The sequence below is a fragment of the Apteryx mantelli genome, chromosome 4 (genome assembly GCF_036417845.1).
Source record: "Apteryx mantelli isolate bAptMan1 chromosome 4, bAptMan1.hap1, whole genome shotgun sequence".
Taxonomy (NCBI): domain Eukaryota; kingdom Metazoa; phylum Chordata; class Aves; order Apterygiformes; family Apterygidae; genus Apteryx; species Apteryx mantelli.
This window is the reverse complement of record NC_089981.1, coordinates 49,237,150-49,497,630: the sequence shown is the minus strand read 5'-3', so window position 1 is coordinate 49,497,630 and position 260,481 is coordinate 49,237,150. Positions and strand designations below refer to the sequence as shown.

The following is a 260,481-nucleotide window of genomic DNA, read 5'->3' as shown; positions in this document are numbered from 1 at the left end:
CTGCCGCGGCGACGGGTGACAGCCGCAGAGAGCAGGGGGCGCTGCGCGCGCAGGGGCGTTGCTGGCGCGTGATGGACGGCCGCTTTATGCGGGCTGGGGCCGCGGGGGGGCGGCGCGCGCCGTTAACGGCTGGCGACGGCGCGTGGGGGGGGGGGAACCTACTTCCTGAAGGGCAGCGCCAGCGCTCTGGTGTGGGGGCTAGTCTCGGAGGAGGCGGAGGCGGAGGCGGCGGTGGTGGTGGTTCCGGGTCCTTTGCTGTCCCCTGTTTTTTTTCTTGTTTGCTTTGTTTTGTTTTTGCCCGCTGCCCCGAGGCTGGCGGGTTCTCGGCGGTGCTGGGAGCCCGGCAGGCCCCCTGACTGGGGCTGGCAGGCAGGCCTGCAGGCTGCCCTTCTCAGGAGTCCCAGAGGAGAGGAAGCATCCCCCAGCTGGTCTCTGAGGGATGAAATTCATAGTGAATCTCTCTTTTCCTATGTTTCTTGGAGCGCAACCTGTAGTTCATTGTCCACTGTTATTTCCAGGCGTTGAGGTCTTGCAAATAAGGAGGTTGTGTTGTCCCTCTGAGGGTATGCTGGGCGCTAAACTTGCATGGACTAGTCGGTCACTTAAAAGAAGCCCTGACAAGGAGTGCTGCTATTCATTATAATATCTCCCTTTTTTCTTTTTTGTAGAGGTAGTTACCGCTAATGTGGGAACTGCCGCTGTTCATTTAGTGGAAAGGGACCACAGATCTGAAACAGGTGACTGCTAAAGAATAGCAGATGGTTGTTCAGTCAGAAACTGGAACTGTGGAGGGGGAAGGTGGTGGTTGTGGACTGTTTGGGGAGGGGGGAAGCACGCAGAGACAATCCAAGAATTCACAAAAAGAGAAAATAATCTGAACCAGGAATGACTGCAGTGAGCTTTTGGCTCACTTTGGTAATGGTAGGGTGCTACTACAGAAGGACAAGTCATTTTTAATTGCATATGTATTTAAGGAAGCAGGATATGATTTATATAATATACAAAAATATTTTTGTAGTAGTAAAACCAGCAGTTTATCTTCTAAAATACCTGGAGTTTTTGGCTGGATGGTAGACTCAAACAGTAATCATCACCTAATTGCAGGAAGATGTGCTGTTTCACTTCAGTGAAGTTTACACATTGATATCCATAGAAAGGTAGCTTTAAAGTGCTGTGTGATTTGGTCCTCTTGGTTTGGTTCTATACAAATAATTTCAAGAGCAGACCAAATTACATAATTGGATATCCATATAGATTGCAATGATACCTAACTTACCTTTTGTAAGGTGAAGTATCATCACTTCAGAAAGCTGTATTAGCAGGCCTGATTACCACAGAAATGAGGCATCAGCTAAGTTTCTAAAACTATGTGTGCCCAAGGCCGTGCCTGAATTCAAGTGTATGGCTGAAGTACTTTTGATTCTACTAGATTCTGTGTTGCAGAACAGACATTTTGCCTGTACTGAGGAGGGAAAATGTGTTTTAACTAGGTTAGGCATGGTGTGATACAGATCTACATGCAGTTGGAGTGAAATCTAAATGTGATACATGTTGACATATGTTTGTGTATCTAGGCATATATATGGTTCATCCATTTCTCTTCTATGCAGTTTAATGATGATGAATGACTGAAGGGTGGAAAGTGATTTTCTTCCCTATTCTGTTTCATACTATTATGATAAGGCATTTTAATTCTTTTTTTTTGCAGAAAAGTTTAATCAAAAAGATTGATCAAATGAACATCTATAAATATAAACCTTTCCTGAGTCAAATGTCTTCAGAGCAAATAACTTCTGTATAGTGCATATATTCCATACATAGGAGGTAGAAACTTTTAAATCTTACAAGGCTATTCATAGGAAGCCAATGAATAGCCTTGTGAGATATAAAAGGAATCAAATCAATGAGTTTGGCTTCTAAGAGATCTTCCTCTAAGTGGCTGTATTTAGATTGGTAACGTGATAGAAGGAGAGACAAAAAAAAGTATGGAGAAGATAACACAAAATGGAATTATTCATTTTGTGGTATTATTAACAAAAGTACGCTTAAAAGCTACTTTTATTTAAAATATTATATCTTATAACTAGCACAACAATATACTTTTTATTTCTTTCTGGATAAAGCTTAAACTTTCTGCCCCCACTGTTTTCTGCCTCTCTCTTAGAAAGATAAAGTGCAGCACTGGTCCTCCTGGGAACAGAAGGTATATGTAGTGTCTCTGTGCTTGGGTCCAAGTTGTGTTTTCCTGTCACAGTTAGGTTTTAGGCCATCCTTTAAATATATGCCAGTGAAATGGAGCAGTCAAGTGTCCTCTTGAAAAGGTCCTTCACCCTCACATCTCAGAGCAGCAACTCTCCTATATTCCCTCCTCTAGTAGATTTGAGAAGTGAACAAATGTGGATCCTCCTGTGAAGATTTATGTATTCCCCTCATTTACCCCTTGACTATTTTCACAATATGTTCCAAAATGCTGCAGAAAACAGATTTGTTCAGTTTTTTTTTTCCCACCCCCTTCCTATGAATTTCCTTGTTTACAACCTGTATACTTACAGGATTTAAATGTAGATTTAATCTCCCTGGCTTTTAAATTCATATGCTCTGTTAAAAATCATCAATTTGATTTTAAGACAAAAATTACTTCCAGCTGCTTCTTGTACATGATTTTTGTTGATTTCAACAGCAGTAACATAGGATGTGCCAGGGAGAGAGAAACCCACATTGGATAGCGCAGGTAGGCGGTATGTATCCAGGATCCTGATGATTGGTGACAGTTTTAAAAGACTGTACTCCTACTTCATCCTGTAGTGGATACTTTTTACTCAGTTATTTTGGAGCTGTGGACTAGAGTTCTGTTTCTGTCATAAAGCATTTAAAATGTTATGCTGCATAGAAACAATCTGAAGTTTGCACCCTGAGATGCTGCCTAGCATGTTTGGAACGGTTTATCACAGTTGAAATGCAAAACAGTCTGCAAACATGCTAAGTGCCTGTTCTCATTTTCGGCCTTTTTTAAAGGCCGTGTACTGGACTCTTGATCGGCTTCAGCATCAAACTCTGAAGCCTACAGCTAGTAACTGAATAAAGTGAACTGTGATCAGTATCTGGAAAGTGGGATCTCAGTTTCACAACTGAAGAGTAAAAATATAACAAATTGATAGGTTTAGGGATAGATAATTCTAAAATTGAATAGCAGAAAGAGCAGAGATGTGAAAGTAACAGTTTTTACTGGATTCTTGTGATACAGTTTCTTCCTTGGTTAGAAAGGGTACTGAAGACTAAAGTGTATGATTTGTATAAGGAGAGTAAATGCAAAATGGTTTATTTCTTTGGCTAAATAAAAAAGATGAACATCTAGGTCAAGGAAACCTTTGTGATTTTACCCGTAAATAAAAAGGCTTGTTAAAGGATTACAAGTGAGATTGGATTTTACATTTCTTTTTCAAGTAGATAATAACTTCAATTTCAGACAATAGCATAGAAACATAAAGCTTGGAAGATTCTTTGTCCATCCTTTCCACTTTCCTTGGTTTTCCTCCAAACTGCAAAATGAGAACTATATTTACCTAAATAGGTATAAATATTTATGAATTGTTTGAAAGATTAATAGTAGAAGCTGTATGGAATGAGTTGTAATTAATGGGAAACAAAGATGCTGTTTCTAGAAGAGGAAGAAATTGCTTTCAGTCTTGAAATATTTCCTATATCTACTACTACTAAAATTTTTAACCTTGCACATAAACATCTTGCAAAGCAAGGTGATGAACAGGACCTTAGTTTCAACTCGCTTTTTGACTGTTCAGTAGCAGATAAAAAGTCCATTTTGTGAACTCTGTCTGCTTCATATTCAAGTAGTCAACAGTGTCAGCTTTGAATGTTTTTCTTGCTATTACAGGTAGTGGGTGGTACCTGTGGAGAGGATTGTTTGTCATTAGGTTTGATCTTTGAGTGTTTTTCTTTAATACAGCATCCATAAACAATGGAAAATGTAATATAGAAATAATAAGCATTTTTCCCTAGCCAATCCAAAATGTTTTGAGCAGCTTTGTTGACGCATATTCGTGTTGTGCTCTGCTTGGTAATGGTCTGCAAGACTATCTTCATTCCATTCACAATCACTTCCTCTTTCCACTTGCAATTGCTTGCCATCGTTGTGGTAAATAGAGCAATTATTCTCTTGTAAGTAGTGTTGGGGGGACTCGCACATTCTGAAGTGTCTTTTGATGCAGTCTAGCTGCTGGAAGTAGGGCAGGGAAACTACCATTAGTAGACCACTGCTAAGACCAATACAGAGTACAAAGATGTCTTTTTGTTGAGGGTTCGCCTGCCTTGGAGAGGCATTGTTTACTCTTTTTGATCCATAAATGCTTACAGATTTTTCAGTCGGGATGCAGCCTTCCACATGGCAAATACACATCTACTGACAACAGGATTGCTTATTAGCTTTCTAGGCCATTTGGCAATTTGGTAAACCGTAAGACAGTTAAAACACGTGTTCCCTCCTCCTTAGCAGCCTTTTACAAGCGATGGGAGCAGCGAGGCTTCCCGCCCGGCCGTGTCCCGCGGAGGCAGCCGCGGCCGAGCGCGGCAGCCGGGGAGCGGCCCAGCGGCGGCCGGGGAGGGCCGGCGCGGCCACAGCCGTCCCCCCCCCGGGGCCCGCAGCCGGCGGCGCCAGGAAGCCCCGGGCAGCAGCGCTCGACCTCAAGATGGCGCAGCATGGGGCCGGCCGCGGAACCGCAGCGCCGGCCCCCAGCAAACATGGCGGTGGGCCAAACGCCTTCTTTCTCTTCCTCGGCCCTTCTAGCCATGGCGCTCTATGGTTGGGCGCGTTATGTCTGGGAGAGGAGCGAGAGGGCGCTCTGGCCCGCGCGGCTCTATGGTCGCGCGGCGCGGGGCAGGTCGGGCCGCTGACGGAAGGGGTGGTTCACATGACCCCAGCGCAGCGCGGCGGCTCTGGCTCGGCGCGGTGTGTTCGCGGCCTAGCGGTGCCCCGAGGCCTCCCAGCGCGGCGAGAGACGGCGGCGCCCCCGCTCCCCAGCCCCATCCCCGGCCTGCGCGTGTAGGAGGGGCCGAGGCGGCGCTCCGGACGCGGCTCCTACCCCCCAGCGAAGGAGGGTGAGCGGCGGAGGGCTGCGAGGGAAGGGGGGGGCAGGGAGGGACGGCGGCGGCGCCTCCGCCGCCCGCGGAGAGGAGGCGCCGCGCGGGGCCGGGCCGGGTCAGCGCCGCTCTACCGCGCGCTCCCCGCCCCCCGGGTGGCGGGAGGCTCCGGTGCCCCGGGCCGGGCCGGGCCTGGGCCTCGGTCCCGGCGGGGAGGCGGCGCGGGGGTGGGAAGGGAGCGGGGCCTCGGGGAGGCGCGGGCGGGCGGCGGGGGGGCCTTCCGCTTCCTTCCCCGGCGCGGGCCGCGGCGGCGCGGGGGGGGCGCCCGCAGCTGAGACTCTGCCGGCGCCTGAAACTGCCCCAGGGCCCGGGGCTGGCCGCCTCTGGGGGCTGGGGGGCTCCGGCTCCTTGGTGCCGGCGAGACGGATCAGGTGAGGAAATGTTCTTCGGTGGTATCACGATGTCCTCAATCTGGGCCGCCGTAGCTCTCTTAAAACATGTGTTAGCAGCTTGTTCTTAAACAATCAGAGTGATTCATCCCTGTCTGTTACAGTTGTGTTGTATGCATTAACATGTTTTTCTCATGATGCGTTCCACAGTAGAAAAGTCTGCCTGAAGGAGAAGGGTTTTTGTTGAAATATGCATCAATAAATATCCTGAACACAACTCTTTTTTTTTTTTTTTGATAGCAGGACTTGCAGGAGATGAAATCTTAGAATTGAATAGTCTTCCCTCTATTCTGATCAAAATGCATATGCCCAAATTTTTAGTTATTTTGTGGGTCAGGAAAGAATTGTTACCAGTACACTGTATCTGTGTTTACAGAAGGCAATCTAAAACAGACTTAAAGAAGCAAGCACAGACCAGTTTCTTAGTTTATTATGAGGGAGTTGTCTTAGCCCTTCACATTTGTCTGCTTCTCTCGAGTGCCCATTCATGCAAGTGTTGCGATGCCATAGCTGTGTTTGTGTTTCAAGAAGAATGAATGAGCAGCAAGGTTAGGGTGGAGAGTCATTTCAACTAGCACTTTACATGGGCACAGAATTAGGAGCAAAACTGAAGTTCTTAATGTTTTGGTGTCATGTTTGGCAGAGCCCCACATAAGGCGTTTTCAGAAGGACACATCTGATGGTTTCAGTAAGCACATTGTGTTTTTAGACACTACAAAATAATGGTTGGGGATGCAACTTACTTGATGGCAGTTAGCGAACACTTCTAGATCATCTCTGACAAGTGTAAGCAAATACTAATTTTGTTTGGTTGGAAATAGGTGTATTTAAAATTTGTATATCTATTTTATCTTGGTATGTGGCTTTTGTGTTTGACAGTGATGCCTTGTGTAGCTTGCAGGCAAATTTAGAGAAAGCTGTGGAGCTGTATGAGAAGGTGTTGGATATTCTTCTCTGAGAGGATCAGCTGGCTTGAAATAAAAAAAAAAAAAGAGTTTTCCTTAGGGTGCTGTTTTCTTCTGTGAGAAGTGTCATTTGTTTATAATACAAGGAGTATCTCTGGTGACAAACTGTAGGTTTGGTTATTTTATATGGCTTGAATGGCTTAAAAATCCATAGACCTTGTATAGAGTGACATAAAAGCCTGCATAATAGCACTAAAAGGTTTATTTATCACATACACTTTCTCCAATTGTTTCTCAAAATGTTTTTGGTGCTCAGCTGAACACTTTGATGTGGTGCAAAACGTATAAAATACTTTGGCATACCTTAAAAGGAATTATTGTTCACTCTGTGATGCTGCATAGATATAGACATTAGAACCAAATACCAAAAACTTATAAGATTCATAATAGAAATTAGCCTTATTCTCAAAAAGCATTAAAACATTTTTATTTATGAGAGCTTTTCTGTGGACACTTCAGTGCAACATAGGCATTCAAATCAAATATGCTGGTATAACATTTCTTTAACCAGTGTAATATTATATTGCGTAGTGTTATAGACCTAAAATAGTCACGGATTCCAAATTTTGTTATGGACTCTTGTAGTAATCCAGACGTTAGGATTATAGTCAAAGCTGGATTTTAGTCAGTTAATAAAAGATTCAAAAATGGTTTACACTTACTGTTCCCTTATTTAAAGAACTAGCTGTTGATCTATTTTGCAAACTTATTCTAGAATAAGTGTAGAGATTTTTGCCATGCTGAAGGATTGAATTGGAAAAATGTTGAAGGTAAGTTAAAATCAGACTTAAACTAGATTAGCCATGATGTCACTGCTGTTTTGACGCATTGTGTATTTATTTTTAAAACACATCAAGCTCATTTATGGTTGCAAGATTACTATGGTTAACTTCAACCTTGTTTGGTATAACTATAGCTCAACAGTAAGTATTGTAACTGCCTGTTTCATATGGACATAACTGTTCTGAAAATGGTTACAAAATGTTTTGCAGGTTCTGTTTAAAAAAAAAGTTACAGCTTACAGAAAGTTATAGATACTAATTAGTTTAATCATGTGACACTGGTAGAAGTAAGATGGCTGCTGTGAGTAGGTGGTACAATTGCCAATTTAAAATACGTTAGTTACCAGTGATATTTAACTAATAAACTTATATTCTGTTTATGACATGTATCTCTGTCACTTTATTAAAAAAAAAAAAAGCAAATCAAAAATAGATTAAAAGACTATTATAACTTTTTTTTATTATTACATGTACTGGCCCTACTGCACTGTTAAAGCTTCTCATATGGTCACTTATTGGGTCTTTTGGGGGCCCGAGATAGTACAGAAGCATGGGATAGCAATGTCTGAATGACTGTAACCATCATTTCATATACTTTGAATTCTGTGCAGTCTCACACACTTCAGTCCAGCCTGCCCTTGGGCTAGCCCTGTGAGCTTGCGTGGTTCTGCGTCAGAGTTAGCATGCGTTTTAGTATTCAGAGCTCAGGTCCAGTAGGGATAGCACTGAGTCAGAATTAATAAGTCTCAGTGGACCTTACCTAACTTTAGAGCCATATGGGTATTTCTCTATTCTCCCAAGTTTTATAAGATTGGTGCAGCTGGCTCTGCATGCAGCTTAGTTCCACCAGGGGGGTTATTAACTCAGAAAAGCAGTGTATAATAGCAACTGAACTCCTTTTGGGCCCAAGTTGAACCTGGACTACTATAGTTGCTTTTGTGTCGTACTTGCCTTAGCTAATAACTCAAGTTGGATTTGAGCTGGTTCTGCTTAGAGTAAGCTTAGATATTTTGCCATCTGAGGCATTGTTAATCTGCAGCTTAGAAAAGCTGCCCAAGGGTAGTAAAGTGTGCACCTACAGTAGTGTGTTAGCTCAGATCAGGAGCATACTTTTGAAACAAGTCTCCCAGTCAGCCCCACTTAGCCAGCTTTTATTCACATTGGTTTGCACTATTACAATGGATGAACTGGATTCCTTTCAGATGAAAATATACTGAAAAATGTGCTCTTACACTGTTAATGGGCAGTCAGTCCACTGGAGCAGACTAGAGCAAGTCTGAAATAAAAACTTCCCCAAAACATGTAGTGTGGACACTGGGGTCTCGGCTCCATCCGTTTTGCTCAAAAGACCTGCTCCTATTGTGCTTCCCTGCTTGCTGATGTAAACATAGCCTAAATTGCCTGTGCTTTGAGTCAGAATCCTGACATAAATCCATCATTTTGAGTAGTATAGATGTCATATTATTGCAGTGTTTGGAATAGTGTTACGCTAGATGCTGACCGTTTTTCTTACGGTTGTATCTTTCTAACTACTGTAAAGATTCACAAAAACTAATCTATCCTTTAAAGTGCTGCTATTTAAGCAGTATTTTTGATAGCTGCATCTTACATTTAACTTTGCTTGAGATAATACTTTGATAAGTCAAATGAGTTTTTTTTAAACATCTCAGGACTGTTTAGTTGCTTGCCTGCTCACTTGAATTTTTGGGGGAAATTTGAAGATCACCACATGCAATACTGAGACCACAATAAATGTGTTGGAGACTGAGCACTGTACTAGCAGAGTGGTAGGACAGTCCACAGAAGTTCAGAATAGGGTTTCTGAGATCTCTGCAAGGGTATTCTCCCTGGACCCAGCTTAGCATCTGTTAACTTTCCGTACTTAACCCTTAGTTTATAGTTGCTTATAAATTTGTGATGCTCTGGCATCTCTGACTGCTGGAAGAGTATGTACTTTTCTTGTATCTTCTCTAAGTGCTGACAGAAAAGTTGTTCTACTCATTTTCCTTCCTTACAGCCTCTTGGTTGCCACAGAGAAGTGCACGCATCTTTCTCACCCTCTGATTTATATCCCTCACTTCTCCAGTGAGCAATTTCAGTCTGGGTACCTGTTGCTGCTCTGTTTTTAATATAACGGAATAGAAATAGAATTAAACTCTTATCTTTGCCAGTTTCATGTTAGTAGTTACACATAGCAGCAAGAAAGACCAAGCCTTTCTTTAATTTTAGTGTCAATGGTCTTCAGTGCCAGAGCAGTTTTCTAGCTGTTGTGAAAATAGCCTTACAAATGTGGAAAAGTTAAGAATATAGTGCTTCAAGCTGATGACTTCTTGAAGCTATACAGATAGCAGTATGTTTCACATATGTCTGACTAGAAAATGGAAAGACTAAAATTGATCTATTCTTACTACCTACCTTGTTCCTTTGAGGAGTAACAATTACTTTGAGTGCTAAACTTCTGCTTTTGATCTCAGTTAAAAAAAAAAAAAAAAAGCTTTGCCGGCTTGTGTGTGTATATGTGTGTATATATATATATATATATAAAACATCCATTAAGCTGGGCATTTTTCAGCATTTTTTAGTTGAAGGAGCTTTTTACCTCTCGGTACCTACACACACACTCCCACCCACCCCAAAATGGTGTCTCAGTTGAAGTGCTTGTCATGGCAAGAGAACCAGCTGCACCTACAGGCAGCCTGGAGAACTACTTCCAAACTGTTGTTTGTTTTACAGACCACTTTTTAATGTCTGGTGGACCTCAGGTTGCGTAACACTGCTGTTGCCCATTTGGAATCAGCTCAAGCCCAATAGTTTATTGCCCTACCATTCTGTCCCAAAACTCCATTGAATTTTGTCCAGTTATCCTCCAGCTTGCAATGTAGATAAGGACTGGGAGCTGCTTAAAGGAATAAGATCTGTTTTCCCTTTTCTAGAACCCTCGATTGTTTTTTTTTGTTTTGTTTTGCAAAAAGATTTAAAGTAGTGATACCAAGGTGGTATCCCACCCAGGCTTCAGATTCTAAAAGAACATCAGCTGATATGCACATAGTCTGAAAAGAAATATAAACCATGTTCTTCCAAATAAAATGTTTTGGCAGTACATCTTGGCAGCTTTTTCTTTGCCCATTTGGTTTAAAAATTGAAGAAAGACAGAAAGAAGGTGTGTATTGAAGCATATTGTTTCTAAAGAACAGAGTGTTTCTGTTTATTATGTTGTATAAAATTGCATCAAATAAGTTTTTATTGGATTGTTGGAGGAATGCTTGCATTTGCTACCTTGTTTCTTCCATCATCTTTGACCTTGTATCACAGGAGTGTTTATCTTTTCTGGTGGAAAGTTGATGAATGCTGTTTTGGGGGCAATTAAGGAACACAGTCACCTTGAACATCTTGTAATTGTCTTTAAAAAGAAGCAAAAGTGAAAGTAGGTTTCCTGATATTCTTTAAAAAAATATTTTCTCTCATTTTCTTCTGATGTTCAGATTTGTCTTTGGTTGAGTTATGCTATAGAGTCATATATGCATTCTTATACTTCTGGAATAAATACTTTCTAGATCTCAAAGGTATTAACCAGCAAATATGTTTGGGCTTCCCTTTCCCTCCCTCCAGCCTGCTATATGTATTTATGTCTCAGTGTTTCAAGTCTATGTGGGAGTAAAGTTTTGCTACATGATTGTCTTACAATTTTTGAGCTCCTTTAAATGTATCTATTAACATGGTAAAGTACTGATTCTAGCTCTTCTAGTATTTAAGAGTTTTGTTAACTGCTCGCTCTTGTACATGTCTGGAAGGCACGTCTGTCTCCAGCAAAGCTTTTGTTTCCTGTTTCTTTTGTGTTCGGTGCCAGGAAGCTGGGAAAAGTATCTTCTAGTCTAGAAGTCTATTTCATGTATCAGAATTTTGTTTATCATAACTCTTTTTCTTGTTCTCAAGGCCCTCTGCCCTGGTTTTGACTTGTGATTGCCTGTTTCAAAAACAGTTGCAGTGAAGATATGATACTGTAGGTTATAATGCAGGCTGTACAGTCCTTTGAGAAACCCAGATGTTTGCTTAGATAGCTAGCTGGACTCCTGTCATCTGTGATACCATCTTTGTGATTGGTATGCACATAATTCAGTATGTCTGAAGCTGCTCTCATGCTTCTTCACTGCAGTGTAAATGTACCCATAGGCTCATGACGAAATACTGGTATGCCAAGTGTGTTTTCACAAGCATAAATTAAAAGATTTAGCTTATGTGTTACCTTCAGCAGTAGTGTTCGTGAGTAGTGCTCCATTTAGTTTCTAGAACTGAGAGGGTCAACCCTTTTTAAAGACTTGACCATGTAAGGCTGATGAGATGATATTGGGAGAAAGAATATATGCCTCATTAGTTTTGTTAAGAGGACTTTAATTTTTTCTTATTGGCTAGTGTCTGTTACAGGGTCAGTAATATGTATATAACAATAACCATCTGATGAGCAAATTATAAAATGTTCTTTACTATCTGTGTTAGCATATCAAGCCTCAGCTCATCAGCTATTGGACAAGTTGAGCTATAGGAGACGCAGGAACTGGGAAGTTAAAAATAAATCAGAGGACCCTCCTCCAAGCTTTTAACTGTCTCTGGGCTGGAATTTGGGAACTTCTGCAATGTCTTTATTATTAAATACAATTCCCATCAATGTTGAGCATCAGGACATCCCAATTCCTTCCCTCGTTATTTCATTCCTCATCTATTTTGTGAGTGATCGTTTCTTGTACAAGAGAACTACTTGGCTTACTGAAAAGTGTACTCCAAGATTACTTCTGTTCTCAGATACTGAGGAAAAAAGCTTTATTTTTAAAGAAACTCGTTGACTACAAACAGTTTAATTCACGTTCTTTCTGAAACATTGGTATGAGAGGTCAGTTATAGTTCTGTTTTTTTGTTCATTCTGAAACACTTTGCTGGAAGTGCTATTTTTTCATTGTGAAAGAAGACATTACTACATCTGCGACTTAATGCTCAGCCAGGGAAAGGGGAGTTAAAGTAGTTTCAGTTTGTAGTTGAATGTCCATTTAAATATTTAAAATCATTGCAGATGCTTATCAGTTATGCTGCTTTTGTAGTTCATGTTTGGGAACTAACTAGGGCAATGTTTCCTTTTTCTATTTTCTTGATAGATTGCAACTGTAAGAATGTCTTTTCCACCTCATTTGAATCGCCCTCCTATGGGAATCCCAACGCTTCCCCCTGGTATTCCACCTCCACAGTTTCCTGGCTTTCCTCCACCTGTGCCTCCTGGTAAGTTATGTTAGTATATGGAGCTGTTGTAGAAAGAAATTACCCTTTGTTATTCTAAACTGTTATTTACAAAAGTTATTCTGTCTTAATGTATTTCAGTAACACTAATTCATGTACATTGGAAGTGAGTTTCTAGTTTTCCCACAGAACGTCTGTCATGTGAGCAAGCTCCTTTAGTATACCTTTATGTTGCTTTTATGTGACCAGAAGTGAAAACCATTAGAGACAACATGTCACTATGCGTCTGCCCTTTCTTTCAAAACTGATGCTAGATAGTAATTTTTGCTAATGTTTGTTATTCTAAGTATCACTGCTTTGACAGCAGGCTGTGATTTTCAGTTCCTTTCAAATAGGTCATTACAGCCTTTGGAAACACTTGGTACACCTAGCATTTGTGGTGTGAAAATATGGGAGCAACTTTCAGAGACTCTTTAACTTCGTTAGTTACTAGCTGAGTACAGTCACTCTTACTTGTTTAAATATAAATTAAAAGAATGTAAACAAAAAATTTTTTTTGTTGTTCTTTGTCTTGTGTTAGATGCTTCCTGTGAGGCACACAACAATTCTAGGATCCTTTAATACCATAAAACATAATAAATGTGGGAGAATGAGTTAGCCCCATAATGGAATGTTCTGTTGAAGCTTGTGGGTTCTGTATTCAGTTCTCAGTCTTATTGTGGCATAAATTTTTTTAAATCTGCCTGGAGGTTTAGCAGATATCTTGGACTTCATAAGGAACGAACAGGATCTCATCTCTAATATGGAAAGTTTGGCACATTTCAGTTTAATATGGCCGCCAAATATGGATAGAATCTTAAAGTAAAATACACTCTGCAAAACTATTCCTCCCTCAAGAGTTCTACCTGAATGTTATTACAGTTTTATATATTAATGGGGCTTGGAGACAATAAAGCTACTTTCCTTTTGCTTCATGTGAAATATCTGTCCTTTTCCATTGTGTAGCACATCAGACCCTCTGAATTCCATCTTCTGCTGTCTTATGTATGGATTAGTAGTATTTATTGGAAACTTGCTATTGCTTAGCTTCCAGAAGCCAATTTAATTTAAAAGGCTAAACCACTTCAAAATCCTGCATTTTTGTTTCTTTCCTTCTATCTCTTTCGTTGCTTTTTATATGGCTTTTCTCCACTCTTGAGTCTCACACTTTTCTTTTCTATTCTTCCCATACTCTACACATCTTGCAAACTTACTATTACATTGTTCATTCCTTCTAATCTTCCCAGAACTAATGCTGCCTTCTTGCTTCCTGTGTTCTTCAGTAAGGTCAGCCTTTGTTTTTGTGTTGAGACTTTAATTCCTCTCTCTGCAACCACCTTCTTTCTGCACATCGCCAGTATAGGTAAGAGTGACTAGAGACAAGAGACCACAAAGGGAGTGGAAGAGAAGAACTACTTAAGAGAATTACCCCTATAAAGTTCATCAGAATATAAGGGCTGCAGAAAATAACTGCTGGCTACATGGTCTTGAGCTGTCTTGTGCACAAGTGTTTTGTAGACAATAAAGGCTTTCAAAAACCAGATGGCTGAACTCAGGAATGGTTTGTGCACATCCGTTCATCAGACTAATCTTTACATCCCTGCTTGTGGGAGTTTTTGAGATCTGTGAGATGTTCTGTTTTCTGCTAAAGGTACAGTTCTGATTAGTTAACATTCTGCCACCAGAACCTTAAGGTTAAATTTTAAAACCATACCTCTTTACTAGCTGTAGTTTATGTAGACTAGTATGAAAAATACTGGATGTTTTTTAAAATATTATCTGTCTCTTGCAGATTAAAGAATATTTTAAGATCCCAGATATAAGTTTCTGCTTTGTACATTTGCCTGTTAACATGTGCAACAGAGATCTTTTTGTGTTTTTTCTGTGTTTAACTTTTTATAAAAATATTCTTGTATTAGTAATCCAAGCAAAATATAAATTGGAGGAGCCTGGGGTTAGGAGAAAATTTCATTCTTCTCTGCACCCTGGCAGCATGATTTGTTTACCTAATATAGGTTTACCTATGCAGATGACATCTTTTGCTAGTTAGAGGATATGGATCTCTCATTTCTCTGCACAGGTTTATGAATAGAGTTTAAGAAGCCACAGTGACTTTAAAAGTGTACTCTGAAGTTATTTGATGCTTTTCCATGTATAGGATAACAGTTTTAGTGGCTTATAATAAGTAGCCATTTGACTGAAATTTTCTGTTCTGGTTATCTTGCTCAGCCTATAACTTTTAGAAAAGGTTCCACCAGAAAAGTTCACCTGTTTAAGAATAAAAAGTGTTTTGCTTTGCTTAAAAAATATTTTTAGAGCTGTTACAAATAAGAAATGGTCTTATCTTTTCCATCTTCTAGCATGGAAGACTTGAAATTTGACATGGAGGTAATTTGGGTATTTCTTGTCATGTCTGAAGATTAACCAAATGCTATTAATATATAAAACTGAAAAAATACAGTTCATACCCAAGAAATGCTTTAGTGCATCAAATCAGTAGTCCATCTAGCCTGATGTTGTGTTTTGGCAGTAGGAATAGAAGATGATATTAATGGTGAGCACGTACACCTGGCTGCTTTCTGAGTCTGTTTCTTCATACAGCTACAGTTTCCACAATTCACATCTTCGGCATGTTGGAGAGTACGATCTTTCATATTTCCTTTATCTGTTTCTGGACCTGTCATTCATTAATATTTTTTGATCCTTTTTGAACCTGCTGATACTGTTTGTCTCCCCAGTCTCCTCTGGCATCAAATTCCAGAACTTTATTGCCCATTGTATAAAGTACTGCTTTCATATGTTTGTCTTTAAAATCATTTCCTACTAGTTCCAGTGAGTGCACCCCAGTTCTAGTGTTGTGGGAATTTGGTGGATTGCATTCTGTGGTTCTGTAGACCTTGATCCATGCCTCGCAAGCCTTCGCACTGAAGGGGAGTCTTTATTTCTAAGGCAGCTGCTTTGTCACTTGAATCACGTAGTTGCTCTTCTCTAATGCTGCAGGTTCTTCTTGGGTTGCAGAGACCAGATCTGTGTGCAATAGTCAAGACTTTGGGCATCTAGTGTACCAAGGTTTTCTATAGTAGCAGCTTATATGTGTACTGCTATATATGTAGAACTATATATGTATAGCAGTACCTTTCCTGATGATGTCCAACATTTCATTTGATTTCCTGGCTTCTGCTTCGCATTGGGTTGATAGTTTCAGAGAATACTAGTGTCTTTACTGAGTTGTAACTTTCAAGTCCAAGTTCAGCATCATGATAATTATAGACTTGTTTAGAGGAATCTCTGAAAACTGACCCCATTGGACATGGCATGTGTTCTGTTTTTGTACTGTTCCTTTGCTTTGATCTGACTGTGCACACCATTTCCTCTCAGAGCTACACTGTCAGTGTCTCATCTTGGAGTAGTTCTTTGAGGCTGTGAGATGGCATGGGACATTAAAACTGAGAGCAGGGAAAAACTCCCTTTGCAATAAGTACGCCCCTTCTGGTTCTCTGCTGGAGCAGGTTGGAGGGGCAGGAGTTGGTATGACTTTAATATGAAGGTACTGAGGAAGAAGATTTAGTGATGAAGAATATAAATGATGAAATCAAGGCAAAAATGGGGTGGATGTGGAGAAAGGTGGAGTAGGGTATGGGAGAGGGTGTCTGAGGGAGAATATTGTTTTGGGTCTAAGGGTAAGAGAAAAGGGGGGGAACAAGCCCAGGAATAGTAGGTTGTAGAAGTTTGGTCAGGATAATGGATACAACACTAAGGGATAAGAAGAAGGGAAGGATCAAAAGGGAATGATTGAGAGTGAAAGATGGAGAAAGTTTGTATAGAACAAACAAAGAGAACTTAGATCCCCAGAGGAGACTTCTCTGAAGAACATGAGATTGACTTCAGTGTTCTTGATTCTCAATTTTTTTTTTTACAGACCAGCAAGTAGCTGTGAAATCCAGTCACTTAATATCTTTATCCCTCTCTAGCAGCTGGCATGCAAAGAATAACAGCCTCTATTATCACCAGATATTAGTTCACATGATAGTACTTAAGGCTGCCAGTGAATTTGGTAGTGGGAAGAGTGCATGGTTTCACCTGATTAAATATTGTTTTAAATTAAGGTTTATAGACTTCAAAGCCAAGTGTTTAGCAGGTATGAAGCTTCTAGATTGAGGTTTTCTATGAGACCCATATTAAGCTATTTTGTAAATAGTGTGAAACTGGCTGGCGTTCTTTATAGGATTTCAGCCCCCAACTGTATGCAGAATGGATTGGATTATGAGAATTGAGCAATTCAGGAATGAGGTTGTAGGACTTTGGCTGCTTTTGCTCTCTACTTAGGGATTTCTCTGCCTCATTCATCACACAACTATCTTTTAGGCAGAATGGTCTAAATGTGCTTTGAAAATAAATTTGTGCTTCTGAAGAACAAAGAAACTAAAATGAGAACATGATAGAAGTAACCAGAACTTACTTGCTGTATAGTGTACTTTAGCTATGCTTGAATGCTTAGGAATTACTGGTAATAGTCAATACTGTGAAATTCTTATTTGACCAGAATTGCTTCCTGTTTTGGAAATCATGTCTGCAATTGGTTAATATGTATTCATTAGTAATCTTAATAGGGCAGTTTAATATTAATATGTCTTGTCTTTCTCAGGGACCCCTATGATTCCTGTACCAATGGGCATTATGGCTCCTGCTCCAACTGTAAGTATTATACTGGGGATGAAATGATAGGAAAATAAAATGGAGAGCAAAACTTTCATACTACTTAGTAGATGTCATAATAGTATTCTTCTGTTTTGCTGTGTTTCATCTGACTTCATATTATGAAAGAAAATGCTTAGTTTTGAATGCAGCTATTCTAATACTATGCTAATTTCTGACTTGGACAAAGCTTGAAAACATGTCTGGACTTGCTAGCTGCAGTACTGAAGCAATTACTGTCTTTTCAAAAAGATCTACTTCTCTCAAATACAGTGATTTAGGTAATGGTACCTTGTAGTCATGCATGGTCTTGCTATGCAGTACAGTTAGGTTCCAGATCTCTTGCTTTCAAGATTGCTGACCCAGCAGAGTGCTCTGGAGGCATCACCTAATTCAGGTTTATAAAGGCATTGTGCTGCACTGTCAAATTGGCTAGAAAGGTGTGCATTGGCCAGCTTACAAACAAATCCTCTTTTCCCATATTGTATGGGAAGGAAGAGTTGCTTGCAATACACACCTACAGAACAGCATATGAAAGAAAGATCTTCTAGTTCATCTTTCTGGTTGGAAAGAAGATTTCCAATCTATGAAAATAAATGGGCTCTTTAAAGTATAGAGGTTGCTTCTTGTCTTCAAAGTAAATTACCATTTTTATGATTTTGCATAAGTGAAATCTCCTCAAAATATTAAATTTTGGACAGCTCACATTCTGTTACACAAGAATATGCTCACAGTGACCAGAATATGCTCACAGTAACCACCTTTTCTTACAACTATGGAGAAAAAAAAAAAAAAAACTTTCTTTATAACCTCTTGTCTTTCTAGGTGTTAGTTCCTACCACAGTGTCTATGGTTGGAAAACATTTAGGAGCCAGAAAAGAACACCCTGGCTTAAAGAACAAAGAAAATGATGAAAACAGTGGCCCCACTACCACCGTTTTTGTAGGCAACATTTCTGAGAAGGCCTCGGACATGCTCATACGGCAGCTTCTAGCAGTAAGTGCATTGGACCGCTTGTTAAATTTCATTGTTGTCTGGTGAATAAAGTAATGACTACTAACAAGTAATGTATTGAAACTAAAAGTAGAGTTACTTCCACTCACTGGAATAGTGGTCCATTAGGCTTGAGTTTTAAGTCAGTAAGTATTTGAAGAAAGCACAGCTTTTTTTCTAGCTATGTGTGCCATTGGACATATATACATTATTTCTAGCAGTGTTTACCCTTTTCACATCTGTTTCTTTACAACAATAATTGCAAGTAGTTCAGATTTTTTTAATGCTTTGTACACAAACAATACATAATATTTAATAAATAATATTTATCTTTAATGCAGAAATGTGGCTTAGTTTTGAGTTGGAAGAGAGTACAAGGAGCATCTGGAAAACTTCAAGGTAAACGTTCACGCTTTTCATAATCTCAGGTCAGACTCTTGTTTTTATTACTTGGTAGCTTTTCAAATATGTCTGAGGCATTTCTATCCTAATATTTTACAGATTAAGAAAGACAGGTATTGTATACAATACTTAACTGCTAAATACTTCCTAGTAAAGAGTTAGTATCTTCTGTCCTTGGAATCGAGAAAGAAAATAGACAGAAAAAAATTTAGTCAGAATGTTTCTTGGGGGTTCAGCTTTCTGTTCTGAGACAGTCAAGGGTTTACAGACCATCCCTGAGAGAGGTTTACCAGTCTGGACTTACCCTCCAAAGGAGGAGATTCGCAACACTGTTAGGCAGTCTGTTCCTTTACCATATATTATGCTTAACTACTAAGGAGGTTTTCCTGATATCCAGTGTAATTTATCTTCTCTCTCTTTCCCCAAATCGAACTGATTCCCCCCCCCCGGTCTTTCTTCAGTAGATACAGGAAACATTTTGATTACTATTCTTTGCTGCTGTAGGTTGATTAGATCGTCTCTTATTTTTAATCATTCTTCAACTTTTTGTCATATCATACAACTTCTTACTTCCTTTTTTTTTTTTTTTTTTGCTCTTAAGGTCTCTTTTCCATTTATTTACAACTTTCTTTAACTGTTGTGAAGAACCCAGTGTGAAGTATCCTTCTAGTTTAACAATGAACTATTGGTTGACATCCTTGGTCTTCAGATAATTGCAACTCTGCTGTGCCTTCATACAGACTGCATTTCCTTAGTTTAGAAAGTCATGTCAAAAGCCTTACTAACATGGTGTATGTTTCATTCTATTCACTGGGCCATTAATCATGTCAAAGATTAATGCAGTGAATGATCTTTTTGACTGTCCTTTTTGTGGTGTGTATTCCTGGGTCAAAAAAATCGGAAGTGCTTATGTTCAAAGTTTAATGATTCAAAGCACATTTTTTTTACGAAATAAATTACCTGAAAAGCTTTGACCCCTTTATATTTCATTTCAATCATCTATTTTAGCCTTTGGTTTTTGTGAGTACAAAGAACCAGAATCCACACTACGAGCGCTGAGACTACTCCATGACCTCCAGATTGGAGAGAAGAAGCTGCTAGTCAAAGTTGATGCAAAGACAAAGGCTCAGTTAGATGAATGGAAAGCAAAGAAAAAGGCCTCTAATGGGGTACGTATATAATGTGTGATTTGTATTATTTTGGCATTGTGACTTACTTGCTAGATCACATTGTAAGCAGGTCTTTTAGATTCTATTCTTGTCTCTGCTCTTAATTCACTTCAGGATTTTGCAAAAAATAACATTAATGAGTCTGAAAATACACTGAAAGCCAGTGAGGTATAAGCTCCCAATTTGTGAGCACTCTGGAAAACTTTTACCATGTTGACTACAATGCTTAAGTAAACCTACTCACAGCTATTTAAAATTGATTAACCATGTAGCTATTCTATGTAAATTTACACAGCAATGTAAATCTACGTAAATGTGGTTTATGTTGGATTTAGAATGTCAGTGCACAAGTTATCTCCATTTAACGAACTTTTGAAATCATGATGATAGTTTAATCTGTTGCAGACTTCTCCATAAACTACCACGGAATCTCTAGAAAGAATTTTGTAATCCATTCTGAAGTTTAGTAACACGTGCCCTACCTTAAGATTCTGTTACTTCATCTTTGTTCAGGAACTCTTAAAAGTTTATGAACTCGAGTAATTACTACTGTGATAGGCACTGCAAATTCCCTATTTGAAGAGAATCAGGGTTTCTCCCCTCCCTCCTGCAATGGTCTTCTCTCCCTTTCATTAATATGTTCTAGAATTAGATCATTCTATGTATTTATCAGACAGTGGTCAGTTTACAGGCAGATCCCACATTTAGTGGATGGGGAAATTACTATTTTTGTACCCTTGTTTTCTAAAGATACGGGTCAGATATTGGTCACTGTTTATTTGCTAGTTCTTAATTTTTTTTATGATTATTGTATGTTCTGGAATAATTACAGGAATTTGGTGTGTCAAATTATAGTGGGATACAAAAATACTGAACTGCAGAATATGCATTGAAATGAATTTTATCCATCCCTTTGCTAAAATAAATGGATATCCATATTTTATCCATTCTTTGCAGTCCAGTTGTTGGGTTTGCTCTTTAACTGTTTTAAAGTTGTGCACATACCTTAAGATATTTACTACTTACAACAATTACTTTCTATAAAATTAAAGTGAAAAGAGGCTCTTGTTCAGAAAACTAAAGATACTTATCACACAGTAGCTGGTAAATTTTTTAAATTCCAGCTAAGAGTTGCTCTTAAAGCTACATAAAATGTAGTGGGAACATGTATTTACATTTTCTTTTATTTAACCAGGACTAGAAGCATAATGATGACTTGAAGCATTTAACACATTTTTGACTGTCTATCCAGCATATGGGATTAAATGCAGTGGCTCAGTAAAGCAGAATACTAACTACATCAGTTTTGAGTGGAGTAATACGTTAGCTGCTAACCTAGATTAGGGGGGAAAAAGTTTGATTTGCCTGCCCCTTCCATTCTAGTCTTTCTTGTTTCCTGTTGGTGTCACTTGTAATATCCATGCTTCACAGCTGGGACTGTAATCAAGGTTAAAGTAGCAATGAAGTTTTTGGACCTCTCTCATGCATTTTGTTTTCTGTGAGCTCCTTTGGGTTGTTGAGGATGGCTATAGTAAAGCAGTGGGTGCTGTTTATGTCTTTGGTGAAGTTGCATTTTGGCAAAGACAACAGTAGATGCCTATTCCACTTAAACATAGAGTGAGATTAGCTCCGAATGTCTTTTCATTGGTGGTGGTGCAAAGAAAGCCTGTGAGCTGCTGAGGAATTTTTATCAAGCGTGTTTTATCATACTGCTGTGGTTCCTTTCAATTAACCCGTTCATACCATCACTAGTGTTCTGGTGCCACTCAGATCCCAAGTTTGCAGCTCTTTCTTTAATCTTAATTAAGAAATCAAACACGTATGCTACAAAGCAATTTCTTATAGAAACACACCAAGCAAACCTTTATCTAATTAGATCCTCTCCCTGATCACTTCTTCTCCCTGCACCTCTTCAGTTCCACTCCCTGTCACTGCCTTCTAGCTCTTCTCAGCCTGCTCCTCCTTGGCCTGGCAGCCTCTTCAGCTCCAACTGAATCCTCCCTTCCCCCTCATTCTTAGCTACTGCTCCATCAGAACCTTCCCTCCCCCTCACTCCACCCACCACCTATCGCATGACGGGATACCCAGCTGGATTCTCAGGTGAGATTCCATTTTTTTAAAGGATGGAGGGGATTGAGAAGTGGGCAAACTTGCTTAGTATGCAGATCATTGTTAGATCCTTTCATATAATGGTTAGTGAAATGCACTTCTTTGTGTTTGTTCCCCTTCCTCACTACAACATTGAAAGGGGCAAAAAGGTGAGAGAAACTGTGAAGTAATTGATCAACAATATTAAGAAAATGTTTGCTGTGCGAGGAATACTTCTCTAACAATGTTTCTTTTAATATAGTTCTCCCTTTATATGTTGCAGCTTTAAAATTAGAGGTAGACATTTGTATTTGTATTGCATGGCACTAAAGTAGTAGGCTTTGAAGAACTGCTGTTGAAATGACTTAAAGCTCTGGAGGAAAGACGGCAGAAACTTTTGACCAACACTTGGATTATAGTGACTGCCTTTTTGTGAGAGTGCGTGTTCTTTCTCTTTTCCTGTCTACCACCTTAACCACCTTGTATCTGTTCTATTTTATTATACAATCCAACAGTTGCTCTCTGCGGTGATTCCACATGTAAAACTGTGTGGTCCTCTTGTCTCTGCTAGTGTGAAAAGATCCGAGTAATACAATGCTGTTGATAGCTATTTGTAGGTTATTAGTAAATGCTATAGGCATATAAATGTGATGATCAAAGATGAACTTTTGAAATAAAACTAATATTCTCAATTTGTTGATTTCTCTTCCTTTGCCATTTTCCCCTTAGAACTCCAGACCAGAGACAGCAAATGATGATGATGAAGCACTGGATGAGGAAACGAAGAGAAGAGATCAGATAATTAAAGGGGCCATTGAAGTCTTAATACGAGAATATTCCAGCGAGCTCAATGCCCCCTCCCAGGAATCTGACTCTCACCCCAGGAAGAAGAAAAAGGAAAAGAAGGAGGACGTATGTGTTTTGATTTTGGACAAAACAGATTTTTCTTCAACTCACCTTATATAATGGCCAAACCTTGTGCAAATACTATAAACCTAAACTTCTGATGAGAAAACAAATCAACAAGCATTGATGTCAGCAGCAGTTTCATGTTTTAAGCTGAAATCTAGTCAGTTATAGACACTTTCCCTTCAGGATGGTTTAGGGATCTAAGCACCTAGACTTCTTGGAGCAACAGGTTTGAATCTGGGCGGGTTTGAATCAACCTTTCATCCCTCTGAAGGCAGAAATGCTGAATTCAGTGCAGTTTAATCAGTGTGTGTGTGTGTGTGTGCGCGCGTGTAGGTTTTTCAGACAAGATCTTTAAAAACAGCTGAAAAGAGTTCCTGCATACCTTGCATTGGCACTGAAAGATGCCAGGTCATTTTTGTAATGGCAGGGATTTGCTCTGGTGGTTTTTGACAAAATTCTTCCTCTCCTTGCTTATAGTATGTGTTCTTGTAGTGCGCCTTGATCCAACTGGTTGCTGCTGCTGTCTCTCCAAATGTGGATGCACTTCAGTAGTTGTATATGTATACTTAAACTTTTGAGGAATCCTTGAGGGATGAAAGGTGTGTTCTAATCTTACTGCTTTACAAAATCACTTTTACACAGACATCAGTTTGGCTGTGTTTGATCAGCTGGTTTTCCTATACTGTGTAATGCCAAAAAAAAAAAAAAAGTTAGGCAGAAATGAATGTTCTGGTGCAGACCTGCTTCTATGGATGACCATTCTAATGCATTAAAACAAACTCTGGAGAAGGGGGAGTAAGAATGAGCAAACTCAGACTTAGCTTTTGCAGCCAAGTTTCTAACCATGGGCTCTCTCACCTGCCATTCCTCACCTAATATGCAAGAGATTGGAGAATTGTTTGACCAAGATTTTTACCCACTTAAGTCTTCTGCAAAGTACCTATTCCAAGGCAATAATGCAGTTTCAACTGCTCGTGGGGTGTAAGTGTGGTGCAAGAAGCAACATCTCCCTCAGGGAGTGAGTACATCTCCCCCACAACATTGTTAGCCATGGCTAACCTGAGGTATGAGAGTGCTGAGCTGAGAATTTCTTTCCTCTCCCTTCCTTTGGGAGAAGATGCTTTTTTGAATGAGAATTTAAGAATGAGTCACTGTCTAATGCTATGAGCTGTGTTTATTTTTAAACAAGCATTGTAACAATGTTTATTGTGCTGTGGGTACATATATATGACCATGAATAATGATAGGTAGCTCAAACTGTAAGAGGCCATCACAGTCTCGAAAGAGCTGAATGCTGAGTATATCGTTGGGATGGAGGGATTTTGCTAGCTCTGTGTGATCTAGAATTAGACCAATCTGAGCTAGTCAAGTAGACAAATATGCTCTTCTAAATACATAGCACTTGTGGGTTGAAATTATACCCCATCCTTCCTTCTCTAGTGGGGAGGAGGAAGAAACTTGAAGGTTGCCATCTTTGGCCTGTGTGGATAGAGGTGCGAGTGAAGAGGTGGTCCTAGCTCATTGCTCTCTTGACCTTAAAGGAGAGGAGAGAGGAGGACTGTTGGGACGGGGGGAGGAAGGGGGAAAGGGAAGATGGATGCAGATATTTGTGGGGGGGGGGGGGGGGATTTGTTCCCTAAAGGGCTTGGGGTGAAGAAGGCTCTAGCTGGTGTTAGCAGCTGAGTCTGTTATTAGTTCTTCTGGATGAAGGCGTGACTGATGTGGGGGAGATGAAAATGTGTGTGGGGAAATGAGGGTGAGTGGAATCTGTTTTTTTGTTTTTTTCTTCAATTTCAAGCATGGGGGAACCTCGCTAATTCGCATTAACTACTAGGATACCCAAGGTGCAATTTACCAAATTTTGCGAATTAGCGAGTAAATAAAATCAAGACTTATGCACCACAAATATATTGATTGTTCATTTTGGCAAGTGTAGCTTAGTCTTATTTGTGACATTATCATAGTGTACTAATATCCTGTAGTATACTTTGTAATTCAGTGAAGTCTTACTAATATGAGACCTCACTATATATTTCAATAGTTCAGAGAAGGGAGAATTAGCGAGGTTCTTCTGTAATTTTGTTGAATCAAAGAAATGAGATCACAGCAATACAATATTGCTTTATAGTGCAAACATACAAAACATTGTTTTTCAGAGTAGTGTGCAATCTATTTTTAAAAAAAAAAATCTCCGTGGATTTTTCCGCAGATTTTCCGCAGATTTCCAGTGGCCCCACTGATACCTTATCCACTCATCACCAAGGTTCGTTTACATTGTAGGCTTTGACAATGACTATGTTTACTGCTAGTTGCCAGATTTGTGACTCTTGTCCATCTGATTTTTTTTTTTTTCACTCATTAACATCAGACTGTCAGGTTTGGTACTGCAGAAGGACTTTATTTATCTCTTACAAGACTGGTTGAAAACTTCTAACCTTCAGCTTTTCTCTTGTTCTTCTATGTCTGTACAGATGGCTCTTAATGCTTTTCCACCTGTCCCCCTTGTTTTTTAGGAGGATATAAATGCTATAGAAATGGAGGAAGACAAAAGAGACCTGATATCAAGAGAGATCAGTAAATTCAGAGACACACACAAGGTAGTATTCTTGTTTTTGCACTTAATACAAATTAGGCTTTTTCAAAATCCAGAAAAACACTATTATAAAATTTAGCAGTACATTGCAATATCACTTAAAATGCTGTTTGTATTAGGTTTAATATACGTAGTTCTTTAGAAGTCAACAAAAGACAAATGCCACGTTAAAGTGGCCCTTGACGTCTTTATGCTAAGATTTTTGATTGCTACTGATTACTTTGCAGTCGTCTCACTTTAACATGAGTAAAGGCAACTTATGTTTCTACACATACATTAAGTCAAGATATTTATAACTAAAGACTAAATGGGGCTGCAGTATAAGACATACACTTGAGTGTGTTTCTGTAGGTAGATTTATAACATAATCCAAGATTTTATGAAGAGTTGAAACGTGAATTAAATTTAAGTCTTTTATTTTAATAGTTCTAAGTTAAGAGTGGGGGAAGATTAAAACTAGGTCAGTGGTTACCAGACTTACCAAAATTTAGATGCATGGAAGAACTGTAAATTCCCATAAAGCTAATCTATTCATTGACCCCCACCATTATGATAGAGATCATATGGTGACTAATGCAAGATGAAACTCACAGCTTGGAAAGTAACATGGAATAGGATGTAAGTATGAGCTTCTGTTTTTTATTATACTTATGGATGCCCCCTCAGAAAAATATGCAAAGGGGTAACTGGCTTGGAAATGTTTGTGCACATCAAATCCCACCTCAGAGTTCCCATGTATAGAAGTTTCTGTTAATGTTAGTGCATCTGTGAATGTTTCTGCTTTGGAGAATGGTACTTATGGATAGTGAAACACAACTATGCATGTAATGTTCTTATTTTAATGTTTAGTTTAAAGTTGGTATTATTTTTCCCCAACAAGACTGGAATGGTCCTTGGCCCAAGGAAGTATCAGCAAACTCCTCTTTTGAGCACACGCTTTTATTTCAAAATACCCCAAGTCAACATTAATGAAAAAGTTGAAGGTACAGCAAGGTGAAGTATGCCTGTGTTATTCACCTTTACCTTGTGTATTCGCTGGGGAGGTACCATGTTGTTATGCAACTGTATCAATGTAAACACAAGTGACTATACGTTGTTGGAAATACACATATTCAGTTTTTCTCTCAGCTAAGTTGGAAATAAAAACCTGCGGAAAAAATTCTAGAAGAAAGCATCTGGAGAAGCTCAGTAATTGAACGTGAAACTGGTCACTGGTGAAACTTCAGTAGAACTGTGTTTAATTCCAAGCCCTAACAAGTCACTGGTATAAAATGCAAACAAGTCATATGCTTAAAAAAAAAGAAAAAAAAATCACCAAAACCAACAAAAAAAATGCTTCGTTGTTTCAGAAGCTGTTTGGCATTTTATTGCCTTCAATCTGTATTATTGGGGGGACTATTTTGGGTCTCTTAACATTGAAAATCAACTTAAAGTAGTCATTGTGTGTATTGTATATTATGTTTAAAAGGGGCTGTTGAATCTTATGCAGCTGGCTAGTGAGCACAGTGAACCTTTGCATGTTTTTGGTATGAGATTATAAAACAATAACCGCAGACTGTCAGGGTATCAGCATTGCAGGGGGCGTCCATTTACAGCACGGACGAGTCTGAAGAGAGCTCAAGGTAAGATTTATAATTCTTCTTACCTGTTCATTTCTGTTCATTACTTCAATTTATCTGATACTGTTCCCATTCCATTACCCTTTCAGATCTTCTTGTTTAGATTGATAGAAGTTGGTGAGGTCAGATTTTGATTACAAAATAGACCCATTTATTTTTTCAATTGGATTTTAAGAAAGAGGACCTACAAAATGGATTTTTAAAACACCAAGACTCTTTTTCTGTGTATATATTTACTTATGTATATATACATATATATTAAAACACTCTCTTGAGAAATTTTCTTTTCTCACTGCAAACAAAAAGAGAGTGGTAAAAAAGCAGAAGTTCAACCAAAGAAATTTCTATTGGAACATCTAAGATAACCTGTAAGTATCAACCACTTCAGCATATAAACTTTTCTTAATATGAAATTTGAGGTAAGTTGGATTTTTAAAAGTTGGCAGCCTAGTTTAACATCTGACCATACTAAGGTTTAACACATAAAGCTCTTGTAAAATATGGTCCTATAGGAACTGGTTTTCAGCCCAGCATATCCTGTAGAATTTAAGTTTTGTTTTTCATATCAGTCTTCTACCAATTTCCTACCATTTTTAGTCCCCTTTTCCTTTTGTGATTTCAATGTATCCAACATCAGTTTGCCTGTATTGTGCTATCAATGCAGTGTAGTTTGACTGGATACATTGATCACTAGTGAATTAGCTTTATTTCTGTAATCCTTTGTTGGTTCTCTGGTCCCTGGCCTATGGCAGAAGAATGCGTATCAGGTAAGATTGCTTTTTAAAGTTGTCTTAAATGCTTTGTTTAAAAGAAAAGAAAAAAAAGAGAGAAAATGCCGTTTCATTGTTCCGGTTTTTAATTTAATTTCAGTGATGGTAAATGTGGAGCCAAAGGGGATAAACCTGTTTATTCTGCTCAATATATATTCAAAAAATGTGGTATTACGGCATCCATCAGGTTGAAATTTGGTATATTTGGTTGTTATTTGGTATATTTGTGAACCGTGTACTTGCTCTTCCTCCCAGAAACATAGCTTATAGGCAAGGTTAATCCAGTGTTGGCGGTCCATGTCCTAGCACAGCATCTGTAAGTTAACACATAACAATTGCTTCCAAGGATGGATTTATCTATCATTCTGTTGATGTATTTTCTATTGTCTTATAGGAATTCTGGTCATAGGAACTGTTTTTAATTGAAAAAAGTGGCTATTTTTTACAATTTTTAGTAGAACTGTAGCAGGTAACCCTTTAGTTTCTGTGTTTCAAAAGAGCTGTTTCCAACTTTTTTTTTTTCTTTTTTTTTTTTTAAACTCTCTCCATCTTGCAGTAGTGGAAGTTAAGGATTCCGTTCTGCAGAGTCCAGTACTTACCAATGAACAGTTAGAACTTTTTTTTAGGGAGGGAAAAGGGGAAAGGTTGCAGCTCTCTTCACTGTTTAACCACATGCACCATGTGTAAGTGGATAAATTTCTATACCCAAGTTTTCATATAGGATGGTTTTGGTCTGCCAAGACTTTTTGAGAAATAATTCACTGTTCCAGTGAGCATTCCACTCAAATATATTTTTCTAGTTGAACAGAATTAATTTTGTCAGCTAAAAGTTCACTTTGCTTGTACCCAAGTGGCTTACTTCACCTATGGAATTTGTGGCCCACCTGAACCATGATTGGCAGTGCACTGTGTATGTCCAGTTTAGTCAGCTTATAATACAAGGTCAGGCCAGCCCTGCCCTGCTAAGGTTGGAGATTGCTGGTCTGTGTAGATCTATGCTTTTGCACGAAATTTAGTCTTGTGATTGCTGCATTTTGATTTCATACTTACGAGTTCCAAAAAATACCCACCAAACCCTATGTAATATTTCAAAATCAGTGGCGGTTTTGGTATTTCCATTACCAGCCTTGTGTGTTGCGCCGGGAATATCCAGTTCCTATAACTGTGAAATTAACTGTGGAAGTTCTCTTGTTGGTTTTTAGAAACTGGAGGAGGAAAAAGGCAAAAAGGAGAAAGAAAGACAGGAAATTGAAAAAGAACGCAGAGAAAGAGAAAGGGAACGGGAGCGTGAACGAGAAAGGAGGGAGCGTGAAAGGGAACGGGAGCGTGAACGTGAACGAGAGAAGGAGAAGGAACGGGAGCGTGAACGTGAACGAGATAGGGATCGTGACCGAACTAAAGACCGAGACAGAGACCGTGAACGAGACAGAGACCGAGACAGAGACCGTGAAAGGAGTTCAGATCGCAACAAGGATCGGAGTAGATCAAGGTAAATACATTTGAGTTGCTGTTCGACTGCTTCAGTTTTTCCTAGCTCTCTTCATTTAGTGCATATAGTTCACCTGATAGCTGCCTGCTCAAAAAAGAATGGTCCTATTCGAAGATCAGCATAAAAGCAGGAAATCAAATTTTAGAAAATACTGCGTTTATGCAGATCTGAAGAATACTTGATTTCTTCCACAGCATAGAGGAACTGTCATTTGCAGTAAGCAAGCAAGCCAGCCATGACTTAAGTGTGCTGTTTTTCTCTAGAATCTCATTCTAGTCTGTAATGGGTAGTGTTATTCCCACTTGAGGTTCTTTTTTGCCTACATTATCTTTTAGTTTAAGTAGTTTTCATCTTTTCTTGATGCGTGTGTGTGTATATATATATATATTTAGCAAGAAGACTCCTCTTTCAGTCTTAAACTGTGACTAATCATGTCAGGCTCTAGATGATACCTCCATCCTCTTTGCCAGAGGAAAAAATAGCTGTTTCACTTTAAATTTACATTCCTGTGTGCAAGGTCCAAGTTGTCTGTAAGCCACATAAACATGAAGGATTTAAGTACACTTTTTTGCAGAGTTTTTAGCTTATGCCATTTGTCTGTGGGGAACTACTAACACAGTCGGATGAGAGTTGCCATGTACTCATTCTTAGTTTCTGTAGAGATCCCTACTTAATGACTGGAGTGCTCAGACAACTACTTTTAGATAAGTAATTCTTGAATGTATTAGAAATATTGATTTATGCTGATTGCTGTATTGGCTAATCATGTTGTACAATTGCACAAGAGAAATAACTTGGAAGATGCTATAAATAGTGCTTTATGTGTTCCAGATTATAACTCTTGATTGAGTGGAGATGAACACTGAATACTTAAATTTGGACCTTTTTATTCCTTTAGAGAAAAAAGCAGAGACAGGGAAAGAGAACGAGAGCGGGAACGGGAAAGAGAACGAGAGCGGGAACGGGAAAGAGAACGAGAGCGGGAACGGGAAAGAGAGCGGGAACGGGAACGAGAAAAAGATAAGAAGAGAGATCGAGAAGAAGATGAAGAAGATGCCTATGAACGCCGAAAGCTAGAGAGAAAACTGCGGGAAAAAGAAGCTGCATATCAAGAGGTAGTTTGGGATTTTTAAGGCTCCCTGGGAAAAAATTACTTCTAATGGTTGATAAAGACTCTTGGTGTAAGATACAACACCATTCCTTCTCCCCCTCTTTTTCTTAAATACATTTTTAATCCCTTGACTGTACCAGTTGGGGCACAGTGCATAAGCCATTCACTCGGAAGAACTTGGGACTTTTTAATTTCAAGGTTTAAAATTATAAACAGTTTGCTTAATTTTAGTGAAGTTTTTTTCTAAACAGTAATCCAAATTACCTTCTGTATACTATAGCTGTTTTTAATGTTCTTGAGATTGTAGTGTTTATTTTTCTTCTGTTACAGCGTCTTAAAAACTGGGAAATCAGAGAACGGAAGAAAAGTCGAGAATATGAAAAAGAGGCTGAAAGGGAGGAAGAAAGAAGAAGGGAAATGGTAAGGCTCATGTTTGCACTTGTAAATTTTTTCCTTTCTCTTTATGTCCTATTTAGAATGGAGCATTCTATTGCTATTTTTATGGATAGAGATAGGGCTCTGATTTTGTATAAATGCATGTGTTTGTATACAAAGACTTGAGTTAATAGACTTGTAACAGATGATGTCTAACAGAAGTCGGATTGCTATCAAGAGTCTGGAAAATAAAACTTAGCAGCTTGGGTCTTGCAGAAGCAAAAGAATGAGAATTAGACAGCTGCAAAATACTGTGGTTTTGATCATCATGTTTTACTACATCTGTGACCCTATATTTCTGTCAGATTTTTAGCAAAACCTCTGTGTTCTATATTATGCAAATTGGGGCAGAGCTGTCCTTCTGCTTGCTACCTGCTCATGTACCTGGATCTTGTATAATATCTAAGCATTGAGTAAATTTCTGTCTTTAGTTCCTTACTTGTGAAATCAGCACAGTTATCGATGTAACACTTGGAAATTTTGTCTGAAGTGATACCTCTGGAAGATGGAGACTTCTGTGATCTCATAGTTTTGTCTTAAAGCTTAAAGAAGTTCTTTTAAATAATGGTGATACTCATAATTAAACCAGAGAAGGAGAGAAGATGCAAGAGTCCTAAAGTAGGAAGTGGATTGGGAATTGCTGCAAAGCTGAAAATGCAAAGGGACATGGGAAAGAAGAAAATAGAAGAGAAAATACATTGTTTTACATGGAACTTAATTTTTTCCCCAAAAGCTTGGGGGGAGGAAGAGAACATCTACAAGAATGACTTAAAGTTAGTTTCTATCCATGATCCTCCTGAATGCTGACTGTGGATGACAATGGTAGAGAGCAGTGACAAATTTGGTCCTGAATTTACAATCATAATCGTAATTTGTTTCTCAAAGTCGTTAGCATAGAAATATCATGCTGTTGGCTTAAAGATATTGCTTGGATGCAGACTAGAAATTCCTCATTTATATTCTCCTCCAAGAACTTGTTTTACTTTTTTTTCCATTTTATCAGAGGAAAATAAAATTCTGTTGACCATCACACCCCCTTTTCAATTTTTGGCCTGTGCATTAATGGTGCCACATGGTTTAGATTAATAACACTGTAGGAAAGTGCTTATTGTAGAAGTATCCCTTAGATGTGTTTCTGTGCATAATTCCTTTTTTTTTTTTTTTAAGCGTGGTTCTTGAAACTAAACAGTACTGACAAAATACACTTAAGCTAGCATTTAAAATGTTCAAAATCAGACTCATGGATTTGAAGAACAATATCTCTGATCCTCTTTGGGACAGAAAAAGGAAGAAAAAAAACTATTAACCCATTGAAACGTTAATAGTAAAATAACACTCTGCACACCAGAAAGATTATACCAGTAGACGTAACAGATGTACTACATGCTATAGAACATACGATAACAAGTTGACAGATTCTTAGAAGATTTATGTCATTTCAAAACCTTTCAATTTTCTGGCTGGAAAACTCTGTGCTTGTAGTTTGAAGCATAGTAGATATTAAATTAATTTGCTAGTAGCATTAGTAAATTTTAAATTCTCAGAAAGAAAGACAAAAATAATTTTGCAGCGTTAATTATGCCTTAAATTCTTGCAGGCAAAAGAAGCCAAACGGTTAAAAGAATTCTTAGAAGATTATGATGATGACAGAGACGATCCAAAGTACTACAGGTATGTCTTGTATTGATCCCTAGTAAGAAAGTTTTCATTGTCCATTTTTTCAAAATTGTGGGGTTTATTGGCACAGGTTTATGGAGTTAACATTTGAGAGGTTATGTTGTGATGTAGGGGTCATATAACCGCCTAAATTATTTCTGAGTCACTGAGTAAGTGGCAGAGGGAAAAGGGAAACTCCTTACTGCTACTTGTTGATGCTTAGAAGTAGCCGCTTCTTCCTATCACTTAATTCATGGGTGAGGCAGAGCAGAGGACAGTGTAATTCCAAAACAAGGGGGATTGCAGGGGAAGGAGTAAAGCATACCTCTAAGCAGTTTGCTTCAAGGAGCCTGTGAATTGTATCAAGAGCAAGCTTGTTCCATCTGTAAGGATGGGGAAAATCCTTCAAATATAGGACTAACCAAAATTTGAATCAGACTAATTTATCATAATTGGTTCTTTCAAGTACAAATAATTTGGTTCTTTTCCTGAGGAAATCTGCAGTCTTATTCTCTACATCTGCTTAATACGATGCAGTAAATACTGTGTAGCAATGTAGGGAACTGGTATCCTAGATTCTTCTGTTACAAAAAATAGAGGACTCCAGATGCCCTTAGGAATTTGATTTTTATTTAATGGGAGATGCATCTATACTGGATATTTCTTGCTTTGACATACGTGGTTCTCTCTGGAATGTTCTTTAATTACAAAATCTGTGTCTTTTGTAGGGGTAGTGCTCTTCAGAAGAGGCTACGAGACAGGGAGAAAGAGATGGAAGCAGATGAACGGGATAGGAAAAGGGAAAAGGAAGAATTGGAAGAAATTAGGCAACGCCTTCTGGCAGAAGGACACCCAGATCCAGATGCAGAACTCCAGAGAGTAAGTAGCTGTTGGTCTGACCGGGGGGGGGAAAAAAAAATAATAGTAGTCCCTTGGCATTCTGATGATACTGAGCAAAATTAAAACCTGAGTATTTAATAAGATAAATTTGTTTTTTAAAAAAGGGGCAGGGGCAGTAAGAACACTGGAAACAAAACAAAAATCTCCTTTCCAGATCTATGTTTGGATGGAGTTCAAAAAATAAATTTGGATTAGATTTGGATTAATGGCAGTAGTTGCATGTATTTGTCTTTGACTAACACAGGCTTCTTTAGGAAAAGGAGGGTCTTTAGATTCTTTCAAACAGTGCTGGTTTTTAGAAAGCTTCTTTTTTTGCTAATTGTTTTATTGAAGATGGAGCAGGAGGCTGAAAGGCGTAGGCAGCCACAAATCAAGCAAGAGCCAGAGTCTGAAGAAGAAGAGGAGGAAAAGCCAGAAAAAGAGGAAAAAAGAGAAGAGCCAGAGGAAGAGGAGGAGGAGCCTGAACAAAAGCCCTGCCTTAAACCAACTTTACGACCCATCAGTTCTGCCCCATCTGTTTCTTCTGCTAGTGGAAATGCAACCCCTAACACACCTGGTGATGAATCTCCATGTGGCATTATCATTCCTCATGAAAATTCACCTGATCAACAACAGCCGGAGGAGCATCGGCCCAAAATAGGACTTAGCCTCAAATTGGGCAAGTTTACATTTTATTTTAATGTTCCATGTGGGATCAGAATGAAAAAAAGCCAAGCTGAATAGCCAGTCATTTTTCCAAATATATGGTATTTTTGACATACTCAAACAACTTAGTATATCAAGTTGTTGTTACCTAGATGCTCTCCTTGATTTTTTTCCTATCCAGAAGGTCTCCTTTTATAGATATCTTCTCTCCCAAAATCTGGAGGAGTGAAGGAGAGAAGGAAGTTTTGGCATGCTTAAGAATTAACTTTAAGAATACTTGATCAGTGAACTGGTTATTTTCAGTACAACTTAGTTATTTCCACATAATTTTTCACTTTAATAGATCTCTGAATACCTCTTTTAAAACCCATTGCTACTTTTCATTAATGTAAGTACATTTTAGTTTTAAGCCCCTAAATACTTTCCGTATATTTATTCACAAAGAACCTTTTAAAAGAAGAAGAAAATTGGAAATGAGATTTTCCCCCCTCCCCACCTTAAAGTAGCACAATTAATTGATTAAAGAATTGCAAATAGAGCATGAGTCTGGAGTTCCTTAGCATGTTAGCAATTTTCTAGAATTAAAAAAAAATGTTCTGAGCAGCAGAACTAATGATTTGTCTTCCAGAAGGCTTGTGCATTTATGATTTATTATTTTGATTGAATTACACTAGGACTCCAGCTTGAGCTCTCCCTGTGTTAGATCTTGAATGAAGAGAGTCCATCTGGTATGAGGTTAACTGATGAAAGCTGTATCTTTGGCTTAATCCATCATAATCTCTCAATTCTGTGCTTTGCATTTACTCTAAGGGTTGAACTCATGCTGTAGTCCCCCTCCTCAGTGAGGGTGCTAGTTGGCTTCAGGATAGAGAAAGACCTTATTCTTCATGAATTTTGAAGAAACTCAGCTGAGATCTTTACCTCTTTTGCTATTTGTAACAAAGTTTGAGAGATTAAAATGCTGATGCTAGACGTTCACAGACATTTAATATGAAATCCAATCTTTCTCGATTTTGCAAAAAGCAAACTAGCTTCAGTTGTTTTTATGAATTTGTTATTCTGTCTGTTTGGTTTGTAGGTGCCTGCAATAGTCCTAATCAGCCCAATGCTGTAAAAAGGAAGAAGCTTGCTGTGGATAGCGTTTTCAATAAATTTGATGATGAAGACAGTGATGATGTGCCCCGGAAAAGGAAACTGGTCCCCTTGGATTATGGAGAAGAAGATAAAAGCAATCTCAAAGGCAGTGTCAATACAGAAGAAAAACGCAAACATATTAAGAGTCTTATTGAGAAGATTCCCACAGCAAAACCAGAGCTCTTTGCTTATCCTCTTGACTGGTCAATTGTGGATTCCGTAAGTTGATTTGTTTTAATTGTTCTCAAAAAAGCATAACTTTCCCAAACAAACCTTGGAACTGAATAAAGAGGCAACACACCTGGAACCATGATGGATTGGAGCAGCAGCATCGAATGGAATCAAATACAATTACTGTATTTCTTTTCCATGTACATTATTTATTCTGAAGTATGCTTTATTTTTACTGAACTGCTGCCATAAATTGTCTAACAGTATCGTGGAAGGGGAAAAAAGTCCTCTAAAAACATGTTTGAATGATTGTCAGAAAACAAATAATTGCTGTCACCAAATCCCTGAGAGTTATCTTGAAGTTGCTACCGATACATATTTTTCACTAAACTGTTGTTTGGGTCTTCTAGCTGGCTCTTTCTAGTAGTATTGTTTCAGGACAACAAAGATTATGGAAACTATGATATTCTTCTCTCTTTCAGACATTAATGGAACGTCGAATCAGGCCGTGGATCAACAAGAAAATAATAGAATACATTGGTGAAGAAGAAGCTACACTAGTTGACTTCGTTTGTTCTAAGGTTTTTGTTTGTTTGTTTTAAGTCTGGTTTTTGCTCCCGATTTAAGCAGTAGCAATGACTGCAGTGTCTATATTTGAAGGCAGTATGTTATCTTCTCTGTAGTTTATTGTTCAGCAGAGACAATCAGCATACTTGGAATTAGTACGTAATGATTTACAAGTTAGATCCTTTATTGTTTATGCACAGTATGTACATGCCACATGCTCTCTGTTATCTGTTAGATAAACCTATTGGCTGGATTGATGAAATAAGCAGTTGACAAAGCAGCTGTTACACTGATAGCTTCATCATTAGATTTCAGAGCTAATACTTCATTGGCCATTCCTATTTCTAACAAAAATAGGATGTATGCAAATTTAGGGAAAAAAAATCCAATAGACTAATTTGACATTAATTTTAGATTAACTGGATTAACTCTTTGGAAAGCTTTTTTAGTTGCTATTGTTGTTTTATTAGCAAGCAATTACTGAGGTTCTAAGCTTCACATGAGAAGTCACTCTGAGGCCCCAAATCTCCACCTTTTTGCCATTGGGTGACTTTTTAAAACTAAACTCTGCATAGCTTCTTCCATCAAATTACAACTTGAAAACTTAACAACTTGTTTAAATTGGCATAACTTTATAGCTGTTTCATAAGTAGAGGGTTTCAAAAACTCATGTCAGCTTTCATGGTACTCACATTCATAATGACTTGTCTCAGCTTCCCTTTTAGTGCTACTCTGTGAGAGGCGGACCAGGTGATAGTTTTGTGGGTGCAGGTGGTCAACAGAAAGCAGAAAGTAGAAGTTTAATATTTGCCAAGTTTTAAAATATATTAAAAAAAATTTTTTTTTGAATGTCAGCCTCTAGTCTTAACAGACTACTTACTTGGTTCTGAAAAAATAAAACAATTTGAATACTTTAAATGGCAGATGGAAAATTCAGTTATGAAGAGTGATACAGGGACAATGTCTGTCTGCTCTGTTTTGCCTTTGCCTCCTTCCATTAGGAATTCACTGTTGAAGGAAGGGGAGCTTATTCCTTAAATTAGGAAAGCCCAATTGGAGATGCAAGAATAGTCAGCAGATAGAGTTCTCTGGGGCTTGCTGGAAGTTGTTTTTTGGCAATGAGCTGCAACACTAGCACTGCAGTGGAAGTTGATGTAGTTTAAAATTAATTTTGCCCTGGCTATTACTGTGAACTAATGATTTGGAAATACATGTTTCCTATTCGCTAAAATTGTATTAAATGTGCCAAGCATTCAGAATTCTTGAAAAGTAATGATTCAGTTCTTGCTAAAAGATGTTTGTATGGTTTCCCCTCAGTTTTCAAACTAAAAACATTTGTTTCTTTCAGGTTATGGCTCATAGCTCACCACAGAGCATACTGGATGATGTTGCCATGGTAAGCAGAAATTGTGTAACTAATATATCTTCTACGTTACACTGATGCTAACAGTGAATTTTGTGAAATAGTTGGAGTCCATAACAGAAAAATTTTGTGTTCGTAGAACCATGCATACTGTGGGTAGGTATAAAAACAGCTTTAATAAACAGGTTATCCTAGCACTTGGATGACTTTGCGATTATGGCATCTAGGTAGAAAATACTGATCTATTTTCAGAAATTCTCAGTATTCAGAAATGTGGAAGATTCTGTCCCTAACAGGAGAGGAGAATCAGCCGTAACTGTTCTATATCATAAATTTGAACATTTTTCCCTTCCTATTCTTGTAACTAGATTTTTATAATGAGAGTTTTAGTGGGTCTATGCCTAAGTAATGAGTAAAAGGTAATCTTCTCTAGAAGACTGTGAAGGCTCTTGCATTTTGCCTGCTGTTGGAAGAGGGGAACTCTATGAAATAAGGCTAGTGTTTCTTCTTGTTTTCATTCACTGAAAGGTGAATAGGAACCGTTCACTCTCTTCCACTCCAAAAACTTGGAGGTATCACGTTGGTAGGAGCCAGCTTCATAACAGAAGTTAGTAGGTGGTTCTTGGTCTGACTGGTAGGTGTCCTGGGAATCTTCCTGAGAGATGTTGTACATGTTTAAAGTTTACATGTGTTCAAGAGAAGCCTGGATAAGGTTTATTTAGTAGTCCCTCAGTGGAGAAGGGATTACTAAATAAATCAGTATCCAAGGGACTTCTCAAGCTGAAAACGGGTGGAGGCTAGGAGAGAGTTGAGGGAAAACATCATATGTGTTTGTCCTGTTCTTATACTTTTCCCAAGCCTCTTCTTAGTGCTACTTTTGGAGACCAAGGTAGTGGTATTTCTGTCTCATAGTGCTTAACAGCTGTATTTTACAACTATTTAATTTGAGCCTGGCCAAATCTGGTGATCAGTGAATTTGTCTGGGTCCTGCGTTTAAGTTTTATACAGTGCCTCACTTCAAGACATGAGTTGGATTATACTACCTCCACTTAGCTTATTGATGTAAAATGGTTGTTCCCCACACATTTAGTCATCTTTCTTTTGACTACAACTGACAGACTTTCTGATATGGCTGGAATTAGTCTTTATAACATCATCATAACCTAAAAAAATGTGAATTTCTTACAGGTACTGGATGAAGAAGCTGAAGTTTTCATAGTCAAAATGTGGAGGTTGTTGATATATGAAACAGAAGCCAAGAAGATCGGTCTAGTGAAATAAAGCACGCTCCTTGCTTCTAGGGTTCCATTTCAATTTTTGTTTTTTTCTTTTTTTCCATCATTCAAGGACTTCAAATTTTCTCTGTTCTCAGAGACTTGAGACCTGTATTTTTTTATGTAGAAAATGTGAAATATTTTGCCCTCTGCTCTGAGGCCCCCTTTACCCTTCTCGGTTATAGTTATCTGAATCCTGCATTGGTTCTCTTTATAATTCACCAGGTACAATTACCGGGATGTTTTATAAGCTGCAGCTACTGTACACGCTCTCTGGTAATCTTGTTATGCTATTCTGATTCTTGTAAATATTAAAAAGATGCCCGTTTTGCAAAACATTTGCACTTAATGTGGAACAATGTGAGTTACAGACGAAGACAAATGATTTTACTGCAAATTTATCAGCTTTTTTTGGGTTGTCCTCCCTCTATTTAAGAAATGATCAAAACAATTTAAAAATAAGTGGTTTGAGCTGCTTTCACAGAACAGTGTTGTGTGTGCTGTTGGTCACCTCATCTGACTCTGGAAAAAGAGTTCCCGTAGACTTTTTATTCTGACTTGAACCAGCAGCAGTCTTGGTACTTTGCCTATTTAGGTTTACTAATGAAGCTGGAAACCGAATCTCTCCTGCAGATGCTCTGCTTCTTTCTTAGAAAGTGCAAATTGCAGAAGGCTTTTTATTGTTTGCTCAGTTAGAACAAGAGCAGGACTTCAACAACACTATTTAATGTTTTGGGGGTTTTTTGTTTTTTTTTTTTTAATTTAGGATATCTTCTGGTCTGTTTCATTTTAGCCCTTCCCTGTTTATCTCTACTGTCTCCAAAATAATCAGATAATCAGTTTTGATTTTTTTTAAATAAATTATTATTTTTTATTTTTTATTTAGAATTTAGAAAAAAGATTACCTGTTTGGAAAAGTTAAAGGATGTAACTGAACAATAGCAGTTGACAAAACTAAACCTTAGTTTTCAAACAAAGCTGAAGTCTTGTTTTTATGCATACTGTTGAACTAGCCCTGACTCTTGTTTTCTTTAATTGTACTGTAAGCAGTCTCTTGCCCAAGAAAAGAGGGTGATACTTTCCTGCTTTGTCTGTATGGGTTTTTATAAATAGGCTGATGTAGTATAAATGATGAGATGTGCTGTACACTGCATTTTTTATCTCATACCCAGGTAAGATGTCAAATTGATGATGTGCTATGAGCTGTTTTGATTGCAGGATGACTGTGTTCCAGGGAGCAAACTGTCTCAAAACATTTTTAATTTTTAAACACAATTCTTAATAGCAAACAGATTAAGTAAAGCTGTTCCAGTATCTCTATATTGTATTTAACTGAAGGATACAGGTTGACCTGTTCAGAAAACGTAACTGTGACCTTGAGTTACTAGTTCTTTGTATCTGGAGAGGACACTTGAAAACACTGTTCTTAACAAATGGGATCGTGTAAAGGTTCCACCATGTAAATATTTCAGATATTAAAAATGTATATATTTGATTTAAGGGCTGACTTTTTTTGGAGTCCTGTGCAGCATGTGATTTTATTTAACACTGCTTTCTGAATCAAGAACTAAAAAAAATATTCTTAAATTAGTCTTTGGGATTTTTTAATATATTTTATTTTATTATTGTTTTAAACTACCTCCTGATTTACATCAGGTCACTAAAGCCTGCAATTCAGATGTGTTCCTAATGTGTTCTTTCTCATCCCTGTAATACTACACAACACAAAATGTTCTTTTTTTAAACTTGAAGTGTAACGCTCAGATGTTATTTTAAATTGTGCTTGAGTTTGCATGAGGCTGTTTTGTTCCGCATACTTACATGCGGCAAGGCCTTCTTCCTCTTGGGTTTTGTCTTTTTTCCTGCAACTTGATGTACCCTAAGAAATCATTTCCCCATTCTCCCCTATGCAGTTTTGCATCAGCATTAACAAAAATCCTCCAGATTCTAAAGAATTTCAAAACTTGTTCCAGGCTTGTAGAAAAGAGGGAGAGTGAACTTGGTGAGTGCTTTTTGTTTTGCTAATACAGCATTCCATCTCTGTCATTAGTATTTAAACAAGGAAAATGCAACAGAGGCCTTGTAATGCTACTGATGTCCTTGTTTAGATTCTTCAGCGAAAGACCAAGTTGTGAAATTTCAGCTTAATTTCTTTTGTCCTGCATTAAAGCTGTATATTAATCTATTATATTATTAATGGATTAGACATGAGCTTATATTCTTGCTTTCCTGAGGAGACTGAAGGAAGAAAGAGGCTCATCTGGGTGATGAAGACATGTAAAATTTAAACTGGAGTGTTAAATATCCAGGGAAATAAGTAATCAGTACTTAGAAGCAGTTGCGGCATATTAAAAACTTGATTTTTATGGAAGTTAAAATTTTCAGTTGTAGTTGAAGTAGGAAGGAACATTCAGTACAGCATCTGGCTTTTGCAAGTGCTTTAACAAATTTTGCTCTTTCATAACAAAAGGTTTTGTTTTAAGAAGTAACTTCTGGTGTTACCTGTTACTCAAACTAGTGTTACTATTGTGGTGTGTGATGCTGGGGATAGGACACAATTCTGAGTAGTGCTGAGAGGTTCATAACAGAGAAAGTAACTTCCCTTCCTTAACAGTGTTTTTTCTCTCAACACATAGGAACAGAATTATTTCAAGATAAACTTAAGGAAAAAAAAAAAGAAAAAAGGTAGAAAAAACTTTTTAACCAGTTTCAAATTACAGCATTTTACTGTCTGAAAATGTGAAAGTGTGGACGTGTTTAATACTAGTAGTGTGCTACCTCTGCATAACTTAGTGATGCACAGATTAACAACATACTGAGAACACTATCAATTAGCTAAGTATGTATGTTGTCACTGGCTATTCAGTGCAATATGCCATAATATGACTTCTTCCATGACAGGAATGAAATACTTTAAAACTTACACGTAAGTGCATAGAGAGAAAAATACCCGTGTTTACACTGAGGCTTTACATCTTGTTTGAAAGGTTATACAAATGCCCTTGGTCTCCTGATAATCACTCTGCACAACTGCAGCGTTATTCAGAATATGCAACTACATAACAAAAGTTGTCTTTGAGGTATGGTTTCACAGTGCCATTAGTATGCACTGTGAAAAGGAGTTGGAAGCCAGGAGCAGGTAAGAAGCTTGGTAAAGAATAACATAGTTCTATATTAGTGTTGAGTTAAACTGATGACATGAGACCTCCCCCCCCCCCCGAATATTTAACGTGATTACATATTCATTTAGTGTTACTAAATTTTGTTTTTCCTTGCTTCCCTCCCTTTTTAAATAGGAGTCCTCATTAAAAAGGAAACAGTCATTTGGCTAGATGATTTCTACTCTAAATGCAGGTGGGGGGAGGGGGAAACACAAACCAGAAATTTAGTTTCTCACTGAATTCCTGTTCTTACTATTAACATTCCTGTTACTGAGAGGGAAACATTAGACCTCTTAGGCTTTTTATTAAATGGGCTTGCTAGACACCTACTTGCAGGAGGAGTATTTTAGTGAGTGGAGGTGCTTCTAATTGGAAGCCTAAGCTTATACATTTCTGTAGAGTTGCACTTTCTTTTTCCCAGTGTAAAACAAGCAGTTGTCTATTAAATCCTAAGGTCCACCTTTGTCTTTAATCAGTTGCTCCAGACCTGGAAAAAGTCTCAAAGTATCTCAAGACTAAATATCTGGAATACTGTGAACTTGTTTAAGCAATAGAAAGAACTGCTGTGTTTCAAGGTGGCTTTTTTTTGGGGGGATGGGGGGGATTCTTTGGATATATTTAGCAGCATTTGTTCTCAATTAATGGTTCTGCCTTAGAAATACAAGTAGTTCTTGACCTTAACATACTACAGTAAAAGCTCAGAGCGCCTTATTTAATTATCAGACCATATGCTTAGAGATGACTTCCTGTTCATAAAGTGCACAGACTTCGTATAGTCTGGTACACTGAGCTCTAGTTTCTGCTTCACAGCCAGAAACTCCGAAGCTACAAAATAGCTTTGTCCTAGGAGAATTTGGAATTACTATTTTAGGGATGAAGAATATGCTTCTTTTCATGTGTTAAACAACATTTGGTAACTTAGTATGGCTGTAAACATACCTTGAGTGGTGTAGTTTTTAATTGTAATTAATGATTAAGGGAAAAAAATCCCATGTTTGAATATGCAAAATTACAAATTAAAATGCAGACCTGCAGTATTATCAGTGTGAGGTATTTTAGTAGTGTGTCACCATAGATTAAAAGGGTATCAGTAATATAGAGAATTGTCTGGTTCACTTGAATGGCCACATTCTTAAACTGATAGAATGGTTTTATTCAATTGATGGTTATGCTGCTTTGCTTGTTTCAGTCTAAAATGGGTTCATTTTAAATGTACTTCAAATGCATACAGCCTGTGAAAACTTGGTATTTCTGTCAAAGAGCACATGTAAAAATGTAACTCTAATGTGTGATACTTCTGTGTCACTTAGATCCATTTTCTCATTGGACTGTAGTTGAATAGTTAAATACGTCTGCCTTAAACATGCAGAATGCAGCATGGTCTCTCAGTAGATTTTGCTGTTTGAATTGGGTGTTAGTCACCTGTTAGGTTAAGTGTCCTTAAAAAGGAAGTGTGGATTACTCAAATACCGTGGATAGTAAGGCAAGTTTCAGATTTGAAGTTACCTTCATCTCCTCCTAGAATGGAGTCACAGCTCTACCATAGGCTTCTTGAAAAGAGAGGTTTTAATAGTATTTTCATTTTTGAAGTATAAAGATCATTTCAAGTTTTTTGTTTTTGTAATGCTTTTTTGTGGGAGCATTTTAAAACAGATTCACTGGCTTATATGACTTAAATAACAAATTAACAAAGTTCATAGTGTGTTTTCTCTTAAAACCCATTTCTATTTTGGTAGCTGATCACATAAGACAACCTTCATCTTGCTATGCAAAAGTGTGGGGGGGGAAGCCACTCCTTCATAACCTCCTGTTTTACAAAGGAATTATTCACAGGTGTGTGGCTAACAAGTACTTTCTAATGTTCAAGGAAAATAAAACATGAAAACAACAGAAAACAACTGTTAAGCCAGTCAACTCAATAGGAGAGGCAAGAACACTTAAATAGTTTTTGCTGGTCAAATGAAATCCTCCAGTAACTTCTACTGTTAAACAAGGTGCACAGGTGCTTCAGGTAAACATTGTTTTAGGCTTTTCAGGCAAGCTGCTTTTGTACAAGTGCCAAAAGCAACTTACTGGAAGTGAGAAAATTTCACATGAATTTCTTCCACAGGAGTAGCAAACAACAGACCAAAAGCCAGATTTGCCTGGCAGAAGCACCCTTGACTGAAGTTTCAAAGAGTGCTCACTCCAGTATCATCAACTAAATTTCTTCTGCAGTTCAGATTTGGTCCCTCCATTGGCTACCAGGACTCTTAATGATCTGCATTTTGTTTTTTCAGCTAATAACTATGCTTTCAGGGTTTTTTTGCCCCAGGTAATCATCTTGAGATTTCCCATTTTTGCTTAATGACAAGCTTTTAGCTTGTTCTTTCAGAAAGGCTGGAGCCTTCCTTGTGCTGGTACGGCCATGGGTGCCGCTAAGAAAGGGGGGCGAGCGCGGGGCGTCCCTGTGCTTCAGCTAGGGACGCGCAGGAGGAGGTAGCGCTGCCGGCCTCTGCATGGGGAAGGTATCGCAGCTGTGCCTTCCTCCTGAGCTTGTTTCAGTGACTTGATTCTGCTACACTGTGCTCCGAGGCTTTCCGGGGGGAGGAGGCCGCGCGCAGCGCAGCGCCGGGCCCTCCCGCGGGCGCCTCCCGGGCCGGGGTCCAGCGCGACACCACCCGCCGGGCCGGAAGTGAGGTCACGGCGGGGCTGGGCCGGGGCCGGAAGCGCTTGGGGCCGGGCTGCGGGAAGGCGAGGAGCCGGTGGCGGAGCGGCGGGAGGGGCCGTCCAGGTCGGTCGGTCAGCGGCGGCGCTGGGGACGGGGCGGGACGGGACACCTGTGCGCCGCTGCCCGCCGCCGAGCGGGCCGGCGCGGGCAGCCTTGCGCGACGCCGAGGGTCGCCGGGCGGCGGCGGGTCTGCGCCCCGGGGGGAGCGGCCGGGGCCGGAGCCGTGCGGAGGCCCCGGGCCGTGCGCGGTCCGGCAGGGCAGAAGCGGCTCGGCCTTGGCCGGCGGGGCTCAGGCGGGCCCAGGAAGCCCCGCAGCGCCGCTGCCGTCGCGCCGGGCCAGGTGGGGGCTCGGCCCGGCGGGCCGGGCCGAGTAACGGCCGCGGGGGGCTCGCGGGCCGCGCCGGGTAACGGTCCCCCGGGGCGGGGGCTCGCGCCGCCGCTTCTGCATCGTGGCTGAAGCTCTCCGGCCCGGCCGCCTGCGGAGCGACTCCTCCCGGCGGGTGCGGAGACCGCGGGGAGAGGAGACGTTGGCTGAGACACCCGTGCCGGCTCCCTGCCGAAGCCTGCGGCTGCCGAGTCCCGCGGCCGAGGGACCCGGGCAGGGCTGCGAGCGCTCCTCGAGGATGTCTGCCGTCAGCTCTGCAGTGCTTGCTGAGGGAAACAGTTGTCACTGCTTGCTACTTGCTTGAGGAACAAATAATGGGTTAACCGGGTCGCACCATCTTTTTTTCTGGCTGATTGAGATATGCTTCTCTCTCTTCTGACTTGAAAAAAACAGCTTACTTGTGTGTGGCTGCTAATGTAAATGTAAAGCTAAATGCAAATACGTGAAAATTACAGTCATAACTCCCCTTGCAGTCTTTTTAAGGAAATGGAAAAGAAAGGACTTTTGCAGGCAAGCTTTTTTAATACTAACAATTTTGTTAGAAAAGAAAAACATATTTTGGTAAGCTCCTTTTCAGGTAAAACAAGTAAAATTTGAATTTGCTTCTGTTTATTCAGTTTATTTCTAGATTTTGTTCTTTAATGGGTAGATTTCAAATGTGAGTGTGTCCATTCATTATATGATAGAAAATAAAATTGTTCTGCAAGATGTCCTGAATCTATTTTCTGAGTTTTTGAGTTTTAAAGAAGAATTGTTTTAACAAACTATTAGTTTTGAGGACTGTTAAACACTGTCTTTCTGGCTTTCATGCCACTTCTGGCAGTTACTCCATCCTGTATTCAGTTTCCTCTGCTCCTCCCCAGTAGCTGGCTTCTTGTTTGGTGAGTTTGTGGTGGTTTTCTTTACCAGGATTTTGTGTGTGTAGGATTTTGTAATTTTTTTTTTTTTCGATTTTGACTAGGATTTTGGCCTGCTGCTTTGTTTAAAAAAAAAAAAAAAGAAAAAAGAAACCTCATTCTGATAATCTAGATTTGGATAAACATACCTAAATATTTCTTTATGGGGCTTTGTCACTGAAAATTTTGACAGATATCTACTTGAAACACCATTGTTTATATTTTGTAGTCCAACCAAAGCATTAGAGCAAAGACTTTAAAAATAAAAGTAACACAATGTGTATTATTTTCATCTAATCTTACATTTCATTACGTGTTAATTACATGTGCTTTAGTTTTAATTACAGGCCTGGAAAAGAGCCATTCTCCTGGTGAATACTCCATTGTTTTTCATTTTTCAAACACTTAGGATGATCCCACTAGACTCGCTAAATTGGTGTTGCCTCCTAATGGCCCTTTAGTGTAAGCTGCATCTCTCTGCTGAAGTTAGTAAGTGCCGTGAACTAATTTTGTAAGACATTTATTTATTTGTAAGTAGAGAAACAGCTTCTATGCCTTTGTGTGTATGAAAATAGGCTTAACTGCCTGTGTAAGTAAGATACTGTCTCCTGGCTTGCTGGTACCAAAAGTGATCCTTCCTGCCTTGCTTTGTGCTGAGGGTCTAGATGTGCTCCCTTGAATCAGTTCTTCTAGATTTTTCCATACACTGGTTGAATGTATTAAAACAGCAGAAAATTATTCTAGTCTTTTTGCTGGGTTTGTTTTCTTCCATTTTGGTAAGTTAAACCTATTGTGGAGGGGACCAATGAGTGCCAGAGTTGGCACAAGGTAAGAGCAGAAGCAACTGGGGGTGTGAATGGGGACTGGCACTCCCTTCTTAGCAGCAGTGGCTATTAATTCAGTTCACTGCTTTGTGCAAGAAAGCCAGTGATTTATTCAGGCTTACATATTGTTTCTTAAAATTATTTTTTTTCTGAAACTTGTGTAGTTGTGTTCCTCTTCTTCCCCTTTTTTATTCTCCTTTTTTATTGAGAAACTTCTTGTTTCTGGTTTATTCACGTTTGTTGCAGAAAATGTTTGTATGTGGCTTTTATGTAAGATGTGCAAAGCTGCTACAAGCATATGGCATGTTTATGTACATTTATCTAATATATAACAGCTACCATTAGGGGAAAAGGATGTACATTAGTTCTTGAGACTCAGCTAAAATATTGTTTTGTACAGCTCTTGGTAGCTGCTAGAGTGTTGCGGTATTAAATGTAGATCATATTCAGGCTTTAAATGATCAGGTGTAACTTGGTCATCCTTGCAATAAGCTTGAAGATTGTCCTTGAGCTTATCACCAATACAAAAATGAACAATGTGTAGCAATTGTACTCTGATGAATAAAAACATCCAAGCAAAAGGTCACACTGAGCAACTTGTGCAGTGCTTCTCATTAATTGGACAAGATAGAATGGAGAACTGTTTTGAATGACTAGTTTGTTGTTGGCTTACTTCCGTTACTGATGAACTAATTTGATAAAGTCCAGACACTCTTATTTTTGTGCTGGAAAATCCCTATTATGATATCTTCATGAAGATGTGTTACAGCTCTGTATTGTGGTAGAGAAGATAGAAGAATAGTTATGTTTAGTCTGCAGGAACTCTAAAAATTGGTGGTGGGGGGGATGGAGATCTTGGTCATATAAGATCAAAGCTTTTTAAACACATCTTTTTCCTTTCAGCATCTCAAGAAGAAAGATCTGTTTTGCATAGAAATAAGTGATTTCCAGAGGACAGCCCCAATGACAGAACTATCTGCACATTTACCCCAGTTCCAGCATGGACAGCTGACAGAAAACTTCCCTGATAACCACCTCAGCAACACAGTATGTGATAATTATATTACCTGGTAGTAGTTAAATCAGGATGAATGATCAGTGTGGATGAAAATACAGTTCAGAATTACAGAAGTCCATTTGTTAGGAGTAATTCTCTCCGCCTGTCAATACCACCGTATTGTGGTGAGAAGTATTGTAGGAGAAATATTTTTAAAAATTTGATGTTCTGACCTCACTTTTATACGCAGATAGCCTTCTCCCAGTTTAAAGTGGTGCTAAACTGACCGGTCCCCTGTAGAAAAATCAACAAGTGGGATGGGACCATTTGCATAGCAAACTTTGGCTTGCAGGTCTTTTACTGAGCACTCTTAATCTAGCCTGGCTGTGGTTTGCTTGATTCATGGGCTTCTCAGTTCATAGTTAATCTTAGTCTAGGTGGAATTTGAGGCATGGGTTCTTTTGTTATTGCTGGAGGATTATTGTGTGCAGGAAGAGCAGCATGGTCTTGTCTTCCTCGTGAATAATTGTCAGGGTGTTCTTGAGGTCTGCAGAGAGAAAAAAACAAACAGATAAAAAAACCTTCCTGCAAACCCTAAAGTTTTATACCATTTCTGGCTTAACCATCACTTTGAAAGATACACATGCGTAATTGTTGCTGCAAACTGCACTTACTGTACTGTGTGTGTTTTGGTAAGACCAAGTTTGTATGACCTACCTGGGTGTGGTTGCTGAGGCTCTTGGATTTGTCATGCTTTGTTCCTTGTTCCTGCCAGAGCTCATGATTATCAGGTTACCTTGTGACACAGAAATGCTCCTGTGAGATTGGGCCACTTGTAGCCATGTTTATGGCAGTGATTGAAGAGAATATTTTGATCCATGCTCTAGCTCTTCTATGCAATCCAACATTTTAAAAAAAAATTTAAAAAAAAATCCTTGTCTTGATCTCAGATCAGAATCCTAGGGTATAAGTAAAAATATAGAGCACTTGAAAATCTATTTTAAAAATAAGAAGTTAAACTGATTTAAGACCTTCCTGATTATAGACACTGTTACTAAAAATAGAAAGGTGGAAACTTTCCCACTGCATCCTTTGTGCTTTCACTTCAGAGGGAAAGAAAAAAGTTTCTTTTCATCTTGGACAGGTGGGAAATTAACCTTTGTTGAATACTGCCAGATTAAAAAGGCAGCGCTCAGCAATAAGCCCTGGGTTTACCATCGTTGTAGAAAGCTTGTTGGTGCTCCTTACTAGCAGTGGGGGAGAGATGTTTCTGTTTGCTTTTGAGAAGACTATAGTGCTGAATAACTACTTGTTTTTTTTTTTTTCTTTCAATACTTAAACGTAACGCTGGGTGTAGCTTCAGTACTTAAATGTACTGATTTCTTTCCCTGTGCACGCCCTCTCTGGGTTTTGTACATATGTATCAAGATCCATTCCTGCTTAAGTATATCTAACTTTTGTTGGCTAACAGTCAGTATAAGAAACTGCTAAGTATTATAACTTGCCACCTCTTCTTCCAGTCATGCACCAATTGTTCAGCCCAGTCTTTAATATCTGACGCTTTATAATGACCTTTAAACATAAGTAGTGTATATGAGAACTAATGAAATCTGTGCCCACTGTCAGGCAAGAGGGTCTGTTTGTAATATATAAATCTAGATATAACAAAAATGTTTTATCAAATGTCATCATTTTTTATCTGTTGGTTCAGGGGCATTGCTCTGGGTTTGCTATTAACTATTTTCCTGATAGGAAAGAAAGCTATCATTTGCTTTTGATATTGTTTCTTCACCTGAAAGCACGTAGTTCATAACTTATGTTTGCTTACGGTGTTACAACAGGTGTTACTGACTTTTTAGCTTCAGAATTTTCACTTTTAACTATGTATAAGGAAAGCGAAGAGTCTGTTCCTTTGCTTCCACTTCAGCAAGAGTCCATGGCCTCTGCTCTGTTTAATACTGATCAGGTAGGATATGAGTGCACTTTGTTCTTTTAAGTAGTAAGCAGTGGGTCACGTACATGTCACATTTGGCTACGCATTAGTTCAGTAATCTGAAAGGACAACTTTTTTCTAGTTTTAACAGTGAGTGAGAGAATAATTTGCATAATAACTTACAGCAGTCTTTTGATGATGATCTGATTTTCACACGCCAAGTTTTAGTATGTAAAGAAATTTCGTGATTGTATCTTTGTTTATAACTAGTAGAGGGAATAGAAGGGTGCATATTGATCTTGTTTCTTTAATTTTTCCCCTTATGTTCAGTTTTGTGGGTTTTACAGTGGTGTACTAGTTAATCAGGCTTTTCCTTTGACTGTTTTGGTGTTTGCTTTGCTAATTTGTAGTCTTTGATTTTAGTTTTTATATATCTGCGCTTAAGATAGGTACAAGTCTTCTTTCATCCAGAACTGCTACTATAATGGAGGAAAAGCAACATATTCTACAAGTACACAGAAATCTAATACTAGGTCAGCTTTACTTGTGTTATGTTCCAAGGCTCTGATCTTCTCCAGTGTAAAGTTACTTACAGTGATCTCAGACAATTTTTTTAGACATATAAACTTATTGTTGTCTTCCTATGGACTGAGAGAAATGGAGCATTTTCACTATCAAAATGAAGAATGTTACGTTGATGCTGTAATCTCTCTTTATACAGAAGGACATTCAAATGCAGACAGATTTTCAGGGCAATTAAATACAATGTTTAATTGTATGCTCCCATGTTCTTGTTTCTATCTGACCTTTAATAATTGTATGCAAGGACTTTACACAAAATGCCTAGCAATTCAAATTAAGGCTAAAATCTTAATTCTAAAAGTCTGTTTGCTTGCTAGTTTTAACTGCTTAATTAAGACATTTTTAAATTTTTCCCTTATATTCAGTTTTCTTTTTGAGAGGAAAAAAGCCGTGAAACTTCATAGAGGACAATTCCTGAAGTCCTGCTGAGCTTGACTCTGAGGATGCCACAAACTTGTAAAAAAAAAAAGAAGTAAATAGCAAAAACATTCGGTGTGGATTGCTACTGTGTTATGCTTTGTGAAAGTAACTTTTTCATGAGTTAGGGAAACTGTAATGCTTCAACCAGGGTTTTACCAGTGTTGGTGTTTGCAGTTCAAAGTCCAGGCACTTGAGCTCCTTAATCACTTAAGTGCTTTTGAGAACCCTGCTATGAGTTCCTGAGCGTGTAGTTAACATCTTATCTTTTCTGGGGGTGCAGTTGGGAAAGCTTTATATAAAGAATCTCCAAAATGACTTTATTAACTTATCAAAAATGGCAGAGAGTTAGTTAGATACAAGTCAGCAGTTATGTTTGGAAATACTATTAATGCTATTCAGAACAAATAATGACACTTTAACATTACGTGTTTAAGCAAAAAATACCTATATAACAATACTTCAGTAGGACTACATTAGTGGGGGAGTTTTTTTCAATGCCCTGTCTTCTGTCTAGAGCAGTTCTACTAAAACTATGTGATATTTTAAAGATATTGCAAAAGGTACCTTCCTTCAGTTTATTTTACCTAGAAGCTGCTTTAGTATGCTTATTCAAACTGAGCTATTTGTAGCTGAAGCAATTCTGCAGTCATAAGATTAATTTTGTAAGCAATCAAACATCTTTGCATTACATCTCCTTTATGTTAACCTCTTAGATAGAGGGAATGGGAATACAACACTGACTTTGGACATACTCTTTTCTTTACTCTAATATCATCAAGTGTATAAACTGTTGCATTGGAAGACTTATTTAGAGTAACTGGTAGACATAAAATAGTTCTATTGCTTTCTAATCTAGAAGAGGGGAAATGAAGGTCCCTCTCCTGCTGTGTTCTCTGTGTGTACATACAGCATATAAAGATGCTAAGCAGTCATCTTAGGGAAAGGAAAAAAGGTTCATGACAGTGAGCAGGAAGAGTGCGGGTCTGATCTTTTACTCAGGGAAGGTGTTTTAGCTCAAGATCCCTCAAAAGCTGAGTTCGCAATTCATGTTTCTGCTTGCGGTTAATACTAATTCTACTGAGAGAGATGTGGGAAGCCTACTTTTGTCCTAGTGTTTGATCTATATTCTTAATGTTTCACTTAATCTCAGGAAGCTCAGGAGGCTTTTTCATATTTATTGAGAAGCGTGGTGGAATTTCTTCAGTGTTAGCGAAAGGATGTGGCAGTGATGGTCTTCTACAATATCTGTGGGAAAGGAGAGCAAGACTCTACACACTTAGGTCATCATGCTAAAAACCTTGAGATCAAATCTCAGTGTAAAGAGTGAGAATTATCCGAGTTTGCGCACTGCTTTTATGTCATTCTTCTTGCTAAAAAAATGTAGAAACAGAAGAAAGCTCTGCCTAATGCCATCTTAATATATTCTACTTAGTGTACAGTGAATGTAAAATGGCAAGAAAAGTAGTAATTTTCATGAGACTTTCATGCAGTTGGCATTATTTCTAGAAGCAGATAAAGTTAAATGTTACAAGCTTTGAGTTGTCCACTGTCATATACCTGTGTATCAGCTGTAGTTTGGACCAAGGGAAAAAGCTGTCCTTTTTATTTAGCTTTTTAAATTCTGTTTAAAGAAAAGGCAACAGAGGCTGTTAGATGCAATCAACATTGCTTCTAACTGTTGCTGTTCTTAATATAAATGCTTCTAACATAACCTTATGGCTCCCATTCTTTCAACAACTTATATGATACAATTAATTACTACTGTTTAGGTCCTTGCTGTGACAAGTTTTTCTGACAGTAAATAGTACCTCACACATTCTCTCCTCAAAATTGTCCTTCACTTAATATACAAGAATATGATTGTGGATAGTTGCTAATGAAACTGGGCTTTTTTTATATTGCAGAATGACAACAGTGAAAGACGGCGTCATGATAATAGTGAACGCAGAAGAAATGACAACCCTGAGTCAGAGACCAATGGGCAGCCGCAAAACAACATTCAGCAAGTGGTGGAACAGGATGAAGAAGAAGACGAGGAGCTGACACTGAAATATGGGGCAAAACATGTGATTATGTTGTTTGTACCTGTCACACTTTGCATGGTGGTCGTTGTTGCAACCATCAAGTCTGTCAGCTTTTATACACGCAAGGATGGACAGCTGTATGTATCAAACTTTGTTTTCCCTGTCTTTTCAATGGATGCACTTAGATCATTTTCTTTACTTTCATCTCTCAGGAGTCTAATTCATACAGTGAACTCCCTCTTGCCTCCCTTTTCTCCTCCATCAGCGCAAATATAGTTTTATTCTATTCCTTCTAGAAACCAGTCACTATATTCTTGGTGCTATTCTCATTTGCTGTCAGCCTGGCAACCAGCCTGCATGATAACTTTTTATTTGTTACTGCTTGGTTGAATCCCAGTCCTTGTTTTAACACTTCAGCGTGCTCTGTGGTATTTATAAAATAAACTCAATTCTGAGCCAAAGCCATTTCAGTTGTACTCTGCTAGAATACAAAGCTTTTTGAAAGGGGAAAAAAAAAAACAGTATTCATTTAAATGAAGTAACATGTACACCAAGATCTGGTTTGCTTATGCTGTTTGAGAAAGAAATGAAAACATAGGAGGAAGAGATTTTTGAGGTTCACTTCTATTGTTGTATAGAGGTTTTCCTGGTAGGCTTCCTGTATAGAAAAGTGTTGTTCTGGCAAAATACTAAAGTTGCCAAAAAACAGCAATTTCAGTGAAAACTGATTGGGGAGAAGGGAGACAAAGGAAGAACGTTGAGCCTGTCAGAACTAGAGCAAATCAATCTAAATGTTCCACTGCAAAAACATTTAAACAAAGTGATCCAAAGTGTTGCTTGGCTTTGAAATGTTTGTATAATATAAGAATGTGATAAAATGATAGTGAAGAAGAAGTTTGTGTTTTATTGAAACAAAATTTTTGATCAAACAATTATTTTTCCTGAGATTTCATTTGTGGTAAGTTTTTCCTTTTTTTTCCCCTCTTGTACTGAAGGTGTTTTTTTTTTTTTTCCCAGCTTGTGGTATTTCTCTAAGAAAAAGAGTTGAGCTCTTACGTTGTGTTTTGTTTGTTGAAATCATGGGAATACATTTTACTGTAAATCCGCTAGATGGGGTGCTTGTAAAGGTCCAGCTGCAGTAACAGTCTAATGACTGATTGTATCAAAAAACAGTGTTTTTTGTTTGCTTTACAAAGCAGAAAATAGCAGTAATGTTTTCAAAGCCACAGTAATCTAAGGATGTAGACATAAGTGTTTTAAGGGAAGATGATATTGTTTTTCTAATTAAAGTTTGCCTAATGTCATACTATGTCGTCTTGCAAGTTTTGCCTAAGTTGAAAATAGCTGTTACTTTTGCAGCTCTTAATTAAAGAGTTTTGATCCTGGCCTCATACATGAGAAATATTTGTGGAATATACAATGGCATTTCAGTTGACTCTTTCTTCTTGTAGCATCTACACTCCTTTCACAGAAGAGACAGAGACAGTGGGACAGAGAGCCCTGAATTCAATTCTCAATGCTGCCATCATGATCAGCGTCATCATTGTCATGACCATTCTTTTGGTTGTGCTTTACAAATACAGGTGCTATAAGGTGAGCATAAGTGTAATTGACTTCAGTCATTGTGCTAATTTTGTTTTATTTATTAGTATGGATTATCAAGGATGGAACAAAATGAAGGGTTATCAAGGATGGGTTAGCAAAAGTAGCAGAATTGGTGAGTTACGCTGTTTCAGTTTTGTGGTTCTCCTTTCTCTCCCAGAACAGGGAGACAATGACCCAATGCTATCATTGCTGGTTGTTTTATTAACTAGAATTAGAGTGGCATTGCTTCTTAATCCTTGGACCACATACTGAAATCTTCCTGCAGTCAAGAGCTACAAAGCACAGACCTGGTCCCACAGCTTGAAAGTTGTATGCATTTCGAAGGCTCTCCTCTCCCTGACCCTGCATCCAGCATAGAACAGTCTCCCAAAACTGATGTGTGCACGGCTGTACACATCAGCTGATATAACAAACACAGAGACTTGAAGGCTCTTTTGTGAAAGGCTTCAACTACATCATGACATAATCTAGGCAAGTCCAGGCATAGCATAAATAATTGCCATGTCAACTGTCTGGGAGCTGTTGTTCATGAAAATTCTTGGTCGTCCTTTGGTCTTAGTGACCCATTTAACAAGGCTGCGCACAACAGAACTTACCAGTGTGCAGTCAGAACCTTGAATCTGCTTCATAGCTGTGAAACTGGCTGCAGGATCCATGCACTGGCCCAAAGCTTTGCTCCACTTTGTTTTGCTTTCAGGAGGGGAAAATGTTTGTAGACTGTGGGTGAAACCTCTTTACTATGTAGCTGCAGGGTGACTGGGGCAATGATTTCTGCCTGAATCTGTATACAGTTTGGAATAGTATTTTTTATTATTTTTTTTATTTTTTTATTTTTAGGTATGGACCTTCTTTCTTACCATAGTGTGGTGTTAAATCTGAATTGACTAAGCCTTCATTTTAAACTTCTGATTGTTTTAAAGAAGCCAAACAGTTGATGTGCTTCAGCCAGGTTACTTGATTGCCACTCAGTTCTCAGGTGGTGAAAGCATCAACTAGTTTTTACTAAGCTTTTCACATTTCTGGCTTCTCTTTTCACTGTAAAAAGCACTGGACATTCTCCTTCTAAAAATAATTCTTGTACTAAAAAATTGAAATGATTAGACAACAGAAATTTCCTGTAGCTATATTTTATGCTAGTTAAAAAGGACTTTTAACTTTTTACTTTTAAAATTGCCAGCAGAGCATTTCTGTGCTGCTACACCAGAATGCTGTAAAATCTAGTTACCTACACATTGAATTTTATTTTTTGTACAGTTCTATATGTAGAATAGAGTCTATATTATGGGATATGAAATTTCTAAGAAAAGAATGTTAGGCCTCCAACTGGTAGCAATAACTTGCTTATCTTTACAAGATTTCGTCTGAAAACTCCTTTGAAGAATGGAAGTACTAGTTCAGCTTTACTCCTGTTCAAGATTTTCTACATTTCTCCTCTATGCAGTAGGTTAAGCATGGTTCTGAGTCTAGATCCTCAATCTAACCAGAAACATCTTCCTAGGGGATTCTATTGTTTGTCTGGCTTTTCTTTTGAAAGTACTTTTGTCTTCTCTGTGTTCTTCATTTTTGTTCAGTCTGCCTAACCAAAGTCTGGCTACTGTAACTCATTTTGATTCTCAGCATTCCGTAATCTTTCATTTTTATTCAAGTTACAGCAGGCAAAGCTGACTGTGTACTAGCAATCAATTAGTGTTGAAGCCAATTTCAAATGAAGAATAAAAATTCTTTAATTAGAAGGCAACAAGTGATACACTGTCATGATATACTTAGGAAAATGATAGCCAACACTTACATGAAATACGTTGGGAAAATCACTTATATGAAAAGAGGCTGGTGATTTGGAAAATGATATAGCAAATGAGATGCATAATGAAAATAAAGCAAACATCTGTGCGTGAAATGTCTGATGCCAACTGTACCAGTTACCTCCATTAGTATTTTTGACAACAGTTACGCAAAGTGTGTTTAAACATTTTCTGGACTATGGCCTTGGTGTTTGACCTGCTAGCATTTTACTCTTTACCCGAACAGAGCATTAGTGTTCACAGGCTGTACATGCTAGTCTATTTTCTTGGATGGCAAGATAGTTTAAGAGCTTATGCTACAAATAGAAGAACTACGAATAGAAGTCATGTTACTGTTAAAAGAAATGACACAGCTCTCTTTGCTTTCTCTTAAAATGTTTTCATAGAGTTTTCAAATGTTTTAAAGAGAAATAAAATTACTTTGTCAGATCACTATTTAGATGTGTAGGTACCCTTACAAGTTTTTTGAAAGTCAAATTCTCTTTGTCTTCAGCTTTAGTATGATTTTTTTTTCCCCTACTTTCTGTGATTGATGCCAGTTTGACAGACTGAGACAGATACTTTGACAGTTTCCCTGCAGCATCTTTACAGGCACCATGCTTAGAACAAGTGGGGAATTCTTAAGCCTCTTTGTGAATGCGCCAGCATATATGGAGAAGTCAATCTGTTAGATTAAGTTAAATGACAGATGTTATTGGACTGAAGATTAAGTTGGAACATGTTATGAAACAGTCTGGAGGAGGAGAATTAATGTTTCAAAAGTTGCTGAGAACTTTAAAAGCACTTATAAAAATTAATATTCAACTCTAAAAGAACCCAAACTAGAATTCTTAATTTGCTGGAAGTCCAGGTTGCCTCATGTGCATGTGGTTCCTCTAGTCTGTGTGCATATGCGTTTTATTTTTAAATTAGTCTCTGCAAAATGAACATTTTTAAAACTATAACATAAGAAACATTCTAGCGCACATCCTTCACATGAAGAGTAACAGAGAACAAATTTCTAAACAATTTCTGAATCCTTTTTTTCTGGTGTATATATGTAGCTACTTTAAGCAATTAATTTTCCACTGAGCCTCTCTCTCTTTGAGAGAGTTCTTTTTTTATGAAGTTTGAATTTCAAAATTACCACTTCTGATTGTTTATCTATTTGCAATCTTAAGTTTGTTTTTATATATACGTTTCCATATCTGTGAATTTGACAAATATCTATTTCATTCTCAGTTGAGAAATTACCAAAGTTACAAGTCTCTTCAATCTTCTTTTTTAGTCTTAGACAGTAATAGTGTTCTCTCTTCAGTGCAAATTCTGAGCACATGTCTTTTCAAAGCTTAAATCAATGCATGCCCCCTCAGAGTACAACCCTGAACATTTTTTGTTAAATTGTTGGGCAGAAATATCTACTGTCATGTAGAATTAAAGGATGATGTATATGGATGATTCCACAGAGAAGACAGAAATCCTTAATAAAAAGCAGATAGCTTTATAGTTATTCATCAGTGAAATGCTAATTCTGAATTCCAGTGGATAAACACTGAAGGTTTTTCTCTGTTTTTGGTACTTAATGCTATAGCTGTGTTCTGGTAATTATTTGGAATTAGAGCAGGTTTTTCAATTGCACAAAAATGAACCGTGTTTTCAATCTGTATTACTACTGGATGCTTCTGCTATGTTATGATAACAATATTATCAAAGTGGGCTAGAAATATACTAAAATTAGTTTGTGTTTTATCACACCTCTATTGAAAAACCTCAAAACACTTAAAATTCATAGGATATAAATAAGCAAATTGAGACACAATAATTTAATGACTAGCTGTGAGTTATTGTGTCAGACTAACAACCAAAGAGATGTAAATATCATTTTCCTGCTTTAATCAAAAGGCAGAATAACTTTAAAAGCATTTTTTTACATGGATATTAAATTAAAAATATCAAATCTAAAAAATATCTGTATTGATATCTATTTTCCAGGTGATTCATGGCTGGCTTATCATTTCTTCTCTTTTGCTGCTTTTCTTTTTCTCATTCATCTACCTGGGGTAAGTGAACTAAAGCATTAGTATATAATTTTTCATGTATTTAATATTTTTTAGTATTAGCCCTTGAATCCTAACATGAATGATAGTAAGCTATTACTGATGAAATAAATTTTTTAGTTTTATGTAAATCTATAGGATTTATATATACACAAGAGAGAGAGGTTTATGGGTTTATAGCGTATCTGATATTGCACAGCAACTGCCCATCACATACCCATCACCAAAATAAGTAAACTAACTTCCACCAGGTAGCTTATACGATTAACACATGTTCGGATACCTTTATTTTTTGTAACTGCATGGCTCAAGGGCAGTTGTTTATGTCATGGCATTGGAGGTGGGCTGTATATGCAAAGGCCATTTTTGTATATGCAAAGGTGTGGGAGTAGCAGGAAATAATCAGCTGAAAAGAATCTGCTCTGTCACCAAAATAAACTTCTGTTGCATACATTCAGTGTTTTTCTTTTCAAATTCTGAAGCACACTCTTAACCAGACATCAAGAAGAGTTGTATGTAATACTCAGAATTCTCCAGAATGAGCAACCTGACCAGGTTTTGTAACTAGAGTTGTGCAGTAAGATCAAATTATTTTAGCAAGTATATTTGTGTGCCACTTGATGACAGATAAACTTCTCTTTGAAGAAGTTAATTTAATTTGGGCTTTAGTGGGGTGGAAATGAGGTTCCTTCAGTTACTGTTTTTTGCCAGTGGTGGTCTGTGGTGACTCTTTTGGTCAGTGTTGTCTCTAACCTTTAAATGACTTACTAAATAATCAGGTAATGTGTGCTGCACAAGTGCAGTGCAGACTAGATGGAGTTGCCTGACTCTCTTCCTTTGGCTTTATGTTGGAGCTGGCACTCCTCTGCGAGAATGTGTGAGCAGAGGGATGGAAGGCTTTCCAGACCCTCTGCCTTCCTTCACCTGTCCCTGCTGCCTCATAGCAGTGTTGGCTTCCTTTTGCAGAGGTCCAGTGAGTGAGGAGGCAGCTTGTAGACCACCTAAAAGTAATAGCAATAAGGGCCATCTTGTTAACATTGTACCTCTCAAAGGCCAGCTAACAACCAGGGAAGACAAGTATTCTGGAGGAAAATCTTATGCAAACCATGCAAGATTCTTGATAGCTCAGTGAGTTGATAGCAGGAGAATTTACAAACAGCCATCACAAGTATTTCTTTCCCGGCCTGTGGAAATCCCCTGTGACTTGGTGGCAAAATATATATCTCTTTTGGGTTATTATCTGTTGAATGTCTTAATCTGTTTATAATCTTTGGTGTGACAGAGTAACATGGTTTATCCAAAAAGCAGGGTTTTTTCTTTGATACATGTGATGAAAAATAAAACAGAATCACCATGTGTATCTTATCTGAGAGTTAACAAAATGTTTCCATTCCACAGGAGATGGATAAGTAAGGAGAGATCTGTTTGTATGTCTTTGAAGATCCGTTGTAACCTCACAAATTAGTATTTTTCTGATTTTTAAAAATCATAAGCATAATCAAAGTGACTGTTTTTATAGTAATGTCCTCTCCTGACAATTTCTGATTTGACTGAGCAGGAAATGGAAGGTTAATGAAAACTTGTATTTCAGAAAGATGAAGTAGTTGATATGAAGAAAACACTGGTAAAAATATGCCCTTTGTGAAGAGTAGTTTCTAATTAAGCCTCAGCTGGAGATTTAGAAAATAATTTTACACTTGTGCCCTTCATTGAGTATGAAGATTTCATTTAAAAAAAAACAAAAACAAAACTGAAGCTCACATCTGTAACTTTGTTTCCATTGTTTTAAGCAAATACAGTCCTCCTTATTCTTTTTCATATTTTTCAGTGAGGTTTTTAAGACATATAACGTTGCCATGGACTACATCACGCTGGCACTCATGATCTGGAACTTTGGTGTTGTGGGAATGATTTGTATTCATTGGAAAGGTCCGCTTCGGCTCCAGCAAGCATATCTCATTATGATAAGTGCTCTCATGGCCTTGGTGTTCATTAAATACCTTCCTGAATGGACTGCGTGGCTTATCCTGGCTGTTATTTCAGTGTATGGTAAGGTCTGGAATAAGACATAGTACTAGAAATTATGGTGGGAATTTCTTTTATTTCCTGTGTTCTTCTCTTCCATTTGTCTGGCCAGACCTCAAAAAAGGGGGTGGCGGTGGGAGTGGGAAGGGTGGTTGTGGGAGTGGGAAGAGTGGTTGTGGGAGTGGGGGAAGACCCAAAGTAGTGGTTAAGGTGACTGCAGACTTTAGAAATAAGATCTCATTCTAAACCAAGATAAGTCCTCTGCAGTTAAGGGCTTTGTGTCACTGTGTAATGCCATCTTCCTTCATGTTCTCTGGACTTTCTGGATTCTTTGGGGAGCAAGAAAGATTAGAATTGAAGTAATTCAAGAAAGGAAGAGATAAGAGACCTATGTTACCATCGTGATCTCCTCCAGGAAGATGGAGAGCTTTCGTGCCTCCCATTTCACCAAGAATCCTTGGAAACCATTGTTTATTCAGAATTTAGGAGTTTGTCACTTTGCTACAGTCCCATGTAATAGATCTGCCCAGCCTGAGAATCACTCAGTCTTGAGGACAAAGAAACATCACGCTGATCCTTGACTAATAAGATACTGAAGAAGAATCAAGGAAGAACTCAAGGCAGTTTTCAGTGCTCAAAATCATTTTACACGTGAAAGATATAGTCATGAGATCTGTTTCCCTGATTAAAAAAAATTTTTTTTTTGAATTATTGCATATTATGCTTTCTCAGAATGATAACTGAGATAAAATATCTCTAGATGTAGTTTTATCATAAACCTTTAGAGGGCACTGGACACTTTTGGTAAGAAGATCGCTCTGTGACCCCAGTATTGACTTAGTTCCCAGACAAGGTTAAAATTTAAATATTTAGACGTAATTAAAACATTACAACAAAGTGTATCCTTGAAGACATTGTCATAACTTGACTTTATTTGGAAGCATGTAAGCGTAATGAACATATACTCTGAAAGCCACTAATAATGGTAAAGATGAAGACTCTTCCTCTTGTAGGAATGTCGGGTTAATAAGATTTGATTAGCTCTGGTAGACCAATGTACTCCTTCAGTGTCCTGTTTCTTTGGAGGGAAGCAAAAATGTCCCTCGTGTATTCATGGATCAAAAGGCACATTAAAAAGGCCGCCCCACTCCAGTTCCACTGATTGTATTACCAAAACAAATCCCATTACTCCAAGCATTCTGTCTTGGTTCAGTGACTGCCCCAAAATTACCTTTTAGATCATGTTCCAAGACCATAACTTTGTTGCTTTGAATAAAGGGGAGGTACATTTCAAAGTCAGTGGCCCCACGCTAAGGATTCCTTCCTCAAGCTCTCCATCCATCTGTGAGGGAGGGGTGTGTGTGTACTGGTTGCCTACTATAGTCTCCTGGGGGAAAGGGAGATCTACCAGAGACAGTGCCATGGCAGTTAGCTCTACAGCTCCAAACAAGAAGCATTTGATGAAGAAGGACCACTCTGTGCAACATACAGCTCCTGAGAAGCCCGCTGCTCCATTCAGTGTCAGATTTGTTTTGTGTGAATTTAAAGATGTATAGAGAGCGAACTACTGCAAAGTGTAGCACTAAGATTTAATTGAAAAAAGTTACGTTTTTCTGTCTGGATACAGCTTTTCAGTCCAGGGAAAAGCAGCTGAGGTCACAACTCTGGTTCAATCCATTATAAGTAGGAGTTGTCTGTGGAGTTGCAAACTTAGTAGCAAACCATCAACACTGAGGTGGGAAGCAAACGGAGGATCTGATTAGATCAACTCTTCTCAGCACTGTGCTTTGATCTGTATGAGTAACTTTTACAATCATCCTTCTGTTGTAAATGATCCCTTTCCAGTTATTTTTTTACTGGTTCAACCCAGTTGCATATGCTTTCCCATGCACAAGAATTGAGGGAAGGAAGAAAAAAAGCGTTTTTTCATATATTGAGTATGTTTTGAACAGCTCTTAAATCTATGCAAACAGCTTTTCTGTGAGGTTTATAAACCTGTTTTTTCTCTTGACATATGCATTCACTTTTTTTTTCCTCTTTAAGTGGGAACAAATTGGCAGTCATACATACTCCATAAAAGTTATGTAAGCCCCACTTACCTATTGTCTTAAAATTTGCTTTAGCATTAAACTCGGTTTAAGAAAAAGCTTTGGTAACAGGTAGCAAGCCAAGTAGTTTTTTGAGAATTATTTGCTTTCAGCTTGGAAGTCAAAATACAGACAGATATATTTGTAATTGCATAATATTTTTAGTGAGGAACATCATATTTTAACATTTCTAAACATATTGCAGTAATAATTAAATAACTTCTACAACTGGGAGTATTAAAAATCTGTTAGCTGGTGCTGTTGGTGTGAGACTTCCCTAACCTGCCACCTCTGATTAGTGTGCATCTAATTGAAGTAATGAAATTTTGCAAATGACTGTCTTAAAGTTGTCATTCTTGAAGTTGGTAAACTGGCTTTATTTTTGCAGAGGAAACCTTTGAAAACCAAAAAAATAATAATCACAGCTGTGATATTTTGGGTGTTCTTAGTGATTTATAAAGCCCACATTGTAAAGCTATGTATTCTTAGAAACTAAAATACGTATTTCTTTCCCCCAAAGACTTTTTAAATATAGGCCTTGTGGAAGATGATGGAGCAATAAAATTGCATATTAAGATGTCATTTTTTTATTTGACCTTAATAATTAGTTCACTTTTTTCTGATCTGCAAGGATGTGTTCTGGCTGAAAAGAAGTTCTGAGGGCTTGCTGAGCTGATGCAAGCTCTTGAGGAATCATTTTAATGCTACATATAATGGAGCATCAAACTAAATGTCAGTAGTGTGGGTGCTATGTTTCAGAGTTAGCAATTAAACTATTTACTGTGTAGGAGAATATCAACTCTTTAAAAAAAAGGTCAACACACCTAGGGGACGTGAATGGTACCAAAGAAATCAATTTATCATCTTCAATTTTATGTGGTAAACTTCATCTAGCTGGTCTTCTATGCATCGCAGATATGCAAGACCTAAGACTAGGAGCATATTCTGATATTGGTAGTGCTCATGTGTGTATGCAACTGGGAAGTGAGAAAGAGGTGGAAAGAGAGACAACGAGGGTGCGTGAAGAGTAACAGCGATCTGTTCCCCAGTTCACATACTGTGAGTATCCTGCAAAGATGTACGTATGCTTAGACATTTGGTCCAAAAGTCAGATTGAGGAAAAATTTTAACTTCCTGTAGGATGCTGACCTGTGACTGTCTGGCCAGTGGCTCTCACAAGTGTATACATAAGGTGGCATTTTAACATGAGTATTCTTTTACCAGTCTCTGCAAGCAGTATCATATAAAAACCTTCTTAAAGTATGTCTACGGTGATACAAGAGTTGTTTGTTCTTCCTTCCAGATTTGGTTGCTGTCCTCTGTCCTAAAGGTCCTCTTCGTATGCTGGTTGAAACAGCTCAAGAGAGAAATGAAACTCTCTTCCCAGCACTTATTTACTCCTGTAAGTATGTTTTGTTAGGTATTTTAAATTTACAATCAGCTAAAGTGAAAGGATTTTCTCATTTTTCCTCCATTTTGATGTGGTGCTCTCACAGCTGGAACTCTCACTCTGTTCATTTGGGTCTCAATTATCCTTTTGCTGTTGACTCAAAAAACATAAAATGTCTTCGGGCTAAGATCTTTAAAGATAAAAATCAGCACATTCTGTTCTTACTAAGTAGGAACAGGAAAAATAGTAACAAAACTTATTTTAGCCAAAGTTGTATGTTTTTAGGCTGTGCACCAAGCATGTTCAAAAGGAGTATTTCTGTTTAGAAAATATTTATCTGCTTTCAGTGCTTAAATAATGTGTGTGTTATTGAAAGGAATGGGGGAAAATTGCCAGGAAAAGATTCATTTGCAACATGATTTTCTGCAAGACTTTTTTTTTTTTTTCTCCCTATAGTTGCTAAAAAATAACCTACCGAATGCAAATTGCTGTTATGTCCTCTGTATCAATCAGTAGATAATTCTAATGATAATGATAATTCTAATTCTAATCTGGTGCTGTTCATAGTTTTTTGTTGTTGCTACTAATCAAAGTTATTGGGACGCCGATTTGGTTTCCGTGTTACTAGTTATAATCATGTGGATAACACATCTAACTATCAGCCTCACTTCAGGCTAATTATAAGTCATTATTCTACTGGTGGTCAAGAAAGGCCTATATTCAGAAGCAGGAAACATATTGTGCTGTAGACTCCAGACTGGCAGTTTAGAAGACAAGATTATGGTGGAAAAAGGGAGGGGTTTCTGTAACTGTTATTTTTCCTGTGTTTTACTGGTATTATTCATAACTATCCATCTTTCTGTTCTGTAGGAATAGATGTTAATACTGAAAAATCACAAACTTGAATTAAAATACACTGTTTAAGTGTGGCAATGATTAATTACCTCAAGATTATTCTTGGGGGGGCGGGCGGTGTTGAAGAGAACAAAAAGACTTCTGATGCAGATACTGTCTCTGAACTGACGTTGCCTCAGTACTAGTTTTAATAGTCCTTTTCACTTGCAGGTAAAAGAACCAATTAGTGGAAAAAAAGTAAATTATTGATTCAGATTTTCAGAGTAGGCCTTAGAAGTAGCTCCTTTAAAGCCTCTACAACACAGCTGCTGCCATTTTTTTTCAACATCTAGTAAAAGTAAAACTTGTATTCACCAAATTCAGTAGATGCGTGTTGTAGCTGGTACTGGCAGCATTCCAGATACTACTATACTTTAATGAGAGTAGAACTGCCTGCAACAGAAGATAGTTACACCAAAAAATGGAAAAACAGTGGATCGATGCCAACACTGGCTCAGAATTGCATACGTCTGAAGATATCATTAACTATACTGTTTGTTTTTAATAGCCACAATGGTATGGCTAGTGAACATGGCTGAGGAAGATCCAGAAGCCCAGCGGAAAGCTTCCAAAAACTCCACCTATGATAAACAAGGTGAGTTTTTCTTTGATGAGCTCTTATAGTTGTCATTTTATTGGAAGACATGTTTTTGGAGACCTGTGGGGTCTTTTCACTTTTTAAGTTCATTGGTTGCTCTAGAAGGGTGAAAGAGCAGAGGCTTTTTTAGGAATGATGAATATGTATAGACTGTAAAAGTTGTTCACTTATTGTGCAGTTAATGTACCTGCATTCATTTTGCTGGAATTCAGAATGTTGCTGGTGAGATGACTATCAACAGACAACTATTTACTGAGCTCAGTTGGGTATCAAATTGAGATAGGGTATTATAATGCTAACTCATGTTCATATTTGTATTAAACAGAAATGTTTCTAGACCTTTTGGCTATACAGCTAGTGTTAAAAACATGGGGTTTGTTTGCATGTATACCTAAGTAGAGCAAAATTTCTGAATTTTCCCACAGCTAGAATGGGTGCACTAATATGTAACTTTCAGTAAACTTTTCTATTCTTTTGGAAAATTAAGCCATCAGATTTTCATCTTTGTTTTGTATTATAAAAATACCCAGTAATGGTGCTTATCTGGGAGGTCTACGCTGATTCCCATACTTTCCTGACTAGAGAAGCTAATGCAGTATTAAATGTGAGTTAATTCCCTAAACTGTGATTTGGAAGTTAGGCTGCCACAGAACTTCCACTCTTTTGTGGAAAGTACTGCAGAATACTAGAACTTGAGTGCAACATCTAGATGCAGTAACTGCAGAGTACATGCTGATATCTATGAGTGTTTTTAAAAAAAGTATTAAAATCATAAGTGAGAATCTTTATAATGGTGTGTGCTGATGTTATAGGTTGCTAAATAATACAGAATACCCTTTTGTCTTTGTTCATGTATGATTTTGTATGTGGAGAGATTGTTAGATGTTAGAAGACACATTTCTGAAGTGGATTTTAAATTGCTTTCTTCCTTTGAGCCCCAGCAAACCAGGCTCAGAATGAAGATGCTGAAGCAGATGATGGTGGCTTTAGTCAGGAATGGCAGCAACAAAGGGACAGTAGAATAGGACCCATTGAATCAACACCTGAATCACGTGCTGCTGTTCAGGCTCTACCCAGTAACTCTCAAACCAGTGAAGACCCTGAAGAACGTGAGTATGGAGTACTCAGTCTGAAAGACTGAGTAAATATGAAGCTAGTTAATCTCAATCTTAGTCATTCTGATTGCACCAATAAGGTATGGTGTGAGCAATAGCAAGCTGAAGAGCTATTCTTGCCCAGGATCAGTATCTCCATGCTTTATAGAAGTAGATGGAGCTGCTTTTAGGTAACTCTTGGTTTTGCTGCAGTAGTGAGTAATATTAGTCAAATGGTTCTTTCATTGGAGATACAGACTCGCAACTTTAATAGCACAAACTACCAAGTTGCTTTTAGATCATTATACAGTTACATTAGCTTCTGTCTTTTTCACAGTGTTCTGGTATGCATTACCTCTTTTGGCTTTTAGGCCCTGTAAATGTAGTTGTTAACTTTTTCACCTCAAGATTAAACTACTGTAAACCACTCTGCACAAAGCAGTGTTTAAACCTAACTGGAGACTGAAATGAATGCAGAATGCTTGGGGCTTGCTTATTTTTCTCCAACATCCTGCATAAGTGCAATATCTTTGGAGGGCACGATATCAGTACTCAGGTATCTGCTTTAACAGACTCCTGATTTCCCATTGGAGTTTAAGCTGGTATTAGATTTACAAAGCTCTAAATAAATTAGGGTCTACCCGTCTAACGGGCTGTTCTTCCCATGTGATGCTGCCATATTTAGTAGGTGCAACTGCTTCCTCTCATTCCCAGGTGCTCCTCTGTTTAAAAGAATAAAGGCTTTTGCTTTAAGAACATTTAAATTTTGGAATTTATTCCCAAAATTCCAAATTCAGAGTGAGTTGCAAATCCAGTTTCTTTTCTAGAGCTTAGAAAAATAACATTAATATGCAAAAATCTTAGGGATTGGGCTATTTTAACTGTTATTAGTTAACTGGTTAACTAAGAATCTCGTCTGGCTAGGCTAGTAAACATTATATTTTTTTGTTGTTATTATTATTACTGGATTATTGTTTTAACATCCACTGAGTCTAAGCTTTTGGCTTGCTTCTTTTCTTACCCCCTTCTAAAGTATCCAATAGAAGGAGGAAACAAAAACCCCTACGTTAGGAAACAAAAACCCCTCTTCTCCCTATGTTTCTGCAGCAAATAATAAGGATAGATGTGAAATTATCTAGTCAGACTTGTCAGCCAGCATTAACTTACTAGAAATCTGGAGAGTTCACTTGTCTGGAAGCATCCAAGTTTTGTTTCAGCAGTTAAAGGGTGTTTTAATGCTTATTACCTTTTCTTGAATGCACTGTCCCGGAACAGATATTCAAAGTATTCACTTGTGCATCTACTGGCTTGCACGAGTATAGTTATCAGCACAAGTATTATTCTGTATTACTGCGAATAATCAGTTTTATGTTCCTCAGACAGAAATAGGGGTGCACTGAGCATTCATGTATTTTTTTAAAAGTCGCTGGATAAGTGAAATATTTTCTGTGTTAAATGTATTTCTAAGGCTCATGCTGAAATCTGTCCTTCAAGTTTTTAGCATTTGACTGTGGAGATTCAGCTGTAACTGATATTCTTGGCTTAAAAACCTCCTTCTGCTATTCTGCCTTTTTAAAACTGAGATAAGGACTACATTTAGTTCCAGCAAGGTGTAGAACTTTGTCATTGAAATTAAATGTTGCTAATAGTACAAAGTTTAATTTTCAATAATAGCTAGGTAAATTAATATTCTAAAACTAAATAATCCAATGCTTAATTACTGTTGTGAACTTTCTCACCAGGAAATCCAATAGCATGGAAATATGCTATCCTGTGGGCTTCAATTGTTTTCTGAACTTTTTCCCTCCTGTAACAGTCCACTATCCGAGAGCAATGTGGATAGCTGTTGAATTCAGCCATTGGCTTTGGAGGGTATATATCTGTAATAACTGTAAATTTGAAATAAGCATTTAGAAGGTGCCTCTGAGTGCTGAGGGAGAGTAGCATGATACAAACAAACCAAACTTAAAGCAGGCAAGTCAAACTCTAAAGAGCTTCTGTGACAATGGGGTAAAGTTTGATAGGAAGAGCTTGTTTTTCAGCTTACTGCAAAATACATCATATGACTCTTCTTACCCCTTGCACTCCTTTTACCTGAAAAGTGTTTTAAGATTGTCGCCTTAGTCTCCCGCGCCTCCCCTTCTTCATGCTCTTGGGAGGTGGTAGAGGCATCAGACAATGCTCATCTCTACTAGGGCCTTATAACCATAGGCCCCTCTGCAATATTGCTGCTTATCCTATTAGCTGCAGGGGCAAGCTCTAAATATCTTTGTTCATTGCAGAGAGAAGACAGCCACTGGTTCAGAAGTAAAAGGAGAGTAGGGCTGCATTTTTACTAATGACCAACCAGGCATAAACCTCTGCTTTGATGCTCTGAGTTCCTCATAGAACTAAAGAGTGCGTTTGGGCTGGATAGTGATTAGGTGACAAAATGAATGGCAGGCCAAATGAAAATAGCCTGTTGACCTGGTGTTTGACCTCTCTGACTTAATGTCTCTTAAAAGCTCAGAAACTCAACCAACATTCAGGAAACCTTTTTTTTTTTTTTTTTAAACAGAAATAACTGAATATTCTGCTCACAAAGGTTGCTAATTACTATTAAAAATATAACACTAACTCATGAGTTTTACTAGATCTCACATCTTGGACTAAATATGTTTTTGGTTCTGTGATATGCTTAATTACACAAAATTGCTTTTTAGAACTACCATAATCATAACTCTGTAGGAAACTTGGGAGGACAGTGGAGTATTTTGATGAATGTAGGTTTTTACATTGGCAAATAAACTAAAAGCAGCAAATCTATGAGTGGTTCATTTGTTTCTCCTTAGCCTTGGCCAGCTTAAGAAATCGTACTTCCATATTCTACTGTGACATGACAACCAAAAGTAGAAAAAAAGCCCTAACAGAATTTTTTTGAGTTTGTATGCACTGAATTGGCGTCTATAATACAACAAGAGTATAGAAAAATTCTAGTTATAGGATGAATGAGTTGAGTGGTGTAATGTTCCTAAGCTATCTTGTTTCACAAGTGTTTATCACTTGATTCAAGAGTGGTACTGCTTTTAAAAGTACAAAATAAAATGTTTATTTTAGCAAGCTGTTTTGATGCTTAAAAATCTAAATCTGTCTTGTTCTCTCACAATGACTGATATGTAATATTAGTAGACTGTCTGATGCTTAATGCTGCCATATATTCATTTCTGCAGGAGGAGTAAAGCTAGGTTTAGGAGACTTCATTTTCTACAGCGTCTTGGTTGGCAAAGCCTCTGCAACAGCAAGTGGGGACTGGAATACAACTTTAGCGTGTTTCGTAGCCATATTAATTGTGAGTATAATGTAATATGATAATAGTGATAGTTCCTTATGTTCATCGGGGACAAAGTCATAACTGCTAATTTTTTTTTCCTTTGGGATTTGCTTGTTTGGTGGCCTAACTCTGAAAACTGATGAGGGCTTCAGCTGTGATTTTTCACTGTCTGTATGTCCATCACTTATGCCTTTAGTTTAGGAAGGCATGCGAATTCCTTATATTTCTGTGTGATTTTCAGTGTAAGTACCTTGTGCTTTTCTTGAACGGGGTGTCGTTAATACTTGCAGTAACAGCTAGTTCAAGATAGAGAAGAAGAAAAATGATGTACAAGCCATTTTCATTAGTGCTTATGTATATATAATCTTTTGCTCATCAGAGTTCCCTAATTTCTCCGTCTTTTTTTTTTCCCCCCCTCCCTTCAGGGTCTGTGCCTTACACTTCTGCTTCTTGCCATCTTTAAGAAGGCCTTACCAGCTCTTCCAATCTCCATAACCTTTGGGCTAGTTTTTTACTTTGCCACAGATAACTTGGTGCAGCCCTTTATGGACCAGCTAGCATTCCATCAATTTTATATCTAGCACACTTGATGCTGGTATTCTACGGATATTTGTATTTGTAGCAAATTTGGGAGGAGGAAAAATGTTTCTCCCTCACTCCTCAAGTGAAACTGAAGTTGAATACTCAAGATTCCAAGCCTGAATCATTACAACTTCCTCCCATTTTTCCTGAGACAACTGCTGCACTGGGCACCGTATGATTTTTTTTTTTTTTTTTCCTGTGTGAACATGGTTTCTTCTTGATGAGTGGTCTAAACTGGGTGCTGTTTATCGGAAGCAATCTGATATACATAACTCTGGTAAGGACCACCTGTCTGAAAATTGCTAATATTTCCACCAGCAATGTGCTCTCTCACCACAGGTTGATCATTTTCCACAGCATTAAGGGTGCTCAGGACTTCCTTGACATTAACAGAGGAAGCTGACAAATCAAATGGAACTTGGCTCTAAACCATCTGAAGAGACAGAACCCAATTTAAACTCCTTCAGCAGTGATTTTTGACAGCTGAGTCCTGACTGTGCTTTGTGTCATGAAAAAGGATTTTGCATTGTAGCAAATCAACAATGGGAGAAACTGTCACTCTGAAAGGGTGCTCCACCACTTCATAGCCTCTGTGCCTAAATGTGCTTGGTTTAGTAACTTTAAAAGCTTTTTTTCACACTGGAACTAGAGCCTTTTCTCAGTTTTAATACCTTGCATTCTCACGCATGGAGTGCACCTTCTGTAGAGCTGCTCCAGTTTATGTAGCTACTTAGACTTGGACTGAATCATTTGGCATAAGAGGATCATGAGGTCCTAATTTGGATCTTTGATTCTGAAAGGTTACAGAACAACATTAAAAGGCAATTTCAGGACTTACTCTTTGTTCTCTTGCAAGTCATTTTGCTGGAACACCAGTTCAAACCCTTCACTTGAGAATAGCCACTAACAGCACAGACTACATTGTTAGTTTAAGTTCCTTTTATTGATCATCTTATGAAAGAAGCAGACATTCACAACAGTTCCAGCTGGAGTTTAGCCTGCCAGATCTAAAGGCTAAAGTGCTATTAGCAGCACTTCTAATGTTTCTTTCAAAATTTTCTCTTCAAAAACATAGCTGAAGGATCTAGTCTACAGCAAATTAAAATGTGGAAATGCTCTTTCTAAGTAAAGTTCTGTTGACCTTGCTATTGTGTTGGTCTGAAGTCTTGATCACTCAACCTTCTAACACCTCAGGTTGGGCAGGGATTTTTTTTCATGGAGTAACTTTATTGGTGAGAATTCTTAAGTTAGGTGAGACATTAAGTAATGTTACCAAGGAATAAAATCTGTGGCCCTCTTACTTTAATTACCTCTCCTGTTAGGATCAGAAGACTGGAGAAATGAACGATGACTCAAAATCGCTGAAAAGATGATACGGGTTTTTGATCTTCCTACAAGAAAAAGAATCAATTCTGACCTTAAAACTGCTAAACTGTGTTTTGTTTTTTATTTGAAAGAGCTTGTTTGTGAATAACTGCTTGGAAATGAGACTTATGTGAGATGAAGTTGGTTTTGCCATAGACTCTTAGTCTGTACAAGTCAGTTTTTTTCTGAACGAAGCACAGGGAGTGGATACTCTTGACGGGCATTCCGTTTTACCTGCATCTGGTTACTGGAGTCCTTGCCAAATAGAACAACTGTCAAAATCCCAAAGCAAACTCCTTTTGCCCTTTTCCTGGGGCTTTGTTTCAGTGCCTGTAGATTCAAAGGACTGAGACCTCACAGATGCTCTCAAACCATTGCCCAACTAATGGAATAAAGGGTGCGATGTATAAATCTGCTTTAAAACCAAGAAAGGTTACTTTCTTTGGTTGTTCTTGGAAACATCTCTGTATTGCCCAGTATGATGCGCTAACTGTAGCATTAGCATCTACATCTGCATACAATAAGATATACTGTCTTGTCTCCTCTAAAGTACTTTATTCATCTCATTTGTATGCTAATTCATTGTGGATAGCATTAATAAAGTAATCATATCACAGTTGCTCACACTGACTTTTCAGGTCAAACTTCCTTGTGTTTTCGAGCTTCATTCACTCTTCCATATTTTGCTGAAATGGAGCCTGACTTAAAACGGGCTTTTTTCTACAAGACTCTGAGTTGTTTTAAGTTTTTATACTATTGTAACTTGTTCCTTTCCTGAGCATTATATCTAAGAAAATTCCCATGTGTGTTTTATTGGGCATCCTAACTATTGTTTTGTTGTATAGAACAGGTTTGCTAAGAGTTGGTACCACTAGCATCTGTTTGCATACCTGAGCCAAGTCTCAGTTGAGTTGTTACTGAAATGCAGCAGTCATCTTTATTGTTTGTGGGTTTGGTTTAATTATTTACTGTAGAAGCAATGACTCCAATAAGAGTTGCTTTAGAATCCATAGAAATATAAAAAAGCCTTTCCACATACTTGAATGGGTGTTAGATGTACAACCTGAGCAAGAGCTCAGAATCTTCAAACACTAAATTGCCAGTCTTCCACTCTCCAAAGTTGTTTCTGCTATCCTGAAGTTTTAATTTCTGCGTTAGTGTGGACTTAGAGCAGTGGAGACTATGAAATCACAGAAACTGTTGTTCAAGTTTATGTATTTGATCTCAAAATAAAGAAATAAAGAAAAGGGAAAGCTGCTTCAAGCCCAGCCCAATATATGTTAAAGTATGCTGTCTAATACCAAGTCCTGAGTATACCTTCAAAAACCAGGATGTGCAGAACTGAGGCAAATTTTCTAGAGTTGCTCTCTTACACTGAGGCATGGTAGTTTGTTCCAAATGAGATCTTGCAGATAAAGGCTATCTCAGGACTTGGGTCCAGAAGATTCGGTTAAGAATGTTTTTTTGCTTGAATTTGAGTTGTTATTACATAAGTGTGAAGATGGTATCCCTTCTTTCTTACTCTCCTTTGTCTTAAAACACCAATCTAATTATAGATCTTGAACCATTTCAACTTGGCTAGCTTGGGATAACTGGAAGAATTCTGTTATGTAGTCTGCATTTTTGAGAGAGTTGTTCATTATTATTTAATTAGTATAATAACAACAGTACATTAGACTGTAGCTCTGAAAGAACTATTGTGTAGCTCTGGCAGTTAGGTTCATTTCTTTTGTGCCCGGATCAGACTAACTTGTAACTGTTGTGTTTCAATAGTTATGTTTTGAAACTGAGTATCTTGATAGCTTACTCTCCCCTTTCTGATTGCATTAATGATTAGTCTCCTCCTTTGACTACTCTTTTGCAAATAAATAAATGAGTAAACCAAAACACTGAGCTACAGATTTGCTTAAAAACCAGCCACTTTAATTCATTTCTTCATTTTTTGCATTGGAGCATTTAATCCAGAGCAAAAAGACAAAACAGATCCCCAGAAGCTGGGGGTTTTTTAGCAAAGGTGTATGATGCTGTCATAGCTATGCATGGCTCTTAAGGTGGCACTCAAATTCTTGTATCTGGAAGATGTGCACTTGTATACTGCAGCACATTCAGAATAATCCTGTCTGGGCAGATCATGACTTTTTTAAGCCAAATACTCAAGGGCTGTTTTCCACTAAAAATGGCTAATTTCCTTGATGTGCAAAGCAGACCCTGGATATTTCAGGCCTAGAAGAGTGGCACTTCTTGGGTATACATAGAGTATGCATTCTGGGCCTGCAGATGACATCTGTTCTGCCATTACTGCAGTGAAGAAATAAATATTCTAAAGTTCGTTTTGGGTGGATGGTACTGTATGAAGAAACTTACCCAAATGCATTACTAAAAAAGTACTATTACTCTTGGCAATGATGCTATTGAAACAAGTGTGATAGAGACTATGGAACATGTCTGCACTGCGGCTGCATCTCAGTGGTAACTTGGTCATTGGGAACACTGAAATGTGAATTAGAATGGAATTCTTTTACACTCAGAACATTTGCTGTTTTCTTTTTTTACAAACACTGGTTTGTACATAATCTGAATTGAATGTGAATGTTTTTTAAATACCTTTCTGGTTCTTGATAAGATAAAGTTTTGATAGATTATTGCAAATTTTCATGTATTTGTCTAATTATTAAAATAAAATTGCATGGATCCTAACTTATCTTGCCTTTACTATATTATTTTAAAGCCACCATTTAAACTTAAAGCTATTGGAGGCCTCAACACTGTAGCAATTTATATTCAGCATTTAATGAGTAAGATTCCTGTCTTAAGACACTTAAATGGCTTCTTTATTTCCCAACAGAGTAACTTCTTCAAACTGATTTCTGCAGAAATACTTTCTTTTAAAAGCTACGTTTCATTCATTTACAGAGTCAGTCAAAGCCAATTGCAAAAACCCCATAAGATATAATTAAGGTATGAAAAAAGTTATATGAAATTATACTCAAACACTGTCTTGCACAATGAAAATGTTTTACCCAGAAAAAATATCTAGGATGCTCAGAAAGAAAACACTTCACAAACAGTACTGTGTATTGCTATTTTGCTGCTGGTTTCATATCAATAGGCTAGAAAAAGAACTTTTCCCAGGAGCAATTTTTTTGTTTTGGAAAAGTATTCACTACAAAGTGTAAATTGTGCTAATTGAATGACTACTGTGGTATTGAATATGCTTCTTTGGGAGATTGCCTTGTCTTTGCATAAACATACAATTTCTATTTTATCATGACCAGAACAGAACAAATAATCATGAATAATTTGTCAGGAGTGCAACCGTTTCATCATGAATAGAAATAGGAAGCTTGAGGTTTCTTCAGATCTCTGTGAGGAAGAGTATTGAGTAAAGATCTTCACTTTGTAGGCCGTTTCCTCAAGAAGTAGAGCAAGCACTCAAAAATGAACAATTTGCTGTGTTTAATTGTCCCTGGTGGTCATATTGTGATAGGAAACAGATAAATCACAAATGTAAGTTAAAAAAAACCAAACTGTCATTGTTTTCATAAACTTCCCTCTTTAGTTACCATAAGCTTTAAGTGCATGGGGCTTGAAGGGAAAAAATGCAGTTGATAGCAGTGCAAGAATATTTGTATTTCTTAATTCTGACCTAGTTCTAAGGTCTGATCTGATGAAATCGTTTAAGAATAGAATTATTTTTTGGAGGTAAAACCTCCCCTAAAAGTGAGATTTAGGACCTAATTTGAGGTTCTGTCTTGATATTATTTGATCTTCCTGATGTTATATACTGAACTGGGAGAGAATATGATTCTAATATTCTAATTCAATTACCAGTTTCTTTTCTTACTCCATTCCACTTTCAATGTAATCTGTTGGGCAAAGGCAAATGAGTTTCTTGTATGACAATGTCAGGTTCCATGGAGAATTCTGCTGGGTCTGTAGCAGTCACTGCTATTTTTTTTTTTAATTACCTAGAAATTGCAATTAAAAGTATGTTTACAGGCAAAATCTGGTCTGTAAATGTCAGGAATTTCTGAACTCTATAGAGAAAAGAACCAGCCTTCGCTGATTGGAGCTAACATAATTGTGTTTTTTTTTTTTTTAATAAGGTAATAATCAATTACTTACTAAATTTCACAACTTGAATTTGGTCATTGTCTCTTCAACCTCCGTTTGCTATAGGAAGGTGACCTCAGCTTGGCATCAAGAGACACACTAATGGATAGTACAAATGTAATTTGGTTAGATTTACTTTTTCTTTGTTTTGAAATACGATTTTAATCTAAACTGTGGCAAGAATAGTGAATAGACTTCTGTGTTCATATTAATTTTCTGATTGCAGTAATATTAAATAAGGGTCACCCTCTTTGATCTGGTTAATGCTGCAGTCAGAATTAAACAATGTACTTCTTATTGTTCTTACTCTACAAGTCAGCACGAACATACTTGGAGCATGACTCAGAGCTCAGCTGGATCTTCATCTAATGTAATAGTTGTGTAAGAATTTCAATATTCTATTGAATCAATGGTTTATTTGGTCAACCCCAAGAATAAAGTACTAATTACTAATCAAATAGCATATTCAAGTAGAGGCCATACAGTTACCATCTAGTTATTGGTTATAAACTTAATATTTGATGCTGTTGTATCAACCTTACTGTGTGCCAAATTCTGCTTTCAGTTGTTATCTGTGAGAGAGGAATGAATTCAAAGTTAGATACAACAGAATACCTGCAGATGTTGAGGGGGAGATTTGTAAGAAGATCAAAAATGGCTGGCATCTGGCATCAATAAGCAGCTAGAGGGCTGATCATTGCCAGGTGCATTGCATTTCAGCAAGGGGGTCGATCACTGTCTGGGGACAAGAATCAAATGCTGCATTAGAGCCGAAATGAGAGAGCAGTGCCTCTCTCAGTGTCTGCTGCAAGCTCCCAGCAGTAATCTGTGCTAAAGCTATAATCACAGCCACGTGGCTGCACAGTGCCCTTAACTGCTTTCTATTCTTAGTCCTTCTAACAAGGGATTAAAGAGCATGAAAAAAATAGCATCTAAAAAGTAGACCCTATTATAAAATATGATTTCCTTTTGGAGGACTGTAGTTAATACATGATGAATCCTGTAGGGAAGCCATGTATGCATTTCCAGTCACTGCTAAGGTTTCCAGACTATTTTAAGAACAGTAGAACCTGGTCGTTGTCATAGTAGCAATAAACCTTTTAATCTCACTTCCTGTGGAGATGAAGCTGTTGTTTGCTCATCTACTTAAGGATCATCAAGGCTGGCTATGTGACAGAGAACTAGGGATATAGCACTGTGAAAAGATGCTGCTCATTACCTTGAAAAGATGCTACTCATTACCTCCAGAAAGTGTAGTACTCTTGTCTGCTTTGATAGTACTTAGTTAGGATTTCCTGAGGGATAGATCTCATGACAAGCTAATAGGACAGTCACCTGGGAAGCTAACTTTCATTTATACCAGTGTTTTGACATTGACAACTTGTCATGATTAAATGAAGCTTTCTAGGTAATATTGGGCAGGAGCTTGCCACTATCATGAATCTCCTTTAGTTTCAAAGCATCCTTTTAGAACAAATCACTTCATTCTGAATGTCTCCATTCCTTAGTCTGTGAGACTTCCCAAACAGTGTTGAGTCATATTTATATATTATTGTAAAGACTGTAGTCTCTGAAAAGTTAATGCAATTAAAAACTCCTTGAAGTATTTGGATGATACGAAGTGACTTATTTTGAAATGTGTGATTGGTAGTGATGTCAAGAGAAAACTGAAGAAAACTGACAAATTCTTCAACTCTGGCAATTTTATCCATTTGTTTTTGGAGACCAGTCCAGCTAGGAAGAATTTTAAATGTCATGTCAAAATCAAAATAGAATTTTGCATCCCAAGCCAAAAACCACACCAAAGTTTGTTCATAGGTATCTAGAACTAAAGAGATCTTCCTTCCCATCAGATCAAATTGCTTGGTGATTAATTACTGAGATCTGTGCCATTCCCAGTTTACTTGGTGTAGTCCAGTTACAGTGCTAGATTGCATAACCTCACCTCCTACAAATAGAAGGTAATGTGCATGGTTTTTTTGAACCTGTGTTTTGATTCATATGTATCAAATAATAATGACAGTTTGGGGATTTTTGGTCTTTGTTTTCCTGGAGTCTAAATGCTCTGGCTAGCTGCACACTCAGTCATTAGGGCAAATCACATGGCAGAGTAAGTAAAAGAATGTTTCCCAGGTTAGCTACTTGTTCTCAAATTTAAAAAAAAAAAATCTATATTTGATTGCCCCTCTACAAAATTTTGATGATGATAAATGTTTTTCTCTCTTTCCCCTCCTTTCCTGCAGGCCTCAGTTTGACATGAAGTGGAAAGATGTATTAGACAAACCTTTGACTATTCGTCTTGTCCCTCTGTTTGTGGATGAGCTCTTGATATTAGAGGGAAGCTTGCCAGTTATTGCTGAAACTACTTCTTTTTTCTTCTATGGCTTTATAAACCAACATCCTATTGATTGAAATGCCATAACAGTTTTAGCAGTTTTGAATAACCAAATACTCCTCTGATGAGCTTTGTTTGATGCCTGGTGCTGCCGCTAAAGCTTTTGATGAGATCCAACTTCACCTTAGTGTGCCTTGCTCTCTGAGTTACCTTGGCTGTCATTTGATCTGCCCTTGCAGGCTTTAGAAACACTGGCTGGCCTCCCTCCTCGCTGAGGGAGGGGGCAAGGTGATTCCTCCCTCTTTTCCTTTCTTTTTCTCAATGTTGGCCTCAGGCACTGCAGGAAGGGTGCAACAAACACCTCCCAGCAGGGGCACAGGCCAAGGAGCCTGGTGCGGGGATGAGCTCTCCTTGGCCAGTTTCTCCTTGCAGGATCTCCCAACACCCTCTGCCTTGTCCCCACCTCACAAAGGCACTCTCCACCCTCTTTCCCCATACCTGCCTCCCTGCTCAGATTGCTGGCTGAGTGTGTTCACTGGCAGTCAGGCCATGCTTTGGTTTGGTCGGTCATCCTGCTTGTGAGTTAGGGTAGGCAAAAAGAGCAGCTGGGGAGATCGGTTTTTGAGAGAGGTGCTGTAGGCTCTCAGGATGAAGGGCTGAGGCATGTGGGCATCAGCACCAGCCTCTGTGGAGCTGGTATCTGCTCAGCTTGCCAGCTGGAGTGTATTTTCTGACCTCTGCACTCCTAGTCATGAACAGAACTTCCCCAAGCTGCTTGTAAAGCACAGAGCAAGAGTTTATCCATAAATTCCTCTACAATGGCTTTGCAAAGTGCGTGCATAGGGGGATGCCATGTTGAACATCTAATGCTTTTGCCAGAAGACCAGTTAGCTGGGATGGAGAATGTCTTCCCAATGGAACAGTTTGTGTTACTACTTAGGGGGTTTTGGAAACGTTCCAATTTGACATTCTGAATTAAAAAAATGTTTAGATAGCTTTATTTTGAAACATTCTGTATTTAAAAGTGGTAATTCAGACCTTTCATTGTTTTATTTAATCTGAAACTTCCCCCCCTCCTTTTTTTTTATTCTGAGTTTTCAACACTTAGTCCCAATTTGGATTTTTCCCCCAAAAAAAACTTCAATAATTTTATGGTATGAGGCAACTGTTTCTTAGACAATAAAAATGCTATACTATGCAACTGATTTCTCAGATGTGCCAGTTTGGAGATAACTGTGTTAAAGCCATCCATTTCTCTTTGCTGAGCCATATTATGTTAAATTAATTCTTAAGTGTATTGATCTTCTGACCAGTGTTTAGTTGCAGGGTGGATGGAAAAAAAGTACTTTTGTGTTCAGTAATTCTGCTCTGTAGACACTTATAATACCAAGGCATATTATTTTAATTTTTGTCAAGGATTTTGGTCACAATTTTGGGTGGGTATTCTCTTGGTGTGGCATTACAGATTAAAATGTATAAATCATGTGGTTTATGCCCAGCTCAACCTCTGCCAAATTGCATGAGATATGATTAAAACCTGCATAATAGTAGCTAAAATTGTTTTATGCTTTAATAAGAAAGCAGATTTTTATCAATACTCTTTAAGCTCTGCAGGTTGAGATCATCATTATATCAATATCCTACGCAGTGCTGAGTATTTTGACACTTGCATAGTAACGGTGTTTTTCTTTTATTAGAAACAAATTAAATAACTGGGTACAAATGTCTCCCACTCTCTGTTACAGGAACGGTTGGTGCTGCCAGATGCCGCTTGGTCTTTAGTGGTTTGTTCAAATGGTTTTACTATAAATATAGAAGTGGGAGCTCTTTATGCTTAATCTTGTAATGAGTTTATTTGCGTAATGCATTTACCTAAGTGTGCTTCTTAGGTGGTGAAGTACAGAGCTCATGCATACTGCACTGGCTGCTAGAAATGCAGTTGGGGATAAACCAGGGATAAACCAGAAATAAGCGAAGAGACTGTTTTGGAGAACAGTGTGGGAGTGCCTCGAGGTAGTGATACACTGAATGTACTAAAAAATATCAATTGTTAAAATCGTGACCAGTGCTAGCTGGAGATGATAGGCTTAAACCAGCTACTATGAGGCAATGAAGAGCTGTCTCCCACTATGGTTCTCTGAATGTTGCCTTGCTGTCTGTGGCTGATATAACTAGAAATAGATACAGCACTATGAGTGTCTGCCTGATAAGCTGAGGTATTTGTTTTGTAGCTTTACTTCTTCTTCCTCAGGATTCATACTGAGTGGTTTTGTCAGGTCAGCCTGAGCAGTCATTTAAAAGCCATTCTGCTGAGTTTTGGGGTTCTTTCTTCCCTTTTAAAATTCTAGATTAGTGAATTGTCCCCCTTGTGCTGCTATGAAAACCCAAAGAAGAGAGTGAGCTAGCACACTGGTTTATTCCACAAATATTTCCAGGACCCCATTGAAATAACTTAGAAACTGAAATGCCCGTGATCTGCTTTCAAATGGGTGTTTGAAGGGCATGATTCTTGTGTCTCATTCTCAGATCTTCTCTGAGGCATGTACATGATAGGAAACTTGCATTTTCTGGATTGTGTGTGCCTCTGGGTGAGAGGAAAAATTCTTTTTGGCTCAGAGACCTTATGAAGAAGACACAAGTGTCTCTCACATGAACCAGGCTCATCTTGGCAACTTCATATTCTTTCATTTGCTTCTGGTGCTAAAAGCAGCATAATTGAGTATAGTATTGTAGTCAGATCTGGCAGTTCCCAGCCTTTATGGAAAGCACCAGAAGTTTCACTTCTATTTGTGCTGTTTCCTATAATTATCATGCCATCCCCAATGGCAGGAGTGAACATTCCCAATAGTTGCTTCCCAGTTTTGTCCTCAATTAGCTCTGCCTTTTCTGCTTTCATCTTTCTCAGATCCATGTGCACGAGGGGATGGTGGAATAGAGGAAAAGTAGGCAGGAGAGGGCTGGTAGATTTTAGGAATGGTGTCTCTTGATGTAGTGTGTTCTGTAGTGAGAGGTTTAACGCCAAGTTTTCCTGACTTAGTAGGACTCTGAAATGACCAGAGAAGCACCATTTGGCTGAGTGTGTAGAAATCACTGGTGGTTGCTAAACTGCTGATTTAAACATTAAAATATGTTGAGCTCTTAATTCTAGAAGCATTCTTCCGGCTGTCTTCCTTGGCATAATGCAGAGGACCAGGGCATGATGGGAAAACAGTCTTAGAAATATCTTGCCGTGCAGTTTTCAACCCTTCTTTCTAAACCTAGTTCCTAGAGTCCACCAATTTTTTGAAATCAACATCTTTTCTGGACACTTGTCTAAGTTTCAGTCTTCTTTTTTGCCCCTTATAACAAGGTGCCCAGAACTAAGCACTACATTTCCCTTCCAGTGGTGGTGGTACTTCATCTGTGGCCGTAGATACTCCATCTCCCAAGATCTCCCATCTCCTCTGTGTAACACAGCCTAGCAGTATTATTATTTTCTCCTGCTATATTGTATCACAGATTCCCATCTGACATGCTATTTCCCCATCACTGCCGTCACTCCTAATACTGCTGTTCACTGTGTGTCCTTCTGTCCTGAATTCTTGTGGTTTGAATTGTTTTTCCCAGGTATGCTGTTCTGCATTTTTCCCAGATGAATCCACTGTTGTTTTTTGCCTCCACCTCCAGTTCTTCTGCAAAAGTAGAGCCCAATGTTGAGACAAGGTAATAAACTACAGCTCATGTTAGTGTCTCGTTGCTCTGTTTTTCCAGCTCAAGTGACTTCTGCACCTTTCTCCCATTGCAATTTTCATGAGAATGTTTTTAATTCCTGCTTCTTATTTCATCAAAGAATATTTTGAATTGAACCAACCCTAATACTGATTCCTGTCTTACTTTACTAGGAACTCCTCTCATGCTACTGCTTGTTTTCATTTTATATTGTTATTTTAGTAGTGTCTCTTACCCAGTCTCTGTTGCCAAGATTCTGTCTGTACCCAAGGTGGCTTAAATAGTTTTGAGAGTAAGATAGTGAGAGGTGATGTCTCAATTACTAATATCCAAGAAATGATCTCTATGGTGTTCTCTTTATGTATCATTGTAATTCCACTAGATTTAAGATATTTGGGTGCTGTGTGTACAGTTGTGGAGACAGCAAGGATTCCTCAATAATGAAGACCTGCTGTTTTGTAATGCTGCAACGTGTTCCAGCCTATTCCAGTGCCATGTGCATCACATGGGATCTGGGCTGGCAGCCAGTGCAAATGTTTCTTCAAGGACTTTAGGTCATATTCTAATTATGTTTAGATTCTCCCACTCTCTTTTCACCTGAAGGATGTCACTCTTTCTGCTCATTTCAAAGTGCAATGCAAAGCAGTCCAACTGCCAGCGTGAGAGGGGCCCACTGGTGCACTTGTGTGAGAGGCGATAGGATGGCTGACTTTGTCAGTGACTTTTTAACCTCCAGCTGTGAGAAGTCCCAGGCCTTTGAACACTGTCAGAGCTTGGCCAGTGTCCAGCAGTGCCTTCAGCCAGTGCTGGAGGAGAAGTAAAATTCCCTGAAAGAAAAAGCCTAATGTCTCTAAGCCTGGCAGAGGGAAAGGGGGATAAGTTGTGGGATGAAGCATCTGAAGCTCTCCACAGTTGAAAAAAATAGTTTTCTGGTTAAAGGCCAAAGACTGAAGGAAAAAGGTGTATGTGGGAGCTATGCATGTGAACATGTGTGTTCTCTCTCCTTAACCTGGGGTTCAGTGTGTAGGATGGGAATACAGGACTGTTCCTAAGGGTCTTTTTAAAGGGAACTGGAACTGCGCAACAGTATGCAGAATGAAGACCATTATTCAATACTGTGCCCTGGAACATATCTCCTGTGAGGTGAATACAGTGAGGACAGCTCCATGTCTGTATGTGATACATGGCAAATGAGATTTTACATTTCTGTGGGTATGTAGAACAGGCTGAGGGCCTGAGGGAAAAGGTGCAGACACAACCTGGAGTAAATGTTCTGATGTGGGGAGGGAGGAGAGAGGCACTGTTGTCTGGCCTTACTTTGGAAGTTATCCAAGGGCAAGCCTGTCTTCTGGTCTCTGCTGTGGTCTGTGTCCTCTGAACAGACAATCAGCACTAAATTGCATGGAGTCTTTCCTGGAGAGCCGCATGCAACACCACCTTCTTTTCAACTGAATTAATTTCTCAAGGGTAATACCATTATGTCAGATCCCTGGTGAATTAATGATTCTTATTGTCTAGGCAAGTGCATTAATTAACAGAATACACAAGAAGGTCTGGATCATACATCCAGAAAGTGGGCCAGGCTCTCTCAATCCCTTGTGGCTGCTGGGATCATCATGCTGCCTAGTATGACCTGACTAATCAGCACATTATCAGACCGGGGTGTGTCTCTCGGTTCACACATGTTCACAGTAGTATTGCAGCAGCAGTTTCTGACTCTGTTGTGGGTGACGTGTGTCCAGGAAGAAGTGTTTTGGTGTTCCTGCGGCACCTGACAACAGCTTGGAAGTCTCTTGGGAGGAGTCCCCTTGGTAGGTCATTTGGCTCATCACTTCCGGGGCCAATGTTACTGATGAAGCTGAAGTGACATGAGGAGGGGAGTAGGACCAAGGTTTATAAACTCTAGCCTGCATGCCACTAACAGGATACAAGCCTCTTTCAGGTGCTCATGGACCAGCTGCTGCTGCTGATGGTAACTGTGGTTGCCACTGATTGTAATAACTAAGAAAGTTTGTGGATGCCTTCAATAGAAGATGGTGTGCAGGCTGTTGTTGAGTTTTTAGGTAGAGCTTCTTCTGAAAAAAAGGGGAAGTTTATATGTTTTGTTCCTTCCATCTTGCCCAAACATGGGATTAGGAAAGAGAAACAGAGGCTAATTCTCTTCTTTGCTTGCACTTGGCTTATATTGCTGTAAGCTTGCTTACCTCAATATCTGTAAGATGAAAGTCAGGCTGTGCTCTTGGAACTGTGTGTGCAGGACTGGAGTGGGCCGCTGGCTTGAAGAGGTTTCTTTGTAGTTTAATGGGCACTGCAAGGGGTTCCCAAGAGAAATCTTAGGATGAAAGCTATTTTCCTATGGCAGGCTGCAAAGAACCTCATTATTGTTCTGGCTTTTGCTGCACAGCACATATGTTACTGCGGGGTTGTCAGCCCTTCAGTAGATTTCTACAGCGCAGTAAAAATAAGTAGATTAACCCAGCCAGGAAGATTAGAGACACTTTGGGGAAGGAACAAGAAGGGAGGAGGATGATCAGGAGAGAGTATAAAAAGAAACCACCAGACTGTGAGTGCCAAGTTTCCTGGTGTGTGTTACACAGGGTGGCTATCTTTGTCCCTTTTGGGTTTGGGTTAGGCTGACTGAACAGAGCCGATCCCGAAGCCATGTCCAAAGAGAAACTGGAGTCTTTGGTCAAGAACATGGAGATCATGCTTTCTGAGGTGGAGCAGCTGAAGATCCACTGCACCAAGCAGACAGAGGAGGTGAACCAGGTGGTACAGGAACTGCGCCGAGAGAACAAGGAGATGACAGAAAAGTACAAGCATATCTGTCAGGACCTGAAGGAAGCCAAGGAGGCCATTGCCCAGCTTCAGGACACCAAGTTTGCCTTTGAGGCAAAGGAGCGGCAAGCACAGAAGCTCAACCGACAGCTGTGAAGTGGCAGGAGAGAGAAGCGAGAGATTTCTTAACCTGACCCAAAAGTAAACAGAAGCCTTCAACTGCTGCAAACAAAAATCCCTGGACTGGTATTTTAAAGTATCCCTCTCTCTTCCTCCTTGAACTAAACCTGCATGCTGGAAAAAGCTGTCTCTTTGTGGAGGCAAGATCTCAGGTGCAGCTGGAATTCTGCCCCAGAAGGCCCCTGTGTTGATGACTAAGTATTTCATTATGCTGGGAGGGAAATCTCATTCCAGAATACCTTGTCAGAGATCTGAGCCATAGACATACAGCAATGGCTGCCAGGATCTGGGCACCTTCTCATGCCCTGTGGGGTTTGCCCAGGGACAGAGCTGGGCAAAAGAACTGTCCCTGCCTTGAGCCACTGGAGAGACCTGGGCAGTGAGAGTCTGTCCAAATGGAGAGAAGGATCATCGTCTTGACAGCCTCTGTTGCCCCATTTCTTTGTTAACATTTCTCTGTCGTGCATACCAAATTTTTCATGTTGCAGCTAGGCGGTGATGCTGACCTTAGCAGGGTGTCAGCTTCCTTGCTGCCTGACACTGGAAGACATCAACGAGAGCTAACGTTGTGCCTCATGTTTCCAAATACTTGCTATCAAGGGCGTGTTGGTCCAGAGGATCTTTAATGCTATTATAATCGTTCTTGTCCTCTTCACATTCCAAACTGAAGTATAAGAACTGGAAAGGTTTCTGTCTTGATTTCCATTTCAATAGAGTTAAATCCTAATGACTCCGTGTTTAGTATGTTAGAGTTAAACCTCTGCTGAATCTAACACTTTTTCAACTGAAGAGCTATGTTTTGACACAGGATTTACTTCTCTTAAGCAGAACTAATGTGAATAAATGGACCAGGAATTAGGAGATATATATATGTATGTGGGGTGGGGGTGGGAGTGGTAAGAATTGCTTCTTAGGTTTTGCTTTCAACTTCTCTCTTCTGTCTCTCCTAAACAGCATTTGGGGTAGTCAGTGCCAAGCACAGCTAAGAGCAGGTGCCTTCTGACTGCACAGTCAATAGTGGGAAATCTCTGGGGGTGTGTGTGGAGAAGTTGCTGAGAGAAAAAGCTTGAATTTTTAAACATAGAATAGCTGGAATGGTTCCAGGAGGATCTTTCTTCATGTTGGCCGTGATGTAGTTGGCTTTCTTCTTCTGCCTGGCAAGCTCCCTCCCCCAGTGAGGGCTGAAGGATGGGAGAAGCAGGGAAGCTGTTTCTGTCTCAGGGTCTATGTTTCATCAGGAGCACAGGCACTCTACTGGGGTGGGGGAGACTAATCACACAAAGAGCATGCAGTCTGCACTGTGGGGAAAGGGAGACTTGGCTGCCTTGGTTTCCCTATAGAGACTCAGGCAAGGGTAGAACAGTGTAGCAAGACCTTCTTTTAGCACTCAGTCCAGCATTAGTGAAATAGTTGTAGTTCTGTCATTGATTAGAAAAAAAGCTGGGTCAGGCCTTGAATTAGTGAGTTGTTGTTGTTCCTCCTTCTTCCCCCCTCCCATCAGCCACTTCAGTCTGGGCATGGTCCAAAGCCTTTGAAAATTAAAATCTTCCCATTGATTTGACTGAACTCGGGGCCAGGCCTTCTGAGCAGAGGGTTGCTACCTGTATGGCAGTCAGAGCACTGGGACATCCATGGGGAACAGCTGTCTCGGTGAATAACTCTAAGTGGGACCTGTGACAACATAGTTTGTTGTATTTGTGTGATCTGGACTTTAATTTTTGTTTTGTTGGGTGGAGCAGACTGGAATATCTGAAGAAAATTCGGGAGGTCAGAGACCATCATTTATGGTTTCACATGTAATCTGAATAGAACTGACTGACTGTGACCCTGTGCTCCTTGCCCACACCAGTGACAGCTTGGGGAGCACAAGAAATCAACATTAATCACTAGATTTGTTTGTGTAAGAACTAAAAATGTTTTCTCTTGAAATTATTTTTCTAGCCCAAACTGCTTACCACCTCTGCTTCCATATACTTTTTTATATATCATTAAAATGTAAAACCAATAATAAAAGGAAAACAAACATCTGTTCTGGATAAGGCATAGCCTCATTTAATGCATGTATGTGGTATTTTCGAGTATATTATGAGTGTGTGCTTGCTAAATATAATTATTTCAGTTTAAATCCTCTGTAGCAAAGAATGGACTAATGGAGACCCTACAGATCTCTCCGTGTTTCCAGGTTAATCTCTCTAAATGAGATCCTCTGTGTGGCTGTCAAGTTCACTCCATGCAATATCTAAATCCATGATACAGGAGAAGAAAATGGGATTACAGTGCCCTTATGATCAGTTTCTTAACAATTAGCAATATTCTAAGTGTATAATTTTCAGGAAAGCTGAGAGGTGATTTTATGTAAATATCCTAAGATTTGGGGTGGAACACTGGAAAAATTGGGTATGTTATCCAGTGCTAGAAAACAATAATATAGCCCTCCTTCCCTCCCAGTAGACTCAGTTGTGTCCTGGTTTTGTTTACATTGGTTAAACTTGGGAGTAGTTGGACTGGTTTAAAACCACTGTAGCTTTCATTACACATGGGTCCTCTGTTCTTTTATGTTCACGTCTTCCAGTATTCAAGTACAGTCTTAGCATGGATCAGTGCCTTCACTTGGATCCTGCACTGTGTATTGGTACTATGTATTGGAGTGCCTTTCATAACGATGTTTGTCTGGATTTAGTCATGGCTCTTGGAAGTTGTTTTCGTTTTTTGAGCACCAACATTATCAGTGCATGCTGCTTTTCTTTAAATGGCCATAAGGATGAAGAGCTGAAACTTGTGTGTGGCATTATCAGCTTGTTCAGAAAGCTGACCTGATAAAAATCTCGCCTAATTTGGTTAAGAATCAAAATAAATATGAAGTGACAAGCTTACTATTTGCCTCATCTTGAAAAGGGATGAAGAGACACATATAATTCTTTGAATACAGAAAGCAAATTTATTGGAAGGCTCTCTTGGAGAGTACAGTACAGGAGTTGGCTCAGTTGTCAGGAAAGGACTAAGAAAATGGGACTCAGTCAGGCCAAGTCTCTGTGAGTTCGTCCATTCTTGGAACAGATTATAGCAAATTACTCACAACTGCATTGTTTTTCACTGTTCTGGGCTCTCTTATATGGAAGTGTGCAAGAAGGGAGGCTGGACAGGAATGAAGCTGGTACCTTCAGACACAGGCAACCTCCCTCCCTCTGACACTGAGCAAAAGCCTGCTTGGGTGAGAGGGAGGGAGACAGAAAAGAACTCACACAAGCTGATGGGTGGGAATCCTGGGTTGGTAGCTCACTCTGGACAAGAAGCCATGTTGCTGAACCAAAAGCAAAGGCTAGAAGTATCCAGGATTTGTAAGGGGTGTAAATAAAGAGAAGCACAACCTTGTTAGGGAACACTCATTTATTGAACTGTAGCTATGAGGCTGCAGCAACCAGCAAGAGTGGGCTAATTCTGTGGATCCAGGAAGCACGTACATGAGGAAAACCTCCCAAAAATGGACTAAAAGTCCACAAAACCTCACCAAAGCATGACTGTAAGGCCCCTGCATGAAAGAGGTGAAAGAGCCCTATGTAATACATATTACCTATCACTGCTCATGAAAACCTGCCCTAGGAAAGTTTCAGATTTCAGAAATACAGTGTGTCCAGCAGAACCTCTGGAGGTCTGGTTTAGGGCATCTTGAGTTATGTGCCAATAACCCTATCAATACTGGAGTCTATTCTCAATGTGTCTTATTCCAGCTTGCTCTCTTGCATTGCTATCTTCATTGAATGTACTTTTCTTTAACAAGTAAGAAGAAAAAATGTAGTATGTCAAAAGATGCATTCTGTTTGGAGTGAGTTGAAGTCTCTTGTTTTCAAACCCGTGTGCAGCTGACGGAAGGAATGATATGCTCCAGTGTCCCCAATAGCAGTGGACTTGGTTTGACATCCCAGAGGCCTTTATTTCCTTACCTTGTCATTCAGTGATCAGCATACTCACTTGGGATGCCACATTCCAGCTCAAGGTTATCCTCTGCTTGAAAGGATTTGGGCCCATATCCGCTGAATGAAATGGCCTAAGCACTAGGCTCAAGTATGGGTGAGGCTGTCCGTTTCACTTGATCAGGCTACTGCACTTACCTAAGAAACTGGACATTAATTTGAAAGGTAGGTAGAGACAAGCATCCCATTTCCAAGTGCATGTTCCAGCCATCACATCACAGACCCATTCTCTTTGGCTAAAGGATGAAGGAGGTGCTTAAGAAAACTAGTTTCTGATGTGTCTCTATACTGTGATTTCCGGATCACAATATTCTCCTGGGAGGTTCAGATCTCCTCAAGAAACTGAACACAGACCCTTCATTTCCTTGAGTGAGTGCCTGAGCCACTGAGAATAGCTGCTCTTCTGGAGGCTTTGTGAGTCTCATCTGAATTTCTCAGATGCCAGTGCTGTTCAGCCAATCTGAACTGAATCTACATTTTCTCATTGAGAACTGACTTTTCTCTAAAAAATATTTTGCCCAGTAAGTCATGGGGTACCTGAGAATAGAACCTACATCTTGATTTGAGCCCAACTCAGTTTCTGGTTGAAGGAACAGAAATATTGCTGCTTGCAAATGCAATGAAAACCAACTGGTGCCCTAAGAGTGTTAGACAGCCATAGCTAGTTAGACTGGAGTTGTGTCCAGTCAAGCATGCAAATCTTTAGATATTCTTTGAAAACAACCACTGGTATCCCTGGAAGTAAGAAATCCTGGTGATTTGTTACCATGAAAGGTAATTCTGGAGTCTGTCAAAAGAAAATGCAAGTATCTTGTTATGTCTCATACTGACCTCTGTCATGTAACTGTTGAAATCCCAGCATTGCAACTCCTGTAGAAATTGCTTCTTGCCAAAAGCACTTAACTAGTGGGATTAGAAGGGATATTTTGTTCAGCAGTACCCATTCTCTATGCATTTATGGAAACTGTTTCTTCTTGATGATCTCATCAGTGACACCCAGCTGCCATTTGCCTCTGGGCAAGCTGCTGGTTAGAGCTAGTTGCAAGAGGGTAATTCCTGTGTTCCTGACTGTATTCACTCCATGGTGAATTGTGGGTGCCTTATCAAGAAATGAGAATGGTCATAAATCAGTGGACTGTCTTACTTTTACTGAATGATAGGTGTTGAAAACACTTTCAACAGAGGGATCATGTTCTTTCTCACAGAGTTCACAGATTCTGTGGAACTACAGGGCAAAGGTTTGCTTCATATTTGCGTTGTCTCTTTTCTGGTAAGGACTGGCCTTGAATCCAAAAACCACATTAATAGCTTTTGCTGTTGTCATGTCTCTACTGGAATCAAGCAGAATGAGCATACTTTTTTTTTATTTTGTTAATATAGTAATATAATATAATAATAAAGTTTCATCAACATTTCATGTTGCTGAGTTGTGGTAAAAGTCTGGCCAATTCTTGTTTTATTTCAGCATCTCAGGAGGTTACCTATTAAGCCTTTATGGGGTTAAAAATAAATCCAGATGTGTTTATGCAGTATCTGCTTCAATGCAAGTAGGCACAGCTGTTTTTTGGATGTATCCTGGCTAAATTCCAACATGGGCAGTCACGTTTCCTCTCCTCTCTAAACTCCCTCATAGTTTTAACTATCAGCAAGAACACAGGAACCACAGCAGCATTACTAAACTTGATATTTCAAAAAATCATTTATCCAGGGTTCTGCTGCTATGAGAAAAGATTTTAAAATCAGATTTTTATAAATTCATCTAGAGTTGTGGTTTTTTGCCTACTAGCTTTTGAACCTTGAGGATTAGGTTTCCAAACTTTTCTTCCCAATGGCACAGACTAAAAGCTTTAAACTGATCTGAAAAGTGTGGTTTATTCGTATGAGGCCAAGGGTTGGATCTTTGGTGTGGAGGTAATCAATATCCTGAAGGCTGGGACATGATTGTGAGAGCTGGCAGGACAGCAGGAACCAATGGCCAGCTGAGAGTACAGGGCGGGTAAAGAAAAAGGATACGCTGATATAACTTCTTTCTCATGGAAATAGGGAGGGCCCAGAGCTTGGCCCAAAGCCCACACTTCTTTTCTTTCCTTAAAGGAAAATTTGATTCTAGAGGGGCAAGACAACTATCTCTATATTCTTAACTGAGCTTTAACAATGCCCAGTCATTATGCCTCCTGACAAGGGAGACTTAGATAGCTGTGCATCAGTGCTAGTGTTAGGCACTTTTCTGGGGTGTGTCATACTTTTAAACCTTCAGGGTCTCTTTACTTTCTGGGAAAGGTGTTGCTGTTTTGTGTTGGTTTTCCTGGTGGGGTTTATGCTGCAGACCTTGTTTATTCTGGCAGAACTAGCTTGGTTGGGAAGGTACAGCATTGCTTTTGCATGTGGAAAAAGGTGACATTTATTTGAATTCTGTCTCATGTGGGATGTGTAACTGTAGTAGCTTTTGTGGCTGTGTACCTTTGTGGCTAGTTGCCAGATAAGGATTGACCAGTGGGAGTTATAACAGCTGTAGCCCCTGAATAAAATTGCTTGCTGTGGTACATGTTTTTCTGTGTCACCTGGTGCATTTAGGAGGCTGTTACAAACTTCTTTCAGTTTGGAGCTGTGTGTGTCTAGGCTTATCAACGGTTGCCAAGGACATTGTCCCTTTTTATCATCTAAAGGCAGTAAGATGGCCAAGCAGAGAGCAGTGATACCAGTTCTGGAGATTTTAGTGTATGTCTTGATGTTTTCCTTGAAGACCCAGCACTTGGAGTTACCTGAAGGTAGAAGCATCAGCTTTTCTTCTGAAAGTAAGATTATGTTTCTCATGATTTCAAACAAAAGAACTACTGATAAGAAAGACTATAAAACTGGAAGGCAAACAACTCCCCCTCCCCAACTTAATACTTTAAAGTTATTCTCATAATCTTAGAGACCTCTCTCATAATGTTTCTTAAGTAAAGTCAAAATGCTGACAGCTCTTAATTGCTGGAACAGAATTTATTTTTATAGATCAGTGATCTTTATCTTTCAACATTTATTTGCTTTATACTAAGCAGAGGACAAAATCAATAGGGGGAAAAGTAATCTGTTTTCATGACAGAACAACAACAACATGTAAGTTCTTATGCAATGATTTCTCCATTATTCACATGATTAACAGCACAAGTTTTTCCTTGTAATGCATCCAATTAGATTCCTTTTTTCTGAACAGTCTTTCTGTTCCTCATTGTTCCTCCGTGGGATTTTTCAGAGGGTATCTGAATCGCATGGTGTATGTTAAAGGAGAAAACAGAGAAACCTGAGATGCCCTTGTCTTTGGTTAAATTCAGATCTGTATCCGAAGTGCTGGTATTTTCAGACCTTGGGGATCTGCTTAACACTGCCTAGAGCCACATCCAGCTGTGAATTGTATTTAAATTCAAACTTTCTTTCGTCAAAAGAATATCTGTGAACTGTGATTCAGGCTTTAGTTTCAAAGGAAATGTTAAACTAAGTAATTTCTTTTTTAGAATTAGGAATGTCCTAAAAATGAATACCGAAGGGATTTGTGGATAAATGTCTCCCTTTTGATTTGCTGCCTACGGCTAAAATACAACTTGTTACAAAGGGCCCCACCCCTGCAGTAACTTAAGGCATAGTTTGCAGCTAACGTGTGTGCTCACACACAGGCTACAAGAACTGGAAACCATTCCAAATCATCCATGTGTGCATGCTTACAGCTCTGGCTTTTCCAAGCAAAAGAGAAAACACTTGTGAAGAAACTTAGAGGCGGAAGGGGTTAAATGAAATCCAACTCTCCTTTTCCTGTGCTGTAAGGATTAGTAACCAAACAGGAGCTGGAGAGAAGAGCGTGTTAGAGCCACTGTTTAAACCAGAATGGTAGGAAAGTGGCTATTGCAGCATGCCTACACGGTGGTGTAAGTGCCTCTAACTTTTGCACTCACCATTAACAGGTACATGCAGAAGGTAAGATTTGGCTTTGTGTTCTGGGCTGTCTCCTGATCCCTTTGCCTGGTCATCTATTTTCTATTAGTCTTTCCTGTGCTGTTTATGTTTTTTAAGCTGACTTTGATTTCCCACCGTTTTTTCCTTCAGTTCAGAGAGATTAGGGGAGAGGAGAGACCAGGATCCCTATGACTGCAAAATCAGACTTCTTAGTAGGGAGGGAAGAAGGAACTCCATGTATTTGGTGAATGCTAATCCCTTCTCCCTCACAGTTAATTACACTGAGTTTTCATGTAACCAAAACTGCTGTTCCTGACATTGCAGGGGGGTGGAGGGATGGGAGGGGAAGATATCAGTTTGATAGGATGCTGGATGAGCCCACTGAAGGGTAGGCACGTGTGATCTGGCAGAAGGAATGCAGAAAGAAAGGCAAATGTAGCAGGGTTATTGAAGACAGAAACGTGAGTTTTGTTGGTTGGAGGAAAAGCCTACCCAGGTGCTAAGACTCTTGAACTCTTAACTGCCACCCCTGGGGTGCTCAGCTGCTTCTGCTCAAGTGCTGGCAGGGCACAGTGCTGAGAGGACCCAATGTCTCCTGATCAGTCCACATTGTTCTCAGCTGTGAGACAGGCCACATTTTGGAGGCTCTCCCCAGCTAAATGATGCTGTTGGAGTCAAGAGAGTTGCTTATAAAAGGAGAGGTTTGTAGAATGTGGTGTCTTGTCCCTGAGGAAGTCTGACCTGTAAGGTGGGCCATGAAGGTTGCCTGAGGGACCTGTCCTGACGAGAAGATGGTAATGGACTGCAGCAATGTGGTAGGGTGGTAGATTTGCCCAATGTCCTGATGTTCCTTGTGGGTGGCCACGTGGAGGTAGAGAAGTGGTTGTTAGAAAAACTGAATTTCAAAGCTTTGTAAAAGTCAATGTCAGTCCTCAATGGAGTTTCTAGGACTAGAAATAACTAGTGTTAGTAGAGGAGTTTAGAGAGGTTTTTAGGTTTGTCTGTAGAGATCCTAAAAAGGGTTTTGTGAGCTCCTTTGTTTATCACTTTCAGAAACATCTTCACAATACTTAAGTTTTTCCCCTTCTGCATTGCATTCATGAGGGCCCTTCAACAGTTTCTCTGCATGCTGGCTTACAACCTGTACATTTTCCTCCTGGCCTCTGAGAGATGTACTCATCTCCCCTCCATCTCAGGCTCTGTAACCCCAGAGCATTTCATGGGCTCTGTAGATGAAGCAGCTGTGAAAACCTGCACTTCCTGAGACAGAGCATGTTGATCAGCCTGGTGTGCTACGAAGCCATGTGTGTTGGACAGCCTCATCCAGGACTTCAGGACAAATGCTCTGCTGTTACAGGGAGTGAAGGGAGGTGTTTGTGATGTGCAACAGAAATAGGTAGGACTTTGTGTCATTGGCATGGTACTAGCATAAACTAGTATTTGTTTGTATTATTAAACTGAATGAATAGTAGGATGCAAAAATTTTTGAAATGAAGCAAACTTGCTGTCTCTGGAAGTTCTGCTTCTAGCATATCTTCTTTGTCCCACATGAGATAATTGAGACTTTTTTTCGAAGTGTATTCTCAAGTACTTGTGCACAGTGGAACTCCCTGAACTCCCACCACCTCGGAGGTGCTTGTTTTTTAAATATTTTGCTTCATGAGACTGTAAATTCTTGATGGCTTCGCAGAAATGCTGGGGTTGGGGGTTCTTACCCGTAACATCTGCATATTCCAAATCTGTTTACTAGTAAACTGTCCACTCTGAATGTAGCATTTGAGAAAAGGTGTGTAACAAATGATTTGAGATGGCTATCAAGCAGGAGTATAGGTTTTTGTTTGCTGATCTCTCTATATACAATATATATACACTATATATAAAATAATATTAAGTATAAAACAAACTGTAAATTAAGGAGTCTTTATTTTAACTGGAAAGTAGCAATTCTTACAATACTATGTAATGCTAGAAAGAGATTAGAGAACAGATAATGTCAAATGTTGCTGTTCAATGAGTGTAGTACCTTCTAATGCAGATCTTGTGGTTCTGTTTTGGGGACAGGCTCTCTCTCTGGTCCAGCAATTTACCAGCTTGATATGAGAGAAGCTCAGCAAAGCTTGCCTAGTCTAGTCTAAGGGATTACTTGCCTCACAAATTAGGCACAGAGATTCAGTCAGAGTCTTTGTGAATGGCTAGGTCCTGACTTGTTGAAAAGGTTTAGGAAAGGGGAAAGAAGGTATGTTGTTGCAACTGTTTTCCTTGGTGGTACTTGTATTTAAATTCAAAGAGCAAAATTTATTCTGAAGAAACACAGGTGTTCTTTTGAAATTGGGAATCTGCAAAAAAACCTTCAATCTTAATGGAAGGCCCCTTCTTTTGGGTGCAATTATTTTAAATAAGGCAAAATGGTGATCTGTGCCCTGAACAGGTAGGGCTTAGGCTGCCAGAAGGCTTTCTCTTTGTTTAGAGGGAAGGGCTTTAAATGTTAATAAAATGTTAACCATTTAATTAGATCATGTATGTGCCTTATGACTCATCAGTACGCAGCAAACAGAAGAGCTTTTTTTATGAAAGGATAAAAGCTGCTGTTTTGTGTAAGAACAGCACCTAGGATATAATTACAACTGTTGCTGTGATTCATGTTATAGACTCGTCATCAGCTGAGACATAAGGGAACTCTTCTCCCAGTGGCATAGTGAAGCTCAGTGAACTACAGAGGAAATAAGTTCCTTTGCTCTTAGCTTTGTGATAAGCATTATACAAACTGATGATAAACTCGTAAGAGTACCAAGCAGAAACTACTCTCTGAGGCTAGACAGTGGTGGGTGATTGCTCGGATTCTGTACAGTCATTTGCAGTTAGGCCCACGGTATGAGGGACTTGTCAAAAGAACTTATTTCACTGGAATGACATTCTGCTGGATGCAGTTTCACCGTCTCATTTTTTTTTTTCATTCTACTACTGGGTCTGAAATGTGGTTTGTTGTGGTCCAGTTTGTTGTCTTGAATGATGACTAACAGCGGCTACTAGAATTTTGAGGAGGGACTTATACAAAAGGATTTGAATGGTGTAACTACTCATATTTGTAGTCTATGTACAAACTGCCTGCTAACCCAATAACAAGCTCAAGCTTTTTTGACATGCGAACTCAATGTATAGAAAACCTGTACCATCTACAGATTGTTTATTTCTCTGCTTGGCCTTTAAAGGAGTAATTGGAGGTTTGGGCATCTGTTGGAGAAACCAGCTTCAGAGCAAGGAACAAATTTATTTTTAGATCTCACTGTTATCATTTTGCTGTGATCACACAGTCAAACATGTGCCTGGAGAGATCTGAAAGGAAGTACTGCAGTGTGATCACACCCTCCTAAGATCAAATTTTATGAAGTTAATTTTTGGTGACAGATGAAAGATGCTAGGCTGGTATCCTTAGAGACTGCAGCCCTAATTACGCTAGCACAGTTTCTGTCTCCCAAGTTAGTTAGTCAAAAGTTCTGATTTTTTTTTTCTTCCCTTTTTTAAGTTCTGCTCCTGTTAGTCATCTTTCCCTTGCAGATTAATGTAAGTAACCCACTGACTTCTCTGGGAGAGCTCCTGCTTCATACCACTGAAGGTATGTCTGCCTCACAGTCAGCAAGGGTGATTCCTTAAGGAATAGACATACCTTTACTAGTCTGACATGTTTGCAGATCTAGACAGATATAGCTGAGTTAACTTTGAAAAATACTTTAGGTTCCAGTAACAATTTGATGATAGTAGCAATCAAAACCCACATAAGGCTCAGGGTAAATACTCTTGTGTTTTCCTGTCTGCATTATTGTTAGTCCCTGAGCAAATTTATTTAAAGGTAACACAGGTATCTTCTATGTATACTGCAAGCTACCGTTGAATGTAGTGTCAGCATCCCCTCACAGAACAGAGACATAGGTCTTGCAAAGAGAGGCAGAAAACAATTTGTATTATTTTAAAGCTTCTTTTTGGAGTAGCTTTTTTTTTTAATTTCTTGTACAGCTCAGAAGTTTCACATTTATATTTTAGACAGAATAAAGTTAAAATTGGAAGCAGTTCTCCAGCATTAGAATTCTTTATTTTCTTAAGGAATTCTCCAAAATTCAAGTCAGAAGGAGTTAATCTCAGCTGACTAGCATATATGTAAACAATAGTAGTGCTCAGTGTCACGTAATATTACAAATCAGGCTAAATAATTAGTTTAAGCTAAGCCTGAGCTGTGACAAGACAGTAGTAGACTTAGGAGGTCTTTAACCATTCTTCTTCAATGTGTAGCTTTTTAATGTTTGGAATGTTATATCTTTGTCATGTATTTTCCATAGGCAATCTGTAGTGTCTTGTAACAATGTTAACTGTCTAAATTAATCTGTGTGTACTTGTCTGTCTTCCTACATGCTCACAGATTTAATTAACACCTAAGGATAGTGAGACTACCAAAACAGAAGGCAGAATCCTATCTTTATGTCTTACAATGAATTTTTAGCTGCAAACCTAATAGGAGAAGGCTAGTTACAGAAAACTGAATCTCAGCCGATACTAGGTAGACAGAAAGTTGTCTTTGTGAAATACTTTATTAGCTCATGTAAAGGGCTGGCAGAGTGTCCACGATTGCTTGGAAGATACAGCACCACTGACCTAAATTTTAGCTCTTTCATTGTGGATTTTGGAGAGTGGGAAAGAAGCAGATCTGCCTCTTCCCCATGCCCTGATAGGGTATTCAAGTGAGACTTTGCTGGAATTTCTGTGTGATTCACAGTCTGATCTGAAGCTGCCAAAACCTGATCTTGCTGTTGCATCTGATTTTTTTTTCAACTTCTGTTTTCTGTGATTTCTGTATTCAGGTTAAAACTGACATAGGCTTCTGTAGCTTCCCCAAGAGTTGCTGAACTTGGCACTGCTGTAAAAGTCCTTTGTAAAAACATGGTCAGTATGGGTTGACCACACTAAACAAAAGGCCCAGTGCAGATTTAGGTGCCTATTGTGAATCAGGCTGAAGGCTGAGATTAAAGTCTGTTGATAGAGCAGTTTAGAAGATGCTTGTATCTTACTGCTACTCAGTTCTCTAGCCAGCTGGTGCTCTGCTGCTGCAAGCATTAGTATGTTGTTTTTGTTGTGTGTTTTTTTTTTTTTTTTTTTCCCCATCATTTAACAAGTGAACTTTAAAGTTGTTCTAGCTGAAATTTTAAAATGCATAGTATGGCTAACAGTATATCTCAGCAGGATTACTTTCTTGACTAAGACTCTTCATCTCCTAGCATGTACTTAGAGTGAATGAATATATTTGGGTATCAACAGTAAAGGTATCTCCATAAAACTTTCAGTCTCCCAACTTGTATCATATTTGTCTTTGTTCTCTCTCCCTTCCCATCCCACTAAGCACTTTCAAGCAGTTTTATACTTAGACACGCATTTAATGAACATTTATCCATTCCTGTAAACAAACATTGCTTTATGAACGTAGCTCATCCCATGGTCAAGGCAAGGGAAATTCAGCATCCTCCCACTTTAACAGCCATATGCACGTTAACTAGCTTATCCCCCCTAGCTCAAGGGGAGTCATGCTCAGGATTTTCTTTGGAAAAATGTCAAAGTAAAGATGGTCTGCTATAGTGAGGGGAGAAAGCAAGCAGACACTATGTTAAGCAGTGTCTTGAAGGTAATATCCTGTCTAAAATGGATGATCAGTTTCTTAATTCCTCTGGGCTTTGGGACTTGGTCCCCCTGTTCTCCCAACTCTACTCCCAGCCTAAGTCAAAGGACCCATATCTGCAGGGTTTTTTTCCCCTACCCTTGATCCCTGCTTCGTGGAACCCTTTGTTTATATTTCATATATATATATATATATATATATATATATATATATAAAAATCTTTTTTTTAACTCCTTTGACCTAACTCATCTTTTTTTGCTGTATGTATATTTTATTTTTTTAACTCTTCCACCAAACCTTAAGAGGTGCTTCTCAGTGGACAAGGCTAACAAAACAAAGAAAGGTGGAACCAAGCCACTCCACAAGTTCTGAGAGCAAAGCAAAAATTAGTAATGACTTTAGAAAATGTAAAGCATCTAAAAAGTAAAAGACTTTACTCTGAATTAATGACTAAAACAATTTATTGCAGTGGATAATTCGACACCATAATATCATCTCTTCTGATTTCACACCTCCTTCATTCAAGCCTCAAAAAACATAGCAACTGAGATGTAACATGTTGAAGACTGGGGGGTAGGGGATGGGGGAGGTTCTGAAAAGGTTTGACTAGCAGGATGACAGTGGTAAGGTAACTTCTGCCTTAATGCTGGGTGCACTAAACTCTATCGTAAGTGGTTTCAAACTATATTGAATTGGGCAAATGTTTATTGCAGGACTGGCCAACTTGTGGCTCATAAGTCATTCAAAGGCAGCTTCTGTGCTGGGACTCCCTCAGTTGGAAATAATAGATCTGTGTTGGGTAATTCAAAATCCCAGCTGGGAGATGAAATGAACCATCAGGAGCTGCCCAGGCTGGCATTGCTGGGTTCCTTTGGCACTTAGCTGCATGCCCACCTAGCTTTATCTTGTTGAGCTGTAGAAGAGTGAGAATCCTGAAGAGCTCTTTTGTCTCCTGCCTATGAACCAATCCCAGAACTGTCCCTGGCCCATGTATGTGGTATGTGTCTTTGGCCAGATGATGATTGGAAATGTGGTTCATGCTCAAAAGGAGTTTGATCTGTCATATGTGCTAAACAGAACATAGACACTGGCTGTCCAGTTATTTATAATGTCTCTTTCAAGTTCAAATTCACTCCTGTTGAAAAGAAAATATCATTGTCTAAATGGGTCAAATGGAATATGTCTCTCCATCCTGGCTGCATATTTTTTTTCATATCAAACTAAAAGTAACTTTATGCCTTTGAAACTTACTTTATGTCCTTGAAACCTTGCAGTTAGCTAGTTGATACAAAGTTATTTTATGTGTGTATATACAGGCAGTGCAGGTCTTGTTTCCCTAGGAACCAGATGTTGAGAGGTTATTTGGAAAAGAGGCCAAGTTTAAGTAGGCACACTTGTATCTTGTTTATACATTGGGAAGCAGGATTTGCAGACGCACAGAAAACACAGGAGTCATTAAAACTGTCCTTGATTCTTCTCAGCTCCAGTTTGTGTCAAACATAGTCCTGGCCTTAATGAAGAATTCAGTGATCTTGCTAGGCCTGCATAGCCCCAGATAAGAATTTGTAACTAAATGGAATGGTTTTTTTTTAACAATTCACTGCTGGCTCCACTACAGAGGAATCATCTCCATGCTGCCCATCAGTCTTTTCTAGAACTTCTATTTGTTAAGGCAGAAGCTTCTTTCCTGAGTAGGCTTAGTGTTAAGCCCCACAGCAAGGATGCTTATCCCAGTCTCCAGTTTTACTGGAGTTCTTATGTCCTGTCCAGAGTGATGAAATGCCAGCTGTCTCCCTTGTGACGCTCTGGGCCTTTCGGCCATGGTGCCTGGCAGAACTAGGAGCTGCAGAAGCAGTTCAGAAAGGGCTCAAGAACCTGCTTTGTGGATATTGTCAGACACAAGTTTCTTGAATTTTCACGAAATCTGACTTGATCCATACTTTGTTGAAATAGAAGCGAGGGTCCTGAGATGCTAAAGTCTGATCCAAGGTTAAACTTCTCCAGTGTTCAGAGGGGCTTGGGTTGGCCTCTGTTAGAGAAAACAACTTTGTAGTTCAGGTCTGGACCTACACTTTTTGACCAAACTTACAGGTGCTTGGAAGCAGTCACCACTTCATCCCTTTTACCTATCTAACCTGAGCAGCTAATGACAAACGTGGTTGGCTAGAAAATTTGAATCTCTTCCACAATGTGGAGACGAAGTTTCAGTGGAGCCCACCTCTAGTTCAGGGTGAAGATTCAGGTTGCTCTTTACTTATTGTGAACTGGTTCTCATAATGCTTCTTGCTGATGTAACTTCAGATTTTAGCACTATGACAGGAATTCCTCCATGTGAGCTTTCCAGCAGCTGTTCCGTATCTTGAGCATAAAGTCACCATTTTCTCTCAGGAAATGTTTCTGGGTGAAGCAGAGTGGAGATGCTGTTCTAGCACACAGTGGGAGAAGGGAGCTGGGGAGGTTTTAAAAGAATTAAGAAATGGCAGGAGGAACAGAGAGCAGCAGCTGCTGTTGTCACAAGCAAAAACACTGCAAAACACTGTCCTTTTCATTCCTTCCCCTGCACACCCAGCCTTTGGTGAGGAATGGAAAACAAACAGAATAAACAGATGCTGCTGTATCCAAGGTCCTACAAGGAGTTTTTATTAATTGCAACTGAAAGAGCCATTACATCTGAAAATTTAACTTGATCATTTGAAGGCTTCAGTCATATTCCCTGGTCTCATCTGTGTTGTTTCTGGTTGGAAGTAAGCAGAAGGGGATCAGTGTTGAATACTACATCTGAGGGAACTTTCAAAATAACAAGTTTATTGAAGCTCAGAGGATCAGATACAAGCTATGTTCAGGAATGGAGCGTTTAATAGATTATGAAAGGCCGTGTTTTTCCTTCCAACCCTCCTTCCTGAGATCTGTTGACCAGTTTAACAGGGCTGGATGATAATCTTTTTATTGCTGAATTTGGGCCAGATGCTAGGCAATTCCCATGCAAAAACAATGGCACAAAGATACAAACAAGCACCAGACTGTAAGCAGTTGCTTTGATGCAGGTATTGTCCCAAATACTTGGTGGTCTCTCTAGTTGTCTCCTTGCAGAATCCTTTGATCCGATCTGGCTAAAACCTCCAAGATATTAAATACTTGGAGATGGGGAGCACTGCCAGCCATGGGGAGCTGCTCCTCTAGCTTCTTTTCCAGGAACCTCATAAGGTTTGAGCCCAGCTCCCTGTCCACCTCTTGACTCAAATGCTAAAAGGAGCTAAGGGGGCAGTATGCTACCTGCAGCACTACACTGCTGGAGCAAGGGATGCGATTTCCCCAGCTGGCTTAATGAACCCAAGAGGTCTGGGATGGAAGATGTGAGAGAAGAATGTTGGGGAAGAGGTATTTTTGTCTGGGAAGTAGGAACAGAAGCTGATGAATCTCAAATATATTTACTTTTGTGTCACGCTAACACCTGAGCAGTGTTCAAGGAAGATGCTGTTCTCACACTGCACTTTACTAGTGATGTCAGCTGCTTCAGAAAAGCTTTGCTCTTTGTGTGTACAGAACTTGTAGCAAAAGGGTTGTTTCCTCGTCTCTCCTGGTTGTCATCCTAACCCAGTGGAAAAGATCTGGCCCACGTTTTGGCTGTTGACCTCAACAGCATAGAGAATGTACTTAATGTATTTGTGGAGGGTTGTTTGTGAGGGTTGTTGTTGTCTAGGTTGTTTCTTCCCTGACTTAAATGGAAGGAGATGTAGTAGCATGTGTGCATCACAGAGGGAGCATAATCTTCCCTCAGTTCCTCGGGAAGGACTGATCCAAAGTGAATGAAGGTCTATTCAGAGCAAAAGCCCCTAAAGCTTCATTTTCTTATGAATCATGTGATTGGCACTCAGTGTGTAGGGAGAGAAACTTACTAGTTCTTGTTTTCCCAAATATATTTTCTCTATACATTGTTACTGTGCACAAAAAATTAGGTGCAATTGGATTTTTGAACTTAGTTTTTATAAGCCAAAGGAAAAATATTAAAGAGGAAGCTTTTCATCCACAGCACTCTGAATGTTGGGTTTCTCAGAATCTATGGGTATTTATGGATTTTTAGGAGATTGTAATGAGCTGTGTGGATTCAGTGGGGCCTGGCACTATGAGAAGAATGGTTGTCCATCATAGATTTAACTTTGGAAATACCCAAGTACTAGACCAAGCAGGTTTTATTTTAGATATATTTTGTTCCTGACTCAATATTCTCATGCAGCAAAGATTCTAGTCCCAATGGTTTTGTATTAATAATTAGCACTGTTATCAGTGATATATGTTCTACATTTCACCTGGATTTAATACTCAAAGCTAAAGGAGCTCTATATGAGGTTTTAATATTAAAAGAGGTGTTGTTACAAAGGCTATTGAGATAAGTATTTCTTCCTGGATGCTTTTATGCTTTGTGAAAGGAAGATTTCTCCCTCTTTCCTTTTCCCTTTTCTCTCCCAAGTTAGGAAGAAGCTTGGATTGTGTAACACTGTGCTGGAAATAACTAGGCCATGTCTTCTTTCTGGGCTCAATCAACAGGAAGGAAGCCATGAGGAGCAGGCAGTTTCTAGTGACCAAAGTGTCCTTTGTCACAGCTGTAAACTTCAGTGAGGGTGGCTGTTGTGGGTTTGGTTGCCGCAACTCAAAAGAGGAAGCGACAGGCAATACACCCGTATAGTATTGCAGGCCCAAATGTGCATAATACCCCAATTTTTAGGAACTTATACTCCTGCAGTTTTTCAGCACTGTTTCATTCTCTATTGTATGCTCCTTACCAGTCTGTGTGACCCGATCTCCTTTCTGGCTCTGCAGAACTGTAACTACTGATGGTTGAATCTAGCTATAGCGATCCGTGACAAACTGTAAGATTTTTAAACATGCAAGATTACACAAAGGAAGACATGAAGCCTCACCAAGCCACACAGGATGAACACAGGGTACAGAAACATTAACTGGAAAATTTCCCACTTTGGGTTGGTTGAAGGCATTATCATCTTAAACTCTTTTTATCATGAGTATATGAGAAATGCTGGAAAGCAGACAAGCAACAGCATGCATCCTATCCTCCACTGTGCCCAGGGATGGTGTTCTTGTAATACCAGAGGAAAGTTCAGGGAAAAAATTGCACTCATTAATTACGTTCTGGCTTTCTGTGCAGAGTAATTTTCTGTCTTTGCAGTTGCCTTCGCCCATCCAGGGAGTGAAAAACTGTTTTTCTTTTCTCACCTTGATTTTAGTCCCACCTCCATTTTTCTACTGTCTGATATCTTAGCTTTGCCACCATACAAGCAGCAAAGAAGCAAGCAATTCTGATCAATAATCTTTCTGTTCCACAGGAGAAGATGAAGAACTTGTTTCTTCTGCTCATGTTAGCAATGATGCCACCTTCTGCATTTTCAGTAAGTAAAAGTTCTTCAGACCACTGTCATGAGAAATGAAAGCTATTTCTGTTAAAGACTGACACCATCTGTAACATACATATTTTGTTGACAGTATCCCCCCAGAGCAAATGGGTTAAAGTTGTCAGCCCTATTGTGGTACATGTTATGAAAAGTCTAACATGGCAATTAAATAACTAAATTCTGGTAGCCCCTTTAGCTATAGGGGTGTTATCTACAAAGCAGTAATTGTCGTCGTCATCTTCAAAGCTACAGACAGTTGTCACTTGAGGTAAAGAAGAATGAATCTTTGGTTCTGGTGTTCCTCTTTTTTTGTGTAGCCATAACGATTTAAACCATATGTTCTAGCTTTCTTGGGAGAAGTAAAAAACAATGTGATAATGTCAAAAAAAGAAAGCAGCATTCAGGAGCTGGGGTGGTTCTTCCTTTCTGAGAGAGAAGTAGGAGCTTTCTGAAGTAAATACAGTTTGAAAACAGTTTCTCTGAGTTTGTCTAACTCATTAGTATAACTGAAGTTAATCTGAGGTAAAAGGTGACTTGCTGAGCAGAAGGAAAGTGTTAGCAAAGAGAGTGGTGATACCTTTGTTAGATGGAAAGGAACAGAGAGGGGAAAAAAAGAGGTAATTATCACCTGGAATAAGTGTTTTGTGAGAGTAGCAAGGAATTGGAATATGCCATTAAAATTAATGAGTCCATAACTTTTAATCTCTAGTATGGTTATGAATTTCTATTCCCAGACTCATCATTTGCAAATGCTTTGTAGGCCGCCTTTGAAGATCAGGGATGAGAGGCCAGAAATCAGGTAGAGTTTATTAGTTGTCATAGACTTTGTGTTTTACATCTGGAAATATGCTTAAATAAGAGCTTGCTATCTCACATCTGATAGAAGATGGTGCGGTATGTTAAAAGAACCAGAAACTGAATATACTATGTTCAATTTATCTGTTCATCTCCTGATCCCCAACCTGGTGATTTTTTTGGAAGGGAAATGACTGAAATACCCTGCAACTGTGAAGGCAGACACTTGTCTGCATTGTTAGGCTCTGCTCCTGTGCACAGCCAATAGCTCCTCTTGAAGGCATGGTAAAGGAAGGGAAAAGGTGTTGCTTGGCCACCAATAACTTCAGCTTCAGTGACATGCTGGATCTGTTCAAGGCATAAGGAGACAGGAAGATCCAGCAGCACTGAGGCGTGCTGCACTAGTGGTTTCCTAGTTTGGGGGGGTTTTTTTGTTTGTTTGTTTTTTCTGGGAGGGGAGAGAGAAACGATATCTGTTGGTTTCCAACTTTACTTCATGCAGCCATGAAGTAAATAATGTATATTGCATGAATAAGGGATTGCGGGCGGGGGGGTGGGGAGGGCACAACTAAGTAACATCACAGCAGAAAAGGCACAGTCTGACCTGTGTGGGTTTTTAATACAGAATGAGCCTTTTAGCTCTTAGATCCATCCTGTCTGCTTATGCAAACAATTGCTTCTGGAGTTGACACCTTTTGCCCTGGAAGCAGGAAAGCATGAACTTGCAAACACCCAAATTGGTAGTGATAATGGGAGTACAGCTATAAATGTGTGACTGCAGGCTTACACTAGGATGGGGAAGATGTATCCACAGGGGTTTGTGTCTGCTTGTGATTAAAAGGTGTAGATTGATGCTCACTGTTTTTTCATCTCTTTTCCTGCTTGTGGAGTGTAGTAGCTGAACTTGTTTTTACTTCATGTTGATTGTTAGACCAGGGAAAGCAGCAAGTAGAAGAGAGGGGAAATGTTGACAGGACCAAGAGTGGCTGGTTTAGCTGCTGTCTGCCAGACATGCAGGCAGCATTAGAGGGCAAGAGAGGGACTCCTGCCTGTTGAGGCCACTGGCTGCTGAGAGTACTCCATCCTTGGTAGGACCCACTAGACTCTTCTTCCCCTCGTTACTGCTTGAATACAGAGAAGGTCTTATCATGCAGGACCCACAGTGTTTCTCTCTTTTCACCAGGCTTTAAAGAAGCTGGAAAAGGAGCTCATCCCTTTTACTAGTACCTCCTCTATTGTTTGTGCTATAGAAACTGTGCCTGGATGGTCAGGGGTCATTATGGTAGGGGCTATACAGACAGATAACCAAGATGATGTCTCTACAGCTTATAACCTAGCTGTTGGGTCAGATCTGAGAGACAGAATAGTCTAGTGCAGTTTTGGACTATCCTGCCCTGGGTTGCTTTTAGGAAAGCTGGAAACAATAACAATAATGGCAAATACCAGGTTCAGGTGTTTTTCTCATGATTTCTGTAGTGTTTTTAGAGCAGGATGAAATGATGTAAAGGTAAAACTGCCTGAGCTATGATTCAGAGAAAATTAATTCTGAAGATTTTGCATGTGAATAGCTCTCCTATTTTTATTGCGTGCATGTATTTAACATGGGGGGAGGTACTATATGCTTTGGGGTTGCTTTGTGTTTAGTAAACATGACATTCATCAGGTTTCACTCTGCCTCAAATTCCCCCCCCCCCCCCCAGCATACTTTCGTGTTGAAAAAATTTTGCAGCTAGAATTCCTTCTTTCCAGATTGGAATTCCTTTACCACATGTGTTTTGGGACTATTTCAAAGAAAAGCTGTCTGTCAAGCGAAGAGTTTGATTTAATCCTTTATGATCTCTAGGCATTAGCTGCTAGTTAGATCATCTCCAGCTACTTGTATTTGTTCCTAGAATGCTCTGCAGCGTGCTTAAAGTGAAGGCTGGTCTGAGGCTTGGCTAAAAATCATGTTCAAGTGCATTTCACATGGAGAGTCTTGCATTTCTATGGATATCTCCATGGTCTGCATTTCTAGGTTAAAATGGTGTTTCTGATTTCTTCTGAAGAAACGAACATTGTTTAAGCATTGTTAATCTGTTGACTAAACTTCTGAATCTGTTGACAGAAAGGTCAAAAGGAACAGAAGGACCTCAAAGTTAAGGTCAAGAACAGTGAAAATTACTTGGAGGAGGGAGAAAGGGAAGGAGATCGTATTAATGTTCCTATTGAGTGAAAGATTAAAAAAACCCTCATAACAAACGTACTGGGTCAGACCAAAGGTTCATTTTGCCTTATATCCTATCTCCAGCAACATCATAAACAGATGCCTAGAAAAGACTAAAGAAAATGGTAAGTATGTATAGTGTTTTCCCCAATACACTTCCAGTCTCCAGTTTGTAGTTTATGAACCTTTTGAGTTGACTGTCTCTTTTTTTCTTCCCTTAACCTATTCAGTGTCTCCTTGGATCCAGATGACTTCTGTCATCCACAGTGTTTCTATCATAACACCAAGATCCTGCTCTTGAGTGGTAGAGATCGGTTCATATGTCTTTTTTTTTATGAGGGTAGAATTTGTGTTTTCTCCTGTGCACCACTTTAGCTATCTACATGAAATGTCTTCTGTCATTTTTCTGACCAGTCACTCATGCTATAAAGTCCTTCTACAGATCTTTTCAGTCAGTCTCCAGTCCTCAGACATCCTTTGTACTATGAATTACCCTTATCAGCCTCCTTTGTTATTTCTGTGTTTTCGGTATAACTTACAAATGTGTTAACAGTGCAGGTTTCTTACAGAATTCTGCTGCTGATATCAGTTCTTGTAGTGGACAGAGCTTTTACTTCCACCTTTGTTTTCTGTCTTTTGGCCACCTATTCATCATCCATGCGAGGACCTTCCTTCTAGCTGCTTAGCTTCCTTCAAAGCTTTAGATGAAGAATTTTGCTAAAAGCCTTTTGGAAATCTGAATATATCAAACAGATTGGCCTTGTTGACAATTTTGTTGAATCCCTCTAAAAATTCAAATAGCCTTAGAAAGATTTGTCTTTAAAAAAGCCCATTTCCCAAACATAGTATATATACTATAAATCACAGAATCACAGAATGGTTGAGGTTGGAAGGGACCTCTGGAGATCATCTAGTCCAACCCCCCTGCTCAAGCAGGGTCACCTAGAGCACGTTGCACAGGATCGCGTCCAGGCGGGTTTTGAATATCTCCAGAGAAGGAGACTCCACAACCTCTCGGGGCAACCTGCTCCAGTGCTCTGTCACCCTCACAGTGAAAAAGAATTTCCTCATGTTCAGATGGAAGTGTCTGTGTTTCAGTTTGTGCCCATTGCCTCGCGTCCTGTCGCTGGGCACCACTGAAAAGAATCTGGCTCCATCCTCTTGACACCCTCCCTTCAGATACTTGTACGCGTTGATAAGATCTCCTCTCAGCCTTCTCTTCTCCAGGCTAAACAGTCCCAGCTCTCTCAGTCTTTCCTCATAAGAGAGATGTTCCAGTCCCCTAATCATCTTTGTAGCCCTTTGCTGGACTTGCTCCAGTAGTGCCACATCCCTCTTGTACTGGGGAGCCCAGAACTGGACACAGTACTCCAGATGTGGCCTCACCAGGGCTGAGGAGAGGGGGAGAATCACCTCCCTCGACCTGCTGTCAACACTTCCTGATGCACCCCAGGATACCATTGGCCTTCTTGGCCACAAGGGCACGTTGCTGCCTCATGCTTAACTTGGTGTCCACCAGCACTCCCAGGTCCTTCTCCGCAGAGCTGCTTTCCAGCAGGTCAGCCCCCAACCTGTACTGGTGCCTGGGGTTATTCCTCCCCAGGTGCAGGACCCTGCACTTGCCTTTGTTGAACTTCATGAGGTTCCTCTCCGCCCACCTCTCCAGCCTGTCCAGGTCTCTCTGAATGGCAGCACAGCCCTCTGGTGTATCAGCCATCCCTCCCAGTTTTGTATCGTCAGCAAACTTGCTGAGTGTGCACTCTGTCCCTTCATCCAGGTCATTGATGAAGAAGTTGAACAAGACTGGACCCAGGACTGACCCCAGGGGGACACCGCTAGCTACGGGCCTCCAACTAGACTCTGTGCCACTGATCACAACTCTCTGAGCTCTGCCGTTCAGCCAGTTCTCAATCCACCTCACTGTCCACTCATCCAGCCCACACTTCCTGAGCTTGTCTATGAGGATGTCATGGGAGACAGTGTCAAAAGCCTTGCTGAAGTCAAGGGAGACAACATCCACTGCTCTCCCCTCATCTACCCAGCCAGTCATTCCATCATAGAAGGCTATCAGATTGGTTAGGCATGATTTCCCCTTGGTGAAGCCATGCTGACTACTCCTGATCACCTTCTTTTCCTCCACATGCTTGGAGATGGCCTCCAGGATGAGCTGCTCCATCACCTTTCCAGGGATGCAGGTGAGGCTGACTGGCCTGTAGTTCCCTGGGTCCTCCTTCTTGCCCTTTTTGAAGACTGGGGTGACATTGGCTTTCTTCCAGTCCTCGGGCACCTCTCCTGTCCTCCATGACCTTTCAAAGATGATGGAGAGTGGCTTAGCAATGACATCCGCCAGCTCCCTCAGCACTCGTGGGTGCATCCCATCAGGGCCCATGGATTTGTGGGTGTCAAGTTTGCTTAAATGATCTCTAAACCGATCCTCCTCCACCAAGGGCAAGTCTTCCTTTCTCCAGACTTTCTCTCTTGCCTCCAGGGTCTGGGCTTCCTGAGGGCTGGCCTGAGCAGTAAAGACTGAAGCAGAGAAGGCATTCAGTAACTCTGCCTTCTCTGCATCCTTTGTCACCAGGGCACCCACCCCATTCAGCAAAGGGCCCACATTTTCCCTAGTCTTCCTCTTGCTACTGATGTATTTGAAGAAGCCCTTCTTGCTGTCCTTGACATCTCTTGCCAGATTTAATTCCAAATGGGCCTTAGCCTTCCTCGTCACATCCCTGCATACTCTGACAACATTCCTATATTCCTCCCAAGTGGCCTGTCCCCCTTTCCACTTTCTGTAGACTTCCTTCTTCTGGTTGAGTTTTGCCAGGAGCTCCTTGCTCATCCATGCAGGTCTGCTACCTCCTTTGCTTGACTTCCTACTCATAGGGGTGCACTGCTCTTGAGCCTGGAGGAAGTGATGTTTGAATATTAACCAGCTCTCTTGAACGCCCCTTCCTTCTAGGGCCCTAACCCATGGGATTCCTCCAAGTAGGTCCCTGAAGAGGCCAAAGTTTGCTCTCCTGAAGTCCAGGGTTGCGATCCTACTTGGTGCCCTGCTGCCTCCTCGCAGGATCCTGAACTCCACGATCTCATGGTCACTGCAGCCAAGGCTGCCCCCGACCTTCACATCTTCCACCAGTCCTTCTTTGTTTGTTAGTACAAGGTCCAGCAGCACACCTCTCCTTGTTGGCTCCTCCACCACCTGTGTCAAAAAGTTATCATCAGTGCTCTGCAGGAACCTCTGGGACTGTTTGTGCCTAGCTGTGTTGTCTTTCCAGCAGATATCAAGGTGGTTGAAGACCCCCATGAGAACCAGGGCCTGTGACTGTGAGGCTGCTTCCAGCTGTCTGTAGAAGGCCTCATCGACTTCCGCTTCCTGATCAGGTGGCCTGTAGTAAACACCCACAACAGTGTCACCCATGCTAGCCTGCCCTTTAATCCTTACCCATAAGCTCTCGACTCGCTCTTCATCCACCCCTAGGCACAGCTCAATACATTCCAGTTGCTCTCTCACATAAAGAGCAACTCCACCACCTCGCTTTCCTGGCCTGTCTTTCCTAAAAAGCACGTAGCCATCCATGACAGCACTCCAGTCATGCGAGCTATCCCACCATGTCTCTGTAATGGCAATGAGACCATGGCCCTGTGACCGCACACATATCTCTAGTTCTTCCTGTTTGTTCCCCATGCTGCATGCATTGGTGTACAGGCATTTCAGAGGTGATTGAGCATGCAGGTTTCCCAGGAGGGGTACAAGAGGATCCTCCGTAGCCACATCCCATGCGCACTTCCCTGGCTGCATTCACCTGCTGGAGGCATCCTGACTTGAGCTGTCTTTTGCCAGCTACCCTGTCACTATAACTCTCCCCTTCCCCCATCTTTCCTAGTTTAAAGCCCTCCTTACCAGGTTGGCCAACCTGTTGGCAAAGACGCGCATGTCTGGGTGTATATACTAAGTGTCTGCCAAATCTATTCTTTATTATCATTTCTATTAATTTGTCTAGTAGACATTAGTTTTACAGGATGTGGGTTTACAGTTCCTTGGGCTACCCTGGGATCCTTTTGTAAGTTGGTGTCACATTTTCCACTTCACAATTATAAAACACAAAAGTGGTTTTAACTGAGAGACTTGCCTGCTAGTATGTAATACTTTAGCCCTTTCAACCTAGAGTTCTTTTTAGGTCCCTTGGATAAACAGCTGCTGGTGACTTCATACTGTTTGTTTTGTCCACCTTTCCAGAATAAGTGTGTGGTCATAACACTTTCTCACAATCCCTTTTTTTGTGGAGTTGTCTGAATGTCGTCAATAGCTTCCATCAGGAATGCAAAGAATTAATTTAACTTCTCTGCAATAGCCATATCTTCTCTGAGTGTTCTTTTTACACCCTTGTCAGCTCCAGACCCCACAGAGTCTCTGGATGGCCTTTCATCCCTGATAAGCCACTGTATCTGCCCTGGCCACTAGTCATCCAGCAAGCACAGTCCAGTTAAGCAGGATGCGTCTGGTTCTGTAGTACACACTGCATCTTGCCCTGCAGACAGGAAGGTATGGGATGTGGAAGGAGCCAAGTACACTGTGGAATAGCCCATAATGAGGTAGAAAGAACTCGGAAAGCTGAGGGGTGAACAAGGGGTACATGAGAAAGAGATGTGAATAATGAGGGTGTGGATTAAGTGGTGAAGTATTATGGGGAGCAGAAGATGTAGGGGAACTGATGGTTTTTTTTGTTGTTGTTTTCATTTATTTATTTATTTATTTATTTAGTGGGCATATCAGAGGGAATGTGTTAACAACCTGGGGCTATGGTTGTGGAGGGAAATGGAAGGAGAGAGAGACACACAGTGAGTGAAAACCACAGGCCATTAGAACTAATAAAGCCCTGTTTTTTCTCCTCTTTGTGAAGCAGATTGTCTTAATAAGATGCTCTTTTCTTCAGTACCATTTTGTATTTCCGTTCCTGCTGTCACCATCTTGTTCACTCTCATTCTTGTAGTTCTTGTTTTGTTCAAATGCTTTTCTTTGATTGCTTATTCATTATTCATTAAAAAAAGGTACTTGACACTCTTCATCGTCAAAGCTGTTTGCAAGCCTGCTGTGTCTGAGCCAAGATCAATGGTTAAGACAATTATCAAAAATACCTTGTTCATATGGCACCAATTCATTTATTTTTTGTTGCATTTTAGGCTAATAGCATAGTTGGGTACAGATGGATTTATCTGGAAAATGTATCTATTGGGATAATAGCAGTTGTCATATATCTACATTATAAATCTGTGAGATACTGAATGTTCTCAGCTCCCTTTCAATTAAGTGTGAGTGTTGAATGTTACATATCTTGCAGGGCTTAGCTATGCAGAAACATCATAGGTGGTCATCAGTGTAATACTGCATAGATTTTCCTGATATAGAAAGGAAAATGAAATAGTTCATGTCCTGAAGAGCACATGTTCTGGAAATATACTCAGGATGAATTGTTTTTGTCGGGGCCCTGAGGGAGTCCGTTGTATTGGTATAGCATGATGATTTGTTGCTGCTTAACTGTCTGGAAAGTCATCACATAGAATCACAGTATAATTCAGATTGACTACTGCTTGGCCATCAGAGGTGCCCAATGAGTAGGGAAACCCTAGGTGTAAGTACTTGGCTGGGATTTAGTTTGTTTGGACCTGTGGTTGCAGACTTTCACTTCTCACTTTGGACTGTAAAATTAACATCTGCTTTGATAGTTTTCTAGCAGTATTTGGGTTGCAGGAGAATGATTTTCACTGGCTCATGAGTCCAGATTTCATTATATAGACCTTGTGGATCACTGCTTGCCTTTAATGCATATCTGGGATGTACGTTTCCCTGTCTGTGTGTAGTTTCCTAACCACCTCATCAAACTGACTGAGAAGTCCTCCAAGAGCACCCTTTAAAGTATTCCTGTGTGCTACTAATGTTTTTTTTTCCTCTAAGTACCATTCATTGCTCCTCTTCCCATTCACATTTAATATACAGAAACACATGTTATATAATATGTATTTTATAGTATATATTATACAATCTAGTGCTTTTTTCCAGAATTCTTGTGTTTGTATTTGGGTGGATTCCACTCTGCTACATACTGGAGTTGTCTATGAAGGTGAAGTCTGGAGCTCTAGTGATTCAGAGGCATAGCTTATTTACTTCCTGGTTACATCAGATACAGTTGGCAGGATAACAGAAGATGCCACAACTCAGTGAGCAGTGTCTCTGTCTAGGAATTGATGAAAGCAATGCACTGTCCATGAAAATGAAACCACTGACTTTCTAAACCTTTAGACAACAGCAGCCTATCTACCTGTGAGCACTGAGGGCATGTGGTGCCAGGGTCATGTGCTTCTGAAACACCCCTTCTCTCCCTTGCCATCGCAGGAGGTATACATCCCTGTTGTCTCAACAGACAGAAGAACTAGACAGAACAGTTAGGCCTTACCTGGCGCTCTCTTCTGGAGCTTTCAGTAGTCAAGTAAGATGGCTGTATGCTTTCTCTGACTTTTCCTGATATGTTAAAATATATACTTATTGCAGATAAAGGAACTACATTTTTTTTACACATGCTTAGCTGAAGGGGGGACAAAAGTGGAGCAGAGTGAAACAGTAACCATGATGAAGTTGTAGATTTTTAGCTCCAGGGTCCAGCGGGGACTGGGATTTAGTCATCCAGGCTGACAGTAGATAAAAGCATTCCAGAGTCTGAACTGAGCCAAAAAAAGCTGTTGGGACAGAAACTAGCTGATAGCATCGAAAACCATCTTATTATGAGATTATATAATAATAGATTTCTTATTTGTTATAAATATGCAAGTTTATATTTGCCTGCATGTACATGCACACAGCTATTGAAGTAATAAGCACTGTGCATAGACTTCTGAATGTGGGAGTTGAGCCCTTAGTAGGAAATTCCTCTGACACTCTACAGCTTTGGAAGGATTCCTCTGGCTGATGCTCCTTTTGGGATGTACCTAAATGGAACAATACTGAGAAAATTATTGCTGCACTCTGCAGATGCATAAGTCTTACAAGAAAGAGTCCCTGTGGATTTTGCTTTCCATCGAAGGAATAAAGGATGCTACTTCTGTAGCAGGGATATTAGAATATTTATCACATTAGTGTTTGTCAGAGAAGGGCTTTCTATCCTAATTGCTTTCCAATAATCTGACTTTCAAATGCTTCTCCTTTGGATTTTTATCTATGTATTTTCTTCTCCCTTCTGCTGACTGAAAGGTTCCTTGTTTCCAGGGTAAGTTAATACTGTTCCTAAATCAGTCAGTTGATATAAAGGAATAAAACTGCAGAGAAACAGAGTGGTAGTATGTTTCATTCTTTGGGGAATAAGGGAGGAGGGATTACAGAGGGGAGAATTAGGGGCCTGAAAAAAAAAAAACTAGAAAAATAAGAGTCCTTGCTGAAAGCTAAAACTCTATAGACAGGATTACTTCTGGAAAACCAAATGAGAATGCAGAAGACAAACACCAAGCTGAATATTTGGAATGGAAGAATGGGAGAAGAGTTTGGCAAAGGACCAGGGAGATGCTGACTTGAAAGAGAGAAAGTATGTGGAAGCAGCTGTAACCTGGGCAGTGCCATTGGTGAGCAGAGTGAAGGCAGAGTTAGTCTGAACCAGAAGACTCATCCTGAAAGATTTTGCTTGCAGAGGTATTAGAAAGAGTTGCACAAAACTTGCATGAAGGAAATTGAATAGTACAGGCCCAGTAGAAACAGCGCTTCATATTAGAGCAATGTAAGTAATAGCCAGGCAGTATTTTGGGTGACTCTGCAACTAGATAGTTGTGCATGATTTGGTAACAACTGCAAAAATACAGTAGGATGACATCTCTGACTGTGTTGCTCTGCCAGCAGCAGGAGAATTATTCTGTAAAGGAGGGTGAGAGAAAGAGAGGAAACAAGGTTGTAACTCAAAGACTTATGGTCAGACAGGGAGTATGTTAGAAAATTACAAAACAAGGGACTATTAACCCACACGTATTGCCAGTGTGTTGCCAGCATTGGAGTCATTTGATAATTTATTAGTCTAGCTCCTATTTCTAGCAGAGAGCTGGGTGTTTTATGTAAAAGTGGTTATCAAAGTGAAGTGCGAATTATGTTCTTCTTAAAGGGCCATGTGCCTCCTCTGTCTATAGGCCTTGGGAAGTGAGCTGGGTGGGTGGAAAGTGCAAGCAGCAGTAGCGTTATTATGCCTGCTGTGGTGGTTTTTCTCCGTTTCTAGCATGTTCCTCAACCCCAGGAGAAAACACATAAGATGGCATTTGCTAGCTGGGTGATCATCAGGGAGTAGCTCACATCAGGATGTGGGGGGGGGGGGGGGCAACAGGAGGGAATGGAAACAGAGCACAAGCAGGGAAGTGTGGAAAATGGGGAACAGGGATTGCCCTACGCAAGTCAAAAGGGGCTCTGTGAAAATAAGGGATAGACTGGGAGCCAGACCCAGAGTTTATGACGATCTGGGATATTGTGTGGGTGGAAGGGAGTTAAACTACATCTCAAGAAAATTTTACCTTTTGTATTCAATAACTGGTTGTGATTGCATACCAAAATAACAACCCTAATCTGAAATAACCATGTTAGGATTGGCTTCCCTGAACCAGCAAGCAGTGAAGCTGCACTGCAAATAGAACCTGACATCTTGAAGTGACACCAGTTTGCAACACTCAGTGCTTCAGCAGGAACGGACCCTTGGCGTGCAAGAGAAGAGAGGCCTGAATTTCCCAAGGACACATGTGTTGGTCTCACTGCACAGGTGTTGCAGTGACAGGATACACAGGGTTGATAGTCTTTTGTTGTTTTTTCAGTGCATAACTATATGTAATCTGCAACCAGATTACTATATAGATTCATGTTTAAAATAATGGGGGGGGACAGACAACTAAGTTCCCAGACATGCAGCTATCTTTGTACTCCTCCTGCCAGAGCAGAAATATGGCTTGTTGTGGTCCAGGGCCTGGGGTCTAGAGTCATGTAACCATAAGCAGCAGGCATTGTGGATTGTCATATGTCGTCAAATGAACTTCACTGCTTTCGAGCAGACTGTTAAAGCTAGAGGGCAAAGGAAATGAAGGATGCAAAGACACAATTCCTCACTTTTCTGAGTCTTTCTGTGCCTGCCCACTCTTCATTACCTCAACAACCTTAATGCCCAAATAGTATGCATTACCTTTTCAGCTGTACAACATATATATGAACAGCCCTACAGGTGCAGCTGCACAGCAGATGCTGTTTTGACAGTGTCATTCCAGAACTCCAATCTCTCCCTGTGTAATCCTGCATTTACCTTCTTTTTCCAAATGGAATTAATCTTGATGCATCTTTGCAATTATCCTTTTTTTCAGGATATTGCTATCTTTTACACTAAAGCCCCATGTCCTGCTATATGTGGATCCCATCAGCATCAGTAGGCCTTATTTTCCTGAAAACGTGATGTTTTATATGCTTCCAAAACAATGTTCTTTTGGGTGGTTTCATTGCACTTGTAACTTCGTATCCATATTATCGTGCTGGTTTCTCTTAACATCAATGTCCAGTCAGACTTTCTAAATACAAAATTAATTAAGGCTGTCGCTGATGATGGCCTAGACCTTGACCTCATCATCAGACACAGTTGGGTAGGGGAAAAATGACCATGTATAGAATTTTGTTGCAGTAAGAAGTGTGTTCCAGGAATTTCCTTACTGCTTGCTTTATTTCTCTTAAGTATCTGGCCTGGAGTCAAGGATTTGAGGATAAATGGCTCCATTGATCTGGTTTGAAGTGGCAGTGCTCATAGTCCGTGGAATAACGGTTTAACTCTACTGCTTCACTGGGAGGGAGATGTTATCTGCTGTCAGATGGTTATTCAAAAGTGCTGAGATTCTCTCTAGGAATAGACAAACAGTTTAAGAGAGATTACAAAGCTGGATGCGCTATGTAGCTTCAGGAAGCTAATACTTCCAGTTATTAAGGCTGGGCTTTTCTGATGTTCTGTTCTCTGCCACCTTTCCTATTAGGCAGCAGTACAACCCAGCAACACAGTCTCTTTTGCAAGAAAACAGATAGGAGCTCTGGATCATTTTCATTGTTTTTTTCCTGTGCTGCCATGTCTATTTGATATGTCTGCTTTTTTTTTTTTTCCCCCCCTCTTTACAGGGTCCCAGGATAAAGCGGCAGTTTGATGTCTGGGGGAGCTGGGGGGAATGGGGCGAGTGCAGTCGAAGCTGTGGTGGGGGAGTCAGTTTTCGGCAACGGCGCTGCTATTCCCAAAGGTGAGGGGTACCCTCTCTTTTCTTTTTTTAAATGTGTTTTTCTGTCACTGAGCTCCTGTACATATGGTCCAAGCTACATCCAGAGGCAAGTTGGTCTACTGTTTATTCCAGGAGAACAGGTCATCTGAGTTCATTTGGACAGGATCCTCAGCTTCAGTCTGTTCACTGCTGTTTTGAATAGTGCTCTTGTCAACATGTCTCTGCATTGGCTCCTGTGCTAGAATACAGTGATTTTTCTGAGATCTGAGACTGTGTAATCAAGAGAAGCTGTGTGATTGGTATAGCAGCGGGTGTTCGATCAAGTCCAGTGTATGCTGGCAGGCCTAGGGGAGAGTTCAGGGCAGTAGGTTTCTCTCCTGAGAGCCAGTGGCTGCGCCAAGAGTTTCTCAGGCTTATGATTCTCAGGAAGGGAAAGTGTCCCAGAGGAAATGGAAGAGAGGAGACATCTTGAGCAGTGTTAACACTGTGCCATCTCATTTGCAGCAGGATTAGGTGCAGTGAGGACAGTGACTGGAACTGCACCTGTTGGAAGTGGTGGACCTGAGAGACCCTACTATGGATAAAAAACAAAACAGGGGGAAAAAAAAAAGCGCCAAAGTTTCAATACCCTGAAAAAAGCAGCCTCTTTATGTTTAGAGAAAGGAGAAGGAGTTTTCTAATACAAGAATCCAGAGTTATTCAGCACTGCTTCTCCCCACCCAGAATAAGAAAATGTCTCTTCTGAAGGCTGCCCATCGTGGTATACACCTGTGTCTTGGTGCCAGGCCAGAATCCCTAAGGGCCTGTCTCTCTGTTTTTGGAGTGCTGAAACGATAGACATTAAAAAGGAAGCAACAGTTGTTGACTTTTCAGATCCATTTCCTCCCTAGCTGTTACTCTGCATAATGCTCAGCTGGAGACATTTGACTGGAACCTAGATAGTTGCACATTTTTTTCATGAGCATGTTTAGCTCTTCCCACCGATGAGTCTGGTGTGTGTGTGAACAGCGGGATAGGTGATGTGCCTACCTATTCTGAATTGGCCACTGTTCTCCTGCCCACAGCATGTTTCTGGTAAGGATGCCTTAGTTGTGCACTGGTAGAAGGCTGAACAAAGAACAAAAAGCTCTGCTTCCATTATGTGGTGAGAACATGGCCATGGGAAACTGAAGAGCTAAACTGCAATAGTTCCTGGTGCATGTCTCATTTGTGCCAGAACACATAGCAAGAAATGCACTAAAAGATGCCAGCTTGCCTTCATACAAAAGAAGCACATTTTAGTTTACCACATTGAGGTTCAGGGAACTGTGTGTTTTGTATGCTCAATGCAAAGGTGATTTGTAGTGATTACTGTGAAACAATTTTTTTTTGGGAGTATTCTTCAGACAGCTTCATGTTGCTTTTCTGTCTTTCAGGACAGAAGGTGGTTCCAGTTGCAGTGGACCAACTCAAAGCTATCGCTCATGCAATATTCAGGTACACTGCTCAGTTTGTGCTCTGTTTCTTGTTTTTGCTGTCCTGTTGTTCCTCTTCTCAAACATCATCATTCTTGTTCAGAAGTAACATGCCACTGTTAGCTCTTCTTTCTCTGGCATCGCTGGTGAATGCTATTTGACAGTACCACTCCAAAAGCAGATTGGTCCCAGGCTAGGATTTGTGCACCTGATTCTGTATGGGAATCAGGAGGGATGCTTTTTAGTTGTATACTTAATATTCCTCTTTTTCATAATGGCCCAGTGCAACCTTTCTCTTCTTCAAACAGAGCTGCCCAGAAGGTTCCCGGGATTTTCGGGCAGAGCAATGCGCAGAGTTTGATGGGACAGAATTCCAAGGAAAGAAATACAAGTGGCTCCCATATTATGGAGGTAATGACAAACATGTACAGTTAATTTTCATCTCTGACTATCAACAGTATGTTTTGAAGTAACTTAAATGTGTTTGACTACAGTATCCTAGCAGATTACTTCCCTAGCTGGAGTGGCGGGAGGGGTTTTGGTGTCGAAAAAACCTTTTTGCCAGCAATAGAGCATTGCTACCATTAAGACTCTAGATGTGCAAACCAAGAGACACCTCCCATTACAGCAATATGTAGTTGTCTCTTGTAATGGCTTTTCTTTCAGAAACGTTGCTCAAGATAGCTAGAACTGGCTGCAGCGAAGTCCTAAAGTCTTAGAGAAGTAGCATATCTGCAGTACCTGTATTTTTCAATATCGCTGAAAGAATATTGACTATGGTACATGAGAAACTGAAATGTGTGCAATTAATGAGTGTTTCAGAAAATGACATGTCTTGCAACTGGCCCACACTTTCCTGAGGTTCCTGAGAAACCAGTTCAAAAGGCAGGTGTAGAAACCAGAGGTCCTTGCTTTGAGCTTTGATGTGTTATCATTCAGATTGCTTTAACAAATTCTGAGAGATTTCAACATGGATTGAAAATTTTGCTTGCTGGTTGTTCAGATAATGGCTCCCTTGTGTTCTGCACCAGCACTTTTTCTCACTCTAGAATACCTTGTTCTCCATGGGAGCATAAGAACAGCCCTACTAGGCACAAACAAAGGTCCACCTGGCCCAATGTCCCATCTCCAACAGTGGCCAACAGAGGTGCTTGAAGGAAAAGGATGAATACCTTTTCCCAAAGTACTTTTTCAGCCCCCAGCATTTCGTGGCCCAGGAATTTGCTCGATATCTGCCACCTAATATCAGCCCACCCTTCTGTTTCTGCTCCTGTGATCTAGAACCAGGCTCCTGATGCATTAGTAAGCGCTTAGCCATACTATATAATGTGCATTTGTGTTTTTTTTTTCCTCTCCTACCAGCAACCAATAAGTGTGAGTTAAACTGTATTCCCAAGGGAGAAAACTTTTACTACAGGCACAAGGAAGCAGTGGTAGATGGGACTACATGTGAACCTGGCAAGCGGGACATCTGTGTAGAGGGAGTCTGTCAGGTGGGTGACCCTGTTGCTTCCTTTCTTTACCATCATGTCTGTCAGTCTTTCTGGTGCTCCTCTTTCTTCTAGTTGGCCATTCATAACACCAGAAAAGCAAAACCATTCAGTTTCTGGGGTGCTGAGGAACATGTGGGCAGCATTCATCTGTCTGTCTCTGATTTGGGATAGAAGGTGCTAGCTCTGTCCTTCCTCTGACAAACCCTTCCCTGCCTTCTCCTGACTTCCCAGACTCCCTAGATTCAGGTTTTCTCTTTGGATCAGTGCAGCTTATGTCTCTTTATTCCTTCTTTCCTCCCTCATTATGGTTTATTCACATTGAGGCCCCTGTGCTCTGACAGGCCGTTGGCTGTGATAACATGCTGGACTCTGCCAAGAAGGAGGACAAGTGCCTGCAATGTGGAGGAGATGGCAGTACCTGCTATAGAGTGAAAGGCAATTTTGATGTAGCCAGCCTCCCCAAAGGTACAGATGTAGATAGTTCGGGCAGGCAAGAAGGGGAGAGTTAAACCTAAATGCAAGCTGCTGTAAGGGCTGGTGGAGATACCTGCTTACATGATTGATGTAGGCAGGCTTGGATGTTCACTTGAAGAGTCTAGCTGTATGGTATCTGGCTCTTTAGCTGCTTTAGTATTAGAAAATGTGTTCATTGCATTACCCTGGGAATCTCTTCCTTAATCTCGATACAGACTGATATACTTCCCATGCTGCTGATATCTTTCCCTGCTCAGTCTCCAGTAGATGCTATAAATGCATGATATGGATATAGCTACATATATCCTTCATAAAACTCCCCCTGTCCAGTGTCTTGGCAGCCCCACCAGGTTTGGTGCAAGGCTAGAAATGGGACTAGAATCTGCATCTTCTACATTTTGCCAGTTTTGAGCAGTTTCACGATAACTGCACTGTGGTCAAGTCTCTGTGTTGAGCTCCAATATGGTACTTAGAGAAATAACTAAGATTTTAAATTCTAAAAACTAGACTTGGTACTAATGCCTGTGCTTACTCTTCTGAGGTGTGGTTGCAACTTTTTGTGCAACCGGACATGGACTGGGCCATGGATAGTTTTGGGTGAAGCTATTGAGAATGCAGATAAAGTGACAGCTGAAATGCTTCAAGCCACCATTGTAAAGCTCATCCATTTGTTCAGGCACCAATGAAGCTGGGAGCATCTTTGGCATAGAATAATGACTGTGTGTCACACAGTTAGATATTGAATAATATCCTTCATTTTTCTTCAGGCTACAGTCAGATCTTCATCATCCCCATGGGAGCCACCAGCATCCACATTAAGGAGGTTATGCCCAGCAGGAACTTTCTGGGTAAGACTGACATCAGAACCTGTGTTTCAGTCCATTTGGATTCAGTTCAGATTTGGTTTTCAAACACACTGGGCTTTGGGATGTTTGCCTTGAGGTCTTGACCTGGCAGAGGAAAGAACTCTCTTGAAAATCAGGGTCTGAATATTGAGTACCCCTAAAATGTTAGGGATGCTCAGTTCTGGGTTTCGGGTTTTGCTCATTCTCTCTTCTGTGATCGTCATGGTGTTGGGTGGGGAATAAAAAACCCAACCACGTTCAGACTTCCTACCCGGAAGGGAGTCTTGCTGATATAGCAAAATTTGGTATGAGTTCTGCTGTTTGGTTGGTAAATGCAATCCCCAACTCCTCCTGCCACCTAAAAGTTTCAGCTTCTTTTCCCTATAGATATCTTCTGGGTATTCTTCTGTACAATCTCAAACTCTGGACATGCTGCGAAGGACAAAAAGGAAGGGGCAATGTCCTTGTCTAGCTTTCTGGGCAAGGCTGAGGAGATTGCAATGGTGAAAGTGAATACTTTTTTGCTTTCTGACCATTGTCCAATGCTTTGGACAAATAAGTCTGGTGATGTTTTCCTTTGTGTATTACTGTATGCAGCACAAAAGTCTTTGTCTTCTGAACAGAACATGTGATGACCAAGATAGTAGTACAGAGGGTGTGGTGTGTAAATGCATCTTAACATCTGACACAGGCTGTGCCCCAGTGGCTAATGGAGAGGAATGCAGAGACAGGGCTAGAATCTGCTGGAGGGATTTGGCTGTGTGGTGAAAAAGTGCTTGGTTTGCAGCAAAGCCTGTCAAGAACCACTGTCTGAACAAGGAGCCACCCCTGGCAAGAGAGCATTAGTGGGGGGACAGCACTGTCAGAAGATGATCACCTTTATTTGCCACGCCTGTGATGCAATGTTGAGCGAAAACAGGAGTGTCCCTCTTGAGTTCTTATGGACTTCTTTTGATGCATGAATTTTTGCTATGTTAGTGTATGCTGCTGTGTTAGCTTGTGGTCAGTCGCAGCTCAGAAGGTTGCAATACTGGTGCAAAGGAGCTAGGGTTCAAAAGGCTGAGCTGAGAGCTCTGTGGATTGCTGATACCCTGAAAGTCTAGGGCAGGCCCTGTCACATGGTTTCTAGAGGAAATGATATCCAGGTGTCAAGTTATAAATGTGTTAATTTCTTACCTTTTCTTCTGTGGCGTATGGGTTTGTCCAGCTGTCAAGAACGTGCGAGGGAAGTATTATCTGAATGGGCATTGGACAATCGACTTCAGCCAAGCACTGCACATAGCTAGCACAGTAATGCACTATGATCGTGGCTCAGAAGGTGATCTGGCCCCAGAACTCCTCCATGCCAGGGGCCCCACCACAGAACCATTAGTCATTGAGGTAAGTGACTGTACCTGCCCCCTACTGATATGGTTGCTCTCTCCCTTTTCAAAGTTGCCCTTGCTTTGTGCAGAGAAAGTCTGTCGGTGTGGACAGGGTGGGGAAGACTCTGGAGGAATGACTGGGCTCCGGGCAATTTTATAAGGTTGCAGGCCCCCAAGCTACAGCAGGGTGCTTTTTTTGCAGAAATCATACTGCTTTCTTCTCTGGTTCTGTTGCCCAAAAGAAGCAGGGCAAGGCTTGATTCCTGCCTCTTCCATTGGGTTCTGAAGTAAAAGATAGAAGAGGAGAGAGCATCCAGCATAGAAAGGGGTTGGGGCAGGAACTGCTTGTTATAGCGTGTTGTAGGCCAGGCCAGGATACTTACTGTTACAGGAGCAGCTAGATCTTCTGGCTCTGAGAAAGATGAATGCACCCTTCTCTGGAAAATGAGATGCTCTCTAGAGTATCAAGGAAGGCAAGGAGAAAATACAGCACAGAGAATAATTACTCCCTGAACTGGAGAGAGACAGGTCTGCATGAACCCTGAGGCATGGTGGGCAAATGCTGTGAAAGAGAAGACTGTTGCTGTTTTCTTGACTTTATCCCATGCTTTCATAGCTCATCAGTCAGGAGCCAAACCCAGGGGTACAGTATGAATACTACCTGCCAGTGCAAGGACCGAGCTCAGGTTACAGCTGGAGCTACAGTTCCTGGAGTGAGTGCAGCTCTGAATGTGGAGGAGGTAAGGGACCCTGGTCTCTGGCGGTACGCGGTTTATATACACTCCCTGCAGGACCGACACTATGTGACTGTGTGCTGCCCTCTGCAGCTGCTTCCCAGCAGTCTTCTGCTGGAAGACAACCTAGCACAGATATCTGCAGGAGACAGCTAATGTTTTGTCAAAGGAGGGTCACACAATGGAGTCACAAGAGGACTTTGTCCCTTGCCTTGTCCTGTCTGGTTTTTGATTTCTTATTCCTCAAACTTTTTACTAGTATCTGTTAATACTCTTCATAGTTAGCCTTTGTTTTCTTTTATTCTGTTTCAGTTCTTTATATTGTTTTCAGGCCTTTTCAACCACTTACTTTAGAGATCCTCCCCAAGCTGACCTGGCCTACATAACCGAGTCCCATCATTCCCTTCTACCATAGCATGGAAGATTCCCTCTCTCTAAGGGGATTGTCAGATCTCTTGGGGTGTCGCATCATGTTCGATTTACATCTTCCATGAGCAGAGCAATGGATTTTAAGAAAAAAAAACAAACCAAAACAAATGAACAACTCCCTCCCCACCCCACCCCCACAAACACCCTCCTAGCTGGTCAGTCTGCAGAGTTCCTACCTGCCTCTTCTTGTCTTTGTGCTGATGGCCATTTCAATAGCTTTTACAATATTGTGGTTTTAGGAGCTGGCGTTGTCCTCGCTGGGCACTGTTATCTTGTAGGAAGCAAGAAGAGTTGCATTTTTCTCCAGTGTCTAGTCTTCACAAGACTGACCTCCTGGGTCCAACGTCTGCTCCCAGTTCTACTGCTGTATACTGCAAACACCAAGCAAAGCTCCTTAATAAGCAGTATATGCATATGGTACTTCCCTTGTGAGTTAGGATCCACTCAGATCGCAGGAAAATGCTCCTCAGCTAAGAGAACTATTGTGTCTCTTTTATTCTTCCTGTGTACTTGCATAATGTGGGGAAGCATCGCTCATACATTTAGTAACAGGCCAAGAATTGCATCTGACTGTTTTCTGGGTGGGCTGTAGGGGGGTGCGGATTCTGCACTACTTTAGGAACCTGTCTTGGCAATGCCAGTGCATTTCAAACCTTGTCCTGGGTGGCTTGCATTGATCAGAATATTCTCTTGCTCTTCTCCTTTAGGTTTTCAGTCGCGCTTGGTATTTTGCACCATAGACAACGAAATTTATCCTGACTATATGTGCAGGAATAAACCACAACCAGACAATAACCGGACATGTGGCCGTCAGGCTTGTCCCCAGACCAAACGGTGAGATTTCCTTTCCTCTTCTGGACTCTGACTTCTTCCTGAGGTGCTTTCAGAGCCAGGAAAAAGAATGACTGTCCCACCACTCCTGCCCTCCAGCATGGTGCTCTCCAAGGAAATGTTTCACTTACTAGAGAAAGCCCAAGACAAAGGCAGGTGATGATGTCACTGTGATGAGCATTTCTGTATGCACAAGGAATGGGCTTGATACGTCCTGTGTTTATTTCATAGACCAATTAAATTTCCTTTCTGGCATATGATTGTGGAAGATGGTCTTCTAGCCTGAGTAGGAGATAGGAGACAGATTCTCTGGTTTTCATTCTCTTCAACTGGAGCCTGAAAAAACAGGAGCAGGCCTGATCTGGTGTCATTGTATGTCATTTCTGCATCCCCAGTGTCCTGGCTCTTAGGGAGGACTGACCCCTGCAATTTTTTCCTTCTCTAGCACTTTCAAACTCCTTTACCCAGCCATTTCCATCTTGTCCCTTGCTGACATTGCCTCACAGCTGGCTTCACTTAGTTCTTATATGAGCATCCAGAACTGTAATTGGAGCCCAAACTGTGTATCTCACTGCATATCTAACGGGTTTAGTGGAGGCCCGTGAGCGTGTTGTTGTGGGGGGAGGGCATTTGGAGACCTGAGATCATTTTTGAATACATGGTAGCCTGTAGCTACTTGCTTTAAGTCCCTAAATCCTTTGTTCTGTGTATAAAGGACTTCTCGCATCTATCTGCCGCAAGCCTGGAACCACAGTGGAGCACAGACCTCTCAGATGAAGAGGTAACATGAAGGAGATTACAGAAAGCACAGGAAGGCAGCTGGTCTCTTTTGCTCTCCACATAGTTGACCGCTGAAGCCTGTGGGAATGTGGGAGCTTTCCTTTTTGGCACTAGTAGTAGTGGTGGATGGTGCTTTGCTTTTGATTCTTGCCTGTGAAAATGATGGTGGAGGGTGCTGGCTGGCAGCTTTGCTTAGGTGGTTGTTAGTGTTCCTGATAACTTGACTCTTCTGGGACTGAGAAGGGGACAGATTCTTCATAGCTTTTAGCTTCTTATGCTGATAATTGTTGCTTTTTCTCTGGAATCAGGGTGGAGAGGGGAAGGGCTGTTCTGGAAGATTTTTGCTTGGTTTATCACAAAAAATGAAAGAACAGAAAGGAGAAGAGAGCATGATGGATTTGGGCTATTGAAACATTGGCCAGGATGCCAGAATGCCATGGCAAAAGTCTCCAAGTTCCTCAGCTCTTCTTTTTATGGCATGGGCTCTACAGCAGGCAGAAAAGTGCCTACATGCTGTGCAAGTATGTGCAAGGATGTGACGGATACAATGCTACAATGTCCACTGAGGTACTAGAAGTAAAAAAGATTAAAAGGTAAACAGTTTTCCTCCCAGTAAGCTGCTAATAGCTTTGAACTTGCCATGCTTTGCCCTCCAAGGAGGGCCTAATCCTTATGGTTGACCTTGCCTTACAAAGGGCATAAAACAGGTGTGGAAAAAGATGTCTTGAGTGGCAGTTGAAGGAAGCTGTAGGTAAGTCCATCCAGATGTTGCAGTCTTTCTAAAACCTTACACATGCTTTACAGGAGGCAGAATAAGTTTTGTTTTTTGGTTTTGTTTTATCCTCACTGGAGCTTCTGCAAAATCTTGATCAATTAATTTGTTTTGAATCCTGCAACTAGACTGCTCTGAATGGCTTTTACTTGCTGTAGTTATTCCCTTTCCAAAGGCGCATCTTATTTTATAGCAAAGGAAAGAAACATGTGGTCTTCTCTTGATGGAGTCTGCTGTGGGGTTTCTGGTAGTGCATGAATGTGGATTGGTTGGCTGAAACTCAGTTTAAGTAGGATGGTGAGGGCAGACCAGAGAAGCAGCTAGAAGACTGGGGGAGAAATTATGAGTTGTCTTCCCTCACTGACTGGGGCTCACCTGACTGAAAGGGGAGGCAGCATCTGACAAGCAGGTCACCATGATGTCCATCCCCTCCCACCACCAATGCCTTTTGACTATGTCCCTCTCTGGAGTCTGGAATGAAACATTATGTTGTCACTGAAGCCCAGCTGTGTAGGCTGTGCTCCCAGCCACCCAGGCAGGACTGAGACACAGGAATAGACAAGGGCAGGGATTTTAGCATCCAAACAGTGTGACTGTTTTGTGGACCTTTCCCCTTATGTTAGTAAGGGTGTATCACTTCTGTGACTGCTTCAGCAACCAAACACAGGCCAACATCTGTTTAAAGTTTTTTGGGCTTTTTTTTGTGCTTCTGTTAGCTTCTGAATTTAGCCAATGGAAAGAATAAACTAGCTTTCTACTGGCTGTCAGTGAAAAGTTCCAAAGCACTTCTGAGGACATCTGGCATGATTTGCAGGCAAAGTGAGGTCTTGGTTTAGGTTTACTGTGCTTCTGATAATGGCTGGAGTGTAACAGGTGGTTAGGCAGATGTGGATTGTTTTTTTTCTGCTGATCTGGATTGTTTTCCTTTTATTCTTTGGTGTTCTGTTCCAGGCATGACATTTTTTTTGCAGACATCAGGACACTAAAAGCCATGGAGAGAGATTTTCCCCCTCTGAGAGCACTATGCAGTTCCAGGGAAACAAGTGTTTTGTAGTTGGGGATTTGCCCCCAGAGTGGGACTCATGCTCTGCATTGCCAATTAAGCTGGGCAGCGCTTGGTCAAATGGGAACTCGCCTCCAACTCTGTTCTGCAAGGGGACACTTTCCTCATCTGACTGCAACAGGGGTAGGCGCTGCCCTGCCCTGTGCCTCCAGGCAGTTTACCTGGACTTCCATTTGTTTGCTTGATTCTGTGACCTGCAGGTGGAAAACAGGGGACTGGGGATCCTGCTCAGCTACCTGTGGTGGAGGCACCCAGACCCGCTCTGTCTACTGTGTGGCCTACGATGGTCAGAGCTCCCAAGGAGTGGTGGATAATGCTGAGTGCATGGCCTTTGCACAGCAGCCTCGCAGCAGTCAGCCCTGCAACATGAGGCAATGTGCAACCTGGAGCACAGGGCCCTGGTCAGAGGTGGGTTTGTGTGGGGGAGACTGCTGCCACTTGGCACCTGTTGAAGGAGGTTCTGCCAAAGTCTGGGGTAAAGAGCCAGGCTCCTTTTCTGGGGCTGTAAGAGGTGTGTGTCCTTGTGTAGGTGGGGTGCAGAGATGTAGGACTTGTCCCTGCAGCACTCCAAACAACTTCTCCAGATAGCTGTCAGCTATGTTCTCCTATGCATACCCCCCTGTTCCTCAAAACTGTGCCTGCCCCTGCACACGCACCCCCATCACATGCCCTCTCTCTTCTCCAATCTCCCAGTCTCTCCCCACTCCTGTATTTTTATCAGACCAACCAGCCCTGGCACTGGCTGAGTGTCTGAGCCAGGCCCAGCAGAGAGAGAGGGCAGGCGTGGGTGCTGTCTCCGTCAGCTGATGATATGCAGCAGCACTCTCCTCTGCAGAAGAGGAGCTTGTGGCTCCCACTTGTGCTAATTTTATTTCCATGCACGTTGCTGCATCAGCATTACTGGACTCTGGACAACAGTGTTAAAACAGTCAGTAAGCAAGATGCTTGTGAACCACTGGTGACCTGCTGTTTGATTGTGTTTGCTCTAGGCTGTGTGTCAGAGCAGGGCTCCTCTGGGCGCAGCTGCACTGTCTGTTGTTAGTGCCTGTGGGCAGCTCTATCTCCAGGAGAGGAAACCCTTCAAATTACATGTGCTCAGTGCTGCCAGCCAGTCATTTAGAAGGCATCTTATGTTCCACAGACTTAGAAAGTAAAAATAGAAGATCTCACTGAATTGTGTCTGGTCAGTCCCTAAGGCACAAGTGCATTTTCCTTTTTTAAAAGCAGTATGTGCACACTTGCAACACCTGACTTAGCATCTTACAACACTACTTTGTGTGAGTGGTGCAGCATCATAAAATGCAACTTCAAGACATGATGTTCTAGACTGTAGAGTCCTTTTTTCTTCTCTTGTGAGATGTAAGGTGTAAATATAGAGATGACTTCAGGGTTGCAGAATGGGAGCACCATTTGTGGAAGTCACCGAGTGTTGTGTTCTTACAAATGGATTCCTAAGTGATTCATTCTGGGGTTCCCAAAACTGACTATGCTTTGTGTGCTCTTAGAAATAAAATGTTAGGGCAGTCCTAGTGAGTGGCTAAGACTCATCTGGGAAGCTCATCTAAAGCCAGTCAGACTTCTCCCAAGTTGCTGCTGTCTGTAAAGAGGCCTTGGTAATTCATGGAGAAGCAGACTGGATTCCAGGCAATACCACTGTGAATTTAACAGGACATTGAAAATGTCACAAAGCAGTTACTAGTATAGAGCTTGGTCACAGCTGCACACCATGGAAGTGGAACACAGGCTCTTTGGGCATAAGACATGAGCAACACAAGAAACTCATCTTTTTACCTTCCCCTGCATTCTTTACCTTAGGCTGATTTTAATCAGGAGTAAAAAACAATAGGTTGCAGGTATTCCCTGCCATTTACTGTGGTTAATGTATTTGGCAATTTTTGTTTGCTTGTATGTTTGTTTGTTTCAAAGTAATTCTCCCTGTCTTTGTCAGAGGGAGAGAGAGAGAAATGATGTGACTTGCCCAAAATCATCCAGTATACCCAAGGTCTCCCTGGTCCAGTTAACCATACCTTATTGTCCCTTCTACATAAACAAATACTCTGCTAACACCCATCTATGAGGATGATTTTTATGATGGTTGCTTGTTTCAGGCATTCTCAAAATGGTACTCTGTCCTAATGTTGGGGTGCAGAGCTTGGAAATGCAAGTGATAATTAGGTGCTTCCTTTTAATTGTTGGGCCCCTTTCTTTAGTGCTCGGCCAGCTGTGGGGAAGGTGTCCAGACCCGGACTGTCACCTGTAGAACGCAGCATGGCTCTCGGGCTCAGGACTTTGCTTGCCTGGTGGAGCCAAAGCCATCAGCCACCCAGCCCTGCCTTCAGGAGAACTGCATCCAGGAAATTGGCTGGCACGTTGGAGATTGGGGCCTGGTAAGCATTGCAGTTTCACGGTTCAGAAATAACTGATTTTATTGTGCTCCTCGCAAACAAGCTTTGATCAGAGCAGTCTGCACATTGGCTGAGACTGGGAGCATGTAGTGCTTCACAACCAGTCCCTTGGCTCACGGTTGCATTGTAACTGGCACTAGTAAAGCTGCAGTTAATCTGCTGCCTGCTTTGTTTGCAGCTGCTACAAAAATAAATCTTTCTGAGGGTGGGATTATAATTTCAGTGACAGTAGCAAAATGCAGCCAGTAAACTGAAACAATCCACTCTTGCTGCTTATTCCTGACTCTTTGCACCATCACCATGAATAGCAGAGCAGCTCATTGACTGCCTATGGCTTAGAGCCCTGGGCTGCAGGACTGGTCATCACGTTTGGTGAAATGGTTTAAAGTACGTTTTTGTAATTGTTCAGATAAACTGTGATTCAGCTGGATTAGTAATGTCTTTGTGGAGGGAGCCAGACTGTTTTCAGCCTGGGAAAAACGCCGAGGGGGAGGAGATAGGGTAAATCCAATGCATCACATGACTTCCAAACACAGCGTTTTCCCTTCCATGCTAGCCAGACCAACTTGTTCTGTGTTAAAACATGTTGCATCTGGTTCTTTGTGTGATGTAGGCAAAGTTTTAATCACACCTAGAAAAGTTGCATACCCTAATCTGATCTTTCCTGGCCCCTGGCTCTCCAATATGAGAAGGGTTCCTGCCTGTATCTGAATGAAAGAGGGGAAAAAAATGCTCTCCCAGTGTTTCTAAAGCCTGCCATGAACAGGTGAGTTAAACAAATACCTCCTCCTCTCTGCTTCCCTGAGTTGATGTTCATGCCTCCTTCATCATCCACAGCTTGCAGTGAGGGAAACTCCAGTTAGCCACTTACAAGGAAGCCACCAGTTTGCTTTCCCATTGTAAACTGGTGCCTGTTCTTGTTGAATGGGGAGTTCACAGTTGATTCTTGCAGCTGGTGGATCCCAGTAGCATTGAGATGCCTCTAGGCGAGGCTGAAATAATTCACTCCTACTTATTCCAACTCCCTGCAACACTGCTGTGAATAGCAGAACAGTTCCCCTGGATGTTGCAGACTGAGCATGGCTTACAGCCCAATGATTCAGGGCTGGGCACAACATTTAAACCATTTGAAATGGTTTAAAGTATGTTTTTGAATTGTTAAGATGAATCCAGCTGCAGTATTGTTTGCCTTGTCTTGGTAGACGGAGCTGTGCTCAGTGTGCAGCTAATTGTGTAGCTGCTGGTCCACTGGTTTTCTGTCTCTGCTGCCTGCTCACTTGCCTTTTCTCTGTGCCCAAGTGTTCGAAAAGCTGCGACTCAGGCATCCGGACACGCCAAGTCATCTGCGCTGACAGCGACTCCAAGTTCTACAGTCCTGAGACGTGCAAAGCCATCCAGCCGCAGAAACCAGCCACACTGGGTAGCTGCAACGTGCAGCCCTGCTACCTGCCACAGCGTGAGTGATGTTGCTAGACACCTAGCTTTTCCTAAGGTGCTCCTGTTTAGGAGTAGAAATTTCCAGGATTTCACACTAGCTTGTTTTCTCAGCTCCCTGCCCACCTCTGTCTTGTGCCATTTATGTTTTGTGCACAGAAACACAGTGCCTTCAAGTCAGAATCCCAATACATGTGTTATTTGAAATATATGTAACAGGCTTGGGAATAACACTGGTGTATGTTCATTCTGAACTCAGTATTCTATCATGGCTCTGTCCCAGTTTATGCTGTGGACTGACCCCAGGAGTTAAGAAGGATGACACTCTTGGCATGCTCAGTGGCTAGAGACTGAAGACAATTCTCATCTCTCTGTGAATCAGGCATAAAGGAGACAACTGCTCAGATGGTTTTGTTTGCTGTCTGTATCTAGTCTTCATGCCCTAGCTGAAATGCTCACCTTTGCCTGCCCATCACAGGTGTTCCAATCAATCCCATTGATGATCAGCAGCTGTTCCAGGAGAATAGGAGCATATTCATCAGCTGCAGTCCCCTGTTGACTCTTTCAGTCTTCTGTTGTTGCATTTGCAATTGTTAGTGCGGTTAGTACAGCCCTATGTTCTAATTTTGTGCACGTTTCTCTTTGCAGAGGTCCCCAGTACGCAGGACACTATGGGATATGATGTCACCCGCCAGTCCTTGCTGACACGTTACAACCCAGACAGCCCTGCCACAGGTTAGGAAGGATTATGTTTGTGGTTTTGGTGATGGTGGATGTGAAACAGAGTGTGGTAAAGGAAGGGCTCCTCCTTTTCTCCATTCCTCTCCTTCTCTTCATGGCTTGTAGAAATTCGTGGAGCCAGGGACAAAGGATGGATTCATTTACACCAATAGTGAACAATATCTGAATGTGTGCATACAGAATATATAGATCCCAGGTTCTGGCAGCATGACTTAAGTGCTGGCTGAGAAAAATGCTGCCCAATGTAGATCACAGGAAGAAGATAGGATCCTGTGTCCACTGTGAGAGGACCACAGTAATGTGACAGGTGGTTTCTCCTGGAACACCAGAAAGAATGCTCTCAGAGACTTTACCTAAGGGCAGTGAGGAAAAGAACCTTAGGACAACCAGATCCAGAACAGTGGGCCAAAAGATGTGCTCAGGTAAAACCCTGATATGGAAAAGCCTGCCCTGTAGCCTGGGGCTGGTAAAGGAGAGTATAGATGAAGAAAATTGACCAGATCTGATGCTCACCTGCATGCTTTAAGGAGTTCTCTCCCCAGATTCTGGTGATGAAAGGATGCTCCCTGGGAGCTCCATGGTCCATAGTAGCTCTGGGAATCACCACATTCAGTCTACCGAGGACCGCGGCACCAACTTCTTGCCGATTCGCTGGGAATCCCAGTCACGCTCATCGGGTTCCCGACAGCTCAGCTTCCCTCAGGACCTCGCTGCAGGGACTGGCTCTCAGGACTGCTATCGGAGCCCCCATGGCTGCTGTCCGGATGGGCACACTCCAGCTTCAGGTCCTTTGGGGAGAGGTTGCCCCTTTGGCACCTGTCAACGGAGCAGGTAGCTGGAAATAGATAGGCCTGAGCAGGGAGGCATTGCCTTTCCTGGGGGCTTACTGATGTTTGCAGCCTGTGCTTGTTGAGCCAGGCAGGTCAGATCTTGCTGCAGCCCTTCTGTGGTTTGCCTGCAGGTATGGATGCTGTCCTGATGGAATATCATCTGCCCGGGGTCCAAACAACATGGGATGCCCACAATATTACAGTGATGTTCAAGTGAACAGAAGTCAGCCCACTGCAGCCGCTCCAACAGTAAGTAAAGAAAACCTCTGGGTTTTAATAGCCCATCAGGTAGTAGTATTCAGATCTGGTGATGGTGACTCAGATTATGGGTTTCTGTTGTACTTCATCTCTGCCAGTAATACTGGAGAACCAATACTCCATGCATGGCATCAGGTCCTCTGACCAACTTTGCTTCTGCTCAGTCTGGCAGATCCACTGATGATCCTCTGTAAGCAGAAGACAGAGTGGGAGAGCAGGAGCTGTCTGAGAAGCAGCAGAACATCTTTTGTAGAACTGGCTGAATAATCCTGAGTAGTCAAATTTCTGTTTGGCAGACATTTGCAATCCAATTTCTAGGGGGAAAAAATGGGAAGTACATTGCCACTAGTAATTACCCTTGTTGTTCATCTCTGCAGACTAATTGAGGGCAAAACAGTCAGGGAGGAACTTCCTCCTTGTTCTTTAGGGGTCATAGCTTGAAGTGCTTGGTGAGGCTAGCTAAGAAAACTGGCCTGCTGCTGGGCTGGCTGGATCTGTTTTGTGGAGAAGTGCAACCCTGGCTCCACAGCTGAAAGCCAAGTTCCCCCACACCAGCATGAAAGTCTCTAGGAGGCAAACAAATGAACAGTGATTCCTCTAACAGCTGGCCTTCTGCAGCCGACAGCTTGTATGTGGTGCCTTGCATGTGCTACTGTCCTCGTGTCTGCATGTTAACTTTTGGCTTTCGATTCCTGTCTCTAAGGCAAGCCAAGCCTTGTCCCAGCAGCACCCCTCAGGCAAATGCCGCGGTTCGATGTATGGCTGCTGTTTTGACAACATCTCTTCAGCTTCAGGCCCTCGAGGGGAAGGATGTCTCAATAGGCCCAGCTACCGTAAGTGATGCTCTGGCTTCTTGATTTGGAAATGTTGGAAGAGTTGTACAGCATTCAGCAAGCTACAGGACACTTCCTGTGCAGAGGCTTTGCTCTCTGTAAAATATAGTAAATTGTCTCCTTGCAAAGAAGTTCTGCCTGATGGCTCAGATAGGGGAAGGTTGGAGGGAGCATAGAAAAGCTGCCACATGGTTCAGTTCTGTCACCTACCACAGAAACTCTTGTCATCCTCCATTGATATTTTGACAGAACCAGATTCCTGTAGCCTCTGTCAGTTTGTAGGACTTCTGGGGGGTGTTTACCCCTGAGAGGACACCCTGATGCAGCCTGCAGCATCCAGATTAGTTACCTGGGTTTAGGAGAAGTGGATCCTCTCTGAGGAATTAGGGTCAGGCTCAGCTCTGGACAACCCTTCTGGCTGGGGGTGGAATGAGAGCTACGGCTAGGGATGGAGGTGTTGCTCAGGGCTGTGTGGAGACTTTCAGCCAGCAGACCTCAGCAGGGAACAGTGCCTGCTGTACTGTGAGGACACCAGAGTGGCTGGTAAAAACATCTCAACTCCTTTAGTTCCCAGGTGTGTCTTTTGCAGGAAGGTGTGCTGCTACATTACCTTCCTTTTTTGTTGCAGCACAGGGACTGCTCGGTGAGCAGCCCTGTCGGACTGCCTCAGAGAAGGGGAAAAGTCTCTGGCTCCCCTCTGCTCAACCAGAGCACAGCAAAGGGCCTCTTGGTCAGAGCCCTGCATCTGATGTTTGTCAGCATGTGACTGTGATACATGTGATTATAGGGGAGGTTTGTAGATGCACTGGGCTGTGCTCTTTATATCAGTGTGTGGGGGCATACTCTATAATGCATGAGGTTTCACAACTGGATCTGATCCGCTTGCTCTTTGGGCTGGAAATGTGCAATGGCAGTCTCATGCCCCTTGCAGGGAGAGGAGGTCCTAGGGCCAACCTCCCAGTTGCAGAAAGGCTGTAAAGTGTCAGTCTAGTATCTAATGTCTAGTCAGTTTAGATTCAGAAATGTTTCTGAGGCTGGTTCTCCTTCTGTCAGTGTGAAAACTGGGGCAGAAAGAAACATCCGAGCAGCTGACCTGAGTTCAAAGCAGAGTTCAGTGCAGAACTCAGGTGTCCTACTTTCTGGCCTGCACCCTGCCCACAAGGCCTGTCAGATCATCTGGGTAGAAGCTTGAAGCAGCTGAACCTTTGTGTGTCATGATCCTAACATCCCGCTCTGTGCTGTTGTTTTTGGTAGCCTTTCCTGTCGTTTGCCTGCTGCCCAGTGCCCACGGCCCCTGCATGGACTGGACCACTCGCTGGTACTTTGTGGCTGTTGTTGGCCAGTGCAACCGGTTCTGGTACGGCGGCTGTCATGGCAATAAGAACAGTTTTGCCTCAGAGGAGGACTGCATGAGGGCATGCCAGGACTCTGCAGGAGTCAGTCCCCTGGAGCGCCAGCACGGTCCTCGCGCAGGGACCCTGCAGCGCCAGCATGCTGATTCCCACACTCGCCCAGGGGATGCTCGGGGCCAGCAGCAGCCATCCCTGAGAGAGTCTGCAAGCCACAGCCAAGAAGGAGGAGCCTATGGGGCTTCACACCCCACACAAGACAGCCACAGGGTGGACAGCTGGAGAAGTGATGTGCTGCCAGAGTATTTGCCAAGGACTGATGTGCTGGACAGCCAGCGCTGGGCTGTCTGGCATGCTGAAGGTGATGGAGAAAGGAGACTGGGCCACCTGAGCCAGGAAACAGTGTCCAAGCACTCAGAGAGGCAGAGTGGCAGTGGCCGGCAAGCACTGCCCCATGAAGGTGAACAGTGGCCTAAGGCTTTGGGAGCAGATGCTTCTATGATAGAGGGACTTGGGCACCAGGCATCTGCAGGCTCCTTCCCAGCACAAGCTCTGCACAGGTGATTTCTTTTCTGCTCTGTCAGCTGATTATGAGCCCCAGTGCAGCTTCCCCTGGAGTGGAAGTATTGCCCCATCCAGGACTAGTTAACTGGGAATACCATATACCAGTTTGGCTCTACATGTGTCCCTTTGGAAAATCAAGTTATTCAGGCCCTGAGGATGTCTGGTCTCTCTTTCCTTGCACTCTTCCTACTTTCTGACAGCATTGGAAGTACTGTCTGTGAAAGGACTGCAGAATCCTGGGGCCCTTATTTGGGAGGCATTATTTTGCTGTAAATGTAAATCTATAGGCATTTTGCCTGTTCCGACCAATTTGTTTAGCTAACTCTCTGACTTTGGAACCTTTACTCAGCACTGCGTAGAACAGCAGTAGTTTGTTCTAGGGAAGACTTTCAGGTTCAGAGTTTGGGTCAGGGACAGTGTCACCCTGAAAATCAGGAGTGTGTGGAGCTAGATCCATGTGTATCTGCACAGAGACCACTTGTGGTCCCAAGAGCTGAACTCAGTTCCTTCAGAGGAGAGGAGCTGGCTGGAGGAGTCCCTGCCTCTCCCCTGGAGTTTTTGTAGCATTTAGTCTGTCCAGACCAGCCTTTGCTGTGTGGTAGAGGGCTGCCCACATGTTATCTAGTGCATCTGCTCAAAATTGAATGGGCAGCAAGTCCTGCTTTGCGCCATGGGTTGTGACTGTCCTCCAGAGTCGCATTAGAGGGCCTAGAGGAGAGGAGGGCAGCAGAGGTACAAGTGATGAAATTGCTTTTTCTTTCAGAGCCATCCTGGAGGAAGGCAGGCCTTCTCTTGTGACAGCAGCTGTGGGACAAAACATCCAGCTGTTCTGCAAGACAGGCACATTCCCCTTCTCCAGAGTGGAGTGGATGAAGGATGGGCGGCCGGTCTCCTCCGACAGGTTAGCTCAGCTCTCTTCATTGTAGAGCAGAGTTCACACTCCTTCCTGGACAGGGTGCCAAATATGCTTGCCTGCTTCTTTCGTAAGCTCATTGTTAACATTCTTAAAAAGGAAAAAAAAAAGTTAATGAATAAACAAGCCCATGTACTGCCCTAAGAGAGCCCCTGTACATGAGCTCTCTGCCTGGTCTGTGCACAGCAGGGACAGATAAGCTCTGCTCTGAGACCTTGCCTGGTGTTAGAGGGCAGAATGGGTGCTGCAAGGCACCAGAGGAAGCTGATGCATGGGCAGTTAGGCAGAAAAATACAGGCTGTGTAGGATCCCTCTTGGGGCAGCACTCAGTCAGTAGTCCAAGGTGAAGCTGTGAGTCAGATGACTCAGAGTTCTTCTGGCTGGAAGTTTCTGGTACCCCTATCTAAAATGTAGTATTTTTAAAACTATTTTTAAAGCTTGCTTTTCTTGGGGAGTCTGTTTCCTGCAGCAGTTTGGAGCTATACAGTCACTTTGTGTTATGAAAATCACAGTTAAGAACAGTGCCCAGTTCTGCTTTTCTGGGGGGGCTCAAGTCACTGCCTGGAAGGGCAGTTTGCCTCCTCATGGGAGAAGATTGCTGAAAGCAGCTTCCTATTTTCCCATCTCAGTTTCCTCTCTGCTCCTGACCTCCTTTCTGTCTCAATTATCTCCCCTGCCCATGACTCCTCTGTGGTTGATGGGGTTTTGTTTTTCTAAGCTACATATTGGTGGTTGCAACGTCAGCATGAAGGGCCATCAGCCCTTGGCTGAGCAGAGGGAGCTAATCCCTGCCCCTGTTGCAGGCATACCTACCAGTCTGACAGCTCCTTGGTGATCAGCCACATCAAGTCGGAGGACACAGGGATTTACACGTGCCTCATTTTCAACGGGAGGACGGAGAGACCGGAGAGACGACAGATTCAGTTACAGATCATAGGTGACTTATCTTCCACTTAAGACCAAAGTGGTAGCCCTGAACTCCTCCTTAACAGTCACTGACAACAGGAGCAATTAAAGCCAATTGCAGGAGCAAATGGGACTTTCCCTGCTGCCACACTGTGCCAGCAGCATTGCCTTCACTCTGTGGCAATGCCCTCCTGAGAGCTAGTTGCAGCAGCAGGTCTCCTCCACTGTGGAGCTGCCACTGGAGAACAGAGGCAATAGGACTTCTTTTGGTGTTACCTCATGATAAAGCCTTTGCCCTAAAGCACTTCCTCAGCTGCAGTGCCACCCCTTACCTGGACTTGTGGCTTGCCGGTTGCCAGCCCCATTTCCAGCACAGTGATCATGTTGTCTTCCCTGGGCACCATCGGCTGCCTCCTGACCTAGGACAGGAGGCTCCAGCAAAGGGGTATCTGCAGTTTTCTGGGTCCTACATCTCACATTGTAATGCAACAGACTGGCCTGCTATAGCCGTCCATGCTATGTTTTGTATTTTGCCCAGACAGGTCCTTCTGGGTAACAGACTGCTCCCCATTTTGAAAAAAATGTGCCTTATTTAAAAAATAAAAAAGACTAATCTTAAAAGATGGGCCAGCAGCCACCCTGTGGCCTCTGATCTCTGAGATTTATCTTGTCACAGCAATGGCACATGGGGCAGAAGGCATTGTTGGCCTAAGGGATGTTGCAACATGTCCACTCACAGAGAAGAGGAAAGAGTCTAAAATTGCTTGCCTGCAGGTCTGTGACTCTCATTAATAGACGGTGCAGGTTTACTGCACTAGTCAGCCAGAAACCAGATGGCTGAAGGGCTCTTTGGCTCCAGTTCAGCAAGCTCTCCCAAGCTCATAGAAACCCTACGCAAGAGGTCACAGTGTGAAGAATCTTTTTATTCACATAAGGCATTTTATTTTGAATAGAGTACCAGGGTGCTGTTCTGGCAGAGAGTGAGAAAGGTTGGGTCATTCACAAGGAAAATGAGCAACATCGAGAGCTACCCAGAGGCAGTAAAATTGTACAGGCAGCCAGTTCCTCCATGCATCAACAATTCACATATAGGTAAGTTTGCATACAGCAACAGTTTGTCCACCGTGCCCAGCTGATGAACCATATGGCATCTTGATGTAGAGAGAGCTGAGGGTTGGAAAGGTCCTGGGTCAGCTGTTCTGGGGCACGGTTGGGAGGCCTGGAGTACTGAACTGCTGACAGCAGAAACAGGCAAAGATCCTAGTCGCAAGCTGTCTTCTGTCCTCCTGGGGGTCTCTCAAAAGAAGCATGTCCTGAGCAAAGACACACAGGGAGGCAGGCAGCGAAGGAGCTAGATTCAAAGGAAAGTGGAAGTGTGAGGGGCTGCATCCTTAGTTGTTCGAGCTAGTGTAGTCAGAAAAAGAAGCCTCTTCTGGAAAGAGAAGAAAGCAAATGGGACTGATTAACTAGCACAAAAAATACATATATTTTTTAAAAGCTCCAGATACTTTAGCCCCCACCCATTTATCTTAAATATTTTGTGAACAAACCAGTTTGATTCAAAACTATCTCCTCACCTACTGGCTGGTGTATTTTGTAGTTTCTTGCCTGTTTCTGTGGTACTTCTTGGCCCTGCAGAAATGAAAGAGTAAAAAAATTCCATTCGCCATAAATTCAGCCTGATGGGGCTCTAGATTAAATGCAACCATGATCTGATGGTCGCATCTTCCTTCTTGTGAGTTTACAAACTTAAAACCCAGGCAATTTGCTGAACACTCCAGCAACCTCCTTAGCTGCTTCTGCCCTTCTGCAGAAATAAGTGATTCATTGAATTAAGGCTCTTTGGTTTCATTTTTTGAGATGAAGAATTTAGGTCAGAGAATGGGTGTGGGGGAGACTGTTTTCTTTGACTCTGAGAATGTCATGGTTTAGTTCCCTTCTGAAATGGTGTTTATCTGTAGTTACAAGAGAGCGAAGAGCACAAGGAGATGAATCGTGTGAGAGCCTGAGCTCAGCCTTTCTGCAGCACACAGTGGATGACCAGCTCCCAGGCCTTGCATGCTGTCAGACAAGTGATTGCAATGGGCTTTTCACACGCTAAAAAAAATATTTGCTCATTTTTGTGTGCCATAGAAGCACTTTGGGGGAAGCTTGCTTGGTGGTCTGCTCTCCGGGGCTTTGTGCCACTCACCATATGCTCACACTGTTAACACTTCTTAGGCTGTTAGCCAGGGGGATGCTATGGGATAGAGGGATACTCTGAGCTGCTATTTCCAAAGGGTTAAGTTGTCTGGCAGGAGTGCAGCATCAGGCTGTGCCAAACTCAAATGGGATTCTGTGGAGGCTGCTCTTTTCTGGAAGTGAAAGTTAGTAACAACAAATATCCGAGCTCTGAGGGAAGGGCAGAGACCGCCCTTTCCCACTGGAAGCCAAAAATAAAGCTTGCAATTAAACAAGGCTTTGTGTTGAAGGTCAAACACTGAATGTGGAAGTTGCTGCATCTTTTGCCATGCTTGTGGGTGTGTGCTTTGCAGATTGATAATGGATAAGAGAGAGCCCTCGGTAGTGGAGGCCAATGTCGGGGAGAGAGTCAGACTGCCCTGCACAGTGGAAGCGTCGCCCACTCTCATCATTGAGTGGCAGAAAGATGGGCAGCCCCTCTCCTCTCCCAGGTGAGCCTCCGGCTGCTCCAGCATGTGCCACAAGCAGGTTCACCAGGAGCCAAGCACTCTTCTCCCCCAGCCCTTCCTGTGTCTCCTCCCTGAGAGAGCAGAGCTGCTGGCCATACAGCTAGGACCTGTCCCACTTCATGCTGGGCAGCTTCATCTGCTGGGGCCAGGCAGTACTGTTCAACTGCCCTGGCCTCGCTCACAGAACAAAGCTACGAGATTAGCAGAAGGAAGATGCATGACAAGTCAATTTGCCAAAAAACAGCTGGTCTGTGAATGAGGGGACAGATTTACCAGCAAAAATATTGGGGCACCTGCAGTAAATTTTCCTGGGTGCTGATACTGCTCTCCTGAAACTCCCCTCACTCCCTTGCTCCCAGAGGGTCTGCTTCAGCAGAGAGCTTTTCCAGAGGCCACAGCACTAGTGCTGGGATTTGAGGACAAGGGCGTATAGTTTGAACTGGACTGCTGATAAACCTGTTTTTTGGAGGGTGTTACCACAAGGCTGTGTGCATGGCTTGGCTCCAGCTCTGGTGGCTGGAGTCCCATCCTGGGCCATGCACCAGCTGAGGAGGTTTCTGGCTTTGTCCCCCAGGCACAGGCAGCAGTCAGATGGAGCCCTGGTGATCAGCCGGGTCAGCTCTGAAGATATTGGCTTCTTCACCTGCATCGCCTCGAATGGACGTGACCAGGACCAGCACCAGGTCCTGTTTCGACCTCTAGGTACCAGACAGGTGGAAGTGCTACATGCTTGTGCGCACACACGTATGCACACAGTGTGGGGGGTGGGTGCTGGCCTGCAGGCAGGTATCACCTTTTGCCATGCCTGTTGGCTTCACACCTAGCATTTAACAGGCAGCTTGAGGGCAAGGGAATGGTGAGTTGTTTTACCAGATGGTACAAAATCTGCATGGGCCTAGTAGATTGTAGTGTTCTAGGCAGCTGAGAAAGGGGGCTGATAGCACAGTGAGAGTTGCTTCTCAGGTCTTGTTTCTAGGATACTGGTGTGAATGGGTTCAGGAGCAAGAGAAGCTAAAGGGGGTGGCTCTGTGATCTGCTTGAGTCCAGCTGGAGGAAAAAGCTCCTTGAGGCCTCTGCTGCTTGCTCTGACTTGGGACAAATCCCTTAGGAAATACCATGTCCCGCATAGAAATAGCTGCGATAGCTCCAAACGTATTGTTTCAGGGCCTAGAAGCTGCGTAGCTCATGGTAGTGTAAGTTGAACTTTTCTGAGAGGAGAATACTCCTGCTACTGGAGGCAACATGGAATTGTCTTCCAGCTAGCGAGGATTTCCTTTCTGGTCCAGGAGAGCTGAGGATCACTGGTCTTCTGCCAAGCATCACGGTACCTGAGGGAGAGACTGCCCAACTTCATTGCACAGTGACCGGCAGCAGTGTGAATATACGGTGGTCAAGGTAAGCAAAAATGAGACAGAACTTCCCTTTCTTCCTCTTCCTGAACCTCATCACTTATCCTCCTGCCAGGCCAGGATGCCTGCCAGATGCCTGCCAGGCCAGGGAGGGATCCACGGTTCTTCTCAGCCCCAGCCACTGTTTTCCACTCGTCCTAATTGACTTTGCTATTCTCCGAAAAGTCCTGGTCAAGATCCCTGTGGGGGATGAAGTTCACCAAGTCCATGTTCCAGCAAAATGAGGAGGAGAGTGGCATTGAGCTAAGAATTCATGGAGTTTGGGAAGGCTCCATGCTGGAGAACTAGTGACATTACAATAGCAAAAATTAAAGTGTGTGAGCAGAGGAAGACCTTTATTAAGTTTCTGTAAAATTATCTCACTGGCTAATCCTAGCAAACATTTTAGCCTCTGCAATAACAGCCACTCTTTCTCCAGCTTCCTGCTGGGACAGTTCTCTCCGTCTGCTGTCAAATGGGAGTAAAGGAGAGTTTAAAGGGTCTCGTTAAGCATAAGAGAAAAGCTGTGTCCTCTTCTCTTTTCTTGCAGTGAAACTGTGAATTTGTGTGAGTGTTGGGGAGATGTTTGTTGTTTTTTCCTACTTGAAAATAATCATTTTTTTGGAGCCTTCCTGCAAAGGATCCAGAGAGATGGACTGGTAGTTGTTCAAGTCCCTTTACTCCAAGGAGTAGGACTGAAGTGGCCCTTCTCACAAAAAGAGCTTTTCTTCCATACGTAACTTTGGTATTTGAGTTAACAAGATGATGCAAGTTTCGGAGTCTGAGGAAACCCTTTTCAGTGAATCAGATTTTATTTCCTTGGTAACTGGCAGTTCAGAATTCAGGTGGTTTTCCTGCTTTACGTAGAGTATTTCAGGAAGAACAGAACAGACACAGTCTTGCTGATTTCTCGAACGCTTTTTGAAACAAACTTTTGAGGAGGAAGAAAGAGGGCACATTGCTTGAGGACCACATGGGGTAGTAAGTGGTCGGCCAAACACTCATTGCCAGACCACAACCTGGACAGAGGAAAGGCACACTGTATCTTCTCTTAGTTCCTTAAACCTCAAAATGTGTAATACAGGAAAGGGAAAAGGCTTTACAGAGCACATAGCTAGCTACTCCCCACAGAGACAGTAGGCTAGTGGGTGCAGACTCACTCGGGCTTACATTACTACCTAATTGTAGAGCCAGGTCATGGCAAAAGAAAACTTCTTCCTTTGTGCTGAGTTTGTAGAAATTCACCCTTTTCACAAAGTGTAAGTTCCCAAACAGCACAGTGCTCATTAGCTCCCATGGTGGGAATAATGGTATGAAATGCTTTTCACTGCAGGAATGGCGTCCCAATGCGGGCAGATGGCCACCACATCCACCTGTCCCAGGATGGAAGACTGATCATAAGCAACGTTCAAGAGGCTGATGAGGGATCCTACACATGCAGCGCCTACAGCAGCAGCAACTCCGTCAGTGCCAGCACGGAGGTGAAAGTGATGAGGAGCAGGCCTAGCAGTGAGTACAATTTGTCCTCCCTACTGCCCCCAGCACAGTGCCAACCTCTTGGCCGTTACTATAAGTCTGCTCATTGCGTGTGCCCATCCACCACCCACCTCTGGCTGAGGGAAGCAGCAGGTGCCTCTGGGTTACACTACCTGCTTTCCCTGGGCATAAAAGCAGGATGGTGCAGACAACCCCTCACCAGGGTGCTGGGAGCTTGCTTAATTTCCTGAGGTCAAAACACCGCAGTTGGTTGACAAAATGTTTGGCTGCAAGATTGGTATCTGGCCTCTGGATGCCATCCAGCCTGCTTTTCACAGGGTGTGGAGTGGTCTCTCCTCAAGAGATGTTAAGGCCTAGAAACTCCATCCTCCTTCTGTATCTAACCAGGGATGTCAGTGGGTCCCCCTCATCCTTGATATTGGACTATGTTTAAAATAATCCCCTTGGAATTGGCAGGGTGGAGAAAGTAGGAACCTGCTGTGCTCTTCTGGGAGGGACATGGAAACCTGAGGAGCAAGACCCGGCAACAGATTTTCAGCTGGCTTCATGCAGACCTGTTTGTCCCTCTTCCCTTTTGCTTGGCTGCAGCAGCTGTGAATCATGTTGTGGACCTGAGCAGAGAGTGCGTGGACCAGCCACACCTCGCCAACTGTGATCTGATCCTGCAGGCCCAGCTCTGCAGTAACGAATACTACTCCAGCTTCTGCTGTGCCAGCTGTTCTCGCTACCAACCGCAGGCCGGCCCTCCTCATCACCACGGGTGACAGACACCTCCAAGGCTACATGAAAGTACAGGTGACTGATTACAAGACAGGAGCTCTGTCCTTTTACTGCCTAAAACTGTTTTGGGAGATCTGTTCTGCTTGAAAGCTTAAGAGGGTGAATTTAACAGTGTAGTGGGTGTAACTGTTCAAAGGTGGGAGAACCACCATGCTCAACTGTATTGCAAACTTCTTCCCCCCCCCCCCATATGCCTTGCAATAGCTAATCCATCTCTTCACTTAACAATAGCTGCTGTTACTCACAGAACAAGATGACACTGGGAACATAAGGATTCTGTGACTTTACAGGAGGCAGATAACCAGCATGAAAGAGGGAAAGACCAGTTGTTCACATAAGCAAGAGAAAAGTGCTCTTAAAAAACAATCTTTGAAGTGTTTGAAGATGGGCCTGAACTGTCTTAACTACAGCACGAATCAGTGAGGAACATTTATAGTCCTGGGGAGCAGTTTCTGTCTAAATGCAGAAGACACTGGACATGAACAACTTGATGCATGTAAATTAATGTTTGGGTTCTATGAGGTTGCTAGGGATGCATCCATAATGTCACATACAGTATGCTGTTTTATTCTAGTACCCCTTAGACAAATTTTTAGTTGGATCAGTTTGGCTCTACTTGAATGTAATCAGCTTTGGAGTGAAATGCAGAAGCAGCACTTCACAAAAAATATAAGACAAAACAAAAGAATACTTTAGCCCTTTCTAAATGGTAGGGATAATTTAGATGGATATAACACTATTATTATTATTATTATTATTATTATTTTATTTTATTTTTATTTTTTTAGAAGCCAGAACTGTTCTGTTGAATTTAATGCGAAGATGGGATCTGTGGTAGCCTTGTGCTGGGTTTGTACTTGGAGAGGACAATAGGTAGGGCCCACTGACTTGCCAGAATAAACCTCCCGATGATCTACTCTAGTCTCAATTAACTCCAGGAGAGCCTGGCTCTGCACGCGGCCTGGGCCGATTCCTGCTGTTACAAGCTAACAAATGAGGACTTCCAGATGCAGAGCAGCTATAGCAGAAAAGCATCCATCATTTCAAGACCAACTGGGTGACAGCTAGCATGTATATGAGGGTCTGAAAGAGAAATTCTCAGGTATTAAGGTGAAGTGATATAATTTGTTGAGCCAGGGAAGGCCCATGGTGTCTTCAGTATCTCACAATGAAATTGTAACTGCATTTTTTGCAGCCTCAATAGTATTGTTTTACCCTCACAGTCCTAGCACTTCCTCCTGAGACTTGGATGGGTTAATTACATGAATTAGCACCATCACCTATTTAGTCTATGTATAGGTGTATCTATAAACTAGTACCCTGATACATGATACTAGTGGGTTTGGGGGGCTTGGAGGAGGGTTGGCTTTTTTTCTTTTTCTTTTCCCCCTATTTCTGTTACTTTAAGGCTTGTAAGGAAGGAGTCTAATTCTGGACTGTGATCACACCACTCTCCTTCAGTCCAGAATCAACGCTCAGGGCAGCAGTGATACAGACGTGTAAATCCCCAGGCTTGACAGCCTAAAGCTGGTCTGGAATCTAAATCCAGTAAATCAGTTCAGCTGCATCTAAAAATAAGAACTACCAACCTAATAATTGCACTCTTTTCAGCACAAGTATGTCTTCAGGTTTGGACACCATACTTTAAGATGTGAACACACTAAAAAGCCTAGAAGCAATCCAGTAAAGGAGTGAGAGGTGACAGATTTTCAAAGAGATATTTTTTGAGAGGTCAGTGATAAAGTCTGCTTCCTAGAAGGCAGAAAGTCTTACATGCAGTGAAGATCCATTAATTTGGCTGTTAGGCAAATAAGCCTCTGCTGTAACTCACAGAGTGGGTTACACTGTAAGTAAGTTTGTGAAGTTGCCATTATTGGTTATTTAAAAACAATGAGATAGTCCTGAGATCGATTCTACTTGTGTATGTTCATAAATTTGCATTTAACATTTCAAAACAGCACTTTTTTGTTTTCTGTATAGAATATTTGACTATCATATGAATTGGCCTTCTGAGACAATGGCCCTAATCACAACCTGTGTAAATGCCAGTCTTAGTGAAACGGGGATGAGACCCACTGAGCTCTTGTGAACCTTCTCAAGAGTGGGATTAGAGGTAGTCTACAGCTGTATTTAACCCCCTCCCCTTTTACTTTCACCAAACATGAGCAGTCGTTTCTGTAACATCCCTTTCTACTTTGTCAGAGGCTTTTTGTAGTAAGACTTATATAGTATGCATATTCAGCTTTCATTTAAGCTGCATAGTTATAAAACATACAGGCAGGGAGCTCTTTCTGAAGACTTCTGAGAGCTGTAACTGTCACCTGTAGTCTGGTGGACTGGACTCTAATCTCATGTTGAAGGGGCTTTGGTTAAGTGAGCATTTATTCTCTGACTCTCTTTCTATTGAGTAGCCACAGTAATAAGGATTGTATTTGAAGGCATGCAGTTCACTGTACATGCCATCACTGTAATAGTTAAATAAAAGGTCTTTTCCTTACTTTTTTTTTTTTTTTTCCTATTTGGCAAGCTGAGATTTTTGCCTCTGTGTAATGTCACTAACTGCCTAACTGGCTGTTTACTTTTTGATTTGTGTACCAAGCTGTTACTTTCCTTCCCTAAACAATGGTTTGTAGGAAGAGCATATTTCCCTTGCTGTTATTGTCAGGGCAGGGGAAGGGTGTAGATATACAGGACTATTTTTGGATGGTCTTTAGGCACTGCTGTGAAAGACTTAGGGGCTAATGGGAGAGGGAAGAAAAAAGCATGTATAGCTTTTTCTAGTCTTACATATGTCAGATCTCCACGCACATATGACTATAAATATGTTTGCTTTTTGAAAGCTGAAAAAAGCATCAGTACTACCTCAAATACAATAGGGAGTATCGGTCATTATTAGTCATGCCATACTGAAGACAGGTATGCTTAATGCAAGAACCTATACAGAAAAAAGCCCCAGCTTTCTAGACCATGTCACTGAGTATCACTGTACTTGTCTGGAAACAGAAACTGCTGGCAAGCTCATAAGGAAGGAAGCATTTCTAAAGGAAAGGCTCAGAAACAGTCCCTTCTGCTCCCTTTATCCCACTATAATAATATACTCCCCTTTCAGGTACAAGGTCTGACTTTTCTCTATACATGAACTGTTTGGTGCACACACGAATGCAGTGTGAAGCAGTCACATTAACAGGGTAGATATTGCAACTTACTGGGAGAACAGAAAGAGTGAAAATACACTGCCTGCTCACATGGCTATTGGGATCTTCACTCCTTTTAATACTAGGAGAAAGAAAATCAAAATGAGTTTTCTTTTTTCCCTATTTGAATGTTAGTGGCTTCATGTTTGTCTCTAAGTAAATATTCAACATTAGAAAATTCAGCGATGCAACTAGAATCTAATGGTTTCAGTAAAGCCCTCCTAGCAAGGATAGTTGCAAGTTAGGTCTTAAAGTTCAAGGTAATGTAATATGGCATACAAAAAGAGAGCTATTAAAATATCATTGTTAGGCTTCTAGGATGGCGAGCAGTGTTTTTGTTCACCTAATTACACAAAAGGACAAATCCTGAAAACCAAATGGGGAAAAACAAAGCTTTCACAGACAGTGCTTCTACCACCAACATTTATTTTTGTTAAAGCAGATTATAAATCATCAGTACAAATATATATAACTTACATTTGCTTGTAAGGCCAAAATTTAAAAGTAAAGTTAAAATGAGATGGATTTCATGAGTCACCAGTGGCAGAACCTGGACCAGCTGCAGCCTTAACCACAAGGTTTCACAAATCAGTGGAAAAAATAAAAATAAAGTTAAAATCCTCTAAGATCTATTAACAGACAAACATAAAATGGGTTCCTAGGTAGCCCCAGGTTGTAGATATGATTACATTAAGTTGTCACAGTAGTGTTAGAACCAATAGATTAAGACAAGTAAACTGCAGCGATACATGAAAGAAAATAAACATACTATATATAATATGTAGCTTGATTTCAATAAAAAACAGTAGATTTTTCCTCATGGTTTTCAAACCATGACAATACTGTTCTTTAATTTTCTTTATTTAAAACTACAATATAATGACTTATTGGTTGTGATTGTTGTTGCAATATGCTACTTACAGTGAACAGATACAAGAACAAGCTAGGGCCCCTTTCTTCCCACCCCACCCCCAAAATATTACTTACAATAAGAATCAGTGATAAATCAATCTTATGTACAATTTCTTACATCCAACCCCCCCCTTTTTTTTTTAAACCTTTGGCAAGATTACTTACAACTCATACAGCTTTTAATATCCAACTATTTAAAATATTCTAAATGCATAAAAATAAAGATTTTGGCTTTACTTTATTCTTTATATATAATATTCACTTTGTTACTCAAAATGGAAGCTCAATTTTTTCCACAAACCTAGCTTTTGCTAAGCAGGCAACAATCTCCCACCCATACTCCACCCCCCTGCACACCTCTTTCCCAGGGGGGAGCGGAGGGGGGTGGGCAAAGTCCAGGACTCACAGGGCATCAGAAGAACACAGGTACAGTATTTGTCTTCCTTTCTGTGAGATCACTGATGTTTCTGCAGAACAGGCTTCAGGACTGGTGCCCTTCTTTGCTCTGTTTGACTTCCAGCTTTCCAGGTGAGGAAGGACTGCAGACTGGGGTGGCTTCAGGTCTCCTCTTAAGAACGCACATTAGATTCTTTGTATGTTTATATCCTCTCCATAATTGTTCCTTCTTCCTAACCCATTTTCATTTGAAGGGACTTTTTGGGGATTATCAAAGCAAACTGATCAGAAATAGTCTCCTCTGCTCCCTTTATCCCTCTATACTAATATACAACTTACCTACCCTTGCAGGACTGTTTAAAGTTCAATCTCAAATGTTTTCTGCAAATCACTTGAGAAGGGGTTAGTTGGAGAGGGATTAGTGCGTTGCTTTGCCTTGCTCTCTAGTGCTGCCCACTGTGCTTCAAATGGGTCTACCTGTGCAGCAGCTGCAGGAGGCTGTGAATGCTTGTCCTCTGCAGCCCATTTGCCACCATCAACTCCATTGAAAGCTGCAGAGCCGTTGTGCTGCACAGGTGGCTTGAAGAAAGGGCTGGTCGTACCACTGTTAGTTTCATACTGTGGGAACGTCTGCTGTTTAACAAGACTGGGCGACTGATGGGGATGGGCTGCTGGAGTGTGACTTGCAGTACCAAAGACATTGGCTACCATCTGGGACGGCGTGATCCCAACCACAGGTACGCTCGGAGCTGCATAGGTCATCCCATTTGCTACAGCATAGGGCTGAGCTGGAATAAATGCTGGCTGCATGGGCGGTACCACACCAACTGGCACAGGCTGAGGTGCAATGAAGGTATTCACTGGGAAAGCTGGTGCTGACTGGGAAGTTGCTGGAGGAGGTTGTAGTAGTGGCTGCGGAGCTGGCGTTGGCTGCTGTTGGGCTCTGACAGTCTTTGAGACCTCTTCCAACCAGCGGTCTGCCTCTGAGGGAGTACGTCTGTGATTTCCTTGGAAGAGACTTGGTGACGCTGCACCTGAGGAGGTGCTCCATTCAGTTCCTGGCAAGGAAAGCATGGGGAGGTCATTAACACTTCTGTTCCTCACCCTTTTATCAGTGCTAGCTAGAAAGATTGGAAGATGCATGCAAGAACAGTCAGGCCTCCCTCCCTCCCTCCACAGTTGAGAGGATGCAACCAATGGTGGAAGCATATTTTTGTATCCTAGTATACTGTTCTGTTATAGGAGGACACTAGTCAAGAAGGGATGGAGAAGAGCTTCTTCACTACAGTGCAGATTTTTTTTTTTTTATAGCAGACTTCTGAGACTTTAAGGCACGTAGAAGTGCCTTCATTATTACTTAGCAGCAATGACCTAGTCCATAACCACTAATTCCTCCAACAGAGGAGTATCAATTTCTGAATATACAGCTCAGGACTGGTGGATTGTTAGAATACAAAACTATAGGGAACTGTTTTTAAGGCTTACATGCCCTGTGTCCTAAATTAAGGCTTTACCCTTATAGGACAGTAATGTAATTGTATTAGGAGTTAAGACAACATTCATTTTTCCATCACATATGTGTCAGAGTGAAGTATGAACACTTCCTACAATATACGTGAACATTTAAGGAAGTACATCTATCAAATTACAATATATGTAAACGATACTTACTATGACTCCCTTGTTTACATTCGTCCTTCATCTCCACTCTTTCCTTACTCTCTCCACGTGTAACTTGGGCTGTTAACCTCTCTAATTCTTTTGCAATGTTCAACACTTAATATTACAGATTTTTTTCCTATAAAAACAGCTCTGCTTTTAATTCATTTATCTTCAACAATTAAAAAATAATCACCATCATTTCCATTCCTCCCACAGTTCACAACCATCTCCCATCAGCTGAATTCTACTGGTTTCCTTCTCCGTACTGTTTTAAATTCTCTTTTCCCTCCGATAGGACCTCACCAACTTTCCAATGTGATGAGAAAAGCAACCAGGAACGCTAGATTGCAGCTCTGCAGTTCATATGTTATTAGGTGTTTTACAGAAGCAGAATATCTTTACTGCTCAGTACTCTTAATTTAAGCTGATTGTAGAGACTGGACAAACTGCACCTGAAGATGATTAGTTTACTGTTGTTTTTTACAGTGGGAACTCTGGGAGGCAGAGCTTAGGGTCTCACTTTTGGGGGAAAGACCTGCTGATAATGGGTCTGGTACTCTCACAAGGCCAAACAGAACCTATTTCACTAGCAAGGTTGCTTTTTTCTAGTTGAGCTTTCACCAGGAAATGGTGTAAGTTTGATTGTAGCCTTCTAGCATAAGCATCCACATGGGTGACAGCCATTTAAATTCCCACCTCACATTGTATATAAATATAGACAAGGACTAAAAGGACAGACTAAACTTATTAAACAAAAGACATGAACTTCTAAAACCTTTAAGCACCTGACTTATTCTCTCCTTCTTTAGTTTGGTGGAAAGAACACACAAAAATTATTTTGGGTACACAGATAGAGAGATTCTTTCCCCTTCATCCCCAAATACACACTATTTCATTACTTCCTTTTTAAGCATCAGATTTTTCTAAAAAGCTGCCAAGATTAAAAAAAAAAAAAAGAAAGAAAAAAAAGCTAGCTTATAGACCCAGACCCAACGAGTTCATAGCTTCCCTCCATCCACTTGTGCAAAAGGCTACTACTTCCACCTTTTGTCACTGTTCCTTCCACTTTTCATTAAGTGGCATTGACAGTTGTCTCAAGGGCTCAATTACGCTTCTGATCCAAGTTCTCAGAGAAATGCACAGGATCTACTTCCAATCTTACCGGAGACCATGGCTGCAGCTCCAGTATTAGCAGCAGGAGCATGAGCCCAAGGATTGGTTTCACGAACTGGCATAACTGTGGACACTACAGCAGCTTGGGATGGTTTAGCAGCAAGCACACAGAAGGCAGAGGCAGTGCCATTAACTAAAATGGGAGCAGACAACATCAGTGCAATTAATTAATTCATGCAAGGCATGCACATGATGGGAATATTAGTGGGCCAGGTCATGCCTATCAACATACAACAATTTTAGACATGACAGTGGTTTGTGTAAATTAGCCAAACAGAACTGTGAGTTGATAAAGCTAGTACATTCCTATTCACCAAGCCAACTCTTGTTAACTGAACTGTGGGATGGTGGGGTTTTATGTACTTGATGAAATCCTGCATTCTGATAATACCTGCTTCAGACTGAAGTTAAATTTGCTGGTTTTATAGGGATATGGCTCACCAGAAGTTACAATAACATGATTAATTTTAGATTCAAAGGAAGAACAGATTTCAGATGCTAAGTAACAGTAACTACATTTAACAAGGAGAGGTTCTTTTCTCTCACTACTTTTGTATTAAAAAAAAGAAATCAGTGGACCAAAGCTCAGAGGCTATTAAGAATTCTATGGTTGGCATCTCTCCACAACTTATCACAGTGTTTCCACATGTGAAAACCAGCAATGATGTTCTTCCCTTCACACAATCTTCTTCCCCTGTGGGATTTTGTTCCTGTGACACAGTTCTTAAGGTTATTACACTTCAGTAGGCAGAATGTTAAATTGCCATTATCTCAAAGCCAGTCCCTTTTACAGGTAACTATCGTGTGGCAGGTGCATGAACTTTTAGTGAAAGATTAAAAACAAAAACACAGAAAAACCTCAACCGACAAGATGAATAAAGCAGGATGCATTCCTCCAAAATATAGATAAAGGACTACACAAGACATTAAGACAATGTGCTACTGGAAAGCAACATTATGTGCATTCAAGCCTCATTCAGCATGACCATCATGCAAGCAAAGAAATCACAAACCTTGAAAGGCAGGAGACTGTGGTGCAACTACTGTGACTGGTTTTGTCATGGGGGCTGAAGAGAAAGGATCTTCCGATGCTGCGCTGAAAGCGTTGGTGATCTGAGAGCAGAGGGCACTAATGCTGTCGACTTCCCCTTCTACCTCAGGGACTGAAAAGATAAACAAAAAATCATTAAATTAATTGGAAGTTTAAGGGAAACAAAAATAAGTTTGTTACAAATACTAATGTTAAATTGAAATATAACTAGTTCCTTTATCTCCTAGATGTTCTTTCTATTGATTTGAATGATAGCTTCTTTTAAATCTGTGGTAAAGATCTGACCGTAGAAATAGCCATATCAGTGTATTTTTTAAGTTAAGAGGGTAAGGAGATCAGAGTTCCAGATCTGAAGTCAGTTATTACTGCTTTTCTCTGATGGAAGAGGATGTTCATTACAGAAAATGAAAGTTTTTTTTCTATAGCTTTAATAGAGACTTAAATCTTTTGGTATTGAAGAGTGCTAAGTATATCAAGGATTTGGCACTAAGATTTGGCATTCTGTGAAACGAAAATGCTTATGATTGATAGATTTAACTGTTCCAACAACATACTCCCACAGTAACTAGATGAAGTTTAAACATGTTGCCAGTAATACACAGTGGCAAGTTAAGTCTACAGTTAGAGTGCTGATCGCCCCAGTACAGCAGTAGCTGAAATCCCTAGCTCCCCTATTAAAATTATGAAAAACAAAAGCTTAATGTTCAAATAAATGGATGATCTCAGTTTTAAACTAAATATATCAGCATACTGTGGATACAGTGACATTTGGAGTAAACTGCTGACTTACCAGATGTTCTCGTTATTTCTAATTGCGCTGCTTTTGAAAAGTGCTGATTATAAGTAAGTAAGTCCTTCATTACACAGAAGTGACATGAGCAGGCATAGGCAGCACAAATAGCAAAAAAAACCCATAGGATGAGTGGTATGACATGCACTGTACCTAAAATTCAGAGTAAGGCACACCCAAAAATTGATTCTTTGAGGGATATTCCAATAAAAATGATGTAGTGTGACAGTAAGCAGCACTGGCAGCTGCATACATGGGAACATCCTCAGAACAAATACAGACCATAGTGTGCTCAATCAGCATCACTTTTGTAAGCAATGCAGTACTAAACTGATTAACTCAATGCTGGTCTTAATGCACAGGCTACCAAATAAGAATCATAACAGAAGTCAGATTAGATATTGGTGGTGTTTTTGCCTTTGCTGCAGTAATTTTTATTTTAAAGCTTGGAACCCTAAAACTATCTCTGCTGCCAAATGAGAGCGCAGCTGTCCTACAGGCTAACCTAGTTGAAGGGATTCTAGGATATTATGCAAGGTACTAATCAGCCCAGATGTTTATGTTGGGATGATTCTATAAAATCCCACAGCTATCATGTGAAAACAGCACCACACATTACTGATACAGCTGGATATACCATCTAAAAAATTATTAGAGTAAGAAAAGTTATTATACGTAAGGAGGTGAAAAGAGGTTTCATTACTCTAAAAAGGAGGATTTCAGAAAGACGGAAGGACAGACGTGAGGAAAAATGTCACAGGATCCCATGACAAGTGGTGAAGGCCTTGGAGGGGTTTGTCTGTCAAAACACTCTGGCATTTGCTGAGCAACTGGTTCAGTGACTCAGAGGAAAGAACTGCACCTACTAAATCACCAACATCTATTCCTGGAGCACTTCAAGCTTTGCTCCAATGTTTCAAATACAGATTACAGCTGCTTGTCTTCTGCAGGTGAATATTGTATTTGAAATTCTTGCATGTTCCCAAACTAGATTTTTTCTGAACTGGTGTTACTGTCTGTTGGTGAGAAATGATCCACACTGGGGCAGGAAGGAGGATTTACTACAGCCAAACAGTGAGTTATTTAAAGCCACAGAAGAGGAAGGGAGGAAGAGACAACATAAGGTAATGTTTCGCTCAAACCATTTGGTTTTACCTGAGTTTTTCATAGGGAAGTCAGTCTTCCTTTGCACTGTTGAAGGCAGCTCGTTTATTCGCAAAGACAATTGGCGCTTAAAAGGAGACATCTTTTGGCTGAGGGCAGGAAAACCCCTGAAGGAACCTTGCCTGGCAAGCTGTTCTATAGGGGCATGCCTTCGAGGAATAGCGTGGGGATTGTTCATTTCTTTATCCAGGGAGGCAGCAACATCAGCAGTAGGAGAGGTTGGCGAGCCAGGAGAGGGGGCAGTGTTGTTTGGTGCAGCACTTGGTGCTACTGTTTTCACTTCTGGTTCCGCTGATGGAGGAAATAGAGTGAGGTTAGAAGAGTAAAGCAAAGTACTGTTCAACTGCATGCCCTCCCCTCACCCCTATTTTGTTTTGGAAAGAGAAATTGCAGGAATTTGTATCATTAGTACTTTTCCATAAAGGAGTTTCTAATACCACAGCAGAAAAGTCAGCTCTTTTTATACCTTCATTATCTTCATCTTGCCACTTTACCATACATCCAGTCTCCAAAGCAAAGCTTACTGAGGCTAGCCAGTTCATGGAATGATGGCCTCGTATGTATTCCTTCTAGCTACTGCTGAGGCCACTGCTTTAGAAATACCTGCACTTTATTTATGATTCAAACTGAAAAGTGTGTTGGGAGATTCCTTTATTTTGCCTCATGGAGAACTGGAAGAAGAACAGATTATGGCCAAAATCTTACCATTAACTGTGTTCAGTTAATGAGGGTGGTATTGCTCAGCAGCTGCAGGGAACAGAATCCAGCTTTAGGACCTTCTTTTAAAAGCTGCCCTCCTACCCTTGCAGAATCAGCAGCAGTAGCCAAACATCCTGCACAAGCCTCAGCAGGCCAAAGACAGCACTTAACAGGTTGGGCTGCATTCAGTGCTCAAACAGCAGCTCCCCATTTCTTCCATGGAATAGACTACAGCCCACATGGAAGTGTGCTGCAGGGTAGATCCCGCCTGCAAGATGGCAGGCCATGCTAACACCAGTTATGTTTACATGAAGCAAAGATACTGAGGTCCTGTGGCACCTCTTCAACTGAATTTAGCTGTAATGTTATTAGCCAGTCACTAGTTAGTTATACTGGAAACTGCAGTTTCAAGTCAGCTGCTTCATTTTTCAGAGTTCTGCATAATACCACAATGCTTTGGTTAAAACAGACCTAATTGTGGAAATGTAGGTTTAAGCCTAGTTTAGATCATGACACCTGTGATTAGAACAGCAATGGGGATTTTTCCGTCTCTAGGAACATTGTCTCTAACTCATGGCATAGATGAATCAGCTTTGGAAGCAATGAACACAGCTTTTGATATTAAAATAGGTCAACAGAGAGGGGGGGAGAAGGGGAAATTTTGCTATCCTAGGGTGAACTTATTTTAATGCATAGCTTTTCGAACTTCTTACAAAAAACAATGAGGGTTTTTTTGTTGTTGACACATCAACAGAATAACTAGAAGTCTAGTAAAGAGAAGAGTCACTCCGGAGATTTCTGAGGAGTTGGAATGGTAGGAGGAACTAATTATATTGTCTTGCAAACTTCACTACCCATGAGTTGCAGCTGCTCATTAAAGTGAAACTTTTCTAATCAGTCTTTCTTGGAAAGTATTTCACACACCTTCACTGAGTCAAGACTTTGACTCATGCCCTCAAGCAACAAAGGCCTTGCATTTAAGCTTCATTTAGCGCATTCTAAAACTAACGTATGGGAACAACGCATTCTAAAACTAATGTATGGGAACAAGCAGATGGATGATGAAAATGAAAATTAAAGTTTTGCAGTAGAGTGGCAGTATAAAACTTGCTGTGGAACCCTCTGAAACAAAAGTTCACTTCTACTGTAAGATGAGCTACAGACAGTATTTATTATAAGTATTTTCTGGTAGTCTTAAAACTCTACCATCTATAGTAACACTTGGGTAAGAAGTCCTTCTACTACCACATGAATTTGAGAACACTTCTGCATTTTAAATGGTTATGAAGTCAAATTTCTCATCTCAATCAGCCAGTAATTATTTTTGAATGTAACTCACTGTGCACCAGTTGAGTTACTTACTGTTTTTTATGGAAAGCACACTGATTGACCTGTTCTTCCCTCATGCAATATAATACTAAAAATAAACTTTGTAACCTACCTTAAAATAAAAATACATTTTTTTCCTGGTAAGAAAAAAAGCATACCGCTTTCTGTTCATTTACCGTAAGCTTTAGACTACAAAAAAGGATCACTTCAAGTCTGGTAAACTCATGTTGTCATATTTTTATACTATTTTTCTAATAAGGCCTTTTAGTATGGCACTTGCGATGTTCCCTGCCATAAAGCAGGCTGGTAAAACAAAACAGGAGCAGCTTTGTCCAGTTGCTTTCACATATGAAGCCACTCATACTTTTTCTAGAGGAGATATGGGAGAATGCCCTAGGAGTGAATCTGGGAGTGTTTTTTCATCTTGTGAAATGACAAGAGAGTTTAAGAATATGATTTGTACATAATGAGGCTAAAGAGAGGGAATTTTGCAAGGAAGTTAACCTTCAGTTCTGGGTTAGGCCCCAGTTCGTCTCAGTACTGTTTTTGCTTGCTTAAAGATTGTCCAAGTTGCACCCCGTACCTTTAGCATCCGGCATCTGTCTCAGAATTTCCTCTCTTTCTGCTTGTTCAGTAGCTGTAGTGACCCTGAATGACCCCTCTCTGGTAAACGTGGTTCTGCTGGCATCAAAGGTGGCAGTCACTCCACACTCCTTCTCTCGCTTCTGCTTTCGCTCCAGGCACGCTGCAAATGCACAGCCCACGGCATGACTCAACCTTTCCCCCTGTGCAAGACAACATTGCATCATACAGTAACTGCAGCAGAAACATACGTGTGTTTCAAGCATTAGGAGGTGATAAGTTGCCTTTACAAGAGGAATCTAACTAAGGCACTAAAGAGAACTACTGTAATTGGCCATATTGCATGGGACTTAAATTAAAGCTGGTATATAAAGACTTACAGCTACTAATGCACAAGCAGCGTTCAAGGCAGCCACCCAGAAATGAAAGAGATTGTCAGATAACCTGTTTAGTTCAACTGCTACTAAGATACTAGTGTGATAACATGTCTGCACGGGTCCCTTGCCTCTGGATATCTTTATGTACAAAGAAACTCTTGTGAAGCCATTTTATGCAGGTGTAAGTTCTGAACAATAAATGAAAGCTGTTCTCATACATGGAGAAAGTTTACAGAGGGCTTGGGGAGCACTGCTGTTGTGTGCAAACATGTGAAAATTAAGAGCACAGCTATGACTACTTATAGCTCTAATGGCCCGGACTAAATGCACAAACAAGTACTAAGAGTGCCTTTTTGAGAAACATATGCTATGTTCTTAAATTAGGCTTTATAATGGGTCCCAGAACAACCCTGATTTACTTAGCAACAAAAATCCCTGAGTGCAGCAGAGTCTTCTCACATGCAAAAATAAATATTATATTTATTATATTAATAAATATAATAATAGAATTTATATCGCATGTCATAAAGGCCCAGCCAAGCTGCTTCTGCATGCTTTTCTCTGTCCATTGTCTGCACCCGCCTGCCCCCAGCTTCCCATTTAGAAGACAGAAGACCCAGTGGTCCACAAAAGTGACATAAGGGATCCCCATGACTCAGGTTTAACTTCAGCTGGGTTCGTCGTAAGAAGAATAGAACAGATTTCACTGAGTAACCCATTACTGCTGCATACAAAATGCTTCTAAGTCTTCCAAAAGGCACTTCTATTATTAATCAGTGAGGTCAAAAGGATCCACTGTCCTATAACTGCAATAAAGAAATGAAATTCAAGTCAGAGGAAGTCTGGCAACCCAGCTGATATGGAAGCTATAGTTGAGTCAGAGGCGCTACTAGTACCACTGGCTTAACTCATCTGCTATAGTCAGTAACTGACTGGGAAGTTCTAATTTCACCATTTCCCTTCGAAGAGAAATAATAAAATGTCAAATATAATTGCTCTGAACATGCAGCTATGCAGAGTTGACTCTATAAATTTGCATATCCAGAATAATTTTCTATACTACTTACTACTAGAAGGTTTCAAGCACTTTGTATAATATAAGTGAGATTAGGAAGCTGAATGAGTTACCTAAGGCTACACAGCAAATGAGTGATGAAAGTAACCTACTTTCAAACCTTCTACTGGAAAAATCTCTCTTATCACTTAGAAGCAAATAGGATCTCAATTTAATTCATTTTAGCTCCATCCCTTAGTATTCAAATGACTTTCCCTTCAAGACAACATTTGCATACAAGAGGCTGCATTTGTAAGTCTATTTACTCACTATGATTTTTATCCTGGAAAAACTGTCACTGCTGTTTCAGTTTTTGGCTGTATACATTTTCAGAGGAGAATATCTTCTGTCTATTTTTAGAAGAGTAGTTCCCTTCTGCTAGAGATATCTGAGGCTGACTGCATTCCATTTACACACCACACTGCGCACCGTTTCTCTCCACAAGATGACATCACAGAGCGATGGCAAATAATTCAGATATAAAGAATTAGAAGTAAAATATTTTTCAAGGACTAAATAATATTTTAGCTGAAGTCAAAACTTATTGCAGTATTCTGCATAGTTAAATTTTCTGAGTGTAACTTCCAGCTAGAAGCAGGAAGAGTTGGCCACACACTATATTATACTTACTGTGTCCTTTACGGCCATAAAGCAGTGGCATATCCAGCGTCTTGTAGTGCCATCTCGACAGATATATGAGAATGCTCTGTCGAAGTTTCTGTCTGGTGCGCAGAAAGAAACCTTCTCTATTGTCTGATCAACTATAAGATCCTAGAGGAAAAAATCCCCCCACAACAAAAGAAATGTGAAGAAGCGTGGAGAAACACAAAGAAGTCACTTTCAGCAATAACTGCAAGATGAGTTTTACCAAAGAGAAGAAAACCTGGCTTGACTACAATTATCTGTCAAAAGAGCTCCCAACAGAAACTATTTCCAGTGCGAAACAAAAAAGGCAGGTGACATTTTCCGCCTGCCTGCTTTGGCAGAAGGGTGACCAGGCAGCCACTTCCGAATTCAGGGATGCAAACAACTGTTAGGATCGCTCCTCTAGACTATGGAGCTAGCGTGGGGAAAAAGGGAATTTTTCTTTTCTTTTCTTTTTATAACAGCTCTGGTGAGCCTAGCCATCAAAAAATCTTTACCATGGTTCAAACGCAATGCTCAAACTAATGGGAGAAGCCAGCAAGTGTGAGAAGATCTAGTAGCTCCTACACAGAAAGCAACACCTGAGAAGCCAATTAGCTAAGCAGGGACCGAATGCAAAAGTACCAGCCACACTGGCACTATCAGGCACCCCTGGTTTGCTCATGTGGACTGATGGGAGAAGCGTTTCTACCAAGGTGATAGTACAGTTTGAGAACTATGCTATCTCCATTAAAAAATTATCCAATATTTTGTCAGGATTGTTTCTTTTGCTTGGTGATTAGTACTTGGTACTTGTGCCAATGTGCACTGGTACTGGTGCCAACCACCAGGAGGCAATGTTATATACTCTTTTTAACCCTGTTCTTTTAATTACCTCCAGGGACTGCACAGCTTATAAAAATTCATTTTCAAGATTAGATATCTGCAGTAACATTTCTAAAAATACATTATTAAAAAAAAATTTGAGAAAAATCACTAGACTGAATTCACCTGCATCAATGTATTTGTATTAGAGACCGAATTCTTAAAAGACAGTAATTTTAGTGCCAATAAAACATACCATAAAAACAGCCCTGGAGATTTCTATCCAAAGAGCAGGCATTTGACCAGCAATCGTACTGCAGAGGGATATGAATTATCTCTACCTGCTCATCAGCTTTGGCTTGCAAAAATCATCTTTTATGCTGACAAAGTAAGTGTTAAATGACTTGAATATAAAATTAATTCATTTCAGACTAGTGAAGGAAAAAATTGCTCTGATAGCCATGTCACCTTATAAAATACTAGTAAGCTTACAGAGGCAATCCTAAAGCTATTATGTCTAATTGCCTACATCTAAGTTAAAACTAAGAATGATTTGCTGTTACTCATACACAAGCCCCTTTGTGCTACATATCAGGTTATTTCATAATAAAAATTGTAAAGCACAGTCTAGAAAGATGCAATGAATACATTAGTTTTCCACTTCAGACCAGTAGTTTAGGTATTACTATTAGAAATTATAGAATTTGATACCCAGTCACTACTTATCTCCAGACTGAAGGGAATTTAAGATGTTTAGTGAAGGCACAATCCTATTTCATTTATTCTCTTTATTGCATTTTTGGAAGCCAGTTCTTGTTCATTCAAACCCATTCTTCCTGAACTTAAATACAATGAAAATTATATTGTGTAACACAAATTTGCTCAGGTGCTACTTTTTCAGCCTTCTACAGTGGTAGAGAACAAAATCAAGGGACTCTGCAAGTTCGATGCCAGCAAAACTCATCAGGAAAAGATAATTCTTCTGGCAAATACAACAAAACCACAATTCCAAGCTTGCACTCCCTGCCACATCTTTATCAAATGTGGCTTGACAGTACTGTGGAATTAACTGTGAAAAAACTAACAGGCATACATATGCTTACTGAGCAAGAAATGATAAAATTATTTATATACTTATATCTTCCTTTCAAATACCATCATTTGCATTAAGATAAAGATTGGTGTCCATTTGAAGTTATAGCACAGATGTTATTATATAGAGACTTAGAACTGTTGTCCAGGGAAATCTAACCTTTGTTTTCTCATCTACAACTCTGAGTCCATCCGCCGAAACCCACAGGACTGCTTTAACTGCCTTCTTTCCAGTCTTTCAAAAAAGAAAAAAAGAAAGAAAAAACAGCTTTATGCCAATGGTGTCAGACTGCCACCCATTTCCCCTTTCCAAGAACCATAACATTAAGTGTAGATGAAGTCCACGTTCAGTAAGGTGCCCAAAGCCAGACACTCAATCCAAGTTGCAAAACATTCAGAGAACCAAGCCAAAGCCAGGATTTCAAAACCAGCACATAACGGGGATGGGGAGAGGGCACAGAACAGGTGGAGCCAAAAATAAGGTATACATTCATTTAAAGTAAAGAATTCAAGACTGACCAAGTGGGTGAAGAATTCCATGGAATAAAGAGTCAGATAACACTAATTCATAAGGAGTTACACCACAGGTAGCTTCTTTAGCACAAGTTTAAACACGGAAAATTCTTACCTGATATTTCCACAAGCCCTACCCTCTGCCCCAATAGTCGCATGGCACAATCATGGCAACACCTTAAACCAGTGTTAAAAGCACCCAAAAATCATCAGTTATTGTGTAATCAAAGTAATGCTAAGACAAATCATCCAAACAGGGTTCTCGAAATTACTAAGAGCTGAACGTGACACTTTCAAGAGAGATAGAAAATCATGGTTTATTAACCATTTGATGTGTAACTTTAAAAAACAGTTGTGTGCAGCAGGCTGAAGAAGCAGGGAAACATTCTGGCTATTCTCCAATATCTGACTGTGGGAACTTTCAGCTGCCACAAGCTGAGGCTGAGAGTAAAAGTGGGAAACAGTGAAAGGCTTCAAGAGCCATTTAAACTGCAGATTCTTTTGTAGACTGTTTACTGTTCAAGGAAAAGTCGCAAAACACAGTATAAACATGTGAGACAACATTCTTTTGAAACAAATTCATTGAGCAGAAAATAGGTACGACATGTCAACATAATTTTATTGCTTGTTACAGAGAACTACTACTGGAAAAAAAACCTCACTATTTTCAAATGCATTGCTGTAATTAACAACTCCCATGCTCTACTCTTTCGCCTTTGAGCCAGATAATAAACTATTCTCCCCCCACTTTTTTTTGATGCACTAGGTCAGCATAGTCTGTGGCTGCTAATGGCACCTGCCATGGACCACTGCAGGGAGGGAACAGAGCAGCAAATGAGAAAGGGGAGTAACAGTTAGTGGCTTTGTGCAAGAATTGCAATTTTTTTTATTAGCTCATTGCAGATGTCTATAACTTATACTCATAGGGCAAGTAATAGAGCAAGGACACATTCTGACATAAGCTACTGCATGTTCCAAGTTCACAACGCCGATTTTAACACCGTAAGGATGAAATATTTTTTCTATCTTAGAGTGATAAGTCTCCTGTTATATCACATTGGCTTCATATCAGAGTAAGCAGGAAGCGTGAGGAAAACCAGCCTGGCAGGACTTTTGTTTGATTTGGGGGAGGAAAGGAGGGAGGAAAACTATCTGTCCCAATTTCTGAGGCAGCAGTGACAACCAGAGCATTTACAGAAAGTTTGGTGAGAATGGAGAGTGGCACTGAGTTGTGCAGAAGAGTGATTAAAAGAGAGAAAATAAGCACAGCATGAAAGCAAGCTACAGAGAAGTGCTTGCAGGAGCAAGTTTCCAAACGTCCAACCTGCTGAATATCCCAGAGAAGGTTTCAAGTAAAACTGACAGATTTTGGAAGGCTTAATGAAATGAGTATTATTCACCAAGGAAGATGTGTTTAAAGTTGCCATTATACATACTAAAAATACTGCATCAATTAAAAGTCACTTCTGATTTTTGGTCTTAAAAGGCAGTAAGTATTGATGTCCACAGAACACAGGTCTATACTTTCAGCGCTCATCGAGCTTTCAGAGCTTAAAAATCCCTACAAATCCCAACAACAGATGGTTTGTAGAGATTTGTCTCCTTGAATTGTTTTAAAAAGGAGTACCACTTTCTCATAAATCATTAATTGTCTTAACATCTTTATTTCAAGCAAATATGAAAAATCAAGAGAAGACAAGGCCTGGGGGGAACTGTTTGGTTTAGATTACCATCATTAGAAGCAAACAGAGAAAACAAACAGAGAAATATGTCTTCCCAGCAAACAGTAAAAACCTTGTTTCTGAAGACTGAAATAGCAAACAGTTCCTGAAGTTTATATTAAACCGGCTGAGTTAAACTCAGCTGGGTACCTCCTAAAGCAGCAGAGAACTTCAGCAGAGTTAGTCCTCATCTGCTGCTTTACTACATGAGGATTTAGGAAAAGCTAAGACATGGAACTTCATTTCATACTTCTCAGAGTGAAGTGAAGAGGCTAGAGGGCCATCTAAAGCCCTTCTCTCACACTGGAAACATAAGGTTTCTACTGCAAGATTACCAAGCATAGGTTTTCCACACTAAGAGAAAAACAAAAACCACCTTTCTTTCCCATTCCCATCTTCTGGATTTATGGTGGATGCAAAGCCTGGAGCTGATAGGACATCCTCCCAATCTATACTTCCAAACCCACAGCTATCACTGCTAGGGGAAACATGATTTTTCCATCTACTGAATCCTACTTTAACCATGCCAGCTATGGATGTATAAAGGAACATACTTCACAGAATTGGTTTATATCAGTTTCGGAAATCAAAGTGCTCCTCTATTATAGGTGGGATATTGCCAAGTATATCATGATTAAAAGCGGATACGAGTGTTTTCACTCCTGACACACAGGGGACAAAGATCAGCCTGGATGCAAGACACCACATGGGAAGTGAGCTCCAACGCAGGACAGAGAACATTTATTCTATTTATTGTATAATGACAAAGTTGTGCCAGAGTCCAGCCGGAGCTGTGCCAGAGTCCAGCCGGAGCTGTGCCAGAGACCAGTAATCAGCACTGAAACATGCAGGTGACTAGAAACAGAAGTATTTCAAGCAAATAGACAATATCCATTGGATCAAAGTCACCACAAATTTTGCTACCAGGAGACTCATTTAGACATCCATCATGAGCATCTTTGTCAGCAGCTCGTCTTCAAGTTCTAGCGCTCCCGGACAGCAAACACTGCTGAAGCAAAGCCGCTCACGGCACCAAACCCCAGCAGTCTGATTTGTCAGTGCTCAACCAGCAGCATGAGAAACCTCACTTCGTAGCACTTTGTAGCAGGACACCCCTCCGCCCCACTACAGGATTTGCTATTTTGACCGTTTTCCAAGTCAGCAGAGGCCTCCGCGGAGGGGCAGCAAGGCACCTCCGGCAGCAGGCAGGGCCCTGGGGGGCCCGGGCAGGAGAGGAAGCTGAGCCCCAGCCCGGGGTGCCAACAGAGACAAGAAAGGGCAGCAGACGAAAGCCAAAATGCACATGTCCCAGATAGCACTGCTGCTCATGACAGTTTAACTATTAGAAGCAATAGGAGCGTGGAATTAAGCAGCAGTGGTATTGTAAGGTGGAAAATAAAGCTTTAAGGATACCAAAGCAGAACTAATGTAATGCACGTTTGAAATACTTTTAAATTGTTTCTGCTCTTTCTGGTGATTACAAATTTCTCAATATCTACCTATTTTATTCTATCCTGGGACTTAAAACAGCTGTAAGATGCATCTGTAGTCTGAAGCATATAAAAACAAAATTTCTTATTTCAGTCTCTCTATAAAACATTGCATGCAGAGAAACACATGTACTTGGTGGGAATAAACATGCAAAAGATCACCACATCTGGACTACTATTAATTACAACAAAAATCTTTAACTTTAAACTATGAAGAGCTGCCTAAAAAAGCAGTTGATTTAGTTACATTTCATAGGCTACACAAAATTAAACCACCAAAACTTAATCTGTGGCTATCAAAGGACATAATATTTTTATTTAAAGTTGAAAAGAAAGTGTTTTCAATGTCAGGTACCTGACTAAACACATGAACATTTCCTGACACAAATCACTCATTTATCTTTTTTTGGGGGGAAAGACGGACAGTGAAAGAAACAAACCCGCCCCGACTGACTTTTTAAAAGCTGGGGGCAAATTTTAAGCTATGCTGTGGTTTGGAATATTATATTAATTCCAATGCAAGGCATCTGTGGAGAAATTATAGATGAGACAGTCAAAAAGAAGAATGTTAAAACTATTACTATTCCTCACATACACCTGACAAAATAATTTCGTCTTTTTTTTACAGTGTTTCCCTAGATTTGGCCTATTGCAAGTTGTAATAAAGGCATCATATTGTAGGGTTATCTAAACACTATGCATTTAAAGGGCTTCAGTGCTAACTAATGTAACTTCACAGGCTCAAGTAGAAGCAAAGCCTTTTTTTGCAAATTATTATAATAAAAGGCAAAGCAAATTTACATGCAGCGGCAAATGACTGGACTTAAAAAAAAAAAAAAAAAAAAAAGTGACTAAGATATAATGGGCAAGCTGGCATATTCAATAGATAATTCCAGAAAAAAATAATGTCAAAGACAGATTTTTAAGTGCTGTGCAAAGCTCTGTCCTGTAATCTGTCACATATTTACTTTCCTGTGTAGCCTCACATAAGTTACTACCAATAAGCAAAAAGAAAACTGACATATCTGATCAGGTTGAGGGGTTTTTTTGTTTTGTTTTAAACAAACTGTAAGAAGTATTTAGCATTTTAGTTGTAAAGAAAACAGCATGTTTTCACTCCAATCTTTGTAGTGTCCAACTCTTAAATTTTGTTTGCGCCTGGGAATGATCTGATTAATCTGACATCTCCCGTACACCGCATTTTGACCTTAAAAAGATCAGAGCTTCTCACTTGCGTGTTCATACCAGTCACAGAGGCGTATTGTCCCAGATCACAGGAAGAAACTTGGACTGGGGGAAGAGCTGGTCTCTGCGATGTGCCCTACAATCTCAGTTCTCCAAGGTCGAGGGAGGTGATTCTCCCCCTCTCCTCAGCCCTAGTGAGGCCCCATCTGGAGTACTGCGTCCAGTTCTGGGCTCCCCAGTACAAGAGGGATGTGGCACTACTGGAGCAAGTCCAGCGAAGGGCTACAAACATGATTAGGGGACTGGAACATCTCTCTTATGAGGAAAGGCTGAGAGAGCTGGGACTGTTTAGCTTGGAGAAGAGAAGGCTGAGAGGAGATCTTATCAACGTGTACAAGTATCTGAAGGGAGGGTGTCGAGAGGATGGGACGACTCTTTTCAGTGGTGCCCAGCGACAGGACGCGAGGCAACGGGCACAAACTGAAACACAGACACTTCCATCTGAACATGAGGAAATTCTTTTTCACTGTGAGGGTGACAGAGCACTGGAGCAGGTTGCCCCGAGAGGTTGTGGAGTCTCCTTCTCTGGAGATATTCAAAACCCGCCTGGATGCGATCCTGTGCAATGTGCTCTAGGTGACCCTGCTTGAGCAGGGGGTTGGACTAGATGATCTCCAGAGGTCCCTTCCAACCTCAACCATTCTGTGATTCTGTAAAAAGGAGCAGCTGAAAAACTTCACTTACTCCCCAACAAAGCCAAAACAAATCTGTGACCAGAGAATAATCTGCTCCAAAAGCTTTCCATATGTAAGCAGCAAATGTAAAGAAACTGTTAGCCATTTTACCCTCTTAAAAGGGTTACAAACCTGTTAGTTTCTATTTAAGCCAAGATTACGTTTATAACAAGATATTTCAAAAGCAGTTCCTTAGATTTATTCCACTTGAAAACTTAGTAAAAAAGATTTAAGATTTTTTCAAACACAGCTGAGGCAAGGAACAGACAACAGGTAAAAGAAGAGCTCCTTTAGCAGCTTACGCACACTGCCTCCCAGACCGGCAGACAGCAGTAAGAGAGAGCCCAGTCTCCAGTACAGCACGCGCACAGCGCGGGCAGAGCTGCTTCCCTTCTAGTTACGGGAGGGCTCCAACCTAAGACACCCTGTGTAAACAGCAGAGGATGATACAAGCAGCAAGGTTTTCAGTTATACAACTGAAAAGTAATTAGAAAAACAAATAGAATGTAAATGCCTGGTCTCCTCTTCATACATCTTTGAATTAGGACCGTGGTCGCGAAAGAAAGGTGTAAGAGACGGTACGCATAGGCTCCACGCTCTCTCCCTACACTAACATTTGTTTAAATTTGCGGTGAAAGGCAGCCAACCACGAAGCGGTTACAAGACACCAATCCCGACTGCTCTGTACATGTTTGCCTAGGTGACCTAGGCCAGCACAAGTTTAAGGGATGGAAAGGGAAATTCACGTTTTTTCAGGGAGATCAAATCATTTCAAAACACTGTTTTCTGATATGGTCCGTATGGTTTTATGGTTTCTGTTTCAGGTTGCTTTTTTAACCGTATTCTCTGCTTGAGCGACATATTTCCAAGTCTGTTTTAGAAGCAAATATTCTGAAATGGATTAAGGGATTCTTAATACCCTGATCTTATGGCAGTGCTATACCAGGGATGTAACTCCTTATAGAGCAAGCACAAACGAGGCATTAAACTTACTTTTCCAAAGAAGCCTTTGAAGAACTTCCTTTCCTGGAGGAACAGGGGGGACAAGTCGAGCGCTATTACTGTAGGTAGCTAAAATGTCCCAGGGTTTCAAACCAACAAGCACACACAAGAATAGGGTTTGGAGGGAAAGGAAGGGGTGTTTAGAGTTATCCATAAGAAGGTGCGACAGGCAAATGTGAAAATAATCCCATGAAAATGCAGATAAGAGGGCATACATAGAAGCCTAATAAGCTACTGCTCTGAAATTGGTGGAAAGAAGGAAGAGAACCTCAGCCCCAATTTCATGCAAAGTGGTTACTTTGTTTTCACTCTCCCTTGTTTAGTCCTCTTTAGTTAAGTTATAAACCAAACTTGGCAGCAGACGTGGTGGTTAAACAGTTAAAACACTGTATTGTAGTGGCCCTTGTGAAATGCGAAGTTTAACTCTTGGATCATAGTTAAGTTTTCTTTGCATTGATCAGTCTTTGCCAGAACAAATGCCTTGTAAGCTGAAGCAGCATCTATGATTACTGGTATAACATAGGGTTAAACACTGAAAAAACATTTTTGTGCTTTGTTTTATTCCATTTAATTATTGTTTTGGTTTACATGCTACTCTTACACTTAGCATCTTATACAGTCTTCTCTGAATAGGGAGGAATTTCTTCTTATCTTGAAAGTGATATAACCAAAACACAAATAAGATCCCTTCCTCTTTCATTCTCTTTAAAGCCTTTTCAAGACTGCATACTAGATATTCATTCTACAATTCTGGATTTATAGGTTGAACAAGACCTCTTTAAAGTCAGCTCTCAGCAGGAGAAGTTAAGCCAATGCAAAGAACTGAACTAAAATTTTCTAAATTTCTTCAGGCTGGAAATGATTATACTGATTGCACAATTCACATTAAAAAAAAAAAAAAAGAGGCAGAACAATTTTAAGCATATTTGCATGCAGTTCAGTTTACCAGCTTCATTTTGTTACCAGACTGTAAATAGAAAACTGCAAGATCTGTCTGAACTGGTCTCATGGGAGAATACTTTACCAGGCCTGGTGTTCTCTGTGCATAGCTAAATGCTACTCAGTATTTGAGGGAAGGTGGCTATGAACCATATCATTACTTTTGCTATCTTTCCAAATAGTTAGCCTGTAAGGAAACCATGGTATAGCAATAACTGGAGAAGTTGGGAATAACTGGAGGTGGAGAATTCCACGTGAGAGAGAGAATCTTTCTGACACCAAATTAGCAGCATGTAATTCTGACATGTTGATTACTGTTAAATGATAATATATTAAAAATATTATTACAAATATCCTGAGATCGCATCTCAAGAACTGATTGATAAACAAGGTTATATTTAAAACAAAGTTATGGTTCTGACACAAGCCAACAAAAGCCAGGAAACACAAAGTTAAGAAGGGAGTGTCAATCTTAACTTTGCATTTCCTGACTTTTGTTGCTGTATATCTCTGCCCAATGTCTTTCCACAGAGCGTTTTAAAAAGTATCTATAATATACTTGTATCAGGACACGCACTGTTTAAGACCATCTCTAACTTTAGTCAGCTGAAAGGATTAAAGATATTTAGAAGCAAGAATGGTCATATATTTGGACAGGATACACTGAATACTAGAAGGGGAACTAATGGATTAATCACAGTGTTGTGTACATAATGAGAAGGGGTTGGATGCTGCTGCCAAGTTGAGCGATGACTATTGCATTACACTAAATAAAAGCTTTTTAAAGATAGCAAAAGCTAAAGAGATTCACCAGAAGCTCCCTCATTTTTAGGTGATGGTTAATTTTGCTCTCAGCAAAATGCTTGTTAAACAAGATTTATTTATTTTTAAATAAACCAGAAAATGTTAATGGAAAAGATATCATGCAAAACGGATTTTAAACAACACTAAGTTAATGTAGTTTAGAAATAACTAATGCATGTTTTAAAATATTAAATTATGTTTCTTTACCTGCTAAAACAAGAACATATATTAAAACAAATGCATCATTTAAAACAAGAAATGGCAAGTTAGAAACCAATACTACATACTAAGGCTGATTTAAAATCAAAACATGACATGAGAGAGTATACTTTTGTCTTTATACTACCTCCCAGTAGCTGAGTCAAATGTATTCACAAGGCTACATTACAAGGCCCTTACAAAGTTAGGTTGTAGTCTGCACTAAATATTTTTAATTCAGTTAAATGGTTTTGGAGAGAAAGCTGCTTAGTGTCCAGATGTACCAGATATAAAATGTACATACAGTTAATATATCTTATTAAAGGAAAATTGCAAACTACATTGGGCAAGAATAAACCCAAATGTTAATAATGGAAGGTGACAGCTGAATACATAGGTTTCTGATCTATTAATGCTGTACTGTACATGTGAAATGGTACTGCTGTACCATTTCATCAGATATAAAATAGGGACATACTTCAAGTTTCTCTTTATTCATTGTAAATAAAATTATAACCTGCACTTTGTAGTATTGTTGGTATACAATTTCAGAGCTATTAAATTATAATAACAGAATACATTATGAATGAGGATTCTCTAGCTAAAAATGAACTCTTATAGTCAGCTGTCAATTAAACGCTCCCAGAACAAAATGCTTACCATCATCTGAATTTAAGTTCTGCAAGTTGCAGTGTTCAAAAGACAATTGTGCCACTTCAAACCAGCATGCAATAAAAAAACTGAAGATATTTCCCACACTAAAGAGATAGAAAGATTTCTTTGCATCTTCGCTTTAAAAGGGCAAAGCAGAGGTTAAGCTATTCCTAACAATATTAATACTGTTTTATATTCTTCTTGACAAATCCCATGAAAAAAATTAAAATCCATTAGTCAACCCTAAAAAAAAGAACAGATTTCATTTCCCCAAATGAATTGCCAACTGTTTGAGAACAAGAATTAGAGAAAATACATCTATTAAAATAGGTAAAGACAGACAGAACTTAATTTTTAGAAGCTACAAGACACAAACATATCAGCAATTCTGTCTCTAGAAGAGAACTATTATTCTGTTGACTGGATTTACAAAATCTACACAAAGAGAATGATAAAGATCAAATTAGGCCATGGATGTACTTTAACCATCTGAAAAATGAAGTCCAATTTCCCTTAAACCAGTCTTCCAGTTTAAGTGCTGCAGCTCAAACTTGTAATTTTTGCAAGACCAAGAGAAAGGCCATCAAAATAACCAAGTACTGTGAAAGCAAGAGTCTACCTAAGGAACAAACCGTATTCTTATTACATTCCTTGCATGCTGAAACGTCATCTAGTAGTACATCTTTGCTATTTAAGAGAAGACATTGCACAGAAAAGTAAGGAGCTAGAGTCCTAACAGTGCTTAAGATCTAAAGAAATGCCCCCAAATTTAAAACCTGTGTGGTAGGGGTTTTTTTTGAATTGCAGTGAGCAGCTCCGAATGAACCTTGGATCTGATGGAGTCCAGCCATTAAAGTGTACAAAGTCACCTCAGTAATCTGAATCTTCCACTATGGGCCCAATGAGAATTTCATATCTGCTTCTCAACCTCCAAAGCTGACAAACAAGACAATGGAAGTAGCAATTGTAAGAGACATGTGCTCATGTCCAATTTATATATAAACATTCAAAAATTCAAACATCTGAAGGAATCAGTGAGACTTGGTCAGTTGTTGCCATCCACAATTCGGAACAATCACGGAGCACAGTACAGAGAAATGAAATAATTTCATTTCTCTGCAAAGAAAGCAGAGTCATGGTGTAGAAGCATAATCTAAAATAAAAGTTAGATATCTGACGTATGATCCAGTAATTCAGTTGACCTAGAATCACAGTCCTGGAGTTATCCAGATTCCAAAAGAAACTGGGTGTTAAACTTTAACTGTGCCTTATTATTTATAAGCTTAGCTACATTTATCTGGCTGGTGGGCTTAAAGTTTATAAAACCTTAGAGAACAAATGCTTCAACAGCATAGCTCCCCAGAGAAGAGAATAAGAGAAATGACACAAGGTAGATATTGCCACACAGTATCTGACATGCAAACTGTGTGCTAATAGAAAGTATTCTGATACAACAAAAAACAGAACAGAACCAGACAAAAAATGGATGCCATTCATTATCTGGCCAGTACTTGCAATTTTAGCTATATAAACTAAATCCATAGAACAAAGAAACTCATTTATATTTTTGTGGCCCTTTTTCATAAAATTAATCACCAATCACTGTGGGATTGAATGGGAACAGATGGGATATAGCTTTAACAGGTTGCTATACATTGGCCGAGAGAGAAAAGAATTAAAAGACTTAATTTTAATCAGAGCACTAAACCAATTCAGAAACTTTACAGTACAAGAGGAGGAAGAAAAGATAACCTATAATCCTCTATTGTGTGCTAGGAAGAAGGAAAGACAAAGGGTTCAGTTGGAAACCATTTGAGCTGTCACGTTTGGTGAGGAAAAAAATAAGGCCCAGTAGCAGACATCTTAAGTTAGCAAAGATGCAGTAAAAGTGTTTGATTTACTTTACAGTAATTTTGCTGAGCTACAAGGATACAAGAGTTTCTTCTGCTAAAGGCATCACTGAAGAAAGTACAGAGCCAAGACAACTAATAGAAGCGATGAAAGGGATTGTAGTGCTGTATCACCATTCAGACTTCAGATTTTAACGTCCTTTTTCCTTCTGTTCTCTTCAAGACTGTTTTAGCTTCAGTTCCTTGACAGATTGACCACTAACTGTTTAGCATTTGCTATTTCTGCAGGATTTTGCAATATTAATACAACAGGAAAGAGATGACAAGGCCTCTTCAAATGAGTTGTGGAAGTACAGAGAACTTGGAACAAGTGCCATTTGCAGGAACAAACGTTCACAGAAGCCGAACTAAGAGCAGCCCACTTCATGACATGTCAGAATTAGGCATCCTTCAGGCCACTTTGAGCAGATGCAAGCTGGATTATTTCATGCATGACTACAATGCTGCAGTGCATTAGAAAAAAGCAGTTTAAATCAAGTAATAATCAAGTAACATTTTCTCTAATAAAGGTGAATTAAGTCACTATTAAAGTGGCAGGCAACAGAGGGAGGGAGAGAGAGAGAGAGAGAGGGAGAGAGAAAAAGAATTGTTAAAAAACAACGGTTGAAGCCCCATATGGGTACCAACTTAGTCTGAAAGGTCTCAGAGGATTTTTACACATTTGTTTTGCAAATAGTTTCTGCAAGTAGAAAGAACAGTTGTAACTCTCTCCCTCTCATCATCAGATCAGCACGTCCCCCTAACCACAGCAGCGCTCTCAAACCGCCAACTGTTCTCCTAACACAGGGTCAAAGGTTCAGGCTTTAACGGGAACACTGCTGCCAAACAGACCTTTTGGAGTGACACTTGCAGCCCCAAAGCCAACTTTTTCATGAAACAAATATACATACAGATTTCAGTCTCTTCACAGCCTCTTCACAGATATGCATTCCTCTGGATTCATCCACTTCAACATGTCCCAAGTACTGCAGGAAAAAGAGTGTAGGGGAAAAACTTTAGCAGTAGCTCCTGAAACTCAGTTGGTTTAAAAATTCAATCTCACTCTGAATTCATCTCAGTACATCTGAGATGCTAGACATTAACAATACTTTGCAAGTGCTCTTCTGAGACTTGTATTTGCCTTATTAAATGGGGCACCAGTGTCAGTAGAGAAGCATAAGACATCTGGAAATTCTGAAGGAAAAGACTTTCCTTACTTGGGGGAAAAAACAAAAAATTGAAAAGTGGAACTCTATTTTCCTTCTTATTCAGCCTGAACTTTGTTCATTTTTTTATTAATATATCATGAAAACTTTAGTCAACATATAGACCACTGAGAATAAATTAGTTCCAAATAATGATAAATACAGCTAGTATTGAAAACTGAATCACACTACACAGTAAGATGCTTAAATTTATTTGATTGTTCTTGTCCAAATACAAGAATTTTGAATTTACAAACGAACATCCATATTTTTACCTGTAGACTAAAACTGTTTATCTTCATTACAACATCAGATTCTTATGTGGATCCAGAAGAACTCATGATTCTCACAAAACATTTTAAAAATATATCAGTTTCCTGTGTATTTGTATACATATTGCATTTGATGTATTGTATTATCAAGCACTATTCTAAGAAATAACACTAAATAGAAACTGCAAGTTTCAATGGTTTTGAATTAATAACACTACCTAGCATGGCAATATTGGCTTATGCAGAAGGCAATCTGAAGGCATACATTGGAGCGCAGTGGTCAGAATACTGTGGATAGTTTCATCTTACATTCCAAAAAAAAAAAAAAAAAAGTTTCGTAAGTTTTCCAATTTCTCCCCTAACTTTTCCATTCCTAGCTCTTTTTGATGGAGGAAGGAAATGTTCTCTCAGAAATGTTCACATACTTATTCAAGGTACTTAACTCTTCAAGAAAACCATAGAAACTATTAAATAAAAGTGTTCTACAGTATTATTTATGATAAAAGCTATAGGCCAAAAAGATTTACTCTGATTTACTTGGCATGATGAGAATCGTATGCAGTTCCTGCTCCAAAGAGTTTATACACTAGACTAGCTGGAGAGTGAAGAAAGGGTTTTAAAATATCAGAGTCAACACTAGAGGCACAGTGCAGTGCTAAATCAAGGATTAATAATCACTTGAGAAGTCCTACCCCACCACAGAATATTCTGTCATCAGATATCTGAAATCTCCCAGTTTTTGTTTCATTAATTAATATACCATATTTATCTGAACTAGACAGACAAAAAAAGATTTCATTCTTTAGCACCATATTGAAGTACTCTATGAGAGTAGCATAACAGCTTCAACCTAGTGGTGAAACTCAGAAAAAGAATATTTGACTATTTAATAGAAATTTGAAAGATGTGAATGATAGAGGGTTTCAACATTAAGTCTTAATATGTGGCATTTTTAAAAACAGAGGAAATCTCGATGGAACAGATCTGCAAGAATTTCATTTTAAACCAGCCCTCGCAGTTGGAGGACAGCTTGAAAAATAAACTGCATAGAAACTAGAAGGTAAATAAAAAAGAATTGACATTTTAGAGCTGTTTCAAAACGAGCCTTGTGAGGCTGAAGCCTTAGTATTGGCAGCTAGAGCTGCCAAAACAGCAACTGTGCTCCCTTAGCTGAGCTTTTTGGACACTTGCACAGGATCTTCATTTCTTCATAACACTCCCTAACTAGAACGTGTTTAATCATAATCACCAGCTATCCTACAATACACAAGTAGTAACAACTAACCACGTATTTACTGCATGTCTGGAAGTACATATTTATATCAACAGCTATTGTAAGCAGATTTTCAGTCCCGTCATGCCTCCTCTGGAAATGGAAGAAATGCAGAAACTCTGTATCTGTGCATATTTATCACAGGAAAATTACGGCTTTCAGTAAATCGAGTTTGGCAACTTCTCTTTAAAAAGGGGCAACGTAGACAGGAACAAGGCTGAGATTTGTAGAAAAAAAGAGAGAAAAAGAAAGATATATGCATGTAATGAGCACCCTAGTTTGCATTTCTCCTAAGTAAAATATCTTACAAATAGAGGACAACTTCCAGATTTCCTGAGCTATCTGCACATCTCATTTACCCGAGTGTAAGCAAAATGTTTCCATCTAAAGATCCAAACCATTCAGTCCCTGTACTTGGCAACTTGCCTCTTGCTTGGAGAAGGGAGAAACAGAGCAGGATAAACATTGCCTCATGTCACACCCCAAAACAGACAACCATTTTCGAGCACATAGCCAAACCCCTATTCAAGTCACATGTTCGAGCTCTCGGCAATCCGTCATGCTGCGGCTGCTAGAGACAGCAAGGTTAGGTGCAGTTTTCAATGCTGCTTCCACTCCAGTGAATGGGGACATTATTACACATATCAAGTGCATCTACCCACACCGAAAGAGTACAATCCGCAGACCTCATTGGGCATCAATCAATTCTGAATTATAAAAGAAATTACCCTGCTGCACAATACTTCTTTATGACAAGGACAAAAGATGCTTTATTTGCACTTACACTTTACACTTAATATCCTTCACCAAAAAAACTTATTCTTCCCATTGCACCATTTTTGTAGAAGCCAAAAGCTCATAGCTATCAATATCAGTGGCCTTGAACATCGTATGTGCTGCTTCAAAATTCTTCCTCCACTTTTCTGAGTTTTTGAAATATCTGAATATACTTGAAAGTTTCTGTCTTGTACAAATAACCTTCTACAGCACAATCAGAATGCTAATGGCCTCCTCTTTTTTGGCTAAGCCAAGCTAAGTCCCCAAACAGTATCAGGTCCCCTTCTCAATCTTCAGGCTTATTTCTGAAAAATTTTTCCCACCAGGCTGAGAAAAGATATACATGGCTCCTGTATTTAACCAATGCTACAATAACTTTTACATATGTGATTTTAACTGGTAGCAATCAAGGCTTAAATATTTCTTCAAGAAACTTGGCAGACAGTTCTGCTATAGACTGAGACCTTTTCTAATGCCCTTACATTTTTATCAGAAGTGTTAAATTATAAATAACTACCTAACCTTAAATTTGAAATATTAGCTCAACTTGCCAGTGCAACAGCATTTTATGAATGACAGTTCAAAATTTCATAGAAAAAGAAAATACAACCGCTAGTTAGGTTAAGACATGGTCGGCTCCTTACAGCTTGAAATGAAAATTAATCAACAAAATTCAGGACTTAACTAAAACCAACCACCACCAAATTCTGTTGCCCTGCCACTGCAAAGACATTGCATGAAAACCTCTTTGAAGAGCAGATATACAAACCCCACATGTTTATACACAATCTTTTAACATCTCTGAAAGTAACTTATCTTTGAAACTAAAGAAGAAAAAAACAGTGCCTGGGCACTGCCATATATCCATAAAGTCCCATACAAATCCATCATATCATATTACCACAAAACCATTCAAAGACTTGGACATGTAATTACTCGGTGCACAAAAATCGATGTGAGCAGCAGAAGCCATACCGTGGTCACTGAAGACTTTGCCAAACAGTAACAGAGGGGGAACCCTGGGCATATGTGTCAAGAGCTCTCCTTATCCCAAGGATCACAGACAGCAACCAACATCTCTGAAGAAAGTGAGTACACTTCTACCATGAAAGTGCAAATACTATGAATGCAGTATTAATACTGAATGCAGTCGTACTTAATTTTCATAGCAACAAATGAGTGAGAGTCACGACATTGGCAATTCTCAGCCATAAGATGTTCCACAGGAGATTTAATCTTTATACCAGAAATTAGCCAGCAATGCTTTTGCAGAAAACTAAAATCCTTGTGGGCAGAGTCCACATATAGAACAACATAAAATAAAAGCTCTCACACAAATAAAATACCTTTAGAGGTTGTTGGAGAAAGCCTTAACCCAAACATGCTTATTCAAAATTATTGTTTATATTAACATTTTCAGAAAGAAAAATTGATGAGATGGTACAGCAAGTAATAAACTCAGTCTTCACCTCTAGACAATGAAGTTTATGTTCTCTTTCACAGATGATGGTGTTTGCTATTAGTCTTAGTCAAATACTAGAAAGCAGTCATCGCAGGAACAAGTCAAACTAGCACATAGCAAAATGCCCTCAAAACTTAAAAAGCACTTTAGAAACTAAACTCTTTTTCAATGTTTTAAACCTTTTCTGCCTTCACCTAAAAACAAACAACTTAAATTGCCACATCAAGTGTTTTTGGTGAAGCTGTCGTATTGCCTTCCAGCAATTCCATGTCACTGAAACTGTTCCATAACAGAACACCAAGGGTTGATGGATCATGTCAGAACAGGTGCTGGTCAGCAATGAAATAGCTCCACTATCCATGTCCTAGTACTATAAGCACTATTTGGTCTTCTTTCTTTGTTTTCTTTTCTTTCACAAATACTTGACTAACTCGGTTTTGAAAGTCAAGAACAATAGCTGGCAAAAAGAAAGTTCCTTCACCAGAATTCCTCCCACCTGGTCAATTCACTCAAACCAGTTTACTTCATTCAAACCCTGGAACATACTCCTACAATCCCTCTTCTAAACAGACACAGCTACAGAAATCAGTCAAATCTTCTCTGTATCAGCAGATGTTCATATACACTGTTCTATTTGCAAAAATAGATTAGGTTCTTCAGATTACATTTGAAACTATACAAACACATGAAATGAGCTTACCATAAGTCTTGGCCAAGGTGTTCCTTGTTATGGACCTAGTTGCCATAGAGAGAATCACACCACCATTTTCTTAGTATTCTTCTTAGAGGCAATGACATTCCTCTTTCTTTCTCTGTGTAACTACTGTTCGCTCTACAACTGAGGGTTTTTTTTTTAATATTAACACTGAATTAACTACTTGGAATCTTCATGTGCAGATATGCTTCTAATAGGTATTAGAATAGAATAGGTATTGCTCAAGAATTAAAGCCAGAACTCCCTAGATACAGGTGAAATGTTGTCTTGCAGCTAGACGTAAGCCTAAATCCAGGAAGCTGGATTCTACTTAAAGTTGAGCTACTTTCCCACTGACTTGTATAAGATTTAAACCACAATGATCAATACTTTATTTCCCTCTCACACACCCATGCTCGTGCTTTCTAATTTGTTGGCTGAAACAGCTGTTTCCTTAGACAGAGCTATAAAAGCACAACAACCAACAAAAACTCAAGGATTAAGTGTGACCAAACACAAACTAAGCTAATTCTGCATAGTCAAAAGCTAGAGGTTAGTTATGATGCCATACATTTCCTTAGGATCCAACTTTCTCCACTCTCTTTAGGTCATCAGAAAGCAAAATGTCTCATCAAATTCTTAAATGAACAAAAAGAAGAGCTATAATGGCTATAACTGTTGAATGCCTCTGAATAACATGGGCCAAAAGATTTTGACCCTAAAAATAAAGTTCTATTTATACTAGTAGTTCTCAATGTCTCCTCAGACCGTACCCATCTAAGAGCCACACTGTGTAAAGGCATTTCACTTACTGATTCTAATATCAGATTTATCACTGAACAGAAACAACACTGTTAGGAAACAAAAAACATTTCTGATTAGGACCCTACTGAAGATGAAGTAGCAAACCTCAATATAGAAAACACAAATGCTATATTCTTCATATTCTCACAAATCCCGAAAACGAGGCTGAAAAGGAACTCGGGAGGTTATGTAGGACATCAGTTGCCTCAAGGCAGGATCTGCTTCCACATCTGCACTACAGAAGTCAGCCTTGAAGTATTATGACATTTCCATACCAGATCAATAGGTTAGACCATCTACTCCAGAGCTTACAATCCTTCCTGTTAGAAAGGGGGGTTGTTCTGCTGAGTTGCTATTGTTAATGCCTATCCTAAATCTCCCTTGAAGAAGCTTAAATCCCTATTTCTCCTAGACCCTTTACAGTTTCATATATGTACTGTTAGACTTATGGCTTTCAGCTGCTCATTCCAATGTGCAATTCCTACATTCCTAATTCAGCATTAGTTAATAAACCGAAGATGACTTTTTTAATGAAACGTTGATAACTCAAAGTTTTAGAAACACACTGCACAAGTGTACATTGTACCTTTTCTTCAAGGACTGCAAGAATTACAATTTTCATTTATGACACTGCAAATCCTCTAGATGAAGTAAAAACAGAATTTAAAGATATAACCCAATGATAACTTTTTGGTTTCCAATACCTAAATTACATTTAAAAGAAAGACTCTTGCAGGGACATCCAAAGCATTTTTATGGCAAATCTGCATCTTACTTGGTTCCAGACATTAACATTCAAATCTTTAAAACTATTTGAAGTTTATTAAACAGTTTTAAAAATTGGCCTTGGCCAAAGACAGGAGGGTTTTCAAGTTGAGTAATAAGCTACATTTAGAACTTCTTGTTTGCAAGGCTATTCAAACAAAACTGGGAGTTGTACACAAATCTGAAAAGTTTAAAGATTAGGGATTGTATTACATTCCTTTTCATCACAACAAAAATGCACAGAAATATATTTAAGGCAAGTCTCACACTTTCTATTACAATCCCCATTCTTTTATAATTAGTTGCCTTCAAGCTTTTTTCTGTGATCTGAAATGTTAATTGCTGCAGCATTTTAAAAATATACACTTACTTGCTTCTGGGTTAGCATTCAGTAAGAACGGTTATTGTTCACTGCTAACATCAATTCCTGTCTTAAGAGGTAGGGACTTGTAGTGTTTACTGTGCAAAGCTGAGCAACATTTCAAGAATCAGCAGATTTGTCACATTCACTTCTTTAAAATACTTAACATAGTTTCCAAAGACTATTGAAGCATCTTATGCTTTCATGGTCGAAAATATCATATGTCTAACACAGAGGCACTTAAACATCAACCTGCTGGTCAGCTCTTCCACAGCTATTATTATTTTGAACAACTAGAAGTGCATTTCAGACATAAAATTACAGGCACACTTGTTTGTGCCAAGTATCAGTCTTCTGATGTGGATGAACAGAACGGTATTCAAGCTGTGCTTTAAGACCTTATAGGCTCATCATTTAATTATTTTTAATTATTTATTTTAATATTTATTTATTTTTAATATGAGATTTATAGTTAGACATGAAGCAATAAGGTTCAATATGAAAATCACAAAACGAAGACGACAACCTGACAGCTGCTAGTGCTGCGAGAGCGCGCAGCACAGGGACAGAAGTGGCCTATTTTCTACTGCTGGCAGTTTCAGCAGAGCCATGTACAAGCCAATTATGTAACAAGCTCCTGTGTCACAGGGATACCAGAGATGGGAACTGACACTCGGAAGTCTCAGTAGGAATAATCTACAAGGCTCAGTGCAAGTTGTCCCCACTTCTTCTATCTGGGTTTGAATATAAAGCAACACAATGTTATCCAAACTTCCCCCACCATTGCAAGGGCTAAATAGTAAAACCAGTGAAAGAGTATTGGCTCTGAAAAGGCAGTTCTTGTGTGCGTGAACATACGACTGTACTGATATAATTTTTATTTGTCAACAGTAACACAGAAGTCAAGATTCAATGGAAAGGCTAATTCACATGAGACCAGGCATTCAGCAACAAATTGTGGACTTTAGGTTCAAAGGTGCAAATTTTTGACACACAACTCTTTCACAGAGACTTCATTGATTGATATCTTCAGTCTTAGAAATAGAATAAAATACTTAAATATATACATAAAATCAGTAGCAGTCTTAGACACATTAAGGTCAAGAGAGACTTACCAGAAAAACCATGAAAGTGACAGCAACAAATTAATCTCAGATATATCAGACTGTTGAGTCTTCTAGGTTCACAAGTAGGAATCAGCTGTTACTATTCTATTTAACATGTCCAGTTGGACAGAAGAACTAAGAACTTCCAAATATTTGATTTGTTTAGTTCTGTTATGCAGAGGGAAATGACCTAATTTTTCTGATAGAAATTTCACAGGCCAGTTACTCTAAAGTGCATTTGTATGAATAAAAAATACTTACCCAGAGGGATATTTGAAAAGGCATTTCAGACAAAAGAAGCCCTAGTGTCAAATATTTTAGTCATTAAAACACAGAACAGCTGCATGTTCTCAGTGAGGTAGCGTCTGGAGCAAGACAGCAATTTTTAAAATGTGTATGTCAATGAACCTCAATTTTTGCTACTACGATTTATGAAGATTGTGTAAAAATAAATTCTATCACTGATAAGAGTGGCTTTATCAACTGTTAGAATAATCTACTTCTGAATACAATGTCTCCATCCAAGTCTCTTATACATTACATATTCTGGCAAAGTTTTTTCCCCTCGGAGGGAGATTCACTACTGAAATACAGCAGGTATAATTTCTGTTAGGACAGTGGAAGAGCATGATCACCTTTGAAAATAAATTTCTGCACACATTTTTCAGCAGCTGAAACAGTTGCACATGTAATAATAAAGGGGCAATTCTGAGTACATCTATAGAAGATGCAACGTATCATGCCTCCGTACCACAAGAGTTAAGCATTAAGAGCATTAAGGTTATGTGCCTAAGGGATACTAACAGTCTGCAAATCACACTTGCCTAAACATAAGTCTAATAACCCTTTCATACTTTTGCTGACAGACAGGTATCTGTCTCTCTCCTGATGCAGTAGAGTGCAAAATTTGTTTTTGTGTTCCAGTATTATGGCTCTTTTTTGCACTTTTAGCCAATTCAAAACAGTTTACGTAGAAGAGCTGTGCAGGAAGGTTACTAGCCATTTCCAGGCGCGATTTTGGGTGTGCCGGCTTACCACCTCAGCTTTGGTTAGAATCTAAATTCAGCGATGAACTATCTGTAAATAAATCCTACAGGCACTGATAACCTGACTGAGACAATATGATCAGCAGCTTGTTACATACAATACAGCCATTCTGAAACCTGTGGGAAAACAGACTGTTAAACCAAAGCATAAGACGTTATTGCCTACGAGTAACAGTACACACCCAGGAGTAACTGTACAAGCCCCAAGTTTATGAGCACAGAAATGAAGAGAACCAACTGCACACCAAATCCACTTCCCCCAGTTTTAAGGCAACTATGTAATAGGAATTTGACCAATAGTTTCCACAGAAAATCTACTCTACCCAAAAGCAAACATTTCACAGAGCACAGCAGATTTGCTCAAAATCCTACACCGCGTTTATAGACTGTAATTTACACTACGGGTCAGCTGTTAATGTAGCACAGGAAATCTATCAGGAACAGTGCCTGTGTAGAAAACCTTTTAATAACATTAAATTTGTTTGCAGAGCAGCATCCTCAAAACGCAGGGAGCGAACAGCTACTGGAGTCCCTGTCCAACACTAACAGCACAAAGCCTGGAGGCGAGATGAAATTCTGTTTGCAACAGGACTTTCAAAGTGCTTCCATATGTTCTGTAAAACCTAAAAAAAGATAAATCTGTGGTAGCACTCTACAAACACCCCAACTCCGGGGAAAAAAAAAAGCCCAAAGGCAAGAAATTAAACACACCAACTTAACACTAGTTTAAGAGAGTGACGTATCTTTCTCCCTTTACACTTTCTTGATCTGTCTCTTTTAGAGAAACTGAGAGCAAACATGCTCTGCTTTCACACTAGTCTCCTCTTCCCAAAAATCAGAACTTAAGAATCTTAGCTAAATAAATTAGTAAGTATTAAAAGAAACAAAGACTTCACCATGGCTCCTACTACATTGCTTTCACGTATTTTTCTTTCAGAAAGGAAACCTTAAATACAGCTGCAAACACATCTGTTAACAATTCTCAGGTCTTCATCAGCTATACAGGTAAAATAATTGTCATCTCTTTAAAAGTCAGATGCCAATCTTGCGACTCAGATATATTTTGAGCTTTTAAGAACAGCAGCTGATAATTTTTAGAGTGGGGAAGGCAGACCTTAATCAAGATTAAGGTCAAACGTAACCTCCACAAAAACATATTAAACTGTGTTTGAGCAGATATACTACAGGCAACGGACCACTCTGGAATGCCCACTTAGAAACTTTAAAAAAATGAAGATGTTTTTTCATCATGCTTCAGACTTGAATACGTTTTTCCAAGATATCTCAGTTTCTTCTGCTCCATTGAGGAAGCAGCTCAGGAAGAAAAGACACCCCATCAGATATTTAAGGCAATGGATGACAGCACGCTTTTCCTGGAATGTATGAATTTCTGAATAATACCCAAGAACTGCGTGACAGGATACTCTCCTTCAATAGCACAAAGTCCTATTCTTTTTGAGAGCAAAATATAGTACCACCCACTGAAGTGATGACTCCGCATCTGGTTTATCTTGCTCGCTCACAATGCCATACTTCCTGCCTGTATCTGTCAGGCACCCGTTAACACCCACTTTGCATCCCAAGCCTAATAAAACTTTCCATTGCTGTCCAGCTCAAGGCACAGTATTTTGGAAGATAAATTCTAATTGAATAAGCTAATACACCTCTTGATGGCAAATTGTTCTGATTTAAAGTTCTCATGTCATTGCAACTTCTTCAAGGATGAGTAGCCCACCATTCTGAATGAATGAGGAAATGTAAGCAAAGATGCATTTACTTCAGAGTAATTTTTCCAGTGGACAAATTAACTCAATGGTAGAAGTGAATTTCAATATAAAGCAGGCAAAGAGGCTAAACAAGTCCCAGAAAGATGACGGGATGCAAGGGCTCATCCATTTCTATGCCTTTTCACCACAGAATAGCTCCAAACCTTTTCTGACTTGGGGTACATGGGCCCAGAATAGATGAATGCTTCATCTAAATACTGGAAGCATTTGTTATTATAACTGTTAGTCCTGACCAAGAGGTAAAAACAAACAAACAAACAAAAATTTAGTCTTTAAACAGCAAGAAGCTGTTCACACCCTTTATGCTCAGTAAAGGACTGAAAAAGTTGGAATTAAACTAAATGTCTAAAAATCTGGAAGCTACATATTTTAGCTTTTACACCTGTATAATGGCCAAGTTATTACAACAATGATCTTCAAGCTAATAGGCGTGTTCTCACCTAGCCAGTGTTAATATTAAAAGAGGCCGATCTAAGCTCAGGCTTCCACAGAGCAGCTATGGAAGCTCCTCACTTTGGAAGCCCAGATAAAGCAATACCCCTCTGAGTGCCACACTACAGCTCCTCCATCCTGACACTAAGCTAACATAAGACAAGGACAAAGGAATAAGCTACCATAACAAACCAGAAAGTTAGTTTGCACATTATATACGCTTGAATGTACCTAAAAGCACACACAAGCAACTACATCAGGATAAAACAGAGAATACATTTAGCGTGCAAGTTATCTCCAATTTCTTGTGCATCCACACATACCCACAGCTTTACAAAAACATGCCACAGCCACAAGCCAGTTTCAAGAGTCCCACCTCACTTGTTTAACAACTGCACAGAGTTACTTCAGGTATAACACAGATAAAAACTAATAGAAGATCCTTAGGTGCCAGGAGCATAGGCATCGCTTTCCTTATGCATAGATATTTAAACCTTAAGCTTTCGATGTCAGCCGCTATGGCCCTATTTTAGAGATAGTATTAACATGCCTTGGGGGAGGAAGGTTTTGCTTACAGGTGAGCATACGCAGCAAAACACCCTAATTACCTGCTTTCTCCCTACCAAGAAGCACCTGCACCTTTTGGGCTATCTTACACTGTTCAGTATAGACGCTGACAAGCATGCTGAGGTGGCATATTAAAACTCTCCTCATATGAAGCAACTCAGAAAGCTTTTTCAATATAGGCATAGTAGGGGAAAGCACAGATTTTAAGAAAGGGAAGGAGAAATGATGACATGAAAGAAAATACCTGTTTATAATACTCAATCTAGAACGAGGATCAAGGATTCAAAAAGGTTAATGTAACTTCCAAATGCATTAATCATTTCTAATAGATACACACACACACATATTTTATTTTACATATTATATACAATATATATATAAATATACATAAACATAAAAATACATATATATTATATAGCAATCATAACACAAAAGATACTCTCAAAACTTAGCAACTGCTTATACCTCAAGCGCTGGAAGACAAGACAGGTATTATTTTGCAACTTTTTCAGTTGTGCAACTTTTTCAATTATCAAAAGGGAAGAAGGATTCCTTTCCAAGTACAACCCACAGCTTACCTTTCAAGCAAGATAACTGATACCTTCACTTTTAATAAACAGAACTAAGTACCTTTCTATGCAGTCTAAGAGGTTTATCATTTCTGCTCTTCCAGAAAAATGAAAACAAATACTATATTAGTTCTCTGCCTAGCTACATGATTTATTTCAATGATGTAGTATATCAGACAGCAATTTTCCAAGACATTTGTTACATGATTCATCTGGCTTTAAAAAAAAAAAAAAAAACACATCCTCTGCAATGAGAGCTAGCTGTAAAATAGGTCAGTGTGCAATGAAGCATGCCACCAGCTTAGGCTTGCCAGAAAAACCCAAATAATATTTCATGGCAAGAGTATCTCATGGCTAACTGAAAGAAAGGCAGAAACTCTTACCTTAACAGGAAAACTACATTTGCCAGTACGAACACCTTCTTCATCAGTCTGCCACTGATGAGGCCTACTGGCCTCTGGGACATAGACATCTTTCTTTCTCCTAAAGCTTTGCCGTAATTTGTTCATTTCTCAGTTATTCACGTCCTAGAAGAAGAAGAAAAAAGAATAATTCCAATAGGCACCAAAATACACATTTAGCCATTCTGGGTCAACGGTACTGTGATAAACATCCTTGTGGAAAATTTGAGCTTCTGCAAATATGAATGGAGGTACCTCCGAAAGGAAAATATTTTGGATATAGATTCAGAGAAAGGGGGTTAGATATTCACTTTGAAGTAGAGAACACAAAGCTGCATTACTTATATCTTTCCACAGCAACTAAATCATTAGACCCAAGAATAACTTACTCTGAGCATAAGGATGGCTAAATTACCCGACAGAGAAGCAGTGATGGGAGATGTGCACAAAATCCTGCCTCCCTGAATTTAAACACCTACCTAGAGCATCCATGCAAGGCTCTAGCAGCACAAGCTACTAAACCATCTATCCAAGAAAAGGATCCATAGCCCTAAAATCTCTCCTCAGCTTAGGTGCTTATATTGTTCTTTAAGGATGGGTGATCAGTTCATGCTTGTATTTTAAAAGGACAGTTGAGGGAGATCGTGCTAGGTTTTGTGCAGTAAACAAATTAGCACATCTGTTCAGAAGAAAACGAGTTCAATGTTCTCAGACCAATAAAAATTTCAAACTCTCAGTTTCTACCAGTGGGAGACTACTCAAACGATCAAGATACTGAGCTAGGCTGGGAACACCCTAACGCTTCTGTTAAAGCACTTTAGTGACACCATGTACGTAGTTCTGTTCCTTTAAGGCTGCAAAATGCCTGACATAACCAATAGCATAAAACATTTTTATTCAATTTACCTGGTTGAATACAGAGATCAGAATATGTGTGCAAAATAAAATTGAGAATAGCCCATGCACATTTCTTATCACTGAACTAGCAGAAGCCAATAAAGTTAGTCCCTGCAAATGAGCAGCTCCTCTACAATCACAAATTCTTTACTTTACAAGCTAAAAGCCACTTAAAATTTTTCTGAATGTGCCAGGGAAATTCTTGAAGTTTTAAGAGGAGATAAAAGTTTTCTACTCCCTGTTAATGCTCAGACAGTCATTACAGCAGTATTAGTCCTGCATTTTGCTTTACAAATTGTGGGCAAAGAATTCTGTGCATCACTCGGTCGAAAGGAACCAGACTTTGGAGTGGCCTCTCGAGCACTAGGGCCGGTGACACAGACTTCAGCAAATCTGCACCCACCATCTCAATGCACAGGACAGACAACCACTCTTGTCCCTGCGGCAGATCAGCGGCGCCACAGCACAGTGAGCAAAGCCACTGCTCCAGCTACCTCGGTGCAGAGTCCAGCAGTTCAGTCAACTGCGCAGCGCAAAGGGCAACTGCCAGACCTTGTGCTCAGGCGACGGAGAAACGGGCACATACTCCATTTTGGCAATTTTGCCTCAAAGAGCAACAGACTCTTAAATTGATACACCTAAATGCAGTAGGGCTCATCTGTCAGTGGCCTGAACACAACCAATTAAAAAACATTTTGTAGAAATTTCAAATACACAAATGTGTAAAAACAACTCACATAGAAAAAAATTATTTTTTCAAGAGGCTCCAAATCTCAAAATGTTTCAGCAAGTAACAAAACATGAATTTAAAGCAACACAACCACTACGCCACTTGTAAAGCTGTAATCTGATTGCCTCATAAATAGATGTGCTTATGTGAGCCATTTCCTTGGACTTCTCCTGCGATGCGCTGCTTTGGTTCCCAAGAGAGACTGGCATGTTATTGCAGATTTATTCTTACTAGATATCTCAGTCCACAGAGAAGAATGGGAACAGCAGTTCCTGAACTATACTTCCTATGATAAGCTGAAGCAGCATTTTGGCGGAAAATATTTCCTTTTTACTAAAAAACAAACCCATTTTCCTATATGTTCTGATTTTGAGGTCGTGTTTACAAACAGTTTGAAAATAGTTTTTCTATTTAAATCATGACCAAAGGAAAGATTAATTTCTGGCCAGAAAAACGGAAAGCTTTCTCCAGCCACCACAATCGTATTTTCTGAGATAACAGGCTATTTTGAGTAGTTCCAAAGTAGTTTGCCCCACAAACAACCAATTTGCTGGCACCATGTGTGTCACTCCAGTATAACTAGAAGTGCCACCCAATGCAGAAGTGTTAAGCAAAACAGTTCACACAGGCTGCATATTTGAGGATTCGGGAAAGCAGCACATGAATTGCTGCAATAAGGTGCTCAAATTCGTCTTCATTTTGCCTGGGTTTAAACTCCTTGCCAGGAACTCTAGTGAACACCCAAGTGAGCTCCTACTTCTGTCCTTTGCAGCCCAGTTCCCATCTTCATACAGGTGTAGCAAGTATGCAGACACAATGATGGACACTCACCTAGGCTAGAAAAAGCTAGCAGGTTATGGTCTGTGTTGCACTGACAGCATTACCAACACTATAAAAAGGTTCATACTGTGTCCTGGGATTATGAGGCTCAAACATACCTGTCACTGATTTTTCTAAATTTACCATTTGGATGATTTTGTCCTGAAATTAATTTTAAAACCCACAAGAAGAAACAAACCAAGCTACTACCAAAGACACCGCTTCCTTTCCACATTTACAGCTCAAAATCCAATTTAGGCCAAGAGAGAGGACAATGAAGAAACAGCATTTAAAGGCAAGCCTGATTAACAGACAAGCTCAACATCCAGTTAGTTCACAAAATGTGCTGTCATACCAGAGACAGACCAGCAACAAACACTGAAAGCACTGAGAACAGTTGGAAAAAAGAGGATACAGCTCCACTTAAGGTTTCATTATATTTTAAGGTTATCTTTACCAAAAGGGTAACTATAGACAGCTCAACAACTCATTACTCATGCCTATTGCAAAAGCGGTGAAAATTTTTTTGCAATCTAAGAGATTACACCATTAGACTAAACACCAGGCGAGTTCCCAAAGCACCAGACAAGCATCTACAAAACGTGGGGGTGCGGGGAGCTATTCAAGTAGTGAGAGTTTGCAAATTCACATTGTCATTTATTTTCCCACAAATAGATATATTTTGGATATTTTCAAAACACAGCTCCACAGCCTTTTTTTCCCTAAGCAACAATTCCAATTTAAGGAGAGCTTTAACTCTTTCCACTACATAAAAAGTATCATTTTAACCATTTCACTGACAACTCAGGGGAAACACAGGGACAGAAATAATGTTGTCACAGAAAAAAAGCATATGTAGAAGAACTCCTAGCTTCACTGCCTTGTGCGCCAGCAGGTTAGTGCTACAGAACAAATTATTGGAAGATAAACCAGCATGTTAATTAATGTCTTGTTAACTGCTCAGCTTTACAAATGTGTTCACTTTTGTCCTTCAGTGAGAAAGGGGTAAGTTTTTTTACATTAACTGAATTAAGACCATTTTGGTGCTACTACAGAACACACCAGCACGGCACATCCAAAGCTTCGTTTGCCTTGCAGCAGTTTCCTCATGTATCCATGCCTTCATGTAAGCAGTGCATTCACATTTTGCATAAATGTTTCATAGCAGTTGGCTACTATAAGGTGGTTCAGACTAGAATTTGCAAGGCAAAAGGATAAATCAATATTGGTACTGAATTACAGTCACAAATTTGAGTTGTTAGAAATACATGGGTTCGTACTGGTTTTGTTGCCCCCCATGCTGAAACTCGAAGTGGTTGCTTAGAGGTATGAAGTCTGTAGCATGCTTAGGCTAAATTCATTCTTCTGAATTTTAGCCTTAACAAAGGTTATTCAAGCCACATTCAAGTAGACAGTGTCGGTTCTGTTTGGGGTTGAAAGGAATAAAGACTGATTTTTAAGCAAGTCCTTAGTTCAGCCAGTTTTTTGAAACCATTCAGAAGTGTTGGGATCACTTGCTGTTTCCTCTCAGAATTAAATACCGACCATTTCCTATTTACTTTACCAATTAAAAAAAGCAAAACAAAACTGTCATGGGTCAAATAAGGGCAAAGTACTCCCAGCCAGCCTTCAACAAATACTGAGTAGTAAGGGCATGGGAGAGAACACCCAGTGTGCAATCTTCCTGCTTTGTAGTACAAATCCTGTTACAAGCATAAACCATAACAATTAGGAGACCAAATTCACTCATCTATAAAAGTCCTAGAAGCATACATTTCAAGCAGCCAAGAAATCTAGGCTTAAAAACAGGGACCACTCCAAAAACTTAAAAGGAATTAATCCAGCCTTCACATAAAACTAATTCAATGAACATGTTATGATCAGACTATATTATTTAAAAAAAAAAAAAGAGAGAGAGAGAGAGAGAGAGAGAGAAAAGAAAGTCTTACGAACATTTCTGCTGGACGCAGAGTGCCCGTGCAGGGAGGCAGGAGAAGCTGCACACCACCCACCCACCAGCTCTAGCACGCTCTTTCCTGGGGAAACCTCCCTATGCTGTCTCCAATACGGAGCAACAAACCAAATGGAGTCCCTAGAGCAACAAATTCACTGTCTCTAATATGCTTTATTCCCAACAAATACCAAGCATTTCTTTATATGAAAGACTGGGAAAAGTATGTTGTTTCTTCCAAAGCTACCTGATATTACAGGCCTAATAAAAGATGCAAATTATCTTCATCTCATTAAAAATCTTACATGTGTTTGCCTAACCTATTTCCTAGGAAAACTTTTCATAAACATTCCTCAACACAGCTGTGAAGATCTATATCCTAACAAAACTCTGTGACTTTGACTTTTTGTGCAAGCACAAACTGGCCACAGCCATCGAGATGTCCAAGAGCCATCTTTTAGCATTATCAAAACATGGATTTATTACCAAATCCATGCAGGCCCACACCAAGAAATATAAACAGCCCTCAGTTCCTATTTCAGAATAGCATCCTACATTATTTTTTTTTTTAAGGAACTCAGTTCACTGTTGATACTTTAACTTGACTGTAAATCTAGGTTAGAGCAGGACATTATGATAGCAAAAAGGAAATATGCTTGTTTTAAGTCATTTTCTTGTGGCAAGATATAGTTTTGACAGGTATACATTTTGTATGCATGCAAATATATGAGTGATTCAAAATATTAAGATGTATTTGCTTTCTAATGCACAGTCTGAGTTTCTAAATTTTAAGATGACAACATAAGAATATTTCATTTATAAGACAGAGGCAAGCTAGGAAAGCAAGTATGTTCCAAATAAAGTAAATAGTTTGTCCCTATCTATTATGAGCTGCTAGAACAGACTTTTACTTCTTTGAAAAGTCATTATGAAGCATTGTTGCTAAACAGAAACCTGTCCCCTCCTCTCCCACTCAAAACAGTACAAAAACATACAGTGCCCCATCTCCTCAAGTCTCCTGCAAAGCTTAGCCAAAACTTGCTGCAATCGCCCTGCAACAGCTTCACTACAATTATTCACCAGCACGGGAACACAGAGTACCTTTATCTTCTGAGGGAAAAAAAGGTCATTCCGTTTGTCAGCTTTTTGAATACAGAACTTTGAGCCTTTTTGTAAGCTTAGATCCCATAAAATCTAATTAAATCCAGCACTGTCACACTGAAGGAAATGAAGGCATGTAACTCTATGAGCATTCTCACTGAAATGTTAACAGTCCTGCTTACGCAATACAGTATGACTAACCACATTATTCACCACATGGCTTTCCAACCCATTTACCCTTTCATTACCCAATTAAGATCTAATAACATATTGCTACAAGTAAGCACTCTAAGACATCAGAATACACTGATTAAAATAAAGGTGAAGTATGAGTTGTTTTTTTGAGCCAGTAAGTAATTATTATTATTATTAGAGCACCAAATTAAGAGGATTTTCCTTTTTGTGGAAAAGGAAGCGTTGGATACTTAATAAAGGGACCACACAGAAACAAGCATCTCAGCTGTATAAGACTGCAGGTGTCACTGTTTGGGAAACTTATGGTTGTTTTCTAGTGACTCATCTTCCAGCACTGAAAGTAATAGTTAGACTATAGTTTGAAAATACAGTAGAAATCCCAGCCTTAAACCGCTCATGTAAGACCAAGGAGGCCAAAGCTGACTGTAAGACTGAAGATGAAATAATACAAATTTCTCCGACAGCGTTCTTGGAAATTGTGATACACTAACATCATGATTATCTATCTTCTCAGCGCTGACATTTGCCCAGTGGTTGCAGAAGACAGCACCTTTAAAACAATTAAATTGTTCTTTTCAGAAAGAGCCGTAGTAACTGAAGATGTTACTATCATCTGCCAGCTACCTGGTCTTGCCTCATGCCTGAGCGGAGGGAGCTGATCACGTGAGCATGTCACATCGGTTTCCAGAGGCCGGAGAATTTAATTTGCACCATGGTTGACAGTGGGAAAAGGGGAAAAAATGTTAAAACAACAACAAGGTCTTACTGGCAAAAACCAGAGTTAAACAAGAAATTGCACATAGCTTACAAAACACCAGGAAATGAAATCACAAACCGTACTTCAATCCACCATTAGCAACCGGGTGGCTGAAACACTCAGCCACCAGGCCCTGTCCTCCAGCTCAGATCTTCCCAGGCTGTGGCGGACTGTGAGAATCACTGCAGTCTGTGCACATTTATGCTTGAATACAGCATTCAGTACTGTTCACAACAGTATATACTGAAAGCACCAGCACAGCAACCACATTCCAGGCTCTTAAAAGTTACACTGTCAAAAAAACACAAGTTTAAAAGCAACTCTGAGTAATGTTTGATCATTGTAAGGCAGAAGGGGAAGTTATTCCTGATGATACGCAATGCTCTTTCTACCAGTCATAAGATAAATCACTTGCCCCTCCAAAACCTGTGCAGGACAGAAATTCAGCAAAAAAAATAAAAATAAATAAATAAAATAAAAAAATCCTCACATTCTCCATCAATAACTATTCTAAAGCAATGTCCCAATTAATCAGACTCCACAGTCATTGCAGGCTCTGACATATGGCCCTATACCCTGCGCTGCCATGTTTAAGTGGGCAGTTATAAGGCAGCAATCTCCTGGCTTTACAGGCTCCCTCTAGAAAAACACTGTAATAACTGTCAGCCCATAGTGTAAAGTGGGTCACCTAAACACTTGGTGATGATACAGTGAATTATACTAGCTATAATAACTCAAAATAAGCAAAAATTTTCTAAACAAACATGAGCTATGCCTTTTGGAAAGCAGTCCAAGTGATTCTGCTTTGCAGCTAGTCTGGATGCATGCGAAGAATGCTAACGAATCCAGTCTTTCCATTCCCGAGCGCACCACCCACATTTAGGGCAGCTTTAGTCCTAGACAGCTAAACAGTTTTCAGAAATGAACATTAAAAGGTATCATCCAACTACATGCTGAATTTAGAAAAGAGATTAGTTAAAACAAAGAAATAAAAAATAAATTCCAAGTAAGGAGAGGGGCAGAAACAGTGGAAATAGATTTCTTATAATCGCCCAATTCCAGGAATCAAAGCTTGAAGTTAAGTATGTCAAAACTAGCAAAAAATATGGAAATTTTCAAAACTGAAAGAAAAACACATTTACAAGTAAACTAAGTATATTTGATTGGTAAATCAGTCACAGAAATCTAGTCTTACCCTAGAGTCAATTCAGTGAGGATTTATGAGTGTTTTATAATCAAATAATCTGTGTTTGTATAGAAAAAGAAATGTATCCACCATGGTAAACATCTGCTACTTAGGAGGAGTAAAAGTCAAATATAAATTTAAAAAAAAAAAACACAAACCTTTGTGCTATTGCCCTGGTCATTTCTCTCTTATTGTTAGTTCAGAAGCACATGTGAATGTACCCAGTCTTTTTGGTTCTACTTAAGTGACTGCAGAAATATGCAGAGAAACAAGCCATGACTCTAGAGCGTGTGTTTTAGAAACACACACACCTCCTAGGCCAGACTGCTTGAAGCGTCCATTTCAGCAACATAAAACGGGTTCACACAGAGCTTTACACAGTGTTTCGTATATAACTGGCATGCACAACTCAACAGCGAAAGCCTCAGCATTTTGGACAACTGATCTAGCAACCATGTCCTGCACCGTACACAGCAGACTTAAATGTCCAGTCCACCAATCTGCCCCCTCCGTGATCTTGAAGTTTTGGGGACAGGAGACTTTAAGTTTTGCTCAGCTCTATGAGAAGTCTGCGGTGGGTTCAGATACCAGTGTTGCTAGCTCTGTCAGTGAGTATGATTTATGTGTAGATGAACTAGGTAAATCTGCAAGAATAGGGCAGCAATAGCGTGTTTGGATGCAGAACTGGGAGTCCCACAAGGATCTCTGCTGGAAGCAGTGATGTTTATCCTACTCATATATGCTCTCAAAAGGTGGCGGTGAAGAGCGAAGTCACTGTTTACAGCTGGTGCAAAATGTTCCGGAGCAGATTAAATTAAATTCATTTTAGACATACAAGATCATATCAGAAGAAAAAATGGTTCTGTGATTAAAACAGCAGAGAAAAGCACACAGAAGAAGGGTAAGAGAATGACCTAACTATAAATAATGATGTATATTAATTCAGCTATTATTATTTTCAGGAAACATCCTGAGTCACATGTTTAGTTCTCTAAAACACAGAACGTAGCTGTCAAATAAGCAAACAGCATTAAGAATCATTATGAAAGGAGAAGGAAAAAAAAAAAAGCAGAAATATACTGTAACATAAAACCATGCTGCACTCACGTTTAATACTGCCTAGTTCTTGTAGCTACTACCCTTTCTGAGATGAAAATCAGAGGTACAGAGGGTAAGGAAGGTAATTACAACTATGTAACAGCTTTTGTACAGGGAGAGATTAGGCAGGTCAAAGGCCTTTACCTCAGAAAAATAATTTGCTAGTGGGGAGAGCTACAGAAAGTATAGTATTGCAAGCGTCATGGAGAAAATGAACATGGAATGATGATTTTCCAGTTCTCACGTTAGGGAAATTGGGGACGAGCAGTGGAATTCTCCAGCAGTCCGGATTCCAAAATAAAAGAGTACTTCTCATATAATAGGCAATTAACTTGCACAATTCCTCACCCCAGCATGTTTTGCAAAGCCAAAATAAAAATAAAAAATAAAAAAGCAGTTTAATGATTTGATGAAAAATTTCAAAAACTATTAGAAACTATGGTGGAGATGCAGCTTCCTCTTCAGGAGATCACTAGCTCCAAACTGACGAGTCAGGAAGTCTCATTTCACGCCTGCCTTACTCTTATTCTCCCCCGGGCTCTGCTATTGCCTGTATCGCGCACAACACCATGCTAGAGATCCTTGTTCTGAACGGGCACAAGTCAGGAGCCCTTCTCCGCGCACCAGCAATTCAGCAGCCCAAAGCCTCGGGCTTCGGCTCTCAGAGCATCGCACCAGCGCTGTCAGTAGCCAGCTACACTGAGGCCAAGCAGAGCTGACTCCCTGCGCGAGGCAAGGGGCTCTTTCACAAGCCCAGAGGTAGCCAGAGCCCAAAACGTTTAAATGAAAACAAGCATATGAATTTGTATATTCCAAAACTTGTATATTCACAAAATTTGAATTACTGTGGCAACAGCCCTTGTGCGCACTAGTCAATCTCAATTAGAAAATGAAAGTTAGCTTAAACTACCGCGAAGTACGCATGAGGAAAAATTAGCCCAAAGTATGTTCACAGGATCACAGGTGACTCCATTTTATACCATTACTGCAGTAGGCCCAAGCCCTTAAATGAGTTTCTGCCTGACAGCTGTGATGTGGCAATTCAAAACACTTTATTTCCTCCCATCCTCCAACAGTTGGATGAATATAATTAAGCCCTTTTATCTCTGCATTTTCTTCAGTTTGTTCCCACTAAATCAGCCATGCTTTTGACTGCAGCTAATGCAAAGAGAAGGCTGTGTCACAAAAAGCATTTCTAATATTAATGTGGGACTCTCAAAGGGAAACTGTGAAGGCTTTGCAACAAGCTTTTATCAAAACAGCAGTTTTTGATAATGAAAATGAGCCTAGAAAAAGAAGCCAGAATTATTTTTTCTGGTGGTCAGAATATCCAAAAATAATTTGATCATCCTTCAATAAGCCTAGTAATGCAGAAAAGTTCATTTTCACACAAAAGGTAGGTAGAAGCTTCTTAGAGAATTTGCTATGGTGTCCAACATAACAACTGTAGCTGACATGTAAGAACAGAAATTGTTCCTAAGGTATTTAACACTGAAATATGATTCTTATTTACTATATTAGGAATTAATGTTAACATTTGTACATCTGTCCAATGCAAGTTTGTCTCATATTTCATTTCTGATAACAGCTCTTTGAAATGTATTATCTGTAATTAACAGTGATAGTTCCCAATTCTGCTTGTTTTATACAAACGTAATCAAATCAGAAGATAGATTAATGAAACTAACTATAAATTCTTTCAAACTCACAGGATGCAATGTTTTGTGAATGATACGATACTAATGATACGCCCACTTAAACACCTTTAAAAATACTCTATATCCTCTCTAGATTCTAATACAGTTCACATGTTCTACCACCTAACAACTCGCAAGAAGTTTAAGAAATTTATCTCCAAAATCCCTACGAGAACTGTCTAGTCAGGGTATTTTTTAATAGAATACCAACTTTCAGTACAATCTGGTATATAAACAACTAGTATTCCTTATGATTACACAGAATATAAAACCTCATATCATGCCCCATGTTTTTCTCATCTGCCGAATGTGGAGTTATAGGAAGATCCTAGCACAACTTTAATGGTAGGCTTACTCAGTGATTTTGAAAATCAGGTACAGGGATATATCTAAACAGATATGATATCTTTCAAAAGTACCTAGTTTCTTAAACTCCTGATCTATACAATTTGTGGCAAAAACATCACCACCCCCCTAGTGACATAGAACCAAAAGTTACTGGAAGAGTTTCACATATTACAGCAGCAGGAATAAGTTCACTTCTTGACTTGAGGTTTTTCCTCAAGTCCTGCAGTAGTACTTCTCTTAAAATCTCTTTCTCTTGGAGCAATAACCCTGACTCCATGGATATGAGGAAAAATATGAACTCTATAGGCTGAAAAAAAACACAAGAGATGGCAAAAGTAAAGTCCAGTACAGGCTAAAAAAAGGTTTCATCTGAGAACTGATGCCCTTTCTTCCCTGCATCTCAAAGACCAATATGAAACTAAGAGTAAAGAACCAATATCTAATTTGATAACAATGAAATTTTAGATTAAGTATTTGCAAAGCAATAATAGTCTTTTGTAAAGCTATTGCACAATAAGGGACAAACACCATAGATAAAAACTAAGCCTGTTTATTATGGAAGACCTCTCTCAAGTTGTCCTTCTTTAAACCACACAGATGGAGATTTTAAAGAGGCTTCTTAAATATAGTTCTGACACAGACCAGCTCATTTATATCAATAATGATCATGTAAAGACACAGGAGGAAAAAAAAAAAAGTCAAACAAGTCCATTAAACTTCTCTAAAGAACCTTCCCAAAGTCTTAAATTGTTACACCATTTTACAAACTTCTCAAAACTCAGTTCAAGGCTGGCTTTTCTTCTGTTCATAGAAATAGACCTGAAGCTTCTCAAATCTAAACCAAAACTTTTTATCTTGCAGTGTTTGCATATTAGCAGTTGGGGTAGCAGGGAAAAACATCTCAGTGGAAGTGGAGAGGGGGCTGGGTGGGGGATTTTTTTTTTTGGGGGGGGGGGGGCAGGACAAAAAAACTTAAACAATAGAAAGACAAAGCAACCAGACTGCTTTTGAGATTTTTTGGAGTCAAGTTTTTCAGATTGGATCCTATAAACAGATGCATACTTCCCTCTCCCCTCTCTCTTCATATTGCTTGGCAGTTAAAGTGCTTTGATTATAAGGATAGTAATGCTTGTGTTTATGGAGGCAGAAGATAGGAATTTAATTGCTATTGCTATGAAATCTCACTGGCACTATTTTTTGAAATATTGATAGTAATCTCTCAGACAATTCCTTTCACAGAAGCTACCGAGTTTCATTATCATCACTAAAATTAATATCACGTTATTGCTGATCAGAATACTATGAATCTACCATTACATACTCAGTGAGAATTATTGCACACAGATTCAGATATCTATAAAACCAGGCTCCATATGTACACTCCTTTTACTCCCAGTGGAGAGAAAAACAGTTCAGAGGTCTGCTGATCTACTTTAAGTATACTTTACAATGAAATTATCACTCTTTAAAAGTGGATATTTCTCTTTGTTGATTTTAAAAGAATCTAAATGACTAACTCAGTAGACATCCGAACATTAACAGATTTCCACCCTTTTTGCCTAATATCAAATTAAGAATTACAAAATCCCTCTATGATAATGAAGTTTTAGTAAGACAACATTAGTCAATGAATGGGAGCAATATGATCAATTCTCTAACAACCTAGTAAAAATTCTTGGCCTTTCCAGCACCATAGTGAGATCTTTATTCCAGCTAGTAGATCACATGTAAACCAGTTAGTCCAATATGACATCCTTTATTACAAAAAGGAAAAAAAAACATTTCTAGTTCCATTAGGTGAGACAGACTGCTCATAACTAATAAAACTGCCCTACCTACTAACTGCACTGTAAGCAGTCACATCACCATTTCAACTTTCAGACAAAATTAAAATCCATGATAATTAAAAACAGAAGCCAAGTCTTTGGCTTAGAGTATAATTTATTCAGCTTCACTGTACCACCTTACCAGCAATAAAATATTAAAATCTTAATTCTTTTTTTTTTCTATTAGCTTTCTCTTTCCCATATTAATTCCAACTGTTAGCCTCCAGTTTTTAATATCTCTCTTTCTAGATCAGCATGGACTTCCTGCTACAATACAGACACAGTTTCTACAAACAAACGTATTCAAAGCCCGGGTAAGCCCCTGCACATATGTTTTCCTTAAAAACTGTATTCACATCTCAAAATGGATTTTAAGGAAAAGGCGATAATGCATCTTCTAATAACAATATTTTTAAATGACCTTCACTTAGTAATAAACAATCTGAATTAATTGAAATTGTTTGCAGAATCTAGAAATAGGTAAAATCAAAATTGTTACCCTATTCTTAGTTCAGTAAGATACTGAACACTTACTACTAAGATGAAGCTTAACTATCAGCAGTTTAAAAGCTGATCAGTCATACATTCAACAGTCAACAGTGCAAGTCAAAACACGCATGTCAAAATGCTAGCACTGCCTTTCAGTTTACCATTTTATCTATTCAAGTATCTAAGACTATCACCTCCTTCCACAAAAACTGGAATTCCATAAATATGCAAGATCACAAAACTCCTGTTTTGTCATTATTCATTAACAGTTCTCCCATCTAAGAGATTCTAAACTACTAATATGATCAGTGTTTATTTTAACACTGGTCAATGTAAGAAACGGTCAATTTAAGAAAAATGGCAAAACAGCATGAAAAACTGCCTTCCATTTAAACAAAAGCTTCACATTAAAGGATAATTACACACAATACCTGTTAAAATAAATTAGAAATATCCCAAGCCATCAGTAAAGCAGATTTAGTCAGCCAGGGCCAGGTGAGAACTACAGAAATGTTGTATATTGTACTGCAACTGAAAACCTATTAGCTTTATTTAAAATGCCAGTTGAGACAAGGACAAAAAGATGAAGTCGTCAGTGAAGCGAGATGAACTTTGTAGATTTTTCCACTTGGTACTAATTAAAATAAAGGCGTATGTTCTAGCCCAACCTGTTATTTGAGAGAAGTGGAAACAAGATAAGTTACTCCAAGCTATCAGCATTGTTAATACTACAAATGATGAAGATAATCTCAGTTTCACGAGTTGACAACTGCATGAAAAATACATTTTTAAAAAAATCATCTATGAAGCAAGAGGTATGTGAAAATACTACCAACAAAACTGTCTGATGATTCAGGACTGAACAATTACTAATAAGCCTAAAGGAGAGAGAATATATACCTAAGTAAAAGCTGATTGAAAATTAGACTTCTAATTACTCATCCTACAAATCATTACTACTAGAACAAACCAAAGGCCCAAAGTCCTGAGGAACCCAGATGAATGTTTTAAGTAGAGGGTGCTGAATAAAAAGTATACCTCCCAGAAAAGGAAGAATTGGGTTATGGTAAGATCTCACAAAAAGCTAATGTAATTTCAGCATGATTACATTAAGGCAAAATACACTCTAAATGCAGTGTTATGTTAATTAAAAAACAAAACAGGGCTTAATTAATCCATAAAACCTGCTTCCAATGAAATTTAAAGTGTTTTGAATAACAAACTCCTTGAGCTCTCGGCTTTCTTGTTTCTGTTGTTCAGCTCCAAGAAGAAAATTCCATATTAACATCACGCTGAACTACAAAGGTCCATTAATACAGCTCCCTAACGCTGTCCTCACATTAAGTTATGTTACTGGCATACAAATTACTTCTCTTGTTCCTGACACAATCTTAAGCAAAACAGGATCCTGTTAATAAACTGCAAAAATCATATTAGAGTCCGACCGTGAGGAGTCACACTTCCATCTCTCTTTCAGATGGTTACACATATGCCACAGCCTGGCAGCAGCTGATGTCCTCCCGGGGGAGCTCAGGCTGCCCACAAATCAGTAACAGAGCATAGGCAAAGTTGCAAGAACAGTAGTGATACAGCAACTCCGCTGAGGTTGACAGTCCTCATGAGCGCTAGGCTACACTAGGTCACACTAGGCTTGTGAAAGTCACGGATGGCTCTCACCTTTCTAAACCAGCTGTTGCTCACTACAGTAAAGCAGCTATCATCATCTACTGCAACATCCAGAGCTTCCTGCATGGCTCAGAACTTAGTGGGAGAAGGAGAGAGAGTGCCAAAAAATGCACTGCCCTGAAGTAACATATGCTGAAAAGGCGTGTGGCTGCTGTAACCTCTTGAAACATACAGATAGCTGTCATCTTCCCAACTTCGAACTGCCTGGCAAAGCAATAAGAGTCAAACAGGAAACAACAAAGAAATTGTCTTCATTCTCCCTGGGACTCATGTTCATCAGAGCAACAAATGAGGCTTCAAACTCAGCACAGAACTCCAGAAACGTTACCTGGAGATCCCGAAATTCTGCACCCGCTGGCAGTCCTTCCATGTTTGCAGCATGGCACACTGCTACCAGTCACTCTCTTCAAAACCAGACACAGAGCAAGCAGCAGATCAAAGCAACTAAGCCACTGCTCTCAGAATTTTCCTCTGAATAACTTACTCAGGTTCTACCATTGCCATGTTGCACTTTGCCTGCCAACAGATGACTGCAGTGGCAAGCAACATATTTCATTCCTGGTATTAACAACCTTGACACAGAAGCAGTATGAGCTCTACAGTCTGGGCAAGTAGGAAACCATGCTGCTGCTGTCCAGGTGGGGAGAGAGAATAGATGCCCTGTTTTCAGTACCAAGACAGCAATGTATTGCCTAACTTCTGCAGAAGACAGCTGCTTCTTGGGGTGGCAACTGATCTTGGAAACAGAAGACAAGATCAACAGGAAAGCAGTCTAAAAATGCCAGCAATTTAACAGCTGGCACTCAGCAGCAGGGCAGGCATGATGGGGTGCAGGTGCAAAGGGTACCAGATTATCGGCAGCATATTATCCTGCCTGATTCACAGCAAAATAAAACCCACAACTCTGTTATCTTCACCAATGACTATTCACTCTGTCCACTTTGTCAAGCAGTACCTTGAACTAACTCAATTATTCTGCCAGGTGACTTAGCAAAACTAATTCATACATCACCATCACCATTCTCAACAGTTCCCTCTGACTCTCTCTTCTAAATCTATAAACCATAAAAAATAATCTGCTCCTGTTAGAATGTGTTCTTCATATACTAGGCAGTGTACAGAACATTGATAACATGGATACCACCATTTAAAATGGCATTACAGTTACGCGGGAGACAACACCACCTTCCTTCACATGAAATTAAGAATACATTCCTCCGTTATCCTACAATTCAGCGTGCATTAAACCTTAACTTATTTTTTTACATTCACAGGAATGGAACTTAGGAGCTGGGGAAGAAAATAGATAACCAGTGACATGGTACTGGATTGAAATAAAAACCCAGGTTTTTCCACTCTGGGAAAATCAGATCTCTTAATAAGCTGGTATAACACGTTCTTGTGGACAAGCTCCAAAAGAGTGGATCCTGACCACAGTCCCTGAGGGACCAAGCATTATCTTATATTCCTTACCAAGCATTATCTTATATCCCTTCCAGGTTACCAAAGCCATACATACATACATACATACTACTTGGCCAGAAAACATTAGTGCACTTGGCAGAATTTAGAAAGTCCATTCAAATGGCACCATTCTTCTAGTAGCATTAGCAATCTTCACCTCTGGTTAAATTATAGCAGCTACTGTCTTGTAAAACATGCATCACCAAAGCACTAATAGTCAAACCACAGGTTGTCTAAGTCTGAATTGGCATGGTCTCCCTACCTATGCTTCCTAGCACTGATGGGCTGGTGCAAACACCTCACGTTACTCCTTAAAGGATAAATTTCATTGCACCAAAGTTTGATCCTCTATCAGATGCCACTAATCTGTATTACACTGCCATCCTCCTATTCTGCCTATGGTTTGTTTTCTATGTTCTCAGCTTGAACACATGGTTCGTTTTAGTGGGGACACTCCATCCAGGCTAATTGCTGGAGCACCATCCTGAACTTGAAGACATAGTTTTGTGTCTGAGGTTTGTGTCCAAATTTTGTGTCCAGCTGCTACTTTGGGAACTTCTCCTCCTGAGTTCATCTGCACAACAGCATCTCACCTGTAGTCTTCTAGAGCTGTGTACACCACAGTGTGAAGACAACCACCACTACTAAAGGCAATGTTATCCTCCAGTAGTATTTTTTTCTGGACAAGGAAAAAGTTCTCAAATGAGAACTGCAGAACTCCTCATCTCACTATAATAGGTTCCTTTTGACATTTATAGCAGCTTAGCTTATCATTGTAGACAGAGAGATGCTGAACGCATCTAAATGTAGCACTGATTTTAATCACACTATTTTCCCAGTATCAAGACTGAGAAGTTGGATTCCTACTCAGAAAGGGGAGCATCATGGAACTGGTATAAATTAGTAGGAGAAAAAGCCAAGTAGCCATTAAGTATATGTTTCTTGGCCAATTTAGCCTCATGATAGTAAAATTTTGCAAGCGACTACAGGCATTTGAATTATATGCATCTTAAAAGTACTGTTGGAAGCCACAAACCATCTTCCCTCAAATTTCACACAAAGCATATTTAGGAATTATGCCAAATTGATTTTACCAGTGGTTAGGCAAGTGGGCAAATGAACTCACAAACATTACCAAAACAGATCATTCATCCATGCAATAACATGCTCTTCAGTTATTTACACTCAACATTTTTAACATAAGTAAGGGTTCTTCAATGAAATTTATCAAACTGCAAGACAACTGACATAAGAACTTACAAGGCCAGCTTAGTTTAGTGACTCAATATTTCCTGTTATTGAAGAGCTGAACTATTTGAACAAATCCAGAGTTCTTAATGGGAGTTTTATATTCTTATTACCCCCTCATTGCCTAAGAGAGGAGACAGATGTGGAATATCACAGAAGACTTCCTCACAGTAAGATGAACTCAAATCTGAAAATATCCATACAGAAGTCTCTCATAATACTGTGTTAAAATATACTAAAAAGAACACCACCATATTTGCAAAAATCAGGTTCTCTTCTTCCATGTCTCTCTCTCATGAAATATAAGACCACTGGAAGCTGATCAGCATTGTTTATATATAGATTATAAAGAAATATTTATATAAAGTATACAGTGTTTGACAATACAAACTGACAGCAATTCTCCTAGCCTTTGCAAGTCTTGAGTTTGAGTGATGCCAACACTACTAAGTGACAACAGTTTCCAGTACACTCATACTCAAGCTGCTTGTTGGAAGTTCCTTGTGACAAGAAGGGGGCTGCAGCCCATGAATCATGTTTGACAGTTCCCATGGTTTTCTTTTTCCATGCTCATTCCTCATTTTCTTTTCCCTACTTAGTCCTTCTGGCTTCAACCTGAATTCACAGTCCAGTTTTGTGCTGGTTAGGCAACATGCATTTTAGAAGCTTCTCAAGATTAAACATTACAGTCATATTGGTTGAGAGTAGACTATCACTTACTAATATTACAGGATCAAACCTCTTTAACTCTGAATCTATAGGACAATGAATAGGATGAAATTCAGCATACCAGAACTCTAAACCCTGAAGCTGAAAAGCAACCACAATTATATCTAAGACAAAATTTTTAGTTCCATGACTCACAATATTTTAAAAATATAGTAAGTTTTTGAACTGCAAGGGATCTTTCTTATTACTCATTTAACTTCTCTCCTTCAAATCTTACAGAACAGAAATAAAGATGAAGGTGACAAAATAATTTCACATTCTGGAGTGAAATGCTTTTTGTAACCTATAATGTGAACCTCTGAACTGTGGCTGATTGTTGTAACAAAGCCCAGATAACCAAGGCTATCTTGGGTTGTTCTACAACCACACCCAGGAATGCAATGCATGCCAAAATTCAACAGTTGTTCACTGATCTGGGCGCAAAAGCAATCACAATATGCACAGAATCAGTTTCTCTCCACAGGAATTATATATTTAGGCTGGTTAGCTGTAAATATCTAATTCCGTAGATGTCGGAGGAGATTGGAGCCATATGTAAAAGACCCAAACTATAATTACACATAGGGTAGAGTTACAGTAATAAAAAATTAAGGAAGAAGGGAAGATTCAGGAAGTGGTCTATTTTAAGGCATACTGCCAGTTCACCCTGAACTCGCATGAAAACAGAACAAGAGGCAGATAAGGCTGTGGAAGAAATCAGGTGTTAATGCTATGGAAAAACTTCCCCTTATATTACACACTGGTACATACCCGGCTGCTGAATTTATCTTAACAAATAACATTTGTGAAAAAGGCTTTAACTGGTGGCAAACTGCCTTGTAACCCAAGGCATAAGGATGAAGACAGAACACGTATGCATGTTTGACATAATGCTGGGTCAGGCTGGAGGAACACCAGCAGCCTCTCCTGAAGGCTGAGTTTTGTACTACAAACCCCATTCTGCAGCAAAAGGGCATGCTCTGTGCTCTGTCTCGGAGGGGGGCTGTAAGATTAGGAGTTGCTCCATCTCCTTTCAATCCTGCTTCTGCAGTGAGCAATCCTGATATAGGTTACTAACCTGACAAAGCACTCAAATTGAATACACACCTACTACTCTAGTAGTTATTTCCAAAATAATTGAGTTTATTCTTAAAGCGTTTCAGCATTTCAAACAGCATGAGTTAAATCTTAATTTGGACACCAGTACTGATCAGTTAAACCAATTCCATCCTTTCCCATTATTTAATAGGGCAAAAGACCCAAAAGATTTGAATGATATTATTATTCAGGTAGATTAACTTGTCAGAACATACTTAAAATCTGTCCATGCTTAAGATCAGCTTCATAGATAAACATACATGTGATCTGCTCCAGTTTTTGCCTAGCCATTTTTTTAATGTTAATTGTTTTGGGAGAGAGAGGGGATGCTGTTCTACCAACAATATTTTTACTTTTCAAAACATTCCCCGTAGTTAAGTGATTTTTTTTACCAAAAAGGATTTTTGTAAATTTTGTTACTCTTAAGGTTCTCTTCTAGAGGTCACCCTAGATTCATGCAACAATTAAAATCTGAATAGGTAAAAAAAAAAAAAAAAACTTACATTTCACAAGAATCAGGACATCTAATGCAAGCTTTGTGTGGAGGGAATTTTGTGGAAGAAGGATATCCGACATACTGATTTCCCTGATGTTGGAAAGAAGGTCAATATGCATTCCTAAAATATTAGCTAGTCTTGGAGTTCACAGTAGGAAGGTGTATTTCCTGCTGGATAAGAATATTACATTACACACAGAAATGGTAATGTCGGTAAGATAAAAATAGTCACAACATGTGAAGTTCTTAGAAGAACTCCCCTTCTGGAGTTCCTCTTCAGAGAAACAGGACTCTAAGAGAACAGCCCCACCAGCAAGCAAGATGACTGAGCACTTCTGCAAAACCTAAGCATCTCAGGTTGATGCACATTACATAAAGTTAATTCATGCTCACTCTGGCACAAAATCAGAACCAAGTCCTCTGGCTCTAATTCTTCTTCATACAGTTATTTGGGGAGTGGGAAGAGGAAACTGAGAGGAAAGATGTAGTTACCCATGGATTATGGAAGCAGCCAACGTGCCTCCGTATGCATTATGTCTTAGGTCTGAAGAGAAAAATTTAAAGAAACAAGGACTAAAATGGAATTACTTCAGAGTTAGCATAGCCTTTCTTAGCTGACACCTTATCTACCTTTAAAGTGCCTAACTATTTACAAGCATCATAGAAGAAATGGATTTTGCGTAGAAATTTGAATATTAATAGCATTATGGATCAGCTTCTTGAGTATATTCCATGATGGTCGAAAAGAAATTCAAGCAAGGCTCAAGTCTTCAAGTGTAAAATTAGCAAAACATTCAGAATTGCTCTACTAACTACAATGTAAAAAGCAACGATGTTTAATACCTTTCAAAGGTTCAACCTGCTTCAACATGGCAATAAATAGGAACTGGCTTTCTGAATCTTTTGTAAATTGTTAAAGATTCCCACAACAAGTAAATTTATAAATATAATTTAATGATCTGACTAAATCTAAAGTCTTTTTAGTAGAGATGAGTTTGAGAACTTCAAAAGCATTTCTACATGATGTCCCCAAGTACATTAGGATGCACATTTAAAAAAGAGATTATTGAAGATGCCTAGTAATTATTTACAATGTGTCACAGAATCTCTCAAATTTCAAAACTCCCAAAAATGTTCAGTTAAAAAGATACAGTGTTAAATACAAGAAATGAAGGGGAAGTACACAAACATAGGTCAGGGAATAAACATACTGTTCAACCGCTCAAAGAAAGCAGAACAAAACTGCATTGCAAGGAGGAAAATAAAAGTCAGAGTACCTTGCTCTTTCTAATTCAACCAGAAGTGCTAACAGCTATCTCCCATAACAATTTGAATTCAGTACATCCAGGATTTAAAAAGAAAAGCTCCTCATGAAACACTCACTTTTACCTATAGAATTAAGAATAGAATTCTATGGTACTTAACTTACCATTTGAAAAGTGTCTGTTGTTTTAATAAGTCCACTGAGTTTTCCACACACAGACTTGGCCAGTTACACTATGCACAAATAAATCCAGATAATATAATTCTTAAAAATTCACAGCATAAAAAGGTAAACCTCTGTAATAGATACAGCATAAAGCAAGAATGTAGCTATGACATGCAGCACATTAGACAGACTACTCTGAGACACTCCCTACAAATTCTCTACACCGCCCACATCCCTCCATGCTAACATAAGTATTCAGAAGTGACACACAACAGGAAGGGCCTTAACAGTCTTCATTCTGGGTCAGGTTGGCAGAAATGTTTCTGGGAAACCTAAACAAACTGGACATGGCCTCAGGTCAAACTAAAAGCTACATCCTAGATACCTAACTCTGATCTCTACAAGATACCACAGGACACACAAAATGAAGTCGTCTTCAGCTGTCTGTTTTTTACATAGATTTTGGTAGCATCTCTATCAGTTTTGAGACCTGACTCATGAGCAAACATTTTGTAAGAGACTATTACAATCATACAGCAATCCCTGAAAGATCATGGATAATTATTCCCAGTTAGATCACCATATAGATTGCTGTGTAGTGCATTAGGATGTCTCTATTAGAAACAGTATCCATATGTTGCTATTAAAACTAACACAGCTTAAAGTTACTGATTTCTGCTGAATCCATGGGTTACTGCCGTTCCTTACATTCCTCCAATAGTAACATCTACATTGTCTACATAAAATTAGAAAGAAAATCTATTAAAATCTTTATTTTTACTCTGAAGATAACAAACTCCATCCTTCTGTAATGGAGAATGGAAATTTAGCAGGCAATAAGAGTTCCCATTCCGAGGCCCTTTCGCATAGCCTAATCAATGGCACCAGTGGGACAGGCCACTTCAGGTTACCTGTTCTCTACAGCAAACAGCTCATTGCCCTCTGCATCCTCAGGTCATGAGCAAGCCTTTGCGAACCCCAGTTGCCCTTGCTGATAACCAAAGAAAACTTCCAAAAACAACTGGCAAGGAGCAGGGTCATTTACAGAATGAAACATTATAAATCAGCTCTCATGAAACTGAGTAAAATTAGTTCTATAAACTGAATCAGGTGTTATTCATAAATCTTTCTTTCATCTGTGGTATCCAATTTCATCATTCCATAAGCTATTTTACTGTTCAGCATGCACCTACAAAAATACAGGTATTAACACGTAACCGTGCAGAGGAAAGGATAGCTGGGTATTCTAATATGGTAGTTTTAAGCCTCACCAGCAGGAAGTCTCAGACTAACCCAAAAGAAGAGTAACAGTTAATGGAGCATAAAGGCCTACAATTACACCAGTTATAGTCCCAATATACATCTTTAGCAAGAGTATAGCTGGAAAAATTCACCACCTTTTCAATGGAAAATCTGTCCTGAGAAGGAAAGGAGCCAAAAGGCAACAGGGAGATTGCGACAGCAGAAGTCAGGAAGACATTCCCAGAGTTCTTCAAATCAGCTTTGATTAAAAAATTACAAAGGTCATTGGATTTTCTTTTTTAAACAGATATTCATTTATCATGACTTACCTAGACATCAAAGACTGGAGTAAATAGACACAAATCTATTGGACCTTGGACTAAACGTCTCTGGGAAAGGGGTCTGCAATGTCCCTAGATTTTACAAATACTTTTGAAAAAAATGTCAGCTGTTTGATATTGGTGTACTCCAGCCTCTGTACTTCTACTAGTTTTCACAAATAAGCTTACTTCTTCCATCATGCGAGGTCTTAGTTTGTAGAATGGATTAAAAGCCCAGGAGCAGAACCCTGCACAAGTTCCAAGCTGTTGATCACAAGATCCAAGATGAGAAAGCAGGAGAACATTTGTAACCCACAAGTTACTGGTTTGAGAGAGATCAATTAATAAAATGCATATGCCTTAGAAAAGGAGTGGGGACTACTTATCAGAATATCTGATATTTACAGAGCACCCAGCTGCAAAGAGCCTGCTTCTCTGAAGAGAACAGAAGAGTAAGGATTCCTGGGCAGCGGCTTGTACTAGCGTGGGGAGACGTGCCACTGCCATACACTCAGAACATCCACCACCCTATTGACAAAAACACTGTTACATGCCAAAAAAAGTTAACTACACCACATATTCCTCTTCTTCTAGATACTCTTACTGTAAAATATCCCTTCCCTTTTCAGTTGCCCACCACACACAATTATTTGATGATAAGAGCATTTCTCTGGATTACCTCTGCTCACATTAAGGCTTAAGAGAAAGCATTATGCAGCCCCAAATCAGCAGAATCAGTACAGCTGTAACTGGAGAAAAGATTTTGCCTTGGGACTGTACCAAAACTGATGTTTTGTAATAAGTTTTAAATGTAATACCTCGTTCTTGTTTTAAGGTAAATATTCAGAGTCTAATCTTCAAACTGAGTAATAAATTTCTGCCAACATAGGCCTTTTTTTTTTTTTTCTTTTTTAACTGGGAAAAGCATTTAACAGGTTCCAAATTCTGAATACTGTCCACAGAAGGGTAACACCACCATGAATTTATATCTGTATATTAAAAATTTGGGAAATGCTTTTAAATAAAGTGTTACATTAGGAGATATATTACATCAGGAATTTCAGGCACTTGAGAGAATTCTCTATATTAGCACTGAAAAATCATCACAGAAAAAATGCAGGAGCTATACAGTAATAATAAGCCATTTCTTATGTAGATCATCAATGGGGGGTGTTTTTTACATATCCAAAGCTATTAGGATCATTATTCACCACCTACTGTATAACTCACGTCTATTTTATTTGACCAACTGACTTTACTGGCTGCTATTAAAGGCTTTATCATATCTGCATCCTTTCCTGCAAGGAGGAGGTACATCTTTATCTAAACTGAGCTAAGCAGGATGAATGGGATTAAAAAGGAAACATTACTCAGCTTTTCTGGTATTTTATCTTTCAAGATCTCTTAAACAGTGATCGAAAGTTTATCACAGCATTTGTTTAATCATATCAAAAGGCTGGTAATTCACCTTGGAAAAAGTTTGCTAAGCTTCTGTCAAAGTCTAACAGAATCCTAGAGGCTTTTTGTTATGTATGAAAGTACAATAAACAAAAAAAGCACCTCTTCAATTTGTAAAAGAGTGGTGGGGTGGGGTGGGGTGGGATGTTGAGAATGAGACATCCACTTTTCTCTGATATCAGTGCTTCAAATTTCTGTCAATGGCATGGAAAAATTACATACACGCACAAAGTCAATCTATAATCTGAAGAATATATGTTGATATAAACATCATTAGGGAAATAATACAATTCATAATAGAGCTAAGGAAAAAATACCTCTTGCACTATTCACCGAATTATCACTTCTACTGGGGAAGTGGAAGGAACCTGATGAACACAAAAAGACAGTTTCACACTTGAACTGAAGTATACTATACAATTTACATATAGATTGCAATTATGGTTGTTGCTTGGGGAGGGGGAAGGAGGGAGAGGGGGGATGGCAGAAAGTAGCAAGTATCCCTATGCTGTTCTTTAATTTGAGAATCAAAAACAATTCTAAAAATGATACTGAGTTTAAGGCCAGCCTTAGGCAACCCTGTCTGAGCATCTCCTGAAAGCCGAAGCAGGGGTAGTGAGTCCAAGCTGACGTATTTACAGCACACAGAATCCACATTCCATTACTTATTCTGATTAAACACTAAAACAAGACGCCATTATGAACATATTGTCTTCATATCACATTTAGATGAACACTAAAATATCTTTAAAACATTTTTAAGGTAACTGAACTTAATCTATTCCGGAGTTGGTATTTCCTGACCAATGATGACTAACTATTCCAAACCATCATTAAGTATCAGGAAATACCCACCCCCAGCATCAATTACTATTTAAACATACACCAAGGTGTTATGTTTTGAAGACATTTACTCATAGTGAAATAACCTGTAGGCAGACATGTGGAAAAAAGAACTTTACACCGGATTTGAGGTAACCAATGTACAAAATGGGGCATTTTAGTAACCTAAGATCATGAATAGCTTCAATTAACTTCACAGACATTTCAAGATAGCTTTTCTCTGAGAAGCAAATAACTAAACGTATCACTGCACTTTCTTGTCTACAAAGGAGAAAGAAATAGTCACCAGAACAAATAGGGATCTATGCACTCCATCATCAAAAGTTAAATGCAACTTTCACCTCCTAAAGACTTTTTTTTTAATACTTATGGAGAGAACAAAAAGGATCGTTTTCTCAGTCCTAGTATTTGTAGCAAAAAGAAAGTAAGGACCAGAATTAGAGCTTGCTTTACTTGTAAAATAAAGCTATTCCCCTTCACTGCTGAATAATGCTGGACTTTTACACAGTGTCATTTCACTCTTCATCCACACATAAAAATGCCACCTGAATTAAATCAATCCAAACTAGATAGATATCATGCCTGGGATTATGGGCTACCAGGAACTTGGCCTAGGACCATGTGCACCTCCCAGGGAAGGCAAAGGTCTTGGGAGTGCCCAGCGCCCCGAGCAGGGCACGCGGCTCACAGAGAGGCTCCGCTGCGCCCTCCCATCACAGCTGCTCACCCCTGGGCTGCCCACACTGAGCACCACCAACCTGCACAGTGCAGATGCACGAAGGAAAGGCTGCCTCTGTGCAAACTCTGGGCTGGAGGAGAATTCATCCCTTACATGTCCATTTTCCTTTCCATTAAAAACAGCAGAGGAAAGAAAGGACTACTCAGCTAAAAAAAAAAATAGTATCAACCCAGTAAATGAAAACCAACATCACATTTATATTCAGAAAGGCTCAGTGATGGACAATTGTCCTCTTCATTCCTGTAAAAAACAACATTAAAGCCTCTCAGTAGGAAAGTCACAGCTATAATCCCTCTTCCCCATTTCCCTGAAGGTACTAATAGAAAGTTTTCATTACAGTAGCCAACACACTCTAGCTAGCCACTATGCTGTGAATATTAAAACTAATCTAAATAGCTTATCCACCCTGCCTCCCATGGTTTCTTCCCTATCTTTTTCCTATTTTCCTTTAAAGGAAAGATTTGCTTACAGCAGCCATGAGTGCACAAAAATTATATCTAGTTTACCTAGAATCACTTACAAAATAATGAACATCTCTGATGAAATTTCTAGCTGCTATTAATTTCTGCATAGTTTTTCCATTAGAATTCTATGCATTTAGCTTAAATTGGCATGAAGCTTTCTTCAAGTTACCCCCTTTTTAAAACCCTAAACTTCTAGTAAGGATCAGTACTTAAAACTTTTACCTTGAAGCAAGTCTACAGCTTTGTATCAACAATGATTCAGTTTTATATTTCAAAGGACATTTTAGTCAATAGAGTCTACTGCCTGAATAGAGTAGCTGTTCTTTTTTAACATGAAAAACCTAAGCTCTTACAAAAAGTGACATTCAATCCCATCACCCCTCCCAAAAGAGCTGGCCACTTATCACACCATTGCATTAGATATCCTGGCAGCTCCTTTACTTGTAATCAGAGACCAGATTTACACACAGATCTTAAAAAACAATAATAAAATAAATAAAATAAATCACAATTTCATTTTAATTTACAAAGACAGCTCCTTTGCACTAATCTGAAAGCCTGTTATATTGCCATACACAAAATGGGATTTAGCTTTTTTGGAGATAGATCTTCTAGTCCAGGACCCCCATAAGAGAATGCTATACCTAGAAAAACCTTTCCCCCCACCCGATTAACTTCCAGTTCAGAATTTAATGTGTAGACTACTGAGAAAATAAGTCTGATCTTGATTAGCTGGCATGATTCCCCTGCACTCCTTATGTCAAATAATTCCTGAAGTTTTACATCTGTGTCACTGAAATTAAATTAGTGACACTCCTTCAAATTGGAAAATGTAGATAATAAGCAGTAGTAATCCAAATAATCCACAAGCAGTGCTTGCTTAGCACCAACTCGCATCCCCATAAAGACAAAAGAGAGGGGATTCACAGCAGCAGCGAGTTCATTGTGAGAGTTCCAGCATGGGAAAACACAGCTGCAATTAAAAAATAAAAATAAATAAATAAATAAATAAATAAAACAAAACCCACCCCAGGCCCTCTAATTCTAAGTCTGCCATTCCCCAACACATAACTTCAATTCTTCGTAATTTCACACTGCTGCCTAACTCCTTGAAGAACTGTATTCTAGTATCAGTCTTATACATCAAGAGCTAAAAAGCAACTATAAAGTTGCTTATTAGTCAGACTAGATGGATATGAAAGGTCTAAATTACAATTCATGACCTGAAAGAAACCTCAGCATTTATCTTGCAACATTTTAAATGGCTGTTTTACATGGAGTAAAACAACCTGCTAAACTGTATCTACAAGCCAAGGGCAGAGCTTTAAACAGACTAGTACAAAGGTCTTAAAGAAATCCAGCTTTCATAAATGACGGCTTTGCACACATTCCTGATTACAACATGGACTTTGTAAAGCTTTTAGACCTTCATAGTGACGTGGTTCTGAGTAAATAACAATATGAGGAAGTGTTCTAGCTGGTATCACTCTTCTCTTCAGACAATTACATACCAAAGGTGCATCGCTGTTTAAAATGGCTCCAGATCTTAAGGATGAAGAGCTGTTCCCGTCCTGCCCTGACCTAACGGGAGGGACACACTGTCCTTCAAAACATCCTGTCAGGAAAGCAGTCACAAATGTGCAAATTTGGAGATTAGGATAATAAATACAGTTCTGCTATTTACTTATTTGGACTTCTAAAATATAATAATGCCGAGGCTTTTCTAACTAGGTATTGCCCACATCTGAAATCCTGATGGACATGTCAACTTCTGCAGCTGCAGAGAACACAAGGAATAATATTTGTGAGGTTGTGTGTGTGGTATTTGTGTGTGAAAGTTTTTATTTGGTATATCATTCTGTTTTGACCTTACATGTTTCCTGAAATTGATTTAGCAAAACAAGATATTTATTTGCTATTTCTTCCAACACAGAGATTTAGTATTTATCAGAATATAGTCAAGAATATAGTCAAGAACAGTTCACTAGCAAAACTGCATTCATCTACTTAGGAAAGATGGGATGTGTCACACTTTTATGGTTTTTTCCATGCTTCTGTTTTTAGGATCAGATCCCCAAACCTGCAAGGAGGTGGCTATGACATAAGGAACAAGCTCAGGAAGTATTTTGATCATGCTCATTTTGGCTGTTTCTTAGTATTGGCACCAAGTCCTTACAGAGCAGTCTGTTAAGGTCAATAATAAACTACAGAGATCATAAATGCACTAGTAGTATTTTACCAAATTTCCCCCCTAAGTAAAATCATTGCAGGATAAAAATTACTTCTGTCTGATTGAATAAGCCAGAAATCAAGATTTACAAATTACACTTACCTTCCTCATAATATAGATACCCTTTTCTATTAGGAAAGCAAGATTTAGATCTCTTTATTTTTTAGAAATAAAAATTATTTCTAAATTCACGAAAACGTATTTATAGCGACAAAATGAACCAGTAGATGGAAAACATTCATAAAGGCAAAATTTCAGATAGCACAGATAAATTATCAGTTGCTACTTTGGCCTTGTAACAAACTTGCAGCAAAAAGTGCACTTCTTCAAAGAGTTGTTATATAACAGTTTTGCTTTTATTGTATTTTTAGGGTTAAACTTGAAATTGCACAAAGCAAAATCTAAGTACAGAATTTAACTCTTGAGAACCAATTTTAAGTCAAGCAAAGTTTATCCAAAAAACCTTCTGTTGAATTTTTATAACCTCCTGGACTGCTTGCCTACCTAAAATGCTAGAAGTCACATATCACATTGTGCTGAAATTACCCCTACTTTAAAAGAGAAGCCACCTCTGTTACAACACCTCTTAACCAAATTGTAATTTCACCATCTTCAGCAACTTGCATAGCGGTCACTATTGCACACGGCAGGGAGCCAATTGATTATAATCCCTTTAAGGTTACTATCAAATCCATTTCAGCTGTGTTTGGATCTGCACATCTGGAATCAATTATGTTCATCAGGAACAACTATACACCACCAGTGTAAATATTTTTCTTATCAATTCCCTGTCAAAAGCACCTCAAAATTCTAAGATTCATTTCACAGACATACAAAACAATAAATAAACAAATTAAGGTCACATAGACAAACAGGCTTTTGAAACTTCTCTACCCAGTATTAGCCACTCAAAATCTGGATTTACAAGAAGCATTCCAGAACCAACATACGGTCTTATCTTGGATCAAGTTTTCTGGATTTTGTTTCCTGTGAGCTTCTGAGGTGGAACTGGTACCTCCTTAAAATGGCATAATGATTATCACTGATTTTCCTGCAAGAATTTACGGCATCCACTTCAAATAGCAATCCAGCAGATAGCACACATTCCAGCTTGTATTATTAGGATTAAAACACGAACCTCTTTCATTAACACATTCTTTCTGAAGAGGATTATTTGAGCAATTACCAAACTGATTGTAACTGATTGCAATATTTTATCATGATGCTATATAGATACTTAATTATGTTTGTCAACAGAAAATGTTGCAGCAAAAAGTCTTCAGAAGCTTCAGAATGTCCCCTTAAAAGTGGTTATAAAACTGGCTGCAGGGAGTGCTTGGGGCCTCTCCAGGAGGCCTGGGCTGGCAGCCAGCTCTCCTGCAGGAGGTGTGCTGCTGTTGATGAGCTGTGTCGTCAGGTAAGGGAGTTACAGGAGGAGGTCAGTAGGCTGCGCAGCATCCGAGAAGATGAGCAAGAGATAGACAGGGTATTCTCGGAGACTGTGCAGCTTCGGGAGTCCCAACCCCCCGCAGCAGTGGAGTTGCCAGAGGGCTCTGTGCCATGTGAAATGGTACATCATAACATTGTAGATGAAGGCTGGAAACTGGTCACTGCTCGTGGGAGGAGAAAGGCTCCTACTCCTCCCGAAGACTTGCTGCTGAAGAACAGGTTTAGCGCCCTCCAGGATGAGGAGGACATGGGCATGGCTGCAAGGGAAGTACCTGGGACAACAGACCCTGTGCCCTGCCGGAATGCCCGGAAGAAGCAGCGGGTGATTGTTGTGGGGGACTCCCTGCTGCAGGGGACGGAGGCATCTATCTGCCGACCTGACCTCATGTCTAGAGAGGTTTGTGGCCTGCCGGGGGCTCGTGTGAGAGATGTAATGCAAAGACTGCCAAGGCTCGTCCATGCTTCGGACTATTACCCACTGCTGCTCTTCCATGTGGGCGCCAATGACACCAAAGGCAAACTGGAGACCATCAAGCAGGATTTCAGAGCTCTGGGGATGGTGGTCAAGGGTCTGGGAGCCCAGGTCATCTTCTCCTCAATCCTGCCAGTGAGGGGGGTGGATGAGAGGAGGAGGAGACGGACTTTCCAAGTTAACGACTGGCTGCGCCGCTGGTGTTGGCAACAGGGTTTTGGTTTCTACAATCATGGGACCCTGTTTGAAGATCAACAACTGCTGGGGAGAGATGGGATCCACCTCACAAGGCGGGGCACGCGGGTCTTTGCCAACAGGTTGGCCAACCTGGTAAGGAGGGCTTTAAACTAGGAAAGATGGGGGAAGGGGAGAGTTATAGTGACAGGGTAGCTGGCAAAAGACTGCTCAAGTCAGGATGCCTCCAGCAGGTGAATGCAGCCAGGGAAGTGCGCATGGGATGTGGCTATGGAGGACCCTCTTCTACCCCTCCTGGGAAACCTGCATGCTCAATCACCTCTCTGAAATGCCTGTACACCAATGCACGCAGCATGGGGAACAAACAGGAAGAACTAGAGATATGTGTGCGGTCACAGGGCCATGATCTCATTGCCATTACAGAGACATGGTGGGATAGCTCGCATGACTGGAGTGCTGTCATGGATGGCTACGTGCTTTTTAGGAAAGACAGGCCAGGAAAGCGAGGTGGTGGAGTTGCTCTTTATGTGAGAGAGCAACTGGAATGTATTGAGCTGTGCCTAGGGGTGGATGAAGAGCGAGTCAAGAGCTTATGGGTAAGGATTAAAGGGCAGGCTAGCATGGGTGACACTGTTGTGGGTGTTTACTACAGGCCACCTGATCAGGAAGCGGAAGTCGATGAGGCCTTCTACAGACAGCTGGAAGCAGCCTCACAGTCACAGGCCCTGGTTCTCATGGGGGTCTTCAACCACCTTGATATCTGCTGGAAAGACAACACAGCTAGGCACAAACAGTCCCAGAGGTTCCTGCAGAGCATTGATGATAACTTTTTGACACAGGTGGTGGAGGAGCCAACAAGGAGAGGTGTGCTGCTGGACCTTGTACTAACAAACAAAGAAGGACTGGTGGAAGATGTGAAGGTCGGGGGCTGCCTTGGCTGCAGTGACCATGAGATCGTGGAGTTCAGGATCCTGCGAGGAGGCAGCAGGGCACCAAGTAGGATCGCAACCCTGGACTTCAGGAGAGCAAACTTTGGCCTCTTCAGGGACCTACTTGGAGGAATCCCATGGGTTAGGGCCCTAGAAGGAAGGGGCGTTCAAGAGAGCTGGTTAATATTCAAACATCACTTCCTCCAGGCTCAAGAGCAGTGCACCCCTATGAGTAGGAAGTCAAGCAAAGGAGGTAGCAGACCTGCATGGATGAGCAAGGAGCTCCTGGCAAAACTCAACCAGAAGAAGGAAGTCTACAGAAAGTGGAAAGGGGGACAGGCCACTTGGGAGGAATATAGGAATGTTGTCAGAGTATGCAGGGATGTGACGAGGAAGGCTAAGGCCCATTTGGAATTAAATCTGGCAAGAGATGTCAAGGACAGCAAGAAGGGCTTCTTCAAATACATCAGTAGCAAGAGGAAGACTAGGGAAAATGTGGGCCCTTTGCTGAATGGGGTGGGTGCCCTGGTGACAAAGGATGCAGAGAAGGCAGAGTTACTGAATGCCTTCTCTGCTTCAGTCTTTACTGGTCATGCCAGCCCTCAGGAACCCCAGACCCTGGAGGCAAGAGAGAAAGTCTGGAGAAAGGAAGACTTGCCCTTGGTGGAGGAGGATCGGTTTAGAGATCATTTAAGCAAACTTGACACCCACAAATCCATGGGCCCTGATGGGATGCACCCACGAGTGCTGAGGGAGCTGGCGGATGTCACTGCTAAGCCACTCTCCATCATCTTTGAAAGGTCATGGAGGACAGGAGAGGTGCTTGAGGACTGGAAGAAAGCCAATGTCACCCCAGTCTTCAAAAAGGGCAAGAAGGAGGACCCAGGGAACTACAGGCCAGTCAGCCTCACCTGCATCCCTGGAAAGGTGATGGAGCAGCTCATCCTGGAAGCCATCTCCAAGCATGTGGAGGAAAAGAAGGTGATCAGGAGTAGTCAGCATGGCTTCACCAAGGGGAAATCATGCCTAACCAATCTGATAGCCTTCTATGATGGAATGACTGGCTGGGTAGATGAGGGGAGAGCAGTGGATGTTGTCTCCCTTGACTTCAGCAAGGCTTTTGACACTGTCTCCCATAACATCCTCATAGACAAGCTCAGGAAGTGTGGGCTGGATGAGTGGACAGTGAGGTGGATTGAGAACTGGCTGAACGGCAGAGCTCAGAGAGTTGTGATCAGTGGCACAGAGTCTAGTTGGAGGCCTGTAGCTAGCGGTGTCCCCCTGGGGTCAGTCCTGGGTCCAGTCTTGTTCAACTTCTTCATCAATGACCTGGATGAAGGGACAGAGTGCACACTCAGCAAGTTTGCTGACGATACCAAACTGGGAGGAGTGGCTGATACACCAGAGGGCTGTGCTGCCATTCAGAGAGACCTGGACAGGCTGGAGAGGTGGGCGGAGAGGAACCTCATGAAGTTCAACAAAGGCAAGTGCAGGGTCCTGCACCTGGGGAGGAATAACCCCAGGCACCAGTACAGGTTGGGGGCTGACCTGCTGGAAAGCAGCTCTGCGGAGAAGGACCTGGGAGTGCTGGTGGACACCAAGTTAAGCATGAGGCAGCAACGTGCCCTTGTGGCCAAGAAGGCCAATGGTATCCTGGGGTGCATCAGGAAGAGTGTTGCCAGCAGGTCGAGGGAGGTGATCCTCCCCCTCTCCTCAGCCCTGGTGAGGCCACATCTGGAGTACTGTGTCCAGTTCTGGGCTCCCCAGTACAAGAGGGATGTGGCACTACTGGAGCAAGTCCAGCAAAGGGCTACAAACATGATTAGGGGACTGGAACATCTCTCTTATGAGGAAAGACTGAGAGAGCTGGGACTGTTTAGCCTGGAGAAGAGAAGGCTGAGAGGAGATCTTATTAACGTGTACAAGTATCTGAAGGGAGGGTGTCGAGAGGATGGAGCCAGACTCTTTTCAGTGGTGCCCAGTGACAGGACGCGAGGCAACGGGCACAAACTGAAACACAGACAGTTCCATCTGAACATGAGGAAAAACTTTTTCACTGTGAGGGTGACAGAGCACTGGAACAGGTTGCCCAGAGAGGTTGTGGAGTCTCCTTCTCTGGAGATATTCAAAACCCGCCTGGATGCAATCCTGTGCAATGTGCTCTAGGCGACCCTGCTTGAGCAGGGGGGTTGGACTAGATGATCTCCAGAGGTCCCTTCCAACCTCAGCGATTCTGTGATTCTGTGATTCATACAGTATACAGGACATTATTTGTAGATGCAGCATACTAGGAGAGATATTATTATTGGTTTTGTTAAACCTGTAGTCAAACAGCCTGGCTTCTGCCTTCTCATACAAACTCACTGTAGTGTGCAGTCTCATTACCTAAATGAGCGCACTCGGACATCTACCACTGATGCAGTAAGAGAATCCACTCTTAGCGGTACTGCATCTGCCACGCCAATGTAAGTAAGAGGATAATCACAGAAGCCAGTTAAGGTGTTGTCTGCATAGACAAATATCTGCTTCAAGTATTAGTGACATTCAATTGATAGTTTTTTTGCATAATCACATTAGTTAAGCTAGATTTTACTGTTTTGCTTGGCTTAAGTATGTTGATGAGCAACTCCTTTCCAGGGACTAACTAGAGTTTAGAGACTTAGCTGGTGGCCTTTTAGTTATATGACACCTCCCATTAAAGAAGAAAGCCATGGAAGGATACCATATAGTCTCAGACTTTGATAAACACGTACTAAAATAGACCAATGCAAAACCTTAAATAATAGGAATTGATACATTTGGCTTTCTAGCCGAAATGTCATTATTGGTAGCATAGAGCTATTCCAAACTTTTTTCCTGAAGCTTGTGAACTCTTACCTGCTCCTAAGATTTGACTCAGTACTGATGCTAGAACTATTGCTTGTCAGTCACTCAAGGGATTGCGGCCACATTAGAATTTTGCTTAAAAAGCCATGTGAAAACCTTCCAGAATTTACTCAACCTCTAGTTACTTTGGAAGTTCAGGTGTGACAATCAATTCACGTCATCTTCTTCAAATCCTTCCTTTAAATTCTGATTTCTTATCTCAAATATGTTATATGACTACCTATAAGACACTTTATACATACCCCAACAGTGCTATTACAGCTATTTTGGTTATCCATAAACACAGACAAGTTTTTAAGGACTCTGCTCCTAGAACAACTCTTAACCTTCTTACTCAAAGTCCTCTCTCTCTTCACAATATACTTTCTGTGCAACCACCAGCTCCAGCTAACACATTTCTAAAGATGACAATTGCAAGCCAAGACTTCTTGAACCTCTGAAGCCTTGAAAAAGATGTGCTTAAGCTACCAGTAATGTGATGTGTCAACACTAGTTCTGAACTGGACAAAATGTTCCATTTTCATGAAGGTATACCTTATAAACAGCATGTGCCTTGTAGCAGCAGGGGCTGACTGTACCAAGAAACCATAAGAGACAGTAGCTCCAGCAACACAGAGTAGCAACCTGGTAAGGTTTTGGCTGGCGGATCATTACATAAGCTGTACATTAATCACTTTCACATTCCTTGGTTCTTTGAATTTTGACATCAAGTAACATTTAAATTACGGTCTAGAGCTGTGAAAATCCTTTCCCCAACACTTCAAATGCCCTTAAAAGAAATGTTTTAGTTTTGTTATCACATTATTCTCTAGAACTTTGACAGTTTTTCTAAACAGTTTTGCATATTTTTCAGTCTAATCACCATGCTTAAATGACACTATGTCGTGCAAACCTGAGTACAAGCAGTCTGCCAACACCAGGCAGCTGTAAGAACAGTGAAGCACAGGGACAATGATGCTGGACTGCAGGCAGACCCTTAGCAGGGCTAAGGATACACTGTCTTCTCTCTTTGTGTTATATGTTGTACGTTGTTAGTTAACTGAGTGTCTTACTAGACTTTGTTTTAACATTAAAGATTTCTCAATCCAGGAATTCCCACGGAAATTTCTCAAACTGCAACTTGAAGTACACAGGTCATATCATAATGCTCTATTAATCTAAAGAAGCAGAGAATCACTATTAATATATTAACAGAAACTACTGCCATTATTGCTAAAAATAACTAGTAGGTAAGTTGAATTCAAGAAAAAAAAGTTAAAGTGAAAAGACACTATCAAACAGCAGTGTATTAAGTGCAGAAATTAGAAAAAACATTCTTCGTAAACTTCTAAAATATCATGTCTGTAGTCTTGCTGGCTTCAGTTTTAGACCTTTAGACTACCAAATCACAGAATTATTGAGGTTGGAAGGGACCCGTGGAGATTGTCTATTCCAATGTGCTACTTGGAGCAAGGTCAACTACAGCACATTGCCCAGGACCATGTCCAGTTGGGTTGTGAAAATCTCCAAGGATGGGGACTCTACAACCTCTCCAGGCAACCTGTTCCAGTGTTTGATCACCCTCACAGTGAAAAGGGTTTTTCTTTTGTTTAAATTTCCTGTATTTCAGTTGTGTCCATTTCCTCTTGTCCTTACACTGGGTACCACTGAAAAGAGTCTGGCACTGTCTTCTCTACTCTTCCCATCAGGCATTTATACACATCAGTAAGATCCCCCAAGACATCTCTTCTCGAGGCTAAACAATCCCAGCTCTCTCAGCTTCTCTCTGTACATCAGATGCTCCAGTTCCCTTATCTTAGCAGTGCTTCACTGGACTTGCTCCAGTATGTTCATGTCTTTCCTGTCTTTGGGGAGCCCAAAACTGGACACTCCACATGCAGTCACACCAGTGCCAAGTAGAGGGGAAGGATCACCTCCCTCAACCTGCTGATGACACTCTTCCTAATGCAGCTCAGGATGCTTTTGGCCTTACTTGCCACAAAGGCGCATTTCTCTGGCTCATGTTCAACTCGTCACCAGGACCCTTCCAGCTGTTTGGCCCCCAGCCTGTACTGGGGTATGGGGTTATTCCTCCCAAGGTGCAGGACTTCGCATTTCCCCTGTTGTACTTCATGAGATTCCTGTCAGCCCATTTCTCCAGCCTGTCAGGGTCCCTCTGAATGGCAGCACAACCATCTGGTGTGTCAACTGCTCCTCCCAATTTTGTATCACCTGCAAGCTTGCTGAGGGTGCACGTTGTCCTATCATCCAGGTCATTAATGAGCAATGGTAAACAGTCCCTAGTATCAACCCCTGCAGTACACCACAGTAACTGGCCTCCAGCTGGACTTCATGCCACTGAACACAACCATTTGAGCCCAGCAGTTCAGCCAGTTTTCAATCCACCTCACTGTCCACTTAGCTAGCCCCCACTTCATCAGTTTGCCAATAAGAACGTTACGGGAGAAAGTTTCAAAAGCATTGCTAAAGTCAAGGTAAACAGTATCAATTGCTCTACCCTCCTTTACCAAAGGAGGTTATCAAGTTGGTCAGGCATGATTTCCTCTTCATAAATCCATGCCAACTACTCCCAGTCACCTTCTTGTCCTTAATGTAATTGGAAGTGGGTTCTAGGAGTATTTGCTCCATCACCTTCCCAAAGATCAAGTTGAGACCAACCAGTTGTAGCTTCCCAGATCCTCCTTCTTGCTCTTCTTGAAGACAGGAGAGACTTTTGCTTTCTTCCAGTCCTCAGGAACCTCCCCTGATCACCATGACCTTTCAAAGAGAGTGGCCTTGCATTGACATTGGCCAGCTCCCTTAGCACTCATGGGTGCATCCCATCAGGTCCAATGGACTTGTATATAGCCCATTTGTTTAAATGCTCCCTCACACTGGCTGTTAACTCCTACCTGCATCACTTCTCATACCTTACTGGCAGCATAACGATTTCTGTGGCTGCACAGTGGAAAGGATACAGGAAATGAGCCAGCTAAAAAAGCAACTCTCCACTGGCTCAATAAGGGCACTGAAAAAAGTTGTTTTTATCAGCAGCACTGATGGCTTAAATGCATGTCAGAATCATGACCTAAGGCTCCTCCTTGTGTAATCTTAGATCTAAAACACCTTGAAAAATGAATATGAATTTATACTGCTGTACACACACTGTTCTAGAAGACTTCAGCACCAAGCAAATCTAGCCTTAAGTGCTTGTATGGTCCTCTGGACATACAAATGCTTTCACTCAACTCAGGCAACCTCCTCAAGTCTGCAACTGACTTCCTGCTTGGTTTGAAGAGAATTACTTCACCTCTCATTTAATCTAAGCGGATACCTCCATGCACTAACATAATACAGTACACCTTGTGTACTAGATACTTTTATTGTAAGTTAAATAAAGTGACCCTAAACATTTTGCTTGAAGTCAACAGTTATGTTAAAGCATCAATGTATTCTGTCAGTGTAACCACACTGCATATATCCTTTGCAAGAGGACAGGAAAAGAGCTGCCGAAGCAATCTTGGGTGTTCTGAAGACTTAATGCAGTATTATCTTATCTCCTTAAGAGTGCACCTACACGCTATTGATGATCTGCAAGTAGCTTACGATAGAGTTGCTTTTGTATTTATATCACACTGTCCTAATGCTTTAAAATTTGCTTTAAAATCCCCAAAACCCAGAAAGTGTCCTTTCAATGGCCATGCTTTGGCCATTCATCTTCCCTGGGGTGGGATGTTGGGGGTGGGAGGAACAATATGTGCATGGGAGTAATACCTCCTTCCCTTCAGTAGCCAGTTGAGATACATTAGTTATCTGAAAAATAAGCTCCAAAGACACTCCCAGTCATGTCTTTTCTGAATCACATTACTGACTTTCCTCCCCACACACAAGCAGGAGGTGCAGTGAAGTCCAGGTCCCTTCCCCCTCCCCCCCCCCAAAAAAAACAACCAAAAACAAAAAGAACACCACACACAAAGTAAGGGAAAACACATTTTTATTGAAAAGTTTAATTGGTGTAGTCTAACTTAAACCTTTGTAATATAATACGAACAAATAATAATAAAAAAACTTAACTGTTCATAATCAGCTCTAAACTGCCTCTCTGCCCTATTTAACCTTACAACACAAGTATCGTGTTAATGATGGCTAAGTTTGCTCCCATAGTAGAAAATAAAGAGCCTCTTTGACAGATGTGATATGCATTGAAATGAACATGATTAGGTAGGGAGACAGCTGCCTCCTTAAACAGCAGCACAACTTCCCTGCTTGTAAGTGTGATGAAAGTGAATGGTTACTTTCAGAAAGCTGAAATGATGATGCATCCTTAGGGTTACCTATTCTGGTGTTTTAGAATATACAGCTCTTTCACCTTACACATCCCCTCATACCTTACAACCTGCCCAGCATTATTAGGACACAGCACTGTCACACATATGCTGAGAGGTGAAACGTCAGAACAAATTATTTGAATAACTCACTAGGACCTGATAATATGCACTAAAAGAAATCTGACTGTGCATAAGAATTAAACGACTGAGCTACTAATAAGCACATATTGAAGTCCATTTTAATGCCAGAGGGTAGCAAGGGTTACATTTGCATTTAAAAGGTGTGAGGAGCGATCCTGAGAATTAGTTACGAACCCTAATTTAGAGTGATAAGCTGAATTAAACAAAGTGTTCTTAAGAAATAGCAGCAGCGAAAGCTTCAGAAATACATAGAAGAGATGATATTAACAGTCTGACATCTGTCAAGACAGATGAAAATGAGATCTTTATGATTATTGAAAAAAAACAAACTATTCCCAGACTTTAGCTTCTCTCTTGAAATAATTTATAACTAGAACCTCATAAGTAGGACAAATAAAAATGAGTTTTGTAGAAATCTAGATATACTTTAGTGGTCCATCAAAATTATTAACTGTATTTAGCCAAGTTGTTTAAAAATTAAAAACACTTGAATTTTCAGAGAACCCTGGACAGAGACAAATATTCTTCTAAGCATCAGGTATCAGAAACTAATTCTCAGGATAACAAGAGGTGGCTATGGGATTCCATACCACAATCTTCCCTGCCTCAAGTTCACAAGCAATCAGCCTACACATATACAGGCAAGTGTGTATGTGGCTTTCACTAATCAATGTAACATGAATGCTCCTTTCCTACTGCTCCTCTTCCTCCTATACATAGATATACATTGTGCCACATTGTCTTCTGTTCCTATGCCCCTGAGGACACTGTCGTTGCTCCCCTTGGACAACCCTCTCCTGCTGGAGGCATCAGAGCCACTCTTCCATTGTGTGATTTAAGGCTACTGTTATAGGCACCTATTCGGCAGGAGTCTGAATGCCTGAAGAAACAGCAACAAAAAAGAGGAAAAAATAGAACATCCTTAGCTAGTTCCCTAAAAATTTGTGGTTCCCAAAATGATTCAACAGGTTTACCAAACAAGCCTTTTAACAAAGTTAAGTCTATTCCAAAACAAGCAATCATTTTTGGCTCAGTGCTTTAGGCAAGACTCACGTTTACGTGTATCATCAGTCCAGTGCAGTTCTCCCATTTCCAACATCTATTTTTGTTTGTCCCTAAAACACACTAAAACTGAAGCTACCATGCAGCTCTTACATCTACTTCAACTAGCTTCCACAACCAGATCAACAAAAGTAGAATGGCAGATGAATAAATGTTGGGAGTGGTACTTTCAGAAACAAGCGTGGAGTTTTGGGGTATGGGAGAGGGTTGGTTCGTTTGTTTTTAAGTGAGGTGATAAATACAAAGTTATGCTTGAGCTAGTATTGTTACTAATGAAAATGCATCACACTTGCACAAATTCATTTATCAGCCCAGCAGATCCAAAACCCCATGGAACACATGTCAAAACAAACCTGTAGAGAAGAAAAATAAGGCTCTACAAAAGTTAGGATCATTTATTTGAATTATATGGAGAGATTTGCACTAGGTACCATTAACTCCCACACATTCAAAAACCAAAATTATATTACTGTTCAATACAAGAAGTGAAAATCCAGGTATTGGCATCAGAACCATGACATCACTAGCCTCAGATGCACTTTCGTTATGGATAGTCATTTTAGCCAAGAGAGGTAGTGATTCCACTCGCTAAAAGCGAGCACACCCAAAGTCGTGTCTGTCTCAATACACTTCTGACCAAGCAACCCAAAAGCTGACTTGAAACATGACTATGGGTCACATCACCGAGCATTTCCAACGTCTAAGGAGGCCGTTTGATCATGAAAAGCAGCGACTTTTTGCTTAAAAGAGCTTCTTTTGCTCAAAGCCATTTTTCTGCACTCATCCAAGGGAAAAGTGTGATTGACTAGCTTCACCTAAATCGTAAATGGTTCAGCATCACTTTAAAGCATTCAGATCAGTAATACAATTGAGCCACAGTCACCAGAGCCTTTTCCTGTTTGTTTTAAAAAGCCTTTTTCGCCCTCATTCGTCATCAGTCCTAACAAGCACAGTGTTCTCAAAAGCTAAGCAGACGCTCCAGCAAGAAACACTTCTAACACAAGATTTAAAAAGAACTATTCTTCTCCAGCAACTGGTACCATTCAATAATTTAGCAGATGCACCGTTCTATAAGATTCACAGTGTTTAGTTTGTTAGCAACATATGCTTTCAGAAGAAGCTTCAGAAAAGCAAAGCAGAATGCTCTCACTGATGATCCACAGGTCAGGTACAGCTCATGAGATGCCTCCATCTGGTCTTTTACTACTTTGGCTTCTAAAGAAATAGAATTTAGTTCACACCACTGAGAAGGCTGGATTAACTTGTGTAAAGGGTCATTTCCATGCTGTGGACCATCCTCTTTCATCATCTCTTTTCCCAAAGAAAGTTTTCATCTATGTTACCAGAACTCACCCAATTTCATTGTTACTGCTAACAGCCATCAACCAAAACAAAATTTGTTGTCCTGCATATGCTTGCTACAGTAGGCTGGGGGTGGGGGGGGAGGAGGTCTTTTGTTTAGAAATTCATTTTCCTTTACTTGCCTTTTAGTATTCCCAAAAAAGAAATTCAATCCAATACCTGAAGGCTCTAGCAATAGTTTCTTAACTTTATAGTGTAAATAATCCCTTTATTGAGGATCTATATGCATTCCAGGACTTGAATATTTATAAGCAGAGGAAACATCCTTAATAAAGAGTTTCTCTCAGGGGTTAGAAATGTCAAAGCTTAGTCTTCAATGTGAAAGTCAGTAATAAGCCCATCAGAGCTTTCCTGAGCACTAATTGCACAACAGCCAACTTCTTTAAACCAAATTTCTCAAATGGCTTGCTTAAGGACATGGTATTTTCAGAGACACTGATATGACCAGGACAATATTATTAAATATTACAATTTAAGTTCCCACCAGGTCACCTGTCTGCATTAAATTGAACATAAGTGTACTGAGACTTGTGTACAACTAAATAAAAAATAAACAGCAGTAGATATTCATAAAGAGGAAAACAGAAATAAAAGATCTTCAGCTGCTGAATTACAGAGTTTTTTTGCTAGTTTTCCTGAAGCATATTGTTGGTTTCATTACAGTTTTAAAGTTTGAAATGTCAAGACTGGTATAAGCAGCACAGGAAAGCTCAGAACAACCCCAGAAAATACTAGATCATAAACAAAAAGAGGAACTACAACCCAAATATGCATATTTTATATTAGGTTGGTTACCATGGGACAAGAAAAACTGGTTTGCCCACACGAACAAAACAAAAAAAAACAGACAAAAAAAGCCACCTATTACTTGCCCAACCAATGTTTCCCTAACTCAGCTTTACTAAAGTGAACACAGTGTTTGGTATATTCCGAGGATAACTCAGTGACTGCATGGATTTATTTCAAGTGGTCTACAGCTTCCCTTTATGAATATGCTAAGGGCAGAAAACGGAAATAGTGGTTAGCCAGGCTAGACTAAGACGACGGACCCGACAGAAAAGCCGTAACGGCAGCACATCACCAAAGCTGCGACATTAACACAGCAGAGGTGTGCAGCAGCCGAGCACGGGTGCACCGCTGACCGCCCCAACGGCGGCTAGACAACAAGAGCCGTCAAGAGGCCACATTTCACCAGGGAAGCTGAACCGCGCTAACCTAATCTTGAACTTTCAAGACAATTCCCTAGATAACATACAAGTGTGCTCTCCTCTGCACATGTACTTTTTTGAAAAGTATCTGCTATCTCTGAAAAATTTTGTCTGAATGTACCCAGACATTTTTCGTTACCAAATTAATTAGCTATTCTGTTTTTTCAGAAATTTAGTAACTCAGAATAATAGTTATAACTGTAAATACACTACAGATGAGAATTCCTAGTGACTAGGAGTACAGCGAAACCTAGAAACCCTGCTCTAAGGAGACACATGGCATCTATGGAAATAGAGTAAGATTTTTTTTTTTTTTTAAACAAGCACCTAGTTTACTCCATTTGAAGTTATTTCCAAGATTCAATGCTACTTGTATACACAGATCCAAGAAATGCAGGATGCTGTTATACAATGTTTTTCTATCCTCAAGACCACTGGAGCCAACACAATTTGAGAAATTGCAACATTCATAAGAGAACGGGCAACCTCCCCATTTTTATACCAAACAATTTTCTATATTTTCTCCTAAGATTATTTTCTATTGTAAATATTACATAAAGCTTGAAGAGAATATAAAAGGAAATTTAATATTACTATTTATATCCCATTTTTAGGCATCTTCTGGCTATGAAGACTCAGCTAATTTGTTTTAGGTCTTTCATTTCTTAGTTCTCACATCAAGGATATAATCCTTCAGCGTTAGATGTTAAACGCCATAGGAAAATCTCTCTAAAGTAAAAAATTACTAACTTTATAAAAAACTTGTTTGCTTAAACATTAGTCCTAAACTACTTTAATATCTATTTAAAGGAGAACTTAACAGATCTTTCTCAAAAAAAACAGTCCAGAGATGAATCAGGCTTTTTAATTAGTCTTTTGTCTATATTTAAAACAGAGAGAGAGGGAAAAGAGTTACTATTTGTTTTAGAAATAACCACACAGATGTAAAATTCTGATGCTGTTCATACAAGATGTTATGTGCGTACAGTGAGTGGAATGGCCTTTGAATTGTGTTAACAGATCTTCGTATATGACAAGCTTAAAGGACTCCTCTTAAAGGCAAAATATCAGCTCACGACCCATAATTATCTTTATTTCTCAGTGAGGTTACATGGGGCAACCATAGCTATTAGTTTAACAATGAAATTTTAAGTTCTAGGCACACTAGCATAAGAATTACACATTCCACTGCTCCTCCACACAAACTCACCAACAGAGACTAAGATCTTTGAGTAAAACCAGGGAACTAGTTCATATTTGGTAAAAATGTAGCATCATAGTAGTTCGTATTATACTATCAAAAACTTCTTGTGTTAATATGACAAATGTCTCAAGTTGTGGTTTTTTTTTTTTTAATTTAACCCACTTTCATCTTTTATAATATCCCTCTCTTAATGGAGAAAAGATGATACACTAACACAGACAGCGCAGGCACAATTAATTTATACAGTAGACACTTCTTTAATCTGCAGGGTCTCGGTCACAACAATATGGGCAGTTAATTTCCTAGTGTCTAGTTGAACAGTTTAACTATATATGTTTAAATAAAAGAACAGAACTTTATTTTGCATATTTCTAGAATCTGAATTTATGGTAATAATTTAGCTTTATGTCAAATCTAAACTCAAGTTACAGTTTCAGAGGTCTTCATGTGTACAGCATTTCTCTCTTCTAAAAGCAGATGGAGAAAGACAAAAACTCTTGAGTGGGAGGAAGCAACAGAGAAAGGGAAGAATGTAGCAACAGGCCAAAAATGTACCAGAGCCTTTACAATACAATATTAATAATTCTGCCTATGCAAATGCAATGAAGGGCAGCATTTTACATCCAGAGTCAATCCCTTTTCCTATTACTGTACAAAAAATGCTATAGAGACTTCTTTCCACAGTGACTCATTTTATTACCACTTTAAATTGAAGGGTGCCATTTGAGTTTTCTAACACTACTTTTCAGAAACTGCTTTCAGATGTATGGAATGAAATATTTCAAACAGATTTTGGTTTGCTGTTTCTGGCTTTATTTCCAAAAGTTTGGACAACATTTTACACTAAAAAAGCAGTGAAGCACAATATGTTTTTCAGCTTCTCTGGAAAAATGACTACTATGTTTAAACATTCAAATGCAATACTAAACTCCATCTTGCTAAGAACTCCTCTAAGAAAAGTTCATCTAAACCACTTAAATAGACTAGCTTGAAGCATATCCTATACAATATTTGCAATACATATGAATCAGATCCTATGTGATAGAAGAGAATGAACAGGTTTTGACCTGCACAGTTCAGTCAGACCTACACTGTTGAAATATTTTACATCCTGCTTTTTCTACTGTAAGTCATATTACATTCAGCAAATAAAACATTTTTAGAAGGAGCATTCCACAGTTTCTAATGTTTACTTCATATTTTTGGAAGCTCTTGTAACAGCAATACTAGCTATTCATCAAATTAAAGGAAGTGCTTCTAAGCTTATTTGTAATGCATGTTTTCTGATATTGCTAATTTGAGAATGAATCAGACCATATATTAATACTGTAATGAAAATATTCTTTTCTCTGTACTCAAAAGTCTTCTGACCTCCATAATACAAATATTTAACAAATAAAGAATGAAGTGTAATCTCACTCTTTCTGTCACAAGCTCCAAAATAGACAGTTAGGTCAGTACATTTTAGGCCAGAAAGAATCACTATAATCAAAGTAACCCCCAACATCATGATTTCACACTGAGTTAAAGATCTAAACCACAGAAAATTTAGCTACGTAATCTTCAATTCAAGTGGGTGCAGGTTAAGTGGTTACTTTTTGTGATCAATTAATCGGATTAACAGGTAAATAGGAGCTCATAAAAGAAAGGAAAAGGAGGTACTTCTATTTGTGTCTGGCCGAGATTAGCTTTAGGCTTAATACTGTATTATACTTATGCCTGGGAAGCAATAACTAATGGTAACATTTGCTAATATCAGAAACTGACCAGTTCACAATAGGTAACAGCAAAGGACAAGTTATAGTGACAGGTTCCTTCTTACAGTGAATTCATTTCAATATACATTATGACAAACCAAACATAGATCATACGCAAAAAAGAACATAGACTGAATTTAAATCATAGGGAGCGTACTCCAGTGCTGCTGAGAAGAGAGCTGGGGACTAGGTGAGTGCGTGACGATGCAGAGACACACGGCCTGACCTTGTAACATGTGCAAAGGGAAAGAGCCATCAGCAGGAAGCTCACCATGTCTCCTGCACATTTATCGCTGAAGTATCACGTACAGGTCTAGTGTTCACATTTGAAGAGAAGCACTGTAAAATCAGGTCCCCTCCCACCCCACCCCCACCAAAAAAAAGAAAACATTCAAATTGAGTTCTTATACTGAGGTAAAGTGATGTCTTAAATAAGAGAACATTAAACCACAACTTAATTACAACCTAAATCAAGAAGAGACTTCAAACAACTGATTTCTCTTCATCTTATGCCTTTTTCCTGCAGTCAATATTAGACAAATATTTGTATCTTACTTCTAGCCACCAGAATAACTTGCCAAGAGACATGAGGAGAATCCAACATTTGAAGTCTTAAAACAAAAAAACAAAAACTCTATTCAGAGCATGAGCTAGTTCAAGCAAAACACAAACCTGCTGCTTTAAGTCTACTTTGTATAGCACAGATGATTACAAAAAGAAACTGTGTTACATTAATTTCTAACTGCTATATATGTTGGCCTAGTGAAAGATTTGCAGTAAGACTACATTGATTTAGTTTAAAATGGTGTTGTAAGGAAAGAAAACAAAACAAGACAAGGAAAACAGACACTCAGCATAAGCCATTATCCAAACACTGACAAGTTAAGTGTACAAACAGGAATGGATGTCTGTGCACCAGAGATGAGACTGGTTCTGTTTTAAAGCTGCCATGATTCTCCCTTGAAAAAGGAAATGTTGGGGTGGCTGGGGCCGAGGGAAGAATCTGGCTACGGTAACACATCCCAAGGGCCTAAAGCCACCAGGTCTAATTAGGTCACTATTCAGTGTGGGAAGCTTCTATACAAGCTAATATACACTGTCCAATTGATTGCTTCACTCAGCACCTCAAGAAGCATTTTCCTCTTGAAACAAACATTTCAGTACTTGGACTGGCCAAGTTCATTAAGGACATCTGCCCAAACCCACTTGGACCTTCTAGATAAGCGTGCTTACTCTGCAGGGTATCAGAGTCCTCATTCTAGACAACACGGGACCTCTGTACCTTACTACCTTGATAGGGAATTTCATAAAGGCTAACACCTGAGGTGTGCCTGGAGCTGACACAGGACAAGTGGGCAGCTGGCGCAGTACCTGGGGCCTAACCGAATCACATGCTTCTGAAGCTATACAGGGCAGTCACACCAAATTTTAACAGAACAGTTCTCCAGCTCCCACAAAACTTTCATTTAAATTTTCATTTCTGCCTGTGACTCAAACTCTGGATTAGGACACACTTCACAGAAAGTTTGAGGATTTGTCTTTGTTATTGTTTTTTAAAGCTTTAGTTATTCAGAGTGTACTAGAAACAAATCAGTTTAATTGGAGATGTGCCATTAGCAGTTAAAACATATATTCCACACCACAGAGACTTATAGAGCTATGGGAATGAACCCTGTGCTCCACTGTTAAAGAAGTATTACTCCTTTTAACTTTGTCTATCAAGATGAAGAGGAGACACCACACTGCAAAGTAATTTTTTTGTTGTTTTGAACTGAGAGAGAGGAAAGCAGTTACTGCAGCTGCATTATCTAGGAATGAACAACTGTAAACTTGGGACCCACTTTTACAGAGCCCACTGTTTGCAGACTGAATCAGTGCAAAGAGAGACTCTCATTACCTAGGATAAAGGCGGGCTGAGCTCTCACATGTCTATTACCCTCTGTAACGAAGGCTGCGACCCACCAGAGCCAAATCAGCCAGGTCCACTGCTCACAGCCCTTCCCCAGCTCAGTCGGGACTAAAGCTCAGGGGCTACAGAGCTACTTCAGTTTCCAGGTTTCTCAGGGGCCTCAGTGATGCCCTACATGACTGAAACACTAAAGTGCAGGGCCACCAGGGCAGGGGGCCAGCACTGCTCTCACTTGAACAACCCCCTCTCCCTTCCCCAGCAACTCCAAAAAGCAAAAGCAGACTGGGAAGCACAGTGAAGAGGCACCTTTGGAGTGGCTCTGCAGAAGCCAGCATCACTGCGACAGACCCAACACTGTGCAGCAGTTGAAGACAACCGGGGCAGTCCTGGGACACAGAGGTCCGCTCCATACAGACCCAGCTCTTTCGTGTGAACTGCAATTCTCCATGGAGCTCAGGAGCAGCAGCTATACTGCTCCCAGCTGGGACCTGAAGATATTACCGGTTTGTATGCATAGCAATAAGCACTAGCTTATAAATCTTGCTGAATTTCACCTGACTTTGCATCTATGAGTCAGCAATCTAGAGAAAATCCCCAAAGAAAAGTGAACATTTGCTATTTTTAGGCATTTTAAAAGGCCAGGAAGCAGGGGAACAACTGTCTTAAAGGCTGTATTTGGACCCTAAGCTAACAGCAGGCCATCTTTCATATAACCAGTAGGCTTCAAAGTATGGCAGTCACCACTAGCCCAACACATCAGGACTGAACAGCAACCTGCAGCTGATCTTTCAGCAAGCACAGAGGGTAACCTACAGCCTGCAAGTCTGGGCTTTTACTCCACCTACACCAACAAAGCGTTAGTATCCCTGGTAGGGCGAAAAAAACTCTAGATTTTTACAGTTTGTCGGTGTTGACAAGAACTGTTCCCCTTGGACCTTTATGGTTAACTGCAGTGACGGCACTGTAAGAACAGAGCACTGAGAAGAGGTAAACTGCAATTCTGCCAATTCCAGGAATTGCTTCAGAAGACCTACATAAACTACTGCGAGTCAAATGTCTGTATCAGGAAATGCTAAAGTCTGTGTTCATCTGCCTTGTTTGCAACTGCACTAACACTAGAGTTAGTAATTGGTGTAATACGTCTTAAATTTAGTCGGTGAAGTCTACCTAGCAGAAGAACTATAAATCACATTTCAAAATTCTTCTGGACTTTGGCAACATTCTCCCTCCAATTATTAAAGCAAAGCTTTGAGAGACTTGATGTATTATACTGAGAGTTTCAAAGTAACTGATGTCTGCCTTAATTAAGGTAATTAAGGCAGAAAAGCAGGAGAGAGTGCTTTAATACAGATTTTAAGTGAACACTTGTACTTAACTGAAACTTGGTACTTTTTATCTTGTTATTAATGATACTAGAACTTGTTTTAGTCCTGCTTCATTTTGATACACATTTTCAAGAAAGCCTCATTTAACAAAGCAAAGGAAACCTGTGAGAAATTTACCCTTTTCTGTTCTTGAGACCTAAATTGCCTTAAAGTTTCAGAGAACAACAGAAGAGATAATGAATGAATAATCAATAAATAAAACCAGTCTTGCACCTAATTGGTAAAGTATGTCACAGCTCCTTTTACAGATTATCTTTCTTCAAGAACAATTTGCTTCCACAACCAGTTACTCCAAAGGCAAGGAAATTCCCATTGCAAGTCTGCATGTATTAGTCTCAAATCCTCCTGATAAATTTACTTTTTGCAGAATTTCTTTCCAAATTGCCTATAATGCCATATGTAAGAATAGCAAATACAAAACTGCTTCAGTATCAGCACTTAAGTGATTTCCAAACATATACATTCTTTTCACTATTTCTATTACTTTTATTTTAAAGTTCTATTTTGTCAACAAAAGCTGTTCTAGGAATAGTACAGATGACTTATAAAATGTTTCTAGAGATGGAGACTTCATATGCATTTGGTAGCAGTATTAAGACAAATACTGATCTCTCTAAAATCCTACTCATCCAAAAAGCAAGCTCTTTTCCTGAAGGTTGACGTTAGCATTTATTAGTAGGCTGGAGACTTCACAGTGCTGCTAATAAAGGCTCTCTTCTGAGAGTATCAGCTTGTATTCAACCTCCCATAGTCAGAATCAAAAAACCATCAGCACATACCTTTTCAGCATTTTAGATTGCCAATCGTGGTTAACACTCCTACAGTCCCAGTAGAGTTGAGTATCAGGAGAGGATTTGGAAATGGACATTTTTCATCTCTACTGCTACCAGCTCACCCAAGATTCTCTTAAAATTTGGGTTGAAATTGCCTTTAGAGGAAGGATTCCTACAGACAAAGCTTCATATTTTAAGCCTTGTTAGCTGAAAAATATTACCCATTTTCAGTCACTGCTCTTTTCCAGCCTACCCAGCATTCAGGAATCACGCTGTCTGGTTCAATGGATATATCTTCATTTTCAGCAAAGCTACAATTACAGATTTCTGGATGTTTAAGTCCACTTATTTTAACACAATTTTAAATTATTAGATTAATCACAAATGCTGCTAACTTTATGAGCCCGAAAAGCTTTGGTAGACATGACTGAACTAATTGCAAAATGAAATTACAGACTTGCGACTTATCATAACTGTGAGATACTTCCCTCACTTTTATATCCAGAATTGATTTTAAAAGCATCAAGGTAGACCTCATGGCTCCAGCATCCATAAAGGAAAAAAAAAAAAAAAAGAAAAAACACAAGCTTTGCAGGTCACCTCTATTTAAACAGATAGCCCTCACTGCCTACTTACAACCTCTAATAACCTAATTTCTTGTATTCTGTATTTCTCTTTGAAATGCGCCTTTTGGACACACCCTTCTGTCTTCAGGAACTAATGTAATTTTTAACCCCAGAACATTAAAAAAAGATCAAACTTAAAATGAGATCATAGGAGGAAGAAAAAGCTTGCATTACACCTGCCTACTCCAGGATCATTGCTTATGTTAACCGAGCTTAGGACGTTAACAGCCACAAGGCAGAACATACCTTGAATAGCAAGATTCCTCCAGTAACACGTTCCCTCACTTGTGTTCCTAGTACTTCTTTGCTGCATATACCATTATTCCTGCACTAATAAAATGAACCACTTCACTGGAAAAAAAAAAAAAGTGTATTGAGACAACCTGTCAATCCTCCAGCGCTTTTGCAGGAGGAAGGAACCCTTGTACAATTTAGTCAGAGGCCTCTGCAGTCTGTAGGTTATCAACCAATCTGAAAATAGCACCTCATCTTTGACCTATAGCAGCGGCAGGCAGCAAGTCCTCCCGAGAGCACTGTGGAATTAAGAGGAGGGTGCTGATGTAAAGGGGGCAAGGGTTGGAGGCAATTTCCAAGTAAAAGCTTCCACTTGAGCTTTACCTGTTCTGAGCAAACATTTCTAACTAAGAAAAACAACCAGGAAATGTTGTTTCATCTACTTGGTATGAAAATGTGGCTCATCAGGGTAAGATCTGTCCTTTCAATTTTTCTAAAAGTTCAGAACTTTAAAACCTTCCCATTTGAAGAATAATGAAAAATTAGATTTGACAACAACAACAAAAAAAAAAGAATTTTATTCATGATCAAGTTTTACGAAATGAGTAGAAAAAACAAACTTTCAAAATCAACTTAAAACATGGACTTTGACCAGACTATTTCAGAATTGAACAAAAACTGTTCTCCAAAACCCTCACACAATAATATACATTCTAATTTCCTGCTAATATATATTTTCACTTTAAAGACTCTCAGCTTTTTTTCTGGTTTAGTTTCTATTAAACACTTCACCTCAAAGCAGACCTGTCCACATTCATAGAAAACAGTTTGTCCCGAGAGATGCAGCATTGAGACAGTTGCAAAGTCAGAATCTGAAATAACTGTTCTCTGAACTAAACAGCTTGGACTAACCTAGCTAGACTGAAGGCAACTCTTTCCTCCATGCTCACTGTAATTTAAGAAAATTAAATGAGTTATAGAATTGATCATTTCAAGAAGAAGATGCCAGCAAATCAGTTGGATTTTATCAGTCGTTTTCATTACCTTAACACCTCCTTTGTATCAAACAGTGCTCAAATGCATCCATTATTTATAGTTTTCCTGCAGTTATCTTCTTGAGCCATATCTGCTGGACTACCTCCATGTCTAAACAAAAGTCTCATACATCACTTCAAGGTAGCTCACTCCCGCACCTACCAGCAGAACCCCTGTGCCCATGTACAAGCTACTTCACGAAGATGAAGGCAACAAGGCATTCAAACCAAAAAGTCAGTTTCACAAAACAATGTAAGAGTTATCTGCCACATTCAGGAAGAATTTTGATTTTTGTCTCCAGCAGAACAGGGACAGGACATCTGATTCTGCTTTGCTTGGAACAAATTTCGTAGTAGCCTCCAATTCTAAAATCTTAATGTCTGTATATACATAGAGACTTATAAATTATTAGAACAACCGGTAGAGCTTTTCTAGAAACACCAGAGCATGCACTTTTGAAGTCACCATCATACTAATAATCCCCCAATACTTTCAGCATAAAATAAGATTTACCCAACACATACATACAGATTATTGGAACACCTCTAAAATATTTACATAAGGGAGAACAGAAAAGCACAAAGAGCCAAACCACAACGGTAGCATAGCAAATAACCTGTTTCTTTGGTGTCACAGGCTAGAAAGAAATGGGGGGAAGGGGTGTGCAGACAAAGCATACACACTCATTTCTCAAGACTGACCATTGCTAATACAATTCAGGCCCCAATAATGATAATTTCAGTGAATTACTAACAAATTTAGAGGCTTTTTAAAGCAAAGAGTTGGAATAGTTGACAGTGTTTAAAACGGCAAAAGCAGCTGGACTTTAAACTGGCATACAGTTCTGTATCCCCCATAAAACTGAACCTACAACAGCTATGTTGGTAAGTTTAGGGCAACAAACACACACCTTTAAATAAAAATAAAGCCATATATAATCCCGATAAGATTATCTAGATCGGCAGTCCTCATAGCAGACCTAAACGAACCAGGAAATCGTGTATTTCAAACTCTGCTGTTTGCTGGGTATTTAGAAAGTCAGAGTTGCACAGAGTAATGCTTAATCACCACTCTTTAAAGAAGAGGAGACTATAAATTAACAGATTTGGAAAATACCATACAAACATTAAGGATAAACTAGCAAAGTGTAGCTGAGTAAACACAGCAGACATCTTCACTAGGGAAACAGACCAAAGTGCACTTAATATTCATTTCCTTCTGCTAAGTTTACTTTGATATAATTTTTAAAAACAGTGATTCAGCTTGGCATTTGGCTTTGTAGAGTATTACAGAAAAGCTAGCTGGAGCAGACTGAAATTAAACACTTCCTCTCACACAAATAAATTTTACTGAGTCTATAATCATATTTCTTCCATGGCTAAAATTCTTCAGCTATTCCATAAATACATAGGTGTTTGTCTCACTAATAACTGGCCCATGTAATGAATTTTCAAACGTAACTGAGTCCAGCTATGCTTCAGGTATCCTTATGTATGCTGTTTAAAGTTCCCCAATTTTTTTCCAGAAACTGTCCCCTTCACAGACCTTATTTGGCCACAATAGCCAGCAATGATGTTACCAGGTCCAGACTGTTACATAGCTGGTACTGTTACACCCTTTTGTTAGTAAGATGAGTGGTAGTGAACATTAAAAATGCTACCTTGGTGCTTCAGTAACACAGAAAACAGTAACTGTAAGTCCTGCTGCACTTGCCCATGATGAGTAACCACTCCATAGGTACAGCAGCTAATCCATTAGATACAGAGGCTCAATGGTTTCATATCCTTAAGAAGTAAATGGTTGCACCTGCATTCACTAGTACCTCAGGGAGTTTCAAATAGAGAAATACAAATTATACTAAGATCTGATTCAGTCTTTCTGAAAGCAGGAGCTGATTAAAACAAGAAATTCCAAAAACTAAGATACAAATGTTTATTTGCATTACAGCATCTGTCTCAAAACGAGTGCTCACTGAGCTGTCTGTATTTTAAAAGGCAGTTCCTGAAATAAATGTTTCCTAGGTAGACTACACAGATGAAAAGTTCTTCTTCCTTCTCTTCAGATAAATAATTAAAGCACAAAGAGTAAGAGCCAGCAATGGAGTGAGATGAATACAGACATTAAGGACCCACCAGCAAGATCTCCTTCCTCTCACTGCCCAAGTTCGCCATTGCTCAAGCTTTTGTGTAAGTGACATTCTCTAACGCACCTGTTCCTGTGCAAGCCCCAAACTTGTTTCATTTAGTCATGGCTAAACTGTGCAGCCACCTGACAGATATCCGCAAAGCTGGTACTTCCCTGTCACTACTCACTTAACACCAAACTACCTTCCATATGACCAAGTAATCCTTATCCAAACACATACACAGGGCAAGGAAGAGTGTTACATCCGCAGGCTAAAAGCAAAAAACAAAAAACAAACAAACAAAACAAAAAAACCCCAACACCCAACCAAACAAAAAAGCCCCATTCTTGCAGTCCCCAAATCAGGCACCAGAACTTCCATCATCCCCGTTTTCTCGAGGAGGGCGCCCTGACAACTGGGCTGGGATGCCATGCCTGCTCTTGCCCATCTCTCTAGTCCAGTAAATCTTGTATTACTTTTTGCAATGAGGAATATCTTCAAAATGATAATGTAAAACACCTCCACTTCATAAAAAGTTGAAACACTATTTTTTCAAGGGGAACTCCTTTTTGGTTTACTGCTTTTTATGCAGCTCCAACACCAAGAGGCACACAACCCATTTGCTCTCTGCTGTCATCCCAAAATCAGCAGTATGCCACTTCCACATAGAAATAAGGGCTGTTTTAACTACTAGTTGCAAGTGGTCACCTTCATTCCATTAGATGACCTGAACTGATGCAAACTACTGTCACTTAATATTTAAGATGAGGCTCCACGAGATGGCTGTGCCAATCTAACTGCTCATCGCTCCCCCAGCTCCATTTCTCCCTTACACCAGCATTTGTCAGACCACTCATACACAATTTAGCTCATCACACCAGCAGGAAATACTCATTTTTTGCTGGTTTAATTTTCTGATGTTTTAATGAACTGTTATCGTTTACCAAGGAGTCAAACACAAAAGCAGCTGCAGTGGCACATGGTCAATAATGAGACCACTTCTTTCACCGACAGCAAGCAGTCTGACTGAGAGTTCATGAGATAACCAGGGCCACCCTTAGACATCCTTCATAGTATCACAGCTGGGATGAAAAAAATACTTGTTAGTAGACAGGATTTGCTTGGAAAATGCAAGTTTGAGCCTACAGCTCACATCCCATGATACTTCTCTGAATGCCATATTATTGCCTAGAGGCATGTCTACCATCTCCTATAGCTGTATTTCAGAAGGAATGACCCATCAACCACAGAAGTGTTTTAAACTTCAAAAGAGGCTTACAACCATAATCCCAGGGGTTACAAGCATCCTGCAGATTGGAGTGTAGCACCTAAGCCATAAAAAGTGAAAGGACTTGAGTCTCATCTGTGTTTTACTTGCTACACTGAGCAATAAAATCCCCTTTTCAATGGCATTCTGGCATTCCTAACTTTCTCCCATACATCAAACAGGAAAACCAAAACATGATTCAAAACCCTGAGTCTGTTGTCTTGAAAACCTAAAAGTCAATGTTGCAAAATTTAAATCTCCTGGATTTTACCCTGAGTAACCTATTAGCAAATAGGAAGTCTGTAGCACCAAATTAAAATGAATCCAGACCCCCCCAAGTTCATCTTTCACTAAAAGAACTTTTATCCTCCCCCTCAAACTTGGGGGGGGGGGGGGGGAGGAGAGAAGCCATCAACAGCTTTCTCTTCAACAAACCTGTTTCATACTCTAGTGCCATTTCAGTTTGTCAAATCAGCAAAGAATTTGCAATTTTCCTCTACATCCTTTACTTTGTGTACCACAAGATTTTTGTTTTGAATCCAACTTATATTTATTTATTTCACTGAATAGAGAATTATACAATCTGCTATTGTCCTGCTTCCTCCACTTTGTTAACCTGAACTTCTGATGTTAACATGTTCCATTAGTCACGGGGGGGAGCAAAAGCTCTCCTATCTATTTAAACAAGACCACTACATAGTAGTATAGATTTACTACAAAATAAAAGAGAATTTCAAGCACATGTTAACAGAAATAATTCTTATCACCCTTCAGATAATCAATAGTAAATGATATTTTTACTCTCAGAAAGGTGAGTCATACAAAAAAAACCTTAAATGAATGTGAAGAACTTTCCTAATTTTGCTCTGGACAAGACTGAGAGTAAAGAAATATTTTACACTTTAAACAATAACCACTGAACACGTTTACCAAGTGTCTGAACTTAAACAATCCCAAATCCATTAAGGAATTATAACTGTACAAGAGTACTGTCACTAATGTATATTATTTTGGTTAAGTCCATTACAAATGTCATTGGGAATACAAACTTTTGGGGTGGGCCGGGGGGGACATGAATTCCTATCTTAAGGAGGAAAAAATAATAATAATTACAAATTGCACTAAAGAGAATTATAATTAAACCCCAGACATTCCTGTAACCCAGTCCCAAATTGAAGACAACAGATAATGAAGTCTCCAAAGCAAACAGAGAATTACACTGATATCTGGTTTAATACAGTAAAAGAGTTTGTTTTAGCACCTAAGCATAAATGATATATCAATACATTCCATACCAGAATTGCTAGAAGAACACTTTAAAAAAAAAAAAAAGACTTTGAACAAAGTACTTGCTACTGACACATGACATTATGACAATGTGACAGGCCAGGTTCTAGAAATCCCTTGGGGAGGTATCACCAGCTACCATGTTGAAGTAAATATCTGGAACACACACATCTGAAGGAGAAAACTAGACTGAAAAATTATGTATGAATTGCATGTAAACACATTCCATTAAGCCTCCAATACTTTTTGTTTGTTTTTAAAGGCACAAAAAAACAACATGGCGCTTCTGAGAAAAGACTAAAAACAAAAGAAGATTCTTATCTTTGCCACTAATTATTGTCACAACTGACTATTGTCTTTAATCATTTTGATCTGCCTAAAAGAAGCAGAGAGCTAAGAACTATCAAGATTCACCACACTGTTCTGCTTACGCCTTCAGCGCTATGAAGTCCTGAGTTGGAGGGCTAGTCACAGTTCCATGAAAACAGCTCTCTGGAGAAGCAGTTCCCAGCATGTTTCACACAGACATCTGTTCCCACTTTCTGGAAACAGAATGTCTCAAGAATTACACCTGCAGCTTACATGCCTTATAAGCACCCCGGGACACAATAAACCAAGGACAGTGCAGTGTAAAAAACAATGATCCTGCCACAAATTGTGATTGAGATCCACAAATGCAATGAAATATATCTGAAAACAAGTCCTGGAAGATGGAACTAATTCCAACCTGGACCTCAAAATACTATGGCTATAGCCATTTTAAGTCCAAGATAGAACAGTGATCCTCAGGATTTGGGAGCGATATGAAGTAAGACTGGCAGATGCCAGGCCCTTTCTACTGAAAAACTGGGACAGCAGTTCACAGCAGATTGATCTAATACCTTTTTTGCATAGAACTAGACCAGATATAATGCCAGCTCAGAGAGAGTAGTAAAGGAATCATTAGTTATTTCATGAGGCTAAACAGCAGCACAGTCGCAACAAATCAGTTATTATACATGTAATAGGTCTTATCGCAGAAAGATACGCATTAAAAAGTTGAAAGACTTTCTCTGAAAGCAGAAAGAAAGCTTATGCAGAATTTACCCAGAGCAAACACTGCAGTAAACCGAACAATAAGCAATCCTTTTTGTAACCATCACATTAAGGAGATTGGAATAAGCATGTTTGCACATTTTAGACATAACTGGAGCCAGAGGCAACCACGCATGTGTGAGGTGGAACAAGAATTTCAACCCCATAGCTTGGCTCCATAAAAGAAATGAAATAGAAGTTTTATATTCTTTGTAGAAGATCTTAAGGAAGATTTTAGGACTAGATTTTCTCCCTATTGTAACAAAACACTATACCCACCCTGTAGATCTAAACACTGTCATTAGCAAGACAAACTCTAGCTTCACAATCATACCCTTTATCATCTTAGCATTTGCCTACATTTTGTCCACACCAGCTGGTCCCATTTCCCACTTGATCTAATGCTGTAAAGAGCAAAACATCCATTCAACTACCACTATTTACTCTCGAACAGAGGGCTGCACAGCCTTTGTTTGCAGCAACCCCTACTTCTAATGCTATTATGAGAGGGGATAAAACTAAGCCTGGCTGCTGGACTGTGAGACACTATAGCTGGACAAGGGTTAAGGCAACGAACAGAACCCATTTGGTTCAGATAATATCCTGCCATCTCTAGGAGTAGGTAGCGAAATAATGTGATAGTAGTCAGGAGATCTACAGTCACAGATGGATTTGGGATAAGAAAGCCATTGCCAACCATAGGTTTCAGATTAGATGAGAACACATATGTCCTACGGCAAGATAACCACTAGCTGACTGCTCACAAGACCAGAGCCACAGGCTCCTGTCCATTAAAGAGGCTTAGAGTCCTTGTTACCTGTGCCACCAAGTTCCTGGTGGCCTCTCTCCTCCAGGCAGCTAAAAGAAGCTCCAGGGAAAGGGCTGCTGGCTGCAGAACCTCCACTTCTGGGGGCCCTTTTGGGTACCTCGCCTTGGTGGCCCCAAGCCAACTAGCTCGCAGTTTTAGTGAACAGTACACACCAGATCCAGGTCACCGCCTTCTAGCAATGGCACAGCCCAGCCATGCTTTCTCCCCCACCAGAGGTCCAGTGCTAGCACTTGTATAAGTGGAAACAGGGAACTGATCCTGTTGAAAACAAACCCAGAAAAAAAATTGTTTTTAATCAAGCTCAATTCCTTGATTCCACAAGCATGAGGCAGTGACCCCAGTGTGGGTCCTTACTAAACAGTCAGGGCTTCTTTACTGAAGGAGCAGAGTGAGGACTAATCACCCAGTAAAATCTGTCTGGAAAACAAACCAGGCCACAAAAACAAAGAGCCATTTGGGACTAGAATCAATCCAAGAAAGGAAACTGATACCCAAACAGTCCCAGGATGCTAAACTGCAATTCAGAAGTTCAAGAAGTTTAGCCATCAAGCAAGACTGGTCAAAATCCAGCATCTCAGACAATTTCAGGATACATCACATTTGCAAAAAAGTTTCCTACTTCTGAATAGCTAAAATACTTACTGCAATTCAGAAAAAAGTAAGAGAGTAATCATCAAACAAACAAACCAAATTCCTGCAGGTAAGAAACAAACCCCAGCAGGAGAAGGTAAGCTGTTTTGTGAAAAAATTTTTCCAACCAAGTGAACACACTCATTCACAGCAAAACATTACCATAGATTATTAAGAAATTAAGACAGAAAATTGAGGAATAAGGAAATTAAGACAGACTTGGATCAGATTTCTGTTCTGCAGTTCATCAAAAAAAATATTTTGATCAAATTCTTTATCATCCTTAGTATTTCTAAATTAAGAATAACACTTCCACAGATCACAGACCCACACGATATTTGATGTTAGGTATATCTGTATTTCCACCTCAGCACTGTCTGCCTCAAACAGAATGAGAGAAGAACTAAGTCTACAGTATTAAAAAGAGCAATTTAGCAATTGTTAAATTAATATGTGCTGGAGCCAAATTCTTTTTTCACATGAATGAAAAATATTGTTTACACTGTAAGAGTCACAGAATTGGGTCCTTAGTTTAAAGTCAACAAATACCGTAAGCAGACGAACCACATTGTTGCTTTTTTAGCCCGCGTTGTGTTTCTAACTTATACATAGGCAAGTTACTTAAGACTATCTGGATCTGACTGCCCTGAGAACAAACTCTTACGTGCAAAAGTGCATAACACCCAAAGTAAAATTTAATTAGAGAATAACTGATTACAGCTAAAAATAAAAGTACAGGACTGTCTGAAAATATGAGGTAACTGACACGAAATTGTATTACATTCATATCGATAAGTAATAAAGATCATGCATGAGAGCAAAAAAAGTAATTTCTAATGAACAGATTTTGTATTTTTATGAATGAGAAAAAACTTTCACATGGTACCACGCATTATATACCATTTATAAAGGGGCATACCCTACCTCACTAGAAAGCAAAGAAATATTTACATATTTTGGCAGTTCAGATTTGTGCCAAATCAATCTTACCAGCTTTCCTTTAATGCTTTTGAACAATTACGAACTATTTTATTGAAGTGTTAGGGAAAAAATAATAGTGACCTTATCTGGCAGATACCATTCACATGCTTTCATTGGGTGCTCCTTATGAAAAATCAAAGCCACAAAGTTTTCAGACTGGCTAAGAGAAAAACAAAAAATCTATTGATGAACGACTGCTCTATTCCTGGGAGACTATACAGAAATGACTTAACTCAATTACTACTCTACTCATTAAACTGTTAGATGAGTCTCTAAGCCCAAAAACATAATCAGAAGCTAGTTGGTTAGAATTTGTCCCAACAAAATACCTAAAAAGAACATTAATTCTGCATAACCCTATTAGGGGACATTTGAAATAAAATGATAAACAAGCCAGATTTTACAGTAACATGACGCATTTAACCAAAATACATCCAAAGAATTCTACAGAGCATTTGGTAATTCTATTTGATTTTCCAATTACATACAGTAAATCCAAAACACAGCTTAGATGAAGAATATACAATCAAGTATGAAAAGGCTGTTATAAAAACAATTTTAGATAAACATTCTGATAAACATGCTGACAAAAAATACAGGCTGACTAAATTGCAATCCTTCAGTCTCTTGCTTAAGGCTGACTTTCTGCTACCAAGTTAAGAGAAATACACAGGGCTGACCAATTGTTCAGAGTCTAAAGACTTTTGCAGGCTACTTTCTTTACGTAGAAAATCTACATATGACACAGCAGAGATATGCTTTAAATGAACAAATTGTCCTAGAGAAATAAATTCATGCAACTTAAAAAAAAAAAAGTAATCCTAATGTGTAAATACATAATATACATAAAGAACTCATGACACTGTTTGTTCCAAAGTCACTCCAGTTTAAAAAGAACATACTTTCTTCATGTAAATATGGTAGTTCATCCAAAAAATACCAGAATGTATAGGTACAAGTGAAATTGAACATTTAATATTAAATTTTATTCAGAACATTCAAGGCCTGTTAATTGGAAGCAAGTCCAAAAAAGCCACTAAAAAGCTACGAAAAAAGTAATACAACAACACACATTCAGCATTGTACAGCTGTTTAAAGATGGGTGAGTATCAATGAACCAGTAAGAAAATGCATCTAAAAACTTAGTATAAAAATTAGGTAACTGTTTTGACAATCAAGCAACAGAATTGCCATGATCACCAAGAATATTTGTAAGACAATGTAAAGCAATTCATTCTCATACCTCTTAAGGATAGATTTGATTATCACCCAACCCTTCGAGTTGGAAAGCAAGCATGCTGTAATATCAATCACCAAGTCCACTACTAACCAAATGACTTGCAAAGACTTCCTGAATAAAGTCAGTTTAAAATATGTGCAACAAAAGCAGGCTAAGAGTATCATATCATGAGATACGGCAAGCTGATTTAACACCTCACGGCTGCTGAAAGAGGAGCTCCTCTTCTCCTCCCCCTACCACCCCAACTGCCCGATCCTGTCCCCTCCAGTGGTCATCGGAGCCTTCCAAACTGCTTTAATACACTAAAATGGCAGGAAACAAACCTGGGATAAGGGACCAGGGTAAGATCAGACTGCCTGAAGCTGAGGCTGAGGCAAGACTTCTCCCTTTGTAACGAACCATCAGGTTGGCTCAGCTGACCAATCATAAGAAGAAAACAGAAGCAGCCATTTTAATGTATCCTTGAAGATACCAATGCGTAAAAAAGTATGATGACAGTATGTAAAAGAGAAATAACCAGTAGAGCAAGGAAGAAAGCCACAAACACACACACATAAGCACCTTCAGAAGAATTGGTAAATACTTGCTAAAATATGAAAAGTAAAAAACTTTGCAACCACCAAATTCTACCAAAGCTGTACTATGCAAGACCTTAAAACAGGTACTCTAATTCTTATACATGACATTTACAGACTGGGTTATAGAATTTGACATACAGGTGATGCATTTGAACCTGATATGCAATGACTTGACATAAATGCAGACTCTGCATTGATTTGGAATTCAGTGTAGAACCTGTGCAGAAACCTGCGTCTAACACAAAACACTAGGTGTTGTCTGCTATCACCATAATCACAAGTAAATTCTCTCTCAAGCATTTCAGACCAAATTAAGCCTTGCAGGCTTTTTAGAAACAGAATTCATCACACCTCATTCTTGCAAATGAAAAAACTAGGCAGCAGAAAGATCATGTTAAGCAGGCTTCAGCAATAAAATAACCAGCCTCCAAAAAACAAAACAGAAAAACCCAACAAATAAAAAGTACCTTCATTATGAAGGTTTATAAGTAAAGGTATCCACACCAGGAGAAATATAATTTACAAAACTACAAACTTCATCAATATCACTGCTGAGACACTAGTAAGCCACAACCCACAGAACACCATATTTCAGAACAAAATAAGCTTTGCAGCCATACAGTTACAGGGACCCTTACAAAGCAATGCGTATCAACTGTGTTTTTATGAGAAGAAGCATCCACTGGTTATTTTCCACAGTTCACTGGTTTGAGGTAAGAAATAAATATTAGAGCAAGAAGTCAAACCAGCTATTAGGTTTCTAGGGAAGATGGTATTTGGCTATTTGCTTCACACAAACTGTTCTAGTGCTACAGACCTCCAGAAATAAAGAAAAAAAAACCTGAGAACAAAATTAGAAGATTACTCTTAAAAACATTAGAAGCAAGGAACATACTTTATTTGCCTCTTGTACTATGTGTACAAAGTAAAATAAAAAAAGCAGCCTTGAGTTTGCACTTTTACAGTTAGTTATTAACCAAAAATTAGAACTGACCGATACCAATTATGAAACAAGGTTCCATTTTGTGTTTTTCCTCTGTACTGGGAATGAATTCCTATGTCTCCACAGATTTTTACTTCAACAGTTGATGAATGAAGACTTTTGAAAGCAGACTATCCTCACTCAAAATCTTAAGTTAACATCAGAAAGATATCCAGTTAGCTTTCGGCTGACTAAAGATGCAAGAGTTTTACAACTACTAAACATTCACTTGCAAGGCAAACTGAGTAACTAGGACAGTTTGGCAGTTTTATACCTGGTTCTGCCCATCGGCAAACTGCACAGCCTTAGGAATGTCAAAGTATCTCCAGTATTGGCAGATTATGGAAGCCAGCTTTAACTTTCTAAAATTATGTTACTGCTAAGAAGAAAGACTAGACACAAGATGTTGAACTGTATCAATCAAGTTTAAGCAACATTACAAGTAGAAGGAAAGAGGAATCTTTAGGATGTTCCCCCGATCCTCCAAAATAATCTGTATAAAAGTAGTCACATTCAGATCAAGAATGGTTAGCATGTGCTAAAAGTGCTTCTGGCCAAGTGCACCAGTATATATATTTTTTCTTAATAAGATCAATAGTACTTGTCATTGCTAAATCTGTGCCCAGGGAAGAAGCCCAAGCCAGTGACCAAGTATCTACAAAAAAAAGCTCTGCTTAAACTCTCTGGGCATACATATTAAAATTAAAGAGTACTGTTTACAACCCAGCTCACCAAGAAGTTCCAGATTGTTGTTTTCTAGTACAGGAAAGCTAACCAGAAAAATTTCTGAGAAGTTTGGTCCAAGTTTTAATACACCGTATTTGAATCTAATATTCCACTTAGTAATCTAACTTTCGCTCTGGCTTCAACATCAAACCTATCAGCAAAATCCCAAGAATCCCACAGATTTAGTACTAAAGGAAGCTGAGGACTTGTCTCTAACTCCTAAACTCTGAAATGAATGTCTCCACATTTTCGAGTACCTTTAAATTTTGACAACCATATTCCTCTTCCAGACAATTTCTGATATGGAAACCATTTGTTCTGATACAGTTTTAGTCACAACACTGCACAAGAGACACATACATTGCTATCCTGAGCTATCAGATCTGATAACTATAGAACAGCAAGACTGTACAAAGAGCTACTCTGTAAGAACAGATGCTGAACAGTGTGATTCAAGTTTTCACCGATGCACCTCCTAAAACTCAGTTAAAGAATCCTGGATAAATGTGTAACTGCAGTCACACATGTCACGATACCATTTATACTTCTGGAATGAGGGCAGCTTATTAATGCTTGCAAGTTTATCAGTACAAGTCTCAACAAATGAAAATGAAAAAAAGACCACTGCCTCTTGCACAGTGGAAAAATCTTCCTGATCTTGCTTCAGTTATGAACATTTTCTTGTTTCTGCTTTAACTATATATTGTAAAGAATATCAGTTCAAAATGGATCCCAGAATTAAGATGAGAACAAACATCCTCTTCCAGACACAGCTGTGTCAGCCAGAGGTTACTGCCCTTAGCCCATCCATAGCTCCTCATCCTCCCCTCACCACTGCTAGCACCCAAACCAACATACCAGCTGAGAAAAAGGAAAGCACACTCTCTAACTGATTTTAGTTTATATCAGCCAGGCCAGTTTAAAACAATTTGCTAGAGGTCTTTGATAACCCAGGTCATTTCGAATGAAAGGTACAGTTCTAGAAGAGCTCAAGCAAATTTAAATCAGAGCTACCATGGCCCCATCTTTAACGTCCATTCCTGCTCCATATCTCATTCAATAGATGGTCAGCCAGTTCAGAAAGGTGATCCAGCCAAAACCTAACAAAGCAGAAAAAGCAATTCATTATCAGCCTGATTAACTCCCAGACTTGGCTTAACTTACAGCTACAAAGACTCCCATGCCAGCAGGGGAAGACACATGGTCAAGAAGAAGGAAGGACCACAGCAGCGTGCTTCTTGAGCCTTTCAAGTTTCTTGAAAGGCTTAAACTTAAAATAAAGCTTTTTCTGAAAAGAGTGGTCACAGATGTCTCCTTCTCCTGTGTAAGCAATAACATTTGCACAGCCACACAGTCAGCCAGTTCAAGCAGTAGATCCAACTGAAGCTCATTACTTTTCCGTAGTACTGTTCTCAGCAGGATTAGTGAAGAGGGGTTGAAATGGTCATTTTGGTGAAAGCACTGCCACAGAAAGCAAAATTGCTCTGGTGGTAATGCATTAACATGGCTGTAGAGCACAAATGTTAAAAATCTTAGTTTGATCAAGTTTAAGCTTGGTCTTCTCTAGAAAAAGAGACACAATATGCTCTAATGTCATTTATTAAAAATCAAGATCCCTGCACTAACAAAGTATCTATAGTTTTAATATGTCTGCTGATCAATGAAAACTCTAAAAGCAAGAGTAGTGCCACAATTCCACATTAGCCTAAACCAATCTTGCTTGCTAAGCTGGCAAAATAAATAAATATATAAATAACCAATCAATCCTTCCTCCCCCCCCCCCCCCCAAAAAAGAACAAGGTTAACACATTGTCAGATGAGTGCAACAAGTAGGATAGGACCCCAAAAGTCAGCAATTACATCAGCTTAGGCTGTCATGAGAATCTCTCATGTCAGAGATTCTGCAAAATATCTTTTCTAGAATGAATAAGATGTACTTTGCTGTAAAACTATGACAGTTTACTGTTTTTTCAATACTATGCAGCTCTGTCTAGTAGTGGAATAAAAACAGATATAGGCAGAATTCAAGCATTCTGGATGGTACTGTAATAAGCTGTTACAAATGTGAAAAGAACTGCAACAATATGCTTTCCTTATAGACCCTATTCCTGGGGGAGACAAGCACTTTGCAAGGATTTTTACTGTCATTTCAAAAAGTTTCTATCCAACCACTCTCATTATGGTAGGAAAGAAAAGTACTTAAGATTGTTTTGACACCAAGCAGCTACATCAAACTACAAAATGTAATGCTTAAAGTCTTGCAAGTTTTGAAAGCCCAATGTGGGTTTTGGTCTTTTTTTTTTTTTTTAATGCATAATGCCATCAGAGGGTTTCACAACACTAGAGTAAGAAGATAAGAGAACTTGTCTACTCTGTCTAGTTTACATGTAAACTTCAGTTTCCACACATTTAAAAGAAGTAATAATGCAGAAAAGTAATTCCCAAGCTGAAAAATACATTTTCTGCTAATAAGGATTTAAATGTTTGATTTGAATTGCATTTCATATGCAGACTTCAGGAAAAAAAAACATTCTTTGATGTGTGATGTTTTGAGTTCTATAAATCACAGTTTTCACTGAAGCTTAAAACCAACACCTTATTCAATTACAGATTAAACAGAGTTTACTGTAGGATAAGTTAGGCTATCAAAACCATTTAAGAATCACAGGCAAGGATGAACACGTCTCAAATTCATTATTTTGGACTTTGGTCACTTTTTTTTTTTTTTTAATTTCTTCCATAAGATTTTTTTCTGGGGGATAAAAAAGCAGCATTTCCACAGAGAACTGCCAAGAGATGAAGAAATGGAAAACATACACTGATGAGCAAAAAAAACAGTACAGATGAACACTGTTTCTCTATGGTAACTACTAACTTCTGCATAATCATATAGACCATTTTAGCAGTAACTGTAGATCAATAAGTCAAACAGAACTGATGAGTCAGAAATCCATTTAAATATTTACACTTTTTGCTACAAGCCATACCTAGAATAATATTGTAGCCAAACAGAATGACTATGCCTTCCACTTTACCCAATCTCCTCTTTCAAGAGCCTATCTGGAGAGGCAGGAAGACCAAAAAAAAAAAAAAACCCTTAAAAAAATTACAATCAGATATTGCTAACAGTTACAAGCATCTCCTACTCTGGACAGCTGAATTAAGAAATATTGACAGTAACCTTGAAAACACAATAATGCCCACATTAAACAGAAATCAACCCCAAAGCTCCCTTATCATTTCATAAAATATTAATGAGCAGGTTACATAAATCTAGTGGATTGAAGGAGTTTTAGGCTGGAGCTGCTGGAAAACATTAGCTCTCCTCTGAGAGATGCATCATTTCATTCTTTACGACTACTCATGTCCATAAGTGCAATAAAATGAGTTAAGCGCATTCCAAATAGAAGGTGCATTTAACCCCTCATTAACTACTGAAAATTAAGCTAAATTATATTTGCCTACGATTAGCGTTCACTTCAGCATACAGTAGCTCTCTGTGTAATACGTGGCTGCTCGTCAATCCCTGCTGCATTTTGCACGATAAACAGGACCGGTATCCTTTTGTGCGATCTAGCAGGCTGTTACACACACGCACGCACACACAAGAAAAAAAAAAAAAAAAAGAAAGAAAAAGAGGCAGTCGCGAGATCAAGCCCACCACGCTCAAGCAGGTGAGAAGTTAAGTTTCACGTACGAGGGTTCACGGGGCTCTCGGCGACTCCGGCCGCAAGCAGGGGCAGCCGGTGTCCGGCCCCGGCCGGCTGCCCCGACATCTCCCAAACTTCCGCGCACTCCGGGCTCGGCTCCCAGGAAGGAGGCGCTGCCCCGGGGCGGGCGGCGCCGCGGGAGGGACCCCCCCCAGGACTCACGGCCTAGGAGAGACCGCGGCCCCGGGCGGCCCCGGCGGAGGGCAATCAGGAAGCGGCCGCGCTCCCGGCGGGGCTGCTCCCCCGAGCCGCCGCCCCCCGCCGGCTCCACCTGCGCCCCGCCGGCAGCCCGGGGCGCGGAGCGGGGGGCGCGGAGCGGGGGCCGCCGCCGCCGCACGCGCTCTCCCCGCGCGCCGCCGCCCCCCGGGCCCGGGCCCGGCCCCGGCCCCGCCTCGGGCGCTCTCCCGCGCCGGGACCCCGCCGCCGCCGCCACGGGCCCGGCCCCCCCCGCCGCGGGGGCGAGGGATCTTCCCGCCCGGCGCCGCTGGCCCGGCCGCCCTCACCTGCTGCCCGCAGCCTCCTCCCTTCGGCGCCTCCTCAGCCGCCCGTCGCCACCGAGCAGCGCCGCCGCCGCCGCCGCTCCCCCCCCCGCCCCCCCCGGCAACGGCTCCCGCCCCCGCGGTTCGCCACGCCCACCCTCGCGGCCCATTGGCCGCCCGCCCCGCCGCCGAGCCCTCTGATTGTGACGAGGAGCTGCTCGTCAAGGCCCCGACCCCTCCTCTCTCCACCCACGGGTCCCGAGTGTTTTATTCACTCCGGGGCTTTGGCGCCCCCACTCTTTGCCTGCCGCTCGTGATTGGCTGAAGTGACCGCAGCTGAGCGCTAGGATAGGCTGGCAGAGGTGCCAGCTGTGGCGGTAGGCCCGCCCCCCTGCTCCGGGTTCGGCTGCGTCGGCGCTGATGGGGGGGAGGGGGGAGTTGGGTTGCGCGGCGGGCGGGCGCTGCCGGGGCCGGGCCGGGCCGGGCGGGGCCGGGCATCTGCCGCCGCCGCGGCTCTCGCCGCCAGGGCGAGCTCCCGGGCAGGGGGGGGGCCGTCAGGAGTACTCGAGTAGGGACCTGCTTTAGCGGTCCCTACTCAAAATCAGAAGGAGTTTTGCTGTCTTTCGCCAGGATTTCGCTCTGCGATCAGTGCTCTTTTCCTCTCAGCCATGAGACCGTTTCTGAGCGAAAAAGGGGCTGTTGAGCCAAAGAAACGCGTGAACAGAGGCCAGCCTCGGGGAATTTCAGCTCCCCAAGGCCTTGAGAGCACGCGGCACTACGTGGCCGTGCTCCCCTCGTGCGAGGACAGCCACCGTGCTGCCGCGGCCATGTGGGAGCGCGCCGGAGCGGGCGCTTGCCCAATGCATCACAGGAAACGTCCACGGGTTCATTGCTGTACGGGCTCTTCCACAGACCGGGAACACCGGTGCCGCTTCCCGGGAAAGCCCCTTGCGAGAGAGGCGCCTGCGCCAGCAGGAGGCTGAGGCTGCCTTCGGCCCGCGGCCGCCTCGCCTCTCCTTCCCGCGGCCTCGTGGCTGGCAATTTTTAAGGTCCAAAACCACCTTCTCTCGCTTAAGCCTGAGAAGCACAAACGAGCCTCCGTTTTTGAAGCACTGGCAGCGCCAGGTGCCGAATTCAGCGAGGAGCCGCGCTTCAAAGGGAGGTTACCCAGGAAAGGGAGGTTTCCCCGGGGATCCTCAGCACCCGACACCCATGTGACTGCGCTTCAGGGCCTTGGCCCAAGCGCAGGATCCGCAGTGCAACGTTTCCAGCAGCTGCCTCCTCTCACCAGCCATTCAAGCAGCTACTTCATCCAAAATGCAAGCTAGAACAGTTCTTGGAGCATTCAGCTGTTGCAAAAACACAGGAAATGCAAAGATTACATAAGGTTTTTCCATATCATTATCTTCTCCCTGCATGTACCACCCCCCTTGCTCCTCTTTGTTTCTGAATCGAGCAACAAAACAGAGCAAGGAGGAATATGGCAAGCAGCGAGAAAATAAAGCAACTAAAATCAGCGGTCATTTCAGAACATCCTGTGCAAAAATTATTTACCCAGGTTCACACAGGAGGTGCTGGGGCTTAAGCACAACATGGAGTTTCAGGCTGATGCTCCGACCCCCAAAACATTCCTTGTTCAAGTATTAAACTAAGAAGGAAATACCTATTTTTTTTCTAACATCTTTTTGCATATCATTCCACTTGGAAGGCAAAACCAAAGTAGACAGCTGCCTCCTTCTCACAGTTGCACGGACTCCTGCTCTCAGACACCAGCACCATGCAGCTATGTCTGAGTTAATGTTTCAAAATGATTACACAGACAAGACATTTTTACCAGTCCTGAGTTTTCTTCTGTTTTTATGAAAGCTAAAGCCAAGATCTGACCTGGCATAACTCTTAGTATGTTGTATTCCCAATAGCTTGGGTTTAACTATTCATTTTAATTACAGGGATAGTCTCTGGATTTCTGACAGAATTTTGATTAAACATGGTGCTTTAAACCTTAATTCCTAAGGAACAATCTCCGTATTATAGAGACAAGCTATTTTCAGATGGTATGTATTTGTGGGTTGGTAAGCGAAAGGCCAGGACATGCTATTGTAAATAAAGTTCCAATATGTTCTTCAGCTATATATAGCTTTAACAAATATTTATCTTGAACCATGCCTTAGATATTTAAATTGATTTGTTGCCATTACTGCTTTTCTTCTCAGCTCTGTTTGTACCTCCCTAACTTGGCTTCCCCATATAGTCATTGGTGACTGAAGGGAGAGGAGGCTGTGTTGGGAAAGGAAAGGAAGATTACCCTAGAGGTCCTCTAATTGAACTAACTGAACATCTAACACATTGAACTGCACATTTGCTGTGCAGATCTGAGCAGCCAAGTCACATTCTGTGTAGTCACTCATCCTGCAGAGAGTTCCCGTGAGAGGAGGAAAACAAATTCTGCAAGGCCTGATTTTGGAAGCAAAGCTTCAAGGTGCTGTAATCCTTATAGGTTTGAAGACCTGAGAAGAGACTTCAGAGCATACCCAAAAAACCCTACCCAGTTTTCCCCTGTTCCACCTCAAAACCTGCCTTTATGAGCAAGAACAGGGCTCCATGGGTAATATTGAGGATTAATGGACTTGGCTGTTCATGTCATGCCCACTTACTCCTGTCAGCGGTGCCATTACAACAAGATCCTTCGTGGTCTCGAGGGGAAGGTGGGATTGTGTGGCATCCCCGAAGGACTTCAGAGAATCCGACACACACGCTCAGGATAATACAAACTCCATATCCTCACTGCAGATGCCTGGAGGCTTAACACCATTCTTTCCTATTGGCTATCTAAAACAATGTTAGCGATTAAATCTCTCTTCTCTAATCACACTGTAATATTATCCCTTCTAGGAACAAGCCATACCAGTATAAATACTACAGCATAAGCATTTTTATGCTACTATAATTGTGCTCACCTGAGAGGAATTCCACCTTTCTGACAATCCAGATGAAGTAGTGGGAGCTTGTGCGTGTGGATGAGCACTGAAAATGTTCAAAAATATTTCTAGAACGTTCCATGCTGTCCCTCTAATAGCAGTACAAATCTAATATGGAAAGCAAAGATGCGAGCACTAGCAGGCACAGGCTTTCTGCTGTCGTGCTCTGAGCAGACCTGAACAATATAGTTGCTAAACTGAGACATCCTGTTCGCCCCTGGATTTCCATCTTGGTAATGCTGCGTCAGAGGTGAGGGAGTGATTTCAGAGTACTTCAGAAAAACTTCAGTGTAGACAATTTTTTTGTCCATTTATCAGGAAAGAAAAGATAAAGTCTTCTGCAAGACTTTGCAAAGGGGAAACTTACTGAAGAGGCAAACGTTGAATAGCACTGCTATATGATAGTATTGCCATATGTTCATTTTGAAAGAGTGGGCTTAAATGTGTTCAATGAGCAAAGCTATGCAGTTGCCATAATTAATACAGAAAGGATGCAACGAAATAATAAGAATCCTTTAAAATCCTTCTTCCGTGGAAAAGCCTAACCCAGGCAGCTTGTCAAGAGCCATGCTTTGTGCATATTAAAAGAGTAGTCTCTAGCACAAGATACAGGATGCATGCAGGAACAACCTGACATACCTTCTATCTCAGTTGTCCATATGTGAGTAATCCTATAGGGCAAATATTTCATTCTGATTCTCTTTGCTTTCATTTTATGATGTGCATTTTCCCCTCATGGCCATTTACTTTTCTCCCTCTGCTGCAAAGCAAGAAGGCTGGAGTCTTGGAGTCTGCAGCTTTGTGTTTAGTCACTGCCTGCGGAGTCACTGCAGATGGTATCTGCTCAATGCTACCAAATGTTAGATGGCATGTATTAAGAACCAAAAAACCCTTATAAAACTACTTTAGAAATGCTTTACAAAGTAAGCCCTGTGATCCTAGTGGGAATGAGAGGCGACAACTCAGTTGAGGGTCCTACTCCCAAATTTTATCTAATTCAGCTTTAATTTAATTTAATTTTAATTTTAACATGTATTTTACCATCATATAGGGCAAGGGGAAATGTCTGTGCTTCCAAATTCCCCCCAAAAGATCATTTCATAGGGGGCCTGGCCCTTTTAATTATTATTTTTATAAATTTGCTTTAATTAGACTGTTCTGTGGCAGGGAAGGCTTATTTTCTCAGGGGGGCTCTGTGTACAAGATAGCCAGGATTAAAGACCAAGATCAGTCACTGAATAAGAAGATCACTGAGAAGAGAGAAACAGCTGGAGATATGCCAAAAATTCTGGCAAGAGATGCTTCAGTGAGTGCATTCACTCGGATGAGGGGGCCAGAGGATAGCTCTTGAGAAACAGTTCCTGAATTAGCTTTTAGTCTTGTTTTCTGGCAGTGAACATTACAGCTTTCACAAGGAGAAGTATGTTTCACAGTCCTGCCCAGTGTCCTTACAGGGATGGCATACTGGATGTTGCTGGGCTGTATGAGAAAGATTATCAGGGCTCTGGTTAATGAAACCTATTACTGAAGACTTGAAATGTTCTTTTTCTTTACCAGGTATTGCTTTTGGCATGCAAACAAAATTGATAGTGCAAGAGGTAGGTTGCCAGCAAAGTAATAAGGAGAAAAAGGATTAAACTTAGTTTAACTTTCTAAAAGAGACTGATTTACATTAATAGTTTGCAAGGAACAAAGAGAATGTGCTGGACAATTTGCATTATGCTGAACAACTGAGTATCCAATACACAGAGAAGTGAAAAATGTGACACAGGCCCAATCCTGCAAAGAATTTTATTCTTTCCGCTATTTGGTGAAGACTGCTAATACCTTTGCATGATCAGGCCTTATCTGAACTGCTCTTTAAAGTTAGGACTTTGATTCTTTGAGCAGTGAATGGAGTAAGGTCGAAATATCAAATAAACGCTACATCTCTTTGAGGTGCCATTTACATCTTTCTTCAGAAGCCACTTGTGCCTCCTTGGTAAGTTGTACTCACTACATGTTTTGTGTCCTCTTAAATAAAATGTGTGTGGCTCTTGGCAATGCAGCTTATATGCTCATAAAATCTGAGCAACTTTGTGCTAAATTCTAATTAAGAAGTTTAATTGAGCCTCCAGTTGCTACTATGTCTATGTGAGCAGCAGCTGGGGACCACCTAATCATTCAGAGATCTGTGCTACTCTCCTTTTGTTTATTTAAAGAGTTCTTTGTGACACTGTTCTTCCCTTACGACAAACTTCCTTGAAATACTGGGCAGTGAAGGAAAACAGCATGTAGAGCTTTTGGCTGCTCCCAGACAACCATCTAAGTACTCTGAAAGTGGTATTGAAGGTCTCTCTTTTTGCCTCAGGTCAAAATCCTTTCGTGTGCTGCACAGAAAAATAGCTAAACTCTTCTTTATTCTTGAAAGCTTTTAATATCTGAAAGGCTAAATTGTCATAAGAAACATTTTATTATTATAGAGATTTCACCACCATTTTTTTTCCACCACATCCTTCACTTTCAGATTTTGTTATATATCAAAAAATCCAATGTCTATCATCTTGCAGGGGTAGAAAGTGACATTCATGTTAAGATCACAGCCCTACAAAATCACAGAATCGCTGAGGTTGGAAGGGACCTCTGGAGATCATCTAGTCCAACCCCCTGCTCAAGCAGGGTCACCTAGAGCACATTGCACAGGATTGCATCCAGGCGGGTTTTGAATATCTCCAGAGAAGGAGACTCCACAACCTCTCTGGGCAACCTGCTCCAGTGCTCTGTCACCCTCACAGTGAAAAAGTTTTTCCTCATGTTCAGATGGAACTGTCTGTGTTTCAGTTTGTGCCCGTTGCCTCGCGTCCTGTCACTGGGCACCACTGAAAAGAGTCTGGCTCCATCCTCTCGACACCCTCCCTTCAGATACTTGTACACGTTAATAAGATCTCCTCTCAGCCTTCTCTTCTCCAGGCTAAACAGTCCCAGCTCTCTCAGTCTTTCCTCATAAGAGAGATGTTCCAGTCCCCTAATCATGTTTGTAGCCCTTTGCTGGACTTGCTCCAGTAGTGCCACATCCCTCTTGTACTGGGGAGCCCAGAACTGGACACAGTACTCCAGATGTGGCCTCACCAGGGCTGAGGAGAGGGGGAGGATCACCTCCCTCGACCTGCTGGCAACACTCTTCCTGATGCACCCCAGGATACCATTGGCCTTCTTGGCCACAAGGGCACGTTGCTGCCTCATGCTTAACTTGGTGTCCACCAGCACTCCCAGGTCCTTCTCCGCAGAGCTGCTTTCCAGCAGGTCAGCCCCCAACCTGTACTGGTGCCTGGGGTTATTCCTCCCCAGGTGCAGGACCCTGCACTTGCCTTTGTTGAACTTCATGAGGTTCCTCTCCGCCCACCTCTCCAGCCTGTCCAGGTCTCTCTGAATGGCAGCACAGCCCTCTGGTGTATCAGCCACCCCTCCCAGTTTTGTATCATCAGCAAACTTGCTGAGGGTGCACTCTGTCCCTTCATCCAGGTCATTGATGAGACAGCAAGACTTTGAGCTCACTGTATTGGTAAACATCCAGAGCAAGTTTGCTGTAGTCATTAAAGTTATTCTTGTGTAACAGATCAGACTCTGCATAAAGTGTTCAGCTTCCGAGAACAATCAATTGCACTAGCGTAAATTAAGCAGTAACACAAATAACTGAGAAGGCCAGATTTTTCAAATGTCATTTTCCCCTCCCAAGCCTATTTAGCCATGCTTACATATAATTAAAGCATACAGTAGTCTAGCTTCTACCATATTTCAAAGAGTCGGCATCTTGGTTTTGTTAAGGGCCCAGTTCTGTTGAAATTGTTTCAGGTGATAAGATTATTCTGGTAAGCAGGGCTTAACCTTGGAAAACAAAGAATGATTTGAAATACAGAGTTCACCCTTCCTTCTCTTCCAGCATAACATGCACACACAGACTGCTTTCACTTTCCTCACATTCTAAACCCCATACAAAGCAGTAATCTTGCCAAGAAAAGTCTGTATTCATGTTCTGATATTTTTAGGAAGTCTTCCCTAACCCAATACAAAGTACCAGTACATGTGCCGTTTTCATTCAACCACTGTTCTGTATCTGCCCCCTACTGGCAAGGCCTGACATGTTCAAGAAATCCGAGGCAAAAATACTGTCTAGCACAAAAATTGGACTCTTTGAACCTAAAGCACTACAGTTCAACAGAGCAACTTTCTGCTGTTGTTGCTCTTCCCACACAGGTATACAAGCTTTTGCTGTAAAGGCTGCACCAGCAGAATTCTATCAGAAAAAAAATACAACCAAAATGAAAATAGTTTTATTGCATCCGTACAAAATCTGTCTGGGCCACTTCTAACACACTGATGAGATGTGGAAGCAGAGAAAAGTTCTCTCATCCCCAAAATCTATGTTTTTTCAAAAACAGCTTTATAATCTTTTATCAGAGGAACCTGGCTTCCACTGAGTTCTCACCAGCTGGTATGTGTCTTTTTACTTCTCATAGATGATTTAGATTCCTTTAAGATATCTATGATATTTCCAAATAAATTTGGGTGCGCATCTGAAATCACTTAAACAAGATTGAACTATAGTAGCATCCTGAGAAGGCAGGATTGAGTAAGCAGCAGTATCATGGCTAAGTAACATGGTTTGGGACTAGCCACCAACATGGTACAATTATACAAGCTGTATTATGTACACAAGTGTTGGCTGAGATGTGCATTTCAGCCAACGGAGCTATATCAGAGTTTATCTTCAATGGGACAGGAAGTCCTAGTTTACATCACTTGGCTTTATTGAGACAGAATTGGGCCTCTTGTATCAAAACAGAAGCTGAAACTCGAAACATTTTCCTTCCTCGCATACCGATGTAAAGCACAACTTGCAGGCATTTTCCCATTGTATGTTTGTACAGGACATGCCCCCCATGGAACAGCGATCTCCAAATCAGGGCTCATCATCTTATGTGTGGACACAAGCCAGGAGCTGCAAATGAAAGTGCCAGTGCAGCCCTGCTGGCAAGCGCACTTCTTCAACACTGTTTAACTGAGAGGCTGATTTGGGTTTTTTTTTTAGACAAATCAAAAAATCTTAAACCATCAAGATGTCTGAATCTGTTCTATAATTAGACTTAAAAGCTGAACTCATCCTTATTTA

The 260,481-nt window shown here is 40.3% G+C and overlaps 4 protein-coding genes across 17 annotated transcripts; 3 read left to right on the top strand and 1 right to left on the bottom strand.

The window, feature by feature from the left end:
• The first annotated feature begins 4,958 nt into the window (after nucleotides 1-4,958).
• On the top strand, nucleotides 4,959-40,038 carry RBM25 (RNA binding motif protein 25). 3 transcript variants are annotated; one of them, XM_067296527.1, is made up of 19 exons: nucleotides 4,959-5,112; nucleotides 12,435-12,555; nucleotides 17,198-17,247; nucleotides 18,073-18,243; nucleotides 18,582-18,639; nucleotides 19,651-19,811; nucleotides 22,629-22,811; nucleotides 25,021-25,074; nucleotides 25,325-25,408; nucleotides 28,996-29,282; nucleotides 30,181-30,397; nucleotides 30,724-30,813; nucleotides 32,426-32,499; nucleotides 33,213-33,363; nucleotides 33,718-34,042; nucleotides 35,108-35,382; nucleotides 35,817-35,915; nucleotides 37,250-37,297; nucleotides 38,453-40,038. In XM_067296527.1, exons 2-19 carry the CDS (start codon nucleotides 12,450-12,452, stop codon nucleotides 38,543-38,545), a joined length of 2,526 nt encoding a protein of 841 aa, XP_067152628.1. In that variant the 5' UTR covers nucleotides 4,959-5,112; nucleotides 12,435-12,449; the 3' UTR covers nucleotides 38,546-40,038. The 3 variants fall into 3 exon arrangements, with proteins under 3 accessions (XP_067152628.1, XP_067152630.1, XP_067152629.1); XM_067296528.1 differs by lacking the exon at nucleotides 4,959-5,112 and adding an exon at nucleotides 5,516-5,525; XM_067296529.1 differs by lacking the exon at nucleotides 25,021-25,074.
• Nucleotides 40,039-44,402: 4,364 nt separating this feature from the next.
• Nucleotides 44,403-73,955, top strand: PSEN1 (presenilin 1). 4 transcript variants are annotated; one of them, XM_067296525.1, is made up of 11 exons: nucleotides 44,403-44,472; nucleotides 47,418-47,561; nucleotides 52,351-52,607; nucleotides 53,922-54,063; nucleotides 57,849-57,916; nucleotides 59,742-59,962; nucleotides 63,329-63,427; nucleotides 64,818-64,904; nucleotides 65,849-66,016; nucleotides 69,211-69,329; nucleotides 69,737-73,955. In XM_067296525.1, exons 2-11 carry the CDS (start codon nucleotides 47,478-47,480, stop codon nucleotides 69,890-69,892), a joined length of 1,401 nt encoding a protein of 466 aa, XP_067152626.1. In that variant the 5' UTR covers nucleotides 44,403-44,472; nucleotides 47,418-47,477; the 3' UTR covers nucleotides 69,893-73,955. The 4 variants fall into 4 exon arrangements, with proteins under 4 accessions (XP_067152626.1, XP_067152624.1, XP_067152625.1 ...); XM_067296523.1 differs by having other exon boundaries at nucleotides 65,843-66,016; XM_067296524.1 differs by lacking the exon at nucleotides 44,403-44,472 and adding an exon at nucleotides 45,827-46,179 and having other exon boundaries at nucleotides 65,843-66,016.
• Nucleotides 73,956-113,847: 39,892 nt separating this feature from the next.
• Nucleotides 113,848-143,610, top strand: PAPLN (papilin, proteoglycan like sulfated glycoprotein). Its single transcript, XM_067295672.1, has 27 exons — nucleotides 113,848-113,946; nucleotides 116,498-116,613; nucleotides 118,008-118,068; nucleotides 118,355-118,457; nucleotides 119,409-119,539; nucleotides 119,881-120,004; nucleotides 120,781-120,861; nucleotides 122,066-122,238; nucleotides 122,839-122,962; nucleotides 124,093-124,219; nucleotides 124,932-124,997; nucleotides 127,032-127,239; nucleotides 129,042-129,218; nucleotides 130,536-130,692; nucleotides 131,319-131,405; nucleotides 131,939-132,242; nucleotides 132,373-132,490; nucleotides 133,203-133,332; nucleotides 134,587-135,241; nucleotides 136,009-136,146; nucleotides 136,962-137,095; nucleotides 138,018-138,156; nucleotides 139,599-139,736; nucleotides 140,329-140,456; nucleotides 141,041-141,149; nucleotides 142,476-142,651; nucleotides 143,228-143,610. Exons 1-27 carry the CDS (start codon nucleotides 113,848-113,850, stop codon nucleotides 143,401-143,403), a joined length of 4,179 nt encoding a protein of 1,392 aa, XP_067151773.1. The 3' UTR covers nucleotides 143,404-143,610.
• Nucleotides 143,611-146,980: 3,370 nt separating this feature from the next.
• NUMB (NUMB endocytic adaptor protein) lies at nucleotides 146,981-252,446 on the bottom strand. Of its 9 annotated transcripts, none has more exons than XM_067296513.1 (11): nucleotides 252,379-252,446; nucleotides 184,976-185,119; nucleotides 172,384-172,458; nucleotides 166,980-167,057; nucleotides 160,504-160,578; nucleotides 158,433-158,573; nucleotides 156,373-156,574; nucleotides 153,753-154,052; nucleotides 151,770-151,919; nucleotides 150,746-150,889; nucleotides 146,981-148,979 (listed from the first exon to the last, which is right to left on the bottom strand). In XM_067296513.1, the coding sequence occupies exons 2-11, from the start codon at nucleotides 185,099-185,101 to the stop codon at nucleotides 148,279-148,281; spliced, it is 1,992 nt and encodes a 663-aa protein (XP_067152614.1). In that variant the 5' UTR covers nucleotides 185,102-185,119; nucleotides 252,379-252,446; the 3' UTR covers nucleotides 146,981-148,278. The 9 variants fall into 9 exon arrangements, with proteins under 9 accessions (XP_067152614.1, XP_067152616.1, XP_067152615.1 ...); XM_067296515.1 differs by having other exon boundaries at nucleotides 166,980-167,012; XM_067296514.1 differs by lacking the exon at nucleotides 252,379-252,446 and adding an exon at nucleotides 251,863-251,946.
• Between the last annotated feature and the right edge of the window lie 8,035 nt (nucleotides 252,447-260,481).

Bases quoted from the DNA above. Each gene is read 5' to 3' on its own strand.
- RBM25 (XM_067296527.1), top strand. From the start codon at position 12,450: ATGTCTTTTCCACCTCATTTGAATCGCCCTCCTATGGGAATCCCAACG. The intron at 18,244-18,581 runs GTAAGTGCATTG...TCTTTAATGCAG, and splicing joins TCATACGGCAGCTTCTAGCA to AAATGTGGCTTAGTTTTGAG. The intron at 29,283-30,180 runs GTAAATACATTT...TTATTCCTTTAG, and splicing joins AAGGATCGGAGTAGATCAAG to AGAAAAAAGCAGAGACAGGG.
- PAPLN (XM_067295672.1), top strand. From the start codon at position 113,848: ATGGAAGAATGGGAGAAGAGTTTGGCAAAGGACCAGGGAGATGCTGAC. The intron at 120,862-122,065 runs GTAAGACTGACA...GGGTTTGTCCAG, and splicing joins GCCCAGCAGGAACTTTCTGG to CTGTCAAGAACGTGCGAGGG. The intron at 129,219-130,535 runs GTAAGCATTGCA...TCTGTGCCCAAG, and splicing joins ACGTTGGAGATTGGGGCCTG to TGTTCGAAAAGCTGCGACTC.
- NUMB (XM_067296513.1), bottom strand. From the start codon at position 185,101: ATGAACAAATTACGGCAAAGCTTTAGGAGAAAGAAAGATGTCTATGTC. The intron at 151,920-153,752 runs GTAAAACCAAAT...TTATCTTTTCAG, and splicing joins CTTCCCTATGAAAAACTCAG to TCCCTGAGGTAGAAGGGGAA. The intron at 148,980-150,745 runs GTAAGATTGGAA...TTTCCTTGCCAG, and splicing joins AGCTGCAGCCATGGTCTCCG to GAACTGAATGGAGCACCTCC.
- PSEN1 (XM_067296523.1), top strand. From the start codon at position 47,478: ATGACAGAACTATCTGCACATTTACCCCAGTTCCAGCATGGACAGCTG. The intron at 54,064-57,848 runs GTGAGCATAAGT...TCTATTTTCCAG, and splicing joins ACAAATACAGGTGCTATAAG to GTGATTCATGGCTGGCTTAT. The intron at 59,963-63,328 runs GTAAGGTCTGGA...TCTTCCTTCCAG, and splicing joins GGCTGTTATTTCAGTGTATG to ATTTGGTTGCTGTCCTCTGT.